The sequence below is a fragment of the Emydura macquarii genome, unplaced genomic scaffold (genome assembly GCF_026122565.2).
Source record: "Emydura macquarii macquarii isolate MOO-44397 ecotype Brisbane River unplaced genomic scaffold, CSIRO-AGI_Emac_v2 contig_2636, whole genome shotgun sequence".
NCBI lineage: Eukaryota > Metazoa > Chordata > Testudines > Chelidae > Emydura > Emydura macquarii.
In genome coordinates this window covers 34,547,706-34,810,797 of record NW_027132773.1, presented here as the reverse complement: position 1 = coordinate 34,810,797, position 263,092 = coordinate 34,547,706, and the positions used below count along the sequence as shown (strand labels likewise).

General features: G+C 41.3%; 1 protein-coding gene across 7 annotated transcripts; it reads left to right on the top strand.

The window, feature by feature from the left end:
• The first annotated feature begins 47,757 nt into the window (after positions 1–47,757).
• CPNE8 (copine 8) lies at positions 47,758–255,446 on the top strand. 7 transcript variants are annotated; one of them, XM_067564411.1, is made up of 20 exons: positions 47,758–47,980; positions 63,887–63,927; positions 83,314–83,360; positions 96,081–96,184; positions 101,977–102,016; positions 114,793–114,869; positions 131,923–131,986; positions 135,401–135,504; positions 138,737–138,841; positions 148,908–148,949; positions 163,406–163,481; positions 180,358–180,411; positions 183,575–183,636; positions 192,875–192,921; positions 207,977–208,158; positions 211,615–211,742; positions 222,025–222,127; positions 232,820–232,877; positions 237,566–237,639; positions 253,332–255,446. In XM_067564411.1, exons 1-20 carry the CDS (start codon positions 47,841–47,843, stop codon positions 253,518–253,520), a joined length of 1,737 nt encoding a protein of 578 aa, XP_067420512.1. In that variant the 5' UTR covers positions 47,758–47,840; the 3' UTR covers positions 253,521–255,446. The 7 variants fall into 7 exon arrangements, 6 of the variants coding, with proteins under 6 accessions (XP_067420512.1, XP_067420513.1, XP_067420514.1 ...); XR_010922877.1 differs by lacking the exons at positions 135,401–135,504; positions 180,358–180,411; positions 183,575–183,636; ... (5 more) ...; positions 237,566–237,639; positions 253,332–255,446 and having other exon boundaries at positions 163,406–163,485; XM_067564412.1 differs by lacking the exons at positions 131,923–131,986; positions 135,401–135,504; positions 138,737–138,841; ... (9 more) ...; positions 237,566–237,639; positions 253,332–255,446 and adding exons at positions 125,712–125,746; positions 128,140–129,340.
• The last annotated feature ends 7,646 nt before the right edge of the window (positions 255,447–263,092 follow it).

Genomic DNA, 263,092 nt, shown 5'->3' with positions numbered 1-263,092 from the left:
TAGATTTTGCTTGTCAAAGAGAAGGTTAAGGGATGACTTGATCACAATCTGTAAGTACTTACAATGGGGAACAGAAAATTTATAATAGATGGCTCTTCAATCTAGCAGACAAAGGTATAACAAGATCCAATGGCTGGAAGCCAAAGCTAGAGCAACTCAGACTAGAAAAAATGTTAAGTCATTGGAACTACTTACCACTGCGTGTGTTGGTTTCTAATAAAGAGTGGATGTTTATTTAAAAGATATGCTCCACTTCAAACAGCAGTTAGGTCAGGGAAGTCCTATAGCAAGTGTTATGCAGCAGGTCAGACTAAATTATCACAGTGGTCCCTTCTGACTTTATAAATTACAAATCTGTGAAAAAATTGTTTTGCAAGCCTTGCCAAAAATGTGGACTGCTTTTTAATTTGTTAATATAGCCAGAAATCTCCAGGCACAGGTGGCTTTAAAATAAATAATGGAACGGATATTTCATTCTTTTGTAAGATTATAAATATAATATGTTTTAAATTTATTTAGAGACTTTAATTTTTTTACTTATCCTGTCAGTAAGTTTTTCCTAATGTAATTTTTAAAGTTTTACCTTCAGAGTGAGATGTTCTCTAATCACTGATACTAAAGGGAGTATATTAACATCGTCTTTTGCATTTCCTGATAGTGGGTTTGGTTCCTTTGTTTGTGTTTGTTTGTTTGTTTTTTGCATCATATCTGTTGTTTGAACATAAAAATACATTCCAAGGATTAAGTTAAGTGTGGTCAGTTCTAAATGCCTGCTATTGTTTGGACACTTTTGTTTAAGCTATCTTCATGATAAAATTCATCTTTTCCATTAATAAAAACTGCAAAGACTTCATAAATCAAAGCATTTTAAATTACCATGGGTTCACAATTTCCCAAACTAAGAGTGTTAAAATAGTTTCTCCCTAATAACATATCAGAGAGAGAGGAAGAGAGTCTATAATTTAAAAAAATCTAGTGTTAAATAGCCATTTTCCTAAAAAATAATTTTCTATTAATTTTGACAGTGGCAAATGAACTGTGCTAGACAACAGGCTAATAGGAATTGGTTTGAGTATTTAGAATCTTTAGACTAAAAATTCAGTGACATGTGCATACTCAAAGATTTGTTTCAGACTGTTCAGGTATCCAAACCAAAATAAAAAAAGCAGGTCTATAAATCAGTCTGACTTAAAGAACATAACAATGTGAAGTATTTGCTGTATAATTCTGTCATACCGTAACTGGTTTCACAGCCCTAGCAGGCAGGCTAAAATTCTCACCCTATAATAGCATTCTAAATAACCTTGAGATGCTGGCTCTGGATCTGTGGAAACTGTGAACAGTGAGAGATGTTACTGTGAAGTTAAAGTGATCTTCACTTCTATCAAGGTCGCTACTCGGACAAGATTAAGCTTATAATTACAGGTGACCGTCAAAGAGGAAAGATGATTTTGTGCCCTTTTCTATTCTTAGTGATATGAAAGCATGACAAGTGTTTTCCCTGCTTGTTTTATTACCTTTCAAATATCAGAAATATCAAGTCTCACCTTTCCTGTTTTTTGTAGATCTCCTTGGAGAGGTCCAGGGAACTCAAATGGAAGTTTTCTCAGTGCTTACTGGGGGGAGAGAGGTGTTGAACCTTTAACAAAGTTGTTTTCTCTCAGGTGATTATTTAGCCCTTTGAATTAAAAAGATATAAACAAACAAAATAACGGGCTAGGTCCTGACCCCTGCTCCACTTCCTTGGCATCCTGTTTCCATCACAAGGGGAATGGAAAGCAGACACATCACGCCAGCTGGTGTGGAGGAATCTTCGCCAGGTGTACAGCTGCTTCCTTTGCCCCACCTCTGCAGCCCCTGCATAAGGGACATGTCAGAGGCATAGTGGGGAGGGGACTGCACTCTGGTTGTCCCCTTCTGGCTGCTTGTGAGCTGTTACCAGCTAGAAGAGTTTAGAGCAGCCCCTCAAGTTGATGTGATCTCTGCCAGAGCTGGTATAAAAGGCTGAGGAACAGGAGTTTGTAACTGGCTCACTAAGGTCTTCCTGTTGCACTCACCGATGTCTGTGAGGACAGGATTAAAATTCAAACTGTTCTGCAAACACTGGAGAAATGGTCTGAAGTAAATAGGATGAAATTCAATAAGGACAAATGCAAAATACTCTACTTAGGAAGCAACAATCAGTTGCATACAAAATGGGAAATGACTGTCCAGGAAGGAAAGGGATCCGGGAGTCATAGTGGATCACAAGCTAAATATGAGTCAACCATGTAACACTGTTGCAAAAAAACCAAACATCATTCTGGGATGTATTAGCAGGAGATTGTAAGCAAGACACAAGATGTAATTCTTCCATTCTACTCTGTGATGATTTCAGCCTTAACTGGAGTATTGTGTCCACTTCTGGGCACCACATTTCTTGAAAGATGTGGACAAATTGGACAAAGTCCAGGGAAGAGAAACAAAAATGATTGAAGTGCTAGAAAACATGACCTATGAGGGAAGATTTAAAAAATTGGGTTTGTTTAGTCTGTGATGAGAAGACTGAGCAAGAGACATAACAGTTTTCAAGTACATAAAAGGTTGTTAAAAGAAGGAGGGGGAAAAAATGTTCTTGTTAACCTCTTATGACAGGACAAGAAGCAATGGGCTTAAATTGGTGCAAGGGAGGTTTAGATTTGACATTAGGAAAAACTTCCTAACTGTCAGGGCAATTAATCACAGGAATAAACTGCCTAGGGAGGTTGTGGAATCTCCATTATCGGAGATTTTTAAGAGCAAGTTAGACAAACACCCGTCAGATAATGCTGGGTCCCATCGTAAGTTCAGGGGACTGGACTAGATGACCTCTCAAGATCTCTTCCAGTCCTACACTTCTATGATTCTGTATGTATGGGGAAAAATAAAGAAAATAACTATCTTCATGTGATTCATGTCACACTTCATGGAAACTGCAGCTATATTTGGGATAGCCACTCGTGCATTCCCAGAATACTATACTTTCCCATAATTCCGGGAATGGTGTTGGCCCACCCAACTGGCGTGATTTTGCATGCACGGTGCACATAAGGTCATGCCACATGAAGGACACCATTTTGAAGACCATGCCACTCTGCCCTAGTGGCGTGTGCAAGGTCATGCTGGCAGAGACAGAGCAGCATGCTCTTCAGAATGCCACTCCCATCTGATACCAGACAAAATCACATCTGGTTTTGTCTTAATACTAGAAGGAGGACAAACCACCCAAAAAGAGGACTATCTGAATACCAGACAAATGGCCTGCCCACCTGTATTCCCCTCCATGGCAACGGTCACCCACTGGAAACACCTGGCTCCTCGGCCATCACCTCTCTTGGGTTGAAATCCGTGTCTCTCTCCCTCCTAACCAGGGTTTTTCCAGGCTGCACAATTCCTTGCCTGTGCTGTAATAGTCCCAGCAAGCCAGATTGCTTAGAAAGGCCATTGCCTTTGCTTTGCTTTCTCCTCAGAGGCTATAAACAGAAGGTAAATTATAAACTCAGAAGATAAATTATTCAGTGGGGTTGTTCTGGTATCAGAGCCAGCACTAGGCATAAGCAAACTAAACAGTTGCTTAGGGCCCCGAGCAGTTCAAGGGGGGCCTCCTATTCACGTTTTATTATAAGAACTTCTCTGTTTTAGGAGGAAGGGGGGCAAAAATATTCCTGTTTGGGTCCCCAATGGGCTAGCACTGGCTCTGTTTGGTATAACTGGAAGCAACATTTGGATCAAGGTGTTTATTGCATTAGCCATCAGACACCTGATCAGAATTCAATGAAAGTAATTTTGAATGAATTGAAGAAAATAGTAGCTAAGAGAATCTAAATCAACACCAGAACAATTGAAGCAGTAAATTGTAAATATCTGAAAGAAGCTGTCATCTGTTTACTATACAAACAACATTCTAAAAGGATTTGATTGTGTAATAGTAGCAGATGGTAGAGACACAGTCTTCACGAAAGTGTTTGGAAATAAATCCTGATAGCCTTGTCTTTTATTTTTCAGAATGCATTTTTAAACCTTTCTGGATGTGCAGTTTGATGCCAGATTACAGTTTCTTTGTGAGTCTAACTAATGCATTTTTAAATGATAATCTTATATCTCTGTAGCACCTTTAATACCAAAGGATTCCAACTCATATTACAGCTAAGGTTGAGAAACAGAGGTCTGATTGTCAAAGGTCATTAGGCTTGCCTCATTCACTACCTGCTTTCTGATTTTTGCAAGCAGGGAAACAGGGGTCTCTCAGAGATCAATCTCCTTCACTACACAACCATGTTTCATCCCCAGAGCAGGTCCATACTATGCACTGAATGAGGCCGGTGTCCAGTGGCAAAAATTGTATGTGATCATGTAATTAAAGACTGTATCATAATTGTGATGGAGTGTACAAACCCTGCACCAGGCAGGAAGTGTTAGAGAACAGTTTTGGGCTCAGGCAGCCTTGACTTGCTCTGCACCTGTGAGGCATGCCAAGTTTGGCGAAGAAGCCTTAAAAGGGAGAAACCTAGTTCTGAAAGGGCCAGTCCCAGGGAGATGGACACATCTCTTCCCCATTAGCTCCAGGAAAGGAGTACTGCGGAGACTGAATGTGCCTGAGAGTGCCTGTGGATACTGAACAAAGCCTGCCTATAGCTTGTTGTATCATGATCAGTGGAACTGCAGTCAGAAGACCTATGTTTCCTTGCAGGGACAGTTTTTGATAGGATACCAGGGAAACAGGGAATGAAGGGAATTAGGCTGGAAGCAATGCAGTCACATGGACAGAGTTAAAAATGCAGTGTTAAAAAAAGTCCACTTGTTCAACTTAACCTGTATTTAGCACCACTCTGTGCTAATGAAAAATGGTGGCAGTGTCTGAGCTGTGAGTTCTCTGAAGTGCAGCAGCTGGCACCATGAACCATAGAACTCAGTCTGAAGCCCTCTGGAGCCCTGGATTTTGCAGACACAAACCTAGCCCAGCAATGGATCTGGTGGAAGGACATAAGAACTTCAGTAATTCAGCCAGAGGTTAGGGGTCTATTTCAGGAGTGGGTGGGTGAAGTGCTGTGGCCTGTAACGTGCACGAGGTCAGACTAGATGATCACGATGGGCCCTTCTGACTTTAAAGCCTATGAGGAGAGTGAGCTCTACATGGATCATGGACATGCAGAGGACAACTATAGCAGGAAAGTAAAACTATTATTTTATCTTATTGGGGGAAAAGGTAGAGAGGTCTACACTACTCTGTAGACCCCCAGATTGAAACCTGTGTGCTCACCACTGCCTCAAGCCTCACAGCCATCCTAGAAGCCCTGGGGAAATATTACTCCCAAAAAAAAAAAAAAAAAAATTGTGGAGGGACAGGCTCTTCAGTAGAGACCAATCCAAAGGGGGAAGGATAGACCCCTATGTTACAGTCTTATGTACACTTGCAGCTACATGCAATTTTGGGGACTTGACAGACTCCCTGATTTGATTAGGTTAGTCTGTGGGACTTGGGACACCACCTGAGGGAGTGTTTGCTCTGGGAAGGTGATCTCACATTAGAAAGATACTTAGACATAAAGCGTGCAGTGGAAACCTCAAGAAAAAGGATGAAAGCCCTGGGAGGCACAACACTCTCTGAAGTACCTATAAGGAGACAACAGCAAAAGAGAGCAGGTGGCTAGGGTTCCATACCCATTGTGAGGTGCATTGACTGTGGGAGACAGCATGAGCACGTAAAGAAGAATTTTCCCACATTAGGACAGCATTGCAAGGATGTGGTAAGCAGGGCTTAGATTTAGGGACAGGCATCCCAGGAGACCACCTGGGGTGTCGGGCTTGGGGATGTCGGGTTCGGGGTGCTGTTTTTGTTGTTAGCGACAAAAGGGAAACTAGAATGTTTGAAGTAAAATGTTTCAGGGATTCCATATGTGGATTCATTTTTCACTAACTGCCTAGAATGTTCTGGGCCTTTGTAGAATTTTGTGGAGCCTTCCAGACTTTCTGAGCACTATGTTTTCCTCGAACCTCCTAAAATGTTGTCAGCCATGCCCGCGCGGGTACTTAAGGGATGGAGCATTGCCAGTCAGTCAGTGAGACATAAGAACGAACTGAAGCAAGAGCCCGCATGTTATATTGTGAACTTTGTTTTATTGTGTAATTGTGAAAGTGTACTTGTGTTTTAAGATTTGAAGAGTGTAAGTAGCAACTAATAAAGAACATATTAAATGAGACACCAGAGATATCAAACCCCTATCTACACAACAATATAAAAGAAATAGTTACTTCTTTTGCCATGCTTAACATGTCATGTCTGATGACTTTCTAAGACTGTGGAACGTAGACTTTTGCTCTCCCTTATACTGTCTGTTTTCCCCCAAAGAAAATAAAAGATGTCCCCGAAGAAGCTTTCAGGAGCTCAGTATAGGAAGCGAAAAGCTCAGCTGAAATCTAATTTGCAGCAAAGGGCAAATTTGATGGGAAAATATCTGAAACAGAAAAACATAGACCAGGGTGTAGGCAGTAGCAATCATCCCAGTGCAGAAGAAATTGAGGAGCAAAGAGTAAATGGTGGAAGTCCTATTACTAAGTGTAGCAAGGCACTGTGGCCTTCCTTGGAGCCTGGGCCCAAGGAAGAGTCGCGACACCCCTGCTGGGCAGAACAGGGCCCTACAGGCCAAACTGCCCAGCAACAGAGGAGCGAAGCCAAGGCAGGAAGGGAAACTATAAAAGGCCAGCCTAGCAGCTCAGTAGGGAAGAAGCTGCCGCTGGAGGCAGATGTGTCTTCCCGGAGGCTGCAGCCTAGGCCTGACCCAGACCCGGCGGCTGTTTGGAGCAACCGACCCACTGAGCGGAACATCCAAAATCTGCCCGGATTGCAGGGCCCGAGTGATTGGAGAGGGCCGCCGGGCCCTGGTGACTGGAATGAGCCATCCGAGACTCCTCGGTGGGAACTACCCCCTGAGGCCAGCCCTGACCTGGAGGAGCTGCCTGACACTGGGGACCCCCGGGAGCTGATTGAACCCTGTGGACCGGAGGAACCCCTGGGACCTGGAGGAGCTGTCCTCCACTGATGATGGTGAGGGACTTGTGGGACTGCCATTTGCCTTCTACCCCAGGAACCAGGAAGGAGACTGCTCCCTGCAGGTACCTGGGGACAGGGTGGGAGAAAGTGGCCCAGTGCCAGCCAGCTAGCAAGTAGCTGAGTCAGGGGCTAAACCCCATCAGCGTGTTGCGGCTGGAGCCCTGCTGACTCAGTAGCAAGCGGCTTTGCCACTGATAGGGCCCTGCGCTGGGATGCAGTGGAGTCGGGTAGGCCTGCATCCCCCTCCCCCATTCCCTAGCCACCCCGGGAGTGCTTGACTCTGAGAGACAGAGGAGCCTGAGCTCTACTTGCCCACCTGCCTGCAAGCCAGGGGCTCCAGACTATTTTACTAGCCCCGCTTGTGGGAAGGCCGGGGGCTATTAACTGCCCAATCAGCCCTGCCCAGCTTGTGGGCCAGTGACTGCAAACTGCTTGCCTGCCTCCCCCTGCTTGAGGGCCAGGAGCACCAGACTGCTGCACTAGCCCCACGTGTGGGAAGGCTGGGGGCTATAGATTGCTTGCCTGCCCTGCCCTGCCCTGCCTGAGGGCTGGGGGCACCAGACTGTTTTACAAGCCCCACCTGTGGGAAGGCTGGGGGCAATAAACTGCTTTGTCTGCCCTGCCCTGTCTGAGGGCTGGGGGCATCAGACCACTTGCTAGCCTGCCCCACTGGGGACCGGGGCTAAAGACTTGTAAACAGGCACTGTTTATTCCCCTAAAGGAAGGTGCTGTGGCCTTCCTTGGAGCCTGGGCCTGAGGAAGGGTCGCGACGCCCAGGCTGGCCAGTGCCACTGGCTTACACTAAGGAATTAGCATATTTACCTGAAGATAAAGAATGGAAATGTGAGGAAAGTAATGGAAAATCATCCAGTTTTCCTGGTGGTGTAAAGCAGAATGATGATAAAGAAGGATGTGGCTCACATGAAGAGAGGAATGACCAAGAAAAATCTGGTTTACATGAAAAGGAGAGAAACGATTAAGAAGAATCAGCCTCACATGATGACAGAAACAGCAGTGAGAAAAATTGCACACCACAAATCAATACATCAGATCCTGCTTTATGGTCAGTGATCCTAAGCTAAGCTGAAATTGATCATACAATTTTGAATGAGCCATGCAAAATCAAGAATAAAATGTTTACAGTAAATGAGCAGAAGCTACACTTCTCCAAATCACACTACAAAAGAGTGCTTGAGAATCGTGAGAAACTAAATTGGCGGCTAGTTTACTTGAAATCAACTGAAAAAGTGTTCTCTTTCTGGTGCAGAATATTTTACAAGAATGCCAAATTATTGCTTGTGCTTTCTGGGTAAAATTACTGGCATAATTTAGCTGATGTTCTGAAGCAACATGAAAATTCATCTGGCCATTTTACAGCCTACTCCAAATGGATGGAAGTCAAGCCCAGGCTCAAGTTGAATAAATGCATAGATGCAGAAAACCAGCTCATTATTAATGTAGAAACCCAGCAATGGAGGAATGTGCTCGAGCATATGATTTCAATTACCCTCTTGGTTGCAAAAAATAATTTGGATTTCTATAGCTTGTTGGATAAGTTGTTTACTGAACATAATGGTAATTTCCTTGGTTTAGTAGCATTTCAGCATCAACTATTATGTGGAAGTTCCTCACAGACCATGTTACAAATCTGACTGAAGCTGCTAAGAGACACTCAGTGGGAGAGATGCATTGACAGTATAGGGTCAGTGAAGTACCAAGTGGCTTATGTTTACAATGCCCTGATGGAACTGGCACAGTTGAGTAAAGCTGAAGCCGGAATGTGACACGAGGCGCAAAGCCTGGCAAAACCAGATCATTGACTTCAAATTTCTGGTCTCAATTATGATTTGGCAAGCTATCCTGTTCCAAGTAAATGTTGTAAACCAGGCATTACAAACTCAGTCGATGGACATCGTAACCACTACTACTTTCATGAGAAGCTGCCTTGATTTCATTGTGGCCTACAGAAACAATGGATTTGAAGATGCCATCACTGCTGCCAAAGAAATGGCAGAAAACTTAGGAGTTGAGCCTGTTTTCAAGGAAACTCGTATTCATTGGAAGAGACAGTTTGGTTATGAGAGCAGAAATGAGGTGATGGGAAGCTTGGAAGAAAAATTCAAGATGGAGGGGTTTTTTTGCTTGCTTGTTCACACTGCTTGAGTGTTAATCGAAGAAAGGTTCAGAGAAATGAAACACCATGTAAAGACCTGGGGAGGGGGAGTTGTATGAACATAGTAAGCTGCCAGTGGACAGGAAAATATTCTTGAACAACTGTACCGACCTTCACCGGATTCTGACACACAGGAAATGTTCAGACATCAATGATAAAGACGTCTATGTCAAATTGGACAACATCCATTACATTTTGTCTCACAGGAAACACTCTCCACTCCAAGTTCTCCAATTCACTCATGATGCAGAGATGTAGGACACGTTTCCTAATGTGTGGATAGCGTTGAGGATTCTGCTCATGCTGTTGGTCATGGTCGTAAGTGATGAACACAGCTTTTCAAATCTCAGGCTCATTTTATTGCTTGAAAATGCATGGCCAATCTTTAGAAACATATCTTCGATCAATGATGGCCCATGAGGGACTGACGTTGCTTGCTATTTTATTGCTTGAAAATGCCACTGGCCAATCTTTAGATCTCTCTGATGCTGTGCTTCAGTCCACGAGGGCAAAGGCGAGAAAAACCACCTTTTGAACTAAAAGACTAGGATTAACATTCTAAGGCTGTCACCTACTGTAACACTCTTTAATTCTGTCCACTCAGTGTTGATGCACAGTTCAATTTTTTGATGTTACTACATTTCAGTTAGTCTTAAAATTAAAAAGTTTCTATAAGCTTAGAGGAAATGAATTTTTTAATTTGTTTACGTATGGCATGAATAAATACAGATTTACAGATCCTAGCGTGAAAATGTATCATTTTATATGACAGGGATAAATCATGCATGCAAATAGTGCATCAAGTCATGAAATGGGCTACAAATCTGTTCATACAATTGCAAAACATTTCATAAAGTTAACACAAAGTGGTTTGTAACCCAAACCCAGCCACAAATTATGCACATATTATTCAAACGTTTAACAAATGGAGGGTTGGCGCCGAAGACCTCGTCTGTGTGCAAGAGCAGAGGAAGGTCCCAGAAAGAGTCAGCCAGACTCATACAAGAGGGGAAAGGCATCTCTGGCAGCAGTGATGATATCTTGACTCTCTTCTTGAGTCTGGGAGCATATCAGTTTTAGGCTGTCAGGAAAGGAAAGCAACAACCTCCATGCATGCAACAATGTTAATAGGAAAATACCCTGTGTGATTTCAGCTGGATAGCAGAGCTTCCTGCAATGTGATTCCTTGCAGTGAATTGGACTTAAACACACCTATTAGAAAGAGCTGGTACAATCTAATAACATAAAATGAGAGCACAATGCAGCCTGTAAGAAAATGTGATCTCATAATAACTAACCCAAAAAATAACAGGCAGTGCCAGTTGAAGTTTGTGGTGACGGACCACAGATGCTTCTTGACACACAAGTCATGAATCTGATCATTGTGCAGCATCAGAATTTTATAGCTGCAATGGAAGAAGCAAAAAGGGGAATGCCATGGGCAATGCAGACAATTTTTAAAGCATGTGAATGTTTTCAAAGGTGACAGGTGCTTTGAAGGAAAGCTGTGACTGGAAGCAAACCCCACAGTGAAACGTGTGTGCTTAGCATGAAGGAAAATTGGAGTGGCAATATGTAACCCAGTATGCAAGGAACTTGAAAGTGTGCAGTTCAGGAGTATCATAGCACCTGTAGAGGCGAATGCAGCAAGGTGGTGGTAAAGAGGCCATTAGGTTAATTCTGCAACTGCATAGACCCAAAGCAGTGAGAGACATGCCAGCTCCAGTGCATGGGGGCATAGTCTTTGTAGGAATGATAAATTTTCTGACCAAGTTCTGTCCAAACCTGGCTGCAGTAGTGAAACTTATGCAGTAGCTCACAAGACAGGATGTTGAGTGGGACTGGACATGTCCCCAATAGCAAGCATTTGACATGCTGAAGCAAATTGCAACTTTTCTAAAGTACTACCAACTAGGCAAGTCACTGAGAATTCAATGTGATGCATTGGACAAAGGATTGGGTGTAGCTCTTTTGCAGGAGCAGACTATTGCTTATGCCAGCAGATCCCTGTCAGAGATTGAACAGGGGTATACCCTAATAGAAAAAGAACTTCTAACTTTGCTATTTGGAGTGGAGTGAGTCCATCAGTACACACATGTCCCTCCAGTAATAGTGCAATCAGACCACAAATCCCTAAAGACAGTGAGGACAAAGTGCTGTCTTAGTGCTCCAAAGAGATTGTGCTGAATATTGATATGCCTCCAATACCTGATGCCTTTCCAGGTAGAGATCAGGTATTGTCTAGGACAATACTGGTGTTTGCTGACATCTTGAGAAAGGCACACAATCTCAGCATCAGTGACTTGGGGGAAGAGATTCAGGACATTGAATACATTAACATGCGGCACGATCTCCCAGGTTTAACAGCAAAGGTGATGGAAATCAAAGAGGCTATGGAAATGGACATCCAACTACAGGCAGTTGAGAGGGATATTAGTAGGGTGGCCACAGACAAAAGCCAAGTACTGGTAGGATCAGAACCATATTTTGATGAGCTGAATGTGTAGGATAGACTCATATTTTGAGACGAGGGAGCTGTTGTCCCTGCCTCATTATGTAAGGATGTCATGCAAAAATGGCATGCCTCACATCTGGGCATTGGCAGCTGTCTTGGGCCTGGTCTACACTAGAGACTTTTGTCACCAAAAGACAACTTTTGTCAACAAAACAGTGCTGGGGTACACACTGCAAACCCCTCCACCCCCGGCTGACAAAACTGCCTTGTTTTTTTGACAAAATAAAACCACTTTGACAAGGTGTAGGACTTCTGCATCATTGTAGACACTGTGTCCCTTTACAGTGGTGGAGGGGCTGTCATTCTTGTCAATTTCATTGCTATTGACAAGAAAGCCAGGGCAGCTGGTTTCTGCTCCCGACTAGGAGTTGGGCAAGAAGCCTCGGCTGCTGCAAGCTTGGGGCAGCTGGTTACCAGCTCCGGCTGTGAGCCAGGATCAGGCAATCCATGGGTGGCTGTAGCCCAGATCCCAGTTGTGAGCTGGGACCAAGCAAGCCATGGTTTGCTGCAGCCCAGCTCCCGGTTGCGAGCCGGGACTGGGCAAGCTGCGAGCTGCTGCAGCCTGGTTCCTGGCTGCGAGCCATGACATGGGTGGCTGGAGCCCGGCTCCCAGCTGCGAGCCATGACATGGGTGGCTGGAACCTGGCTCCTAGCTGCAAGCTGGGACCAGGCAGGATGCAGGCAGCTGGAGCCCAGCTTCCAGCTGGCACCAGGTAGGTCCCCGTGTGGCTGCCCCGGCTCCCGGCTGGGACCGGGGAGTATGAGGGCATCCCATTGGGAGCCCAGAAGCCTGTGGGCCACCCAGCAGGGAGCTGAGAGATGGGACTGTCAGCTCCCCACACTGCCCACTGGTGAGGATGCACTCCACTGACCCAAGGAGAGCAGTGTGGACATCAGCCATCACTGTAATTATAGCCGTGGCTATAAGTTGACCTATCTTATGTCAACTTATTTTTTTAGTGTAGACAAGGCCTTAGATGGGCCCGAGAGTGTGTTTACTGGCTGAGAATGAATACACAAGGCTGTTTCTTTTGGTTCAGATCACTGGATAGCATTTTTAGCTCACAGGAATACGCTATCACAGTGGTGCCAAAACAATCTAGCACAGGCACTGATGGGGCAAAGAATCACAACCCTGCTACCAGTGAGGGGAGACATATTACAGCAAGAAGGATGGAGATACTGCTGAGAAGAGATGGCCAATAATCAAAGAAAGCAGGCATTAGTGTACAACAGGTCAGCCAAGGACCTACAGGCCCGGGAGATAGGAACTTTATGTTTATATTAAAATGTAAAATAAGAAAGATGTATCATGATCAGTGGAACTGGAGTCAGAGAGCCCATGTGCCCTGGAACAGCTGTTATTGACAGGACACCAGGGAACATGGGGAGTTAGACTAGAAGAAACGCATCCATATGGACAGAGCAATCCACAGGGCTTGATGAAGTTCTACTTGTTCAACTAAACCTGTATTCAGCTTTAATCTGTGTTAATGAATCACTTGTGAGATCTCCCAAAATAAGGGTAACCTAGGAGAAATCATGGGAGAAATCTGAACTATTTTTTGAGTTGTGTGTTTCCTTTGATACCTTTCCTTTAAGACTGAAGAAGGCCTAGAGACAGGCCATAGTAGGAAGAAATCCATGGAAAAAGCAGGATTGAAGAGGCAGAAGGTAATCATTTGCTACAGAGGCCCTGGGCTGGAACCCAGGGTACAGGAAGGGACTGGGATCCCCTACAGGCCGTTAAGAAAAGGCCTGGTGAAGGCCTGGGACTGGGGTTTTAAGGATAAGTGGCCTATAGTGAGGTCAAAGACCTGGCACAAGACTGCTGACTGTTATTGGACTGCACTCTGACTTACTACAAAAGAGTCAGACTAAACATGACCTGGGCAGAGAGCCAAGTCACAAAACATAGGGGACCACCAGCAAAGCTGAACGGCCAGTCAGGGGGCTCTGGAGAGGAAAAACTCTATAATGCTTACCCAGCATGAGGGTGCGCACAGGCTGGTGAGTCTTTGTCCCATGTGGTGGAAAACCTGGGCACTTTTCCAGTTCCAAGGAACTGGGACTGAGAAAACAACTTTGATAAGAGTCAAGTGGGAGTCTAGAAGTCAGACAGATCTGGATCAACTACTAAGAGGACTGATGGAGAAACAACAACAGTTGTTGCAACGAATAGTACAGCAGCAATGACTGATGCACGTAGTTATCACCCAGCAGCAGAGACTGATGCAGAAAATATAGGTAATCCAGTAACCCTTGGAGATGATGTGGGACTCCATGGTTATTGCTTCAAATGTCCCTGTCGTGGGACTGATACGTCACAGGCATCAGTTCATGTATGTGGGGAAGGTAGGAAAAAGGCCGCAGGTTTACACCTGCTCTGCTATGTTCACTTCTGGGATGGCAGCAGGGTGGTCCCAGTCACTCTGCCTAATGGGCAGAGTCAGGAACGTGGCCTCCTTTCTCGGGCAATGTGGCCTAATGGCCAGAGTCAGTGAAGCAGCCCCCTTTGTCGGGGTGACGTGGCCCAACAGACAGAGCCAATGAAGTAGCCTCCTTCTCGGGGCAGTGCGGATTAATGGCTGGAGTCAGTGAAGCAGCCCCCTTTGTCGGGGCAGTGTGGCCCAATGGCCAGAATCAATAAAGCTGCCTCCTCGGAGCAGTGCGGCCTCAGGGTCTGTTGGGGTAGTGGAGTGCTGCCTATGGGGGTGCAGTGCCCAGGATAGGGAGGATCAGGCCCACCTTGCTCCACTGAGCCCCAGTCCAGGGCCCTGCCAGTGTTGGGGTTGTTTGCCACTGAGTCAATGGTGCTCCACCTGAAACACACTGAGGAGACTCTGCTGTTCCCCATTTTACAACCCTCAGACCCCCTGGGCTACTTCCTACCCTGTCATCATTGGTGGCGCTCCACAATCCTCAGGAGTCTCCGGTGTCCTTCATCTGGGTGTCTCCTGACAGCTCGATCCCTCTTTGGGGTTTGTCTGGCAGCCTGGGCTTCGGCAGGGATTCGGTGGAATTTGGTTCAGGCCTTGGCATCGGCTGTGGTTGCCGGGAGACAGCTGGTGTTGTTCTTCCTCCCTGCTCAGCAGTCCGCCCCACCTGAGCTGAGTTGCTGCCTTTTATATCCCCCTTCCCAGCTGAGCATGCCCAGCAATGGCGGGAAGGGTGTGTGGCTTCTTCAGCCTGCATTGAGTCCTTAACTTTTACTAGACGAGTGCAGGGCTGATACGCCGCATCTCAGTCCCCCCCTGGGTATTTCCTTATGGACAATTGGGACACTTCCATGGTAGCAACACTGTTATAGACTGTATGTACAGACAAGTGTGGACAGTGGAAACATGGGCATGGAAGCAAGGCCCTGCCAAGTTGATTGTCCCCATGCTGGTTAATGGGACAGAAGGAATCAGTTTAGTTGACTCTGGCTGCAATCCAGACTTTTGTCAGGAATCAGCTGATCAGCGCAGAAAGGTTACCCAGAGAAACCTTTTTCACACAATGAAACCCTAGAAAATAGAGCTGTAGGGAAGCACATTGTGACTCTTTTGGCAGGACTGACCCCAAAACTCACTTATCTGGTCACCTTAGGCTGAGATCGGGAATCCCTGAGAGACGTGTTGAAGGAGTGTAGTGAACATTTGTCAGAAGAAGCTGCAGAGACTCTGGGGATGGCCATCCTGGAACCCATAAAACTAGTGAGGCTTGGGAAAAAAGAGAAAACCAGCAAGGAACATTTTAAAATCAGCAGGTCCAGATAACTGGCATTTAAGAGTTTTAAAAGAGCTTGCTGATAAGCTCTTTAGACCATTAATGTTGATTTTCAGTATATCCTGGAACACAGAGGATGGTCCAGAAAGCTGGAAGAAAGCGAATGTTGTTTAAAAAGTGTAAACAGGATGACCCAGGTAATTAAAGGCCTGCTGGTGTGACATTGATCTTGGGCAAGATAATGGAGTGTCTGTTATGGGACTTGATTAATAAAGATTTAAAGGAGGGTAATATAATCAATGCCAATCAACATGGGTCTATGGAAAATTGGTGCTGTCAAACTAACTTGATATCTTTTTTTGATGAGATTACAAATTTAGTTGATAAAGGTAATAGTATTGATGTAATATACTACTGTAAGGCACTTGACTTGTACCTCATGACATTTTAATTTAATGATCATTTTAATTTAAAAACTAGAAAGATATAAAATTAATCTGGAGCATATTAAGTAGATTAAAAACTGGCTAACTGATAGGTCTCCAAATGTAATCATAAACAGGTAATCATCACTGAATGGGTGTGTTTCTAGTTCCCACAGGAATCAATTCTTGGCCTTATACTATTTAACATTTTTATTAATGACCTGACAGAAAATGTAAAATCATCATGATAAAGTTTGCAGTTGACACAAAAATTGGGGGAATGGTAAATAATGAAGAGGATAGGTCACTGATATAGAGTGATCTGGATCACTTGATAAACTGGCTGCAAGCAAACAATATGTGTATTAATATGGCCAAATGTAAATATATACATCTAGGGAGGAAGAATGCAGGACATACTTACAGGATGGGAGATTTCGTCCTGGGAAGCAGTGACACTGAAAAGGATTTGGGGGTCATTGTGGATAATCAAGCAGAACGTGAGCTCCCAGTGCGATGCTGTGGCCAAAAGGGCTAATGCAATCCTGGGATGCATAAGCAGGGGAATCTCAAGTAGGAGTAGTGAGGTTATTTTACTCCTGTATTTGGCACTGGGGGTAACTGCTGCTGGAATACTGTATCAAAAAAGAGGAGGAGGAGGATCTGGGGAACTACAGACTGGTCAGCCTCACCTCAGTCCCCGGAAAAATCATGGAGCAGGTCCTCAAGGAATCCATTTTGAGGCACTTGGAAGAGAGGAAGGTGATCAGGAACAGTCAGCATGGATTCACCAAGGGCAAGTCATGTCTGACCAATCTGATTGCCTTCTATGATGAGAAGACTGGCTCTGTGGATGTTGGGAAAGCAGTGGACGTGATATATCTTGACGTTAGCAAAGCATTTGCTACGGTCTCCCACAGTATTCTTATCAGCAAGTTAAAGACGTATGTGTTGGATGAATGGACAATAAGATGGACAGAAAGCTAGCTAGATCATCAGGCTCAACTGGTAGTTATCAATGGCTCAATGTTTAGTTGGCAGCCAGTAATAAACGGAGTGCCCCAGCAGTCGGTCCTAAGGCTGGTTTTGTTCAATATCTTCATTAATGATCTGGAGGATGGGGTGGATTGCATCCTTAGAAAATTTGCATATGATACTAATCTGGGGGGAGTGACAGATACAGTGGGGTCAGGGATAGGATACCAAGTGACCTAGATAAATTAGATGATTGGACCAAAAGATATCTGATGAGATTCAGCAAGGACAAGTGCAGAGTCCTGCATGTAGGACGGAAGAATCCCATGCACTGCTACAGACTGGGGACCGACTGGCGAGGCAGGGAAGCAGTTCAGCAGAAAAGGACCTGGGGATTACAGTGGACAAGAATCTGGATATGAGTCAACAGTGTGCCCTTATTGCCAAGAAGGCTAAGGCATATTGGGCTGCATTAGTAGGAGCATTACCAGCAGATGGGGAGAAGTGATTATTCCCTTCTTTTCAGCACCGGAGAAGCCTCATTTGGAGTACTGTGTACAGTTTTGGGTCCCCCACTACAGAAAGGATGTGGACAAATTGGAAAGAGTCCAGAAGAGAACAACAAAAATGATTAGGGGGTTGGAACACATGACTTATGAGGAGAGGCTGAGTGAACTAGGCTTGTTTAGTCTTCAGAAGAGAAGAATGAGGGGGGATTTGATGGCAGCCTTTAACTACCTGAAAAGGGGTTCTAGGGAGGTTGGAACTAGGCTGTTTTCAGTGGTAGTAGATGACAGAACTAGGAGTAATGGTTGCAAGTTGCAGTAGGGGAGATCTAGGTTGGTTATTAGGAAAAACTCTTTCACTAGGAGGGTGAAGCATTGGAATGAATTACCTAGAGAGGTGGTGGAATCTCCATCCTTAAAGGTTTTTAAGGTGTGGCTTGACAAAGTCCTGACTGGGATGGTTTAGTTGGAGGTTGGTCCTGCTTTGAGCAGGGGGTTGGACTAGATGACCTTCTGAGGTCCCTTCCAACACTAATCTTCTATGATTCTATCTGGTTTTAGTGTCAACAATTCAAGAACAATATTGCTAAAACAGAGCTGGTTCAGAGTTGATGCTCGAGAATGATTAAAGGATTAGAAAACGTGTTATTGTGATAGTGTCAAGGAGTTCAATCTATTTAGCTTAAGAAGAGAAGTTTAAGGGCGACATGATTACAGTAAGTACTTACATGGGGAACAAATATTTTATAATTGGCTCTTCAGTCTAGCTGAGAAAGGTATAACAGTATCCAATGGCTAGAAGTTGAAGCTAGACAAATTCAGATTAGAAATGAAGTGTGCATTTTTAACAGTGTCAGTAATTAATCACTGGAACAATTTACCAAACATTGTGCTGGATTCGCTATTGCTGACCATTTTAAAATAAAGATTGGATATTTTTCGAATAGATATGCTCTAGGAATTATTTTGGGGAAGTTCTATGGCCTGTGTTATACAGGAGGTCACCCTAGATAATCAAAATTGTCCCTCTTGCCCTTGGAATCTATGGCCTCCAGTCCCTCAGAATCTCTCACATTCTTGGCAATTGGAAGCCCAAAGGCTGCCTCACTGTCAGAAATCAACGTCCTGGCTCATAACACCAATTTCATCAGTGAACAGAAAATTGACCCGACAATAAACTGGGCTTACGAACAGCTGGCAATAGTAAAAAGGGAGATTGTGGATCCCCAGCAAGACAATTACCCCATTTTGAAATCAGGGATGAATTAATATATTGGTAGGGACTGGAGGATGACTGGGACATGTCTCTGATGGTCCACCCAGCAGCTGCAATATATGAATAAATCATCTAGGTAGGCCACCATATACTGTCTTTGAGGTCAAAGTAACCAGACCATAAGTCACTGAAAAGTCCCCACTACCCATGTAGGTGGAATAGCATCATGCAGAACTGACAAAGCCCAAAAAAGAGTAGAAAGCGCTGTCTGATATTAACAGAATTTGCCAGTAGTCTTCAGTGAGCATGAAGATGGAAATGTACTGAGTGACCTCCAGTTGATCCAGCAACTCATCCACCTTTGGCATGGGCTAGGAATCAAATTTAGATATGGAATTCACTTTGTGAAACCATGTTCTACTAGTGATTCTTCCATCACCTTCAGGTCCAACATGGTCTGAAGTTCCTTTCAAACAACCTCACACATTTTCCAGGATAGCAGCCACAGCCCTTCTCAAAGGCATTGCTCAGGTGTCATCTCAATATGACGATAGGCTATGTCAGTTTACAAGCAGCCATCATCCATACCTTTCTGCAATGACATTGCCATTTGTCATTAGCATGATTCATTACCCATTCTTTGCAGTTCTTCAGCCAGTGTGCCCATGTTTCATATCCAAGTCAAATCTAATTTGTTTAATTTTTGTCATACTACCTTATTCCAAAAAAGAACTTGACTGCTTCTTAACTTTATCCTGAACGAAGGGTGGCTAGCATGACCACGAGCCTCAACAAAGTCTGTGAGTTCCAATAGATCAAAGATCTACCTGCTGGCAGCCACCAATACCGCTGACAGAAGAATAGCTTTCAGAAAGATAGCCAGGGTATACCAACCCCCGCACTGGACCAACAGGGCCTGTCCAATCACTGTAGCCCAGGACACCACGCCCCCTCACACTTGCTGTGCATCCTCCAGGTGGAGCGGACAGATAAAAGAGGGCAGCTCAGCTCATTTGGGGTTGGCAGAGGAGGAGGAAGGACATGTGCTGCAGGCTCCTGCAGAGGAACCACCAACTCTCCAGGTTGTTGGGATCATGGACCCAGACTACACTGCAGACGACTAGCCAATCGGGGAGACTGACTGGGATGCCGAATCGCTGCTGAATATGTCTTTTAATATAATTAAATGCAAGATCATACATTTAGGAACCAAGAATTCATGCTCATAGAATATAGATCTGTATTTTGGAAAACAGTGATTAAGAAAAAAGACTTGGGATTATGGTGAACTCCATGTGAGTTTACAGGGCAATGCAGTGGCTAAGAGCAACTGTGATCCTTGGATGTATAATACTGAATAGAATAATACTGAATAGAAGTACGGAGCTATTGTTACCACTGAATTTGCCCTTAGTGGAAGCATTACGTAATACTTGGTTCAGTTCTGGTATTCACACTATAACAATGTTGTTGAAAATTACAAAAGGTTAAGAAAAGAACTATAAGAATGATTCAAGATCCGGACAACCTGCGTCACAGAAGCTAAAGGAGTTCAAGCTATTTAAAATATCAAAGAAAAGGTTACGAGGTGATTTGATCACAGTCAATGAGCACCTAACATGGGTAATAGATTTCTGATAGTAGAAGACTCTTTAATTTAGCAGACAAAGGAACAAAAAGATCCAGTGGTACAAACTGAAGCTAAACAAACTGAAATGAGAAATAATTTTAATTGTGAAGATACTTAACCTTTACCTAGGGACATTGTGGATCTTCCATCTCTTGGAGTCTTTAAAGCAAAGGTATCTATGTTATGTGGGCTTGGCGTGTCGAGCAGGGTTACCCCTGTTGGCTCAGTGCTTTGCTCACCCATTGTCCTTCAAATACTTTGCAGGCCCAAAGTTTCTTTTGGTGTCTGGGAGGCCCCTTTCAAAGAAGTCCTATCCACTTGAGGCATATAGTGACTGTTTAGCTGTGGAACTCAAGGATATAAGAAATCATGACAGTTCCCCTGGCCTCTGAGGAAGAGACCTAAGGTTCAAGCAAAAATTCAGGCATTATGCAGGAGGGAATGACAGGAGGCCTGCAAAAGGTTGGGGACAGCTAGTTTCTGAAATTCTCTCGGGACTTTAGACCCTTATACAAGTGAACAAAGCCCTCCAGGGATCGGAGAGGACAGTAAAGTGAACCTGCAGATATGCTATGTCCTCTGCCAAGGTCCAGCAAAGGCTTACTGCTGGTTCAGAAAGTAGTGTCAGAGTGGGGCTTAGGTATCTACAATCTAGTGGTGCTAACGTGGTCTCAGTGCTTTTGAAGTTAGCTCTTCTCAGAGATAGGTAGCCATTGCATTGAGTTCCATTGTGAAAAGAGTCCTGGAAGCGGAAGCAATCTCCATGCAGCTGAAGTGTCTCAAGCAGGCAGAACTGTCTAATGAAAGATGTAGGGGGACTGCTCTCAGAAAGAGGGACTGCTCTTTGCAGCTAAATATACAAACTCACCAATTGATGGAGGTAAGCATTAGGCTTCCAAATTTTGGTGCAAGAAATCTCTTGCCCTCACTGAGCATTAGTTAAAAAAGATAGGTTAAAAAATGTGGCATTATTCTTCAATGATGAACTAAATGGCATAGTGTACAAATTTGCCACTGTTTACCTCTACAAAGCAAAATGTTGAAAAATGAAATATAAGCAGATTTCAATGCAACAGGCAGGTATCAATCCCTGCTACAGATCAGAGTGAATATAATGATCACACCATCCGTTTCAAGTGTATTAAGTAATTAAGAATCTTTTTTTCTGATCCTATAAGAACAGCTTACTTTTTTAAAGTAAAAACTACATATTTCTTCAAAATTTGTATTTACACTTATTACTAGTCACATAACTCATAATAGGGGCTACAGTAGTAAATACTAAAAACTATTTTTACAAAATAAAAATAGTCCCCTTTTTAGTGTTGTCCCTTATCTCTGAATCCATTTTTTTCAATGTGGCAAGTGGAACACAGCACTATTTTTGCTGTCTTCACTGTGATTGTAAAGAAAGTAACTGCATTCCACTCACATTGAGGAAGAAAAAGGATTAAGCAATCAGAGCACAATTAGTGCCAATTAGAACAATTTTGCAGCTGTGAAAGGAGACATTTTTGTTTCAAGGGACTCTGTCCTCCTGGCACACACAGTGGAAAACCTGTAATTAGCCATATTTTAAATATAAAAAAATTGAGGGTGAAAAACTACAAACCTTTTACTTGTTTAGGAGGGCTAATTTTACTATTTTTAGTTTGCAACGCAGATTGGAACAGATATTTAAAAAACTATTCATATCATTTACAGAAGATTATTTCATGCTATTAGTGTTTGCTTTCCTCATCCCATATGTCTTCCTGGAACACAGAAGAGGAATCTATTCATACTGAAATAAAGACTTGGTGTAAACATCATGTATTCGTAAGAAGCTTCTTTTAGGAAGCAATTTTCAAAGCAATAATATTTTTTTAAGAGATAAGGGCCTATTCTTTAAAGGAGCCTCAAGGTGGCCTTCATATTCCAGGCATAATTTTGCAATGATAGTATTTAGAAAGCTAACTATGTGCATTTCTGGTGCCATTGTATAGTGGGACATCAAAATGCTCTTGTTTGCATTCACAATAAACTGTAGATGTAATTAATTGTGGACATATAACTACAATTGTGAAATTTAAGGCTCCCTGACAATCAGATCCTAGATATTTAAATCATCATCAGCATCCACAGCTGCAGTATTTAAGAATCCCTTCAAGATTATTATTAATATTTCATCTTCAGTAGTCTCAGGGTACGTCTTTACTGACAGCAGCAAAGTCACCGTTGCCAGATCGATATTTCTGAATCGATTGAGCCGTCACAGTAGACCCGCTCAATCGATCAGGAAGTTGACTGAGTAAAACCACCTCTCAAGTAGCATAGCGCTGCATTGACGGGAACGCAGTTTACGTCGGCGCAGTGCAGTGAAGACAGTGTGCAGAAGGGAAGCACAGCAGTCGACGGGAGTTACGCGAGCTACTCTGTGTAGTTTGCGTAACTCCTGTCGACTGCTGCCAAATCTCCAGGTAAGTGTAGACCAGGGCACAGTATAACTTCTTGACAGTCCAACACTGTGTGTACTGAAATATTAAGATCTCTATTCTCTTTTTCTGTTCCCCAAGTTAGAGAACTGAAACCCAGAAGATGGTGTGTGCTGTTCAAGACATTTCACAAACATTTGTAGCACTGATTATTTCACATCTTGGGAGCAATTTTCTCTCTCACAATCAGTTGAAATGGCAGACTACAAGGGTTTTTTCTCCATTTGGGTAGAAAAAGTACATTCTCTATATTAATCTAACTAGTTCTCCTAATTACACCCCCTAATGCAAGGCCTGTGTCCACTTTTTGTGATGGCTCTGCTCTGTACCAGAGTCCCTCAGCTGTTTAGATTTCCTACCTCAGGGACCCAATGGAACAATTCTACAGAAACTCCTTTTTTGGAATAAAATAACCAGAATTTCCTTAATGTATCTATCATATTCTCCAAGTCCTCGGCATCTACGATATCCAAATTCTTTTGCTAGATACCTACTACTTGTTTCTTATAACAATACTTGTTTCATCAAAAACATCTGATGAAGCGCATGCTGGCCTGAGGTCAGTGTGATGGCTCTGCTTGGAGTCTGGAAGTAATCCAGCTGGAGCTCAATGCTATGGTTAGAAACCAAAGGATTACTATGTCGATGGGCAGCATATAAGTACCTAGATTGAATGTCTATACTGAAGTGTTGCAGAGAGTTGCTGAACTGAGGAATGAGTCCAGCACCAGAGGGAAAAAGACAAGATAAAATGGCTTAAATTTCAGTATAACAAAGTTTAGGTCTGTAACTATATACAGTAATTACAAATGGCACTAGCTTGCAATCTCAGAAGTGAAGCATTAGACTGAATGAATGGACGTAGAGGCTGAACAATAAACATTCCTAGAGCCTGTCCCTTCAAGTCTTTACTATGTTATAGGATAGTGTAGGAAAGTTTGTATTGCTTCTGCCTGTATTATATTTGGCTTGTATATACATAGAGGATCTGTCTTTAGAGCTGTAATTTCAGCACCTTTTATAAACACTAAATTCATGTTAAAAAAAACAACAACCTCTGAAATTTTTTTCCATAATTATTATGAGGGATAAATGTGTGAACTTCATCTAATAGAAGAGATGATGAATATTACAAATTGGACTCAATATTTAGGGAACACTAATAGGTAAAAAGTAGTGTTAAGGCTCAGAATGTTTTTGTCAAAAACAAAATTGACTTTATCTGAAAAATTTATGTCAGCTGATTAAAATCCACTCAAATGATCTAGCCTCAATTGAGAGGTATTCTTTTCTTATTGCAGTACTTTAGTTTTTAAAGGCACTATATAAAATACAGTTTTTGGGACCTGCACAAATAGGACTAAAACAATGACATAAAAGCATAATGTTGTAGGTATGGGCTTCAGACTATATCTAAATTTACTCATTATATAAATCACTGAACGAATCCTGCAAAAAGGCAAACGAATGAGGAACTGAAGATGATATATAAGATGATTAAAGTATTAATTTGTATAAAACCTCTATTAAACTCAAGAAGTCAAATCCATCCTTGATATAACGTCACTTTCATCAATGGAATTATAGTAGGGGTGATTTCCATGCAATGATTTGGATACCCAGTATGCTTATAAGCTATAAATGAACTGCTATTTTTCTAATTTGTCTCTTAGTACACATGAAATGTTTTAGACTGATATAATGTCAACTCCGATGTTCTCATTAAACATATTCATATGCCACTTTGTGATACTAAATTACTTTAAAATTCTGATATTTACAGTTAAATCCTAAAATAAAATATTGATGTAAATCTGACATGTAGGACTGCTGTACAAACAAGATACTTTTTATTTTAGGGAGTTCTGTGTTCAGCTGTTAAGAAAATAAAGAATGCAGGCAACACTGTTGCTTTCAAAAGGCTGCCATTTTCCCTTGTTTTCGCTGCTGATAATCACAAAGAAAAGTGAAATGTGCATGAGATTGCTTTCTCAGCTTTGGCAGACAGATTGCAGTGGCAGCTAGCCAGAACCTTTTTACAGAGGAACTGTAATGCAACTATGCAATTGTTACCTAAATGGTACTATAATTTTCATAATATAATTTTAGCTAGTGTGACTTTACAAGTTACACTGCCCCAAACTAATTAGTTCTTTATTACTGGTAGAGGAATGTTCATTCATTGGATGAATATGTGTGTTATATAATTTGAGTAAGAATATTCTTTGAGCAAAAGGCAAAGCTTACTGAAATAAGTGAAACAAAAGGCTCAGGACACCGACAGACTTTGTTGTTTTGAAAGCCACCAACACAGTTCAGACTACAGTACTGATGCAATTTATTCTTTCATATTCTATTAAATAGATGTGACAAATTTGCCTCTCATTGGTCTAATTTCAAGAAGTACATATTTTAAAAATTAGAAGTATGATGACAACATTTATTTGAAAACAAGTAATGAATCAGGTCACAGTTGAATAATTCAGAGTTATTGACAACTATATTAAGGCATCAGAGTGTGAGATGTGACAGAGCAGTATTATAAAACTTGTGTTTTCCTACACATAAAAATATATGCCCTGATTTAGGAAATCATCTCTATTCAGAACAACACCATAAGTATGTGCGTACGTCCCACTTAAGTCAATGGAAGTTCTGTCTTGAATACTGATGAGTTTAGGCATGCATTTAAATGCTTTCCTGAGTTAGGGCCACAGTCATTTCTGGCATATAGTCAACCCCACTAAATTACTCATGCCGCAAATCTGCAGCTTGATTTAAAATAGTGCTGGTTTGAATGTTTGCCTTGAAAAAGATTCAGAAGTCTGAAGTTTTGGAAGACAGCCAAAAAAGACAAACCATATTAAACTGTTATCTAACTTTTGTTAGTGTCACAGGGAGTAGAGGAAAACTGAAATCTGTGAAAGAGGGAATAATAGGAGATTTTGGAAAAAAGGGATAAGCTTTTTCAAATCTGAAAACGATTGAAACTCACCGACTTCAATATGATAGACAATGGTTATGTCTATGCTATATTTTTGCCCTAAAATTTCCCACCATTGCTATGCAGGAGTGCTATTTTAAATAAGGCTCGGGGGGTTGGATTCACAAGGACTTGCAGCACCTAGTTTTTAGGCACCCTACTACCTAGTGGATTTCACAAGTCTGTGAATATTTACAAAATATGTGACAAAACAGCAGCCCATTTAGGGCTAGATCCACAAAGGGGATTTAGACTCTGCATTGCAAGGCCTAATTTACAGACACTCTGCCGCAGCATGGTACTCAGGCTTCCTAGTTGATACATGGGGACAGTTAGGTGCCCAAGGGTATATCTACCCTGCCATGTAAGCCCAGGGTTAGTGGGACTTGAGTCAGCTGACCCTAGGTTAGAGAACCCAGGGTTGAGCATCTACACTGATCATTAATCCTATGTTAAGAATTTTCTAATGCAGATTTGAATCTGGGGTTCTGGTGTCCACATTGATGCACGTAGACCTCAGTCACACCAAACATACCCCAGATTCCCTAGCACCCTCCTGAAATGTGGCCTCTCTAGCCCTGTGACTGTGGTGCACTGTGGAAAAACTTGCCTGTCCACCGTGCATGTTGCAGGAAGTTAGAACAGCTGGCCACCACAGCCTGCTGAGCTATCTTTTTGGTCTGTGTGCTCCGAGCTACTGGAACCAGCAACGTCGATGAGGTGCCTTTTGAGTAACTTCTCTTGCTTGGATTTTAACTCTTGTGCCAGGAGATGACAATGGACATTTTGGCAGTGTTTTCTGACCCACCGAAGACAACTGACAGAGCTTATGATGGAGCAGGAGGAGGAGTACCTAGGCATGGCAGACTCCATCTGGCTGATGCTGCTCATGACACTCAGTAAAGCTGTTGATGCCCTCTATATAGACTGACACTTCTGGAGCAGGGCTACAAGTGGGTGGGATCACATTGTCATGCAGACTAGGGATGACCAGCAGTGGGACCAGAACTTTATTATGAAGAAAGCTATATTTCTGAGCTTTGTGAGCGGCTTGCCCTGACCCTCCAGTGTAAAAATACATACATGAGGGTGCCCTTGCCAGTCCAGAAGCAGGTTTCTGTAACCGTCTGGACGCTGGCTACCCCAGACTGCTACAGGTTCATTACCAAACAGTTTGGCATTGGAAAGTCAACTGTGGGTAAAATAGTGGCAGAGGTTTCCGAGGCAGTCAGGCATGTGGTTTACTCCAAGGTGGTGGGCATAAAATATATTCCTGAAATAATTGCTGGCTTTGAGAGAATGGGGTTTCCAAATTGCACCAAGGCCATTGAAAGAACTCAGGTGCCCATAGTTTGCCCTCCTCCAGGAGCACATGAGTACATAAACTGCAAAGGGTACTATTCCATTGTTGTTCAGGCCCTCATGGACCACAGACGGCAATTATAAATGTCAATGTAGGTTACACTGGGAAAGTTCATGATGCCAGGGTTTTTTGCCGATTGGGAGTCTACATTCATGGGCAGGCTGGGACAATATTCCCACCAAATAACATTGTCATAAATGGAGTTACTGCCCCCACCATTATTCTGGAGGACTCTACATGCCCCCTTTTGCTTTGGCTTATGAAATTGTATCCTGATTTAAGCATCCCTGGCAGAAGATGGTTTAATTACACTCTCAGCAGAGAGAATGGTTGTTGAATGTGCTTTTGACAGATTGAAATCCTGTTGGAGATGTCTGCAGATCAATGCTTAATTTTTGCCAGGGCTGAGCCCCAAAACCTCTAGGTTTGGCAGTTCATAGCCCTGGCACGTCTAAGCTTGCCACATCAGCTATGAAATTAAAAAACTTGCTTGAGCCCTGGCACCTAATTGCTTGAGCTTCAGAACCTCTTTCATTACAAATTAAGCACTGCTACAGACCCATCTGGATTCCAATGTCATCAATGCTGTCTGTGTTACTGTGGCTTGCTGTGCTCATCACAATCGTTGTGAAGCCAGAGGTAAGCCATTTCCCCCAATGACAGTGAGGGGCTGCTGAATTAGTACACTGTCAGAAACTGCACCTATTACAGCTGGAGCTGGATGCACCTGGGCACGCTTTGTGCTCCCATATTATGGACTTGCATGGCCCAATGGAAGAGGGGAACTAGTCCATTTATAATTGTGCTTGTGGGGGGTGGGGATAGGGTTAATTGATTTGGAAGAAGGGGTTCAGTGGTTGGGTAGTGGTAGGCGCTAAATTGCCATGAAACGTACTTATGAATGACATGACCATTTATGAAATGGGGAAGTGGGGTATGATTCACCGTATGGATTCAGATAAGTGTAAATAAGGTCTGAGTGGACTTCCCTACTCAGCTAGTTGAAAGGGGGACACTTTATTTGCATGGGATCTGTATTTACATGAGTACAACTAGGTGCTCAGCATGATTGCACTGTATCCGGCAGAGCCCCACAACCGAGAGATGGACAGTGCAACTATGATGGTCAGTAGGGCATGAGAAAGCAAGATGGGAGAGGTGAAGGACATGCCAAATGTACTCTGGGATGGGGTGGGTTCTGCACATAGTGTTCATGAATTCTGTTTGCACTGTTTTCCCAAACCAGTCCTGTTCCTGCCTTCCTTTTATTAAAAAGTTTACTTTCTACACTCAGGCTCTGTGCTTATGACAGGGGAAATATTGCCTTTTGGGGGCACCCAGGGTATGCTATGTAATTTCCCAGGTGACTGGGTGGGGGCTCGAGCCAGTTTGGTGTTGTATCATTGACGGGAATCCTTAGATATAGAACCCGGCTCTTGTATTTGCTGACTCTGTCTGACAGAAGGGTTTCATAAGGAAGTGATTGAAGTATGGACATCTGCAGATGTTCCTACCCTAAAATATCCAAAAGCTGGTGTTAGCTCATATTCCTGTGGTTGCCTGATGTTGGAATGTACAAACTTCCTCCTTAAACATTCTATTTCCAGTTTCCCAAAATGTAGGGGTGACCATTCAGCCATTTATCTGTGCCAAATTTCATAGGCCTCAAGTCCTATGCTAACTGCTGAAGCCAAGGACAAGACACAGAGGGTTATTGTCTCAAATAGCTCAGTGCAGGAGCACAGAAAAAATCCTTGCAGAATTTCAAGGACATAAAATATGATTTACCCAAACTGAACTTCAGTATATTGTGAGAGGGATGCTTCAGAACACAGAAGCTCCTTGGACACAGCCAGTTTAATCAGAGTGACAGAAGTATAGAGACAATGATAAGTTAATAGTTCAAAGCTGGTTTTTTTCTAAAAATTGCAGAATTACTTGGGGGCAGGGAGGGGAAGGGAAGTCGAAAGTGCACTTAGTGAGTGTGGTAGAAAAACTTTTTCTGTCATTTCAGAGCTTCCACATTTTGGAGGACATAACAGTTTGTGTGGTGCACAATTGGCAAAAGGAGATGTTAGTCCAAGTTGCTCATGGGAAACCTGCAGCATAGGCAATCGAAGTATTCAAACATATAATGACTGAACAGCATGGCTATGAGTGGAGTGGGCTGGTCAGCTTTCCAGGTGGCCCTGGAAAATACGCCCTTCCCTTAGATGTGACTACCTACATGGAATTCTTGCTTCAAGAAAATTTTGCAGTTATCAGCACTTGAGATTGTATCAGAATTCATGAGGGAATCAACAGGATGATATGTTAACTTCCATGTGACTTAGCCTGTCATAGCTGCATGCAAATACACAAATCTCCAGAGCCATCCTCCTTCCCCACCTGCCATAGTTCTGGGCACGATTTCAAACCTCAGTTGAAACTGGCAGAAATGATCTTGTCATTTACGGATTGCATGGACTACCTCTAACTGAAATGGACTAGATTTGTGAATGGAACACATTGTCACCCTCCCCCTCCCTTGGACAATTCACTGTTTCTGGGCAGCTTGTTACACTGCTGAATGGTTACAGAGTGGCATACGTATAGCAATGTAAAGTTATTATTTTTAAGAAACAGGAATGCCCAACAAAAAAGCTGTGCCTTCTCAAATAAAAATTCACTTTCAAGGTGTTTATTGTTTGCATTTCACGGTTGCCATTGTGAACTCCATGTGGTGCAGGATAGGAGTCTGACACTAGCAGATACAAGTTGCTAGCCAGGGCTTCTAATAACTTTTGCATTGATTCATAGAACAGAAATCCCTCCCATTACTGTATTAGTAAACATTAATATGGAGCCAGAAACTTATCAGACTCAGCTATGGCTTCTGTCCCTTTCATGTCTGCTGCAGGTTCTGTGGTGGGCTATTCCTCAGGCGGGCAGGATCAAACAGCTCTTCTGAGTATGGCCCAGGATGTGCTGCTGCTGCTGCTGCTCTCAAGACTCCTCTGGGACTGGTTTCAGCAACAGAGTCACTTCACTGTCCCTCCTTAGTGCCTGCTGCTGGCTCCCATCAGTCCCCATGCTGAATTCTGAGGCCAGCAGGCTGCCATCCCAGCTGATCAGGTCATCATGCCGCACCATGGGCTCCCTGCTCAGTGCAGTGCCCAGCACCAAGTCAAATGCCTCATAAAATGGGCATGATGTCAGCGAGTTGGCTGAGAAGCAGTGCTGGTGCCTGGTTTTCGTCAGTCTTAAACCACTTAATTTGCTCCCTGCACTGGACACTGGTCTGGTAAATTTGCAAAGCTGATGGCTTCTTTGCTATTTTCTGGTATGCATGATCATTCCTGGTACTGCTACTAAAGTCCATTGTTTTGCTGGCCTTGCACCAGAGATTTACCAAATCTGACTGTGTTCCTGTGACCATGAAACTGCGAACTTTGCAAAAGGCTTCTTTTGTTCAGTTTCCATGGCAAACACAGAAGACACTCTGATGGTGTGTTTGTAGCTCAGTGGTCAGAAGACAATGTGTGGCAGAGTGGAGGGGGCTAGGTCCCCTCTGTGCCTTTGCCCCCCCCCCCCAGCTGCCTAGGCTGGGGTAAAGTGAGCTACCAGAGCCCCGGATGGCAGGGAAAAAGCCCATAGCTGAAGGGGCTGATTAGAAGAAGCCAAGAATGTGCCTAATGAGGCAAGTGGGAACAGCTGTCCCCCTAGCTGCAGTGTGCATATAACCCAGCCAGGGAGCAGTGTAGAAGCCCTGTACTTTAGTTTGCATCCTGGCCAAGAGAGGGTAAGCAGCCTAAAGCCTCAGTGGCTATGTCGGCCTGGTTTGGGAGTGGAGTTTGTACTTATACACTATAAATAAATGAGCATGGGTGATTGCACAGGGTGAAGTCTGCGAGTTCTGTTACTGCAGAGGGGTGAGACCACTTAGAGGACCCGGAGAGGCAGGGGGCCCATGGTAACCCACTACACAATGGAAAAGTTAAATGTTGAATCACTGAGCTGCTGCAGTACACCTTAGGGAATTGCTTGAGTTTTCAGTGGAGATGATTGAAAATTCTTGGACTAGAGAGGACAAAAGAAGTTACCTGATGAGATTGTAGAATACTTTTGTCAGATTCCCAGGACCTAAACCATGAAGGGCTGCATCTACACTGCAAAGCAATAGGGCTCAAACCCTTGCTCTCAGCTTGACTTGAGCTTAGTCCCACCAACCCCACAGGGTCCTAGGACCCTCAATCTGAGTCCAAGTCTGACAGATTTGTGTGTATATGGAAGGGGGGGGGGGCTTAGGCTCAAGACTGAGTCTGAGTCCAGGCTTACACAGCAGTGTAGACGTAACCTAGGAATGGGATTCACAAATAGCAGCCTGATGAGGAGAGAGCTGCCTAAGATCTCCAACAGGAAATGCTGAGGAGATGGATGTGACCTAAGCCTGGCTCCTCAAAGGAAGTTAGGTGCCTATCTTCAGTAAGGAATCTCAGTTGTGAACCCTTCCATAGAGTTAGGTGCTTAAGCCAGGTGTTTTTCGAGAAAAAACAAGGAGAAGGAGGTGCTGTCACCCTCATAATTTTTAGCCCAGGGTTACAGCACTCATCCAGGATGTGGGATGCCTGGATTCTAATCCACACTCTGCTTAATGTGGAGCAGGGACTTGAATTTAGGTCTCACACTTCCCAGGATGGTGGTCTAACCACCTGGGGAGCCTGGAGTGGGGCTCTCTCAATCTCTCCTGTTGAAACTGCTCCAGTTTCTATAAAATAAATTTTCATAGCAAGAGAATGACTTTATAGCTCACTGATTGGGGCACTCATCTGGGAGACCCAGGTTCTAGTGTCGCTGCTCCAATGAATATTTAAGTATTTATTCACAGAGGGAGAGCTTCAAGAGATATTGACAGACCCCTTCCAGAATACCCCATCACCTAGTGATTAGGGCACTCTCCTGGAATGCTGGAGATCCAAGTCCCTGCACCACATCAGGGGGGATTTGAATCCAGGTCTCTCACACGTGAAAGAGGTGCGCTAACCAAGGGACCACATCCTATAGTATCTTTTGTGTGAGTTCAGATGTGCTCTGAGCGTGCCTACCAGTTCAGGAATAAGGCAAGATAGGTGGGGAAATGCCTAGTTTGTGAATCTGCTGGGGCTCAGGTTTGAGTTAGTTGCTGAGCTGCTGGGTGATGTCAAGACTTGCCCAGCCACCAAAATGTAGGTGCCTCTAGGACTTTAATGTTGGAAGCTTAGGTCCCTAGGACTTTAGGCACTTACAGGGTTAGGCAGCAGCTGAGTAGTGAGGGAATTTGTAATAATTCTAGTGTAGCCACAGCTAATACAGTCAATGGCAAAATTCCCATTGACTTTAATGGGAGCAAGAATGGTAAACTACCTAGATAATCCACAGACCACTGCACAAACTTGTCTGATATAAAGAGTATAGGTGGTAGCCATAACCAGTTTCAACTAGACATATAATTCAAAGTGGTATTTATCTGTGACAGCATAATGTTCCTAGTTTTGTATCAGACAAAGTACCAGCTAACACAGAGACACAATGCAGGAGATTCAAAAAAACAAGATCTTTATCGTAGCCTGTCTCAGATCACACTCCTGCATGTTCATTTACTGGTGTGCGCCTCTGCTGTGTCTCTGAAAAGCAGAGTCTACTGCACTACTGACAGAGAGGAAGACATAAGGAAGAACCTGAATTGCATTTCATCTTGAACCTGGGCTGAATAATCCAAGTTATTTTTGTATATAAACAGTAGTATGTAGATTTGATATGTGTATAGAGCATTCTACGTTTCTAAACTTTGTAATTGCTTCTATATTTAAAGTCATCCTCATAATAGTAACAAATTGTGTAGTGGAGAATGTATGAGCTAGAAAGTTTTGCTGATTCATTTTAAAGAAAATTAGGTACTTCAATTTTATTTTGCAGTAAGTAATGCAGTGATGCAAGTTAATGTCTAAGCGCTTTGCGAGATATAACCAGAAATAACAGCTGAGTAAAATGAAGTTACTGTGTGACAAGTCATGTAGTCTTGTGATATTTCACTGCTTAATGCAGAAGTCAACTTCTATTGCCAGTTAGCACTTGGCTACTGAATGTGCCACTCTAAATATACTATCAAAATAAATGCCGTAGGAAAATTCTGGTTCAATGGAACAAATTTTGCCATTGGTGGCCAACATCAGCTTCTCAAAAAATGTGCTATTGTACAGGGTTCACAACTTGCTTTTTTTTATATAGACAAAACTGCGGGATATAGCATGCTCATCACAGACTTAGCATGCAATGGTTTAGATGTCATACAAGTACTGTCATGTTACAGTTGCAAAATGATTTTGTTCTGCTAAAACGCAAACTTTCTATTAAGCTCTTCAGTATACTATTCCATATATTCTGTTCCTTCCATAAATGGTTTTGTAACCATTTTTGTCATTCCATGTTCCTCAACCTTTCTACAAAATAGTTTATTTAGAAGGCCAAAGATTGAGTGTTAAAAGTCTTTTCCTGAGACGTATTAATTAATGACCTACAAGCATGAAAACTGAGGAGGTGGTAAGGGATTGACCAAGGTTTGAATCTTGTGGCATTCAGTTCAATCATATCACCGGAAATTTAGAAGCAACAAAGTTTTAAAATAATTGTTCAGTGTTAAACATTTCATTTATTCTGGAGTCTGTAGACTGCTTACAAGCTACCCATCTATTACTATAATGGCATTCCTTTTACTTTTAAAATTAGGTTGCACTTGTTGAAGAAAAAGGTGTAGATAGCTGTTAATTAGCAGCAACTGACAATAATGGCTTCTCACATGATCTTCTCACATGAAGGTCAGGAAAATATCTGCCTTTCCTTTCCTATCCTATCCTATCCTATCCTATCCTATCCTAGACTTGTACATAGTCATGCACAATGCCTTCATTTCAGATATCAGCACAGTATGTATGACATTCAACTCTGTTTCTTTTTGCAGTGCAACATAAAAGGCAATTGTGGTGTACTGAGGACTGTGTTGGAATTGCAAGCTAACATTTTAAGAAGTGTGTGTGTGTGGGGGGGGAGGAACAGGTTCCTGGTCCAGCTTGCAGGCAAGAGGGCTCTATAGTCAAGAGTGTGATTTGGACCTAGCAGAGTCAGTTCACAGACAGCCAATGTAAAGCAAGGTGGGGTGAATTATGTATTTCTATTTTTAGAGGGCAGCCTGCTTTCTCCTTTTGTGGGTTCCTATGAATTATCATTCTGAACTCTTAGATAAAAAGACATAAATACTCTTGCTGGAAGGTTACAACATAACTCTACTTTATTTCTAACATTTCTGTGTGTATGCTATGAAACCAACAGCAATAAGAAATTTTACAAATACATTAGAAAGAAGGAAAGCATAAATCCATTAGTTAATGGGGAAGGGGACAAACAATGGATGACACAGAAGGTTTAAGTGTTTAGTTTACTTCAGTCTTCTTTAAAAAGGTTAATTTTGGCTAGGTGCTTAACATTAATATTAACAACAAGGGAAGAAACACAGGCCAGAATAGGGGAAGAACAGGTTCAAGAATATTTAGATAAGTTAGAAGTATTCAAGTAGGCAGGGCCTGATGAAATTCACACTAGAGTAACTAAGGAACAAGCTGAAGCAATCTCTGAACCATTGGCCATTATCTCTGAGAACTCATGGAGAACAGGTGAGATTATAGATAACTAGAGAAGGGCAAACATGGTATCTACATTCAAAAAGGGGAAAAGGACCTGGGAAATTATAGACCAGTCAGCTGAAAGATACTGGGGAATAAATAATTAACCAATTTGTAAGCACCTAGCAGATTCCAAGATGCTAAGTAGTGCCCTGAGAAAATTGTGATTTTGTGGAAATCGCATAATTAGCCCTAGACCATGATTTTTCCAAGAGCAGGAAGCCAGAAGTAAGAATTCACACGTGCCAGTCTCGTGTTCAGTGAGGCTCATAGATTCCTATTCCCCATTCACCCAAATGCTACTCTGACAGCAGAACATCCAATGGGGGTGTGGTGCCTCTTAGGGTAGCCCTCTCCACTGGCTGCGCACCTGTCCCACTAGGCTGTATCGCCCACTCCATATTAACGAACTCAGAGGAGTAGGGTGAAATCGTTGCAAGAAAATGGTTTCTGAGGACCCCTGTCTAAAATGGCTGCTGCTGCCACAATCCAACCACCCTGTCCTGATTGACCCACCTGCTGGACCCAGCCACCGCCTCCGTGACCACAGAAACTAGCAGAGGGGGTGATATGTGGCAGGTAAAGGAGGTTGTGTGCGAGGACTTAGGGGGAAGATGAGACAGGTGGAGGGGAGCAGCTAGGTGAGTGGTGTGGGGGGGGTGGATATGACATGTGCAGGGGAAGGTTGAAGGACTGGGGAGGAGGAATGGGAGGCTGGTGAGGGGCTGGGGGGATGGGACAGGTGAAAGAGGGAGCTGGGTGAGGTGCCGGGGGGGGGCTGAGTTAGACGTCTGGGTAGACAGGACAGGATGAGGGGGAGCTGGGTGAGAGGCTGGGAGGACAGCAGTTAAGGGAGGGTCTATGAGCTACACTGAGCATGAGATCAGCGCATGTGGATGCCGGCTTCCATCTCCCCACTGTTGGACAAATTACAGCAGTTCAGTAGGCAGCCGGTTTTATGCAAGGCACAGTAATCAGCCTTGGAATGCGAGCAGCAGCAGCCTCAGTGAAAAGGAGGAAGCATGTGTTCCAAGCAGCGGCACCGCTGGCTCTTATGCCTCACATAAAACCATCCACAAGTGCCCTCCCCACTACCCCACAATCTGCTGAGTTTTTTCAAACAGCAGGGAGATGGAAGCAGGTATCCGTGCATGTCAATCTCTGGCTGTTGGAAAAATCACAGCACTTTGAGGGGGAGCAGGTATTAAGGAAAAGAATGCAGCAGTGACTATTTATTGACTGCATTCTGTGCATATCCTGTGAAAATTACTACTTTACCCTTGACAATGCTGTGAATTTTTTTTTAATCTGCTATTTTCTCAGGGTCCTAGCCAACATGGATTTTCAAGAACAAATCCTGCCAAATCAGTCTAATTTGTATGGGTGCACAATTGGTTGAAACAACATATTACAAAAATAGGTATCAATGGTTTGCTGTGAAACTGCAAGGATGTATCTAGTTGGGTGCCACAGGGGTCTATACTAGGGCCAGTACTATTCAATATTTTCATTAATGACTTGGATAATGGAGTATAGAGTATGCTTATAAAATTTGCAGATGACACCAAGATGGAAGGGGTTGCTTACACTTTGGAGGACAGGATTAGAATTCAAAACAGCCCTGGCAAACCGGAGAACCTGTCTGAAATAAACATTATGAAATTCAATAGACAAGTGCAAAGTACTACAATTGAGAAGGATAAAATCAAATGCACAAATACAAAATGGGGAATAACTGGCTAGGCAGTAGTACTGCTGAAAAGAATCTGAGAGTTATAATGGATCACAAATTGGATATGAGTCAACAGTGTGATGTTGTTGCCAAAAAGGGGCTGTATTAACAGAAGTTAATCAAAGACACAGGAGGCAATTGTTCTGCTCTACTCAACACTGATGAGTCCTCAGCTCGAGTTCTTTGTTCAATTTGTAAGAGAGATGTGGACAAATTGGAGAGAATCCAGAAGGGAGCAACAGAAAGGATAAGAAGTTCAGAAAACACAACCTATGAGGAAAGGTTGAAAGAATTGGGCATGTTTAGTCTAGAGAAGAAAATGGGCAGGAAGAGGAAGAGACATGATAATATTCTTCAAATATGTTGAAGGCTGTTATAAAGAGAACAGTGTTCAATTGTTCTTCATGTCCACTGAGGTTAGGGCAAGAAGTAATGTTTAGTTTGCAGATAAGGAGATTTAGGTTATATATTAGTAAAATCTTTCTATCTCTGAGGACAGTTAAGCACTGGAACAAGTTATCTAGAGAGGTTACAGAATCCCTGTCACTGAAGGCTTTAAAAACAGATTAGACAAATACCTGTCAGGGATGGTCTAGGTATACTTAATCCTCCCTCATCACAGGGGAATGGACTAGATGACCCCTGAGGTCTCTTCTAACCCTAAATTTTTTGATTCTGTGATGGCTTTAATGTACATAAACCTAGATACTGCCCTAATACATATGTATTGTTCTAGTCATCATATATCATTGCTGTTTAAGAATGTGCAACTATATTCTGGTTCACTGGAGTGATATTAGAGATGAATTTTACCTAATCTATGCATATCTTTCAACTATTCCTGATTTTAAATTCCATTTTATTTTTTCCACATATAAATCTTGATAGAGTATCACTCTTATTGTTTGAGAGTCATGGAGTTACTCATAGCCAAACTACTATGAGACCAAATATCTGCACACGTCTAAATGTGATGGGGAATCCTGGGTATTACCCCAATAATACCAAACCCTGGAACTGTATTTTCTATAGATTTGTACAAATCTTCTTACTCTACCATTAAATTCCATATTTATAGAAAAATTAATAACCCAGTCTTTTAATTTTTTTTCATTGTACAAGCAAAAGTTACATTATTTGATTTTTTTAAATTAATTTATTCATGCGTGTAGATTTTTGTTCAAAAGTTATTTGCAAAATATATATTTAGGATCTTTTTGACAATAGATGCAACACAATTAAAAACAGTACTGCAATGCCAGAGTCCAAAAATAACTATGAAACAAAGAAGTCATTGTTTCTTCTTCAAAAGTTGTTCTTTAGTTTTCAGCCACCTGATACACCATTCTTACTAGCTGGCATTACTCCCTCAAGAAATGAAGGATTCTTTACTAATCCCTCCACAGTAATATTATGGTTAAAATGGTAATGAAGTGAATGATACTGTGTTGAATTACTAATGGAATAAAGTATCATCTTAGGCTGATTGTGACAGGAACACCCAAGTCGATTACAGCAGAATGCAGGTCTGATATAGTTAAGATTACAACCAGCTTTCTGTTTAAAGCTCAGCTCTTCTAAGTACTCTAAATTCTGCAGCTACTCAGATTGTCTTGAATTGTTAAGGGTATACTTGTGAAGGCACAAATGCTCTTATTTGAATGGAGAACTTCAGACAGACTGACTCTAGGTGACATTGGCTTGGGTTGTACCTGGCCAAGAATTTCCTTCATGCTACTCAGCAGCTGGACAACGGGACTAGGAGGGAAGAATCAATGCCTGGCCTATATCATGCTCTAAAGAGAGTACAAGAATCATGTGGTAGTGGTTTCTGGGGACGGAGGGTAAGGAGAAGGATAAGGAGTCAGATCTTTCTGACAATGTGCTGACACAGTAGCACCTTAATTGACTTTTTGCAGCTTACCTGTGTGAAGCTTTAGACATTTGCCTTCTATGTTTAAGGTGAACAAGACACAGAATAGTGTATATACTGTGAATAGGAGAGCGTAAGGCTATGATTTCACTGCCAAAAAGGGGTCTTTTTTTACATCAAGATAACTAATGTGTGATAATTATCTTGATGTTAAAACCTAGTGGATATAAGCTTCATGTAGTTTTTACTGCAAAGTAGCTAGGTTAGGACAACATTATACCCCCAGCCAGTGGTTGGTCTCACCTAGTTTACCTCATAGTAAAATTAGAGTGCCTTGTCTTTACTAGGATTTTTACAGTGGGAAAGCTAACATACATTAGTTATCCCTATGTAAAAAACACACTTTTTTTAGCAGTGAAAACAATTTCTATCACTGCCAGTGAGCGTCACTAATTTCTCTCTCTCTCTCCTTGGTTCAAATGAGCGCACTTTACCAAGCAAACCAGAGCAGTCTGTATAACTGTTTTGTCTCCATAATTATTTACTACTACCCCAATTTTGTGTCATCTGCAAATATTACAAGCCATGACTTTGTTTTCATACAGATCATTGATAAAGATAGTCAGTGGCATTGGGCCAAGAATAGATCATTAAATAGATCACTACTAGAAACATAGGATATTCTCCATTTACAATTACTTTTTGAGATATATCGGTCAAAAAGTTTTTAATCTTTGGTACTGGCCTTGGCTTGTATTTTTAGTCTTTTGTCTTCCAGATGTCTAAGTAATGTCTTAAAACCAGTTCCCAATTCACTATTATTTTGAAGTATTCCTTAAGAAAGGGTAGTCAGGGGACTCACTATCAGAAACTTCTGATTCAGAATTAGAAATTAAAAATGAATCAACTGAAGATTCAGAAGAAATACATGACTTGTGTTTCTTTTAACTTTTTCTTGTAATAATATTCAAGATTTTCCCAGAACTTAGAGGAACTTGAGACCTATTTTTAAAGAGGACTTGTTTTTACTTTAGTCAAACTTTTTATGGAAATGTTTGACACTCTTACTTTCTTCCTCATTATTGGTGAGAAAATTATTCCTGACAGGTCACCTCACAGTGACCTTAGTCTGAGAGGAAGGTATAGGCCTTTAAGAAGCTGGAGAACTTACAAGGCATTCAGAAAAAAATATTTACCAGGTCTCTGTTATGCCCCCTTCCTTGTCTTAACATATCTGCACTGGGAGTTCCTGAAGATGTGGCATAGAATCAGTTCTGTTTGACTATATCTGCTGGGTTCTTCTTCATTTAAGCAATTCCCCAATATTCATTTTTGACTGCTTTAGGGATCTTTTTGCTGGCAGAGGCATGGGGCACTGCTGGTTGAGGTCTAGTATCCTTGAACTAAAGAAAAAGCCCTGGGAAGTAGCAGCAACTAATTGAATTGAGCAGTATATGGCTGCTGTTTATAGGGTCCCTGGGGTTGGAACCTGGAGTAGTGGGTGGGCCTGAGTAAACCCTGAGAAATGAGGACAAGCCTAACCTAAGCTACAAGAAGGGGACAGGGCTTGTTCTGAAGCTTGGGTGAAGGGATGAATTTAAAGAGCCTAGAACTTTGGGGCTGAAGACCCTGGTGAGAGCAGAGAGATTGTTTATTTGTTACCCTCTTTGCTACACTGCAGGGGGTTCATTTTGAATGTATGACCTGGTCAGACGGCCAAGCCACAAAGGGCCTACAGGGGCTACTATGAGTGCGAAAAGGATTGCAATACCATACCCAGCTGCAAGGAGGCATTCAGGAAGTGAGTGCTCCCCTAAAGGGATAAAATACATAGATTATAAAGCCAGAAGAGACCACAGAGATCATATAATTTGACCTCCTATATAATACACATCACATGACTTCCCTGAATTAATTCCTGTTTGAACTGGAGCATATCTTTTAAAAAAAATACCCAGTCTTGATTTAAAAAATGGAAGTGATGGAGAAACCACAACAACCCTTGGTAAATTGTTCTAGTAGTTCATTACCTTCACTGTTAAAAATTTACACTTTATTTCCAGACTGAATTTGTCTAGTGTTAATGTGCACCATTGGATCTTATTACACCTTTGTCTGGTATACTGAAGAACACACTATATTTGGCCCCTTATAGGTACCTACAGACTGTGATCAAGTCACCCTTTACTGTCTCCTTGTTAAGCTAAACAGATTTTACTCCTGGAGGCTGTCACTGAAAGGCATGTTTTCTAAGCATTTATTCATTCTCATGACTCTTCTTTGAAGCCTTTCCAATTTATCAAAATCCTTTTTCAGTTGTGAATGCCAGAACTGGACACAGTATTCCAGTAGCAGTCACACCAGTGCAAAAACAGAGGTAATATAATCTCTCTGTGACCACATGAGATTCCCTTGTTTATACAGACAAGGATCTCATTGTCCCTTTGGCTGCAGCACTGCACTCAGTGCTCATGTTCAGGTGATATTAAAGTGATAAGTAACAGTCAGCCTGGATTTGTGAAGAGCAAATTGTGTCAAACCAACCTAATAGCTTTCTTTGACAAGGTAACAAGACTTGTGGATGAGGGAAAGTGGTAAATGTGGTATATCTTGACTTTAGTAAGGCTTTTGATACTGTCTCGCATGACCTTCATATAAACAACATGGGAAATACAACCTAGATGGAGGTACTACAAGGAAGGTGCATAACTGGTTGGAAAACTGTTCCCAGAGAGTAATTATCAATGGTTCACAGTCAAGCTGGAAGGTCATATCAAGAGGGGTCCCACAGGGATCAGCTCTGAGTCTGTTCAATATCTTCATCAATGATTTAGATATTGGCATAGAGAATACACTTATAAGGTTTGTGAACAATACCAAGCTGGGAGGGGTTGCAAGTGCTTTGGAGGATAGGATTAAAATTCAAAATGATCTGGACAAACTGGACAAATGGTCTGAAGTAAATAGGGTGAAATTCAATAAGGACTAATGCAAATTATTCCACTTAGGAAGCAATGACCAGTTGCACACATACAAAATGGGAAACGACTGCATAGGAAGGAGTACTGCAGAAAGGGATCCGGGAGTCATAGTGGATCACAAGCTAAACATGAGTCAACAGTGTAACATTGTTGCAAAAAACCCAAACATCATTCTGGGATGTATTAACAGGAGTGTTGTAAGCAAGATACATGAAGTAATTCTTCCGCTCTACTCTGCGCTGATTAGGCCCCAACATGAATATTGTGTCCAACTCTGGACACCACATTTCAGGAAAGATGTGGACAAATTGGAGAGAGTCCAGAGAAGAGCAACAAAAATGATTAAAGGTCTAGAAAACATGACCTATGAGGGAAGATTGAAAAAATTTGGTTGGTTTAGTCTGGAGAAGAGAAGACTGAAGGGGGACATGATAGAAGGGTGGTTTAGGTTGGACAATAGGAAAAACTACTTAACAGTTAGGGTAGTTAAGCACTGGAATAAATTGCCTAGGGAGGTTGTAGAATCTCCATCATTGGAGATTTTTAAGAACAAGTTAGACAAACATCTGTCAGGGATGGTCTAGATAATACTTAGTCCTGCCTTGAGTGCAGGGGACTGGGCTAGTAGACCTCTCAAGATCCCTTCCAGTCCTCTTTTTCAGAGTCACTACTTACCAGGATAGACTCTTCTATCCTAAAAATATGGCCTACATTCATTTTTCCTAGTTGTGCATTTTTACATTTGGCCATGTTAAAATGCATATTGTTTGCTTGTGCCCAGATTACCAAGTGATCCAGATCACTCTTGTATCAGTGATCTGTCCTCTTCTTCATATACCACTCCGCCAGTCTCTGTATCATTTGCAAACTTATCAGTTATGATTTTATGTTTTCTTCCAGTCATTGATAAAAATGTTAAATAATGTAGTTGAAAAACTGACACTAGCATGACCCCAATAGAAATACACCAGCTTGATGATGATTCTCTGTTTATAGTTACATTTTGTAACCTGTCAGTTAGCCAGTTTTTAATCCATTTATTGTGTGCCATGTGAATTTTGTATCGTTCTAGTTTCTTAATCAAAATGTCACATGGTATGAAGACAAATGCTTTACAGAACTCCAAGTAAAATACATCAGCACTATTACCTTTATCAAATAACCTCGTATTCTTATTAAAAAAATCATGTTCATTTGACAGGATCTAATTTCTATAAATCCATATTGATTAGCATTTATTATATTACTCTCCAGTTCTCTATTAACCAAGTCCTGTATTAGGTGCTCCATTATCTGCCCAGAATCAATGTCAGGCTGACAGGTCTATGATTACCCGGATGTCTCATTTACCACTTTTAAATATTGGCAGACCAGGAACTTTCTTCCAGACTTCTGGAACTTTCACAGTGTTCCAAAAGCAATTCAACATTATTGAATCAGAAAATCAAAATTAATGGTCTAGCAAGCTCCTTAGACATTTTTAAATTAGCATCTGAATAACTAGCATCCAGGAGTTTTAAAAGAGCTGGCTATTATTAGTGACTGTTATTTAACATCCTCCTGAGTTACTAATGGAATGGAAAGTGTTTCATCATCATCATCATCTGATATGAGTATATTATCTGTATTTCTCCCATATACAGAACAGAAATATTTATTGAATTCTTCTGCCTTTTCTGCATTGTTACTGATAATTCTACCATTTCCATCTAGTAATGGACCATTACCATTGTTAGGATTCTTTTTGTTCTGAATATGCTTTAAAAATGCCTCCTTATAGTCCTTAACTCTGTGGCCACTGATCTCACTTTGTTTTTTGTGCAACTTCATGAAAATGACACTTTTAAAACCACCATATATATATATATATATATATATATATATGCTTGGCTGAATTCAATTTTTATTGTTTTATGATTTTGATGGCTAATATTGATTATGTTTAAGCTTCTTTTAGATTATCATCTTAAATTTTCACAGTTGCATAAAATTGTGGGTTTTAAGCATTTTTACAAATTTTTGTGTGTATACATTTTCAGAGTTTTGGGAACTTATGTGGGAATCAGACAATAATTATTTAATGATAGTAGACACTGAGGTTCAAAAAGTTAGTTTCATAACCATGAAAACACATTGTATATTTTGACACGTTATGTTGACAAAGTAATTACCCTTAGAATTTGATTTAAGGTCTCAAGCAGCATTTTCTTACTTTCCCTGTCTGTAAATTTTGATGTTTATTGATGGAAATATTTTTGTTGGTTTGTGTGGGTACAATGAAATTGACATTTACCAGCAAAAATTGAATTCTTCCAAACCTATATATATTTGTGCTTTGGACTTTATTCTGTTTTCACAAAACAAATGTGATTAAGTCATGATCCCTTGTACCTAAGCTACCACAGATTTTTAGTTCTGTGATCAATGCTTCTTTATTTGTCAAGATGAAGACTAATAGAGAATTGTCCTGCACTGAATTAGGAAATTGTCACCTATAATATTTAGAAATTCCAAAGAACTTTTAATATTGGCAGCATGAGACCTCTTGCATGTTACTTAGATTGATGTCCCCGGGGATCACATATCTATTTTCTTGCATGTTGAAGATGCTGTCAGGTGTTGATTGCATGTGTATGTTCTTTCAGTGTGCTGTCTCAGCTCTGCACAGATAGCTGACATAGCAAGACCTCAATCGAACTGCCCAATAAGACGAAAGAACTGTTTCAGTAGTGAAGGCACCTGGGTAAGTTTATTGCCAACAAGCACGGTATTAGTGCCCTGTATGTGCTAGAGGTACACTAATACATGTATGCCTGTGACAATGAACCAAATCAGTGAATGGCAGGACTTTCCGTTCCCTGCTAGACCAGACAAGGAGACTCCCTCTGAAACTCTCTTTTATACACTGATACAAAGAAGATATGTATTGCCCCTCTGACATGGTTAGTTACCACCCTTTACCTTGTACATGTTGGTTTGCTCAAAACATTTCTATCCATTACTCTGTCATTCTGACCTTCTCTCTAGGAGAGGTCAGAGTGTTCCTGTATCATCTTTGGAAAGTGTTTACACCATAACCTTGAACTGGGCTGTTCTGGTACTACCCTTCTGGAATGTGTTTACATGAATACATGGTGCCTAGGAGTGCTTGTGTTTTTGCAATGCCAGCCCTGTTCTTGCCAAGTTCATGTATTGGATAGTGAGCCTGCAAGCAGGCACCTGCTTGATAACAGGGCAGGGCCTGACTCTTGCTAATTGCTTTATATTAGCAGGGTTTGATTACTACTTTAGTTCAGGCCTCATACCTCAGGTCTTCTCTTTCTACTACAGTAGATAGATGCTTAAGGAACCAGTCAACCTTTTCCTAGTTTGAGTGGTGGTCTGTAGCAGACACCAACTAGTATCCCATCCTATGCTTTATCTAAGCATTTAAGCGCAGTTTCCTCTGAGTTGTTTGACTCAGAAACGAGTAGTGTTATTTTTGACTGTGTTCTCCTGCCTCTCCCCTTTGTCCCCACTCAATCCTTCCTGAATAGGTTATAATAATTGATTTTAACATTCCAAACATATGACTCATCCCACCAGTTTTCAAAACTACCAGTTAGATCAAATTTATGCTCATAAATAGGCAATTCAAATTACTGGTGTAGGTTTCTAAGATTGGTATATAATCAATTAAAGAATTTATTCTTTTCATGTCTTTGGGTGTCTTGATTCATTCTGTTCTCAATATCATGATTTTGTGCTAAATTAGTGTTCATTTGTTCCCTCTTTTCACACACTTTCCCCTATCTGTCCCTGAGAAGACTGGTTCCTGTTCTACCGATATGAAGGCCTTTCAAACTGTACAGCCCCCTTCTCCCTTTGGAAAGTGGACCAACAGTTCACAAAGCCAAGCCCCTTTACCTTACACTACTTATCTAGCCAGCAATTAATTTCCTTCCCTCACAGAAGAGGAATGATCTCTGAGATGATCAGCTGGACATTCTCCTCCTTCCCTGAAGTCATCTAGAATCTGTGAGATATGCTGCAATGTAGTGTCATTAGCGCTAATATGCACCATCACCAGTGGATGCTTCCCCACTGATTTCAGAAGCCTAACAAATCTTAGCATGATGACTTAAATCCTGGTTCAGGGAAGATAGCACACTATCCTGTTGTCCAACTGTTCCTTGCAAAATGTTCTTTCCATTCTTGTTAGTATGGAGTCCCCAACAAGAGGTGCATGTCTTTCTTAGATGGTTGAAGATCTTTGTGGACAAGTAATCAAACTGAAAATATTTTTAACTAACCTCTTTCCATTATAATCTTCACAGTTACTTGTAATAATAAGTTAGAAATTCAGAAAGAAATGTGATTTTTTTCCAAGTTAGTGTTCCTTTATCAAAGCACAGATCATTTAACCTAACTGTAGAGTATCATTTTCTGGTGTCTCTTGCTTTTTAATGATTAGGCTTAACAGAAGCAGATAAGTGCTGTACATTTTTCAGGTGCTATACAAACATTAAATGTTCTAATAAATGCACTGTTGTGGAAACATTGTGTAACTAGTGTCCAGTGCTCCCCAAGGCCCAAGTTTTATGGAAGTTATCCAGTGAGGCATTTTCTCCTTTGATGGTGATGGTGGTTTCTCCTTCACTGATTCTGCTCAGTAGTGCCGCCTAGTGGTAAATAGGCCACTCTGACTAGCTGAATGTCAGCTGCTCATTGATGTCTTTGTCTGGACTTCCACTTAACCAAAAGCCATCTAATTATCACAGTGTTTTCAGTATTACAAGAAAGAATGTTAGTGTTCCTCATTTGCTAGGGTGTTTTTTATTATAAACAACATCATGATAAAAAACTGGTTTAGGCCCCTGCACCCCTTCCTGAGAAGGTACAGAATGTTGAATTAGAGTCCAGATGACATGTTAATGCTAAACATGAAGTGTATGTCTTTTTAAAAAAAAAGAATTAAACAAGAATTGGCTAGAAGCCTCTCATTAACTTGGGGGGGGGGATAAACGGGGGAAGAACTCATTTATTGAGGTCTGCCCTAAATCTCTCACTGTTGGGGGGGGGGGGGGGGAATGTAGATTCCCTTTGTCAGGTCCACCCCAAGTCTCCCTCCCCTCAACAGTGTGAGATTTAGGGCAGATCTCAATAAATGAAGTGGACTCCTCCTTCAGGAGGAGCTGGCCAAATCATACTAATTGGAAGGGAGGGGGAGACCCCTTTCACTCAGACCCTCCCCTCACACACTCGGGGTAGAGGGAGATTTTCTCAGGCAGGAGAGGATATGCCTGTGGGAGAAGGAGGGGGAGGGTTTGCTTTGGATACTCAGGGAGCAACCCTATCTCTCATGATGTCCATCCAGCAGCTGAAAAGCCCTCTGCCCTCTTAGACCCCTCTCCCTGCAGCAGCTGGACAGCCTTGTCCTGCCCCAGGATTGTTTCCAACACAAACCAAACCCTGTGATGATCTAATGCAGTTTATGCTACTGGGGGAGTGGGTAAGTAGCTTAAGCCTTGTGGAGGCTAGGACGAGGCTTGATGAGTGCCAGCCCTGGCAACCCTCCCAGGCTCCAGTCCTGCCTCAGTTGAGTCTGATTTGCTGTTGTGCTGTGTCGCTACACCCCTCTCCAGGGCTCCAGCCATTGGGCGGGAGGAGGATTCCTTCGTGGGCATCTAGGTTGTGATCAATGAAGGGCTCAGCTGCATTTCAGGCAGGGGATGGTCCCTCAGCCCTCGGGGTGCCCTTTGCTCTTTTCAGGGGGCACCGCCCCCCGTCCATACACAGATGCTCAGTACTTAATTAGCAATGAAAGGGGAGCCAGGACCCCAGCAATTTCACTGATGCTGCAAGCCCTGAGGTGCGGGGGCTATGAACTGCCAAGCCTGGAGGTACCAGGGCTCAGCCCTAGCACAAATTAAGCATGGCTAATGCTCCCTTCAGGATCTGGCTCCCCTTCCTCGGCTCCTTGTGTGACCCTGCGCGGCACCCGCCCCAGAGCGGCTCAGGGGTCCAGGTAACCGCCATACGCCTGGACACAGGAGGCTGCACTTAAGGAACTCCCCCACCAGGGGCCGCTGTACACCGGCCCGTGCTGCTAGGGGAAGGGTGTGCAAGGTGCCATTTCCCCCCACCCCCATCCCGTGCCGCTGGGTCTCGCCCGGGGCGGCTCAGGTTCCACCCCTGCAGCTCGCGCCACGCGGGGCAGGTAACGCTCCAGCTCCCCCTGCGCGGAGCGGAGAAGGTTCCGCTCGCGCAGTCCGGGTCCGTTGGAGACCGTTGGTCGTTCGTGGGGGCGCCGGGCTGGGGTTAGTTAGTTAGTGTCACGCGCGGGTCCTGCCCGCGGTGACGTCACCTGTCGCGCCCCAATCTCGCTCAGTAGGCATTTCCCGCCCGCGAGCAGCAGCTCAACCCAGCCCCACCCCACCCAGTCAGTCTGTGGCCAGCAATAGTAGCGGCGGCTGCAGGGAGCTCTGCGCCTGGGAGCTCCCGTTAGCAACGCCTCCTCCGCCACGCCACGCCCTGCCCCATGTTCGGACCTGACAAGCAGTCGGGGCAGCCGAAGCTGGACCGTGGTGGCAGGTTCGGGAACATGGCGTCCGTCGGGGAATTTAACTCGCTCAGCGCCAGCATCCCAGCCACCAAGGTGGAAGTGTCTGTGTCCTGCAGGTGAGACCCGTGGGTGCTGCTTTGCGTGGGAGGGTCGAGTGTAAAAGCCCCACCTCCTCCCCCACTGGTGCCCTGGGCGGACTGGGGGAGTCCGACGTGTCCGATCCACTCCCCTTGTGGTTTCTCGGGCTGGGGTGAGCGGTGTGGGCGGAGGGCCCCGTCCCCCTGTGGGCGGGGAGGGCAGGAAGGGGTCTCAGGGAGCAGACGGAATGAAGTCCCTGGGCGCTGGGGACCGTGCAAAGGTGAAGTGGTTTCGGTTCCCGTTCGCACGCTCAGTCAGGGCTTTCTGGAGAGACTTGTCGGTGTTTCTTCTCCCAGCTGGGAGATTCCCAGAAGTTTCTAAATCCTCCTGCAGTGGGGTGGGTATTCAGACACACCGTCTTCCAGTGACAGGACCCTTCCCTTCCTGTCCATCTCCGATTGGCTCGGGTGCCACAGGCAGCGCAGGGGCTGATGGCAAACGCGTAGAGAAATAGCAGGTGAGGGATTCCCCCTACCAAAACGGCACGGCAGAGCGGGCTTCTTCCCCCAAATCCCTGCCTCGCGAGCGGGCTGCATGTGCTGCAGGGTCCGATTTCCATCTGCTCCAAGCCGCTCACTGGAGGGGAGAGACTCGATCTGGGTTTCTGTGGTCAAGGAGCATTCCCTCAGCCGGGCTGGCAGTTATCCTCAGACCGCTCCCCGAGTCTCATGGCCTGCGGGAGGAGGGGAAATCCCTTCATTCGGAATCCCTTTCAAGGCGTCGTTTAAAGGAACCTTGCAACATTGTTTCAAAACCTTAATAGTCCAGTCACTTACTCTGCCCATCCTTGACTATGATGTGGATCGTAACTAAGAAGCTAACTGTGATACTTGACTTGCTCATCAAAATGTACCTGGCCCCTGGGTACGTAGGCAAGTGGAATTTTCTAAGTTTGGTAAAGGTTTTGTCTCTCTAAGGATGAAGAATTTTTGTTTCGTGTGCTATGAGACTCTTACGATCTCGCTCGTATTTCGAAATCTCCCTAAAATTGTCCAATCGACTGTAGAACTGCAGCCGCCGTAGCTGGTGTTTTTGGCAGCTAATTGTTAGTGGTGTTTCCTGTTGGGAAATGAATCAGTTTTCTGAGCCCTTGCCAGTGACATACTGTACAAAAATGTCTTGGGCTGCTCCGTATCCTCCCGCTGCAGTTATCATTGCCTCACTTTCAGCGTCTTGCAAAAGAGAACCGCTGCTCCCGCAACTCCCTCCCCCGCCCTTCCCCGAAGTAAACGTGGGAGCTGTTTGATAAGGGAAACACTTCTAAAGAAGGATTCATTAGTGAGAGGCAGAATATTCCTCCACTTCCTAATAGCTAGGCAGGTGAAAAGCTAACCCTTCCAGCAAAGCGTGCTTGCTTATTGTTAGGTTGTCTACCACCTTCACCAATACTTTTGTCTAAGTCACCTGTTGACTCTTGTCTTAAACTAATATTACTAAGTGTCTGGGACAGGGATGGTCTTCTTGTTAATTTTTTGTTCAGCACATAGCATAATGGGTCCTAGGCATTGATTAGGGTCCCTAGCCACTGTCTGTAATACAAGTAATAATAATAATAATTAATAAAAGAGGCTGACAACTTTCACTTACTAAGTAGAAGAGGGATGAATTATTTAATGGGGGATGGTTTTAAGACAGTGTGTAAATGTTCTTCCTCTTCGGATAGAATTTTTTTGTATATTGAAATTTTCATAGTTTGTGATGCCTCAGAATACAGAATTTCTAGAAGTTTTCCAGTGTTTCTAAATAGCACCCAAATGGAAACTGGACCCCACACAGGGCATGTTGTTATGTAGAGAAAAACAGGCCCTAGGGTTCAGGAGCTTTAGTTTTAGGATTGGGTTCTGTAAGTAAATGCTGTGATGATATCTGTAATTTTGTGGTATTTAATATTTTTGACTCAGGTTTGTTTGTAATGAGAGAGCACCTCTTCAATTCAGTTTGCTTGGTGTACTTGTTTATATTGTTGACACTTTCTTTCAGAAAATAGTGTTTTAGTACTATAAATATAACTTGGCAATAAATAAAACAGTACTTTTATGAAACTTGAGTGTTGAAGAAAATAGTACTGATATAACAGTATATCCAAATCCAGCTGATAGAGAAGTACTAGTTTTTAAAAACTTCAGTCAATCAAGAAGTTATACTATTTAAATAACTCACTTAATATGATTGGCTAAAATACTGGGTGTTCATGTCTCTGTACATGCTGATAAAGGAAAACAAAACATTCCACGGGTTCATGCAACAGAAAGAAAAACAAGGTTGTTCAAACAAAACTGGCTTCTCATTTGGCTATTAGCTCCTCCCTACTAGTTCTTCTTTTCTGTGTTATTTGTTACTTGTCAAATGTTAATGTCTAAATATATGGGAAATCCCTGAGGGAATTTCCTTTATAATTGAAATGGTAAACTGCACTTCTTTTGATTGGCAGCAGAAACATGAATTAAATTCAAAGCATAAAATGAATGACCTTAGGAAAGACACTAATGAATAACACATAATTATGACTCCTCTGTACACGTTTATTGGCTAAAACCCCAAAACAAATAGCATTCCAATAAAATATGCAATATGGACTGAAGAATAAAATATGCCAGATACAGCAATAAATGCTTAAATTGTTCGGTGATTAGCAATTACATTTGTTTTTTAAAAATATCTGCCTTCCTTTATAGTACAATATTTTAAATGATGTAATTGTTTCATACTTCCCTATGAGTCATAGAACCAGTCTTAGCACTAGGTTATCAGACTGATTACCAAGAAGTGGAGCATTAGTTCGTGCTTGCTTGTTCTTAGATTCCAGCTACATTTTCCACTTCCTTTTTTGATGTGTATATAGGAACCATAGAACACTGATCCATTTATCATTTGCTCACTAGTGTAACTGGGCAGTCAATGGAGGCGATGTGGTCTACTAGTTACATTAATAGATGGGGAGTCAAGCAACATGAATTATATTCCTTTACTTGGCCAAAATTTCACTCTGTGACCTGTGCAAGTCACTTACTTACTCTCTTGGTGCTTCAGTTTTCCCCATCAGTAAACTGGGGTAAATAATAAAACTATGCTCACACTTAAAGAAAAGCAGTATTACTAACCTCAAGAGATTAAAAAATGAGTCAGACCTCCCCCCATGAAATCACAAATCATGTGATTGCCCCCCAACCAGTTTTTTAAAAAAAAGATGGTGTTTTTTCTGATCTGTATTGGGTAGGGCAATTTTTGGCCCTTGCTGCAGGAGCTCACCCCCACATCTATATGTCTTCGGCCCAGCAATTATTCCTGCCCCTCCTTCTTCCAGTTCCTGTATCAGTTCTGCCCATCTGTAGCCTCAACCCCAATAAATTATTCCTCTCCCCCCACCTCATTTCAGCTCCTTCTGGGGTCTTTCACCTCCTTCTCCTAGGCCTGGAAGTGGGGACTGCAGCAGCGTTCCCTTCTCCCTCTTCCAGGCTGGGGGTGGGGTGAGGAGGATTAGCTCCAGAGGCTTTCATCCCCCTTGTCCTGTTCCCAGGCTGCATGTTGCAGGGTGTGGGAGGAGGACCTGAGGAGCCATCACCATTGTTCCAGGAGGGGATGAGGGACCTAAGCCAACCTGAGCTTTTGAGCTCTTTTTCTCGCTTCTTTCTCCCTTCTCCCAGCAAACTGAAGCCATTTTTGGGAAGGAGAGAGGGAGTGTGAGGAGAGAAGGCTCTTCCTGTAGCAGCTCTGATTGGCTGCCTTCTCCATTTGTCCACCTCCTGGGGCAGAGCAACCAATCAGAGGGCTTTTTCCCCTCAGGCAGCACTCAAATTCTTCAGATGGCTGGAGTGCCTTGCTTCATCATAAGATTGGCTCCAGCCCTGGCCAAATCCAGACACTTATGAAAAAATTGCACATATCTTAGCATTGATTTAGTACTGCTTTTGAGAATAATGCAATTATTTCATTTTTTGATTATCTACAACCTTTTGTCTATTTTTTATTAATATAAAATGTGAGCATAGGCATATTCTTACAATTGTTGGAGGAGCAAGAAGTCAGCATATTTTTTATTGTTATTTTATTTATGTATTTGCATTATCATAGTACCTAGGAGCCCTCTGTGTTAGTGAAATTATTAGCAAAACAAGGTTTTGGTCCATGACAACTGTTCAATGTCAAATCATTAAGGAAAAGGCCAGAGCTCCTATAGACCTAACCGAGCTCAGTATATCTGTGGGTTTCCAATCCATGGAGACTCTAGAAGTCTGCAGGTGCTGGGAGGGGATCTATTCAGAAAGCACCAAAATAATTGTGCTTTTAACTTTATATACTGGCTTCCATAGTTTTTAAATACTTGGGGTTTTTAGTGATGTGTTTAATTTAATGTTTTGTGCTGGGATTTTCTATGATCTATAAGTCATTTGTAGATATATGTGTTTAGTTGTAATGTTACATATACTAAAATTAAGTTCTTTGTGGTGCATTTCCATTTGTGCGATATGGTGCATCCAGTCTGTAGCCAATGAACTGCATTAAAAAGTCAAGTCTCCTGAGGTCTGGGGAAAGGTGATGTCATTGACCTACTCTATATAAGGTAGTGCACCACCTTAACAGCTTCAGTTCCTTTTGCCATTGTCAGAGAGTAAATGCAACTCGCCTTTGTTATCTCAGGCTAGCTCTTCCCTTAATCTAGCTTAATATTTTCTTATAAATGTGAGTTGAGTAATACAGGATAATCTAGTATAGAGCCTTCCCTTGTCCCAAGGGCCATCAACCTCTTACCAAGACCACACTGGGCCCAGAGTGTCATGTGACTTTCAGCAGTGACATCTTCCTTGGGGGTCTTTGTTATCCCTCCAGGGAGAGGAAGTCTTTTTTTATGGTAGCTGGATGTCAGCTCCCTGATACTGCCAGCCCTTCAGCCACTCAACCACTTTTCTCTGGGTTTAAGCCAACCCTTTGCCTTACAAGTTAACACCAGGTGCACCCAGTACCAAAGTTCCTCTGAAATGTCCCCATGTAGTATCTAGCTCTTATTCACTGGACATCTTCAGAAATTAACAAATAAACTGTCCCCAAAGGGACAATAATATACCCAAGCTTGTTTGATTCAGCTGGGTATCAACTCCAATATAACACAGCAGCGTAATCTAATTATAGTAAAAACAAATATAAGGTTATTACAGGGCTCGACAAACCAGGTCGCCATGGTGCCTAGAAATTTAAGTCTGGTGCCTAGTATTTCTCTGGAGGGGAGTGGCCGCCGCGCTCTGGCCAGGGCGCCACTGCACCCATGTGGCAGGGCTGGGAGGGGGGAGCGCTGCGACTGCCACGCTCTGGCCAGGGTGCCCTGACGCTGAGCCCACATTGTGGGAGGGGGGGAAGGGGCGGGGCCGGGAGGGGAGAGCAGCTGCTGCACTCCGGCAGGGCACCCCGCCGCTGAGCCCACGTTGTCTGGGTCCTTAATTTTTGGACTGGCTCCTAGCTCCAAAACAAATTTGTCGAGCCCTGGTTTATTAACAAAAGTTAAGATGTAAGAGATCATGAGCAAGGATAATAGGTTACAAATAAAGCAAAAGATTTAACATGCTTCTTATAGTCTAAACTTATTTTTAACAGGCCTTGTTTAAAGAAGTCGATCTTGCCCAAATGTCTTTTACAGTGCTTTCAACCAAACCCTTGTTGAGATCCCATTTTCATGAATGTAATTGCACTGTCTGATTACTCCCCAGATGCAAGATAAAAACAGGGGTCCTTTGCCTTCCTTTTATACCCCAGAGTTCATTGTTTTTGCACCTTAGAGACAGGACAACACCCTATGGTTTAGTCTCAGGCATCTTTCCATGTTGACTTCACATCCTCATGTTGACTTAGAATGCAGATGTAGTTCCCATTGTGTTTGGCTTACAATACATAATTTACATAAGAGACAGGGATAGGTGAACAGCCATGCTTTGTCTGGCAGGAAATCAAGGTGATTTAAATCACGAAATGAAAAGCCTCCATTTAAATAATGGATTATAATAAACTTTTCCATTTGTATTCCAGTTATTTTCTTATTGGTTGATATAACCATTAAAACATGTTGATTTACAACTAAATAGAACCTTTTTATAGTAGATTTAGTATATCATTTTGCTACCTATGAGGGTGCACTATAACTATATTTATATAGATTAATAATTTCAGATTTGTGTTAATTATACATTTTCAGTATATTAAAAAATGGAGAATATGTTGCTTATTTCATAGATTTTTTTTTTTTTTTTTTTTTTGGCGTATGATTTGTGTCCAGCTGCATAGGTTGGTAACTGGAATTTAATTTAACACACAACAGCATATAAAAGTTATTTGTATTAAACAGAACAATCTTAATGCTTTAGATACATGAGCTGGAGAATAAGTTTCCGTGATGGGTGGGATCGTAAATGTTCATTATTTGAAAACTGAGACCATTAGAACTCAGGGAGAAGCTATACACTAGCAGTATGAGACCACGTGGGCAGACTCTGTGGATGAATCTGATGAAATACATGATGGGTCTCCTGGAGTCAGAGGCCGAGTCCCAGTGCATGTGATAACTTTGCCAGTATCTTGCATCTGGTAGCACAGGGCTTGGGTCCACCCAAAATCAAAGCCTTAATACAGTACCTGACTTATGGTGCCATATTTATAAAGCTTGACCTCAAAAGTTAGATTCTCTCCCCTCCCATTTCTTTCTTTATGTAAAAAGAAAAGCAGTCTTTAACCCAATTTTTGGTAGAGGCTCATATATTCAGTATATTTAATTTTATGTAAATGTTTTAAGACATTAATAAACTTAGCTCTTAAAATACTTCAATTTAAATTCAGATTTCATTTTAAACAAGTTTTTAAAATGAAAAAAATTAAATTTAAAACACGATTTTTTAAAAAAAATCAACTTTTATCCAGCTTAGCAGAGAATCGGTCTGTCAACTCTGCCAGGTTACATAGTTTAAAGCATATTTTTAGTAGGAATACACAACACCTTACACACCATCAATACATACATCTCACAATAATTATGGTGACCAGTGTGTCACTGGTTTTCATTTGATGCCTTATAATGCAATGCACCCTTGCTATAATGTCCTTCATTATTATGAATGTTTGGATATAACAAACCTGGTCCCTGAATACCAACTACAGTACAGTACTCAGGTCTGTTTCCAGGGCAGAGCAAGCAGGACAGCCGCCAAGGGTGTAAAGCTGAGGGGGGAGGGAAGGAAATGGGGCAGAAAAATGTGTGTGTGTGTGTGTGGGGGGGGAATGGTAGATGATAGAGCTAGGGGACAACACTATGCCACCCTTACTTCTGCACTGCTGCTAGTAACGACACTGCCTTCAGAGCTGGGTGGCTAGAAAGCGGCAGTTGCTGGCCGGGCGCCTAGCTCTGAAGGCAGTGCCATTGTTAGCAACAGTGCAGAAGTAAGGTGGCATGGTGATGGTATTGCCATAGACACTGGAACAATTGATTAATTCTTTTAGAATTGAGACTTAAGTCAACATTTAGACATCTTTATTCTTTTAATTGAAACAAAACTGAAAATTTGTTAATGTGCTTTTAAATTTTTTTATGTTCTGTTTCAATTTGAGATTTGTTATTTTGTGAATAATGAATTTAAAATTAATGAAATGATGAATCAATGAATTAATGCAGATTACCAGATGTATGTAATAAACAACTTTTGTTATTCTTCATAACTATTTAATTTAGCTACCATCTTTATCCAATGCAACTTTATTAACTTACTCCAGCAGCTTATCATTTTGTCTTTGGACTATAACTCATAGACTCTAAGGTCAGAAGGGACAAATATGATCATCTAGTCTGACCTGCTGCACAACGCAGGCCACAGAACCTCACACCCATCCACTCCTGTAATAAACCTCTAACCTATGACTAAGTTATTCAAGTCCTTAAATCATGGTTTAAAGACTTTTTAAGGTACGGAGAATCCACCAGCAAGTGAGCCATGCCCCATGCTACAGAGGAAGGCGAAAACCCCCCAGAGCCTATGTCAATCTGCCCTGGGGGAAATTCCTTCTTGACCCCAAATATGGTGATCAGTTAAAACCCTGAGCATGTGGGCAAGACTCAGCAGCCAGACACCCATGAAAGAATTCTCTGTAATAACTCAGAACCCGCCCCAACTAACATCCCTTCACAGGCCATTGGCACATCTACCACCAGTAGTCAAAGATCAGACAATTGCCAAATTAGGCTGTCCCATCATACCATTCCCTTGATAAATTTATCAAGCTCAGCTCTGAAGCCAGCTAGGTTTTTTGCCTCCACTGCTCCTCTTGGAAGACTATTCCAGAACTTCACTCCTCTGGTGGCTAGAAACCTCCATCTAATTTCAAGTCTAAAATTCCTAATGGCCAGTTTATATCCATTTTTTCTTGTGTCCACATTGGTGCTGAACTTAAATAGTTCCTTTTATTTATCTGTCTGATGTATTTACAGAGAGCAATCCTATCTCCCCTCAACCTTCTTTTGGTTAGGCTAAACAAGCCAAGATCTTTGAGTCTCCTCTCATAAGGCAGATTTTCCATTCCACGGATCATCTTAGTAGTTCTTCTCTGCACCTGTTTGTTTGAATTCATCTTTTTTAAACAAGGAAGACCAGAACTACACACAGTATTCCAGATGAGGTCTCACCAGCACCTTGTATAATGGTACTAACACCTCCCTATCTCTACTGGAAATAGTTCCAGAGGGGTAGCCGTGTTAGTCTGTATACAGCAAAGACAACGAGAGTTCTGTGGCACTTTAAAGACTAACAAATTTAATATTTTTAGACATAAGCTTTCGAGAGACTTAGCTCTCTTCTTCAGATGCAGTAATGCAGAAATACCACTCCTGGAAATACCATTCCTGATGCATCCAAGGACCGCATTAGCTTTTTTCACAGCCACATCACATCCAGAACAACAGAAGCAAAACCTACAGACATATCTCCGTAGCTACAATGATCAACACCTGCCACAACACACCTTTTCAAGATCCATGGGTCTATCACATGTGGTATACCTCATCCAGTGCACTAAATCCCTCAATAGCAACTATGTGGGTGAAACCAGACAATCACTACTCTCTTGAATAAAAACACAGGAAAAAGATGATAAAAGACAAACACTGCATCTCCTGTTGGTGAACAGTTTTCACAAAGTGATCACTCTATATATGGCCTCTCAGTCCTTATCCTCAAAAGGAAACCTGTATAACATTTCAAATGACAAGCCTGGAAGCTTAAATTCATAACTTTGATAAACACTAAAAATCATGGACTGAATAGACACTCTGGATTTATGGTTTATTACAGTTATCTATAACCCACTAACAACCCTCCTCCCAAGCTGCTCCCTCTCCCTCCTTTCCTCCCTATGGGCAAGACTACACATAAAATGCTGCATCTATGCATAGCGGTTTAATGAAGATTCTTGATGGGAGAGCTTCCCCCAAGAGACAGTCTCTATGTTGGCAGGAAAAGTGCTGTCTTAAGAGGGGACGGAGGGCGTATGTTAGGTTGGTTATGGATTTTTCACAACCCTGAATGATGTAGTTATACTAATATAGGTCTATAGTATAGACCCTAGTTAAGACTAGATAATGTTAATGGGCCACTTCACTTTGAATGGTCTCTCACAGTATTTAAGTACTTATGCTAAACGATCTGTTCCACTTTGTATTTAGCTGTGACACTGAATAAGTTTCCCAGACCTGAAGAAGAGCTTTGTGTAGCTTGAAAGTGTGTCTCTCTCACCAACAGAAGTTGGTCTAATAAAAGATTACTTCACCCACCTTGTCTCTCTCTATTTTAATATTAAACATTTTAAAATGTTTAATCCGATAGTTAGGTGTGTAGCCTTCACAGCCAGTGTACTACTGTGACAAGCTGTACCTCAAAATAATACCCTGTAACCACCATATTCACCACCTTTATATGGTTACAATATATTTAGTACAAAATGTGTCTTTTGAGGTATCACTTGAAAAGTCATAATTTGCTAAACAATGTTGTCCTCTTAAAACTTGTGCATCAACATTATGTAGTCCTTCCTGTCTATTAACTCAGGGTGCTCAAGATAGGGAAAGTTTGCCTTGTGACTTTTTACGTAACTTTGGGAAACTGGGCCTGAGGCTCCTATGTGTGCTCTGTGTTTTGTGTATTCACTTCAGACCCGACCCACTCAGATCAACCAGCAGGAATAAGGTTTTATTCTGCAAAGAAACATAGAACAGGATTACAGTCCATCGGCCTCCTCTCTGCTTGCCTGCCTCAGGCTCCCAGCCTGAGTCAATGCTGAAACTTCCTGCTGGGAGGGCAGAGGGTACTTTTGATAATGCAACCTCCCTTGACAAACATGTCCTAACTCCCACAATAACTGAACCCCAAAACAAACAAGCCAGCATTGTCCTTTTGCCTCATTCAAACTCCTCTAAGGGTGCTCTCTAAGCCCCTTTTTGGTCCTACTTGCAAAGAAACATAGAACAGGATTACAGTCCATTGGCCTCCTCTGCTTGCCTGCCTTGTGCTCCCAGCCTCAGTTGGTCCTGAAACTACCTGCTGGGAGGACAGAGGATACTTCCTGGCAGGAGCCTGGAAGTTCTTCCAACATGCTGCAGTTTGTCATCCACAGCTTGTAGTTCCCACTGCTGTTGAAGCACACTGGACCTTGTGCTACAATTGTGTATATGGAGCTATGAGATTTTGCCATAGATTTGTTACTGAAACATATTGTGAGTTTGGGAAACACCCACAGACTAGCACCTCAGAGGTAACCAAGGATAGGTAACAAAGGCCTTGAATGTTTAAACTGCAGGTATACAGAAGGCACAAGTAAGAATTTGCGATTCATTTGAAGGACTGATTACAGGGCATATAGGCAATGGGACTGCCTAACCCCATGACAAAGCAAGGATTTTTCCAGCATGTAGCGTTGGAGTATAAAAAGGAAAACACACAACACACAAATTACCTTGCTCTTCCCCCATCTTGACACCTGGAAGCAAGATCATTTGGAAGACAAAAAGTAGCACCACTGAACGGGGCTGAGGGGGGGAGGGGATGATCCTAACTGGAAAGCTTTCTAGTTAGTGTGAACTGCCTGCAGCATCTAGTGGGGTGAGAGTGTTGCTTGCTTAAAATTTTTACTCTAGCTTGGTGAGTTTAGGAATTAGATTGCGATTTTTATCATTTTATTTCTTTTTGTAACCAATTCTATCTTTTTTATGCCTGTATCACTTAGATTTTAAATGATTATATCTTTTTCTAGTTAATAAACTTGTTCTGTTCTTTTATCTAAACCAGTGTGTTTTGATTGAAGTGTTTTGGGGAATCTCTACTCAGATTAACAAAGGCAGTTGCATATTCATTACCCTTTGATGGAATGATGAACTAATGAATGAGTTTGCGTTATGCATTTAGCAAACTGGACAATATAAAACACATTAATCTGGGGTGCCAGGCTGGAACTGAGGGATCAGCAGATGTTGTCTTGTATTATTTCATGAGTGGCTGGGTGTGCCTTTATATGCTAATGACTATGTGAGCAGTGCCTGGAAAGGCTGCTTTTCACCAGCAGATCAGTGTAAGAGACACCCTGGCCTAGAGAATTAAGGGGACACAGCTGTTCAAAAGTCCGGCTTGTACCTGGGGGATGTCACAACTACCTTTTCTGATGGGGAAAGTATTCTGAGTCATTCTACAGTTGCCCTCTTTCATAGATCCCAAGGCCAGAAAGGACTATTATGATCTTCTAGTCTGACTTTCTGTATAATACAGGCCATAGAACTCAGGGGCTGAGTCTTGTTCTACCCAAATAACAATAAGGCCCTTAGAAATGATTTTCTGGGACGTGCTCAATAAGTCTTCTGTCAAAACACAAAGGAAGGATTCTTCCCCTGTTGACCAGTATTTGGTGAGCAAAGAAAATATTAAAGTGTGTGTCTAATCTGAAAATTGAGAATGGGAAAAATGGTACTACCATATTCAGCTGATTGTTAATGCTCAATGAAATCTGAGATTCTGCATAAGAGGAGAGCTCTCACTTGCCATGAGTTAGTGGATTTTAAATCCCGTTTCATATGTGAGGTTACAGTAAGAAAATTCTGTAATCTTCAGAGAAGAAAGTTAGTCTGTATTGTTCCTCATTACTCCAAGATTTAAAATTAGAAAAAAGCAAATCTGAGCAGGCTAAAATAAATGTTACCTTTGTCTAATCTAGATCAGTTTTTTTATCAGTTCATGCATAATGTATAAATTACCCTTCAACCATATAAAATCACTGAAGCCTATGTTGTTTTTATTTTATATTTAGCTACAGCAAGTGACTGGATCAGTGAATACTGGTCTGATTTAATCATGTGTGATATCTTCAAGTTTTAGGATAAATGTAGTATGATTACAATAAGTGAACAATTTTGAGAAGTAAGCAGTTTATATCATTGGTTTGACTAAGGTTACACTACAATGAAGTTCATAATTTCATTCACTAAGACTAATTTTATGTATGGCATAACTAACTACTAGTAGTTATTTCTGCTTTAATGACGCTATTTTTATATAGAACAAGAAAACTTTATTCAGATGCCCTTGACCCATCTCACACTTTCTTCATCTGGCACCTCGTACATCCAAAACACGTAGATGTTCTGGGTCATGGGCTCTTCCTGCTTCCTCCAGGCAGCCTGCCCCCTGATCTTGTATCCTACTTCAACCATTGAGTGTGGTTCTCTTCTTCTCCTTTTCAGGACTTCACAGGGCCATAAATATGATGCCTCTTCCCAACCTGCAAAGCAAACCAGCCTTTTCTTCTGAGGATTCTCTAGATTTAGCAAATATTAGCTCTAGTCTTCAGTTGATGAAGGAGAACTTTTCTCCTTCTTAAGTACTCTGAATCAGAAGATTCAGATCACTTGTTCCCTAATGAAGGCATAGAGGTTTGCATTGAATTAATAATTTCTCTCTCAAGCTACTTGAGCCAGCAGCTTAACTTCCTGCTCCTGCTCAGGACCCTCTCCTCTCCCCACAAAATGAGCCATAGAAAAGACAGGTCTTTTCACTCCCACATGTTTCCCCATATGCGCCAAGCCTGACAAGTAAAGTCTCTCTATGTGAGATTATGTCTGATTAAGACCATCAAGTTGTCTTCTGACCTGAAGTTTGACTCCTCTTTCTTGTTCTTAGTTGGGATCGGTCAAAGGTGAGAAATTTTGGTCCCATTTGATGAGATGTGTTCTCCAAAGGACCGAAAAATCAAAAAGGCCCCATAAAAGTGCTTGGAATTTTCCTCCATTAGTCTTATGTTGCCATAGATGGGGCCATTTAAGCAGATAGCATATGCTATCTCCCACATCCTCTCATACTCTCAAAATAAGAGGTTCCGTGGAGGTCAAAAGAGGGAGACCAAAAAGAAATTTGATTCTATCAATTTGATGTTGGCTTTCCTCTACAATTGCTCTTCTGACATCACCAGCTCTCTTCTCTACAATGCCCTGGCTCAAATAAATATGTGGCTTTGGTTTCTAGATACTGACACCTCTTCTAGAAGCAACCTGGCTCAGGTACCCTGAGACGGAAAACAGAGTAGGACAAAACTATTGTTTTTGTTTGTTTGTTTGTTTTTTTAATAGTGGGTACCTCAAGGGTTTTTTTACTTGGACTAGTGTTGTTTAAATATAAGCTCTTTGGTAAAGAGACTGTCATTTTCTATATCCGTCCAGTGTTTATCACAGTGGGATCTGGGCCTGGTTGGCTTGTAGGCACTACAATGTAAACATTGTTAATAGTCTGGAATAGTGGGTGAAGTGAGGTGGCAAAATCTTCAGATAGCTTTGGTTGGTTTCTTTGAAGTTCCTCTCAGAGTCTTCTCTAATGTTCACCAATTTAAATTAATTTTATGCTATAAAAATGGGTAGCATGAGAAACTATGTTGACAAAGGCAAGGTAATTCAGTAGAGTAGTTTTAACTATTCATATGCTTTACTGATTTCTGAATTAACTAACCACTCAAGAAAAAGACCTGAGCACTTCGGTGAAAATCGCTGTGGTGTGGTACTTTTTTAAAAACAAAAACAAAAAAACATTGCAGCTGTATAAGGATGGCAATAGATATAGTAAAGGCAAGCTAGCCCTATTACACTAATACAGAAAATACTATAGTACTATTATCTAAATTAATGGTGTGCCCTTACCTGGCATACATGCCATATCCTCAGCTGGTGTAAATTGGAATGGCTCTATTGATTAACTGTAATGGAGCTATGCCTTTTTACACCAGCTGATTATCAGGCCCCTGGCTTGAATTCTGACTCCAATTGCCAGATGGGTAAAAATAAATTATTTTATTTTAGTACTTTTTTCTTTTTAAAATAAACCTATTTAAAATTACATTAATAGTTTATAGTAAATTTAAGCATTAGCATAAGCTTAAATTTAAAAAACAATCAAGCAGCACATATTTGCTGCAGAAGTCACTGGCTAAGCATCTGGACCTAGAGTTTGCTGAAGAGCTAAACCAGCTTTTGACAGCAGTAGTCTCTGCTGCAATTCCAGAGAGAATATTTTTTGTATTTCAGTTTATTCATCTAGTTCAGTTCAATGACTAGTTCATTCAAAGTTAAGTAACCAATTGGAAGTTGAAAAAATAGGAAAAGCTGCTTTTCCATTTCAATCTATGAATAAAAATGAGGTGTGAGAATAGATCCTGTCAATCAAACTTGTAATCTCATAAAAAAAATATCAGATTTGTTTGATAAAGATAAATAATGTTGATGTAATAGATTAAATTTCTGTAGGCCATATGACTTGGTCCTGCATGACATTTTGATTAAGAAACTAGAACAATATAAAATTAATGTAGCATACATTAAATGGATTAAAAACTGCAGAACTGACAGGTTTCAAAATTTAATTGTTAAAAGGGAATTTTCGTTGAGCTGGGAATCCTCAATGGGGTGTATGTCTAGTAGATCCCACGTGGATTGGTTCTTGGCCCAATGCTCTGTTTACTTCATCCAAAATACAATATTGAAAGAACTATGTAATTATTTAACCTGAAAGAAGGAATGGTAGACCAGTATTAAAATTGACCGAGCAGGTCCTCTTAACCCAGGCTATTTCTATACTGCCCCATAGTTGGAACTATGGGGGTGTGAAAAACCAGAGGACACCAAAGTGCTGAGTTGTAACTCCCCTTGTGGACGCTGTGGGTGCAAATTAAAAGTTTCCTAGTTTTTAATTAATAGTTTAACAATGGTGAACTGGATAATTATACAATTACTACATAGGTAGGTAAGATACCAAGTGTAATCAAATAATGAGAGCTTGGATTCAAGCTACTAGAGGGATCCAGTGCCAAAAGACTGTTTCAGCCTTGGAAGATTAAGGTAGAGCCTAGAAGCTTGGCTTAGGTAGAGGTCTGCCCAACTTGAAAGATTTGTTGTAAATCTTGGGGGTTTTACTTTTAGCTGGGAGCTGAAATAATTATGAAGTTATCATGGTAATTTGTGAGTTTAATGTCCTACAGGAACTGAAACAACTTAAATTTTAAAAAATATACTTTTAATGATCCCCTGAGTGTTCTGCCTCTTTCCTCTTTGTGGAAGTCGAGTCTACAACCTACAGTTTACATGCTCAGAATTGTGTGACAAATTGAAAAGGGTGAAGTTCAAGACTGGCAGAATACTAGCTCTGTGTGTCTTGGAGTAATTCTGATATGCCTAAGAGATGGAGGAAAGCCAACTGTGTCTCTTTTATGTTCCTTAAATAAGCTGTTTTAATAATATATGCATTGTTGAAGCTTTCAATCAGAAAGAAATTATTTACTTTGAGATAATTTTTTCTGTCTTTGAGCAGCAGTGTCATTTATCTATCTTTCCTTAACAGAAACCTTTTGGACAGAGACACATTTTCAAAATCTGATCCAAGTAAGTAAAAATTCTTTTATGTTTATTTGTTAGACTGGATAAATGATGGTGTAAAGATAACAAGTAAACCTCAAAGATCATTCAGCCTCTAAGTCAATTCAGTTCTTGTCCCCTCAGTGGAGATTTAACATAGTGCTGATTGTGACAGTGTTTTTTGTGATGTAGACAGTTGTATGCTAGGAAATGGACTGAGACTTTTTAAACTCATTTCACATAGGCTACTGAACAGTCATTAGCTGATAACTTTTAATCACTACTCACGTGAACCACATTTTCAGCCAGTGACATAAAATGTAAAAGGTTCAGTATCTCATTACTAGTTTTTTGAGCTATCTAGTTCCTTTGAAGAAGATTTAAGGTTAAAAAACTTTTGCTAGAAAGTAATAAGTGAAGAACTTCCTGCTTTTAAAAAAAATCTATTGTTCTTTTTAGATCTTTTTCAAGGCTTCTACGCATATTATATAGAAACCTTTTCAAAATCTCCTCTTCCTGCTAATGCTTCTAATGAATAGAATTAATCTTAAAAGATGAGAAATAAAATCCAATGCCATTTACCTTTGTGTTGATCAATCATTATGCCTTGTGTCCCTGGGCAATGTGGCATCTTCTTGATTGAAAGCCCTCAAAGAGCAGATGTGAAAGACCTTTAATGTAGAAGCTGTCTATTGTAAGAATGCAGCTGTGCAGAGAACCATGTTCTTGAATAATGGTCTTGGCAGGATTTCCCTTGGTGTGAAATTCTTGGCTTCTTCAGCATGGACACCTCCTACTCAGACACTCATGGACTTTAAGGTCAGAGGGGACCCTCGTGATCATCTAGTCTGACCTCCTGCACATTGCAGGCGACGCCTGTAATACCTCATTCACCCACTCTTGTAATAGACCCCTTACCTCTGGCTGAGTTACTGGCTTATACCTCAAGTTACAGAGAATTCACCATTTACACTAGTACACTACAAGGGACCCATACCCCATGCTGCAAAGGAAGGGGGAAAAAAACCCAGTGCCTCTGCCAATCTGCCCAGGGGAAAATTCCTTCCTGACACCAAATATGGTGATCAGCTAAACTCTAAACATGTGGGCAGGAGTCACCAGCCAGACACCCAGAAATAATTCTCTGTAGTAACTCAGAACCCACCCCATCTAACATCCCATCACAGGCCATTGGACATATTTACCGCTAGTAGTCAAAAGATCAGTTAATTGCCAAATTAGGCTGTCCCATAATACCATCCCTTCCATAAACTTATCAAGCTCAATCTTAAAGCCAGCTACGTTTTTCTGCCCCCATTGCTCCCCTTGGAAGGCTGTTCCAGAACTTCACTCCTCTGATGGTTAGAAATCTTAGTCTAATTTCAAGTCAACTTTCTGATGGGCAGTTTATATCCACTAGTTCTTGTGTCCACATTGGTGCTGAACTTAAATAACTCCTCTCCCTCCCTGGTATTTATTCCTCTGATGTATTTATAGAGAGCAATCGTATCTCCACTCAGTCTTCTTTTGGTTAGGCTAAACAAGCCAAGCTCTTTGAGTCTCCTCTCATAAGGCAAGTTTTCCATTCCTCTGATCATTCTAGTAGCCCTTCTCTGTCATCAACATATCAGTGGTGTACTTTCCTGGATGCCACGATACCACCACAGACAATTTGGCCAAAATCACATGTGGGAGCTGAACAAGGTCCTGAAACACACATTTTGACAATGGGGCCATCCAGTTATTGACCTTTTTGCTACGAAACAGAACTACAAATGCCTGTTTTTCTGTCCAAGGGCAGGATTGGGATGAGGATTGATGGGGGATGCCTTTCTCATCAATTGGAATGAACACCTCCTTTATGCAGTCTTACCCATCTTGATGATACCCAGAACCATCCACGAAGTACGAGCCGACAGGGTGACGGTGATAATGAACACCCATATGGCCCAAACAAACCTGATATGCCTACCTACTGCAAATGTTGAGATAAAAATTGATCATTCTCCCAATTTACTACAATCTTTTATCCCAGGACAATAGCTGGATCATTTACCCAGAGCTACAGAAGCTTCATCTGACAGCATGATTCCTAACTGGTTCTGGCTAGAAGAGCTAGAATGCTCCGAACAGGTTAAACATATACTACTAAATAGTAGGAAACTGACAGCAAGGAAAATGTACCTGCAGAAATTATATAGATTCACTTCCTGGTGCAAAAATAGACAAATCCTCGCTGCATCCTCATTCCAGGATAGTCAGAAAGGATATATTCTAGAACTAAAGAAATCAAGTTTATTGATTAACTCGTTAAAGGTTCATCTATCAGCCATTACTGTCTTCCATGACAAAATCAAGGATAAAATAGTGTTCATTCACCCAACAATGGTAAAATGGTTCATCGCGGGGATACAAAAGGTATACGTGGTTATACGTACCCCCCACAACACCTTCTAATAGTACTAAGGACCATTACCAAAACCCCGTTTGAACCCTTAGCAACATGTTCAATTCTACATATGTCTGTGAAAGTGTCCTTTCTAATGGCCATCACATCGGCTCGCCGTGTAGGAGAAATCAGGGAACTCATGGCCCATCCACCCTACATGATTTTCCACAAGGATAAAATCATGCTCAGACCTCAACCAAAGGTCCTACCAAAAATTATATCAGACTTCCATATAAACCAGCCTATTAACTTACCTACCTTCTATCTAAAGCCTCACCATAATGTGCAGGAAGCTGCACTGCACACGCTGGACGGGCACCAGCCTTTTACTTAGAACGAAACCCTTTAGAAAATCAGATAAGCTCTTCGTATTCATGGCAGAGTGTGCGAAAGGCAAGCCGATATCTACTCGGACATTATCTAAGTGTTTAGCAGGATGCATCCATTTATGCTATAAACAGAAAAATGTACAAGCTCCCTTTGGGACCAAAACACATTCAACCAGAGCAATGTCCACTTGTATAGCATTCCTCAAAAATGTTCCCATTACAGACATATGTAAGGCAGCTATGTGGGCCTCTGCACATGCTTTCACAAAACATTATGCCATTGATCTTGCATCCAGGAGAGATGCAATAGGACTGACCATACTTTCAACTGTCCAACCATCTGACACCAAAGTCCCTTCCACCAGATGAGGGGCAGTGCTTTATAGTCATCTAGAGTGGAGCACCCACAGGGGGACATATCTTGAAGAACCTCAGTTACTGAACAAGTTACTCATCTGATTTGATTAAGTCTGTACCAGGTAGACTGGGAGGGATGAAGCCTTCACAACTCAGTATTTTAAGAAATAGTGGCCAGATTTTGGGAAATTTTTTCAAAGGAAATGCTAATGTCAGAGCTGCCTCCTGCAGGCATAAAGGACAAGGGACAATCTGTGGTCTTCAACCTTTATTCATTTGTTGACTCCTAAAAAATTTCAGATGGAGGTGCAGACCCCTTTGGAAACCTTAGACATAGTCTGTGGACCCCCGGGGTTCCACGGACCGCAGGTTGAAAACCGCTGCTCTAGATACACTGTCACAACCATAGGTGAAAAGTCTTCTTTACACATTCCACATTTACTTCCGGCTAAAAGAGTGTAAAGCAATATGAATAGGTCACAAGGCACTCTTAGAACCCTACCCCACACTCAACTGAACAAGATTTTCAGACTTGGAAATGTATTTCGCTCTTCCTATAACTTTTCTTGCTCAGATATCCAGTCAAGGGCCCTTTGTACATCTGGAGCCAGGAAAGCTTTCTCTAGCATGATGGAGACTGAAAGGGTAGCAAATGACAAAAGATACACTCATTGGATAATGGCCAAAATTTTGGCATTGAGAAAACACTTTATTATGCAGTCATATTACCAGTTTTTCTCAAATTCAAGTTCTCATGCCTTGGAAAGGAAGAAAGCCAGCATTCCAAGATGTGACTACTTCCTACAGTTCAGACTTTACCTGTGTTTGGTTTCAGGTTACAAGAGTGCAAAGCATGTTTTCTTCTCATTTTTACATTTTAAGACTTCTGTAAGCAGTAACTCTCACTGGGCCTTTTCAAAGTAAAGAATGCTCAACACTGAAAATTTTCATTTTGGTGGACTACAATTTTAAGATCTCTATTTGAATCTCTGGAGTTGGCATCATTGAAAAGTTTCTTCTTTAGTGATAACGAGAGTCCTGTAGCACTTTAAAGACTAACAAATTTAATTTTTGCAGGCATAAGCTTTCGCGGGCTGTAACCCACTGCGTCAGACTAACACGGCTACCCCTCTGGAACTTCTTTAGTGATGCTAACCTCAAAAATCATTTCAGAATTTTGAGCTCTATTGGTATAATCTCAGTATTGTACCGTTCAAACAATAACATATCCTTGAGAAGAGTCCCCTCCCACTCCACAGTGTTCATCCTTAAAAAATACTGTCTTCCACAAATCTCAGAATAGATAAAATTCCTTCTTTGTAACTAAATTTAGCTTCTGATAAGGGAAAAAGATGCATAAATTTGATGTCAAGACTACTAAGTATTTATATCAAAAAGACGAAAACAATTCAGAAAGTCAAACTCTTTTTATCTTATAATATTCTGTCCAAACCAATAAGGTGTCAAAAGCCTCACTATTGAGGTGGATAAGTTCACACATCCCTCAAACTTAAAGCCAGTGGTTCTTTTCCACCTCAGAAGTTCAGAGAGCACTTCACTCAAGTGACAGGCACAGTTTGGGTAGAAAGGTTATATGTATAATACCAAGAAAATTCTGAATGTTATGTGACATGGCTGTCACCACTCATGCTAATTAAACAGAAATTGAGTGTACAATTTCGAAACAGAGGCGTCATTTGGTAGGAGAATGTCTCGATCTCAATAATGTCATGGCAGACTTTTCTATATGATTCTGAATATAGTTATCTGGTATTCTAATGATTTCTCATATCCACAAATCCAACTCATCAATTGATTTTTATATAATTATGTATGATGGCCAGGTTATGACTGACTGACTGATATGCAACTTTTTTTAAAGTAAAAATTTGTAGAAAGTTGACTTAATATATTTGGCTAGATGTTTTTATGCCTTGGAAAGTACCCTCTTCTGGATTATGATCTTTAATAATCTCTGATTGTTCTTTTCTTGCCTCAAGCAGGGTGGATTCATTTAAATTTGTGATTTTAATCAACTTTTTTCATTTGTACTTCATTTCTTTTCTAAAGGAAGGTGCGTTCTCATTGGTTGATATAACCATTAAAACTTGTTGATTTACAGCTAAATAGAGCTTTTACACTAGATTTGGTACATCTTTTTGCTATCTAAGAAGGTACCGTATAACTATAAACATTTAAGCAATTATATAGCTTAGTATTTTCAGATACTAAAATGTACAATTAATAAGAATGTTAGAAAATGCTGAATGATATTGCTTATTTACTAGATAATTCACTTTTTGCTCATGATTTGTGTCTAGCATTAGAATAGTAACTGGAATTTAATTAGACATACAAGAGTATATAAAATGTATTTGTATTTAAATAACCTTAAATGTTTTGGATACATGATCTTCTCTTATCAAAACACGTTTCACATTTACAACTAAATGACTTATTAAAGGAACAGAGGGATAGCTGTAGTCAGTGAATTAAACAGATTATTTCAGGTCAGCCTAGGAAAATTTTCAAATATGCCTAAATGAAAGTGACTGGAGCTTAAGTTCCTATTTGTTCAAGTCTCTTGAAAATGAGACAACAGTCTCCTAGATTATTTAGGCTGTCCTTCAAACTATTAAAACTATTAGATTTCATCTCCTCCCTCCTTTGTTTTTATTCATAGACTGGAAGAGAGAGAGAGAGTGAGACCAGTTTTTCCTGCTTTTAGAACGCCGAATCAATTTCTGAACTTTGAATGTCCATACTAGCACTTATGGTGGCAAAACATCTGTTGCTCAGGGGCAGTTGATGGACATTCATAACCCTTTATGTCTAAGCTGGATCCTGAAACAAAATGGAGAAAAAGTCAGACTCTCTGTCACTGAGTAGCACTTAGTGCACTGCTTTTAAAAAATGAGACTGTAAATGAGTGCCTCCTATTGCAGCTGTTTGTACCACTGTTTAAATGATGATTTATTCTAAACCCAGTTTTATAGGGAAAATAATTAATAAATCATAAGGTCCACCTAAATCTACTTAAAACCTTATCTCTAGCAACATGCCTAACAGCTTGAAAAAACACATTTTTTTTAAATGTTAAAATTCATAAGCGCCTAATAAAACTTACCTTTTTAAAGAGGAAATATTCACCTAGGATGTTTGATTATACTGAGCAATAAAAAAACCATTTCAGAAGTCAGCGGTAATAGTAAAAAGGTAATTGATAAATACTCCCACAACAAACTAACATGCCAGTTATATTTTTAACACAACCACTTTGAAATTCATAAGTAAGTAAGCCACTCAAAACAGATTTGTTACAATAAATCTAAGTTATCATTTATTAGCATAGTTAAACATGGTGGGCAGTCCATAAGAATGGTGCAAAAATAAGTTTACTTATAACCAGTTGATCCAGATTGTTCAGACATGTCCACGTCATCTTCAGTCATTGCCTTCTGAGAAGAATTTTTCATAATATTTCATTCTGACAACTAGGTCTTGCATCTCTTTGTTGCCCTGTCTACTTTTGGCACTTGTTCCTTTTTTTTAACCCAGAGATACAGAAATTTCTTGAAAATATTCCCAGGTAGGGTCTTGTTTATGATCTGCAACCATGGCAATTTTTTCCCCTCCAGTTTGAGGTGTTTGAAATCAACACTAGAGGCTGCACTCTGAAGAACGTTGTTCCTTCTTCCTAGAATGTTCTGCTTTGACATGTGTTGCTCCTTTCTGGGTGCACCCTCTGCTCCTTCTCCCTTGTTACATAACTCTCCCACCCTACTCCCACCTCTAGTCCCAGAAAAACAAAAGAATTTACAATAATCCTAGACCTGCTAATGTAACCCACATGTCTTTTGCACTGAAGTTTAGAGACTGGGAGGGAGGTAGTTGAGAAATTAATGGATTTCTGTTTGTATCTTTCTGTGTATGCATGCAAGAGGAAGGGTTGCCAACCTTCCAATGTTTCAAAACCATACGCTAACCATACACTAACCAAAAGCCTCCCTTCTCCTCCCCTCCCCTGGGACTCACCTGCTGCCTGCAGAGGCAGTCTGGCAGCTGACTCAGGACATTGTGTGTATGTGTCCGAAGGGGGGCAGTCCCTGGAGTGTTTAAGTATGGCTGACAAGAAAATTGATCACTGCGTGGAATGCTCACTGTCCCCCTTAGAAATGCTAACAAGTTTATTCAGCGAGGTTTTTGCTCCTATTTCAAATGTGGATCCTTCCCCCAGCCGGCACATCTCCCCAGGAGCCAGCCAGTTCCCCACAGAAGCTGTCCAACATCTCCTCCAGCAGCAGCTACTCTTCCCACCTAAACTCCATCCATGGTGGTGGTGGAGGCCAATTGTGGTAACCGGACTTTTGGGGCCTGGTCAGTACTTCTGATCAGACAGTGCCAGGTTCCCTCTTTGACCAGACTTTCTGGTTGAAAACCAGACCTAAGCAAGGCCACTGGAAGTGTCCAGAACCAGGCAGAAACAAGGGCTAGTATGCATCCGACAAAGTGGGTTTCTGCCCACGAAAGCGTATGCTCAAATAAATTTGTTAGTGTTTAAGGTGCCACAACTCTCAAGGGCTAGTAGTTACTTTCCAGCTCATGGGGAGGGGGGGAAACACTAATCTACTAATCTGCCCAGTAAGTTTCCATAGTGGATGGAGTCATAAATATTCATAATTTGAGAACTCTGACAATCAGAGCTCAGGTAGGGAGAAGCTATGAAATAGGAGTGAGAGACCACCTAGATGGGCTTATTGTATGATCCTGATGAGAATCATGATAGTGTCTCCTGGAGTCAGAGGGTGGGTCCCAGTGCCTTGTGAGGAGGGGAGAATCTCAGAGCCCAGCCTTCAGCTTCTGCTGGAATGTCTATATTGCTATTTTTAGTTCCATAGTGTGAGCCTGAGTCAGCTGACCTAGGCTCTGAGACTTGCTTCCATGGCTCCTTTTTTTTTTTTTTTTTTTTTTTTTTTTTTAAACGGGTAGACATACCTTTTAGACAGCTTGCTTCAGAATAGGAAGGCATCCACTAACTAAACTTACTTCTCTGAATGGAAATGGGTTTTCTACGTGGTCTGAACAGCAGCGCTTATCACCCTTACAGACGTTGGTCCTCAATATATTGGACCATTTGCTTTCACTAAAGCAGTTGGGATGATCCCTCAGCTCCAGTAAGATTCATCTGGCTGCAGGATAGAGACACATGATATTCAGTCACCCTGTAGTGGCAAGATGTTAGGGCACTGATCCATTCCTTTCTGCCAGTCAGGGAACTCCCTCCTCTTTGGGATCTTAACATATTGCTGGTGGAGTTGATGGGACCTTCATTCAAGCCTATGGCTATCTATTCCTTCTTCATCACTTTTGGATGAAAACAGAAATTCAGGCCCTAAAAGCAGGTCCTTCCTATGCGGTCATTCACAATAACTAGGTCACCCTGAGACCTCACCCTAAGTTCCTATCTAAGAGTATTTTCAGATTTTCACAACAGTCAAGCTATTCATCTCCCTGTCTTTTACTCAAAGCCTCATTCGTAACTGGCTGAAACAAGACTCTATACTCTGGATGTAGAGAGGACATTGTTCTTTTACCTGGACAGATTGATTAGGACTTCTTCTAGACTTATTGTGGCATTTGCAGAGCAAGTAAGTGTGCAGCTGATATCCCACACAGAGACTGTCCAGGTGGTTTTGGACTACATGTGTACCTGCTATATCCTTATGAAGAAGGCTCCACCTGGACACGTGGGGTCTCATTCAGCTAGAGTTCAGAAGACCTTTGTTGCTATTTTGAACAATGTTCCCCTGGGAGAAATTAGTAAGGCAGCAACAAGGAGTTCAGTCCACATGTTTACCACTCACTGTGCTTTGGTTCATATTCCTAGGTGAAGATGCAAGCTTTGGCAGAGCAGTCCTCCAGTTGATATTCCTGTAGAACTCCTCTTATCCACCTCTGGGAACAGGATGCTGTTGGCTACTCACGAAGTGGAGTCTATGTGGTCAATCACTCCATGAAGAAAATATGGTTACTTACCCTACAGTAATTATTATTTTTGAGATATGTTGTCCACACAAATTCCATGACCCATCTTCTGTCCCTGCTAATAAGATTCCTGTCTCTTGGGATTCATAAGAATTGGCAAAGGAACAGAGAGGTACTTAAGATTGCCACCTCATGTATATCCCTGACTGTGGTTGCACAGGTGCAATCCTAACGGACACAGTTATTTAAAAAAAAATCCAGTCTTGCATTCATGGGGTACATGAGCACAAAAGTGGAATCTGTATGGACAACACATCTCTAAGAGCCACTGTTACTGTAGGTAAGTAAGCATATTTTTCTTTCCAAAGAATTTTTTATGGTACTTTTAAACTTTTTTTTTGTTGAGATTTTTGGGGTCCGAAATATACAATTGGTGTTTACCTATTCATTTCTTTAGCCTTGTAAATCACAACAAAGGTGTCTGGAATACTGATGAATATTTGTTTTGTCATAAATAAGGCTAAGATTTTTGTCACAGCTATTTTTAGTGAAAGTCACAGACAGGACATAGGCAATAAATCACAGAAGTGGGAGCCTCACCGCCCAGTGATGAAGTCGTGGAAGCCATGTAAAATCACGGAATCTGTGACCTCCACGACCAACTCGTAGTCATATAGTGACACATTTGCAAGTCTAATAATCTTAGTCAGGAAACTGAATATTTGCATAATATTTTTGGAATCCAACTATAACCTATATGCTAGCGTTGTATTCTAGGCAGAGCAGATAACACCACCTGTATACTACTTCCTGATGCATTCCATGCTGTTTTTTCAGTTGCTTATAATTAGGCTAGCCAGAATTTGATATTAATTTGTTTATAATTTCAACAGATAATAACAATGTCTATTTTTATCAACTTAAATGTTCATAGTTGCAAGAAATTGTGAGGGGCAGGCAATTATTTAATGACAGTAGATGCTGAGATTCAAAATGTTAAAACTTCATAGTTGTTAAAACACAAATGCCAAACTATACAAAGTAAATATCTTTAAGTCAAACTCTTAGTTCTCAGGCAGTAACTTTTTCTTTCTTTGCCTATCTATAAATATACATTATTATCAATGGAAATATTTTTCCATCAGTGTGTGTGTGGTGAAATGAACATTTGCTGACACTTACTTACTAATTAAAAATCAAATCCTTCCAAGTCTACTTATCACTTGGGCAAAATATAACCAGCTAGGCTGAGATTCCCATGTTGGGTGGCTATCTTACGCTGGGTATTATTGGAAAATCTTCCAAACAGTTTAGCTGTTTCCTAGAATGAGGTTAGGGAAAAATATTTTGTCCATGTTAAATCCTTATAGCTGTTTCCTTGAGAAATGTTAGTGTTTCCATGGGGAAAGGCAGACTGATTATACCAGAGAACACTGTAGAGAGACTACGTGCAGATCCTCAGAGACAGAGGGGATACTTCTACCTCAGCATTGATGCTCTCACAAGTGCCTATTCCTCACTAAGCATCAAGGCAATCTTCCTTGCTGGGACAGATATCATCAGTGGACCTCTCTTGTCTGCAGGAGAAACTGCTTATATCTGAGGAATGAGATGAGACTCTTTTTTTAGAGAAACCACACAAATCCCCTTTTGGAGGACTGTACAGATGGCACCTTACCAGAAGATCAGATTGGCTGGTTATACCCAGTAGGTCTGGGTTAGGAAAAAAAAAACCCAGCCAAGATTCTGTCTCCACCTGTTTCTGAGTATACAGGATATATCCTGTATCAACTGAAGGGCAATCATTATATTACTTGTACTGTAATAGTTCTTGGGGTACCTGGAAGTATGAGTCACCTTGTTACCCCTTGTCTCTACCGCGAGGGAGTCTTGTCCTTGGTGGTCTGGTGTTAGCTCCCTAACACCAACAGGCTTTCAGCCACTCAAGTACTCTCTTCTGGGCTGTGCCAGCCCTGTTTTAGCCTTGCAGATTAACAAGAGAGGCATGATAGTTCCCGAGTCCCATTGAAGTGTTCCTTTGTGATATCCAGCCCCTGACACCTGCTACTCACAGAAATCCCAAATCCTCTTTTTTCCAAAGGAGCAGAGTATCCCAACTTGAATTAGTGCTCCTATATAATGCACAACACTTAGGAGCACTTTAAATGAATCTTCTTTTGTTTTATTTTAGGAAGTAAACAAAAGTGTGCAAACAAATGGTTACAATAAACCCGTCCCCCCATAAAATGCAAACTATTAATAAAGTATAGGCCCTATTTACCTTACCTATCTAATAAAGTAGCATTTCCCCTCAAAGGTCAGAGCTGCTTGCTTCTCAAGGAACAGGATCCAATCTTTTGTGTAACACTGCCACCGAACAAGATGTCTTCTCAGTGAATAGATACAGAGTGTCTTTCTCTATCTTGTGATATTCTGAATCAGTCTGTGTGTGTCTATTCACAGACAGGGTGATCCCCTGTCTATCATAATGTTCCTTTTTACCTCAAGTGGTTTCAGTGTTTATCTTTGATGGTTTTTCCATTGACTTTTCTGTGTCATTGGAATGGTGGATATTCAGTAATAAATTACATAATCGGCTAGCCAGGGAGGGATGACTACTCCCTCCCACTTGAATGAGTCATCACCTGAGACATGATTCCCTGGTAACTCACTTTACACCAAGATCATAAGAGGATAATTTTCAATATAGTTATATTATTCCTTAAATATTACCTGTCCCCATATCTCACCATGATTGAATATTCATAAATTACAAGTTTACAGTAGAGACTCCCTCACATTGTACCCTTAATGGATAAACATAATGAAAGTGGTGTATTGGGTGAAGTGAGTTTGTCAGGTCTGAGACAGGATTGCTTATAAAGAACAGTGAATCCTTTGCCTGCTGATGCCAATGTGCTTATACCCAAAGGCCAACTCTATGGTGGTATCCGCAGCATAGGAAAGAGTTAGGGGCAACAAGGCATCTCACTGTGCCCCTTCTGACAGAGAGCAATGTAAACTGAACACTTCTCGCAGCAAAGTCTACTTGTCCAGCTCACTAGGCCTTCAAGTAGCCAACTATTAAGTCATTATGTCCTATTATGATTGTCTTATGGGATGCCATGAGCCTCATCCTGGACTCTTCCTGAGGACCAGAAGGAAGTAGCCAGGACCCTGGTCACCAATGATCATTATCTGATGCTTCAGACAGAAATACAAGAACAGTGACCCCAAGTGTCGGTCTTGTGAGGTACTCCTGGTTAAGATCCTTACAGGTGAATCTCACAGCTGTATCCCAGGAGAAAACAGAAGGCCACTCTTTTGAGAGCACTGGCCTGTAGTGACCAAAGTGATGAGGCTGTAGAGAAGGTTAAGGCTACTGCACCCGCCTTGGGAATAATACAGTCCTTTTCTTCAACTTGGAAAACTTTCTACCCAGCATTCTACTTCTAACGACAGGTTTTTTCACAACATCAAGGGATTCACTCTGAGACAGTATCAGCTGCTTCCTAAACCTGTTACTGGCAAATGACCTCAGCAGCTGAAGAGCAAGTCCTCATGTCCTCAAAGCCCTCAGCATCAACTTCTAAAAAGCAATGTTGAAGGTGCAGTCCAAAACTAGGCATCAGTTTGTAACCTCTCCAATCCTTCCTTACTTATCTCCTTTCTTTTGGATTTTCTCTCCTCCTCCTCCTCCTCCAATGCCTAGTGCATTATTACATTGAACACAGAGTACTGAATGTTATCTGCGTTGGATGCTCTATACAGTTCTGCACCTGACCACCTCACCATTTTCCTTCTTCTTTCTTCAGACCTGTCTCAGAGAGTCCTATTGGAAGAAGTGGATTCCCTTCTCAAGAAAGGAGCCTTACAGGCGTTTCTACAGGAACAGTGAGGGGAAAGGATTATATTTATACTATTTCCTGATTCCAAAGGAGGGCAACAGCTTCAAGCCAACTTGGACTTCAGAAAGATTAACAGATTTAAGAGAACACTTAAATGCAGGATGCTCATTCTGCAGGACATTATATCTATCTTATCCCAGAGAGATTGGATTATGGCTCTCAACTTGCATGATTCCTGCCTTGTGACAGTCAAACACACTTTCTTCAAGTATCTGAGGTTTTTTGTGGGGATAAGATATTGCCAGTTCAGAGACGTTTTCAGTTTACCCATCTTTCCACAAGTCTAAGCTAGTGCCTTGTAGTGATTACTGCACATCTCAGACACCAAAGGATATATATCTAAACCATACCTTTGACTGGCTCCTAAGGTTCAGCTCCCAAAAAGACTTCCCTCAGCAATCCAATATATGTGTAACCTTTTACAGTTTTAGGGATTGTTAATCTTGTGAGAGAAGACCTCACTTCAGACCACACAAAGAATAATCTTCGTCAGAGTAATCCTGGACTCTATTTGGGCCAGTTCCTTTCCTCCAGAAGAGAGAGTTTTCAAAATTCAAGACTCCCTGATAATTCTCAGGGAACAACTGACACAGACCACACAATTATTCCTAAAAATACTAAGCCTGAATGCTTATAACAACCTACATCACACCTTATGATTGTCTGAACATGAGACTCTTGAAGCTGTGGGTGATAGGCAAATACAAACGTACATAGCATTCAAAGGAGACTGACCATCTCGCCTCAAGTTCCTGAATAGCTTTGCTGGTGGAAGAACAGGGATAACGTTCTCCAGTGGGGTATCTTTTTTGCTTCATCTTTCCTCAAGGCCTTTGTCCTGTCTCTGCGTTATCATGTAGTACAGGTACTTTCAGCCAGTGCCATGGCTATTTACACATCAACAACCGGGGAGGAGTGTAGTCCCAGGCCTTAACAGCAGCAGCAAGAAAAGTGGGGTTTTTTTGGGGGGTGGGGGGGTGGTTATGTGATGTATCCAGAACCAAATTTCCCCAGTACTCTTCACCTTGCTGGGGAGAAGTATATCCAGACAGTCTCTCTCAGTAAGAGGTCTCAGGATCAACCCAATGGTCCTTGATAGCAATGGAATTTCAGCATATTATTTCACAGATGAGGTCACCCAGCAATAGACCTCTGTGTGTCTGAACAAAACACCAAGTGTCATGTATACTGTACAAGAGCACACAGAAACCAAAGATCCCTCTTCGATGTGTTTCTGCTTCACTAGAGCTAACATCTTCTATATGCCTTCTTTCTAATTTCTCTGATTATCAGAGGCCTAGGAAGATCAGATTGGTCACAGCAAATATTATGCTATATGTATAACACCACTATATAGCAAAGTGGTACTACATCCATATTGTAGCCAAGACTCCCCACCCATGTTCTGCTGGTGAAGCATTGCTTGCTAATCTCCCACAAATGGAAATATATAGAGAGGCCCTTGAAGAGAAGTTTCTTACCAATAGCTGTTTGTTCTTTGAAAGTTGCCTCAATATAGTCCTAGTACCTACCAACCTTACTCTCTACCTCAGAGTTCTGTAGAACATTAGGACTTGCAGTTGCCTGGGGGTGATGAAATTGACAAATTGTTTTTAATGATCAGAAGAAACAGAACACATTTTTTTAAAAGGTAAAGAAAAAATTATGGAGAGAAAAACTAAAACACTAATATGGAAAGTAGGAGAGGCTGATGGACTAAAGTGAAATGTAGATGGAACCAAAGAATTGTAAATCTGGCCTTCCAAGAAGTGCTCTGTTTGGGCAGGAACTGGCTAATAAAACTGGTGTGAGGTACCATCCATCTCAAACCCAGCTCGTTCAGACCTGGGTAATTATAGGCCTGTCAGTCTGACATCAATCCTGGGGAAGATAATAGAGAGATTGATATGTGATGCAATTAATAAAGAATTAAAGGACAGTAATGTGACTAATGCAAATCAACATGGCTTTTTGTCAAATTAATTGGGTTTTTTTTTTTAATGATGATGCTACCGCAAGTTTGGTTGATAAAGGTAGTAGTTTGATGTAATATACTTAGACTTCTGTAAGGCATTTTGGTTCAGTACCACACAACATTCTCATATAAAATTAACATGACACAAGTTAAATGGACTAAACCTGGCTAAGTGATAGGTCTCAAAATGTAATAGTAAATGGGGAATCATTACTGAATGTGCCTGTTTCTAGTGGCATACTGTGGGGATCGGCTCTTGGCTCTACGCTATTAAACATTTTTATCAATGACCTGAAAGAAAATATAAAATCATCACTGATAAATTTTGCAGATGACATAAATTGGGGAAGTGGTAAATAATGAAGGAGATGGGTCACTGATTCAGAGTGATCTGGATTGTTTGGTAAGCTGGGTGCAAGCAAACAATATGCATTTTAATACAGCTAAGTGTAAATGTATACATCTAGGAACAAAGAATGTAGGTATTATTTACATGATGGGGGACTCTATTCACCAACACACCCAAATCTTTTTCAGAGTTACTGCTTCCCAGGATAATCAGTTGAACATGAGCTCCCAATATGATACTGTGGCCAAAAGAGCTAATGCGATCCTGGGATGCATAAACACAAGAATTTTAAGTATGGTAGAGAAGTTATTTTACCTCTGTGTTTTGGCAGTGGTACAACTGCTGCTGGAATGTTGTCTAGTTCCGGTGCCTACAATTCAAGAAGGATATTGATAAATTCGAGTGGGTTCAGAGAAGAGCCATGAGAATGATTAAAGAGTTAGAAGACATGCTTTATAGTGATAGACTCAAGGAGCTCAATGTATTTAGCTTAACAAAGAGAACATTGAAGGATGAATTAATTACAGTCTGTCTCTACATGGGGGGCATTATTTAATAATGAGCTCTTTAATCTAGCAGAGAAAGATATAACACAATCCTATGGCTTTGAAGCTAAAAAAAATTCAGACTGTAAATAAGGCGTAAATCTTTAGCAGCGGGAACAATTAATGATTGGAACAGTTTACCAAGGGTTGTGATGGGATTCTCCACTGACTACTGTTAAATCAAGATTTGATCTTTTTCTAAAAGATATGCTGTGGGAATTATTTTGCTAAAGTTCTATGGACTGTTTTATACAGGAGGTCAAAATGTCCCTTCTGGCCTTGGAATCTATGAATTTCAATACTATAACTTTATGCAACAATAGGTAAAATTGGTATCCAAATTGTAAAATAAATTATATTAAATATAATGCATGCCAGATTCTTAGTGATTTGGAAAAGGCCTATGGATTCATGGATATCATTTCTAGAAGATTCATTTATATAAGTTTTCTTTTACATGAGTTGATAGATGGAGGAGGCTAGGCAGTGGAGAGAACTCTGGGCTACAGGTATTCCAAAGATTAGATTTTAAAAAAAATATATTTTTCTCAGTTCACTGTAATTCTCATTGTTACTTTCTCTTCCTTTTCAAAAAATAAAAGAAATTTGTATTAATATTATTACTGTTTCACAATTGTTATGTACAATAGGAATTTGACTAATTGCATAATACCTTACAATAATGCTAATACAACAGTTTGAAAATTTAACAGGAAGAAGATGGTAAAAGAGATCATAAAAAAGATGGTCTAAGGCAGCAGTTCTCAAATTGTGGGTTGGGATCTCGTTTTAATGGGGTCACCGGGGCTGGCTTTAGACTTGCTGGGGCCTGGGGCTGAAGCTGAATCCCGAGGGCTTCAGTCCTGGGTGCTGGGACTCAGGTTTTGGCTTCAGCCCTGGGCGGCAGGGTGTAGGTTATAGCCTTCTTCCCAGAGTTGAAACCCTCAGGCTTTGGCTTTGGCTCCTCTGCCTGGAGTGGCGGGGCTCGGGCTTCAGCTTTGGCTCTCCTACCCGGGATGGCAGGGCTCAGGTTCAGGCCTTGGTTCCCCCCTCCCAGAGTCGTATAGTAATTTTTGTTGTCTGAAGGGGGTCGTGGGACAATGAAGTTGAGAGCTGCTGGTCTAAGGATTACTACAATCTGGAATAATACTAGAGAACCCACAATGCTTTTATAGGGAAATGTGCAAACATAATTAAAAGATAGACTACTCTCCTACTGTATGTCAGTTGTATCCTCACTTGAGGTTATATTAACAAGCAATTTTGTAGCTTAAAACTTAGACATAAGGTTGCAGCAAAATAAATGTGCTCAATTATTATGTTTGGATACAGAAAAATACTTGAAAAAGTAGTTAGGCACATATGTCCTTAGAAAAGGAAAATACAAACATTAAGTATTGCAGTAGAAATAACAGGTGAGAAAGTGTCCCCCTTGTGGGATCTGAAAGAAATCCTAGTGAGTAGCTACCTGACTCTTATAGCTTTGTAAGGAGTATAGTTGTTTCTAAAGGAAAGTGTTAGACTCATTTTTCCTGTATAGAAAAAGTGCAGTGCATTTTGCCTAGAGAAAGACTGGAAAAATAATGTTATCAAGGAGTGTTCTCTTGTACTGATCTTAATGAATATTTGGAGAACTTATTCAGTACCTAAGTAATCTTCAGACACTTCCATAATGGAGTCTATAGCTTGCATCTCACACCCATTCCTTCATTTGTCATCCAACTTGTTTGTTTTTTAACTGAGAGTTCAGCCTGTTACTTTTACGGGATGTTGTGAAGAAAAACTCTCATGTTTCAATTACTCAGATATTATAACAGTGGAGGCCATATTAGTACCTGAACAGATGAAGTAATTTGTCCAAGATCACACAGGTGAGCTGATGGCAGAGTCAGAAATAAAACCCAGAAATCCTGACTTTCTGTCCTCTGGTCTAATCCCTAGATCACACTGCCTCTTAAAATAGACATACTATGGGTTTCTTATGCTGGCTGTACAGTTAACTAAAGTGCTGTTTACATGCACTGGATAGCAATACAGCTCTGGAACTTTTATGAAGCCTATCTCTGCCTCCACACAGTTTTGAAATGAGTCCTCTTCTCATACTCTACTCCTTTCTTTTCATCTTAATAAAAGCCATTTTAACCCACCCATATTGATCTTGCACTGTCAGGTTATCTTCTGTGCTTCTGGGACTTCTTCCATTCTCAATTTGTTTTTCATTCTGTTCACTGCAGTCCAGTACAAATTTGGTATGGAGCAAAAGTACCTTTTGCAGTAGAAAGAAAATCCAGTTTAGGGCTTGATCCTGTTTCCACTGAAGGCAGTAGAGAGATTCCCTTTAACTCCAGTGGGAGTGGAATTGGGCCCTTATCCTTTATTGCTTAACGCTGGAACCCAAAACATATTTTTTTAAAAATTAGGGATTATTCTCCTGCCCCAATACATTTTTAATTTGTCAGAAAACAATTTGTGGCAGGTCTAGATCAGCATTATTCAAAAGGGGGGTTGGTTTAGGGACGGGTACTGGATTGAGTTGCCTCTCAATTGCTGTCTTACACGTAGTTCAAGAATCACAAGTAGTGAACAAAAGTTAACCTGTCATGGCTGTTGGATGTGAATGAGTTGATTGTCCTAATCAAATTTATATTGGATAACTGTTACTATTAACTATACTACAGAAGTACAGAGAAGTCCTGATTCTTGTACCTCCATGTCCAAGATTTCCTGCCGTTAGCTCCTGAGATGGAGATTAGGATGTAATGTGTTTTATTATCTATTGGAGGCAAAGAGATTTCTTTTTCTGGTGGGGGGAGAAAAAGAGGAGGAGGTGAGGCATAAAGTTTGTTGCTAAAAGTGGAAATATTCTGTGTGGGCATTTAGTGACAGCTCATAAATGTCTTTTGATATGGCATTTCCTTTTTTAAGGCTTGCATTGGGTAGCTATGTCACTTGGGCAACCTTAACTGGTTTTAAACAAAGTTTTTGTAAGAATTTTAGTTAAAAAGTATATTGATATACAATATTATATCTTTCTTTGTCTACTTTGAGCAGATCTAAGGAAAACGACCCAGGTAGTTTTTTCTCTTATAACTTAGTATCTCCATTTCTTTCCTATAAGGGTCTCAATTTATTCCTCTTTTAATTCTCATCTCCTGAAGGCAGTGTAGTTTTAGGATACTTACGTTTTAGATTAACTAGGATAATCAGACCAATGCTTAAGTCTGATTTTAATGAAATCCTGCTTTTATCCAATTTTAAATCTGAGGATTGTCAAGTGACTCACTGAAGATCAAGCAGTAAGTATCACAGCCCATTTTAGCACCATCCTATTTCCACGCTCATTGTACATATTGTCTCTGATCAGCATAGGAGTATTAGGATCTGAGTGCAAGCATTTGATATTTGATTGTCTGAGCTAGTAATTTTGACAGCAGAAGACTTTCTAAAACAGATTCATTTAATGTAAGAACGTTAAAGGAAATCATGAAAATGACTGAACATTTCTTCTTTTCACAGTCTGTGTTTTGTATACACAAGGTATTGGAAACAAAGAATGGAGAGAGGTAAGATTTTTTTTATCTGCATGTTTTTGTTTTTAATTTTTTAATAAAGTCTGGTTGTTTGTCATGGCAAAAAAGGGAAAAGTCATGATTGGTTAGTTGGTTGTTCTGCAAAAAAAAAATCAAACTCTCAAATGTACAGGAAAAAATGCCAAAATACCACGGGTCACTTTATTTTGAACACTTGTATTTATGTATTCTGTATTGCATTTGAAAATGGTTACATCCATTTAAGAAAGAAGGTGAGTGTTCCATACTACCTTCCACCATAAATAAAACCAACTTAATTTTAAAAAAATATGGAGGAGGCTAGCTAGGTTTGCAAAGGCCATTTGGGAAGAGGAGGGGCAGGAGGAGGAAGTTCAAGGGAGGAGGAGAATAGATTGCTAGCAGTTTTTGTCACAGATTACTAATTGTTTTACCTCTCAGAACTGGTGTACTGGTACTTTACAGTTGTCATACATTAGAGTTCTTAAGGTGACTGGGTGCCTTGAGATTCTAAATTGGAAGAAGAAATTCATAGTTGTCACCAGTTGGAATCATCCCAAGTGGTAATGACTGAAATGTGTTACCATCTTATAGTTGTTCATTGTCCTGAACTAAATAAGTTAGTGGCCTCAGTTCAGTTTCTAGGAGACAGATGTCCATATCACTTATGCATAGTACTGTACTCTTGTTGGCACTCTTAGCAAAGAGGCTAGGTATTCAGTGGAAATTTAACTTCCTGTCTTACTCTCCTGGTCAAAGCAGAGACTTATTGGTGTAACAGTGTAGGAAAGCAATGATGTTGTGTGTGTTGTACCTGTTCTCCTATTAGAGGACTTCATTTTGCAGGACTGACAATTCTGTATCTTTCATCACTAAATTCACTAACAGCAATAAGGGGAAAATACCTTCTACTATAGATTAAAAATGTGTTTTTTAAATGATTAATTCGGTATCAAAATATAATTCTTAGCAACCAGGTATAACAGAAAATGACTCTTGGGTTCATTCTCTAGTGACCAGATGGAAATTCTTTAAGTTGTTTGATCCAGCAGGGGAAAGCATGCCAGCCTTTTTTGTCCTATAACTTAAGAACCACTAATGCTTCAATCACTAGTTCCTTTCAAAAGTCATTGGAGGAGATTCTCTATTGTGAAAAGCTTGTGTACCACTTTGTTGAAGCCTCTTCAGAAAAGTTGCTTGTTTTATTCGGGATCATTGTTTTCTGCTAGTTTTGTTAAATAAAATAGAATGTTTGGATCAGCTCCCATTAATAGTAGTCACCATTTGTGTTGTCAAAGGCTTTGAACCAAGAGGTTTGAACCTGCCTCAACTGGCTTAGTTTCTTTATGCTAGGTACAGGCCTCTTACGATCTGGAGTCAGTGGAAGGCTGAACAACTGGCTTTTCAGAGCATTGCTGCCCTCTGCTTTGAAGCCTCTGAGATCCTATGGGACTTTTGCTGCCTCATCCGCGGTTTACAGTTCTAATATAACAATCAGCATCCCTCTCCCACCCAGCCCTATGTCTGTAATTTCAACTATTCCTAGACACCAAGTTCCACTACTTCTGTATTTTCCTTCCTCTGATTCTAACACCTCCCTCTCCTCCAGCCACTCATCAAGAGAAGCTTACTTTACTTTTCTCCTGCTCCCTCCCCCGTCCTTTCAGAGTCCCCCTCCCACTGCTGAGCATAAAGCAGAGTGGTGCCCCTGAAGAGTTCTTTTTGCTTTGACTGGGCAGAAGTTTTCTGCTTCGAGTCTCCTCTTCCAGCTCTCACTCTCAACAGAGCAGGGGATGGTGGAGGAGTTGGGATCTAGAGAACTGTCCAGGAGTGTCAGGATGGCAGCAACAGTAGTAGCCTCTCTCTTGCTAGGTAGCAGAATTCAGGAGATCAGGTTAGCTTTTGAAGAGGTGCCCCCTAGCTCAGGAGGAATTTTTATCATGATGTTTATTCCAGTTTTAGGAATTGGATTAAAATGGACACTTTGACATGCAGATACTAAGAAGCTGAGCCATGTTTTTGTCATGTTGAGAATTAATTATGTCTGGCTTTTGTCTGTCACAATAGAGTAGACTCTCAGCATTACACTTATTGTGAAATTCAGGGTTCAGAGTCTGGTATCTTTATGGGGGTAGAGTTAAGGTTGTGTGGTGTATACTGTGATGAATTATGATTATACCAGTGGTAAGATGTTTGTGGGTGGAGAAATAACCAAATAACAGTATATTCTGTTTAACTTTTCACTTTCCTATTTTCATTGGTATGTTGTGTGGTGTAACCTTAACTATTTAACAATGCAGTTTTTGAGTACATATGTATTAGATTTTTGTAACACTTGAGCATTAAACATTTTTGATTTCTTGCCTACATTCTGGGGTGAGGGATGTGCTGGAGCTGTGCAGAAGGAATGAGGTACTTAGAGCTTTGCTGAGAAAGGGGGATACAACTGAGTACCACCCTTAACCCCTTCTCTCCCTGTGCATCTGCCTTCCTTCTCTTTCTCCAATTCATCTTTGTGGAACACCTGAGCAGAGAAGGCTTGAGTGTCAATTAAACACAGCAGATATTGTTTCACCAGTTCCCTAATTTCCCCATCACACCTACACCCCAAAACTCTGTCAGTTTCCATCCCCTGCTTTAAGTCCTAGGTAGATGTCTTCTGCACCTCATCCACTGCTATTTTGCCAACTGAACAAAGGAAGAGGAAGTTGAACAATGTTCTTCTTATGTGCTAAATCCTATGCAGAAATATGAAACATATGCTAGTTTTGAGCTTAATAAAGTGTTAAATTTTCAAAAAAGTTGTCTATCTTGCACTGAACAGTATTAAATATTTTCATAATCATAAATATTTGTCAGTTAATGGATGCTCTGGAATCTGAGCTTCCTTTTAAAAAAATAAAAGTTTAGTTCTCATGGTTGTGAAGACAACCTTGAAAATGTGAGCCAGCTGTAACTGATTCACTATTGTCTGCATTAGTGTGCAGACAGCTGGAAAGATGCTATCTTCTGCATTCATTTCAATGAAGATGTTAATTCTGGAACCTATAGAATAATAATTTAAAGGTGTACTTTTATTTACTGTTTCATCATTAAAATTTTAACAGAAACATCCATCTAATGTCTGGGCCATCTTTTTTTGGGTGGCCATAGTGAAATACCAGCTGTTATAGGCACATAGAGGTAGCAGCACATTTTATGTTTTCTTCACAAACCTGAGAGCTAAAAATATACTTTTAAATAAAATGAAAATTTAGATTCTAGAGCATCTGTTTAACATTCAGTCTTCCATACAGATAAAGTTGTCTTGCACCCTTCACCCAAATTCCTTTCTAAAGTAGTGTCTGACTTCCATCTCAACCAGGCCATTGACCTTGGCTTTATTTTTCTAACAACCTCATTAGCTTCCAGGGTGGGGCTTTTGTGTGTGTGTGTGTTTCCTGCCTAGCTTGCCATAGCTAAGAGAGCTAGAATATTATTGGATAGCTCAGCCAGTTCTGGCTGGTCTTGAGATGAAGAATAAACTCAGTCTGTATGTGTTTACATGTCTGTGTCCCTGTCTGCTGGTTTTTCTCTCAGAGTGCAAGTAACTTCCAAGTATCCAAACACAACAAAGTGGCGATGAGGACAATGGACCTGTGCCTGTACTCTACTGGTGAGAAGCAAAAGTAAAACATAAGGAAAACCTTTTGCCATTCTGTGTAGCTGCACTGTTCCTGCTGATGGTAGAAACCCGAAAGTAAAGCAGAAAGACTACAAAGGGGGAGGCAGTGTTGTGCTACTAAAAGGAAATTACCAGTAATTGTGTGTCAACAAGCTCCAACACACATGAATAAAATACACTAAAAAAGAAGGAAAAAAAGACAGCAATGGTTACAATTTCTGGGCCCCGGGGGCATTTTGATGAAACTGTTGAGCAAAGGAGCTTGTATACTCAGCGTTTTGAGTTTTTTTGTCATTGCAAATGGAATTGAAGATGGTAAGAAGGTGGCAACTTTCTTAAGTGTTCTGGGAGTTAAAACATTTAGTTTGCTGCGCAGCGTAGTGCAACCTGATAAGCCAGGCACAAAATCTTAGTCACATTGTGAAAATTCTGGAGGTATATTTTTCCCCAAAACCACTGGTAATTGCAGAGAGATTTAAGTTTCACAAAAGGAATCTAGAAGAAGGTGAGAAAATTGCCCAATTTGTAGCAGTTCTTAAGAAGCTTTCTGAGCACTGTGACTTTAAAAATGTGTTAAATGACACCCTGCGTAATAGGTTAGTCTGTGATCTGCACAGTGAAGCAATACAGAAACGCCTATTGACAGAGGCCCAGTTCACCTGGCAGAAGGCCATTGAAATTGCAGTTTCCATGGAACCTGAAAGCAAAGGAAGCACAACAACTAAATGCATCAACCAGAGTGCATAAGGTGTAACCAAAACATACCAACAAGACAGTAGTGAGCAGGGAATGTTACTGCTGTGGAAAGCCTGATCACCATGCATTGGAATGCTGGTGTAAAGACCTAGTGTGTCAACAGCGTGGCAAAAAGGGACACATTGAGCATTCCTGCAAACATAAGAAAAAAGAGTCAAACAGAACAGGCAAGCAAGAGAAAAAGAAGCCTGCTGTCTGGCAGACCAAAAAAAAAAATCTGCATGTAATAGAGCAGGCTCAGGATAATCAAAGTGACACCCAATCAGAAGAAGTGCCACTCCACATCTTGTCCATTGCAGTTGGCTCACATAAATACAGGGTAATCCCGCTGTTGGAAGGTAAACCTGTACGCATGGAACTGGACGCTGGTGCAGCAGTTTTGCTGGTCTCCGACACTGTGTATAAAGAGAAGCTAAAGCATCTCCCACTTCAGCTGACGAAAATTGTTATGAGGATGTAAACTGGAGAAGCTGTACCTATGTTGTGTACTACTGATGTTAAAGTGGAGCTGAATGGACAGACTGCTCAATTCACACTGTTTGTGGTGAAGGCAATTACCTTGCCTTAATTGGGAGGTCATGGCTTAAGAAGATCCAGCTGAATGGGGTGGAAGCGCACAGGATGGCTAAAGGAGAAACAGATCTGACAACTGTATTAAAGAAACATGCTGCTGTTTTTGAAGGGGACCTGGGAAGTATGAAAAGATAGCCAACCAAAATGTCTGAAAGCCAGAACTGTGCCATATGCCATCAGGTCAGCTTCAACTTTTGGCCTGGAGTGCCTGGTCAAAAATGGAGTCCTAGTACCAGTTACCCACAGCCAATGGGCAACACCAATCATTCCAGTATTGAAGAGAGATGGCTCCATTCAGATAAGTGGGGATTTTAAGGTTACTATTAACCTAGTATTGTGTGCAGAACAATACCCTCTTTCCCACATCGATGACCTCTCTGCTGGCTTGGCTGGTGGACAAAAGTTCAGCTAGATTGATCTGTCAGGTGTATTTACAGATGCATATCAGTCAGAAGTCCCAAGAGCTGTTAACTATCATGACACATAAAGAGCTGTTCTGATACTGTTGCTTGCCCTTCGGAATGATGTCTGTTCCAGCTTTGTTCCAGAGGGCTATGGACCAGATCTTGAGTGGCTTGCCAGGAGTCCAGTGCTATATTGACGACATCTTGGTCACTGGCCAGAATGAGGAGGATCACCTTAAGAACTTGGATTCTACCTTGCAAAGACTGGAAGAGTATGGCCTATGAGTCTGTAAAGACAAACGTGAATTCTTCCAGCCCTCTGAATATTTAGGACATGTCATTGATGCTACTGGCCTTTGTAAGGTGCCTTCAAAAGTCAAGGCCATTGTGGAAGCTCCATCTCCTCAAAACATGAACCAACTACATTCTTTTTTAGGGCTATTGAACTATTAAGGAAAATTTATTTCACAGTTAACAACACTACTAAAACCACTACATGAACTTCTCTGCCAAAACAAGGTCTGGAAGTGGACTGAAGCCTATGATGTTGCATTTTTAACAAGGCTAAATGTGCATTGCTTAATTCAGAGGTTCTGTCACATTTTGACCCGTCCTTACATGTACAGTTGGCCTGCGATGCCTCTCCTTATGGCGTGGGAGCGGTCATGTCACACATTATGCCTTCTGGAGAGGAGAGACCCATTGCTTTTGCATCATGTACATTAAGCAAGGCAGAAACTAACTATGCCCAAATCGAATATGAAGCACTTGGAATTGTTTTCAGAATTTGGAAATTTCACCAGGACCTGTTTGGACGGAAGTTCACACTTCTCACTGACCATCGACCTCTAACATCACATTTTGGACCACGCACAGGCATCCCACCACTGACTGCTAGTCATATGCAGCAGTGGGCATTGTTGCTTTCCGCACACACATATGAGATCAAGTTTCAGAGATCAATCCTGCACTGCAATGCAGATGGTCTCTCAAGACTGACTTTACAAGGTAACCATCAAGGTATTAGCCAGAAAGAAATCTTCTACTTTGAACAGGTAGAAAACACACCCATCACTAGTACTCAAGTAAAGAAGGCAACTCGCATTGACCCAGTACTGTCCCAAGTTATGGACCTAGTGATGCATGGAACATCTCTATGGGACTCTCAGGTCTCACCCGACCTTCATCCCTACAAGTCCAAGAGGATGGAGTTATCAATCCATTCTGGTTGCTTGTTGTGCATTATTATGTCAACACTATTGAGATCACAGATGTTAGAACAGCTACATTCAGGTCACTGTGGAATAGTGTGCATGAAGGAAATTGCTCTGAGCCACTTTTGGTGGCCTGGCCTGGACAGTGCCATTGAAGAGAAGGCCAGAGCTTGCACTTCATGTCGAGTGTGAGAACACAATTGGTGCTCCTACACCCATGGGACTGGTGTTAAAATCTCTGGCAGCGTATTCACGTTGATTGTGCCGGCCCATTTGAAAGAAGCATGTTCCTGGTTGTTATCGACACCCACTCTAAATGGCTAGAAATCTCGATAATGCTGTCCACTACTGCTGAAAGCACTATCCAGAGACTGCATGAAATCTTTAGTTGTTTTGGTCTGCCAGAACAACTTGTGAGCGACAACGGACCGCAGTTCATCTCTGAGGAGTTTGAAAATTTTATGAAAGCAAATGGGATACATCATATCACGTCAGCACCATAACACCCATCCACCAATGGATTAGAAGAAGGGTTTGTGCAGACAATTAAACAAGCTTTAAAATCTGCATGGGCACATTTGTCCATTCAAAAGCATGTGGACACTTTGCTATCCTAGAGAAACACCTCATGCTACGAACAAAGCATCTCTGGCCTTTCTAATGATGGGATGACAGCTGCGCACTTGCTTTGATCTGCTGAAACCCTCCAAAGCACGACAAGTTGTGCAACATTATCAGCACAGTCAAGTCATCAGATGTGCATTCAGAGCAAAAGACTGAACCTTTAGTCCTGGACAGCCTGTCCTAGCTCGGAACTATGTTTCTGGAGCTAAATAGGTCCCTGCTACTATCATCGCCCAGATAGGACCTGTTTCTACACTGTCCAGACTGCAAATGATATCACCTGGCAGCAACATGTAGATCAGTTGTTGCCAAGTCACAAAAGTCTCAAGGACACATCTCCATTTGAACTGCCTGACCTCACCATTGCAGACGAGATATCCTCAAGCCAAGAGTCACCTGTTCCTGACTTGCCTTCTCCATTCACCCCTGCAGCAGATACACACCCTCACCTGTTCTAGGTATGAGCCCTGAGCCCATTGTTAGACTCACACCAATAACACCTTCTTGTGCGAGAACACCAGAAATCCACCTAGAGAGAGGAGGCCTCCTCAATGGTTGAATCTTTAGCTAGGGCAAACCCACGTTTACGGGGCAGAATAATCCCTGGGGTTTATCCATGAAATGAGGCAGTCTACCCTCATTCCCTTGTTTAGTTATTGTTCTGTTAAATGGATGTTTCCCTTAAGGGGGGAGGAATATGTTATGGTTTTTTGTGTGTCCTGCCTAGCTTGCTGTAGCTAACAGAGCTAGAATATTATGGGATAGCTCAACCCATTCTGTCTGGTCTTGAGTTGAATAATAAACTCGGTTTTATGTGTTTGCATGTCTGTGTCCCTGTCTGTTAGTTTCTCTCTTGGAGTGCAAGTAACTTCCAAGTATCCAAACAACACAGAGGAGGTTAGACACTGTGCTGTAGGCATCAAGAGATCCTTGTTACCACAGTTCCCTTAGACTCTTTTTGTGACAAATGGGAATTAGATTAAAGCAAACTATCTCATCATAAAGACTGTCCAAATGGATCAGATTATGTATGCTTGATTTGCTCTGATCTGGCATGTGGTCTGCCAAGAGTGGAGATTATGGCACAATCATCTAGATCTAAGGAAGTATACACAGCTTGTCTTTTGCAATATATACAGCATTGAAATATGTAAGACTAGTAGTCAGAGCTGCTACACTCTTTTATGTATCTCTCAACTTGACCTCCACAACTGTTGCCCATTTTGAGGGAATAGTCTTATAGTTACTTGTTAATTAATACTAATCAGACTCACCTTTTGGAGGATCACTCCTGCTTGCAAGAGTGAGTTTACATGTAGGCAATTACTGAAGGAGAAGGGGAAGTTATCTAGTCTAGTAACTGTAGTTCTTCAAGATGATTCCTTATATGAAACCACACTCTATGTTCTTCAAAGTCCTTTTTAAAGAATTCCTGAATGAGTGGAAGGAATTGAAAAGCAGTTGGAGTCACATCCCTGACTGTATCTTTAGAACTCTGCACAGGAAGAAAAGAGTGCAGGGCAATAGTGTCATCAGAAAATGCTTGATAGGGGCCATATCTTAGAGTAGGATTCCATATAGGCAACATCTTGAACCACAATTACCTACAGTAAGTAACCAGTTTAAAAAAATAAAATAAAATTAGTTATCTATTTCAGTTTAATGATCATCTAGATTTTAGTTTAACACAGTTTCCATGAAACATATGATGAGAAAAGTGACATTAATCCTGTGCAATAAATCCTTTTAATTTAAATTAATAGAGAAGACCAAACTTTGGAAAATATATGGAGTCATTACTAATGGGATCCCTTTGGTTTTCACTAAAATTTTCATTAAAATTACTCAATTTAGTAGTTAAAGAAATACATAGATCTCAGATGAATCTATTTGTTGGTCCTGTTGTGCGATAACAAATGAGTTTTATGTCAGTTATTTATACACTTTGATACTGAACATCTTGAACAGTTGTTCTGCTCATTTCTACTGTTACAGCCTGGGCCAGTATCCCTCTGTTGAGAGTGAACTCTGTCACTGGGTCTCATGTATTTTCAAGTCAACTGCGTCTGGGTAGAGTCTAGCTGTTTCTAGCTCTGAGGCTCTAGGCCACACTCTTTTTGGATTGAGATTTCTTGTTTGGTGCCCTCCTGGGGACATGGGGTGCACTGTCGTGCCTCCCTTCTGACCCCAACCCCAGTTGCTTAAACATGCTCCCCCAGAGCACCATCTAGGCTGTAGGCTCTCTGACCATCTTGTTTAACCCATTCAGGGACAAAGAGACATGAAAGCAAAAAACACAGGTTTAGCAAAGAAATTTCTTAACCACAATGAATGTACTGTTAAAGCACGCCAGTTACAGATCTCTGAAAATAACAAAAATTCACCATCCCCTCCATCTTGTCTCATCTTCTCTCTTCTGTGAGTTTGAAGTTTGTCAGAATTTCAGGAGCAGAGGCCCTTCTGCCTTGTCTCTCCTGCCAGTCCTGCTTCCATGTGGTGATGATTGGCTCCCCCCTCTACTTAAGAGTCAATCTCCTTAATATGTGCTAAGTTGGAAAACTCCAGCCCACTCACTCTCTATTCTTTGGGGTGGGCCAGCAGTTGAGTCATTGAAAGGTGATAGCTCCAGATGTCAAGAACCTTTTCTGGACAGGGCAATGATCTGTAATGCAGTACAATAGGCTATCCTCCAGCAAATTTAGAGATGTTCAAGACATAATACAAAATGGAAATTCATCATTTTAATACAGTTACAGCCCACTCTCACACCTATCTTGTTAGCTTCAATTTTTTACCAATTCTTGAAAAATAATATATTTAAAGAAACAAAAACACATGAAACCAAATAAAAGCCTGTGTTCTGTAACCAGTATTTTATATCCCTAATGTTGTACACTGGAAACTGAATCGAAAGCTTCTCATTCAAGCCATATACAATTGCTGTAAACCTAATATATTTTCAGTCCCAAAGGAAGGTCAGGCTCTTTCTGTGGGGAGGGAGTCAAAGCCCTGTTGTGCAGAAGGTGAAAGCAATGAGTCTTGTTTTTAACAAATGCATCAAAAGAACATAGGGGTGAGAGATAAGTGGATAATGATGGAGGCCATATGTTTCTAATGGTAGGGCCTCTGTGTCTGAAAGTTACTAGTGAAATGTCAGATTGATCTATCCGGATTGATTGAGTGGCGGTGAAGACCTGCTTGATTGATCCGGATGTCGATTCAATTAAACCATCTCAACAAAAGGCGTAGTGCTGCATTGATGGGAACACATTTCCTGTTGGTGCAGCACAGTGGAGACGACACAATAAAGGGAAGTTAGGAAGTTGATGGGAGTTATGCAAATTACTCTGCGTAGCTTGTGTAACTCCCGTCGAGTGCCGCTGAATTTCCTGGTAAGTGTGTGCTAATCCTGAGAGAGAGACAAAGTAAAGTGTAGGTCTATTACTTAACAAGGAAGGAGAGCATATAATGGATGACACAATGAAGGAGGGATCTCTGCTCAGAATAGTGAAATAATAGATTAAAGAATGTTTAAATAAATCAGATGTCTTCAAGATGTTAGGGCCTGATGAACTTCACTGCAGATTACTTAGGGAACTAGCCAAACTAATTTTTGAACTAATAGCTATAATTTTTTAGGACTCTTGGAGGATGGGTGAGGTTCCAGAGGATTTGAGAAGTGCAAACATATATCTCCAAAAAATGAGCACCCAATTACAGACCAGTCACTTACAGACTGGAACAAACTATTAAATAATAATTTTATTCAAACCTAGAAGAGGAACATGATGTGTAAGAGCTAGCGTGGATTTGTGAAGAAGAAATCATGCCATAAGAGTATATGTATAAAATTTGTGGATGGCACCAAGCTAGGATGGGTTGCAAACACTTTGGAGGGCAGGATTAGAATTCAAAATTATATTGATAATTTGGAGAATTGGTCAGAAATCAGTAGGATGAAATTCAGTAAAGATAAGTCCGAAGTACTATACTCAGGAAATGAAGGAAGGAAAAGAATCAACTGGGGAATAACTGGCTAGGCAGTAGTACTGTAGAAAAATAATCTGTAGGTGATAGTGGATTGTAAATTGAATGAACCAACAGTGTGATACTGTTGTGAAAAAGTCAAATGTCATTCTGAAATTTACTTACAGAAGTGTCTTACGTGAGACAAGGGAGGTAATTGTTTTGCTCTTCTCAGAAGTCGTAAGGCCTCAGCTGGAGTAGTGTGTCCCATTTTTGGCACCAAGCTTTAAAAAAAGATGTGGACAAATTGGAGAGAGTCGAGAGAGAAGCAACAAAATAAGAGGTTTAGAAAACATGACCTGAGAGGAAAGGGTGAAAGAACTGGGCATGTTTGTTCTAGAGAAAAGAAGGCTGGTCAGAGGACGTGATAAATCTTCAAAAATGTAGAAAGTCATTATAAATAGGACTGTGATCAATTGCTGCTTCTTTGAGTAGTGTTCCTATGGGTGCTCCACTCTGGGTGCATTTGCACTCCATGCTCCTTTAATCAGAGATTTCTCATAGCAGTGTCCATTTGGTCCCTATATACGTGAGTTACTCAGACTCATGTGCTACGCTGTTATATAGCAATGTGCAGGCAAACTGCCCTCAGTTCTTTCTCAGCCACTCACCTGAGACGGAGCCTTAGCAGTTGTCTGCATTGAGTTTTACCTCAACTGTGTCCCCTTAGCTCTTTTTGTAGTTAGTTTATTATAGTTGTTAGTAGTAGTTTAGTTTAAACACCTCCTCAACCCCCCCCTCAAAACCTACCCCACCTTTTTTATACTTTCCCCCCTAGTTTACAGGGGAGTAAACCCTTCTTTCCATGTCTACTGAGGATAGGAAAAGAAGTCATCTGCTTAGTTGCAGCAAGGGTGATTTAAGTTAAATATTAGGAAAAACTTTCTTACTATAAGGATAGTAAAACACTGGAAGAGATTACGTAGGGAGGTTGTGGAATCCCTGTCACTGGACATTTTTAAGAACAGATTAAACACTTGTTAGTCCCCAGGAGGTTGCGGGAGAAGGGAAGATGAACTATATGACCTCTTGAAGTCCCTTCCAGCCCTATACTGCTATGATTCTTTGATTTTGGGGGGACGATAGTGTTTCAATTTGGGAAGAGCTAATATAGCTAACGTTTATTGTGGGGACTTGTTTTCCCAAATTTGAGGGGAAACTGTTGTAGCTTCAATGTCTTGACTGCAGGAAGTGCTGTTTGTGGAAGTTCCATTCTATAAAATGGGGATGGGCACATGTTGCTGTTTGTGCTGGAATGGATCAACTTCTAGCAGTCTTTCCTTACCTTCCTAGTATTTTCATATGGACATGATCATCTTCTTGTAAAATCTCTGTTTGAGGAGAGACTTGTGGTGCATCCTACCTCAACTCTCTTGCATGTTTCTGTTCTTGAATCTACATGCTATGATATAGACATGTAACTTCTTATAACAGGATCTTGTGCTTGCCATAAACTATTACTTTTCTTTTACAGTTTGGAAGAACAGAAGTAATTGACAATACTTTAAATCCAGATTTTGTAAGAAAATTTATAATGGACTACTTTTTTGAAGAAAGAGAGAATCTGCGGTTTGATTTGTAAGTTAATCAACACACCTTTGATTTTAATGTCATTGGCACTGTGAAAATGTACTGATGTTTTGTCAAGGCAACCAGTGGTTTACTTGGGAAGAAATGACACCTTTAATATGGAATAGATTCATTTGGATGAATGTGGTGATTTATATTGATCCAAATGGAATAATTACATAAAATGGTAAGCCATTAAGAGTGAGAATGAGGAATTTATGTCTGTCTAGTGGTTCAAAGTATTACTTTGTTTTTTTATAAAATCTTTTATAAGATCAGAGTTTAGAAAAACTTAAAAGTTCATTAAATTGTTTTGAAACGGTAAATGTACTTGTGGCATATTCACAAACAACGTGTGAAGTAAACACTTCAAGTGTAATTATCACACATTCATTGCAGACTCAGGGTTTTCTTTATCAAAATAAGACATGATCCAATCATAGGTACAAGTGTACATCTGATAATACTGGCTCAGCATTTTAAGACTTTTAGTTGGAGATAATTGTTTAAGAAGTGAGTGATATTTGACATTGTTCAAAATAGCCTTCTTCTGTCAGTGAAGTTAATTCAGCTTCCTATTTTTTTCTGCAGTTTTTATCCTCCTACATTATATTCTGTGGGTTAAGTAATTTACAGAATAAATATATCCAACAAGGTGTCTCCTTGTGCTTCTTGTAGGTACAAGCTGTACTGGACTTCCCCCTCCCCCAAGGCTTGCAAAAGAGTCCTGCTGTCCCATTTGCATCTTATGGAGATAGGAGGAGAAAGATAATGAGCACCAATGAGCACTCCTTTTGACCATCCTCTTAATCAAGCATGTGTCACAAGTGGCTCATTTTGCTTCCCCCCCAAGGATAACAGCACAGATAATGGCGTTATGCTGCTGACAGCTAATTTGATTAGTTTTGTAGCTCAAGTGGCAGAAGTTTGTGCTACAGTGCTGACGGGTGAGGGTTCAGACCATAGTTTGTGTATGTGTTACAGTTAACTTGTTTTTACATTTTTTTCCTTTTATTCAAAAAAGAAATTAACATACATAGAAACTAAACTTAAAGTGATTTAGTTTGCAAAGTCAAACACATAAGAGCTAGGAAATGTCAAAATGATGGTTGTCTGTGCCTTTAATTCTGTCACCTTGTAAGTATGATTTTTGATAATCTGTAATTACGCAATAACATACTGTTTTTGTTCCACAGGACCTCTGCCTCATTCAGTGCATAGGTTAAATACACTAGGGGACAGAATTAAGGTAGGATAGGCAACAGTAAAACTGCTATTTCTTAACTTTCAAATGCTTGACTTTGCAAACTAGATAACTTAGGTGTTTTTTTGTTTTGTCTTGTATGTTGAAAGGTAGATCATTAAAATAAAGAATGTCATGAACAAAGACTGAATTGTTCATAAATTTGTAGGGTCAGTAAAATTGTTGGATTTTAGGCATAGCAAATAATTTCCTAAGTGTGTGTTTGAAGGCATTTTGTGTAGCATCATGTTCTCCAACAAGCTGTGGTAAATTGTCATTGTAAATACTTTCTGTTCTGTTCTGTGTGGGTTGTCCCATCCTAATCATTATACTATCTGAGTTCCTATGAATAGTGAATTAAGTGATATGACTAACATCTGTTATGTGTGGTTCTTTCTTCCTCCCAGGAAGGGTGGAATTGTGCATATGTGCACTTTGTAAAGTTTGGTTTGGTAGGATTTTTTTTTCAAACTGTGTCTTATATTAGCAAATGCAAGGTTGAAGAAACTCACCCTGCACTTGGAGCAGAGAGTGAGATTTGTGATGATCCTTATTTCCTGTAGGAGTCCATTCTATAGTTTTGAACTGGTCCCCAACAAGGGCCTGCACAGTTGAGCTTTACCATTGTGGTAGAAAGTTCCATGGTGCCTGCGAAGTGGAGTGTTTGACCATGGGCTCTCACCGAGAGCTTTAGGCAGTCTTTGGGTTATCATAGGCTGAAATCATTGAGGTCCTTTAAGATAAAGACAGAGACACTGGAGTTGACTTGATATTCCTTTTGAAGATGGTATAGAGTTGAGGAGAGATGAGATATGCTTATGGTAGCCTGTGTTGCTAGGGAGGTATACTACAGTGATCTGTACTAGTTGCTGATAAATTCAAGTCTGGTGCATATATTGTATTGCATTGCGATAGTCCATCTCTCAGAGTCTAAGTAGATTCTAAGTAGATTAGTTACTAAAACCAATTGTCTTTTTTTTTTTTTTTTTTTACTGTGAATCAAATTCATATTTAATCATTCCATTTTAAGGCATTATGTTTCCAGTGCCTTGGTTTTGGAAGATATTTGATCATGGTTATTCCTTGGTAATGAACAAAGGTGTCATTATAATAGGCAGCTATAAGATTGAGAAATAAAAGAAAAGAATTTTTGACAAAAGTGAAAATGGTATATCATAAAAAGAGAGAAAGTTTGTAAAATATCTTTTGTGATTGCCAGAAATTGTTCTGAATGTTTCATGATTCCTAGTAAGCTTTTCCTGAAAGGCATTTAATTCTAAAGAAATGGAATATTTTACTTACTTAGAATACATGTCTTCTCTTTGCTATTAAAGAAAAAAAAAACCCTAGCTTTGGCCATTTACACTTGACAGTAAAAACATTTTGAATAGTTAGCATACATATTTTGTAATCTCTTCACCTACCTTTATGACAAACATAAACTTATCAAGCTCAGTCTTGAAGCCATTTAGGTGTTTTGCCCCATTGCTCCACTTGGAAGGTCATTCCAGAACTTCGCTCCTCTGATGGTAAGAAACCTTTACCTAATTTCAAGACTAAACTTGTTGATGGCCACTTTATATCCATTTGTTCCTGTGTCCACACTGGTGCTCCCAATAAAGTGCTCTGGAAAACACTATCTTCCTTTCTCCTACAGCTAAAACAACTGAGCAGACATATTATGTTCCCTCACTGGGGATTTAACATATGTACACTTCTCCCCCACCCCGGGGGTCATTGGTGGTCTCAACTGTCAGTGAGAGAGAGCATCAGGGTCAGCAAGCATCTGTCCAAAATAAAAAAATCCAAAGTTAGATCTTTTTGGGAACAAAGCTTATTTGACAGCTGGTCTTCAATTCTGCATTGCTAATCAGCAAACACTGCTGGTGCATTATGATTTCTCCCTTTGGGACAATGTTTTAAAATGTATGAACAAGTTTCTAGAACAGCCAAGATAAGAATTTCTCACTATGGTGGATGAGGGAAAGATGGTGACCAGGACACTCTTCAGGCTGCATTGGATGCTGCGTTGGATGCTGCTAGAGTTCTGGCATTGGCTATTACAATGTGCAGATGTTGATGTCTCCAGTTATTGCGTCTCACTCAGGAGGTCCAACAAACCATCCAGGATCTTCCTTTGGAGGGGCCGGTGCTTTTTTTCTCAACAGACCAGTGACAAACTGGATAGTCTTAGGGACTCTATGGCAGGGTGCTGGAACAATTTTTATGGTGGGGGTACTGAAAGCCATTGAACCAAGCTGTAAACCCCATATATAATGGAATCCTCTTCAAGCCAGGGGGTGCAGTAGCACCCCTAGTTCTAGCACTTATGCTCTATGGCGACACTCAAGTTTTTTTGGCATTTACACTCCTTTCCCAAAGAGGAAGCTATTCTATCCCCAGCAGCTTCGTCATTTATGATGTCTTTATGCCATCAAGACCAGCCTATGAAGAAAGGGAAAATTTACAGGAGGAGACCACTTCCACCTACTTTTTTGTCTGCTGCCAGGTCATCCAGATAGCTGTTAATTTAACTTTTCATCAAAGACAGGCTACCAGTCTCCAACGTGCCAGCTTCTCCTACCCCTGTGTTTTCTAGCAGGCTGTTTCACTTCCTAAATGCTTGGAACCACATCACAACAGACCAGTTGGTTTTAAGCATGGTGGAATTGGTATACACCCTTCTTTTTATTTCTCCATTTTCCTGTCCCTTTTCAGATACCACACTCACTAGAAAGTTCTGCTTTGGGAGGTACAATCTCTCCTCCTGTTGGGAGCCATAGAGAAAGTTCTTCCTTTACACAGAGGGAAAGGATTTTTATTCTCACTACTTCCTAATCCCAAAGCAAAAGGAGGTTTTAGGCCCATACTAGACCTGCAGGAGCTCAGCAAATATCTGAAGAAAATAAAGTTTTGCATGGTCACTCTGGCTTCCATTATCCCCTTCCTGGGTTCTGGTGACTAGGATGCTGCTCTTGACTTGAAGGATGCCTATTTCCATGTGACAATAAATCAAACCCACAGAAAATTCCTCAGATGTATAATCAACCAATCCCATTTTTAGTTTGCAGTCCTGCCATTTGGTCTGTCTGCGTCCCCACGTATGTTTATGAAGTTCATGTCAGTAGTGGTGGTATTCCTGAGGAAATCAGGAGTTCAAGTGTTTCTGTACCTGGATGACTTCTTGGTGAGAGGCTGTTCCAATAGCCAAATGGTATTCAGAATGGCCATGATCTAATCCATCTTCAGTGTGGTAGGTTACTGATCAAAGAGGAGAAGTGAATCCTCTTGTTTGTTCAGATAATAGAGTTTAGTGGAGCAGTCCTTGAAGTCTATGGAAGCCAGGGCGTTCCTCTCACAAAGCAGATTCCAGACAATGCTGGTCATTTTGTTACACCTGAAGGCCTATCATACGATAAGTTTTTGGAGTTGCCTCAGACTTCTGGGGCATATGGCCTCATGTACTTACATGGTTTGATGTTCCATGCTTCATCTCAAGAAGTTGCAGGATTGGCTGAACTCAGTATACTCTCCAATTCTTTATCCCCGGGATATGGTGGTTTTAGTGCACTGCCTACACAAGTCTTGGCCTCTTTGGACTGGTAGATACATGCATCCAATGTGCATGTGGGAGTTCTGTTTGCTCTCCTTCAACCGGCTTCGACTTTGGTTACAGACACTTCTGCCATAGGTTGCAGGGTCCACCTGGGGTCTTTGCAGACTTCAAGGCTATGGTCTTGCTAGTATTTAGCTTTCCATATAAATGTAAGAGAATTGAGAGCCATTCATCTAGCTTGTCATGCTTTTCTTCCTCATATCAAGGGAAGGGATTTATTAGTTCTTATGGGTAATACACTGGCCATGATCTCTGTGATCAGATTGGCTCTTGGCATAGCAGTGTCAATGCTGCTGTGGGACTTTTCCATCACCAATTCAATCCATCTCAAAGCCTCCCACTTTCCAGGTCTCCAGAACAGCATGGCAGAGCAGTTAAGCAGGCTCCCGCCAGTCACTACAAGATATATGAAGATATATAAGATATGAAGATATATAATCACTTGAATTAAAAATGGTTACTACCCTGTTCCATAACTGTTATTCTCCAAGACATGTTTATTCCATGACCCATCTTTCTTCCCCTTTCTATCAGAATCTGTCTGGTAACAAGGAATTGAAGGGATCAGAGTGGCTCTACCCTTTATACCATCATGAAGCAACACAAGGCACCAGACGTCACTGTGCTGCCTGGATGGGTATTGCTGAGGGAAGAATGTACAACATTAATGTACTTGGTGCACCTAACTGAAGTAGAATGGACATGTGCAAGACATCTCAAAAAACAGTTGTGGAACAGATTAGTAACCGGTTTTTCTGGTGTGAGGGAATCTTATTTATTTTGATATAATTTTTATTCTTTACTCCTGAGGTTTCTATTCAAATATCTTTCTTATATCAATTCTGCATAATTGTTTTGTATATGTGAATAAACTAAAATATCTGTTTTTACATTTCCTTAACTCTGCCACCTGGAATTAATGGTTGTTCTTTCATTTTTTAGGTATGATGTTGATTCAAAGAGCCCTATCCTATCAAAGCATGTAAGTGGATTTTGGTTATAATACTCTACTTCTATTTCTTACAGGGTTTATTTTGTAAGTAAAAAGCTATGCTATCCTTCTGATCATCTGTGGTATTTACTTGCAAATAGTGTCAAATACACAATACAGGGATTGTGGTGTTGCGCTATAGATGAGCGTAACTCTTTGCTAAAATGGGATTTTTACATGTCCATTACGCAGAGGGTACATTAGGAATGGCTATGTTTTTAAAAGGTTAATATCTGTTTAGATAAATGAAGTTCCATCATCTCCTTGTTGACATTTTTGTGGAGCCCAAAACTTGAGGCAATCTACTTGCTGGTCCCTAGATTTTTAAATCTCTAGCACTTGTAGCATCACAGAAAGGAAAAGTCCCAGTTATGCAATATTTTAATTCAGATACACTAGAGCATGATAGAAAGGCTATGTAATAACTGATGAGTATAACTGTATTATTAATAAATGGAGACTTTGGAGGAGGAATCCCTGGGAATCTGTAGTCTGTTTGAAAGAAGAGGATAGAGGAGGTTCATGGGGAGCATTGTGTGTAGGAGCTGCAGGGAACCCTACAGCTTATTTCAGAGGAAAAAAAGATAGGTTTGCCTTGGGCTGCAGGGTGGAGGGTATGGGCTTGAGGTCTGAGCCTGAATCTTAGGGGCAGGTCTTTGCATGCTGTGTGCTTCCCCATATAGATTTGTAGGTAGGGTGTTGTTAATACATAATAGATAATATAGCACCATTCAATGTCTGACAACAATGTTGTCCATCTAATGGGTGTCTTAAGAGACTGGTATTATCTGCATGCATGTGGACCAGGAAATATAATCTGTTCCTGAACTTGGTTGGTCCATCTAGCCCAGTATCGTGTCTTCCAACAGTGGCCAGTGCCAGATGCTTCAGAGGGAATGAAGAAACCAAGGCAATTATTGAGTGTAGCACCTCGGAGACCGAGTCAGAGACAAGACCCCATTGTGCTAGGTGTTGTACAAACACAGAACAAAGATAGCTTTACACTATCACATTTAGCTTTCTAATTAAAAGGTAATAATGTTTAATCCAGGCTAACTACTACACAGAAAATATTAATTTTGATCGTATTTTATAATATCTCGTAGCCACTAATTTTAAAAACACACTATTCCCCCTAAAATTATCTTATTCTACTTCCTCTAACATTTTGTGACTGTTCTTATTTTTCCTGTTAAGAATCCCTGCTTTCCACTTCCCCATAGCCAGCTTTCTGCCAACCTAAATTTAGCAGCATAAACATTTTGTCTTGTGCTGCTTTAACCATAATACCTGAGGATTATTAAGTTACATTGAGTTTGGAAAATTATTTGCTGTATTGAACAATTCACAAAAGGTTTACTGCTGCTGCTGTTATAAAATATAAATTGACTCTGTAAATGGTTGCTTACTCAAATAAAACAGATTTTAAGTGAAAGAAATTAACTTTTCAAATGAACTACAAACTTCAGGCTTAAAGAGCTATAAATAATTCCCAAAAGACTTCATATACATTAGTCACTGTACATTTAGTCACATTTTTAATTACAAAATATATTTGGTTGAAACAGATCTGAGTGCTAAACTAAATAAATTCTTCACATTCTAAACAAGCCCCTATAGATACTGGGTAATTAATTTTAACCAAGTGATTAAAAAATACTGGATTGCAGAGACTATTTCATTATAATCTTTACTTAAGAGAAAGTTTAAAAAAAGATGCTACATCTCAAGAATCTCCACGAACAAAAAAGAACAATGATTAAATGCTAATATCATCATTTTTTTTAAAAAGGCATTTCTGTTTTGCATTTTTAAAAATATGTCCATGTAACCCACACAAATCAAAAGCGAATATTTGTAGAATTCATTACATCTTTTAAGCTACTAGTCTGGTTTTTTTTGTTTTTTTTTTAAAAAGATGAATCATGGGCCCTTTTCAAAGGATCTCATAACACAGACTTTGAGATCCTGGTTGTGGGGGTTTCCATATTTTTGGGAAGGGCAGTGGTTTATTTGTTGTGACAGGAAAAGGGTATTCTGGGGAACAATGAATGTGAGTGGGGGTAATTTTGGGGCAGAGAATTGGAGTGGGGCTATGGTGGGATGACTGGGAGAGTGGGGGAGGCCCATTTATTGACTCTAGGGGTCTTGCCTTGGGAAAGGCGGGGGGGATCTCTAAGCCCAGTCACTGAGCTATCATTTGGGGGCAGGGGACAGGGAATGAGCCCAATTTCATACCTTCCACAAGCCCGTGGGTGGATTCAAATGTCACCTTCACTCAGAGCAGGTAAGAGGGAAATCCCTGCCCCCTATGGTGGGCTTTTGTCCCAGTCCTCCCGACTGCAAGGGCTGTGGCCAGACACCTCCTGTGGGGCCCACCCCTTCTCTGGGCTCAGGGAGCCAAGGCCTAGGCCCACTCCCACTGTGGTAGAACAAGAAAGACTCCCCCACCCTATCTCTCTCCTTCCGGTGGTGCAAAGGGGAGCTTCAGCCTAGAAGGGCCAGGAGGGAGAGCCTAGGGAAGTAGCCGCAGAAGGGTTGAACAGGGTGGGGCTGTTCCGGCCAGAGATGCGCCGGGAGGTGGGAAAAGGGGAGGGTAGAAAAAAGGTTCAAAAGCTATTCATATAGAACACAGAATAGAAATTCATAAATAATTGTGATTAATTAGTACGTTTTAGAATTTGGTCAACTGGAAAAGGCAAAATTAAACAATTATTTATTATACATTAGTTACACAGATCTAAAATATATGCTTTAAAGGCACTTTAATGGTTGGATCCTGTTTCCAGGTGCTTATGTCTATAATATAAAATCATCTTTTGTTCTGACATTTGTCAGCCCTAGGTGGATAAATTTGAAGGAGAAATAATCAGTTAGAGTTGTCTAAACTTGAAAAACAAATATGGTCCATGTTTTGAGAAAATTAATATGCTTCACTCTGCTTCACTAATTAAAGATGGCTTAATCTTAACATTTCAAACTTGTGGCCTGATTGATGACTCATTAAAGTCATTGGAAAATTTCCCATTCATTTCAGTGAGCATTTGAGCAGACCCCTAGTACTTAACTGAGAAGTGACTTTTTGATATGCTTTGAAGAAATAATGTTTAGAAATAATAAAATAAGTGATTTTGAAAATCTCATACATGTTGACGCTGTGTGAATATTACTGCTTCTTTCAGTTATTGTCCCGATGCATGCTCCATGTCCATGTGCATGTGCATCCATGCGCTCTTGATCAGACATTTTGTCAGCAGTGTCCGTGGGTCTGCACCTGCATCATATGCACCCTCTTACTCTGGTACATTTATATATGGAGATGGGGGGGTCCTGCTGCCATTCCAGTTCCTTCTTACCTGCCTAGGGCTTGAGATGGAGTGTTATGTCTGTTTGCTAGCTACCTATCTTGCAGTTTTTTCCTCGTATTTGTTTTCATTTCTTTAGTATATAGTGATTTTCATTTTATTTTTCCATTTTTCATTTATTTAAAACAACTTTGTGCTTTTGGGGAGCTCTCCTGTCCCATTCTTCTTTGCCTGGTCAGGACTTATCTTCCAAGTTGGCCCTTCCTGTCTGTGGCCTTTCTTAGCTCTGGTGACCATCCTGGCTTTGGTAAGAAAAGGCTTTGAGGGATCTTCAGAGTCTTTCAGATCATCAAAAAGGAAAATACCCCATTCTGCAGAAAGAGAGGCCAAGAGAAGGGGAAGGTCACCCTTTTCACTTGAGAACAAGGAGAGGTCGTGTTCTAGCATGGATACTGCTGTGGCTTCTATGTCCTCCTTTATCGCGACCCTGGCACTGCTAAAGAAGACCATGTTGCATATTGAGAAACCTTCCATTAAGCAATCTTGAGTGAGTGGCATCAGTGTCTATACTGGGACTGGCACTTTCTAAGCATAAGAACTCCAGGACTAAGGTCTTAAAGTTGTCATCCTTAGAACAAGTCTTTTTTCAGGCCATGGTAAAGATGCTGGTATCTTCTAATTTGCTGACTCCCCAGGAATGCTTTCCAGATTACCTGGTACCATCCAGGTTCCTCTCATGAGGACCTCTGCATTTTGGAAGAGCATGAATCCCCTGCTGTTGAGAGGAACCAAGAGGGATTTCCCACTGGTACCAATTTACTTTCTGGTCCTACTGCATCTTTTCATAAAGGCTTGACTGCTGGTACAGATGTGGTTACCGGTTCCCCACCGCCTTCCAGTACTGACACTTCTTGTTTCTCTGCTGCACATGAGTGAGGACATTTCCTCTAATTAAGATGTGTCCATACAGGATTCCATCATGTTTCTTTTCCAGCCTCCCTCACTTAAGGTGCATCCCAAGGAAGAGACCCCTAGTAGATGAAAGACCCATCATGGCAAGAGTAACTGTGATGTCCTGTTTCCTTTTCCTATGCTAGACAAAAGTGGGTTTATGGGAACCCTTGGGGCCCCCTATGGCAACCAGTTTTACAGGGTACCCTCATGCAAAAGGGCTTGCCAAAAACAATAGACACCAAAACAAGATGTCCTTCCACAAGAAGAATGTCCAGAAGAGTAAGATCCAGATTCAGAGGAGGACACTACCTTTTCACAAAACCTCTTCCTCGCCAGACAAGGCTGTTATTGCTCCCTTCCTCTTCCCCTTCCACGGCCCCCCTTCCCCTCCCAAATTCTACACAGATGATTTCAAGCCCTTTCAGGACCTTATGAAAAGGATCACAGAAGCCTGACATATTCTGCTAGGGGAGATACAGGAACCTCAACATTCTTTGCTGGGCATTCTGGACCTCATGACTTTGAACAATCTTGTCCTCTCTCAGCAGTTCAGAATGGTAACCCTGGTAGCAATAATTCCCTCTCTAGATCTGGCAGATTGGTTTGTCCCCCTCAGCCTTCAGGAAGCATTCTTTCATACAGCTATAAGTCCTTCTCCTAGAGGTTTCCTAAGATTCATCACTGGCAAGGATCACTATCAATGCCATGTCTTGCCCTTGGGCTTTTCAACTGCCTCAAAGGTCTTTACAAAGGTCTGCTATACCATAGCAGCCCATCTTCATCAGATGGGAATAATTGTTGTTCCCTACCTGGACAACTAGCTCTTCAAGGGTTGCTCCTTTCTCAAGGTGCAGTTGGCAACCAGTGAGGCCCTAGCTTTTTTCCACTCCTTGGGCCTCCAACTCAACACAGAAAAATCCATTCTCATACCTACACACTCAATAGACTTCATTGGAGCTGATCTGGACTCCACTACTTCCCGAACATATTTGCCTTCAGACAGGTTCACCACAATGCACAGTCTCACTTCCATGATACAACAAAGCCTGCAAACCATAATGAGGACTTGCCTTCAACTCCTGGACTATATGGCAGCTTGTCATTTTGTAATATGCCTGGCAAGACTAATTTATGTCTTCAAGCCTGGCTCAGGTCTGTCTACTTGCCCATCAAGCACCATCTGTCCAAGGAGGTGTCAATATCTCAGAGGGTGCTCAACCATCACAAAGACCTTCCACTAGTTGTGGAATTCTTCCATTAGTTGTAAGGGAGTCCCATTGTCACATCATCCTGATGTGCTTGCCATCACTTTCTATCCAACGTCAAGGGCCACTCGATATCACAACTGGGATGTGGTTGGTCAGGCCTAGTGACTAGCACAGAAGTCATGCCTAGTGGTTGGTGCAGGAGCTGGGAGCCAGGGTTTGGAGCTGGGAGACAGAGGTCAAACTAGAGGGTCAGAGCCAGGAACCAGGGGTTGAGCCAGGGTGTCCAAGCCAGAGTTGGGAACCAGGGTTCAAGCCGGTGTGTTGGAACTGGAGTCAGGAGCTAGCAGGGAAGCAGTGGACTGGAGTAGGACAGGAATGAGGCTGTGAATGAGGCTGGGGCAAGGCTGGAGCAAGACTGGGAACAAGGGAGTCACAGGAGTCATCACATCTGTGGGCATAAGTGTTGAGCAGCCAGTGACCTGCTGCGGAGCAGGTCTGCTCGGTTCCTTCAGCCAATCAGGCGGGCCAGTCAGGCAGTCTCCTTCCATAACCCGGTTGAGCTCATTAATTTGCCTTGGAACTGGGCTGGCTAGTCCTCAGGCTCATCTGAAGGAGCTCACTCTTGACACTCAATCTGAATAATGCTGGACAACAGAGTAGTAGTGTATTCTAGGAAGAGCAAGATCCTAGCCCTTATGCTCAGAATCCATAAAACTCTGGAATGTCCCAACCCATAGAGATTTCAGCTGTTTATCTACTGGGATTGCAGAATACCATAGTGGACTCCTTAAACAGTGTTTTCATCATGACCACAAGGGAGAGATGAACAATGCAGTATTTCAGAAGATTTATTTTAAGTGGGGCTCACCAGAGATGGATCTGTACATGACACCATCCAACATGAAGTCCCAAAGGTTCTGCTTGAGAGGAGGACACGGGTGCAAGTTGTTGGGAGATGCTGTCCTTACCCCAGGCCTTGGATATTACTGTATCCTTATCCCCCATCTCTGTTCTTCAGGTTCCTGAACAAGAGAGATTGGTAGTCATGCTCATAGCACCATCATGGCCAATGACAGGTATGGTTCCCAGATCTGGTTACTCTGTCTCTGCAACTGACTTTCTGCCTTCCTCTGACAGCAGACCTCCTCACCTAGGAATCTGGAGCCATGACTCACCCCAACCTCTCATCACTCCACTTCAAGGTCTGGCTCTTAGATGGTTCTCTCTAAGCAGTACTGCTCAACAGTAGGAAACCCATCATAGGGAAAACCTACAAGCAGAAGTAGAAACATTTTCAAGCCTGGTATAACCATTGATCCATACCTTCTCTTGAGTCTCACCTTACACTCATTCTCTATTACCTGCCAAATCTAAAAACCATGGGTGTATCACTGAGCTCAGTCAAAGTTCATCTGGCTTCCATTACATCCTTTCACCCCCTTGTTTTTGCTCACCCAGCTGCCATGAGGTTCTTTAAGGTCTGTTTAATATTTTCCCTGCTACTTCCAGATAATGGCAAATTTTTGCTGGGAACCAAAAGATTGCAAATAAGCAGAATCCACTATACTTGGCTTTTGTCTTCTGGCTACCTTGCTAGTATCGCTCTCTAGACTGCCTGTAGTTGGATGGCCTTTTCTGTAGCCTCTTTGATTTCCATCAGCCTGGGAGATTGTGCAGCATGTCAGTGGATTCAGTGTCTTAATCCCCTTCCCCCAGCTTGCTGATGTTGGGTATATATATCTTGCTCAGGATGTCAGCTAACACCAGTAATCATCCTGGACAATATCGGACTCTGTCTGGCAGTGCTGGAGGTGCATCAGCATACACTGCAGTCTCTTTCGAGCACTAAGAAGGTATTATTGTCTCAAGGGGTTTGTGATTTGATTTCACTATTACTGAGGGCTCCATTCAAAATACCACAGCCAGAAGCTCTGTTTCTATTTGGGCATACCCCTGTTCAATCTCTGATGGGGCTCTGCTGCCCTAAGTGACTGACTCCTCCTGCAAAAGAGCTACAAACAATCCTTTCTCCAGTATGTTATGCTGAAGTGTCACTTGCATTCCTGGCTGGTAGTACTTTAGGACAGGGGTGCATGTTATCATTGGGGACCTTCCCAGTCCCACTCAACATCCTCCTTGTAAGCTGAAATATTGGTTCTGTTACTAATGCCAGTGATGGACAGAACTTGGTCAGAAACGTTATCATTTCTATGAAGTGCTGTACCCCTTTCACGCCCATTGGAATTGGCATGTGTCTGAGTGCCTTGATCTTGATGGGATCTACTTTCAGTCCCTCTGCTATGAGCAGATCCAATGTATGTCACTTCATGCTGTCAGAATACCATTTTGGGTTCAGTTCTATGTATCCCTGGAGAAAAGCTTGTTGTTTTTCTGTTATAGTCTGATTCAGCTTCTGTATAATTACTCCCTTCACCATAATGAGGCTATCACCTTCCATTATTACCAGGCAGTCCTTCTAGGGCTTCGGTGTCGCAAAGGTTATCAACATGCCAGACTCTTTATCCAGGTTTATGTGCCAAACCCATTTCTCACATCAGATGATAAAGTTCTGGCAAGATGTTATCATTTGTGGTCAGTGGATAGTTGCATCTCTTCACAGGGATACTACTACTCGAAGAAGAGAGGGTTACTCACCTTGTGCAGTAACTGAGGTTCTTCAAGATGTGTGACCCTGTGGGTGCTCCACTACCCACTCTCCTCACTTCTACTTTGGAGTCAAGTAGTAGGGCTCCACAGTAGAGAAGAAACAGAGGAGGTTGGGTCGCGCATGCTGAAAAGGGCGCCAACGGCACCGCGAGACAGGGATGGTGCATATGCGATCCGGACGAGCACTGCTGATAAAAATCTCTGATTGAGGACGCACCGATACCTCGAGTGGAGCACCCACAGGGACGCAAATCTCGAAGAACCTCAGTTACTGTTCAAGATGAGTAACCCTCTCTTCCTTTGTATGGTCTACTTCAGTTGCTGCTTTCCTTCGAGGCACCCATTGCCTTTGAAAACATCCCCATATGCTTTTAAAATTGTTTCTATTGTCTAGGGGACTCCCCCTTTTACTTCTTGCACTCCAGCTATAGAATTCTGATACTAAACTCTGATCAGATCCATGGCTTGTATGGCTGTATTACCCAAGTGTGATCTGTGTGGTGCTGGATGGTAAGCTCCAAACTTCAGGTGATACTGGTTTATTTTTGAGTTAGTTATTGTGAGGTCACATTTTTCTCTGAACTGCATTAAGCCCTCATTGTACATTATTAGTGTGCCTGCTCTTTGTAATGGGTGTTTTCAAGTCCAGTTCACACCAAGGAATCATATTATAGGAGGCCCTGCTATCCAGCTGAAATTGCAAAAGGTGTTTCCTTATTAACATTGCATGCACAGAGGTTGGTATCTTCCTTATTGCTTTCCTGTCCCAATAGCCTGAACCTGATATGCTCTCAGACTCAAGAAGAGAGTCATGATGACATCACTGCTGTCTGATGTGTCCTTCCCCTCTTGTACCAGTCTGACTGAATCTTTCTGGGACTTTCCTCTGCTCTTGCACACACTGCTCAAATGGTCCAACTTGCCACATTCCTTGCAATGCTGTCCTAGTGTGGGACACTTCTCCTTTTCCTGCTCATGCTGTGTCCCATAGTAAATGCATTTCATTGTGGCTATGGAACTCTGCCACCTGCTGTCCTTTGCTGTTGACTCAGTGCATTTCTTCTGGGGCTGTTATGCCTCCTGTGGCTTTCATCTTTTCTCTTGAGACTTCCGCTGCCCCATGTCTAAGCATCTGTCTAATCTAAGATCGCCTTCCCAGAGCAGCCTCTATCTCATGTGGTGTTCCAAGTGCCACAAATGGCCCTGCCCAAGTCAGGGAGTCTGTCAAGTCCCCAAAATTGCATGTAGCTGCCAGTGTGCATAAAACTGTAACATAGGGGTCTATAAATTCCCTCTCCTTCAGACTGGTCAGTATTGAAAAACCTGTGTTGCTTCAGTTTTGTTTTGCTTTGGGGAGCAATAGTTCCCCACAGCTCGTAGGACTGCTGTAAGGCTTAAGGCAGTCATGAGCTTCAGAGTGGTGCAGACCTCTATGCCTTATTCTGTAGTAAGGTCAAATAATAGTTTTACTTTGCTGCTGTTTTCATCTTCCTGCATGCCATTGGTCTGTGTACAGCTCAAACTTTTCCTTCCATTTGGTCCATCGCTGAGCTGGGTTTGTGTTTCCAAATCCAAGGCTCTGGGGGGCTTCAGACTCGTAGGGTTGCCAGATGCCTAGTTTTTTACCAGAAAGATCAGTCAAAAAGGGGACCTGGCAGTGTCCAATCTGATGTACTGATTGGACACCAAAAGTGCGGTTACTGTGAGGTTGGGGGAGGCACTGGGTCATTAATCCACGCCAGCCCCTGCTAAGCCAGGGCTGCCACCTACCTGCAGGCAGGTTCCTTCTCAGGCTGCAGCAGCTCCCATCCCAGCCCTGGAACAGAAGGAGCACAGATGCGGGGGAGGGAGGTGGAGATGGTCCAGGGAGGGAAAGAGGGAATGTGGGGGAGGAGTGAGCGAGCGATGGAAGCAGGACTTTGGGGGAAGAGGCAGAGAAGGGGAGAGGCCTTGGAAGAAGAGGCAGGGCAGGGGTGGAGTCTCAGGGGTCCAGTTACCAGCAATTAGAAAGATGGTAACCCTAGCAGTTCTATGGCTCAGGCTGCCAGCTGCTGCATGTCAAAGAACTCATAGTTCTGACACTACCACCACGTTTCATTAGCAAAAGTGAAACTTAATACAGGTTAAGTTGAACAAGTAGAACTTTTAAAAATCCTATGCACTGCTCTGTCCTTGTGGCTGAGTTGCTTCCAACCTAACTCCACTCATTCCACCTGGTGTCCCATCCATAACAATCCCTCCAGGGAACATGGGCCCTCTGACACTAATTTAATTGTTCACGATACACTAACAGGATATTCAAGTTTAAAAAAAAATATTGTAGCATTGTAACTGAGAATTTAAATCACAAAAATGAAGAAAATCAGTTTTGATCTCTGCAACCAGAACTTAGTTATGTTACATATAAAATGTAAACCTAATATTAAGACTATTTGCAGAGCATATTAATTACTACTCCTCTTCAGGGGAAATAAGTTGCAGTTGATGGAACCTTGCAGTGTTGCATATATGTATTTTTCATCAAATACAGTTTTGTGCATGTGTGTGTAAAATATGTATGTTTATATAGTGCTTTTAAACGCAGGTACCTGAAGTTAGGCTCTTAAGTCCATATTCAGGCACCTGCTGATTTTTTTAAAGTGTTGAGCACTCAACAACCAATATTAAGGTCAATATGCATTATTGACCTAATCAAAATGATGTAGTAACACAGGGTAAAAAGTCTTTGGAGCTTCCGAGACCACAGAAATTCACTTTACCGAGAGTCAGGCCTATGGAAATAAGCTTACCTTTTATTTGAATGTAGAGAAGTCATATATTTAAAAATGTTAAGTCCACTATTACCAAATATATTTATTGTATATATCTCATTTCTGAAAGATAAATTAATAGTTATATTGTCAATGTTACCAGGTAAATTTCAGGTGTTTTATACAACCGTAATCTGATATATATGGAGTGATCCCTGAGAGTTGTCAAGCATCTACATTTTCCACTGAAATCAACTGAAGCCTCTTTAAAGGGAATTGTGGGTGGTTGTTCAGTAACTTTTAGGATTAGGCTCTTATTCCTGTTTAGTTATATTTGCATCACACATGGATGTTTTGGGACAACAGGTCCTTTTGTATGTAAACATGTATTAAAAATAGTGTCAAACCTGTATAACAGATCACTTTTGAAACTGCATTTAATACCTATATTTATTTGTGATTATTACAGAGTATCTTAATGAATAATTTTTGTGCCAATAGTTATATTGATCAGAACTGCATTCCCTATGTTTAGGGCCCTACCAATTAATGGCCATGAAAAATGTGTCATGGACCATGAAATCAGACCTCCCCCATGAAATCTAGCTATTGGAGGGGAGGGGAAGGAGCAAGGCTGGGGGTGCCTCATTCGGGGGCTCCGACCATGTCCTGGGCTCCAGCTGCTTTTCCTGGCCGGGCTGGGGCGGGACAGGACTTGTTCTTCCCCTGCACAGCTGCTCTTGTGAGGAGATCAAACCCACTTGTGGGTGTTTTCCCCGGCTGCAGGAAGTGCCATGGCTGGACAGCAGCTCCAGAGTTTCCTGGAGATATGGAGGTACCTGGAGGTGGAGGTGGGTCTGATCTCCCTTATGCTGCTGGGAGGCACCTGGAGGTGGGTCTGACCTCCCCCCAAGAGTGGCTGTGCAGAAGAAGAGCAAGTCCTGTCCCTCCCCAGCCCATCTGGGAATCGGGCTTGGGGCTTCCACCCTCTGGCTTCTGCCACAGCTCAGGGTGTCCATTCTTCTGGGCCCCCTCCCAAATTGACCTCTTGTCTTCATAATACAATGAAATGAGATGGGTTTTAAATTTGTGATTAGGTTTCCAGTATGTGTAGTATCTACCAGAATAAAAAATAAAGTATCCATCATTAAAGGGACACTTTCCAGTAGCTGAAGCCACAATGACATCTCTGATTTGCATAAGGTACAAGTCACTGTAGAATTCTGTCCATTGTGTTATAGTTTGGTTAAGGGAGAGTCTTATATTTATACTTACTTATTTTTATTTAAATTGCATTTATTGATGAGATTAATAATAGACAAAGCAGTAGATGCAACGTTTTGTGCTCTGCTTTTGTAAATTAAACCTAATCATTATTCTCAGGTGCCCAGAGATCACTGATGTTACTGGTGCACAGAGTAGCAATCAGATAGCAGAGTTAAATTTTCGGTTTCTTTGAAAATAAAGTACAAAAAATCAGGCAAGGGGAATTATTGCTAGAAAATGCTATTTAAGTTTCTAAGAAAGCATTACAACAATTAAAAGTTTCAGTTACTCTTTTACATTAAAAATTAAAGAAAACCCCCTTTTACTTTAATATGAGAAATATAGAAGTATGTACACTATATAATACAACACACCCCAGATTTTAATGTACCTAGTTTTATATAAAATATACAAGTAATGTTTGACTAAGAAATCATTATTGTGTAATTTCACAACATTTGGCAGAATATAAATACATATACAGATAAAAAAGCTCTATAATGAAAAATACGAAAAATGTGTTCAAAAGTTCAAAGACCAGAACAATAAAAAAGGAAAATTGTTTCCATGCAGAATATATTGGTGTCTTATGACTTGTCATTTTTATTGCTTTTCAGGATTTTTTGGGACAAGTGTTTTGTACACTAGGAGAGATAGTTGGATCACAGGGAAGCAGACTGGAAAAGGCAATAGAGTAAGTGCATCTTTCTTGAATCTTGGTTAAATAAGCATGGCTTCATAAGGTGTGGTCATTTCCATTAATTTATTGAGGTACTTTGCCATATGCATTGTTGCAGACACAGCGTCGTGGAAAAGATAAATTGATAGATGACACAAATAGTTTTCCATTATTGATTTTTATTATATTTCTATTCTGTTTCAGGTAATTATCAGATCAACTGATGTATTTAAATATCTTGTCTCCTTTCTTTGCTCCCAACTGTCTTTTAACTACATCCAGTGTAATCTTACTCTTAGCTAGAGCTTGCTCTTAGCAAGATTTTGTTCTTTTTTGGGATGATAATCTGTTTTATATTTGTAAGTGTAGGTTTTGAAATGGTTTGCTATAGAAACAGCTTTAATTATTGTCTTAATATTAGACCATTAAAGATAAATTAAGATTAGAATTACATCTATCTCCAGCCTTCAAATTGATCATAGCCAGAGAATAAGCATCCTATCATCTATATTAGTATTTAAGGTTTCATAATCAAGTAGTTTAATTTATATTTCACTATAGCATCTCTTTAGCTCTTATCTTCCTGTGAGAATGCCAAATGTTCTGTTTTGTCTCTTTTGCTACCTATGCATACAGCCTGTTTATACCTATAATTCATTCATATGGTTTTAAATACTTGTGGTCTGTGCATGTTGATCATGTCAATTTATATTTACTGTTCAGTATCCTCTAAAGAAATTTCATCATTATGTTCCACAATGTTTAACAGATGGCTTTAGCTTGGATATACTTGACTCTTTTATGTTTTGCAGAAATAGAACCAGGGTTTTGTTATTGGATTTGGCTAATTGGTTTTCCATCTCAGATTGAAACTCACTCAAGGCTGGTTTCTTGCAGAGGAAAAGTAGCCATGAACTTAATCAGTCCAATTTATCTAAAGATACTATATTTAACAGATAGCTACTAAAGGGTCTGTAGCCATTATGTTAGGGTATGGCTTTATTGACGGTGGCAAATTCACCGTTGTCAGATTGATTCTTTGGGATTGACTGAGCAGAAGTGGAGACCTGCTCAATCATTCCGGAAGTTGACCAAAATAAATCCATCCCTGGAAAAAGAGTAACTCTGTGTCGATGGGAAGGCATTTCCCATCGGTGCAGTGTGTAGTGGGGACACCGCGCTATTTAGAATTTAGGAAGTCGACGGGAGATACATATCTCCCCTCGACTGCTGCTGAATTTCACGGTAAGTGTGGACCAGGCCTGAGAAGAGTAGAAAACTCCTTATGCCCAAATTACAAAACTTAGTCTCCAGCAGGGATTGCCTACAAGTCTCTGCAGCGAAAGCTAATTGCTAATTGTTTCATTACTAGTTTCTTTTAGATGGTTTGTTGAGCGACTCCTCTGAGCATTGTTTGATACAATTGTTGCTATAGCACCTAGTTCAACTGGCCATCTTTACCAATTTTTTACCAGTGTAACACTTCTGCTAGAGTCAGCAGCAACAAGGGCCAAGTTCAATATCTAGGAGTTCCTGTCAATGTTACAACAGCAAACCAGCTCGAACCTCCACCCAGTCATTGGGGAAATTACACACTGTCCCCTGGGCATCCCCAAAAAGCAATATTTCCACTCTCGCAAGCACAGAGTCTGAGTGTAGAAAGTAAACTTTTTAAGAAAAGGAAGTAACTCGGCACTAGTTTGGGAAAACAGTGCAAACAGAATTCATAAACACAAAAACCATGGGCAGAACCCCCACCCCAGAGTATTTGGGGCCATGTCCGGGGCCTCTCCCTTCTTGCTTCTCCTCACCCCCCACTCAGAATTGCTGTCTAAGGTTGATGAGGACCTAGAGCTTGGGCGGTGCATCCAAGTGAGTTCACCTCCCACTGTACTGGGGGTGAGGGGAAAGGAGGGCACTGTGCTTGCCCTGCGACTGTCATAACTGCACTGTTGCCTCTCCACCGCTGGACTCGACTAGCCCCCCTTTGCCGGCCCACTCTGCCTGCCTGTCACAGGGCTCGACTAGCCCACACTGCCTGCCGGTCACTGAGTTCAGTTATGACCCTGCAGGTAAGTCTCTCAGGGTTTCTCCAGTTCCTTTAGTGATTTCAGCTCTCAGTTCATGGGGGGGAACCACTTGATCACTGTCCCTGATTTTAACAAAACGAAAGACTCCAAGCTGAATCCCCATTAGCTCTATCTTTGAACAGTGGGAGTAGACAGTCAAACTATGCCTGAGGCTCTTGGGCAGAGCCCATGCAATCAGACAGGAAAACCTGTCTCAACCCCTACTACCTTCACAGTACTGTGGCATGCAAAAGCCTTGCTTTCTGATGAGAGCGATTCTTTCATCAGAACAGGCTAAGCACAGTTCTACTACCATTTGTTCATACAATAAGGAGGCAACATTTCATTACCCCTGCAATTAACATTAAAGTGATTTGTAACCCAATACCAGCCAAAATGACCATTTCCCAGCATGCTGAGCACCTAGGTGTGCTTATACAAATTCAGTGCCGTCCACCCTCCCTTTCAGCTGGCTTAGTAGAGGAGGGCCACTCAGACCCTGCTTACATTAGTAATTCATCTTGTCAGTTGAATTAATATTTTTGCTAGTGCTTCTAACTTTCACTATCGTTTATTTTATTAAAATTATATTGTGAATCAAAAGGTCCAATAAGGATAATGTGATGGGATTTACACACTCCATACAGACCTGGAAAGGTTTAATGAACTGCTGTGAGTACAATCAGCTCTTCCCAATTAGCCCAGCCTGCTATCCCTGTGAGTGTGAGACCTGAAAGAAGGGGTTAAAAAGAGGAAAGCTTGCTCAATTGGGAGCTGGCTGGGAAGGAAAGTAGATTAACAGCTCTCTGTTAGAGAAAGAAGCCTGGCTGGAGCCAAGAACTGGAAACAATTTCTGTCTGCTAGAGTCTCTCTGGGGGGAAAGGCAAACGCTGACACAGGGCTCTTTGAATGTACCTGGGATTTGCTGATGATTATTAAGACAGACCAAAGCAAGGGTGCCCCAACCTAAAAAGAGGGTCTGTGTCTGCGCTTGTGGGGGTATGTGCAAAATGAGACTTGTACCCAGGCGATAAGCAGACAAATAACACCCTGAAGAACTGAGAATGAAGCCCAGCTGGGACAAAGGCACAATTATTGTGTGTCTATTTTGGACTTGGCTATCCCAGAAAGGATTGAGCATTTGTAGTTACTTAGCTGGAGGGTGGAGCCATGTAAACCACTAGAGTAGGCTGGAACTCTGTAGGGGAAACGAAGGCAGAGTGGCTACAGCACCGTGCTTGGCCACAAGGCTACCATGAGATTGTGGAGAGAAAATGAAAACAGACAAGTATTTTATTTTTTGGCCATGAGGTAGCAATTTTGTTGAAACTTACGATAAATCTGTGAACAGAGGCAGCTAACAGGAGGGTTTTGGAGGGTATAGCTGCATACTCTGCACTTGGAGGTAGTGGGACTCAATGAGTGGTGCTTTTGGCCCATGTGTGGGTTGGTTGTTTGACTATTTGTTTGTTCTTTGTGTGGGTGGTGTAGTTGGGCTGTAGGCCCTGGAATAAGCATCTGAGACAGGTCTGTCTGTAGGTGTCTTTGTAAGGGCTGCGTGGCTCCAATCCTTGGACCTTTGATCAACCTTGCTATTTGAAGTTTTTGTTTGGTTAATCATTCCCTGCTGCTGAGGGGAAGAAGCTGATCTGATCAGGGAGACTTAGACCTTGTCTACATTAGAAATTTTTGTCGACAAAAGTTTTGCCGTCATACAGCCACCACTGTAATTAAATCGCTGTGGCGTTCCTTCACTGTCGTCTTCTGTCAGTGGATTGCATTCACACTATCAGCTCTTTGGTTGACAAAGTGAGAAGTGCACTGTGGGTAGTTATCCCACTATGCAACTGCACGCAGGGTGCTTTGGGAAGGGTTTGCAATGCCTCACAGGACAGGCACAGTGTCACATGATGAAGGTTTCTGAATCCCATCATTCCATAGTCATCCTACTAGTTTGACAGCTGCTTTTAAACTGACCTGTCAGCCAAGCTGACACTGCTGAACAAAAACACAAGAAGCCGACAGAAGCAGAGGGAGGGGAGAGAGCGAGTGAATGAGGGTGTGTGTGTGTGTGTGTGTGTGTGTGTGTGTGTTAGAGAAAGAGACACACATACACACACACATGGAGACAGACAGGCAGCATGTGTTGGGGACAATGAGTGTGTCTGCACTCATCCTGTCTCTTTAAGTTCAGACAGCAGCAGCTGGAAGCAACCAATCCCAAGGCAGAAGCTGCTACACAGACAGCTCATAGCTGGTGTCCTCCATTCCCCCACCCCCTCAGCAGAGATGGGTCCAGTACACCTGCAGGGGCAGGGGTGAGGAGAGGGGCACAGCCCCCCCCCACCCTCTTGGATCTGCATGGCACAGCAGGAGTTACACCCCTCCCCTGTAGTTTAGGGAAGGCAGGCAGGACTGTGTTTGCTGTGCTATGGAGTGAACTCTCCATGGTGAGTTAACTTGAAAACTTTCTGGGACTTCAAAAGGGGAGGGTCGGAGATGGACGACTGCAGAGCAGCTGAGCTCACACGGCTTACCAGAGCGGTACTCACGATGGCATGCTGGGATAATTGAGAGGCTATTTTTAGTGATATAATCTAAGGGCAATGTCTACACACATGCTTTTTTGCAAAAACTTTATTGAAAAAGGCTCTACGCCTCTCATTTAGGTGGTTTTATTTTGTCAACAAAACAGAACAGCTTTGTTGACAAAAGGGTCATTGCAGTGTGTACACCAGGATTGTTTTGTCGACAAAAGGTGACTTTTGTTGATAAAACTCTCTAGTGTAGGCCAGGCCTAAAGTATAAAAAGTCACTTGATAGGCAAACTCAAGAGCAGTGAATAGAAGCCATTATCAGGAGAGCTCGAGGGATTTTAGAGAAGGAGTATGAGAGGGTTTCCTTCCATGTCTTTCTGGGATATTTTAGCAGGAGTATGGTATGTAAGACACAGGAGATAATTGACCTGCTGTACTTGGTGCTGATGAGGCCTCAGGTGGAGTACTATGTCCAGTTCTAGGCATCACACTTTAGGAAAGATGTGACAAATTGGAGAGAGTCCAAGTGAAGACAGGTAGCTTATGTTTGATGCAGGTAGAGAAGGGGAGCAGTTGGAGGGATGCAGAGAAGAATGATGTAGTCAAAGCGATCAGCTAGGACATGATCTTATTACAATTTTATTCATATTAAGCTATTGTTAATAGAGTTGTACTAAAATAATTGTTAGAATGAAGTAATTTATAGTACAATGAATTTATTAACCTAGTTGGAGATCTTTCCACTCCTGAATATTCTGATAGGTGTTTTCTTTCTATAACAACCATCTTACAATAAAAAAGAGTATTTTTATTTTCAGATATTGGAGAGAGGTTTTAATTAAAAGATTTTAAACCAGAATCTTTCTAGTCAATGAATTTTTTTCAGTATACAGTATACCAAAAGGCTACATTTGAAAACTTCAAGCTAGAATGGAAGGCAATGGCCCAATTCCCTAAAGTTGTTGATTGTAGTGAACTCTTCATATTAGCGTGCTACATTTTGCACTAGATTCTTATTTGTTCCTAGGTGCAACTGAAGATGCTGATGATAATCTTAAAGCTCTGTATATTTTGGTATCCATTACCTCTCTCACCAAATGCTAGATGTGGTGCATGGGATCTGTTGTTGTGTTTTAGCCAATAGCCTGAGCAGTTAAAAGTTTGGGAGGCTGGTGGTAGAACATTTATTGGCACAGGTTCTTCAATTCTGAAACTTGCTTCCAATTTTCATCTGAGAGAACTCTAGTTCAACCTTCAAGAAATGGTATAAATGGTACATTTACTTAGGGTTTTGCCAGAGGCGACTAGGTGGGCAGGTATACTTTCCTTTCAGTGTTATGCAGGTAACTGGAAATGTAGTCTATTCTTGTCACATGATATTGGTAAATAAGGGTTGTCTTTAAATTCAGCCAGTTCTTGGTAGCTTGATGTTAGGGGGGAAAATCATTTTGCATCCTGAATAATGCCTGTAAAATGGCATTTTAGGATTGCATGTGTTGCCCTCCCTGCAGTGTGACGGACTTTGCAGTGCAATCCAGAGGTGTGAGGGGTTGTCACCAGTTGTCCTGCAAGCCTGGATGCCTTACAATGGCTTGCTGCTGTAGGTTCCAGTCTGGGATGCTTGCAACTAGTCTACAAGCATTCAGGTTACACCTTGAAGTGTATCTGTTCTAGACAGCCCTTGTTTAGCAGCTGCACCCTAGAAGCCTGTCTCCAACCCCACTCTGGCTTCTACCAGCCTTGCTTACAACCAGCAAAGTGATCCTAACACATTTCCAATCTTACTTTTAGTTCAGAGAAATAATAAGGTTGGGTTGTTCCCCCAAAGGCACAAAAGCAAATCAGTTTATTTATGGAGGTAAATACACCTTCCATTGAAACACCACACTGAGTTGATTTATATTAATAGTAAAAAAAAAAAAAAAAAAAAAAAAGGTTATTAACAAAAGAAGATAGGTTAAGTGATACCAACTGAAAGGAGTAAAGTTAGAAAAGGTTACAAGCAAATAAAAGTGAAAATACGCATCTGGAAGTCTAAAACTTTAATCTAGCAAGATACAGGCTTTGTTCAAGTCATAATTTTGGTATATATCAATATCTTTCATACTTGCATCACTCAAGAATATTAATGATCAGTTATTAGTTTTCAGATGATACCTCACAATGCATGTTTTGTACAAAGATAATTACAATTGTGTATAGGGTGTGAGTACACAAGTGCTTAGTGCCATAGCTTCCTCCCGTTTCTCTTCATAATGCTTGCTATCTCTAATATTTGAAGTGGCTTCTCCTGTCTCGGGTTGGATCCTGGGTTCTTTTTCTTTGCTCCTGACACCTCCACTGAGAGTTACTCTTTACTGTGCCAAGGGCTGCTGTCCCTTGAGAACACAATTCTAATACTACAAGATGCAAGGAGTGTAGAGCTCAGTACACAGGTCAATAAGGTAACTTAAATAAACTCCCACCAGAAGAATGTCATAACAGTAATACTAGTGTAATGCAGAGTTGCACGGTGACTTTATTCAAAATAGAAAAATAAGATCTGGGAAAAGAAGGATTAAGATTATTAAGAAACACTTAATAAATAAATTCCCTGCTGCCAAACACCCTCAAACTCTTCTAGCTCCCAGCCCTCCCTGGTGCCTTCCTGAGGCGGTTGGATATAGCTGAGAAAGTATATTCTGAAATGAAGTGCTGTAGCACTGTGGTGGTGGCTGGCTTAAACAAAAATCACTTTACTCTTTTTCACCCTGGTATGGGGCAGGGGTCTCTTCCAACTCCAACTGTGCTTAGTGATTCTCTGGTGTGGAATTCTTCTAGGGTTTTGACTTGCTCTTGATAGCTGAGCCAGATCTCTCTCTTTCAGGATGCTGGTTACTGCAGTGCTGGAGCTGCCTGATTTGTGCAGCTAGAGTCTCAGAGCATTGCAAAAACTCCCTTCAGGGGAAGGTGGATTTCAGCAGGGAATCCCTGATGTGTGCTCACTCACAAACTCTCTCTCCCCCCCAAATTCAAACTCTGGCTTGGTCTTTGTCTCTTTCCCCAGTAACCTTTTGTACAGCATTGGCTTGTCATTGATCTAGTGAACTGCTCTTCCAGACCACCCTATGCAGTAATCTCCTTGTTGGCCCCACCCCATCTCCTAGCTTTGAGAGCCCAGTTTGAGCTACAGTGACCACACTGCTATTTTTAGGGTGCTAGTTTGAGCCCTGCTAGCAAAAGTCTGTCTACTCAGGCTGGGTGATTCACTGTCAGCTGCAGTGTAGACATGCCCATGGAGACTCAGACCAAAGTTCTAGGAACTGGCAAACCCCAAGTGGTGGTTACATTTGTTTGTCAGTGATTTCCATATCAATATACTTATTTTGCAAGTAAAAAGATGGTTCTTCTATGAGTGATTGTCCATAGAGATTCCACTGGAGGTGCATATGCAACCATATGTGAGCAAGAGTGTATTTTTTTTAAATAGCTGTATCTGTGGCCTTGCCCACACTCTTGAAGCTACTGTAGCCAACAACATATGGGGCACAACTGCTACTCACGTCCTTACCACCTATGGTGCGAGAAGGAACACCATAAGTATCCACATCTTCATGCAACATAGGGGTTTTTTTTCATTTTGTGATTTCCTTTCATTTCTTGTATTTACTTGGTTTTCTTCATTTTTGCCTGCTGGCTTAAAAAACCAACCAAAACTACAAGACTTCCATCACACCCTCTGTACAAGGGGGTACTATTCACATTATGGGGGACACCAAGTCTTTTAGCTTTACAAGCTGTTTGTGTGATTTCACCTGCCCAATAATGATGGACTCTCCAGATGTCTCATCTGTCTGGGAGGGGGGGCATATTTCAGATTTTTGCTCCATATACCTCTCTTCTGAAAGGACACTGAAGAACAGGAAGGCAAGTCTGAAATTAGTTCTTGATGGACAAATCCATGCAGTCCCAACCCACAGTCACCAAGAACCCCAGGAACATACTGCGTCTACCTCTCATAGATCTCACTCAACCATCAAATCTATATCAGAGAGAGGGAGGAAGGAGCATTGCTCTTGTCAGAACTCCAGATGCAGATTTCCCTCCCAACCCTGAGTAAGAGACTGAAATTTTCTCCAGCATTCTAGGGTCTGCAGCCTAGAGACTCTCCCTAGTGCAACAGTGCCTAAGGGCAACTTGACACTGACTGCTCCTTTATACCATAAGGAGCATGCTTCCTCAAACACCATGTTAGCACCGAATATTCCTGCACCTACCCCTGTTCTTAGGCATAAGGAAACTACCTCCTCACCTCCAGTACAAAGCATTTCTGCAGCATCGGTTCCCCACTGTGGTACTGGATATCACAACTCTGGAGATCTCAGCACCCAATCTGATTATGGACCAGTAACAGTATGTCCCCTTCTAGACCGATTTTTTTTTTTTTTTTTTAAAAAGAAGAGGTGATCCTGAATCAGCCATCTACTTCAGCCTTGGCCTACTCATACTGCTCTAAGTAGGACTACCCTTCATCTGGAGGAAAGCTACTCCTACCCATTGTGGCAAACAGCCAGTTCCTCCCTACTGGGTCTCACGCTTCAATCCCTTGTAGTGGGCCAGGGAGTTCCCAGTAACCCTGTCTCCCCTTGGAGGTACCTTGCTCCAGCTTCCTTCTGCTGGCTGGGGTCAGGGGTTTTCTCCTTCTGTAGCTGCAGAGAAGCACTGTCTCCTGGCCGGGGGGATTTCTCCTCCAGCTGCTACCAGCCATCTAGCAGCTTCTTCCTCCTATGCTTCTCTCTCTTCATTTAGGAAAGGCAGGGTTTAAGTACACCTGGACTAGCCCTTCATTGGGTCCAGGTGTCTCTAATTGCCCTGCAATCATCTCTCTCCTGCTTGCAGGAACCAGGGCTGTAGGCATTCTTGGGCTCACACTCTGGCCCTGGTGTGCCTTTTTGTAGCCCTCTGGCCTGACTTTATCACACCATCCACATCTCCTGAATGTATCAGAGCATCTCCCAACTCAGTCACCACACTGGGTGTCTCAATAGGACACTAGGAAGGAGCTGAGAGAGGAGTTTTCCAGTTAATGTAGGAGGCAAGAAGACCCTCAAGAGATCCCTCTTGCTTCCCTCCTATGTGCCCACCTCTATAGTTCACCTACCAGCCATGGCTGTACTGGTTTTCCTAAATTATGAATCCATACACCAGAAGACCAACTTCTGTGATTTCTCACCTGAGATCCCCTTCTGTGATGAGGCAACTACATTATTCTCCAGCTGCTCTGTTCCCCGTAACCACAACAGGTACAGAAGGAGGAGTACTTAAGTGGGGACAACCAACCTCTGCCAGTCCAGGAGCCACCAGCTCTTCAAGGAGACTCTTACTCTGATGAGGCTGTAAATCTATCTTCTTTGTACTCTCAGGATGAATTTAAATTTTTTTGAGGATTTCCTCAAGAGAATTGCTGAGACATTGGACATTCCTGTTAATGTGATTCAGGAGCAACAACACAACAATTGTTGGGTACTGTCTAGGCTGCAGTGCCCATAAATGAGGCTCTTCTTGAGCCTGCTAAGGTGATCTGGCATTCTCCTGCCTCCATCCCTCCCACCTCAAAGAATGCAGATAGGAAATGCCAGCTCCCTGCAAAGGAATTGGAGTATTTCCTCTAACACTTGAATGCTGGTTTCCTGGTGGTCCAAGCAGTCCAGGAGAGCGCTAATAAGCAATGCGCTGCTAAAAATACCCCTGGAGAGAGAGGCACAAAAGGACTAGATCTTTTCAGCTGCAAAGTCTTTGTTCCTCTGCCAGCCTCCAAATGAAGGTGGCAAGTTACTAAGCCATGCTCTTGAATAATGACTTTCTTCTTTGGGACAGGCTGTCTAATATCATGGAAAATTTGCCACAGGAACAACAGGAGGAGTTAAAAACCTTGAGGGTTTCCTGTTTGAAGACACTGTCCTCTGTGCCAGTTTTACAAATGAAATGCTACACAGTCTCTGAAACACAAGGGCAATGCTGAGATATAGGAATGCAGAGTAAACAACAGCAGAGGTAGCAGCCCTATTACAAGCATAAACCCCAAACTCAATACTATCTGCAACAGCGCTGGTCTGAACCCACATGTAAGAGACAAAGGGGTTCTATCTAACAGGCCACTGGCTCACTCTTTCTCCATCTCACACAGTACACTTCCTCCTTAGATTCAGTTTTGATGGAGGTGTTGAGAGTCCATCAGGTTATCCAAATCTTTGCCCCCAAATCTTTTTCAGAGTCAACCATCTCCCGGAATGGAATCCTTTGTTGTGTAAGTATGATCTACATTCTTTGTTCTTAGATTTATAATTTTATGTTTAGCCATATTAAAATGCATATTGTTTGCTCGCACCCAACTAAGGAAGTGATCCAGATCACTCTATCACTCCTCTGTCTTCTCCAGTATTTACCAGTCCCCCAATTTTTGAGTCATCTGCAAACTTGATCAATGATAATTTTATGTCTTCTTCCAGATCATTAATAAAAAATCTTAAAGATCATAGGGCCAAAAACCAATTACTGTGGGATTTTACAAGAAATATACCTATTTGGTGATGATTCCCTGTTTATGATTGCATTCTGAGACCTATCAAATAGGCAGTTTTTAATCCATTTAATGTGTGCCGTGTTAATTTTATATCTTACTAGATTTTAATCAAAATGTCATGGTACCAAGTCAAATGCCGTACAGAAGTCTATTATATCAATACTATTATCTTTATCAATCAAACTTGTAATCTCATAAAAAAAATAAAGTTAGTTTGACAGGATCTATTTTTCATAGACCCAGGTTGACTTGCGCTAATTACATTACCCTCCTTTAATTCTTTATTAATCGAGCCCACTATCAGCTGCTGCATTATTTTGTCCAGAATTGCTGTCAGACTGACAGGCCTGTAATTACCCAGGTCATCCCATTTACCCTTTTTAAATATTGGGACAACATTAGCTTTCTTCCAGTCTTCTTGAACTTCCCTGGTGTTGCAAGACTTATTGAAAATCAGCATTAATGGTCCCGTGAATTCCTCGGCTATCTCTTTTAAAATTCTTGGAGGCAAGTTATCCAGACTTGCTGATTTTAAAATATATAACTTTAGTAGCATCCGTTTAGCATCCTCCTGAGATACCAGTGGAAAGGAAAGTGTGTTATCATATAACGTGACTACATCATTTGTTTTTCCCCCAAAACATATCAGAAATATTTGTGTAACTCATTAGCTAAGTTGCCCCTAAACAGCTGTCCCCCTGAAGTGCTCTAAAATACACCCAATTCTGAGGCCTCTTTTCACCCAGTCAGTGTGGAATGGTCCTCATTAATATTGTTCAGCATGCACTAAGACCCTTTGCCAATCCACTGACACCATAGTCTTCCATAGTGCTGTTGCTAGATAACTATGCTTGTATAGCTCTTTAATTGCATGAACAGGCTACTCTGATCTTAGAATACCAAATCAGGCTCATTTTGTTTCAGGTGCATCAACCACTACAACTTGACTCAGGATGGTCTATTCCAGACATATGTATAGCTCCATTCTTGATATTCACTAGACAATAGAGCTGGATGAAATTTTTTGGATGATAGTTTGTTCACTGAAAAATGAAGTTTTGGTCAACCTGAAATTGTTTGTGAATGTGACACAATAGTTTTGGCTGAGGAAAAGTGTTTTTCGGGGTTAGCTTTTAAAAAAGGGGGTGGGGGTGGAGAGAGAGAGAGAGAGAGAGAGAGAGAGTGTGTTAGTTAGGGCAGTTGCCTGGGATGTGGGAGACCGAGGTTTTGAATCCCCACTCTGGAGCAGGGACTTGAACTCTGATCTCCCCCCTGCTAGATAAGTGCCCTAATCACTAAGATATAAACTATTCTGGGGTGGCATACTCTCAATCTCTACTGCTGAAGCTATTTCACTTTGTATACATTCTTAAATAATCATTGGGTGAGAGAGTGAGTGTGTGTCTCTGTAGCTTGGTGATAAATGCACTCACCTGGAAGGTAGAAAATGTGGATTAAAATCCTTCCTCTGAATTAGGCAGAGAGAATATTTGAATCCATATCACCTACCTCCCAGATGAATACCTTTATTCCCAGGCTCTTGAGTAACACTCTCTCTCTCTCTCTCTCTCTCTCTCTCTCTCTCTGGCCCCATGAATATTTAAGCATTTATACAAAGTAGAACAGCTTAATCAGGAGAGATTGAGAGCAAAATTGCCTAATGGTTAAAATGCTCATCTGGGTCTCCCACATCCCCGGCAACTAACCTAAATTAGGCTATACACATGTTTGTTGGCCTGACACAGGCTTCTAATTTGCTGACAAATTCTGAACACTTTCAGAAGAGAAAATATTTTTCTGATTTTTTTCTGTTTGTGTGCCAATCTGAAAAATCAATTATCTGCCCAGCTCTACTAGACAGTACTGCTTATACTACATCTTTAAAGGGTCTGTATTGCCTTCACTCAGACTGCTCACAGGAATGGAAATCCACAGAATAGGGTAGACTAAATGGAGTTTATTTACAAGGCTTTCAAATGTATAATCTGGTCTCAGCAGCCTACCTCAGAAATAGCCAGTACAACAGAGTCACTCCCTGTGCCTCTCTTAAAGGGAGAGTGTATCAGTTATCTAACCATGCATGAATATAATGCACAGTGTTTGTTTTGATCTTGCAGTTCTGTTTCCAAGGCACGAGAGGCTAGTCTCTCCCACTGCCTGGAGTTTTTGTTTTTCAATATGTCCTTTCATTGAGTTGGTAAGACTTTGAAATGTTTTTTCTGGTTGCTGGGCACATTCTGTATCTTACCAGCTTTGTATTGATGAAGGCTGATGTGTTTGGGAGGTAATTTTTCTGTCTTGTACTTTAATAAAAAAAATTAAAAAAAAACGACAAAAAACCTGTTTTTTGATGGTGTTGTCTTTGTTCTTTCAGTCACTTTTAGTTTTTCTTTGGACATCCTTGAGCTCATTGCTTTCCAGGAGTAAGAATTCTGTATAGCTGGTATCTTCAGAGGATGGAGAATTACTTATCTCTAATGAAACAGAATGGAAGATGTTATCTTGCAAGATTCTCACTCCTCCCTCTCCTCTCAGAGTTTGGAGTGATGTGGGTTTTTGGGTTTTTTTGTTTTTGTTTTTTTGTTACTGATTATGTTATATATGTACATGTTCTGAGTTTATTATCTCTGCTTTTGAAGCATGAATTTTCAGTCAAATAGTTAGTTGGTGATTGGCTTAATTTGGAGGAGGTCAGTGTCATGCTGGTTAGATTGTGGGGGATTTACTGTATTGTGTAACATTAATATGTCAAAATCATAATAATTCAGGTGAGATATGCCATGTCAGGTACTGTTAGAAAGGTTGTAATATGCTAAGTAAGATGATAATACTTATGTTCATGTGTGAAATGGAAGTTATAGATATATTTGATATATCTGTATTTCAAATGGTGCTGTCTGAGTAACAACTCAGACAGGATGGCTGCAGAACAATAGCCTGCTTAATGGCCCATTAAGATATTCCCAGGTGCAAGGGGCCCAGGGGGAGAAGTCTGAAATATGCCTGATGAGACACCAGGACTTGCCCATGTGACCCTGAACTCCATTTTGGTTCCTGTAAAATTCCAGGAGCAGCATGCCTGATCAGGCACCAGGACTAGCCCATGTGGCTCTGGACTCCATTTTAGTTCCTGTAAAACTCTACAAACTGCATGGCCAGGGCCAGAGGGGGTATAAGGCAGGGGCCTTGGGAATCCATTTTGTCTTCAGTCACCAGTCTTCAGCCAGGACTCAGCTTCAGGTACCAACTTACCTCTGGATCAGCTCATCTACAACTGAACTGAAGCTGTGAAACAAAGAATTGAGACCCACCCAGAGATTGGGTGCACACCAAAGGAACTATATAAGCCTGCAACTCCAGAATTCTTCTAGAAACCTGATGTATATGGACTGTCAATCATTTGTATGTATCTGATTTGCTTTGACCCTTTAACATTTCTCTTATGGTTTATTTCTTTCTTTTGCAATAAACCTTTAGTTTAGTTACTAAAGGATTGGCTGGCAGCATGGTATTTTAGGTAAGATCCAAATTTATATTGAAGTGGTACTGTGGCTTACCCCTTGGGGTCAGAGGGAAGCTATTTAGTAAAGAACATAGTTGTAAAGAGACCAGTTATTTCTGGACCTAGTGCTGATTTGGGAGCCAGAAGCTGAAATGCAGTAAAGGGGGCTGTGTGTATTTGTATACTGGCTTCTGTGGGGATTCAGAAGCGCAGTTTGTGGCTGGTTGGGAAGTCTGGCTTCAGTGCCACCCACCAATGCTGGGAGAATCTGCTCCCTTTTTACAGCCTGCCCTGCCCTTGGCATTTTCAGGTGGTTACCCTGGGCACGGGACGTGTCACAGTCAGTCACAAACTAATCGTAATGTTCAAGCTAGTTAGTAGCTAGCTGTAGGTTCAGCGAAGAAGTGTGTGGAGACAGAGGTTGGCTCACACCCTTAAGAGACAAAAGTACTTAAGAGCTCATGGAGTTTCACTTATACCAGACGTAGATGCTGAAACCCAGGAGTGAGAATCCTGCAAGATGATATGTTCCAAGAATCAGAACCCTTTACTACTTATTAGATATTTTAAATATATACAGTAAGCGATTGTTATTTGAAATTGCTGCTCTGGTGTAAAAATGAGTATATTAGATTATTATTATATATCATTATAGCAAACATCTTGTTTTTGCCTCCCTCATTAATTTTAGATAAACATGTCATTTTTGTTCTACTTTTGGTAGTAACAGAAATAGTCTGATTTCATTAGGATGACTTTCTTTAAAATGGAACAGTTTGATTTCTTGATAATTAGAGTACAAAATCTATAAACAAATCCCTAATTTTAATTCAGACTTTGTTTATGATGTGACACATTTATTAACAAGAAATAAAAAAAATCATTTTAGAGAGAAACTTGGTTAATGAAAACGCTGAGGGGAAAATAATTTGGTTTTAGATTTTACAAGGAGCTAATTAATTTTGATAAAAACATTTTTTTGTTAAATAATGTTTTAGAACTGGTACAGTTATATAGCAGAGGGAGAGTGAGTGAGTGGGTGTGTGTGTTGCCTGTGCCAGAGAGAATTAGTCTCTTTTCTCTCAAACATGGAATTCACACTCCAAAACTACACTGGTATATGGCCCAGGATGGACAATTTTCAGCCCCGAATGGATGATAAATTTAAGATCAGATGCCTCCTTGAGCTAATACCGTTAGAATTGGGTACTGTGTGAGGCACCGGAAAGGGCAAATTTCCAGTTTTTCATTGGGATAAAGAACTTCTTGTCTTAAAAGTTATCACATGGCATGAAAAGATACTTTAAGGTCTGTGTGTTTAAAGGTTTACTTTTTAAAAATTTCCTTTTCTTCAAAGACTGTTTAGTTATACTCATACTGCTTAGAGAGCTCATTTTACAGGAGAGGATTATGAAAACTGGTTTTAATCAAACTTTAACATTGTAAGACACTTTTAAATTACCTTTTCCGTATAACAGATGACATATTATAGGGACAGTCCCACTTGTTGGATATGGTGCACCTGATGTCAAACTGCAGAACTACCTTGAGAAGTTTGGAGATGCATGGGAGTTCCCATGCAAAAGTGATGTCATTGCCATACTCTAATAAGAGGATTTACCCCCCAACTGCTTCAGTTCCTCTGCCACCATTGCAGAAAGGAAATGGGACTTATATTTGTCCCCTCAAAACAAGGTTTTTCTTTAAGCCTAACTTAAGATCTTGTTGTAAGTAGTTTCATGGAATAGTATATGATAGTTTACTTGTCCCTTGACAAACAAATTTCTCATGAAACAGTACACCTTTTAAAAGTTATTAAATTGCAGTTTCTTCCAACTTCTCAGAGGCTCTTTTATTTTGCTTAGAAGATGAAAGATTTTAAATGACCATCCTATTCCATCTGAAGACTTTTTCTCTCTCTGTCCTAATTTATAGCTTTAAACGTAATTAGTTTATCAAATAAATAAAGGAATACATAACCCATTTACCACATTCCCAAGACACTTTCTCACTTTCTCTAAGCCTTGTTCATTGTCTTTAACCCCAATCCTTGCACAGCACAGTTAGGAGAAAAGTAAACATCTGTGTTTCAGGGTACCAATAATATGATTTAAAATACAAGAAAACCAAGTCCTCTTTCAGTAGTCTGACCAGCAATGGCACATTCTAATGTTCAGCTTGAGTTATCAATAGCCTGTTTCATGGAGGATATTAATTTATGAATTTATACCTCCTAGCCACTATATACAAACTATCCAAGATTTCCTTTATGATAAGACACTTAAAATCATGTCTGTGGAATTTTGGCTGCTGCCCTGTGAAGTATTTTTTTAACCTTCTTTCATCTTTTGCTAAATGGTATTAACTCATTCTGAGGTATATCTTTGTTTGTTTGCAGAGGAATTCCAGGGAAGAAATGTGGAACAATCATACTGACAGCAGAGGAACTGAACTGTTGCAGGGTAAGTGAATGTTTACATTGTTTCTTAACAATTTATTTTTCTGGTACTAATTTGATCTGATATTAGACCAGCTTTTTAAAGATGCAGTTTACAAATCGGATATAAGAAATAGGGACACAATTACCTTTGTATGAAATCCTATAGCAGTATATTATTTATTGCTTCACTTAATTGTTCTCTTCTGTTACTGTTAATTTGAATGGCAGAGATTGAAATAAAGAACAATTTGGAGTACACAGACGTTCATATGGTCCCTTTTTAAACCTACCCCGAATTAATATGACTCTCTTCATAGTGTCTTAATCTCAAATGCTAGTAATGATGTAATTATGTGAGTTATGGGGTTATATGTCCATTATGAGATTTTGAAAGATAAAAATGAGTAGCAAGAACAGCAGCAAGTAAAAACTTTGGAGATTTAGCCTTGTAATTCAAAGTTTGTCTATTTTATACTTAATGTGTGGCAAAAAAAAATTCTAAAAAGTCTATTGGAATAAATAATATCTGATATAAAAAGGAATAGCTCCAAAAAGGGGGCTAAATTTAAATTTTTTAAAAAAGATTGTCCCAACCCAGTGGTACTGGTGGGTGCCTAAATGTGGAACCGATGACAACACAGAAAAAGCCATAGGAAAACAGGGAAGGAAGAGGAGAATGAGGAGAGATTATTGGTGAGGATGACAAGGTATGATTGATTCCTGAAGAGAGTTTTGAGGAGACTAATAAGTAGAAAGATGGCATTTATTGGACAAAAAGTGAGATATTTTACTAAGTGTAAGAGGTACCATGAGAGAAGGTGCAAAGTCAAGAAAGCAGTAACTAAATATAGGTATCAATAAAGCAAGGTATTTGGTAAGAAGCATAATAAGCAAATAAAGAAGTAGAATGAAATTAGATAAAAAAATAAACAGGCAGGAGTATATAGAGGCTTGAAGGGATTTGTTAAGGGCTTTAATTTATAGTAATTGTTAGTTTCATGCTAAATGTTTTATTTAATTTTTGACTGTTTTACTGGGTTAGAATGTATCTCATTTTTTTTTCTCATTTTTGCAATAGTAACTTGTTTGTATCTTTACTGATGTATCCAATGTGCTATATCCTGAGAACTTACCATAACTATTTTTATGTTCTATTTTCTGTTAATAAAATATTTAAAATATAAAAGAACCTAAATCCTGTGCCTTATTTCTAATTTACTGAGACTTGTATGCCCCACTGCACAGCAGAATCTATTTTAAATTGCATATTGCCCTAAAATATAAATAATTATAAGACTATTCATTGCCTTTGGCAGCCAAACAGATTCCAAATCTAGTGACCTTCAGGGTACAATGTAATGGGTACAATGTAATGCCTAACTTCTTTTTCAAGAGTCCTCTGCACATTGATACTCTTAAGATGTGCCAACACTGCAGCTTGGACTGAGGGTACCTACTAGTAGCAATGTCTGTAGGAATGCTCTTGTGCACTCTGCCTTTCTCCTCATGACTTTGGTCATTTGAACGGTGGGGGCCATAAAAGAAGGTGTGACATTCCATTCACCTCAGTTCCTTCCAACTGTGATAGCAAATGAACTAGGAACCCCCTTAGGTTCTTGAAACCAGATTCACTGGAATGGATCATTCCCAGTGCCCCTACCTTCATTAGTTAAGTTAGTTTTTAGTTCTTTTTTGACTAAGATCTTAGAACCCTGCACAGGTCCTTGGTTTTGATATGTGAAAATTAAAGACAAGCCATGGTTCAAGAGGTGTGCTTCTTGCCCTGCCATTTTTCCTTCTTTGGGTGCCTCAAAATGGATTCTTTGAGGACCTGCTCCATGATTTTTCTGGGGACTGAGGTGAGGCTGACTGGTCTGTAGTAGTTCCCCAGTTCTGTCTTCTTCCCTTTTTTGAAGATGAGCAACATATTTGGCTTTTTCCATTCATCAGGGACCTTCCCCAGTCACCACGAGTTTTCAAAGATAATGACCAATGGCTCTGCAATCACATCAGCCAACTCTCTCAGCACCCTCAGATGCATTGCATCCAGCCTCATGGACTTGTGTATGTCCAGCATTTCTAAATAGTCTTAACCTGTTCATTCAACATTGAGGGTGCTCATCTCCTCCCCATTCTGTGCAGCCTAGTGCAGTAGTCTGGGAGCTGACCTTGTCTGTGAAGACAGAGGCAAAAAAAGCATTGAGTACTTCAGCTTTTTCCACATCATCTATCACTAGGTTGCCTCCCTGATTCTGTAAGGGGCGATACTTTCCCTGGCTTTCTTGTTGCTAGCATACCTGAAGAAACCCTTCTTGTTACCCTTCATGTCCCTTGCTAGCTGCAACTTCAGTTGTGATTTGGCCTTTCTGATTTCACTTCTGCATGCTCGAGCAGTATTTTTATACTCCTTCCTAGTCATCTGACCAAGCTTCTACTTGTAAGCTTCCTTTTTGTGTTTAAGATCACGGAAGACTTCCTTTGTTAAGCCAAATTGGTCGCCTGCCATATTTGCTGTTCTTTCTGCACATCAGGATGGTTTGTTCCTGCATCCTCAATAAGGTTTCTTTAAAATACAGCCAGCTATTTTGGATTCCTTTCCCCCTTATATTAACCTCCCAAGGGATCCTGCCCATCAGCTACCTGAGTGAGTCAAAGTCTGCTTTTCTGAAGTTCAGGGTTCATGTCCTGCTGTTCTCCTTTCTTCCTTTTGTCAGGATCCTGAACTCTAAATATTTCATGGTCACTGCTACCCAGGTTATCACCCACTTTTATTTCTCCTACCAAATCTTCCCTGTTTGTGAGCAGCAGGTTTGTGACTTGCCATGTGGCTCTCTATTTCATAACCTCTGAAATGTTATTCCTTAGATCTGGCATCTAGATCAGATACACAGTTTGGTGAAGCAGTATTACTGTTTCTATTTAACTAGGAATCCATGTCCTACTATCTAGAGACAGGAGTTCTGCGTATCCAGGTGTCCTAAGAGTAGGAAAGTGCAGAGGCCACTCAAAGAAGAAATGAAGGTTACTTGCCTGTAACAAGAATTCTTCTAGATGAACTCTGCATATTCACACACCCCATCCACCTTCACCTCTTCCTCAGAGTCCTAATTTCAACTTTGGACCCAAGAAGATGATGGAAGGAACTGAGACATTTGGTGCACCATGCCATGTCTCCCTATCATAGTCCTACCTTCCAAATGCTTGGAGCCAAAGGGGGCTTGAGAGCACTTCAAAGAGCACTGCTTCTAGAAGGTTTCACTGAGCCATGCTGCACTGTCGGCATATCCCAGGAATGTGAATGTGCAGAGTTATCTTGAAAGTGAGTAGTCTTCATTTATTATTTAACACTTAACTACTTTGTTTTGTTCTATTGTTTGTACTTTATTTTTGAAAATGACATGCTGTGTATGACTTGTGTCTTAATTTGTTTTTTTAGGAATCTGTACTTATGCAGTTTTGTGCAAACAAGTTAGACAAGAAGGACTTCTTTGGGAAATCTGACCCTTTCTTAGTATTTTATCGAAGCAATGAAGATGGCAGGTAGATGCTTAGCAACAAAACTATAAAAACAATAGGGAATGTAACTAAGGATAACTTATGATGGTAGTTATAATACACAGTTACTACGTTTTGTTGATGTTTGTCAGACTGCAAGTTCTAGTTCATTCTGTAACCTCCTAACAACATTTGCTTGAAGTATAGTTTACTATTTTAACAAATTCATTTACCTAAAATAGATAATATTATGGCAGTATAGAAATAAGACCATCATTTTAACAAACAGTTAAAATAATGTAACTAAGGAATTTTAAAGATGGGTTTATGAGTAAACCTAGAGTGCTATGAAAAATCTAAATGGCATGGAGTCTATTATTTTGGAAAACAAATATTGTGGCAGATCTTAAATTTTAATAGAATTCTAGAAGAAAAATATATCTGGGAAGAATATATAAATGCACAAAGATTGATTGTTTGGAGAAATATTTTACCTTTTCATTAGAGTCCTGAAGGAAGAAGACTACGAACATAATTTTAAAACCTCTCAGTACATAAATATTTTTCCGATGCATCTGTCTTCTACATTTATGCTTCAGTCACTAAATTAGATTTATCTCTGGTTGTGTTCCACTTAAGAAATATCTGATCTACTAATTCCTGGTCCATGGACTGCTTATGTGGCTCTACTAGCAATTGGTTTAACCTGTTTCATAGAGTCTTCTTTTCTGGGAAACTGCTCATTTTCATATACAGGAGTGTAGCAGTCCAATGGCTAGCCATGCCTGATGATGAGTTCCATAGGGAAGTAGCCTTATTGGCAAATTCTGGAGCATAAGCCATTCTACATAAGTTGCTGTCACCAAATGCCATGCCTCTCTGAAGCAGTTTGCTGAAACAGCTCAACTGCTGAAGATTTTAAACTGCAGCAGGGAAGTACTTGGGGCTCTATTGAAAATTTGCAGGCCTCTCTGTCCTCCCCCTTCCATTGATGCATTCAGGCAGTCAATAGTCCTTCCGTGGGGAACCTCCTGAGTGCTGGTAAATGTGGGTGAACCCTGTCTATGAGAACCACACCCCACCAGTGGTGGGAATAACTGCCTTTGTATCCTGTTGAGAGTGACAGCAATGAGCCTTTAATTCCCTACTGGTCCCTAGGGTTGTCACCTGTCCAGGTTTTCCCAGGATCATCCCTTTTTTGAGGTAGCTGTCTTGAGAAATTTGTACGGTGCTCAGTGCACACACCCAGCTGTCCAGTTTTATGGGCTAAGGATCATCCCAGTTGTCCTGCTTTTTTGTACATCAGAGTTGGCAACCGAACTTGCCTCCTAAATCTGATTATCATGGGAGTCAAGGAGCAGCACTTTAGAGCTCCTTTGAGAAGCTGGATCAGTCCTTCCCAGCTTGGTGCAGATCTTCAGGGGTTCCGTCACAATAATAGCAAGGATAAAAGGTAGGGTCTGTGGAGCTTAGGAAAGGATTTTGATGAACTATCATTCTCATCAGCCCTCTCAACCTTGCACATCCCCTTCCCCTGATCAGATAGAAGGAAAGACCCTGGCCCCAGGAGATGATCTGGTTCTTGGGAAAATAACAGCAGCTTGGGAGCCAGGAGCAGCAGGGAAACCATAAATAGGGAGAAAGCCCAAAGGAACCACATACAGACAGGCTGCAGCAGAAGCCAGGACACAGTCATTGGAACAGGGTGTGACTATCGGACATTGCATCTGTGAGCTTAAGTGTGGAACTTATGAGGAAGTAGCAGAGATTGCATAGGGGCCAGTTCAGAGGGGCTTGTCTAATTGAGCCTGGGCTGGAAACCAAGCACTAAGCCTGAAGAGTGCTAAAAGATCATTTATTTTAAAAATTAATATCTCTAAACAAATATTTTGGGAATTAATACACAAGTGGACCCTGAATGGGGTATCATTGACTATTTCCCACTGTCAAGAAAGTTACATGGAGCAGAATAAAACTTGACATCTGTGGATATCTGTTGCTGCAACCTGTCTCCAGAAGCAAATGATTATTATTTACATAGCAACAACAGCGGCTGGACACTGCTCAAACAAGTATGACTACTCAGTCTCTGCCTCAATAAGTTTAAAGTCTACAGTTTACAATAAGTTTACAGAAGTGGGGGATGAGAAGTGATAAGGGCACAGTGATTGCACATGAAGTTTACCATGTTCCACAATTTTTGTTCAGATTTTGATTGTTTTTTTTTTTAATGGAATAAATATTTTCCTATCTGTAGTTTGGAAATCCTTTTCTGAGATAAGGATTTAGGACTGAAGTTCTCTACTTGTATGATTAACTGGCCTGAGAAAAAATTTTGCAGAACACCTAGATCCAAATGTTATTCCTGTTCCATAGGTTACAGTAGTTGTGCATTCCATTAAATTTTTTCTGATTCCAATAGACAGAATAGTCCACCTGGGATTCCCTTCCATGCCAATCTGGACAGATATTTCCTATCCATAGTGAGAACAAAACAAAGTGATGCAAGCTGTGAAACAAGTTTTGAAGTCAATTTAATTCACTGTTCCTTTTAACCAACTTCTGGGTCTGTTCGACATTCTAAGTGTCCTATTTCTGTATAGTTCCTTCTGCTTGCTTCAATTTATGTATCCTGCAGCTGTTCTCAGATAATGGTCAGATTACTAAAACTTGCTATCCTTCAGTGGATGTGGTTTTAAGGTTTGAACTTTCTAAAAGGAGGTTCTCTGCGTGTGTCCAGTGGGTGTCAGTGACCACATATGCAACTTTTTCTGGATGTATAGAATCACATGAGCTGGGTCAGAAAAACAGTTCCATATAAATTATTATAGAGCTAGGTAATGTGTGCAAGGGTCCTTAGGATTTCTCTCAAGTAGGTCTGTCCAAGTCCAGAAAAATAACTCGAGTTGTTCCCTGTGCAAACAGTCAAAGGATAACAAGGACCCAACTCACCTTCTGTGAATTCTGACCTTTATAGAACCAAATAGCAGTGTTAAAATGAACACAGCAGTTATGAACTGGCACAACTGCAAGTTTATAAATTCTAAAGTCCACCGTTTTCCAATTAGGTAAAATGTTCCTAGTCTTACACTTCATCGTACTTCTGTCTTTGATTGTATTTGGACATACTATCTTTAGAATTAAATTATTTAAATACTGAGGTAGAGCAGTAAAGAGATTATTGAATACTTCTGCAGATTTGTGACTCCACATTTGATAACACGAAAGTAAAAAAACCCTTTTTTTTTTTTTTTTTTTTTTTTTTTTCCTTTTTCAGTTTTACAATCTGTCACAAGACAGAAGTTGTAAAAAATACACTAAATCCAGTGTGGCAGGCATTCAAGATCTCTGTCAGAGCACTGTGTAATGGAGACTATGACAGGTAAGTGTGATGGATTCCCCAGGGTATAACCTGGGACTGAGGTACCACTGTGCCCCCTTAACTCTTCAAACGGGGCTGTTCTTCACAATGCTTTGCTAGTGACAAGCAGCAAACCCCCTTCCAGGTGTTGTTATCACTAACCCAATAGCATGTGAAGCCACACACCCAGCTAGATTGCATGAATGCTCCCAGAGCCATTCACGAATCCCATAGAAAAAGGTACCAGCCAGTTCGTCCCCAGCTCCTTGCCCTGCACCCCGAAGTTGCCCTGTCCTGCCCTGGTCAGAAGTCTGACCAGTAAGTTTATCACCGGTTCACCCACCCCTCATTGTGGAGAAGACATACACCAACTTTTGTTAACTGAGCTGCAATTTTTCCAAACACTTCACTGAAACACGCTGTTTTAGTTGAAAATATAACTACAAAAAGGTGGACTTTAGAGATTGGTACCAAAGAAAATAAAGATAAACACAGTGTAAATCTTAAGCTTTTAACACTAGGCAGTATCTAGATTAAGCAGTTTTCTCATCCCACTTGGATGTTCCCGTTCTCTCAATACATAGGTTATCTCCTACAGCTCGGGACCAGTCTCCAGCTGAAGTCTCTTGGCATGTCTACATTGCCATGGCAGCGTGCATCAACGCAGCAGCATCGATTGAGCAGGTCTGTGTAGACCCGCTCAGTTGATGGGAGAGCTTTCTCCTGTCAACTCAATTAGTCCACCTCCCTGAAAGGCAGAAGGGAGCGTTGACGGGAGATCATCTTCCGTCGACGTAGCGTCATGAAGGCATCATGCTGCATATGCGTAAGTACGTCTATGTGAGATACACTAGTTACTTAACTAGCGAATTTCATGTCGACACAGCGCAGCAGTGTAGACCAGGCCTCTCTCTCTTACAGCATTCTTGGGGGTGCGGGAGGGAGAAGAACAGAGGCTGCATTCCTGGGCCTCTTATTTTATATCTGTTGACCATGTGGCCTGTAGATATTAATCCAGGCATGTCCAGGTGGGCTCTGCTGAGTCACTAGGTTGCTTAATCCTTCCCCCCCTCTCCCGCAATGCGAGTGAGTCATAGAGTTGAGCAAACTCTATTGAATAATCTTGTGCAACAGTTATTGTATTGTAAATCTGTTGTTTACAACTCCTTTGTTGATTGATGGCTACTGAGTCCCTCCTGGTTGGAGGTGTCTTCTCTGCTGTTACTAGCAAGCTTATAACATATTCTAATAACAGCAAAATCCTATAACTTGATACATACTAGCAATATGCATATTGTGACAGCACAATGGGTTTTAGTATATTATGACTTTTCATTAGATATCTTACATAGTATGCTTAATATGAATTATTACAACTGTACAGAAATGATGATTATGTGGTTTACAGTATGGTGGTTTGTTATACAGTGTGTCACAGTAAGATAAAGACTGAGTTCTATATGCTGAGATAATTTTCTTTTACCTTACAAATTCTTGTATGAGTAACTCCTGTGATTAATGCTGCTACTTAATTTTTGGTTGATTATTTAATCTTCATTTTAGAAGACATAAAATTAGTTCAAAACATTGGTTAAATTTTAAAAATATTTATCTGAATCCTTTACTTAGATGTGAACAAAGTTCCTTTTAGCTAGGAGATAAGTCACATCAAATAGGCATTTCAAATAAATGAACAAGACAAAAACACTAATCATGTAGCAAGTATCATCAGTGCAGGTGAATGAGCCCCTTATGGTGTGGCTGGTACAACCGGATTTGCTCTGATCCCTCAGACAGAGACAAACACCTACAAGATCTCCATAAAACATTCTTAAAACTACAATACCACCTGGAGAGGTGAAGAAACAAATTGACAGACCCAGACGGGTACCCAGAAGTCACCTACTATAGAATAGACCCAACAAAGAAAACAACAGAACACCACTGGCCATCACCTACAGTCCCCAGTTAAAAACTCTCCAACACATCATTAAGGATCTGCAACCTATCCTAGCAGATGATCCCTCACTCACTCAAGCTGTGGGAGGCAGACCTATCCTTGCCTACAGACAGCCCCCCAACCTGAAGCAAATACTCACCAATAACCATGCACCCTACAAGACCAACCCAGGAACCTACCCCTGCAACAAACCCCGTTGCAGCTCTGCCCACACATTGACTCTAGTGACACCATCACTGATCCTAACCACATCAGCCACACCAATAGGGGCTCATTCACCTGCACATCTACTAATGTAATATATGCCATCATGTGCCAGCAATGCCCCTCTGCCATGTACATTGGCCAAACCTGACTGTCACTATGCAAAAGAATAAATGGACACAAATCAGACATAAAAAATAACAGCCATTAACCAGTTGGAGAACACTTCAATCTCCCAGGACACACTGTCACTGACTTGAAAGTTGCCATACTTCTACAAAAAAAACTTCACAAACAGACTTCAAAGAGAAACTGCTGAGCTAGAAATCATCTGCAAACTTGACACAATCAAACTGGGTCTGAATCCGGACTTGGAATGGTTATCTCATTACAAGAAGTAATTGTCACAGTTCACAGATTCTCACCTCCTAATCAATGTTTGTGAATAGGCCTCAACTACTCTAACTGAATGGACTTTGCTTTTATCTACCGTCCCCATTGTTGTTACTTACCTTTGGATATGTATATATATATATATATATACCTCCTATGTGATTTCTCTTCCTTACATCTGACAAAGTGGGTTACAGCCCATGAAGGCTTATGCCTGCAGAAATTAAATTTGTTAGTCTTTAAAGTGCTACAGGACTCTCATTGTTTTTTGCTATATGCAGACTAATACAGCGACCCCTCTGGAACTTTTCACCAGACTAATAAATCATCCTCTCTCCATTAAAAGGAGTCACTGCTGCTATTGCACACAGAAACTAGTTTCTGCTCTTCTTCAGCAAGAAGCAAATTCTGATGCAGTACTTTCCTCAGAGAAGGAACTTGTATTTAAAAAGATGCTGGGAAAAAGTCTCAGAAAAATAAGATCTTTTATCAAATGTCTTTTGTCTGCAGTGTCCAGCTGCCATGTATATATGACCTGTGCGCCTGAAGTACATAGAAGTCAGACCACCTGGAGACCCAACTGGGCACAGAGTCTAGAAATGTTTGGTATCTCCAAAACGTCTTACAAATAGGCATACTGCACATTAAATTCAGCATGGCCCACAAGAAAAAAAAGTATAACGCTCCATGTTGATTACCTCTCATTGTGACTACCAATGTTTGCTAGGTGCACAGAGACATTGCTGCAATTGCAACTGGCCCCTCTCAGCCCATTTATAGGGTCCCTGCTTCCCTGTTGCAATCTTGTATCTGGAGCTGTTGGGACATCTCAGCAAGGCTTCAATGGACACGAAAAACATATGCAGCAAATACACAGGAATTTGTCACTCGGTCTACTCTGAGTAGTGAGTACTAAGCAGCATAAGAGTAAAAAGCACTCTCATTCACCAAGAACTGAGAATCATACTTTTATGATGATAAGCCTAGCAAACCTTTCTCTCTCTCTAAAGGATACCAAGAAATCCAAGCCTAATTGACCCAAGGTTTTTGAGGAAGAAGGGGAAATTTTTAAATCATACTTCTTGGAACTGTACACTGAAGACACCTACCTGAGTATTTTTAATATTGAGGACACAAGCAGAATAGAGCTCAAGGTTCTTGTCTCAATATATTGCACTACTTACTGTAGTAAAGGAAAAAGTTCTTCCTAATAATTACAAAAATGAAAGACTTGTCCCCATGTATTCCAAAGCAGAGGACAAAAAGAATCAGTTGTATTTGAAAAGGGCCCTGGCAATATATCTTAGCTGACAAAGGTGTTTAATAAATTATGTAAAGCTCCCAAAGGATAAGTGGAATTTTTGAATCTCCTTATGAAACTCTTTATGAATTCCCATATTTCAGAGGGCTCTAAGAAATTATATAGTCACTTAAAGGGAACAACTTCTTTATCTGACCTGTAAGACAGGAAGATGAAAGCACTTTAAAGGAGGTGTTTGTTTGATGCAGGTGCCAAGGGCTTGAAGGCAGATCTGTGAATCTTTTCTCACTAAAGATGTTGCCATTTGGGTAAGGAATGTTGAAAAGGCTTTAGTTTTCCAAATGAGAATTTTAAAAAACTATAGCAAAGAATCTGGGTTGTGCCATTATATCTACTGATTTTTCTAGCCAATGCTACTTTGAATTCTTTTTAAGGTGATGTGCTAAATCTATGGCTTGTGGAGCAGTGACTCTCAGACTTCTCTGACTTTGCCTGTGGTCACCATGTTTCATTACAGAAAAAAGATGTATACTTGGTGATGGCCTAAATAAATAATTTACAGTTTTTTCCTAATTTGAAAGCTTTCCTTCATGGTGGTGAAGACAATACACATTCCCAAACTCAATCCAGTTATGCTTAAAAAAACAAAAAGCATTTTCAGATCTTATCAGTCTTACCAAATTTTATGGCTCATGAAGCTACAATAGATACCAAGGGTCAGGAGAAGATCTATCACTGTACATCCAAATACCTGAAGATCTTCCCCAATACACCTCATTCATTTGAGGGGAAAAATTACCTGTTTTCTCAGAGTGAAAAATCTAAAACGAAAAAATGTGTTCTTTGTACGGTGTCAAGCAGTTGCTATATAGAATTTGCCTCATTTTCTCAAGCTTTTTAAATGTACCTTATCTTTCCAATAATTGCAAAAAGAGATGCTGTAAATCAATTTATATAACATCTCTGAGATATTTGTTTTTTTCTGTCTCTTCAGAGCAGCTAGCCAAAGGCACTTGTTTTCTGCTTTTTCTAGTACTGAAGTGTTCAGGAGGCCTCAGAGCAATCTTAGATCTCAAATGACTAAACCTGCTTTATAGAATATGAGAGAGACAAGGTGGGTGAGGTAATATCTTTTTTTGGAACAACTTCTGTTGTTGAGAGAGACAAGCCTTTGAGCTACACAAAGCTCTTTGTCAGGTCTGGGAAAGGTACCACAGCTATGTGCAAGGTGGAACAAATTGTTTAGCATAAATTGTTAGAGTATATTGTAAGGGACCATTCAAGATAGATTGGCCCGTTTAACACCTCTGCAGTCATAGGATAAAAAGATGGGATTAGTGGGTTATATATTGTTGTAATAAGCCATAAATCTAGTGTTTCTGTTCAGTCCATGATTTTTAGTGTCTAGCAGGGTTATGAATTTAAGCTTCCAGGCTCATCTTCTGAAAGTGTTGTGCAGGTTTTCTTTAAGGATGCAGACTGATAGGTCTGATATAGAGTGATCACGTTGAGAAGAGTGTTCATCTTCAGATGATAGGGTGGTTTTTGTTTTTTATCATTTTCCTGTGTGAGTTCATTCTAGAGCGTAGTAATAGTCTGGTTTCACCCACATCATTGTTTGGGAGCATTTAGTGCACTAGATGAGGTATACATTATGTTGTGATAGGCATGTGTAGGACCCATGAACCTTGAACAGTGTGTTGTGAGAGGTGTTGATCATTGTAGCAGTGGAGATAAGTCTGCAGGTTTTGAATCTGTTGTTCCCCAGGGTCTGGTGTCGCTTTGAGTATATTTAGAATATCATTGTATTTTAGAATACAAGAAACTTAAATGGAATCCCTTTGAAATATAATAGCAGTTGTACACCAGCGTGAACTTTCAGAATCTATAGATTTTCAAGACACATTTAAATATCTCTTGCACATCTCATGTGAAATGTATAAAATTAAAGATCAACAGACAGCCTTTTCATTATGAAACCCTTTGGGGAGAGTATGTTGCCCTGCTCAAAGAAGAGTTACCCATCCTGAAATGGGCAGAAAAGAAACTTTTAGCACTCAGTCATTCACATAGTTGGACAAATAAACATTATTACAGACTGGCTGAGTCTTTCCACCATGTACCTAAAGCCATGGAGGAGCCTTTTTCACATATGTCCCCTAATTTTTAGGGTGTAGAGAACTCATGAGAGATTTGGCTATTTCCCACAATTGCATGGTGTAACTATTCTCCAGCAGATAAATGGAACCACGTTAAAAGGCATAGACAAGTTATCTGTTACTTTTTAAAAATCCCAACACTACCCTCTTTCAATCCTTATTCCCAAGAAAATTGCCCCAAGTTGGTCTCCAGGAGTCTGGCTTGTGTACCTGACTCTTTGGACCATGGAGAATCCTTGCGGACAACCTTTTGTCTCAGGAACTGATCTATCATGACAATTTTCAGCTATCTATCACTGTGGCATGGTATGTGCCTGAAGTGCTAAGAGGCATTTGGCTCTGTAACTAGCACTCCTCTCAAATCTTGAAGTCAAGTAACCAACAGCTAGAATAGCAGTCTCTTTGTGATGTGCTACTTTTTATGATAAACTCCACAGGTGTATTTCCCTTTCAAGTGTTAATTCTAATTTTCATAATTTTTCTCCAGTGTAACAAAATGTTCCCATCTTATTCTAAAGAAGAGTAACTTTCACATTAATCAGGGGGCATCCTTCACTTCCTTCTCCTTGAACCTGAAATATGTAAAATAAATTAAAAAAAATAAAAAAAATTAAAATGTATTAAATGATGCAGTCTAAAGTCCTTAAATTTTACTTGGAAGAGAGAACATCCAGACCACCTGATCCCCTCATTGCCTGTTTTAAAACAGAACAGAAAGGCAAAACAGCTTCCAAAGCTTTGATTTCTTCATTAATTCATTCAACTATTTGTGAAGCATACCTCCAAGAAAGAGTTCCTTTCCAGGAAAGAACATCAAACCAATGGTTTGAGGACTAAATTTAAATTTAAATTTAAAATTAAGTAATCTAATGTGTTTTAAAAGAGGGGGGAAATCAGTAGGTATATTTCTTATGTCCCTAGTTCACCTCCATTCAGTACTGTAGGTTTTCAGAAAAGAGAACTTCCCACTACTGGTAAACTGTTTATCAGAGAAAAGATACAATCTCCTGGTGGCTTTTGTTTTGCATCAGTAGTGATGCTTGATGTTAACGAGGTCTGTTAGTGTGTTAGTTCTATGGAAGTCATTTTCCTTAGTATTGTATACGCTAGCAGCAGTGACCCCTTGAAACAGGAGGATTTTCTCCCAATTTCTACATGTCTGTCAATCACCCATGAAGAGTGGGAGGGAGGGAAACAGGTAGGGAAACTTTTCATTTATTTCATCATTCAACATTTGCTGATCTACTTGTTGCTGAAGACAGTCTTATGGATGGATAAGAGCCTAATAGTTCAACATTTTACGGTATAATTTCCTAAAATATAAAGAGCACATTATCAATGTTTTGCATGTGGGATGCATGCATAAATAATATTAAGAAATACATAGCAGTATAAGAATTGCTATTCTGGATTAGACTGCTAAACTAGTCCAATATCCCATGTCAGACAGTAGCCAATACCAAATTCTTCAGAGGGAAGTATAAAATATTCCCTACAATTATGGAATAACCCATCCCTAATAGGAGTTATTTCTTAATCTTGTCAATTAGTGAATAGTTGTAGATCTTTTTTTTTTTTTTTTTTTTTTTTTTTTTGTTGTTGTTATGCTGACATACCTGGATACAGCCATTATCCATATAAATGTCTAATTCTTTATTTAGTCCTAGAAAGGTCTCAGCAGTAATATCTCATGGCACTAAATCCACAAGTTAATTATGTGTTGTATAAAGAAGTTTCCCCTCATATTGGTTTAAAATTTGCAAACGTTTTCAATTATGTTGAATATCCCCTGGTCCTTGCATTATAAGAAATGGTAAACAGGAGTACTTGGTTTGCCTTCTGCATGCTATTAATTTTTTTGTGATTCTGTCATATTCTCCCTTTATACCAGTTCCAATGTTTTCAGTTTCTCTCATGAAAATCTTTCAGGTATCCAGTTATTTTTGTCACCTGACTCTGAATCCCTTCTATTTCTGTTACAACTTTTTTGAGACGCAGTGACCAGTTCTGAACATGGTAATCCTGGGGTGGGAATTCTATTGATTTATTATAATGGCATCATGTTTACATTACATTTATATATCCTAACGTTGTGCCAGACAGCACAGGAAGAAAGACGAGATACCAAGAACATGGTTTAACTTTATTAATTAACACAACTGGAAAACCATCTAGTTATAACTCATTCATTGTAGGTCATCCTTCCGTTCATAATCTCCACCTGAGGGAGGGAGCTGTCTTCAGCCTCCACACACACCTTTAACCTGATCCCCACACTGTTGTTGGGACCATGGCCAGCAGAGCAACAGAGCAGCTAGCACTCTTGCAATGGAAAATCATGCATGCCAGGGACATCAGCTTGGAGGAGAGAGTAGACCCAGATGGGCTGAAGTGGCTGCTGCAGGACTCGGGATCAGGTCAGGGAGCAGGGAATGGAATCAGGAGGGGCTTTAATGAGCCCAAGAGCAGATAGAAATCTCTGTAGCCCTCCTTCCCAGCCCTCAGCTTGCTGTTCCCCCACCTCATTGAGTCTCACTCCCCTCCCCTCCCCTACTCCCCCTTCTATCCTTCCACCCCCATTTTCAGGGCACTTATAGTCTCCAGCTGGGATCCCAATGCCCTCTCCTCACGTGAGAGATGATGGTATCCTCACTGTACCAGATATTAGAAGCCAAAACTCCATTCCCCGTCTTCTTTAGGAGATGCCTTCCTCTAATCTGCTTCCAGTTCCTGTTTATCAGGGAACCAGACCCCTATTGAAAAAGCACCTGCTAAATTGTGACAACATGAATTGTATAATCTAATCTACCCACCAGGCCCCTGAGATGTGGAAAAGAAGGTGAAAATACCCACAGCACCCATGCCAACATGGTAATTCTATCACAGTCCCAAAAGGGAAAACCTAGTCCTATTTTAGTCCCAAAGAGGAAGGATTTGTTCATCCTGGATGCAGAATAGCAGCTTGGACAGGGGGAAGGGTTTATAAACCTCCCCTGGAGTGTATAAGAGCCAAGAGGTTTGAGCAAGAAAAGGAGTGGCATAATCAGCCAGAGATCCCCCACTTTTGAAGCCCATGAGGAGGACAGAGGGAAAAAGGAGGGGTGCACTCTTTAAAGGGGCAAAGGTTTTCTTTCTTCTGCTGGCACAGTCAGTCTCCCCACCTCTGAGGTGGCAGGGATGGGGCAAGTTGTTTGCCATTTTGGCCACTGCAGTATGTTTAGAGGAGGCTTTCATTGAACTTTCCCCAATGACAGCCAGGTCTTTTTCCTGAGTAGTTAGTAACTTTCAATTAAGAACCAAGAAATGTGTAGGGTAGTTCATATGATTACTTCCAATGTGCATTTCCTTACATTTGACAACACTGAATTTGATGTCATTATGTTGCTCATTCATATAGCTTTGTTAGGTCCCTCTGAAGTTCCTCAGTCTTCTCTAGTTTTTTCTAACCTAAATAATTTTTTCTCTTTGGCAAATTTTGCTAGCTCACTGTCTGTGCCATTTTCTGAATCATTAATAGATATATTAAACAACACCAATCCTAGCATGGAACTCTGGAGCACCTCACTGTTGAACTTTCTGCATTATCACCATTTGAGAGATGATATAGAAAGGAATGTACATTCTTAAATCTTGTAATTTAACAGGATTTGTGCTTGCACCAGATGCATATTAAGTGGAAATTATCCCAATCCCATAAATCCCATGTAAAAAGAATAACTTTGTCTTTAATGAAATTTTTATTAATTGTCTTTATTTTAATCTCTTTTTATTTGAAGAAAATTACTTGGACTAAAATGAATTTAGTATTAAATCTTGGCTGGTGTAAAATGTATTTGTAGGGTGCTGGACTGGCTAAAAATGTTAAATTATGGGAAATCATAACTAAATATCTCAAGGAAATACTTTCCATTTAAACTGAGTAAACAGCCAAAATATCTGACCTTCCTGCTTTTAATGGAAAAATTATCTTTCAAAACAGATGCTAATGAAAATGCATTATTTTGTTTTCAAATATTAAGCATGGTGTTTTAGTGAAAACTTACATTTTAAAAATATGTTTACATCGTTTTTTTTGTTTGTTTGTTTGTTTTTTTTTGTTTTTTTTTTCAGAACAATTAAAATAGAGGTGTATGATTGGGAGAGAGATGGAAGGTAAGATATTTCCGTATTACAGATCAGTATAAGTGTATTGTGAAGGTTTTATGTATTTAAAAATCAGTTGTAGGAGTTAATTGTTCTTTATATGCATACTTAATGGCCATTGACATTAATGAGAATTAAATATATGTATCAAGAAGGGCATACAGTTCCTCATAATTAATTTCTTGCTTCAACTAATATCCTTTTTAGATTATTGTAGAAAGAGCTCAATCCTTGCATAATTTCCAAAGCTCACAAAAGATATGAGAGCTGCTTGGACTTTGCCACATTGAAGCGACTCTCTAATAGTAATAATTCCAAACTGGGTCTGCAAGTTTGTTTGTTATTGTAAATCCTAGGTTATAGTATTTCTGATGGGCATAGTGGACCGGTGGAGCTCTTCACTTGAGCTTGTTTCAAAATAAAGGATTTGTTGTGGTTCAGGTTTGCCTTCTGTAACGAGCTTACCTTTCTTCTAGATAGGTCAGTCTTTCACAGTGTCATTATCTGCTGTCTTCTGGGGTTTGAGCAGGCAAGAACATCACTGGTATCTTTCACTAAAAACAAGACCCAAAGGCAAAAAAAAAAAAAAAATTGGCCAAAAGTCTTTGGGGCTGCCAAAAACTAAAAAAAAACTCTGGTTTTCTAAAATTGTAAAAATTCATTGGAAACTGACATTTTCCATGGAAATCTCCATTTTGATGAAAGTTACTTTTGTCAAACTTTTTGAACAAAAAATTTCAACCAATTCTATCATTATTTATTTATAAAACTGTAGCAGCTAGAGGCCCCAATAAAGAATTAAGAGCTCATGCTTAAAAACCAAACTTTGCAAGCTACAATACTTGGCTGGAAGTTTGCCTCTAAAGTCCTACTCTTTCTTGTTTCATTTTCCATGATACTAACAAAAACTTTGAGAATAGCAGCTATACCCTTCACTCTAGGCTCAGGTCTCTGATGTCATCTTTGATTCTTTCTAAAGAGAATGTGGTGGTGGTGATGTGCAATGAATGGGTTGTGAGTAGGTTCACTTCTGCTTTATTTGCGATACTACCCACTCTGCATCACACTTTTTCACTCTTTACAGGGAGTACAATATCATGCTGCCTTTATTCTGAACATTATGCTTAGTACTTAGTCACCACAACTGAAATGTGCCTCTTCTCAAAATCCTCTTTATTAGTCTCATTGCTCAGTGCACAGCCCTGTTTACTGCCCTTTGATAGTTTCTTCATTGCTCTCCAATTTATTATTTAACAGGATCAGGTGACTCCTTAAAATGATGAGGTAAAACCAGATTTATTTTTTCCATTTTGCCAACCCTTTCTTTCATCTTTCACATTGTGTGTTCGCCTGCATTGTGGTGATCTTCACTTGCATCATAGCATATTTGGAAATTTGGTAGTGAATTTTTTTCACTGCCAGATCTGTCAGATCTGTGTCTGAATTCTTGATTGATTCCTAGGTCTTTGAACCTTCTCCTTGAACAGTATAATGACTAGCTTGTACTTTATGTAAAGTACATCTTTTAATCCTTTTAATCTCAACACCACCGGCAAATATTTGAAGCGCCATGACATGATCATCTGATCACACATTTGCAAAGCATTATGCAGTTACTCAGACCTCAGACAATGAGACACTGTTAGGCTCCACAGTGTTAACAACAGTTACTCTAAACACTCTGAAGTCCATCTCCCCCAATCCACTATGGGGCACTGCTCTTCAGTCACCTGAAGTGGAGCACCCACAGAGACAGCACTCAAAGAAGAAGAGAGGGTTACTCACCGTGGGCAGTAACTGAGGATCTTCAAAATGTATGTCACTGTGGGTGCTCCGTTACTCTCCTCCACCCCCTACTTCGGAGTTGTAGCTATAATAGCTCCACGGGAGAGAAGGAACTGAGGGGTCAGGCCATGACAATGGTTGAGGGGCCAACGGTGGCACTAAACACCTACTGTGCATGCATGACCCAGACAGGCACTGCTATAGAAATCTCCAATTGATGGCACCGACACCTGAAGTGGAGCATCCACAGGGACACACATCTCAAAGAGCCTCAGTTACTGCCCAGGGTGAGTAACCCTCACATTTCCTTCTCCAGCATATATCAGACATACTATCTGTTTCAAACTGGGCTGGAAGTGAACACTAACTTATATTCCCAAAATAGTAAAATGAAAACCAAACTTGTGTGCCAACAGGTTACAGACAACAGGTAATACTATCTCAGTTCTCCAAGATCTGAAATTAAAATTCCTTATAAAACTTTGAGAAGAAAATAAGTCTGACTATGTGACAAACTCACTCTCTTCTTCAGAGGTGCACAATTAATTTCTAGGATACTCTGGGTTTGAGGCAATCAGCCTCCAAATCAGCACATCTAAAAAGTAAGGAGTTCATACTTTACACATTCTGAGGTCTCTTATTGACATTTTAATCTGAATACCTGTAAAGTTAATACCTAAAAACAAAGATGAACGAAAAGGGTTTTTAAAACTTTCTTTGGCTACTTTTGTGCATTTTTACCTCCCTTTTCTACCTTCTTAAAATTCTGGGAGGCAACAGAATATCTCTTTACACATGAAATTTTGCAAACATAAGTTTACTAAAAATCTATCTTCTGCATGAATGTCTCACTACAAAGTTCTAGTTAAATTCCCTTTGTTGCAGTCTCCTTGTGTAAAACAGCATTACAGTGAAGTGTCACAGCCTTCAAGGCTTTTTTCCATTGTTTAAGATGCATAAAGATTGGCAGTGGGCACCCTTCAGAAGACATTGAGAGAACTTGCTGGACATAGTGGTTATTCTGGAGCCTACTACATTTCTATGGCAAACTCCATCTTCCCTTTTCCCCACAGCAAAGAGCTGACTGTAGGTTTCATGCCACCTCAGAGGGGGGTTGAACATTTTTGCACTCATCCCACCTGTGGGATCACTACTAGTCTCACCTGTGAATGAGAGAGAGTGCCAGGGTCAGCAACCATCTACCCCAAAAGCAAAGGATGTAAAGAAGCTCAATCTCTTTGACAGAGAACTTTATTCAGCAGCAGAGCTAAAATTTAGGATTGCTAATCAGGGTTGCTGAATCATTATGATTTTAGCCTTGGAGGCAATATTTTGAAATTAAAGGACAGATTGCCAAAGGTCGTGAGGCAACAGTTCCTCATTATAGTGGACAAGGGAAAGTTAGTGGTCAGGACCTCACTTCAGCTTGGTTTGGATTCTGTGGACTCTGCCACTAGAGCCATGGCATTAGCCATTATGAGGCGCAGATGTTCATGACTCCGATCCTTAGGTCTTCCTCAGGAATTCCAACAGTCCATCCAGGATTTTCTGTTTGAGGGAACTTCACTATTCTTTGAGCACCCTTATGACCAACTGCATAGCCTGAAGAATTCTAGGGCTGCATGCAAGTCATTGGACATCTGCCTAAGAAGAAGCAATTCTGTCCCCAGCAGAGCTCAAGGTATATTTCATTCGTGCTTCGCCACTAGGACCAAACAAGGAAAAGGGGCAGAAGTTATATAAGGTAGCTGCACCCATCTTTTTCTGCAACAGTAGCCAGTTCATCCAGACAGCCTGGGAGCTCTAAGCAAACATTTTGACATGTTTGTCAAGGACAGCCTATCAGTCTCCAGTATGCCAGCTTCTCCTACCCCAGTGTTTTCTAACAGACTATCCCACTACCGAATTACTTTATCTCCCATCACTACAGATCAGTGGTAGCATTGTGGAAATGGGATACACACCTCGGTTTATTTGTCTCCCTTTCCTACTCCCCTTCCCATCTCTTTTCATGGACCACTCTCCTGAGGAAGTTTTCCTTTAGGAGGTGCAATCTCTTCTCTGGCTAGAAGCCATAGAGGAGGTTGCTCTGTTTCACAGAGGGAAGGGATTTTATTTTCGCTAGTTCCTAATCCCAAAAGCAAAAGGAGGTCTCTAGACTGGTGGACAAACCCATCCAGTGTGTGTGTGTGAGTTCTGTTTACTCTTCCTCAGCCAACTTCACCTTAGTTACAGACATATCTGCCCTAGGTTGGGGGCTTCAGCTAGGATCCCTGCAGATGCAAGGGTTATGGTCTGCCAAGGATTTTACTCGACATGTAAATGTCGGAGCGTTAAGGCCCATCCCGCTATCTTGTCACACCTTCCTTTCCCATGTCAGGTGAAGGAATTTGCCAATGCTCACAGACATTATAGCAACCATGTTCTGTGTGAACAAGCAAGAAGGGGTCTGGTCAATGCTGCTATGCCAGAGGCAATCCTGCTGTGGAACTTCTGTACCACCAACTCACTCTACCTCAAAGAGTCCTACCTTCCAGGTGTTCAGAACGAACTGGCAGATCGGTTAAGCATATATTTCTGTAGTGATGGCGTAAATTCTTTGTTCCTAAATGTACAATTTTACATTTTGGCTGCATTAAAACACACATTGTTTAATTGCATGCCGTTCACCAAGCATTCCAGATCATTCTGTTTCAGTGACTTGTCCTCTATTATTTACCATCGTTCAATCTTTATGTTATCTGAAAACTCAATCCGTGAGGATATGCTTTCTTTCAGGCCATTGACAAAAATGTTAAATATCGCAGGGCAAAGAACCAGTCCCTGTAACACATACATCCTTAGAGCTCAAAGTAAGCATTAGAGGAAGGTGAAAGTCAATCCATAGAAGATGCTTTGTCAGCTCACACAGAAACAGTTTCTCTAGCTAGATAGCCTTTGGATCTGAGAAAGGCCAAGAAAGAGAGCTCTTGAAATCTGTCTGAGGCCTGTGATTATGAACATTGTGAGGATGTCATGCCATTATCCTCTTTTTCTGAAGAGGAAGATGTATTCTCAGCACTCAGTGCAGATGCCATCTAGAAAGCACTAATTTTCCAAAGCCAATCTTATAGGTAGCCCTCTTCTTCCTATACAGAGAGTGCTTCAGATGCAAGTGGGCCTTGAACTTGGTGGACCTTAGAAACAGAGAATCAGCGCACAGTTCTGAGTTGCAGATCTAGTTTTTGATATCAACACCATTTTTGTCTAGTTTGCTCTGGTTGACACTTGTGTCTAAATCTTTTAACCTCTGTTCCGACTGAAAAGCCAATACACTTTTTATTCATCACTGTATATACCACAGGAACAAGACTTCCTGTTTGAATCTGTTTAGACTTGTATTTCCCCAGAATCTGTGCTCAAACTTCTTAGTCTTTGACCCTCATTTGAAACCCTCTTCCCTAGAGTTTGTCAGAAGAACTTTACTTGTAAAACAGAGACCATTCCTTTACCCCTTGTGCATTTACTTTGATGTTGTGAGACCCAAGGATAAAGTAAGAATAAATCCTCTGTGGCCTTTCTGGCTCAATATGCCTTTCTGGACGAGCATAGGAATAGTTGCCCATTTGAAGACATCGGAGGAAAGAAGCCATCTCCCTTCTCAAGAAAAATCTTAGCCTGTTCAGCTCAGAGATGATATCTTAGATTCTTAATTGGTAGAGGGACCTGTCATGGAGGTGCTCTCATCTACTTCTCCTGAATAGTCCAAGATGATATCTTCACTTTGTAGTGTTTCCAAAGCTTTCCAGATAATACAGTGGTTCCCAACTTTTGGCCAGTGGCCCACTACTCCTCTCCCGCTGGCTGCAGAAGGAGCTCATGGGGGAATAGGACGCATGTGGTGTCTCTACTGCGGCCAAGGGGCAGGAGATCACCAAGGAGGCAGCTTCCTTGCTAAACTCCTTCCATCTGGCTGCAGTTGGGGGGGGGCGGAGGCTTCTGGCGGAGACTGGTGGCCCTTTAGGGTTGTAACTATGATATCTGTAGCCCTTGAGCCAAAAACCTTAGGAACCATTGAGATAGTACTTTGTGTAATCCATGTTCTGCAGAGCCCAGTGTCTTCAGGTCTGGAAAAAGCCTCACTAGCCATGAATTGGGCATGTAGAATACAAGCATGCCATCCATGATGTATTGTTGGAACCTGAAAGTGATTTATCTAGATAATACTTAGTCCTGTCTATGATTCCATCTTACCAGCCTACCTCCATTTAATCAGACATCAGGAAACCAGAGTGTATATCATAGACTGTATAAGGTCAGAAGGGACCATTATGATCATGTAGTCTGACCTCCTGCACAACGCAGGCCACAGAACTTCATCCACCCACTCCTGTAATAGACCCCTTAGCTAAAACTGATTTATAGAATAATGATTTAAAGACTTCAAGGTACAAAGAATCCACCAGCAAGTGACCCATGCCCCATGCTATAGAAAAAAGGCGAAACCCCCCCAGGACTTTTTCCCCCAGGGCAGATTGGCATATTACTTCCCGACCCCAAATGTGGTGATCATTTAAACCCTGAGCATGTGGGAAAGAATCACCAGCCAGACATGCAGAATAATTCTCTGTAGTAGTTCACAACACACCCCATCTAACATCCCATCACAGGCCATTGGGCATATTTATCCCTAGTAGTCAATATCAGTGAATTGCCAAATTAGGCTGTCCCATTATATTGTCCCTTCCATAAACGTATCAAGCTCAGTCTTGAAGCCAGCTAGGTTTCTTGCCTCACTGCTCCCCTTGGAAGGCTATTCCAAAACTTCACTCCCCTGATAGTTAGAAACCTTTGTCTAATTTAAAGTCTAAACTTCCTGATGGCCAGTTTATCTCCATTTGTTCTTGTGTCCATATTAGTGCTGAACTTAAATAACTCCTCTCCCTCCCTGGTATTTATCCCACTGATGTATTTATAGAAAGCAATCATATCTCCCCTCAACTGCCTTTTGGTTAGTCTAAACAAGCTAAGCTCTTTGAGTCTCCCTCTCATAAGGCAGGTTCTCCATTCCTCGGATCATCCTAGTAGTCCTTCTCTGCACCGGTTCCAGTTTGAATTAATCTTTCTTAAACAAGGAAGACCAGAACTGCACATGGTATTCCAGATGAGGTCTGACCAACACCTTGTATAACTGTACTAACACCTCTCTATCTTTACTGGAAATACCTCGCATCCTAGGAACACGTTAGCTTTTTTCATGGCCACATCACATTAGCGGCTCATAGTCATCCTCTGGTCAACCAATACACACAAGTCCTTCTCTTCCTGTGTCACTTCCAACTGATGCATCCACAGCTTATAGCAGAAGTTCTTGTTGTTAGTTCCTAAGTGCATGATCTTGAACTTTCCACTATTGAATTTCATTCTATTTCTATTACTCCAATTTACAAGGTCATCCAGATCCTCTTATATGATATCCTGATCTTTCTCTGTATTAACAATACCTCCCAAGTTTGTATTATCACAAACTTTATTAGCGCACTCCCACTTTTTGCGCCAAGGTCAGTAATAAAAAGATTAAATAAGATTGGTCCCAAGGCTGATCCCTGATGAACTCCACTAGTAATCTCCCTCCAGCTTGACAGTTCAGAATGACCCTTGTAGTCTCCCCTTTAACGAGTTACTTATGCACCTTCCAATTTTCATATTAATCCCCATCCTTTCCAATTTAACTAATAATTCCCCATGTGGAACCATATCAAATGCCTTACTGAAATCTAGGAAATTAGATCCACTGCGTTCCCTTTGTCTAAAAAATCTGTTATCTTCTCAAAAAAGGAGATTAGGTTGATCTGGCATGATCTATATTTTGTAAAATCATGTTGTATTTCGTCACAATTACCATTAATCTCGATGTCCTTAACTACTTTCATTTTCAACATTTTTTCCAACATCTTGCATACTACTGAGGTCAAACTAACAGCTCTGTAACTACCCAGATCACTTTTTTCTCATTTCTTAAAAATAGGAACTATGTTAGCAATTCTCAAGACATATGGTACATCCACTGAGTTTACAGATTCATTAAAAATCCTTGCTAATAGACTTGCAATTTCACATGCCAGTTCCTTTAATATCCTTGGATGGAGATTTTCCGGGCCCCCAATTTAGTCCCATTAAGCAGTTGGAGTTTGGCTTCTACCTCAGATGTGATAATTTCTACCTCCATATCCTCAATCCCATTAGCCCCCCTGCCACTATCCCTAAGCTTTTCATTAGCGTAATTAAAAACTGAGTCGAAGTATTTGTTTAGATTTTGGGCCATGCCTAGATTATGTTTAACCTCCACCCCATCCTCAGTTCTTAGCAGTCCCACTTCTTCTTTCTTTGTATTCTTCCTGTTTATATGGGTATAGAACCTTTTACTATTGGTTTTATTTCTCTTTGCAAGTTCCAACTGTACTTGGCTTTTGGTATTTCTCATTTTTTTCTACATGTTCTGACCTCCAAGAGACAGCTTTTCTTGCTTATCTCTCCCATCTTCCACTCCTTGTAGGCTTTCTGCTTTCTCTTATCATCTGTTTGAGATGCTTGCTCATTCAGTTTGCTCTACAACTCTTGCCTCTGAATTTTTTTCTCCTTTCTTGGGATGCAGGCTTCAGATAGTTTCTGCAACTTTGACTTGAAGTAATCCCAAGCCTCCTCCACCTTCTTCATTCCAGTCCACTTCCCTACATAATTCCCTTAATTTTTTAAAGATAGCCCTTTTGAAATCAAAGACGCTAGTCACAGATCTGTTTTTGTTTATCCTCCCATTTATTTTGAACTGGATTAGCTCCTGGTCGCTCAAACCAAGGTTGTCCCCTACAACCAGTCCTTCTACGAGGTCCTCACTACTCACCAATACCAAATCTAAAATGGCATCTCCTCTTTTTGGTTCAGCAACTATTTGTTCTAGGAATATGTCAGCTATCACATCCAGGAAAATCTGAGCCCTATTATTATTATTATCACTAATCTTCCAGTCTATATCTGGGAATTTAAAATCTCCCATAATCACATTGTTCCCTGTAGTATTTACTTCATTAAAAGCATGGAGATCTCTGTCCATATCCAAATCAGATCCTGGTGGTCTGTAGCACGCACCAGGCACTATCCCAGGGGAAGCTCTAGTAGCTTTCTTCCCCATTGTGATTTTGCACAGACAGATTCTGTCTTATCTAATGCATCATTTCTAATTTCTTTACAATCTGTTTCATCATTGATATACAATGCTATTCCACTGCCTTTACCTTTACTTCTGTCTTTCCTAAACAGAACATACCCATCAATACCTGTACTCCAGTCATGACTACTATTCCACAATGTTTCTGTTATCCCTATAATATCTGGTTTCACTTCCTGCATTAATAGTTCTAGTTTCTCCATTTTGTTACCCAGGCTCCTTGCATTGGTGTACAAACATCTTAATTATTGCTCTTTTGCTTTAGTCACATTCCTTAGACGATTCGTCACAGTCATTCTACCACCAGTATCACGTATTAGACTGGTATCTACACCACCCTTCCTCTTAATGTCCATTCTCCTCCGCACTGCTATATCCTTTCCTATTTCATTTTCCTCCATCTCAATGTTAAAATCAGGCATGGAGATTACCCAGGCATCTCCCAACCATCTCCCCCAACTTCCTAGTTTAAAGCTCTCTTAATCAGTTCTGCCAATTCCATCTTAAAAGTCTGTCCCTCCCTATTTAGGTGAAGTCCATTCCAAGAGAACAGTCTTCTGTCCATGAATGCCTCTCAGTGGCCATACATCCCAAAGCCTTCCTTATAGCACCAATGCCTGAGCCATTTGTTGATCATCATAATCTTGTCACACCTTTGTCGTCCTCCTCTAGGGACAGGCAGAATCACACTGAAGATCACCTGAGCCTCGTTTTCCTTAAGAGTCTTCTCCAGCCTGGCATAGTCTCCCTTGATTCATTCCAGTAAGAATCTAGCTGTATCATTAGTTCCCACATGAAGGACAATCAGTGCATTCTTTCCCTCTCCCACTAGGGTCCTCTTCAGCCTCAGGTCCACATCTCATATCCTAGCACTGGGCAGATGGTACACCTTTCTGTTCTCCAGATCAGCTCTGGTTACAGGCCGGTTTGTTCTTCTCAGGAGGGAGTCCCCAGTCATGTAAACCTGTCTTTTCCTCGTGATGATGTGATTCTCCGGTCTCTCCCCTGTTCTTTCTGGCTGCAAGTCCTCTTGTCTTCTATTCTCCTTTTCAATCTTCTTCAACCCATCCTGGATCCCCTGGGGCTCTTATTTGGTGGTATCTCCATTGGCTCATCCACTCTTTATATAGGACTAGCTGCTATTCTCTTTCCTTGCCCTCCCACCTTAAGTTATTGCTTGCTGTGCACCTTCATTTTCCAACTCCGTGAACCTGTTCTTGAGCTCTATTTCTCCTTCACTAGCCCTTCTTTTCCTCTCCCTGGTTCTCGTGGTCACATGCTTCCACTGGCAACTTTCCTCACCCGGCAGTCTCCCCTTAGAGTTCTTTGGTCCTGCTTCCATCTGCAATTCTGGGCTTTTCCTTTCAGTCCCTCATGCCTTTGCTGCATCATCTGCTCAAATAGTCTTCTACACTGCAGAGTTTCCACCTGCATCTCTAAGCCTCGGATCTTCTCTTCCATCAGCTCTTTCAGGCAGCACTTCATACAAACAAAGCTCTTTTGTGGTATCTCCTCCAGGATCATGTACATCCCGCAGCTCCCACATCCTGTCATCTTCATTGTCTCTTCCACTGCTTGGGTCGCTACCACTGCTGCCTCTGTATCTGACATAGCTTCCTTTCCTAGGTCCAATCAGTGAGAGAAAAAAACAAAAAATGCCCAGAAGAATTTCATCTTCTCCTTTACATGTTCTTGTCCAAGCTCCCTATGAGTTTTGGAAATCTTAACAGATCTAAAGGAAACAAAGTTTTGTCTGCTTCTCAAGATAAGAAGTCAAAGAAGTAAGATCAAATGTGCAGGAAGGCTTACTTTATTCATGTACTTTCTATGCATATTGCAAATTATCAAACTGTTATAGCATACTGTGATTTCCACATGTAGGATAATAGTTTTCCCATAATTTCTCTCAGTCCAGAGGCTGACAGAACATAAAGACCACAATTCAAAATCAGTGTGCTATTTTTTCTTTGCTGTGTAGATTTATATAAGTTTATGATATATTACAAGTTTTTTAAACTATATGTATAACAGCTAACAGTTCTTGGGTGGATTTTTATGAGTGAGTAAGGTTATATAGCTTATTAATGTTATAGAACTGTGTTTTGGAAATGGATCCTTTGAATTGGAAATGTAATTTCAGTATCTCATAATACTTTGTTGTTTTGGCCTTTGCATATACTTTTGCAAATTTTGAGTGGCAAACTTAAGGTTAGAGAGTGATTTGGGTGGGGTGACGGTGAGTGATAAAGATTACAGAGCTGTGGGAAAACGGGCAGCTCCTTCAATTGTTCATTTCCATACTATTTTGTGAACTCATACTGGTTTAATAAATTAAGCTTAATATTTTAAGGTATTATATGGACTCCATTTGAATGGTCTTTCAATTTTTTTTTTTTGGCAAGGTTTTAGTTAGGATATTTGTTTCTAGATTTCCAATCACTGTACATTTGTTAGCTTCTCTCCTCATCTGACACAAAAGCCTCTCTAGATTTATATTTTTAATATTTGTAGCTGATTTGGAATTTGTTGTCTTTTTGTAGGTACTTTACAAAGTTAATAAAATTGTAAGGCTTTTAGAACTTCCATTCCAGTATATCAACTAAATATTTATGGCAAGATTGTCTTTTGCGCTGCACACACATGCAGGAGAGTACGGGGGAAGAAGGTGTGGGGTTGAAAGCGGTAATATTAAAATGTCAAGTAATTTTGTTTTAAAAAGTACTAAAAATATTTAGTTAAGAAAAATGGGACGTGGCAGGCTAGGTTTTACTAATTGTTTTTTGTTTTGTTTTGTTTGTTTATTCCAATCTTAGGAGTGTAGCTTCTGCTGGTTAGTTACTGGAGGAGGAGGGGTTGCATAAGTGGGGGGCACACCACGATTAAGACCAAACAAAATAATTACAGTTATTAACCATGGCTATATTGTATTAAAGAAAAGGAAAAAAAATAAACAACACAAATGACCAAACACAAATGATAAACTGGTTACTTTTGTTACAATGTCTTCTGTGTGCTTTTTTCTGGACTGCTTTTAACAGAAATTATACCCCTGAGATTTTAGGGCAGGTGGATCTGTTGGTTATTAATAAATAACCAGCCAGCTTACAGTTGCCAAAGTAAACATTTTTAACTACATTTTTTGAAACCAAAGAAAATATTTAAATTAGTTACTTCAAAGAAGCCACTTAAGGAGCTGTTTTGAAACAGGCCATTTAACCAATATTAAGAATTTTAAATTAAAATAGATTTTCCTCTTTTTTGCTTTATTTTGTTTGGTCACTGGTCACCCTGGAAACTTTTTTTTTTGACTGCTTGTTTATTTGTTTGGAGGAATGAATGGTTTAACCTCTTGGTATTTACAGGAGAACATGTTAGTATTTTAAGTTATAATAGCATTTTAATAAAATTATTATATGAATTTAAATTTAATTTTTGATAGTGTTTTAATTAGCTTTTTTTTTAAAACCAATTTAAGTAGACGTTTGGGTAGGTTTGTTTTGTTTTGTTTCTTTGTGGCAGCTTGCTTGTAAAGATGGACAGGATGGGTTCAGTGTTTGCTGTTGAAGCAGAGTAGCAGAGTTGTGAGTGTGGGGTGCTTACTTCTGAGTTTTTTGTATCTTTTTATTATTTTTATTAAATTATAGGAAAACATACCTTTTATGCTTACTTAGATTCAAGTTGGCTGTTGTTACTATATTAGCTTTATGCTTTATTGACTAGGTGACACTTTTAGCCGCTAACTATGCTGTTTGGTTAATGAATATGCAAGATTTTAATTTCTTTTTTGGTGGTAGGAAAGATTTAAATAACTTATAAATTTAGTTTTAAGTAAACTGTTTTTTATTTATTTTCTGAGTTTTTTAAAAAAATGTATTAGTTTGACAAAAAATGAAATTTTACTTTTAAAAAGTTCACACTTACATTCTTTACATAAGATTTTGGTTCTTAAAGTAGTTATTAAAACCAAATAACTCTTGAAACATCTTTGGCCAAAGTTATTGACTTTACATACAAATTTTTGGAATGAAGATTTTCTTCTCTCTTTGCTTTGGGTGAGGTTTTACATGTGTGTTGCCAGTAATTAATTAATTCCCCATTTTTATAAACACTTTTTAATTAAATGGATTTTTATATTGGTAATTATTCTAGTATTAAATAGCCTTACTATATTTGAACATAAAATATTTCACTACTCATAACAAAGATATTAGGCAGTTATTATATACAAAATATTTGCAAATATATATCTGAAAATAAGCTTATGCCATTTTAAGCACTTGAGAAACAAACAACCAAGGATTTCACATTTAAGTAGAAATGGAAGTTGGAAATAAACATATCTTTTGTAAAACATTTTCCACCATAAATGTTTTCCAAATTTTAAAGAATGAATGCTCTAGTATAGTTACAAAATAAATTAATTGAAATAAGGGTAATTTTGGAATTTTTTTGTGTGGATTTAAACTCAAGTTTTTCTTTTAAAAGAAAAGGAGGGAAGTGGATATTATAGGCTCACTTTACCACTAGATTTATTGATTTGATAACACAACCCTGCATTCATTTTATAGTCAGGTTCCTTCCTAACAGTGTTTACATTATTTGTTTGTTTGATGTTTGCTTGTCCTTGGGAGCTAGAAGCAGAAACCTTTTGGAATGTTTTGATTAGCTTTAACATTTTATAACATAATTAGCTAAACATGTATTGTTCTATTTTCAAGCATTTTTGTAGCTATATCTTAATATTCAGTAAAAGTGAAAACAAGTTTGTAAAAGCTTAAAAAAGAATGTTATAATAATTTTATTAATATCATTTTTGCATCAATGTTGATGTCTCTTCGCCACAAAGCATTCTCTTAATCTGCTATACTAACTATCTGATCAGTGGATTCTAGCACAAGGAAGCGAGCAGTACCTGTGGGCCACTATTTCCATTCTCATGGTAGGTGGTGGACAGGTACAAAGAGTGGATAGAGCATTGGCTCTTTCCCTCCAATCCAGGAACCAGCACAGTTCAGGACTGACCTCTCCCAATTGCAAATTACTTCCTTTGTCTTCCCATCCACCATTCTTTTCTCTCTCTCACACACACACCCTTGCACTCTGACATAGTGCAAGTGAGGAGCCAAGGAGACAATGGAGGACAGTTGACATCTCCCTTTGGGTTCTGTTCAGAATGAGAAGCCTTTATTGGGGGCTGATTGTAAGTTTGCAATCTAGTTTTTAATTCTGTGTTTGGATAAAGTTAACATGAACTATCAGTTGGATTCAATCAAATCTATTTATAATTATAATTTATGGGGGAAGAGTAATGAACATGCATTACATTTAAGTCAACAGAATAACAAGTCTTTTGCTATCATTTTCTCACATCCGTTCATATATCAGCTGTGCTTCACTTTTCCATTAATCTACAAAAATACATCTAAAGTAGTTTATATTGTACGTTGTGTTGATTTGAAAACTTTTTTTTTTCTAGCCATGATTTCATTGGAGAATTCACAACAAGTTATAGGGAATTGTCTAGAGGTCAATCACAGTTCAATGTATATGAGGTAAGCATTTTGAACTCTTCTCTTTATTTATCTTGAGGAAGTGGATATGACTGAGAACTTTCAATGTTTGCTTATCAAATTGGTCAGTTGAAGGATTACTATCAGAATTCAAGCCTTTATAAAGGAAAAAACAGACATTCTGGCTCAAAAAGGACTATTTCAGAAATAAGTTTAAAAGTATATATTCTTTGGATGACAGCTGTATCTTCAGTGTTGTTTTGATAAAATTAACAAAAAATAATCTCTTTTGTTCTATAGCTCTTCTTTCTCAGTACAGTTCCTTTTTCATTTCTACACAAAGCTGTTTTAAAAAGTGTGCATAAAGCAAACAAAGCTTGCCTAGACTGCCAAAGTAAGCAGCTCAAAAAAAAAGAAAGAATTGTAATCTTTGCTTAGTGTTTCATCTCATAATTTATCTCATAATTGGACTTATTTTGTGTCTTTGGAAGTCCTGAAGCTAAAGTATAAAAGGTCTCCTTAAAAAAGTTTAATCGGGCCTCAGACTAGATTTGTCAAATGACGTGTTGGTTTCCTAACATCTAGTAGTCTTAACCATATGACCTGTTCCAAGTTATTAAAAAGGAAAATATTAATCTTTCTAGCCCAGTGTGACAGAGTGCTGGGCAGCAATGCCTTAGCCAGCCCTCTGTCACCCCAGCCCCATTGAAGTGAGGTAAATTAGAGCTGGCTAGGGACACCTGTACCCGATTTGTGAAGGGGAAGCACCTGTGTGCCTAATTAGCCTGAGGCTATATACAGACCCAGGTGAAGGAAGTAAAGGGGGAGAAGCAAGGGCGTGAAAGAGGAACATAGGCTCTGCCAGCAGAGGCTGATACATCCCTGAGGCTGCTAGCCCAAGCTGTATGTTGTAAGAAGGTGATGGGACTGCACGCTGTAAATGAACTGCACTGGTGACTGCTAAACCAGAAGGTCTTGGAGTCATTTATGACCATGATAGTGGCTGAAGCAGAGGGGCTGTGGCGGAGAACCTTTACACTCAGGAAGAAAATTAAATTCAGTAACTACTTTCTACCAAGATAGTACAGGCTGGTTTCCCTGATGCACAAGACTGGACCATTCTCTTCTTTGTGCCCTTCCTAGGGTGCTAATTGTCCTCATGAAGCCAATCAGAACCACACTCAGCAGGCACCATGTGTATACCTCTTGGGCCCAGAACTCTATTCTCATGGTCTGTTAGATTGTGAAGGAAGCAGTCAGTTTCTTTCTGGTGTGCTACTGTGCAATGCCACTGTACATGTGGGCAGCAGTTGCCTTTCCTGTCTGTGTGATATTGGTAACCACAGAGAAAGAAACCTCTTAGTGTCACTACATGTAGTAGTTCCTTATTTTTTCCTTGACACTTACAAGGTCTTGAAGAAAGGCAGGCATGGACAGTGATGTCAGTGACAGTGATCACCCCAAAGGTGCCAAGTTTTTTTTGTTGCTCCATATGTGACATTTCTCTCATTATCTCCCTGCCTTCCTCTCTGAAGAGTGGGAGCAGGTGTCCTGAGGAGTGGGGTCAGGATACAGAAGCACAAGCTAACTCCTCCAGAAAAGTGGAAGCAACACTAGAGGGGGGGAGAGGGAGAGGGGAGAGTCAGGAGCCCAAAAGCATGTGATGTATCTGTCACAATTCAGAGCAACTGCACCTGTATTCCCCCTCTGTGGTCCATCAAGGGTGCCTATTATAGGTTCACAGCTCTTCACTTGTCACCTTTCTTGGGCGAAGACCTTTCCCTTTCTCTCCCTTCTAACCAGAGTGTTTTTCCAGGCCTCGTGATTCCCTGCCTACACTATTCCCAGAAAGCCAGACTGCCTAAACAGGCCAGCATCTGCCCTTTGATTTTTTTTCTAAAGGCTATGAACAGCTCTAATTGCAAGCAGTTACAAGTTGCCAAACAACTCTTTCTAAGGAAGCACATTTATTCTTAAGGTGACAATATTACATAGAAAGCACATTAAAAACTATAAAAGAGCCTATATGCGTGCTAATAAGCTTACCAGAGATCATTCCCCCAGATCCAATAAGGGCTCTGGTAGACATCAGTCTTTCAAACCTCACAAAGAGTTTTTTTGTGGTAACAGGTTCACAACAGCCTTAGCTCAGAATCAGCACACCCATGAATAGTTCAGTCTTTCCTTTATAGAGGTAGGGCCTTTGATCTTCGTATAACAGGAATAGTTATGGCAGACAGTGGCCCTCTTTTCCGGGTGTACCTTCAGAAGTCTGGGTTTTTACATAACTGGAGATAGAGAATTTGCATTCACCTTCCCATACAGATTACTCAGACAAACCATTTGGCAAAGTTTGTCCCAAAAGTTCATTCTTGTCTGGGACATTATTCAGTATACTCCTTTGAAGTTCATAACACTTCCCCCACTCCCCAAGAGAGGTTACATGCAATCCTGGCCTACAATAATACGTAAACTATTCATTTAATACATGGAATCCAAACTTAATTCTATAATATCTCCCAAAAGTATTATAGAGTCATAGAAATTTAGGACTGGAAGGGACCTTGAAAGGTCACCACTGCATTGAGGCAAGACTAAGTATTATCTAGATTGTTCCTAACAGATGTTTGTCTACTTGTTCTTAAAAACCTGCAATGACTGAGATTCCACAATATCTCTAGGTAATTTGTTCCAGTGCTTAATTACCCTTACAATTAGGAAGCTTTTCCTAATGACTAAACTAAATCTCCCTTGCTGCAGTTTAAGCCCATTACTTCTTGTCCTGTCCTCAGTGGATAAGGAGAACAATTTATCTCCCTCTTCTTTATAACAACTTTTTATATATTTGAAAACTATGTCCCCTCTCAGTCTTCTCTTCTCCAGACTAAACAAACCCGATTTTTTCAATCTTTCCTCCTACGTCATGTTTTCTAAACCTTTATTCATTTTTGTTGCATCTCTTCTGGATTTTCTCCAATTTATCCAGGACTGGACACCGTACTCCAGTTAAAGCCTTATCAGTGTTGAGTACAGTGGAAGAATTACTTCTCTGAGTAATGTCTCTGTGGATGCGCCACTTCAGGTGTTGGTGCATCCCTGCATAGTTGATCGGAGAATTTCAGCAGCAGTGCCCATCTGAGTCGTGCATGTGCAGTGGCTGTCTCGCTGCGCCCATTGGCACCTTATCTAGTGCATACTTGACCTGATCCCCTCAGTTCCATTTCAGTTGTCCTCAGCCAGAGACAGAGTTCCATAGTGGAGTCCTGATGTCAGTGACAAATCTAAAAAAGAAAGAGTTAGAAATAGTTTGTTTCAGTTTATAGTTATTGTTAGCCTTTGTTAGTTACTTACAAACATTTTTTTTCCTTTGACTGCGGGAACACACATCCCACAACAATGCCTGGTTCACCAGGTTTCAAAAGATGTGTCTCATGCCGAGGCATTGCCCAGCTCAGACAGACATTCCCTATGCATCCGCTCCTGGATGAGTTGCACATTCCCCAGAAATGCACTCACAGCAGCAACTTGAAAGCCAGAGCCAGGCAGGATGGGGACCTACATCTGAAGTTCATACTGATGGAGAAATCTCTCTGACCCCAGACAATAGATTCCCTGTATGGGAGGATCCCCGGGTACCTCGCCCTCGGCTAAAAACACGGTTCATTCCTCAAAAAGATTGAGGAAAAGAGCTACGACCTCACCGCAGAGAGAACCGAAAAAAAGAAATGGTTTCCTTCCAGATTGCTATCCTCAGTGCCAATCACTGCAAGGTTAAGCACCTTCAAGGCACTGGGTACCTCTGGCAATGTCTGAATGAGATCCTCTACTGAATTCCATTGTAAAGAAAAGGTATTGGGAGGCCTGTCTAAGACCTGGTCTACACTAGAGAGTTTTGTTGACAAAAGGTGATTTTTGGTCGACAAAACAATCCTGGTGTACACACTGCAGCCACCCTTTTGTTGACAAAACGGCCCTGTTTTATCAATAAAATAAAATAAACCATCTTGACAAAAGGAGTAGGGCTTTTGTCGGCAGAGATAGGGCAACACAGTGTCAGTGTAGACACTGTGTTCCCTTAAAGTGGAGGGGCTGTCATATTTGTCAATTTCACTGTTCTGCTAGAGCAGTGAAATTGACAAGTGGGGGTGGGGGCTGGAGGCCTGCTCAGCAAGCTGGGGTGGCTGCCACCTGGCTGCGAACCTGGGCAACCCAGGCTTCCAGCCGGGACAAACCAAGGGCGGCTGCCGCCCCAGGATGCCAGCAAGCCACTGGCAGGCTTGCAGCCGGTCGACAGCCACCCGTGGCTTCCTGGCCTCCCAGGTGCCAGTGGGGTGGCAGCCGCCCGCAGCTTCCAAGCATCCCGGTTGCCAGCAGAACAGCAGCCGCCTGTGCCCAGGCCCTGCTGGCTGGAAAACCATGGGCAGCTGCCACCCAGCTGTGATCCCTGGCATGGGTGACTGCAGCCCCACTGGTAACCCAGGCGTGGGTGGCTGCCTCCCAGCTCCCGGCTGCAAGCTGGGACCAGGCAAGCTGGAGGGAGTTGCAGCTGGCTCCCTCCTGCGATCAGTAGTGGGGAGGGCAGCCGGGAGCCTGTGGGCTCCCTGCAAGGAGCTGAGAGATGGCTATCTCCGCTCCCCCACACTGCCCCTTAGATCAGTGGAAGTGGTCCTAGTGAGGACGCACTCCACTGACCCAAGGATAACAGTGTGGACTGACATATCTTATGTTGACAAATTTCTGTAGCGTAGACATAGACTAAACCTACATCCTCCTCTACGGCTCTGGTCACACTGGTGAAAGAAGCAGTGCCGAAGCCATCACCGCTGGTTATGTCACCGCCACCTGTGCCAACAGTTTCATCGGCACTGACAGAGGGGTGAAGATGGCACCGTTGGAACTGGGCAAGTCGAGCCCATGGCACTGTCAAAACCACTGGCACTGATAGCGACAGTGCCTAAACCACTGGCACTGCATCACTTACTCTACACCAAAGAGATATCACTGTGTCCTCTGTACCAGACTTGCTGCTCTTCAGCACCAATGGCTCTCTGGAACATATAGCACTGGAACCCCCAGCCTCACCCATCGCCCCATCAATCTCTAGCGATAAGGATGACAAGCAGGAAGAGGATGTTTTCTCCTCGCACTACTCTTCACCGATCAAGACCAGACCACTTTTAGTACCCATGAGATCGTGGTCCAATATAGTCAAGATCTTCAGCCCTGGTTTGTACAACCATGGATGTGCCCCCACCCATGTCCTTCCCCATGCAATGGCCACAATGGGACCCATGAGCAGCCTACCGGGCATGTTTTAACCAGTTTCCCACCCCACATAGAGGCAGGATACAATCTTCAGCACCATCCCCCATACCAGACATTTCTGAAATTCCAGAGGAAACGGGGACAAAATGGAGGAGGGCACAGAGCAGGACATGAAACCACCTTCACATAATTCCTTACCAGCAGATGAGACCATAATACCCCCACCTCCTACAGCTGCCGATGATTTTAAGCAGTTCCAAGAACTGTTTAAACGGGTGGTGCAGAGCCAGGAGCTCCCACTCAAGAAAGTATCAGACACCCAGCATAAATTCCTCCAGATTCTCCATACCTCTTCAACATCTAAAATATTAATGATGCCCTGATGGAGCCAGCTGAAAATGTTTGGCAAATGCCAGCAACCATTCCCCTGACATGCAAGAGGGCTGACAAGAAGTATTACGTACCCACCAAGTGTATGGATTTCCTTTTCTCTCACCGCCTGCCCAATTCTTTAGTGGTGGAAGCCGCAAACCAAAGTGGGAAACAACCATATTATAGATCCACTCTGCAAGATAAGGAGTAAAAAAAGACTTGAAATATTTGGATGTAAGATTTTCTCCTCTGTGACCTTAAATTTCGTGTAGCAAACTACAGTGTGCTACTTGGTCATATTTGGCATGATAACTATGGCAAACTAAACAAATTCATTAATGACATTTCAGAAGGGAGATGGGAACTTTTCAAAGCTCTCATAAGTGAGGGACAACTCATTGCCAGAATTGTTCTGCAAGGGTCTCTTGATGTGGCAGTTACGGTGGCTAGAAAAACAGCCACAGCCATCATGATGTGCAGAACATCCTTGCTGCAATCTTCGGGATTTCCGAAGGACCTTCAATCGAAAATGGAAGATCTTCCCTTTGACAGGGAAAAACTTTTCTCTGCCAAAACTAACGAGGTCCTGCATTCTGTGAAAGATTCACAGACAACCCTCTGCACCCTCATGATATAGCCCCCCAATGAAGCAGAGATGGTACCAACCATACCAGTGCAGGAGGGACAGCCCACTCCCGCATCAACAAAAATGATCTGACCCTCAGAGGCAAAGGCCCCAAAGTCTTAGAGCATCTCAGACTCAGTCCTCTATGTCTTGGCCAACATCAGCCAAACAGCAATTTGGAAAAGTTGGTCGAGGGTCTGAGTGACCTCACTCATCTGACATCACTGACATTGAATGCCCAGGTCTTTGGTTATCATTTACACACTTTCTACCTCACCTGGGCGTCAATTACTATGGATAAATTGACCCTAGAGATCATATGATTGGGCTACTCCATCCCGCTCATCCAGACCCTTTCCTGACCCTCTTCAGGGACCCTTCTCACGAGCACCTTCCACGACAAGAAGTAAACCACCTTCTACAATGAGGTGCCAGGAAACAAGTTCCTCCACAACACAGGGGGAAGGGTTTCTACTCTCTTTACTTTTTAACCCGGAAGAAAAACGGAGAATGGACACCCATTCTAGACCTCTGAAAGCTCAACAAGTTTGTACGAGCCCAGAGATTTCAGATGGTCACACTGGCCACTTTAATACCAGTGCTGGAAAGTAGGGACTGGTTTTCCGCCCTTGACCTACAAGATGCCTACTTCTGCATCACAATGCACCATGCTCCCTGAAGGTTCCTCCAGTTCACACTAGGAACAGCTCATTATCAATACAGTCTCAAAGAATCTCAGTTATTGCACAGGGTGAGTAACCTTCTCATGCCTTGCTTACCACACTCCTGCCAATACATCCCAGAATGATATTTGCATTTTTTTGCAACAGTATTACATTGTTGACTCATATTTAGTTTGCAATTCACTGTAACTGCCAGATCTTTTCTACAGTATTCTTTCAAAGGCAGTCATTTCCCATTTTGTATTTCTGCAATTGATTATTCCTTCCTACGTGTAGTACTTTGCATTTGTCCTTATTGAATTCCATTCTATTTATTTCAGATCATTACTCCAGTTAGTCAAGATGATTTTAAATGCAAATCCTGCCTTTCAAAGTGCCTTATAAGTGTACTCTCTACCAGCGGTTCCAAACTGTGGGTCGCGACCCCAAATGGGGTCATGCCATCAGCAGATGGGGTCACGGCAATCCCTACTGTGCAGAGGATGCCATTTTGCTCCACACAGCATGACCTTGCATGTATGGAAGACCCTTTTTCTCTACAATATGGCCTCCCCCTCACAGCATGACCATGCATGCACTGTACATGTGAGGTCACATCACATAGAGGATGCCATTTTGCTCTACATATGGTGTGTGTGAGGTCATGCTGTGCAGAGGACACCATTTTAACCTGCCACCCACTCCCCGCCATGGAGCTGCCACTGGCTGCATTGCCCAGGACTGGGAGCCTGCCTTCTGATCTGCGCAGAGTCGGGTGGGGGCTGATGTGGGGATATTCCCTCCCCCCCGGCCATGTGCCCAGTCTCTGCTGAACTGGCGTGAAGGGACAAGGAACCTGTCTGTGCTAGTGCCTTTCGCTCAGAAGTGGGTGCTGTGGCTGCAGCTGCAATGAACAAGCATTCAGATTCCTGAGTACTTGGCTTAAAGAGACAGTGTACTGACACACTCACTCAGACACACACACACACCCTCTCAACCACATACTTGTATTATTATTACAGTAGATGATCATTAGTATCAGTGCTCTTTTCCTATGTTTCTCCTAAGCAGCTGTTGCTGTTATGGGTAGTGTTTTCAATTCTACTAGGGAAAGTGTTCTCTGGGGAAATGTTGCTTGTAAGCAGTGGTTGCTATTACAAGGTGTTGCTGTAAAAAAGCGTTTACTGTGGTGGTGGTGTTGTTGTTACTTCTTGATACTTGCTGTTGAAATGTGCAGTGCATGTATATTCTTTGTAGTTTTATTCTTTCAAAGTTCATTAAGGATTACAGTACTGTAATTTTTGACTGGTCGATGCATTTCATAATTTTATTTCTCTCTCATGCTTAAATGTAATTCTTTGAGTAGTGAGTTCTAAAATGCCTAACCTGTCCTGGCTGGAATAGACTCAACTTGGTCATCTGGCAGAAACAGCCTAAGGATCCTCAGTTAAGTTCAGTGTGCCAACAGAGCTATCAAACGTGACTCAGACTGGAGAGGTTCAGTGCAGTTCAGGAACAATTATCTATTGATCTAGCTACCAATTTGCTGGTATCTGAAAGTACCTGGATTGTCTTGCCAGAAAGTTTACAGAGAACAGTACTGGAGTGTTTTCATAATGATTAGGCGGCAGGCTACTTGAGTTATGAAAAAGACACTGAACTGGATATATGACAGATTTTTTGATGGGGAATAGCTGCAGATGTTAAGAGCTAGGTAAATACTTATCAAGAAAGGAAAATGCCATCAAGAAGTGGCAGAGTTCCTTTAGGGGAAATGATCCAACCTAGTAAGCCCAGGGAGTTCATACAGATTGACTTGAAAGGCCCATTACCAGAAACACCAGCTAAAAACAGTATTTGCTGGTAGTGTACCACACCTTTTCAGAGTATGTGGTGATGCAACCACTGAATCATAAAAGGACTCATGAATGCATTCATGAAACATGTAGTATTGTAATTTGGTCCACCAAGATGCTTCTGTACTGATCAGGGGAAGGAATTTGAATCATTGTTGTTAAGCAAGGTTTGCTGACATCACCAGATAACCAAAATGAGGAATAGTGTTGCCCACTCTGTGAGTAATGGGAAAGTGGATAGAGTAAACCGCACCATTGGCTCTCTGCTTAGAGTCTTAATCAGTGAAGACCAACAGACTGGGAATGCAAAGTTACCGTTTGGCATCTTTGCATATCAACACCAGCTGGGGTTCAATTATCCATTACTCTCCTTATGAGATTTTGGCCTCTGCAATCCCATGATTTCCTGTGACATGATGTTCAAGCGGCAAGAACTTGTGAGGCCATGAGCACCCGCACAGGTGGGTAAAATGGCAGTCTTGTATCAGTGACCTGAAGACAGCATTCTAGAAGGTGGAGGAACAATTAGGCTGGAAGTAAGCATGACAGGCACCAGATGCCAAGAAAACAGAAAATTATGTGGCCATCCAGGAAAGAAGATGTGGCTACGCAACTGGAAAAAGAGGCCTAGAAAATATCCAAAACTGACCCCTTTGTGGAGAGAACTTTATGAAGTGATGGAGAAACTAAACAACTTATCCTTCCTGATACAAAAAACAAGAGTTCACCCATTTGTAGTGCTTCAAGATTCATTGAAAAAAAAGGGAGGGTAAACACTGTGGATGCTCAACAACCATCCCAAAGGGATGTAGAGGTGGATTTGGACATACTCCAAGCTGGCTCCTATTACTTGTAATGGGAGACTGATTGTGGATGAAAAATTGCCGGGGTGTTCTCAGGATCTCAACTCACTGCCATCTTCAGCAGTCTGTCTACAACGGATAGGTCTGACCTACAGGACATGAACCCTGCCCTTACAGATATCTAGATCCAACTATGAGCAATATGTCCATGACTGAATACAGGAGTCGAGGGGGCAGATGAACACACAAACCTGTATAAATGGCAACTACCTGGATTCTTAGGAGTTACTATTTAAATTCTTATTTAACTGGAGGTGGGAAAGTTGTAATGATTTGTATAGACCAGTGGTTCTTAACCTTTCCAAACTACTGTACCCCTTTCAGGAGTATGATTTGTCTTGCTTACCCCCAAGTTTCACCTCACTTAAAAATTACTTGCTTACAAAATCAGACATAAAAATCCAGAAGTGTCACATCACATTATTACTGAAAAATTGCTTACTTTCTCATTTTTATCATATAAAAAAATTAATGGATTGGAATATAAATATATTTGCATTTCACAGTACAGTACGTAGAGCAGTATAAACAAGTCATTATCTGTATGAAATATTACAGATGTTGCTAGTGCTTTTTATGTAGCCTGTTATAAAACTAGGCAAATATCTAGATGAGTTGATGTAATCCAAAAGACCTCTGCATACTGCCCTGATTGAGAACCACTGGTGCAGACAGCAGCTTCACCAGTAGATGGTACTATATCTTTATCTTAGTGTTAAGTTGTCTTGTATGTTGTTCTGTTGTTGTTCTGATTTAGGGGGCTAGCAAGAAATTCATTCCCGCCTGTGTGTGCTGGAGTTGATACTGCTGTGTCCTAATAAATCTCTGTTTTTGTATAAGCTCACTTGGAAACACTAAATCTGTGTATAACAAAAGAAAACTTTTATTAAAAGGCATTAATTTGGCAAAACACCACAACTGTGATTCAGAAGTATGCACAATAAGTGAATAACCACCCCACACTATCGGGGATAGTAATTCTTTGCCTCAGTTTCCCATCTTGCAGTGTGAAAGTCTGACAGATGACTGTCCCTTTAACCCTGTTCCCCTTTTCCCTCTGCTGCACTCATTCTTGGTTGTCCATGGTCACCAACGTCCCAGAATCCAGGGATGCATTCAGGTGGGTTTACCTCCTGCTCCTGGCAGGAGGATTGGTTGAGTGATGCCTCTGCTGCTGCCTCTGCTGTTGCTTGGTAGCATTGCTGCTGTCTTTGCTTGCCGCTGCTGTTTGCTGCATTGCAGAGTTCTGAGGTTCCATCACTCAGCCCAATACTTAATAATTTCAGCTTTTAGTAATTTCACTGAGTAATGGGGAACATCATTACTGCTTCTTCCTCTACATTACCTTTGACTGCAGTACTGTCCCCACACCTGGTCTAAGGCTCATCCAGCTAGACCAACCTATCAGTGATTTCAGCTCTAGTGATCACTAAGAAGAAACAAGGACTCCCAATTAAATCTAATCAGCTCTGTCTTTAAACATTGCAGGAAGAGGGTCAAATGGCATCTAGGATTCTTTAAACAGAGTCCACATCATCAGATAGGAGTGCCTGTCCCCATCCACTCTGTCCTTCACTTGGATTTGACATCACTACCTCGACTTGTTTAGCAAATGAAGTTAAATTTTACGGTGACTCCCTTTCCAGTAGGGTGTCATAGGGAAGTCCTGCTAGAAGCACCCTCCTGTGGCAGGCCATAGTATGACAAGTGAACCTGCCTCAGTTTTCCTAGATCAGTCTCACTAGAAATAATCGATAGTGTCTTTCTGAGGGCAAATAGCCCTTCTGGGGTTAATTTATTACCACAGTTCCATGCACATAAATCATAACAAAAGTCCCACAACCATGGTCTAGAATTCCCCAGCCTAGTCCTAACAGTGTATGCAACATACATCCTTGACATCCCTCACCATGCCCCAGCTCTCCAATACAGCCCTCTCCTCTCCTTGTACTCAGCCACCTCAGACCATCCAACTCAAGTGCAACCCTGCTGTTCACAGTGGGACTCTGCACAGCCTCTCTGCTGGGAGTATCCTGGCCAGGGGATCATTCCTCACTCCCCCTGGCCCTTTGACAGTTCCTGGACACATCAGCAGGTAAGCAAAGCACATTTGAAAACATAATCCCAACTATACATATAAAATGATGGGGTCTATAGCTATTACCACTCAAGAAAGACATCTTGGAGTCATTGTGAATAGTTCTCTATAAACATCTGCTCAATGTGCAGCATTGTCAAAAAAAGCCAACAGAATGTTAGGAACCATTGGGAAAAGGTTAGCTAATAAGACAGAAAATATAATGCCACTGTATAAATCCATGGTATGCCCACATCTTGAATAATGCATGCAGTTCTGGTCACTCTATCTCAGGGAAAAAAATTAATTTGAAAAAGTACAGAGAAAGTCAACAAAAATTATTTAGGGGATAGAACAGCTTTTATATGAAGAGAGATTAAAAGGACTTGGACTATTCATCTTAGAAAAGAGACGACTAAGGGGGGATATGATAGAAGTCTATAAAATCATGAATGGTGTGAAGAAAGTGAATAAGGAAATGTTATTTACCCTTTCACATAAAAACCTAGCGGTCCCCTGATTAAATCAATAGGCAGCATGTTTAAAACAAACAAAAGGAAGTACTTCTTTCACACAATTCACAGTCAACCTGCGGGACTTGTTGCTAGGAGATTTTGTGAAGGCCAAAAGAATAACTGGGTTAAAAAAAATTAGATAAATTCATGGAGGATAGGTCCATCAATTGCTAGTAGCCAAGATAGTCAAGAGCACAACCCCCTGCTGTGGGTGTCCCTAAATCTCTGACTTCTAGAAGCTCGGATTGGACAACATACCTTTGAAGCATCCTGGCACCAGCCACTGTCAGAAGACAGGATACTGGGCTAGATGGACCACTGGTCTGACCCAGTATGGCCATTCTTATGTTCTTTAGCTCCTCCACTGCTCCCCTGTGATTAGTCCTCTCTGGCCCTTGGCTGTGGCTGTCTAGCTCACAGCCGACAGGAAACTCCCCCTGTTGCTCCTCCTGCCTTCAACTTTCTCCCAGGTCCCAAACATATACAGTCTTGTAGCCAATTCCTTCCTTTTTCCAGGGAGGGCCTCTGTAGCTTTCCACAGAGACTGTTCCAGTCTCCTGACTTTTCCTGACTGACTCTTTCTATCTTTCTTCAGGAACTTCTTCTAGTCCCCTGGTCTCTGTAGCTCCAACTTGTCCATCCTAATTAAGCCAGACACTGTCAGGAGAGTAGACTTTTTAAAGAATTAGGTAAAGAAATGTTGTTTCCCTAAAATATCCCTTAAAATAAAGTCCAGCAGGATGGGGCCAAGGGTAGCTTTTAAGCCATCTTTGTGCTGCCCAGATTCAAGGCTACAATATCCCTTTAATTCTAATAAATTAACTAATTTACAGCAGCCTCCCATGAGCTATGATACAAGCCAAAATCTCTGTAGCTATATAGAGATGTCTTCTCCTGGTCCTGGCACAACGCCTGGTTTTTTCCTGTGCCAGGTGAATTCTCTCTTGGCAACTTAAAGGAATTTTATAACCCTTTATGGAGGGGAGAAAAATCTTTACCTGATTCTTTAAATAGTTTACTTTTAATGATAACCACTTAGCAATTATAACCCAACACCAGCAGATATACCAAAGTGTGGTAATCTGTGTTGGTCACCGATGTTTATCAGTGTAAGCTGCGTGCATGTATCCCCGTGTAGATGCTATCCCAGCTCTGATCAGGAAACTGAGACAGCTGTCATGATCGAATGAGTTGACACGACCACGGATTAGCTGAGCAACGAAGGCACCCAGGCCAGGTTTATTGCATGCGGCACAATGAGAAATGACTTACAGAGTATCTCTGGGTCAGTTTCGCATAGGCGGCGTTACAATGGTCTCGGCCCAACGGTGGGACTTTCCGTTATTCCCTAGACCGGATGCTAGTATTCCCTCTGACAGCCTCTTTTATACACTGTTACATACACTTTCGTTCTCTCCCCTTTGACGTAGGTAGTTGCCACCCTCCTGACATAGTCTAATACCACCTTTTTCCATTGATTGGCTGATTTGGGCACCACCACTCCATGTATCATTTCTATCCATAAAAGTGTCATTTCAGAGAGTTAGTATCTTGGTGCCTCTTATACCTACTACATATTTTAGTAATATTTTGGCAGTCTTACAATCTTGCAGTATCAGCACTTTCCTGTACCAGTTTCAGTTAACTTGAGTGATCCCTTATACTTCTGTTCACTCGGCTTTTTCCATTTAGGCCTTAGCCTGTTTTACAGGCCTTAAGCTCTCACTTCTTACTACACAGGGCACCACAAGAATGAACATTACAAGATAAAAACTGTGGGGAAGAGGAAATTCTCTTATCACTGTTTTGGACCTATTAACTGAATTCTCAAAAAGAGAATTTTGAGAGTTTGAATGGGCCCCATATTTTGGATTTAGTGTTAATATCCCTACCTCAATAAAAAAAATTTTCTTTTATTTTAGCAGAGCCAAGAGTTCATGTAGTTTTCTACGACAGTCAGGGTTGGCAGCTTTCAGTGGTTAAACCAATTTTATTTTAATTGCAAGCATATCTGAAATTTGAGGGGAAAAATGAATAAAATATTAACTAGCATGCATTCCCTTGTCATTTATATAACAGTGGTCAAAGAATATAGTAGTAGGACATTTGTTTAATTTTTTCACCTTTAGTTTATGGCCTAAAATGTTCTATTTTTCTAATAATGTACATTTTAATAACTCTACTACGATTTCAAATATGAATATTTTAATTCCTTGTCATTCACAGAACATCTGTGGGTAGTATATAGTAAAACTTGGCAGCAAGCCATATGGATTCCTCTTTCATAGTTGTCTAGGAGATAAGTTGATAAATCTCATTGACAAAATGTCTTTACTTCCGCTTCCAGTGTTTCAGTTTGAAAATGTGCTCCCATCTCACTCAATATGTTCATAGTAAAACTGTCTTGACTGTGCAGATGGCTTTGAGCAGACATTCAAAAAGGAAGCCGCTTTTGTTTGTTTATTTGTTATTTTGCTGGTGGGTTTTTTGTGTGGCTGGCAAGAATCTTATTATCGAACCTGCTTTCCAGTTAATTCAGTTAGTTGTTAATAATTTTGCCAAACTTTAACCTTGGGGTGAAATTACTCATACTGGGTGTCTGCCTCATATTGAAATTATTTGGAAAATATTCTGCAAAAACAATTTAGCCATTTCTCAGAACAAGGTGAGGGAAAATACATTTTTTGTTCTGTTAACAAAATACTTACAACCATTTAATTGAGAAACTCTAGCACCTCCATGCTTTGGAAAAGGAATTTGAAATGGGGGGGAGGAGAGCTGTCACTCTAATGCCAGGGATATGCTGCTTGCCATCTCCATGAGAAGCCATCCAACTTTGGTCAAGTTATGAGCCTCTGAGAATCTCAATTCACAGATGCTCAGTAAAACTTATCAAAGTTTGATGGCTAGTTTGTTAAATATTCCTTGTGTACTGATCATACTCCACCACCATGCAGCTCCTGTGTGCTGGCCAAAATCTACATATTTGCAATCCTCACCTCATCTCAAAAAAGATATATTGGCATAGGAAAAGGTACTGAAAAGGTCAACAAAAATGATTAGGGGTATGGAACAGCTTCCATATGAGGAGAGATTAATAAGACTGGGACTTTTCAGCTTGGAAAAAAAATGACTAAGGGGGGATATGATAAAGATCTATCAAATCATGATTCGTGTGGAGGAAGTAAATAAGGAAGTGTTATTTACTCCTTCTCATAACACAGGAACAGGGGTCATCAAATGAAATTAATAGGCGGCAGGTTTAAAACAAACAAAAGGCAGGTTTTTTTTCACACAACGCACAATCAGCCTGTGAAACTCTACGCCAGAAAATCTTGTGAAGACCAAGACTACAACAGGGTTCAAAAAAGAACTTGATAAATCCATGAAGGATAGGTCTAGCAACGACTATTAGCCAGGATGGGCAAGGATGCAAAACTATGCTCTGAAGGGGCCTTAGTCTCTTTTTGCCAGAAACTGGGAATCGGTGACAGAGGATGGATCACTTGATGATTACTTGTTTTGTTCATTCCCTCTGAAAAACCTGGCATTGACCACTGTCAGAAGACAGGATACTGGGCTAGATGAACCATTGGTCTGACCCAGTATGACCATTCTTATGTTCTTATACACAGGCAACCTTAATTCTGGCATTTCCTTCTTTTGAGTGCTTGACTTTGCAACGTTAACATTGTTTTAATGTAGTTTTTTAATATGTAATTAATAGGTTATATTTGCTTCTGGTTTCCTACATGTCAAACTAAAATTGCAGCATTTAGAACCATGCTTTGTGCCATATTATACAAATATTGTGGCTGCATTGTGATCTAGCTTCATGTTTCTGTTATAGAAAACCAAGGGAAAGAATATACTAAAATCCTCAAGGTTTTATTCAGGCAAACAAATTTTCTTGGTTTATTTTAATGCATGGGTGATAATTTTATGTTAATTCTTATTTTAGCCAAATTAGTTTCCCCATTCTTTGAAGGTTGCAAGTCCCTGTTGGGCATTTGCTCATGTGCATTAAAGACAACTCTTTAATAGTCTTACAACTGACCATCATTTTTATAAGTGTGTAGAATAGTATACACACTTCCTCATTTTTACTGTGATTGGTTTTAGTCTATACTTTTAAGCTGACCACTTTTTCTGTAATCACAATTCACTGTGGGCATCAAGTTTTAGTAGTCACATGTCTGTCCTTCTGTTTTGCATTCATAAGTGGCTAAACTTGAAAATGCTAAGATTTTCATGTGCAATTCATTGAGGGAGCATAAATTACAATCACATCTTTTTGCAGAAGCAAATTGCTTCTATGAATCGTAAATATAGACTTTGCAGGTCCCCTGTATGTAAAAGGTAATCTGGAGCTGTACTAATATTCTGGATACTAGAGTTGGGCAAGAAATGGAAATAAAAATTCACAAAACAATGCAGGTTTTTTTATTTTTTCTCAAAAAGCTTGATATATGCAAACTCTTCTGGTTCTGTTGCTGTGAGTCATTGTGAAGTACCTGATAAGATTTCTTTAATATCAGTTCATAAGTGTAACTATAAATGTTGCATATACCTAATAAGTATTCCTAAAGTAGACTACTTTGTACTTTTAGAGGATCTTAAGAATTTTCACTGTCACCTGCATAATGAATGATGCATCTGTATTACTTTTATCTATCGTTCTAGGTAATAAATCCAAAGAAAAAAGGAAAAAAGAAAAAGTATATTAATTCTGGAACAGTAAGTAGAAACTTTTTATATTAACTGATGGTTTCCTTTTCTGTCTGACTCCTTGAAATAAAGTGTATTCAAACTGTAATTTGAGTGTTAGAGCAAGACTTTCTTTGAAGAATGTAAGAGTAAACTATTTACTATGTCAACCTTTCTACTGTCCCCTCTTTTTTGTGATTAAATGATAGTGTCTCATGAAAGCTTTATCCAAAATGTAATTTAGTCAAATGCTTGAGGCATTTGGATCAGACAGTGTTGACTTTTATCTGCAATAAATTTTAACTTTTAGAATGCATTAGAATATTTCACTTAGTGTACAGAGACATGAACAAATAAGAGATGATAGATCATGTTCTTAGTGCTTAAGAAAATATTTACTTTTTAGTCTCTTAATTTTGGCAGAATTAGGTATAAGAAATGCTGTGACTGTAATTTGTAAGAGTGCTAATGTTTTTCAATCATTGAAATACTTACAACCAGTAATAATGTAGTGAAGTATTTGCTAAAAATGCAAGAGCCTTTTTATTCTCAGTTATGTTAGTTTGATCCACTGTAATAATCTGCAACAGGGATGCTAAAATAATTTTTATAGTGAGAGTGCTGAGAGCCATTGAACCAGACTAACATGTATATAATGTAATCCACTTCAAGCCAGGGGCACCCCCAGCACCCTTAGTTCCAACACCTATGATCTGCAATGCTGATTTTAATATTCTGGCATACAGGAGAATCCAAACATAGTTTAATATAAGGCAAGAATAAATTTTAATGTACAAGAATTTATATTTCAAAAAGTCAAACTAAACACAGATGAGTGCTGATTCTGCAACCACACATATGCTTAATTTTACTCATGTGAAAAGTCCCACTGAAGTCAGTGCAACTACTCGTATGCAGGATTGCCACCTTCAGGTGGAAAATGATTATTCCTGTTACTGTATTTTTCTGCTCATAAATGGGGGCAAGTGCCACTGTTTTTTCCACATACCTATGGAAGAAGATCCAGAATAGACAGAAACATTATTTCTATGGTGCTTTTCAAAATAAGATCTTATTGAAGGAGTGAATGATTTTCTTTCATGTTAGTATATTGCTAGAGGTAGATTTTAATATGTAAGAACAAAATAGTGGTATGTTGCATTGGTGTGTTAGCAGCTAATGAAACAAGTGGTTACTTTATATCTATGCTAAACCCAGAAATACTCAAAATTTGATAATGAAGTTTTGTTAATCTGTAAAAGAAAAAGTATAGTTATTTTGTATGTGTATATTATCATCCCGACTTTCAGAATATGGGCTTCTTTTGTTTGTGCATGTTAAGTATTCTGACATCTGTGCATGCATGTGATCTTCTTTGAAAAGTGCACCGATGGGCATTTGTGCATGTACACATGACAGTGCATCAGAGGAGGCTGTCTTGTTACCCTCTGCCTGAAGTTAAAATGCAATTTTCTGGGACAAGGTTTTGTATTTTCTCTGTAAGGGGAGGCACCTACCATGCTTTTGGTCACAATTAAAATAACAGTAGTAATTTTCTTCCCTGTATGATTCCCTTCCCATTCTCTTTGTCATTTCCATGCTAATCTCCTGCCTCTGTATTGCCCTCCTTGCCCCTTCAATTCTCTGCCCTCCACACTCTCTTTCTATTGCAATCTTCTTCTTCTTTTCGTTTTGCACTCAGTCTGTGGCCTCTCCATAGTTTCGCTCCCTGCCTTTACAAGTTTTCCTCTCCCTTACAGTCTGACTCCCTATCACACTCAACTTCAGTCCCTATTCTTCCCTTCCCTTGCTCCATCCATTCTCTGCCTCCTGACAGTTTTCTACCAGGTTTCTAAACAATGCATAAAGGCAGCAATCCTCGCTAATGGCAGTTTAGTTTCAAACCCACCAGAAACAGTAGGAAAAGGTGGATTTATTCAGTTCAGCCTGCCTCACTGCCACTTGTAAAGGTGACGAGAAAACAGTAGCCATCTTATCCAGTGTACACCAACTCTAAGTAGTCATTTTTAATATAGGAGGTAAAATCACATTTTAAGCACAAATGCTTATGAGAACATGAACATCTTTAATCTACACCCAAAATAGTGATACTTATAGTTATAATGCGAAAATTGGGAAATTTTTAATGACTTTGTACAAGGGGAGAAGTAAGTAGTTTGTTGGTCACAAACCTTTTGTGCGCACACACAATTTATAACTCACAATATTACTTAAATTGACTGGTAGAGAGCAACGTGATTTAATAATTGACAACAGGGGCTATAAAAATGATAATGTTCAATGGGAGTATAAATGGAAATTTGCACATTGCCTTAAAAAAACCCACTTTTTCAAAAGACTGGTAGAACTTTGTAGTGATAATTTCCCCAGCGTCATCTTCACAGATCACCAAGGGTCAGATGTTGTGAGGAAGTTTCGTGTTACTTTATAGATAAAATGAGAGTTGAACTGAACTTCCTGCTTGTGAGGATGTAGTACAATATCTAAAGCGGCTGAATGCTAGATCTCTTCTGCTTGAGTTTAGGCTGCTGTTATTCACTGAAGTACTATAGGTGTTAAGAATACTTCATACCACAACCTGTGTTTTGGGCCCACATTCTTCCTGCATGGTGAAAGCCAGTGAGGAAGAAAATGTACACTTGGTACTGTTTGACATTGACAAACAATAGAACATGTCTCCTGTTTTGTTAATTTTTCGTTTACCATTTTCCATTCTTGACTTCCATCATTACCCGGTGGTCCGCACTGAAATGAAGTGATAAGGCAGCATTTATAGATAATTTTAATGTAGCTATTCAAATAGTTAAAGTGCTCACATATTAGATCAACTAGTCTGAGCATCTGACATTACTCTGTAGCATGCAGTGACCCTTGCGACACTTGTTTTCTGCCACACATGCAGTAAAGTTTCCTGGAAATTTTCTCTCCCTTCTCTGCTTCCCTCATTTAGTCTAGAATAATACCAAAATCATTTAAAACTCTTTTTAAACTTCCAGGCTTGTCCCATACCTTCCAAAAGGGATTTATGAATTGTTTATTTCCTTTCTTCCCTAATATTTGTAGGAAATGATACCCTAAATATAAGCCTTGTAAATATTGTACATGAATTTTCTACCTGTATTTAATCTGAGGAATGACATTTCATACCTGATTCTGTTTTATTTGCTTTCAGGTAACACTACTTTCCTTTTTAATTGAAACAGAAGTTTCATTCCTTGACTATATTAAAGGCGGGTAAGTGGTCCCTGCAAACTTTTCTTGTTTTCCTATTCTCATTATAATTTGCTAATATCCTATATGTGTTCTTGCTAAGTGATAGCTCTAAATATCCATAAGAATTGCATTAGTTTTGTCATTTTAGGAAGTAAATTCCTTACTGATAAAAGAATACTTAACTACATTGGAAAGTTGTTATGTTTTGTTTTGGTAGCATTTGGTGTTGTATATTAAATGTGTTTGTCTGTGTTTGTATCCAAAAAGGTAATGATGAAAAAATGTACTTTGCCCTTGAAGGTGGTAAGGTTTGTGATGGCCCATAGTTTCTGTGGGAGTTCATTCCACAGCCTGGAGTTGGCCCCCAGAAAGGTCTATCTCAGACACACATGGGTTCCATTGTACCTGAAGAAATAGAGTTGTTGATCATGGTCCTCATCCTGGAACTTTAAGCTATCTTTTAGGTATGCTGGACCTAGATCATTGAAGTAGCTTGCTTACTAACTTATCTGAGAATGGATTGAAGGTGTAGTCCTATGTAAAAATGCATTTCAACAATCCAATTTTAAGGTGCCAAAGGATGGATAACCATGGTGAGGTCAACATTAAAAAGGCCAAGTAAATAATGAGAGGTCCTTAACAACAATTGAGCATCAGGAGCAATTTAAGATTGCTACAAAATTCTTCTTACCTTCCGCCTTCCCCCCGCCCTCCGCTCCCAACATTAGAACCTATTCTTACTGGCTCCTTTGATTGCTTCCCCCAGTACTATAGGCATAAGGCATATCCTGTCTTGTCTGGATTTAGTGTCAACTATCTATATCTGTGCCCTGTCTTCCTAGACACTGTGTAACCTGTTGCCAATATGATCCTGTTGGCATCATCAGAAAATATAAAAAATCATCAGAAATATAAAATTGGGTGCTATATAAGCAGAGACCCCACTGCACAAGATTACTAACAGTACAATGAAAGCTGGCTTTCCCAGAGCCCTGGTTGGCATGGGGTGAACAAACAGGAGAAACTAGGCCTCCCCCATCTTCACAGAGATGGCAGGAAATCCCATCACATCTTGTTGCAACCTCTCTTGAGAAGAAGGGATGGCAGCAGTGGCAGAGAATGGACATACAACTGCCTCTGCTTCAGGGACATGACAGGCTGAAAGTCTGAGCCCTATGATGGGGTACAGGCCCTGCTGGAGACCTCGTGGCCCTACCACATCACACCCCAGAAAAGCGCAGTGGAGACGGTCCTCCAAGCTGCCTTGAGTAGCTGTGTAGGACACACGCAGTCAGGGCCCAGCAGGCTCGTATAAAAGAAGCCGTAGGGTCAGAGTGAGTTCAGTCTGCTAGCATGGACCAGGGGAGCAAGAGGTTCTCCTGGCTGGCTGCAGGAGCTGAAAGAGCTGGACAGATCAGTTGCTGGCAGGAACGGGAGGAGTGAGGGAGGAGCTCCTGGCTGGCTGCTGGTGCTGAAGCAATCAGTTGCTGGCAGAGACCAGGGGAGCAAGAGGAGAACTCCTGGTTGTCTGGTGGGACTCGACTAAGACAGGCTACGGGGAAGTGGCCCAGGGAAACATAGAGCAGCAATTAGTAAAGGGACACAGCATGAGGCTACTATACTTAGAGTACCTGTGTTGGGACCAGGTCACCCACACTAGCCACTGGGGGAAGTGGCTATGCCCTAAGGAAGGGAATTACAACTGTGGCACCACAGGGAAAGGGGCCACATTACTGGGACCGACTCAGTGGGGATCTGTGGTCAGCATACTGGGTCCAAGAGGGGTGGCTCTACAGGAAGGTTGGGGTCATTGACGACTCAACTAGAGGCAAGGCGTCCCCAGGGAAGAAGCCCTCAGGGCACTGTTCAATACCAGAGTAGGAATCTTGCAACCTAGCCAGACCAAGCAAGGTTACTATGATGGGCCCTGTTGGACGGTTAAGGACTGAGCTCAGGGAGAGCTGCAGAGAAGGAAAAAACCAACCAAGCGTACCACGACAGCCCCTGTTGGACTGTTAGAAGACTGAGCTCAGGGAGGGCTGCAGTACATTTTGGACTTATACCCTGAAAGGGGTTTGTTTGTTTTGCATATGAACTGTGTGTGTTTCAGCCGGAGGGTTGAGTCACCAAAGATCCGCCTGATGAGCACAGCGACTGATAGGGCATTGTGAGCAGAGGCAACTGAAAAAACTGCAGACACACACACACTTGACCAGGGAGCACTTGTGATAAGTGAGTCTACCCCATTACAGGCCCCAAGAGCAGCCTCGGCATGTGGCCTCTGTGAGTCTTCACCATACTGCATGTGAGGATCAGCCAGAGTCTAAAGGAAGGAGATCCCTAATCAGTGATTGATGCTGGGGGGACAACATTGGAGCTGTCTGTTACTGATCAACATGTCTGTTGCTGATAGAGCTGAGTGTTTGTTACTGATAATGGTGTTGAGAGTGATGCTGCACGAAATCAGTTTGAGACCTGCATGTTTCAACTACATACTATAAAGGTGCAGAAAGTCAGAGCATAGGAAACTATGTGAAGTCACAGTGCAGAACTATGGAACTTGGAGAACTGCCTTTACAGAGTTTATTATAGCTGTCTTGGTCTTTGGTATTGTTGTTCTCTCCGGCAATGCATCAGTAACATGAGTTGACAGCTAAAGTAACACTAAAGGAAATCTAATGATTTAGTGACTTGTGTGATCATTGCATAAATACTTTACATGATCTACACCTTAGGTTACTGAGGGGAAAAGAAAGTTATTGGTTTTACTTCCTATTACTTTTTCTGTAGATAACTTTAAAACAAGCATCAATTAAAATGAAAGGATAACTCATAAAGATAATAATGTTTGTTTTGGTTATATTTTATATCACAATTATTATTGTATGTGCCAAATTGACACACACTAACATAAACACTCTTCATAAATTCCAAGGCCAGAAGGGTCCATTGTGATCATCCGGTCTGACCTCCTTTATAACACAGGCTAGTATACTTCTCCAAAATAATTCCTAGAGCACATCTTTTAGAAAAAACATCCAAACTCATTACATTGAAATAAGAGGTGCTTTTCCTTTTCTGAGGAAAACTTGCTTGAATCTTGGCTGGAAGATGCATTCCTCCTCTCTTCCACTCTGTCAGTTCCTAATGGGGATTTATGTATCTGAGCCACAGCACCTCTAGAGACATGCAGCAGAAAGTGAAGCTCACCACAAAATAAAGGCTAAGCCACGCTGCTTAGAGAGGGGGAAGATTCCTTCCCATTTCCAAATATGCTGACCAGCAGAGTTCTGAATACCACAGGAAGGCTGCCTTATGTAAGAATTAGAACCCAGAAACCATGACAAACCAATGAATCACCTGAGTTCAGTGACAACTGAACTCTGGCTCATGTACCAAAAAGATAACAAAAGGATAGAGATAGAAGCTTCTAGCTTACCAAGTTGGAAGCTAGGGTTAGTTGTAGTTTGAAGCCTTTTATCCTAATGGAAGTAGCCATCAATTGGCATGCACAGATTCAGATTTCTCATGCTTTTCAGTAATTAATGGCTACATCAGGTAGTTAAAGACTCTTTCAAGTCCCATAGGGCAAAGCAAAGTGTAGTCCCCCATGGAGGCAGGAATCTGCATTTCTTTTTCAAGTAAGTATCCACAGATCCTCACAATTGGGTCTTACCTTACATCATGTGGACAATTACAAAGCTATGCAGCAGGTGATAGCACAGGTGAGCCACAATGAGGAGCACTTCAGAAATTGTGTCCATCAGACAGAGTGGCAGAAGACTGAAATGGTGAAAAGATTTTGTTAATTTTTCAATTGAGATTTATCCTTAATTTTTTCTACTTCTGCCAATTGTTTTTCTTTTATCTGATTTTGCCTGTGTGTCTTGCTGTTCCTCTCTCCTGTACTTAGCATCTATCTGTCCCAGTCTCCTGTTGCTAGGCAGCTCAGAATGGCAGACCCAGGAAATGAGTGCACCAAGAAGAGCTGTTTTCCTACTCCAAGGAAAAATTGCTTGAATCTTGGCTGCATGACATTCCTCCTTTCTTCCACCCTGTTTCTAATGAGGATTTATGTGTCTGAGTCACAACACCTATAAAAGACTGGTTTTGCCCCTCACACAGTGTGTCACATCAAAGGGCTTTTTTAAAGAAAAGGCAGGGAGAATGCAGCCCTGTAGGTGTTGTTATCAGCAAAGACAGCAAGGACACCGAGAGCAAGTCTACAAGTGAAGTAAGTGTCCTTGAGTCTTATATTGTTTTTGCTATCCCTTTCATGACAAAGGAAATAGCCTTTCAGGAAGACCTCCTTGTACAGTACCCTAAAGTTGGCAGGCCTGCGCTACTTTTTGTCATCTTTATTTCTTACAGCCAATAAGCTATGCAAAATCGTAATGTGGCTGGGGGCCTGACAGTCTGATGATGTAGGCCAAGTGAAGCTTGATAGCCAAACCCTTAAAAGACCAGACTCTTTTGGGTGAGACTCTGGATGAAGCAGAGCAGCAGACGTCATTTCATAAGATTACAAAGCTTCTGATCCTTTCAGAAAGACAGCAACAACTTTTCTCTATCCCCAGTGAAGTCCAACTTCCAGCTTAAGTTTTAAAGGCCTTCATAAGCAGAACTCCATGGATTTCAGCCAAAAGCCTATGAGTATTCTAAGGGAACTGAAGACTCTTCCTGACAAAACAGGCATTGGAAAGTCTCACCTTTCCCTGGGAAATAGGATCTGCCATTATCTGCCTGATAACTGCAGATTGTTGGAGTCTATTAGTGATCATTTTGGACTATGCAATAGAATTCAAGCACCTATCCATGAAGCACTTTTTATTCCATCCCCAATTTTTTCAGACTGGGAGAAATGGCAGCAGATCAAGGCAGTAGTGTAACTGCTGCATGACACTCAAGTAGTAAGTATACTAGATGGTTGAAACTTAGTGCAAAAATATGTCCATGCACAAGGGGGAAATAGACTATAGCTTGCTCAATCTTTGCTGTTCTAGCTCTAGTATTAAAAAGGCTAAAATTTAAAAAACACAAAAACAAAAAAAAAACCCTACTTTGTCACTAACATCAATAAACATGGCTCTAAATTCACAGAACAAATCTATTCAGTAATAATTGCCATTTTTACATGGATGCCTTCAGGGTAGAACTCCAAATTGAAGAGATGTTCTTTGTGGTCAGAATCTTATCTCGTAAGGTGGGTGAGCTGGCTGCTCAGTATTGCTGGTTTCCTGTTATACCTTGTCCTGGTGAAAGCCACACTTAGAATGTTACTGTCTTTTTAAACCCAAAGTGGATTCTCAACACCATTGGGATCAGGACAATAACATTACCTACTTTTTTGCCAGTCCAAAATCCTCAAAGGAAAAAGAACTATGCTTTCTGACTGTCTTTAAGGCACTAAAATACTATTTCCTTAGAATTCAGCGGTTCAGGTCCAGAGATTTCCTTTTTATTTTTGTTGAAGGTCCCAAGTATGGTTTGTCCTTAAAAGGGGGAGGAAGTCCCTGCAGTGTCTTAGCAAAATGGATTATAATTAGTATTAAAGTGGCATGAAAAACTATGTACTTGTTTCTTGGGGAGTAAATTCTCACTTGACTTTAGTGGTAACTGACTACTGGACCCAAGATGGTGTCCTCTGTCCTAGCCATTAAGAACATAAAAATGGCCATATCCTCCATGAATTTATGTAATTTTTTTAACCCAATTACACTTCTAGCCTTCAAAACATCCCCTAGTAACAAGTTCTACAGGGTGACTATGCATTGAGTGAAGAAGTACTTCCTCTTGTTTGTTTTAAATATGCTACCTATTAATTTAATAAGGAGACCCCTGGTTCTTGTATTATGTGAAGAGGTAAATAACAGTTCTTTATTCACTTTCTTCTCCACACCAGTCATGATTTTATAGACCTCTATCATATCCCACCTTAATTGTATCTTTTCTAAGCTGAACGGTCCCAGTTCTTTAATCTCTCATTAAATGGAAGTTATTCCGTACCCTTAATCATTTTTGTTGCCCTTCTCTGTATTTTTTCAAATTCTAATATATCTTTTGGAAATGGGGTAATCAGAACAACATACGATATTCAAGGTGTGGATGTACCATGGATTTATATGGTGGCATTATGATATTTTCTGTCTTGTTAACTATACCTTTCCTAATGTTTCCTAACTGTCTGTTGACTTTTTTGACTGCTGCACATTGAGCAGATGTTTTCAGAGAACTATCCATGACTCCAAGATCTCTTTCTTGAATGATTACAGCTAACTTAGACCCCATCATTTTGTATGATTAGTTGGGTTTATGTTTTCTAAACAAAGATTAGAAACTAGATAAAATTAGAAAGGCCAAGACACAAAACGAGATTAAACTAGCTAGAGACATAAAAGGTAACAAGTAAACATTCTACAAATACATTAGAAGCAAGAGGAAGACCAAAGACAGGGTAGGACCCGTTACTCAATGAGGGGGGAAACAATAACAGAAAATGCAGAAATGGCAGAGGTGCTAAATGACTTCTTTGTTTCGGTTTTCAGTAAGAAGGTTGGTGGCAATTGGATGTCTAACATAGTGAATGCCAGTGAAAATGAGGCAGGATCAGAAGCTAAAATAGGGAAAGAACAAGTTAAAAATTACTTAGACAAGCTAGATGTCTTCAAGTCACCAAGGTCTGATGTAATGCATCCTAAAATACTCAAGAAGCTGTCTGAGGAGATGTCTGAGCCATTAGCGTTTATCTTTGAAAAGTCTTGGAAGAGAGGAGAGGTGCCAGAAGACTGAAAAAAGGCAAATATAGTGCCCATCTACAAAAAGGGAAATAAGGACTACCCGGGAAATTACAGACCAATCAGCTTAACTTCTGTACCCGGAAAGATAATGGAGCAAATAATTTAATCAATCAATTTGCAAACATCTTGAAGATAATAAGGTAATAAGTAACAGTCATCATGGATTTGTCAAGAACAAATCATGTCAAACCCCTGATAGCTTTCTTTGACAGGGTAACAAACCTTGTGGATAGAAGGGAGGCGGTAAATGTGGTATATCTTTACTTTAGTAAGGCTTTTGATACTGTCCTGCATGACCTTCTCTTAAACAAATCAGCGAACTACAACCTAGATGGAGCTACTATAAGGTGGTTGCAAAAATGGTTGGAAAAACATTCTCAGAGAGTAGTTATCAATGGTTCACAGTGATACTGGAAGGGCATAACGAGTGGGAGGGATCAGTTCTGGGTCCGGTTCTGTTCTGTCTGGTTCTGTTCAATATTTTCATCAATGATTTTAGATAATGGCATAGAGAGTACACTTATTAAATTTGTGGATGATACCAAGCTGGGAGGGGTTGCAAGTGCTTTGGAGGATAGGATTATAATTCAGAATGATCTGGACAAACAGGAGAATTGGTGTGAGGTAAATAGGATGAAACTCAATAAGGACAAATGCGAAGTACTCCACTTAGGAAGGAACAATCAGTTGTACATATACAAAATGGGAAATGACTGCGGAGGAAGAAGTACCGCGGAAAGGGATCTGGGGGTCATAGTGGACCACAAGCTAAATATGAGTCAACAGTGTAACTCTGTTGCAAAAAAAAGCTAACATGATTCTGGGATGTATTAGCAGGAGTGTTGTAAGTAAAAGAGGAGAAGTAATTCTTCCTCTCTACTTCGCACTGATTAGCCCTCAACTGGAGTATTGTGTCCAGTTCTGAACACCACATTTCAGGAAAGATGTGGACAAATTGAAGAAAATCCAGAGAAGAGTAACAAAAACGATTAAAGGTGTAGAAAACATGACCTATGAGGCAAGACTGAAAGAACTAGGTTTGTTTAGCCTGGAGAAGAGAAAACTGAGAGGGGACATAACAGCTTTCAAGTATATAAAAGGTTGTTACAAGGAGGAGGGAGAAAAATTGTTTTTCTTAACCTTTGAGGACAGGACTAGAAGCAATGGGCTTAAACTGCAGCAAGGGAGGTTTAGGTTGGACATTAGGAAAACTTCCTGTCAGAGTGGTAAATGACTGGAATAAATTGCCTAACGAGGTTGTGGAATCTCCATCATTGGAGATTTTTAAGAACAGGTTAGACAAACACCTGTCAAGGTGGTCTAGATATTACTTAATCCTGCCATGAGTTCAGGAGACTGGACTAGATGACCTCTTGGGGTCCCTTCCAGCCCTATGATTCTATCATTCTATGATTACTTTGCATTTATCAACACTGAATTTCATCTATCATTTTGTTGTTCAGTCACCCTGTTTTATGAGATCCCTTTTTAACTCTGCAGTCAGCTTTGGACTTGAGTATCTTGAGTAATTTTATATCATCTGCCAACTTTGCCACCTCACGGTTTATCCTCTTTTCCAGATCATTTATGAATATGTTGAATAGCACTGGTCCTGTACCGACCCCACTATTTACCTTTCTCCACTGTGAAAACTGACCATTTATTCCTATCCTTCATGTCCTATCTTTTAACCATTACTAATCCAGGCGAGGACCTTTCCATTTATCCCATGACAGTTTACTTTTCTTAGGAGCTTTTGGTGTGGGACCTTGTCAAAGGCTTTCTGAAAGTCCAAGTACGCCATATCCACTAGATCACCCTTTGTTCACATGCTTGTTGATACCCTCAAAGAATTCTAATAGATTGGTTACTAATGATTACCCTTTACAAAAGCCATGTTAATTCTTTCCCCAACATATTGTGATCATTTATGTGTCTGTTAATTCTGTTCTTTACTATAGTTTCAACCAATTTGCCTGGTATTGAAGGCAAAAGGGAGAGGAGGGGAAGGGCGGGGGGAACAAAAATAAATGAAAGCCAAACATAGACGTATAGTGTATGAAGTTATTGCTATAAAATTAGTTGGTAAAGTATTTTGAACTGAAGCTTTGGTGAGGTGGACAGGTTTCTCTAAGATAGGGACACTGAAATCCCACCCAGTCATATAATGCTTCTACATATGCAAAGAGGGAGAGACTTTTATAGAAATGCAGGTAAGAGAAAATTGCGTTTCAAAGAGTAGTAACATCAAATAAGAATTGATGCTTAATTGATGACACTGTATAAAACACAAAGTAATGCACAATGGGTTAACTTGTATCATTGCAAAATTCCTTTTCACCGGAAAGCTAATGCATTGTAACTTGTATATTAGTCCATTAAAAGGTATATTATCTCCCTTGCATATTTTTTCCAACTATCAATGGGATTATTAACAAGATTCTTATTTGCTTGTTTGACAGCACCCAAATCAATTTCACAGTGGCTATTGATTTCACAGCATCAAATGGTAAGTAGCAAAAGTAGCTTCTTGTAAAATTGAGTGCTATGTCCAGCTTTAGAACAATTTTTCTTTACTACTACCTACATATTTCCGTATTTATTCTACGCATCTTAGATTTGCAGTTATTTATTATTTGTGTCACTATAATGCTTAGTGGCCCCAAACCGTATCAAAGACATTCTGGGCACTCTACAAACATAGACTAAGGTATGTCTACACTGCAGAGTGGAGTCGATTTACTTTAAATCAACTTTCACCAGCCAAATTCTAGAAGTTGCAGGAGCGTGATCACACCACACTCCTTACATCATGCTCTTGCATCTGCACTCGCCATGCTTGGGTCGATATTCAGAGCAGTGCACCGTGGGTAGCTATCCCACAGTGCAACTAGCCGCAGAGGCTTTTGGGAAGCTTGTCGTCCTCCCATCATGCAACATGTTCCCTCTCTTTTTGTCCCAAACAAACTGCAAACACTTTTTCACCCCGTTTTTCTATGCCGCACGCACGCTGGTGCCAGAGAGGCATGGAGTCTGCTCAGCTCTGCACTATCATTGTGAGCATCACAAATACCTCACAGCTTATCCTGCAGTATTTTCAAAAGTGAGATAGGAGCTGCAGCACAGAAAATAGCAAGGTTACTGAGGCTGCCCTGCTACAAGCCATACAGCGAAATAATTCCCATTTGCTACAGGCTGTCACACATCATCTTCAGTCCGTGGAGTGCCGATTCTGGTCCTGGGAAACAAGCACAGACTGGTGGGATTGCATTGTTATGAAGGTGTGGGATGATAAGCAGTGACTGCAGAACTTTCATATGCAAAAGGCCACTTTCTTAGAACTTTGTGCAGAGCTGCCCCCAGCCCTGAAGTGCATGAATACTCGCTTGAGAAGCAAGTTGCCATCACTCTCTGGAAGCTGGCAACCCCAGACTGCTACTGGTCAGTTGGGAATCAATTCAGAGTTGGTAAATCCATTGCTGGAGCTGATGTGATGCAAGTGCGCAGGGCCATTAATAGAGTTCTGCTACGAAGCGTAGTGACTTTGGGAAACATGCAGCACATAGTGGACGTGTTTGCCGCAATGGGGTTCCCAAACTGTGGGGTGGCAATAGATGGACGCATATCCCTATCCTAGCACCTGACCAACTTGCCATAGAGTACATAAACCAGAAGGGATACTTCTCAATGGTGTTGCAGGCCCTTGTGGGTCACAAGGGACGTTTCACCGACATCAACATGGGGTGGTTTGGAAAGGTGCACAATGCATGCATCTTTAGGAACTCAGGTATGTTCAATAAGATACAGGCAGACACTTTCTTCCCTGACCAAAAAATAAATATTGGGGATGTTGAAATACCAGTAGTGATCCTGGGAAATCCTGCCTACCCCTTGCTCCCTTGGCTAATGAAGCCCTATACTGGGCACCTGGACAGCGAGAAGGAATGTTTCAATAATAAACTCAGCAAGTGCAGAATGGTGGTGGACTGTGCATTTGGGTGTTTAAAAGCCAGATGGAGATGTCTACTCACTAGGCTTGACATCAGTGAAAAGAATATGGTCTTCTCAACACCTTCCTGTTGGTCTGAACCCCTTCCCCCATCGGAAACTGAACCTCATCCTCTCAACACTCACCAAGCTGCCCTTCGAACCATTGGCTTGTTGCGCCTTCGCCCACCTCTCCATGAAGTAATCTTCTTGGTGGCAATTACATCCGCCTAATGGATTAGTTAGCTGGTGGCTATGATGACTGACCCGCCCTTCATGTCTTTCATGAGGGCAAGGTATACTTACAACCCCATCCCAAGTTCCTACCTAATGGTATGTCTATATTGGCAGCGGCAAAGTTGCCACCGTCAGATCGATTTTTCTGGATCGATTGAGCGGTCAGTGTAGACCTGCTCAATCGATCAGGAAGTCGACGCAGTAAATCCACCCCCTCAAGTGGTGCAGTGCAGTGAAGACGGCATGCAGAAAGGAAGCACAGCAGTCAATGGGAGTTAGGCAAGCTACTCTGTGTAGCTTGCATAACTCCCGTCGACTGCCGCCAAATTTCCAGGTAAGTGTAGCCCAGGGCTAAGATAATCTCTCCATTTCATCTCAACGAATTCATTCATCTCCCAACCTTCTCTGCAAAACCACATGCCTCACAGAGACAGCAGACTCTGCACTCCCTCGACATCTGTCACATGTTGGCTTTCTAACTCCAGCATATGTGTGATTTTCTGAGTTCGCCTAAGCTTTTAATCACAATTGCAGAATGTTACAGGGGGTGCACCCTTTCCTCTCAACGTCTCTCCAAGTGGATCTCTCATTGCATCGAAGAGCAATACTCTCTTTCTCAAATCTCTCTGCCACCTGGCATCACTGCTCACTCCACACAGGCGCAAATGACCACGTCCGCTCTCCTCATGGATGTTCCATGACAAGGCATTTGTAAAGTAGCCATGTGGTCCTCTATCCACACTTTCACTGCTCACTACACCATAGACCCATTGGCAGCAGCAGATGTGGCAGTTGGCAATGCAGTCCTACAGGCTCTCATTTCTGGTGAGCCCTCACTCCTATCTCCACTCTGAGTACTGCTTGCTACACTACCCACGTTTGGAATCCACGCACTTGAAGAAGAAATGGAGGTTACTTACTGTAACTGGAAGTTCTTTGAGATGTGTGGTCCTTATCTGGATTCCAATCCCTTCCTCCTTTCCTTCTGCTATGGGCTCTATGGGCTAGGGACCTGGAAAGGCATTGACCCACACATCCTCATAAGACCTCGGACGCACCACATGGGTCGGCGAACACTGCTACAAACAATTCCGGTTCCGGCACATGGCATGCATGTGCACTCACATTTAGAATCCAGATAGGGACCACACATCTCAAAGAACTTCCAGTTATAGTAAGTAACCTCCATTTCATCCTTATCAAGACAAGGAGGCTAGTATGTCCGTCTTTGGCGATATTATGTCACCAAAGCTTTCGGTAACCACATGATGACTTGCCATGTAACAGCATTCCTTGGTAAACAGGCTTTGTAATTCATTGATCTTCCATCCAAGAAAGCCTCCAAAACCAAAACAATGCTGACAGAGGTGGTTGCTGGGTTCAGCCATGAATATCCTCATTGCTAATCTTCTCCTGCCACTTATTATGGAACAGCTAACGAAGACAACCAGAATCAAAAACATCAGTTCCCTGCTCTTCAGCCTTCCTCAGCACCCATATTTCAGTGCCATGCAATAAACATAGTATAACTGTTTGTATAGATCTTCAGCTTTCTGGTAAGATTGATGTCACAAGGTCTCCACGAAGGCCGCTGAAAGGCCCAGAACATGCTGTCAGCTATACAAGCCTCTACATCTTTCAAACATCCTCAAGCACTCTCTATGATGCTTTCCAACTGTTCTGTCTCCCGTGCAGATGAGTTCATACTGAGCTGATTGTAATCTAGATTTGGAGGCGGCTTGAAGGTAATGACCAGGGACTTAATTTTGTCTGAATTAATAATCAGACTAGTGCGCACTGCTTTGTGTCTGACTAGATCAGCCATCAGCTGCAGGGATTTACCTTATTGAGCCAACAAGGTAATACGATCGTCATTTTTGAGATCTTAAAGTAAAATGACATTCATCTTAATGCCACTGACAGCTGTCTCTTCAAGCTTATCCCTCCACCAGTCAATACTGATATTGAATAACAATGGAGATAGAAGAGAGACAAGGTATGTGAGGTATACCTTTTATTGGACCAACTTCTGTTGGTTGAAGGGACAAGCTTTCGAGCTTCACAGAGTTCTTCCTTAGGTCTAAATAAAATAACCAGAGTGTCTAAGCTAGATAAAAGGTGGAACAGATTGTTAAGTAGAAGGGGTTCACACATGCTATAGGAGATCACTTAAAATGAAGTGGGCAATTAACACCCCTTCAGTCATAGGACAACAGAGAGTTAGCAGAGGCAGTAGCGTAAGTTACAAACTATTATAATGAGCCATAAAATCAGTATCTCTGTTAAGACCATATTTTTAGTGTCCAGCAGAGTTATTAATTTAAGTTCCCAGGCTTCCTTTTTTGAAGGTGATGTGTAGGTTTCCTTTGAGGATGAGGACTGGGAGGCCAGATATAGAGTGCTTGCTTTGTGAAAAGTGTTTGCCGACAGGTAATAGGGTGTTTTTCTCTTTTATCATTTTTCTATGTGAGTTCATTTGAGAACATAGTGATTGTCTGGTTTCACCCACATAGTTGTTGGGGCATTTGATTCACTGGATGAGGTACAAGATATGTTGTGATAAGTGTCTGTAGGATCCATCGATTTTGAAAGAGGTAGTGGGGGATTGGGATATTGATCATGATAGCAGTGGAAATATGTCTGCAGGTTTTACATCTGTTGTTTTGGCAGGGTCTGGTGCTGCTTTGAGCTGGTGTATCCTGGTCTGTGGGGAGCTTGCTTCTGTTGATGACCCTGGCATGGTTGGGTGTTTGTGTGAAAGCCAGAGAATTACAGAATCATAGAAATTAGGGTTGGAATGGATCTCAGGTGGTCATCTACTCCAACCCCCTGCTCAAAGCAGGACCGACCCCAACTAAATCATCCCAGCCAGAGCTTTGTCAAGTCTGGCATTAAAAACCTCGTAAGAATGGAGATTCCACCACCTCCCTAGGTGAAAAATTCCAGTGCTTCACCACCTTCTAGTGAAATTTTTTTTCCTAATATCCAACCTAGACCTCCCCTGCTGCAACTTGAAACCATTTCTCCTAGGTCTGTCATCTGCCACCGAGAACAGCCCAGCTCCAACCTCTCTGGTACCCCAGCTTCAGGTAGTTAAAGGCTGCTATCAAATCCCCCCTCACTCGTCTCTTCTGCAGACTAAATAAGCCCAGTTCCTCAGCCTCTCCTCATAAGTCATGTGCCCCAGATCCTTAATCATTTTCATTGCTCTCTGCTGGACTCTCTCCAATTTGTCCACATCCTTCTTGTAGTGGGGGGCCCAAAACTGTATACAGTACTCCAAATGTGGCCTCACCAGTGGTGAATAGAGGGAAATAATCACTTCCCTCGATCTGCTGGCAATGCTCCTACTAATGCAACCCAATATGCCATTAGCCTTCTTGACAACAAGGGCAAACTGTTGACTCATATCCAGCTTCTTGTCCACTGTAAACCCAGGTCCTGTTCTGCAGAACTGCTGCTTAGCCAGTCGGTAGCAGTGCATGGGATTCCTCCGTCCTAAGTGCAGGACTCTGCATTTGTCCTTGCTGAACATCATCAGATTTCTATTGGCCCAAATCTCCAATTTGTCTAGGTCTCTCTCTATCCTATTCCTACCCTCCAGCATATCTATCACTCCCCCCAGCTTAGTGTCATCCACAAACTTGCTGAGGGTGCAATCCACCCTATCATCTATATCAATGAAAATGTTGAACAAAATTGACCCCACGACTGACCCCTGAGGTACTCCGCTTGATACCAGCTGACAACTAGACATGGAGCCGTTGATCACTACCCATTGAGCCTGATGATCTAGCCAACTTTCTGTCCGCCTTATGGTTCATTCATCTAATCCATATTTCTTTAACTTGCTGGCAAGAATACTGTGGGAGACCATATCAAAAGCTTTGCTAAAGTCAAGGTATATCACATCCACTATTTTCCCCACATCCACAGAGCCAGTTCTCATCATGGAAGGCAATCGGGTTGGTGAGGCATGGCTTGCCCTTGGTGAATCCATGCAGACTGTTCCTGATCACCTTTCTCTCCAAGTGCTTCAAAATGGATTCCTTGAGGACCTGCTCCATGATTTTTACGGGGACTGAGGTGAGGTTGACTGGTCTCTAGTTCTCCAGATCCTCCTCCTTCCCTTTTTTTAAAGATAGGCACTATATTTGCCTCTTTCCAATCATCTGGGACCCCTGCCAATTGCCACAAGTTTTCAAAGATAATGACTTTGCAATCACATCTGCCAACTCCCTCAGCACCCTTAGATGCATTGCATCTGGCCCCATGGACTTGTGCATCTCCAGCTTTTCTAAATAGTTCTGAACCTGTTATTTCACCACTGAGGGCTGCTCACTTCCTCCCCGTACTGTCTTGCCCAGTGCAGTAACCTGGGAGCTGACCTTGTCTGTGAAGACAGAGGCAAAAAAAAAAAGCATTGAGTACTTCAGCTTTTTCCCCATCATCTGTGACTAGTTGCCTCCCCATTCAGTAAGGAGCCTGCACTTTCCCGGACCTTCTTCTGGTTGTTAACATACTTGTAGAAACCCTTCTAGTTACCCTTCATGTCCCTTGCTAGCTGCTAGAAGGGATTTGGGAAACATTTCTTTCAATATATGATCCCCGTCAATTATGGCCTCTAATTGTTTGATGATACCTGTGAGACTGCAGGGTTAGGGAGCAGTTGGAGAATGGTCCTATTTGAGCTCCAGGGCGTGGGGGGGCCAAGAGGCGGAGCCACTGAGCCTGGACTTCATTAATTACGGTGGACAACAGATGAAAAAACAGGGCCAGGCATGAAGGTCAAAGGGCTAAACAGAGGGAACCTGACGGAGACATTGAGCAGAGAACCCCGGACAGTCGGACAATGGTAGAAGGTAGGTATATCAGCCCTAGAATGATCAGGGTCTTGTTCCCTGGGGACTGAGGAGAAGTTATTACAGGTCATTAAGGAGCACCTGAGGTCAATTAAGGTCTAGCGGGAGACCAGATAAAAACCCCTGAACCAGACAGACAGCTGAGAGAGGAAGGAGAGCTGGTGAGAGTGTTGGAGTGCAGTGACTGAGGGAAGACCAAAAGAACCGGGTGCAGGGGCATACTGGCAGGGAGGCTTCCCTGCCAAACCTTTGGCTCAAAGAGACAGAGGCCTAAGGGAAAAGAGGACCCTGTCAAAAGGGGGAACAGGACTGAGAGACTCCCCCAGTCAGAAGGATTGGAGGAGATCCTGCCCAAGAAGAGAGGGGGTGGGAAACCCTAGAAGCTGAAAGGGCAGAGGGGGAAAGTAGCCCAGGGGAAAATTGCAACTGTATGCACTGTAAGCAGTGCATAGTTGTTACCATCAAGACAGTCTTGGACCAAGCCCTGAGAAAGTTCTGCCTCCTTCACAGACAAGCATTACCCTGTGAAGTGGTTCATTGTGCCACAGGAGTGAAGTTGTTGACCACAATCCTCAACCCAGAGCTTCAGATATCCTGAGCTCAAACCATGGAGCACCTTGAAGATAAGCACTAAAACCCTGAATTCGGTTTGATATTGTATTGAAAACCAGTGTAGAGAGCAGAGTACAGGTTTGATGGGCTCGCAGTAATCTATGTTTCTGAGAAGACATGTTGCAGCTTTCTATACTAGTTGGCATTTCCTAAGCACTGCTTTATGCCAAGGTATGTCACTTTAATAGTCTGCCAAGAGGTGACAAAGGAGTGAAAAACAGAGGTCCGGTCAGGAAGGGATGAAGTCTGCTAGCCAACTGAAGATGTTAGCAGCATCCCTGAGTAACACTTTCTATGTGATAGCTTAGTGTCAGCAGTGAATCCAAAAATGCTCTTAAACTACTGATTGAATTGATTGATTATTGGTGTGTATTTTCAACAAAAGAGACTGCACCGTGGCTGTGAACTCTTCAAAATACTTTTCTTTGCCTACCAGCATCCCTCTGTCTTCCTCAGGTTCAATTTCAGACAGCTAGTCTTCATTCATAAGCTCATCTTGCTCAAGCACTGACCCAACTTGGTACTTGGCTACCAACTGCATCTGAGGAAGTGGGCTGAAGCCCACGAAAGCTTATGCCTGCTGAATTTAAATTTTAGTCTTTAAAGTGCTACAGAATTCTTGTTGTTTTTGAACTTGGTACTCCCATCATTACTTGTTTGGTGCATCCTTCCAGGAAGAACTATTTTATTATTTTTACCCAGTATCCCTGCAACCTTTCTCAGTCAAGACAGGAGTTTCTCATGGCCCACAATGTAAATGCTGCAGAGAGGTCCAGGAGAATGAGAATGTGTATCTGCCTCCTGTTGAGAGGATGAGATCATCCATCAGTGCCACTAAAGCAGTTCAAATTCCATGTCTTGATCTGAATCCAGATTGTGCCAGGTCTAGAATATTAACTTCAGTTAGATAAGCTTGTAGTTGACCTTTGGCTAGGTTCTCTGAGCTTGCCCTAGAATGGGAGGTTTGACACTGGGCAGTAGTTGGCTAGAAATGATATATGTTGGGTGGGATTCTTCAGTGGTAGTTGGACGACTGCATGTTTGAAAAGAAGGGAATATTCCCTCTTCTTTGTGTGCTTGCTCACGTCCATTCCCAACTTAGGTGTGTGTGTGCTCCACATGCACTGGTGCTTGAAAACGTTTTCCCCTAGTGGTACCCATACGAGCCAGTTCTAGCACCCCCTGCAGTGGCGCACATATGCACCCTCATATTGGCACCCCCAATTCCCCCTCCCTCTCAGTTCCTTCTTGCTGCCAGTGGCAGTGCTGGAATGTCTCTTGCCTTCTCAAGTTCTCTCGCTAAAACTAGTGGTTTGTTCTCTGTTCTAGTGTACATAGTTTGTTTCTTAGTTAGAGTTAGTTCTAGTTAGTTAGTTAGTTACAGTTCCAGAGTCAGGGCATGATCTGTTCCCTAGGATTTAAACCCTGCACTTCATGTAAAAAGCCTATGCCACACAGCAACCCTCATTAAAGTTGTTTAAAGTGTTTGGCTGAAGCGCACGTTAGTGAGAAGTGTAAAATCTGCAAAAGTTTTCACCCACAGGCTAAGAAAGACAAAGATATTCGTCTCTGGCTATCCTGATGGAGTCAGCACTCAGACTCGGTACCGAGCACAACAGCCTGGCATGCAGTGCACCTCTGGTGCCATCTTCCTCCTCTCCCCAGCGCCGGTACCAAAAAAGAGACTGAAGAAGAGTCATGCAGAATGCAGTCACTCCCCCACAGAGAAAGCCAAAGGGGATCAGGCAAGACCCATGTTGGGTCACCACTCCTCCGCACCTCAGAAGGGTCTCTCACTGCTGCGAGCGTCGACCCCGGCACTGGGTCCTCCTCCGACTCCTGGTAACAGTAGAGGCCCTCACCGCTTAGTGGTGCTGTTGATACCGGAGGCCTCCCAGGCCCTGAAGGATCTCCTGGCACTGCCTGTGCTGCCAATGCTGAGGGACAGCAGACCACCACACCGTGATTCGGCACTGGCATCAGTGAGTAATGTGTCAAGGGACAGATCAGCTCGACAGTCCCCATCTTCGAGACACCGTTTGCCGTTGCATAGGCGCTACCCGGGGTCAAGACCATGCTCTCAGAGTCAGAATTGCACCAGACCAGGCTCCCGCCATCGGTCTCTGAAGACCCAGCACTGGACTGAACACCTAAGCTAACCCAGTCCACAACATGTTTCTCCGGCACCGGGACCCCACTCACCTAGCCCTTATAGGAAGCCGAAAGATAAGAGCCGGTCCTGTCACACCCATCATTCAGGCTCTCCTCACCTCTCACTGGTGCCAGTGCATCAACAAACTCTGCACAGTACCATGAGATACTCTTGAGTCAGCACCACCCTGGCCAATGGACAGCGACTCCTCCTTGGACAGCGAGAAAGTTGTTCATACCAGGCAGGCTCTGGCCCCAATGCCAGGTGTCCCGGTCTGTGGCCTTATTGGTGGGTTTTCCCGCGGGGATGCTGCAAACCTGTTCCGGGAGAGGAAGATCAGTGCCGCACTCCTCCATTCCCCAGAGTTCAGCATTGACATTAATCCCTGTGCAGAGGATACAGTTCATCGGGCAATGCTGGACTTATCCAGGGCCAGAGCATTCCTTCCAGAGGAAAGGTTCCTGGCAATGACAGACATTATAACTTGCATTTTGTCCCACCCCTTCACGACAGCGAGGGTCTGCCTTAGCCTCCTAGGCCACATGGCGGCCTGCACCTACGTGGTTCCCCATGCCAGACTGCACCTCAGACCCCTCCAGATGTGGCTGGCGTTATTGTAAGCACCGGCCAGGCATCCTGGATAAGATACTTATGGTCCCTCAGGAAATATTTACCTCCCTGATTTGGTGGACGAGCCCATGCCAAGTACTCTCGGGAATGCCCTTCAAAGAGCCCCAGCCATCAGTAGCTCTGAGCTCTGATGCTTTGGACCTGGGATGAGAAGCTCACCTGGGTTCCCTACAAACCCAAGGCATATGCACCTCACGGGAACGGCTTCTGTACATCAATATCAAGGAGCTCAGGGCAATTCATCTGGCCTGTACAGTTTTCCGTCTTCATCTATCCCACAAGGTGGTGCAGATCCTCAAGGACAATTCAGCCTCGGTATACTATATTAACAGACAGGTGGGGCCCGGTCCCTGGCCCTGTGCAAGGAGGCTGTGCATTTCTGGGACACTTGCATCACTCACAGTATTCGCCCAATAGCAGTACATCTGCCCGGGGTCAGCAACACTTTGATGGACCATCTCAGCAGGTCCTTCTACTCTCACCATGAGTGATCGCTCTATCCGGAGGTAGCGACCTGAATCTTCCAAAGGTGGTGCAATCCAGAAGTGGACCTCTTCACCACCAGGACAAACAGGAAATGCCACCACTTCTGTTCCCGCCAGGGACTCAGTGCAGGCTCTATCACTGATGCCTTTCTCCTTTCCTCGCCAGTGAGTCTCTTGTATGCCTTTCCCCCGATTTCTCTAATTCACAAGGGCCTCCTGAAAGTGAAGAGAGACAAAGCTCAGGTTATTCTCGTAGCACCAGTGTGGCCCCCACAACATTGGTTCCGGATGTTGCTGGAGCTGGCGGGACCCAGGCAATGGTCTCTGCTGCTGAGACCAGACCTCCTGTCGCAGGACCAAGCTCTCCTGCTCCACCTGGATCTGGCCTCCCTTCACCTGATGACATGACTGCTCCATGGCTGAGTCAAGAGGAGCAGGTCTGCTCATCCCAACTTCAGCGCGTGCTCTTGGAGAGCAGGAAACTGTCTACCAGATCAGCTTATATAACTAAGTGGAATCGCTTCTCCTGCTGGGCGACCAAGCATGGTGTTTTCCCGATGAGGACATCAGTTCCAACTATCTTGGGAGTACTTGCTCCATTTGAAGCAAGGGGATCTGGCCTTCTCATCAGTCAAGGTCGACGTGGTAGCCATATTTGCGTTCCACCCCTTGGTAGCGGGTAGAACAATTTTTTCACACGAGATTATAGCCAGGTTCCTTGAGGGATTGGAAAGGCTTTTTCTGCCAATAAGGGAGCCTTCTCCTTAGTGGGACTTGAACTTGGTCCACTACAGATTCACGGGGCCCCCCTTCGAGCCCATGGCTTCATGCTGTCTTACATACTTGTCCTGGAAGGTGGCCTTCCTGGTGGCTATTACATCTGCCAGACAAGTTTCCAAGATTAGGGCGTTAACATTAGAACCACCTTACATGGTGTTCTGTAAGGACAAAGTCCAACTATGCCCACACTTAGCCTTTTTGCCTATGGAAGTCTCTCACTTCCACCTTAACCAAGATATTTTCTTACCTGTCTTTTATCCCAAGCCTCATACCTCCAGTGAAGAGAAGCGTTTGCATTCTCTTGATGTGCGACGTGCCCTGCCGTTTTACATCGACAGAACTAGGGGTCATGTCTATGAACTCCTGCCCGCCTCTGGAGACACTGCTGGTTAATCACCTAAGTTGGGAATGGACATGAGCAAGCACTTGAAGAAGAAAGAACGGTTACTTACCTGTAACTGTTGTTCTTCGAGATGTGTGGCTCATGTCCATTCCATATCCGCCCTCCTTCCCCTCAGTCGGAGTTCCAGCAAGAAGGAACTGAGAAGGAGGGGGAGCTGGTGGCACCCCTGTATGTGGACGCATGTGCGCGCCACTGCGTGGGGGCGCTAGAGCCAGCTCGTACGGGTACCTCTAGGGGAAAAAGCTTTCCAGCATTGGTGCATGTGGTGCGCACACACACCTAAGTTGGGAATAGACACGAGCAATACATCTCAAAGAACAACAGTTACAGGTAAGTAACTCTTCTTTCTCTGAATGAGGCATTGGCCATTTCAGTAAGGAGTGATATCAGTTGCTCATGACTCTCTTACGATTCAGAAAGGGTATGGATCATAGTCACAAATCGTGGGCCCAGACTCCTTAGGGTGGGCAGAACTTCTTGATTAGTGAGCGTGTTAAACTCTGGGAATGTAGGTGGGCTGTTAGTTGGTAGCCATAGTAGGAGAACCTCCATGCTGTGGTTATGACTTTGGGCTAGTCATATAGACCCGGTTTAGATGACACTTTTGGCTCATGTTGTAACTTAAGTCAAATTAACATGATTATAAATACAAATATAAACATCTAGGATGAATCATGATGGTGAATAAATGTGTGTCCTGGAACAAACACCAGTGGACACTGTCTACAGTTGCATTTATAACCAGGTTACTTAACTCAAATTAACTGACAATCAGTTAACTCAAGTTAAAGCTAGACTAAAAATTGAAACATAGAAAAAAGACTTAGTCCCAAAGTTTGAATAGTGGCCTCTAATTTGGGACCAGTGTCTTGTTAGACTCCTTAGGGCCTGATTTTCAGATGTTCTGTGCACCCGCAATTCTAGTTGAAATCAGTGTTAGCTGACAGTGTTCCACATCTCTGAAAATCAAGTCCTCTATATGCATCTAAAGCTGAAATCTCAAAAATTAAGATACCCAAAATTAAAGGCCACTTTTGAAATTTTTAATAACTTGTGCTCCATCAGCACAAATGGGAAAGATTTTTGATATTTTAAAAGGATTGAAACATGTACAGTGGATGCCGCTTACTAGCAATCCTAATATTGACAACTTCTGGTTACTAGCATGCTGCTTATTGATTTTTTTTTTTCGATGCAGCCTCATGGGGCCTCAGCACCACCAGTCCTCGTGGAAGGCCCCTGCCACAAGGAGGTTTGTGGGACTGGAGTTAGGGAAAGAAGCAGCCTGCAACCAATGCTCGGCATGTCCCAGCACTTGGTTCACTGTCTGCAGCACTGCAAACTTGCTGTGGGGTTGCAATCAGGACATGTGGAGCTTGGGTCTCTGGTGCCAGGACAAGGTGCAGCCTAGACAGTGTAGGGAGAGGTATCATGCAGGCCCTCAAGACCCCTGCTTCTTATGGAATGCCTCAGCTCTGGGCTGCAGTCCCCCATTCCACTGCTACTCTGCCCACAGACTCACCCCTCCCAGCCTGCAGCACAAGGACTCTGACAAGGGAAGGGGGCTGCAGCCCAGCTGCTGAGGCTGTCCACAGGGAGCAAGAACACTGATGACCCGCAATGCTGCACAGTGCTTCTCCCTGCGCTCTCGAAGTTGCACTCTTTCCTGGCACCAGGGACTTGGGCTTGGTATACCCCAGCGATTCCTTCCCTGGCTGCACTCATACAGGCAGATTTGTGGGTTTGTGCTGCCAAAGAAGGAAAAGCTGGGATGTGCCAAGCACTGGCCACAGTCACGTTTCCAGGGATGCAAGCAGGGAAAGCATGTCCTAGTGCTTCCTTCCTTGGCTGCAGCCCATATTGGTAACTGTTGGATAATGGCATCTAAAATATGAACATCGCAGACTTCAGCAATTCATAATTGTTGTTGAACTGTTTTTTAAAGAAAAATTTGAAAGTGCTTTTCTGCTCTGGAAATTTTGGAGAGAAAATTTTGGGCTTTCAAATCAAACTATTCCATAAATTAAAGGCTCAGTCATAAGTAGCAAGAGGGAGTGCATTGTTATGCTGCCCCTGAAACAGACCAGAAGGCAGTCTGAGAGTCACAATTTACTTTTTCTCCCTGCTCCTGTCCTACACATGGCATGCCAGAATGTACTTCTCCTGTGCATCAACATAGCTATTTCAGCAAGAGCATTTGGGAAAAGAACCAAGACTTCTCCCATTTTTCATCACTTGCATTGGAGGCGGGGGCTACTGCTGTTTAATGTACAGTGTCCTAGATTGTTATATGACCATGAATCACAACCACCCTAGCATTATAAAAGCAGTGCAAGACTATGGCAGACCAGTTGAAGAAATGTCAGGAATTGTCTTTCCTGAGCAAAAAGAACTTTTATGTAGTGGCTACAACATTTAAATACATATTGTTAACTTAGGTCCCTGTAACTTGTCTCTTGGCCATTGCCATTAGGTTTTGTAATGCACTGGGTCAACCACAACCCTGGCGCTAGCTGCACTTTTATAGAACAGTGATCTCTAATCCTTGCTTCTGAACCAAAATCTTGAATGGCCTTAGATTGCAGATCCCTCTTCATTACCTCTCCTTAGAAATCAGCGTTTAATTTACCTCTCTCGGAATAGCTCTCTGTAAATAACCCTAAAACAGTGTAAGATCAAAAAGTTTAAATAAACAAGATTTAATAGGAAAAGTAAAAGAGATTCTCATCAAGAATAAATATATATGGTATGAAAACAAATTTTTTTTATTAATAAAACTAATGTACACTGGTAAATACTTAGAGGTAGTAAAAGAAATTGGACAATCAAATGCTTACATCTTTAGCTTGGTACTTCAGTCACTCGTGGTCTGTCAAAGCCTGAGCGTCACTGATAAGCTGCAGGTTCAACCTATCAGTTTGAATCCCACTCTTGTATTGAGTTCCAGTGACCTTTCCTATTTTGTCAGTGAGATTCCTTTTCACGTATTGGTTTGTCTTTGAAGTAAAGGTCTTTGCTGTATTACCATATTGGCTATAGAGTTCTTAGGTTTTATTCACTGTAATGTTTAGGCCCAAGCATGTATCTGCCTGTAAGCAAAATTTCTGCCTTTTCTTTAATAAACATACTTATTTTGCACTTCCTGTCTGAATACTCAGTTGTACGTTCCAGTTTTGTTCAAAGCTCCTATGTTTGTGAAATAGTCAGATTTTCAGATTTATGTAAGAATATTTGCAATGAACCACTTCCAGATTAGAGACAATTCTGTGATCACTCTGCCATTTGATAGCCTAGTCTACGAGGTTGCATATCTTGGATTTTCCTCCTGGAAAAAGGACATCTTCCCTGCTTTAGTGCTGAGTTGCATTCCCAAGTGAATCCATGGTAAGATAAACCTGATCTTTATGTTTCAACAGGTAATCCTGCACAGCCCACCTCACTCCACTATATGAACCCGTACCAACTGAATGCTTATGGCATGGCATTGAAGGCAGTAGGTGAAATCATTCAAGATTATGATAGTGACAAAATGTTTCCAGCTCTAGGTTTTGGGGCTAAGCTGCCCCCAGATGGAAGAGTATCGCATGAATTTGCTTTGGTAAGAAAATATATAGAAAATCAATTTTAATAACTTTTCTTGTGTGTTTAGCAAAGATTGTTTTGTGGTTGTACATATGCATGAATTCCTTGCAGCACAGAAAAACTTTGAGAGTACAGTAGTGAATTCTGGCCACTTATTCTGAAGTATTTTTTTGCATTTTGATCAGAACAGGCAATAAAGAAGAAAATGTTCTGTCAGTTGGGTCACCCAGCTTTCAAAAGCAAACAACTTTAATGTTCAAGGGAACAGTTTCAGCAGTCTTCATCAGGACTAAGTTATAGACAGAAATGCAGATAGTCAGAAAGGTCCTTTAAACACCAAAAGAGGAAGGAAAGGTAATCTTTCTAGGCCTCAACTGAAGTACCTTGACAAACAGCGGCTGCTGCTTCTAGACATCCAGTCTGAGGATATGCTAGACTCGTGGACTCCAGAAGAATTCCACACTAAGGTCATCTTTCTTCATCTGCCCCACTTTTTGGTGACTAATTGTGTCCCAATTTGTACATACATAAGAGGCAAAATCTTCAAACTGTAGGATCCTACAGATAATCAAAAGAGGTGTAAGAGTGAAGAGGGGAAAAGGGAACAAATGTACGAATTTGCTAGGGTGCCAGTTAGATTTTAACATACTAGAAATCTAACAAACTAGATTTGCCAGTTTGGTAGATATTACAGCTGATACTTGAGTAAAAAATTAATATTAAATCCAGTGAGCATTAGCTGACTAATTTTAACACTAGATTCTTCTCAGGTCAGTTCTTACTTTAGACAACACTTTTCAAATCAGGACACTTAAGGCTGTTTGCATTTGTAGCTGGGGATATGATTCCCATCTCACATAGACATACTCACACTATCTCTCATTGAGCCAACATGTTTAAGAATAGTAGTGTAGCATAGATGGGGCGAGTGGTGGCATAGGCTAGCTGTGCTGACTACAAACCTGCTTGAACTCTCTGGACAAAGTTTTCTTAGAGGTTCCTTTTAGGCCACTTTCCTTTGACTTATCAAGAAGAATCTTGCATACAGCATTACTTAGTTAAAATTCTAAAATGTAGTTCCATTAAGTCTCACTAGAAAGAGTGCACGCTCAACAAAGTAACTTTGTTACTTATATTAAATAAAGACAAAGAGAAATCAACCTCTGAAATCTCTCCATTTCTTCTAAGGCCTGGTAACCATGGAGGAAGGGAGAAGCTGTCCATGTGGCAAATCCAAGTGTCTGGTAACACCTCTGGAGTTTGCCAGCTTCTTTGATAGGTTCAGCAAAATCTGAGGTTCCACTTGGTGACCTCCAGTTTTATACCTTGTTTTCAGGGATTGTTAGAGGGTGAACCAGCTCTGATTTTTGGTCCTCAGTTTTCCTGCTACTTCCATTGATATCCAGTAGATAGTTTTGGTATATAACAAATGTTTTTTATTTTTTTCTTTGTCAGAGGTTTTTACATTTTATTCATTTCAAAGATTGTATTTTATATTGATGACCCTATTAGAATTCCCCCTTTTAAGCAATTTATTTTAATACTTTAAAACTATACACAGGTTAGGTATTTATACCTCCTTATGCCATATAATTCATATAATTTCTAGAGTGCAATAATAATTTAGAAAGAAAAAAATCCTTTATAGTTCCTCAGAATTTGGTGAACATGGTTCATACAGTCTTTGATATATCTAATATATTTCATTTCATATTTTTCAAGGCTTACAATAGAATGAGACATATTGAAGGACCAAGACAAATTACCTACATATAGAAAGATGGTATATCTGATTGATAAGGCAGACACAGAACAGTTTTTAATTTGAGGTGAAAACATGTGCTTTAGCCTTCTGTGGAGTATAAGGAAGTTTGACCCATGTAACCTTCAGTTTCTTTGGTTCAGACAGCAAGTTATTTCTAGCTTGCATAAATCCTATAGGTCTACAGTCCTCTGTGACTTGATTAACTCTCAGAACATTATGGATTTGTCCACATAGGAAAACATGCTCTTTTCTTATAGCCTTGTTTAATCTTTTGGTTGGAGTTTTTTAGCCATGCAGGGAACGCTCCAACGCTCAATTCTCTGGAAAGTTCATATTCAAACTTCACTTATCTTGGTTCCACAGGCAAGATGAAGTATGGATTGCTGTTTTTCCATTATTCTTGGTTTATAGGTTAGATTGAGATAGACATTACTTGGGGGTAAACAAAGGTAAATACTGTAATCTTGGTTGTGTCCTTGATAGGGGAATAGATTGATAGATTTTCTAATTTAAGGCCAAAAAAATATATATAAAGTTATTCTTAATACACTCAAGGGCATATTTGAAATCTATACATCTCACAGGAGACAGTATTCCCTCTAGTTTGATCTAATGCAAAAGTCCACCTCCCATTTTCTCTCATGAGAAAAACTGTACAAGAAGAGATCTTTGTGCTGTTGGGTATAGGTACCGTAGAAGGTTGTGCCAGAGCTTTACTAAAGGAAAACATTTTGTTCCTAGTATTCCCAAATAGAATGGTGTCCTGTGCACTCTTAAAATGAAACAAATACTTTGGAAAGATAAAATTCCATATTATTGCTCTGGGAAGTATTATTACTACTAAACCAGCAGGACTAGTTTGAGGCCTTAGACCTTCAAGATGACTATTTTTACATTTCATTAAGGGAAGACATAGGATATACCTCAGTGTACTTTCAGTCACTACCAGTATAAGGTGCATTACCCTTTCAGTATGCAGTGATTCCCCCGGGCATTCACCAAGTGCTTAGTAGTGGTTTAATATCACTATAGGTATTACCTATATCTGGACGACTGGCTCATAAAATCAAATCATTTCAGAAGTTAAGGGTTTTTTTCTAACTGCCAGGAATCTTAAAGTTAAACAGGGATTTGACATAATTATTTGTTTTACAATATGTAAATAGGTCCCACCAAATTGGCAGCCTATTGTGCCTAAGCCGTCAATGCCATAGGTGTTGTAGAGATGTAGTTCAAGAATTCCAAGCCATCTTGTGTCTCCCAGCTTAGTGAGATCACAGGTCCAATTTGTCCTCCTCATGCAGTAGGTCCAACCATGCTCAGGATCAGCTTGCCCGGTGCAGGGCAGAATACTGAAGCCAATAAGCTGTAGTCAGCATTTCTTACACTTATATACTGTATATACATTGGGATCTGGCCACCATGTTATTTTTCCTGAAATGATTTAAATAGGAAATGTATTAAATAATAATATATTCCAAAAAATGGTTCAATAAAAGATATTATCTCACCCACCTTGTCGCTAATATCCTGGGACTGACACAGCTGCAACAATACTGCAGTATTACTCAGGCTTTCCTTTCATGCCTCAAAGATGTTCAGTTAAATACCATATTAAAACTTTCACTGTACACTGTGATACTACTTTTTAATGCGAATATTTAAGTTATTAGTGAATCTTATCCAATTTTCTTTAACTCCGTTTAGAATGGAAACCCTCAAAATCCCTATTGCAGTGGAATTGATGGAGTAATGGAGGCATATTATAGAAGTTTAAAATCTGTACAGCTTTATGGACCAACAAACTTTGCTCCAGTAATTAATCATGTAGCAAGGTAAGTATCATAACAATTGCTCTGGAGAAACCAAATACATTGACATCCTATTACCAATATAAATATTCTGTTGCAAAGACAAACAGTAATATGATACTAAATTTGAAAAATCAAGCAGTCAGTTGTGAGGAAATAGAGTTAAGGTTGAAAGTTAAATCTTAATTTTCTGCCTTTATGTGCAATCCTTAAAATGTGGTCTTTCCTTTATAATTATATATTGTTTGTCAAATAATTAAATTATTCAAATAGAAATTTTGTACAACATTCTGTACAGTAAACGTAGGAATCCACAGTCTCCTTTCAGTTGCACTTGTTTCACTGAAGAGGGAATTTGCCCTCATTATATGTGCCACACTGTACTATTGTGTAATAAAACAGGTCTGGTCCCTCTCCCAGCCCATTTGTGTCACTCCAGCAGCACATAGGTCTTGGGAAAGCTGCCTTGGTTTGGCTATTGAGAAGTCTCTGACTGCCCTAGAGGCCAACTTAGTGGGATGCAGTTGGAAAGGGGTGTGACTGGAGTGTTGTGCTTTAGCAATACCTGGCCAGTGCAAAGGCCCTTTGGTGGCCATTACAAGCCAGCATAATTTAGAAAAGATCTTGGGCTGATCTAGGTTTATATTGAGGGCACGATGGCTTAAACCCATCTTTCCTCATCCTCTCTCCTCCAAGGTAGCAAATAGATACATTGTGCTACTGAGGATCTAGCATCTGACCTGATAAAATGATATTTTAGGAGATAAAATATTTTAATTTTATTAAATTTTCATTATTCGTTTGTCTTATTTTGCTCTTTCAGCACCATCAGTTATTTTGAGGAAAAACAAAGTATATTACAATTAGTTGTCTGAAAAATGGAAAAACAATTGCATTAAAAAAAATTCAAATTTTTAAAGTTTTTGTTTTACAAGGTGCTAAATGGAATAATTTAAATTTCCACAAAACATTTTTTTTTATTTTGACATTTTTAATTTTAAAATGTTCATTTTCCTCCCCTTCGCTCTCTTTTTCCCTTTTTGCCACAGAATACAATAATATGAATAACATTCAGAGAGTGTGTTGGTTATTTGAACATTTCTACTTTTCTTTTTGCCTTTTCCAAAGTTGAGGAGATTTTGAAAAGTTAGAGTGGCAAAAGGAAAAATTAAATTAAAAAGAGAAATGGGGGGAAAAGAGCAATGAAATAAATCTAAGCAAACATTCTATCTCATTAGGTGGCAGAAAGGAAAATATGCACAGAAAAGGGAAAAAAACTAAATATTGAAAATTTGATACTTTGAAAATCTCTGGTTCACTGAAAACCCAGAAAACTCTTAGAGAAAAGTTAGCAAAACTAAATAAACCTATTCAAAAGAGAAAAATGAGAAGATGCTTGGAATCTTTCTAAACTATTGTCTCTTATCCATCTATTACTCTATTAGGAATAATTTTTCATTATGAAGGGATATATTTTATAACTTCCCACTTCACCAAACTAAGTTATATAGTAGAAAAAACTTGGCCCCTTTCCTCCAAAATGTAGGATAGATAAGGAAAATATCAATTCTCAGTAGATCTCTTAACTGGTATATGTGCTTTAATTCCCAGTGTGGCTGTTGAGCATGCAAATGAACTCTCAGATCTGTTTGTCTCTTTCTGCTGATCGAGAAAGGGATGTTGTTGTACTGTAGCATTCTCAGTAGAAGTACCCTTGCATTTTTAAGAGGTTTTATTTTCTGTGAAATAACTAAAATGAAAAGTAAGGATGATGGCCAAAAAGTGGAGGTCATTACTGCAGGACAGGTTTGTGCTTCCTGTAGCCAGGGGGAGGTCTCTGCTGGAAAGGACACCGTATGACATAGTGGTGCCTAGAACTTCCCCTTCACTAGTGCCTCAGAGGTTAAAGGGGATGGGAACTCTAGAGAGCCCAGAAGAAGATAACCAGAGGACATAGAAGATAACCAGAGGACACTCAACAGCAATCACATCTTCTGGATCCCTCTGGATTCCTCTACCTCTTACTGATCCTGTCCAAGGTAACTCACATGACTGTAGCACTGTCATGGATGGGTATAAACTGTTCAGAAAAGACAGGCAGGGGCGAAAGGGTGGAGGAGTTGCACTCTATGTAAGAGAGCACTATGGTTGCTCTGAGCTCCAGTATGAAACTGGAGATAAGCCAGTTGAGAGTCTCTGGGTTAATCTTAGAAGCAAGAACAGTAAGGGTGATGTCATCGTGGGTGTCTGTTATAGACCACCAGACCAGGAGGACAAGGTAGAAGAGGCTTTCTTCAGTCAACTAGGGAAAGTTTCCAGTTCACAGGACCTGATTCTCATGGGGGACTTAAATCACCCTGACATCTGCTAGAAGAGCAATACAGCAGAGCACAGGCAATCCAGGAAATTTTTGGAGAGTGTGGCCGACAACTTCCTGGTACAAGTGCTGGAGCAACCAGCTAGGGGCCGTGCTCCTCTTGACCTGCTGCTCACAAATGGAGCAAACGACCTAGCGGATCACCTCAGCAGAATCTTCTCCAACCGATACTAGTGGTCCATTCACCCAGATGTTGTCAAAGTCAACTTCCATAAGTGGAGAGCTCCCCAAATAGACCTGTTTCCAGTCTCACCCAGAGAATTTCATTGTGGATCATTTCTTGTATCCACACACGGTACAACCAGGCAAAGGTCCCTGCTCCTGCCCTGATGGCACATTCCACAAGGGGGCCCAAGCATCTTTGGCTGCATTCATAGCAGAGGTCTCTATTTAGGACATTTGTAGAGCACCACCATGATCATAGTTCATTTTCACATCTCATTATGCCATCACTTAACAGGCTAGAAATGTTGCTGTATTTGGCTGAGCAGTTTTACAATCAGCTTGCCAATGAACTCTGAACCCTGTATGTGCACTGCTGCTTGGGAGTCACCTACGTTGGTCTGGATATGAGCAAGCACTCAAAGAAGAAAAAATGGTTACTAAACTTCCATAACTATTGTTCTTTGAGATGTGTTGCTCATGTCCATTCCAACCCCCACCCCTGCCCCTCTGTCAAAGTTAACCAGCAAGAAGGAACTGAGGGGACTATAACACTATAACTATGAACACACAACTCCAGGGGGCATCAGAGCCAACTGATGGATACCACTACAGGAAAAACTTTCCAGCAGCCGTGCTCAGGATGAGCACATACCTTCATTTGAATGGACATAAATAACACATCTCGAAGAACAACAGTTACGGAAAGTTAGTAACCATTTTCTCCCACGGTTAATCACAGGAGGCGCCAGGCACACTGCACTACATAGAAGTGACCATGCATTTAGGGAGTCTTCAGGTCACTGGAGACGGATGAAATATATCCTAGACTACTGAGGGAGCTGACTGATTTGATATCTGAGCCATTAGCAATTATATTCGAAAAGTCATGGAAAGCAGGAGAGATTCCAGAGGACTGGAAAAGGGTAAATACAGTGCCAATCTATACAAAAGGGGAATAAGGACAACCTGGGGAATTAGACCAGTCATCTTAACTTCAGTACCCGGAAAGATAATGGAGCAAATAATTAAGCAATTAATTTATAAACTTCTAGAAGATAAGGTGATTTACAGTCAGAATGGATTTGTCATGAACAAATCATGTCAAACCAACCTAATAGTTTTCTTTGACTGTATAACGAGCCTTGTGGATTTGGGAGAAGCAGTAGATGTGGTATATCTTGACATTAGTAACACATTTAATACTGTCTCACATGACCTTCTCATAAACAAACTAGGGAAATACAATCTAGATGGAGCTGCTATAAGGTGTAGTTATCAGTGAAAGTAAGTAGTTACCAGTGGTTCACAGTCAAGCTGGAGAGGAGTCCCTTCAGGGATCAGTTCTGGGTCAGATTCTGTTCAATATCTTCATCAGTGATTTAGATAATGGCATAGAGAGTACACTTATAACGTTCGTAGATGATACCAAGCTGGGAGGGGTTGCAAGAGCTTGGAGGATAGGATTAAAATTCAAAATGATCTGAACAAACTGGAGAAATGGTCTGAAGTTATAGCATAAAATTTAATGAGGACAAATGTAAAATATTCCATTTAGGAGGGAACAATCAGTTGTACAAAATGGGAAATGACTGCGTAGGAAAAAGTACTGTGGAAAGGGATCTGGGGTCATAGTGGATCACAAGCTAAATGTGAGTCAACAGTGTAACTCTGTTGCAAAAGAACTCAACATAATTCTGGGATGTATTAGCAGGAGTGTTGTAAGCAAGACACAAGAAGTAATTCTTCTGATCTACTCCGTGCTGATAAGGCCTCAACTGGAGTATTGTGTCCACTTCTGGGTGCTACATTTTAGGAAATATGTGGACAAATTGGAGAAAGTTCAGAGAAGAGCAACAAAAATGATTAAAGGTCTAGAAAACATGACCTATGAGGGAAGATTGAAAAAACTGGGTTTGTTTAGTCTGGAGAAGAAACGATTAAAAGGGGACATAACAGTTGTCAAGTACATAAAAGGTTATTACAAGGAGGAGGGAGAAAATTGTTTTTGTTAACCTCTGAGGATAGGACAAGAGTAAATGGGCTTAAATTGCAGTAAAGGCAGTTTAGGTTGGACATTAGAAAAGCTTCCTAACTGTCAGGGTAGTTAAGCACTGGAATAAATTGCTTAGAGAGGTTGTAGAATCTCCGTCATTGCAGATTTTTAAGAGCTCATTGGACAGACACCTGTCAGGGATAGTCTAGATAATGCTTGGTCCTGCCTTGAGTGCAGGGGACTGGACTAGAAGACCTTTCGAGGTCCCTTCCAGCCCTATGATTCTATAATCAAAATCAAGAAATTATATTTGTATATTGTAGGGTTTTGTTAAACTACCTTTCAGATGATAATATGAAAGAACTATTACTCTTGACCTGGAATTAGAGAAGACTTTGATGGCAATTTTCTTTAAAGTTCAGTAGTGAATCTCATAAAACTAACAGATTCTGTAAATTCAGTTTCTTTTGGACCTGTTCTTGTTTTTACATAACTGTTGAACTTACATTTATAAATCATTAGGCAAAAGCAGATATGTCATAGTATTAGAGTACAGTTTTTTACTGCATATTTTCATCGGCAAGTAGATTTTCATTTAATACATTACTTTGTGTGTGGGCAAGAAGAGACTATTGCTCAATAAGAGCCTAATTCTGGTTTAAGTCAATGGAACTAATCAGGTAAGATTTGCAGGGTCCATAGTGTACAGTATACTAAATAAGGTAAAGGAATTTCTAAAATATTAAGCTATGGTCTACGGAAATAAAGTGCAATTCACCAGTTAATCAGTGAAGTCCAGATTCTCTCAGCCAGTTCTCTAACCAATCACAGAATGCAAGGCGAATAACAAGCAGAAATCAGCTGGGACCACTGCTTCTAAAATATCTGTTCAGTTACTAATCAGCAGCATACTGAGTATTGCACATATCAGCAAGAAGTGCCTATACATCTTAAACCTCAGTTCTTGGCTTGTTTTTTTTTAATGTGGTGATTACTCCAGCAGTATTACTGTTGAGATAATGTTCTCAATTCCTCCCATGTTGTCATAACAAATATTTTAGTTAACACCTACAATGTACAAAGTGCGATTTTTGATTGATTTGTGTCTTGTTACATTATGAGCTTTCTGATAACTTAATTTCATTAACCATGTGAACATGAGGCCTAAAAATAAATATGTAGTTACATAGCTCAGAGCTTTTTCCTTACTTGTGTAAAATGTAACCGAAAAACAATAGTCACAAAGAACTATTCTGAGTTTTGCTGGTACTTGGGAGTTTGCCTTTCAATTACTCAGTGTAGATTGCTGATGCATCTTATTGCAATCCTAGTATATAATGTTTGCATCGAGCTTAAACTCTAGTGTTAGTATATAGAATATAGATATTCAGGCCTGCCTGTAAAGGCCCATGTTTTGTAAGTACATCCTTATCATTTAGCTGGTTATAGGGGTATAAAACAAAGAATCAAAACCACAGGCCTTCTCTCACTGTGAAAGTCTGAGGCCTTGTACTTTGGCTCAGATTCAGGAGTGGCGGCCATATGATGGGAAGCGTGCAGTCACATACACACATTCCAACATAACATCTAATACCAGGCTGTTAAGATGGTGATCCAGTCTAATACCGCCAGATAAAGAAAAGATTCTAGAATGTTTAAAGGAAACTTGGTTTGATAGCATTCTGTTTAGCAAAAGAATTACTTATCAACAGTTGTGGTTGTAAACTCTACACTCTTTATTGTTTTGTCTTTATGGTAACCAATTCTCTATTATCTATTTGAATGATTTCTGTCTGGTTATTTGATTGTTTCTGTCTGTTGAATAACTAAGTGTGATCAGTTAATGTGGTGGGATATGATTGGTTAAATAATTATGTTACAATACATTAGGATTGGTTAAATAATCATCTTGTAATATTGTTAAAGAAATGATTGGTTAAGTTACATTATAAAAATGGAGGTAAAACAAGAAGTAGGGGGGAAGATGTATGGTGAAAAGGACTGGGGGGTCCTAATGGATGCTTGTATGAAAAGATCCCAATAAACCTGTTGTATTGCCTGCTGCTGGATTCTGGACTTCAGCTTCTGTCAGTGAACTAAGAACTGAAAAGACTGTGGTGGGGGGGGTCCTAACATCTATTGGCTCAGGGACTAAGGAATCCAAGGTTTCTTTCTATATGTGCCTCTTTTTAAATGAGTTGGCCCATAAAGAGAATGGTTTTATTCCCGGAACTAGATTATTTTAGGAATACTACATTGGCTTATGCCTTGTCTGCACTAGAAAGGTAAGTCAACCTATATTAGGGCGATTTACAGCCATTGCAGTAATTATTGCAGTGGTACATGTCCAGACTACCCTCCTTGGGTCGGTGGTGTGTGTCCTCACCAGGAGCACTTCTACCAACCTGAAAGGGCCAGTGTGGGGAGCTGAGAGACCGGTCTCTCAACTACCCTGGCAGCAACCTGCTGGGAGCCCGGCTGTCCCATAGGCTCCAGGCTCCCAGCGGCTGCACCACTCCCCATTCCCCAGCTGGAACTGGGGGAAGCTTCTCCCCTCCCCAACCCTGCCAGGAGCTAGGGGAAAGCACCCAGGGTTTCTCTCCTCCCTGTCCTCTGCCCCCTGCCCTCCAGGAGCCAGGAGAAGCCAACTTGGGCTTCTCGCCCCCTGGGAATAGGGTCCAGCTACCCTCGCTTCTAGCTCCTCCCCCTTCTCTCTCCCCCCCACCCCTCCCCGCTGCCCCACTCAGCCATGAAATTGATGAGGCTGCCCCGGCTCATTGTGGGGACCAGGCAGAGAAGCCATCCAGCACTTCTTCCCTCCCCACTCCCAGCTGGAGCCAGAGAAGCCTTCTGGGGCTTCTTCCCTCCCTGTTCCCCCGCCCCCACCCAGGAGCTGGGGGTAGCTGCCCTGGGGCTTCTTGCCCCCAGGGAGCAGGATCCAGGTACTCCGGCTTATCACTTCTCTGCTGGGAGCTGGGCAGCCTTGTCAATTTCATGATTGAGACAAGGCTGCCGGCTCCCAGTTGGGAGCAGGCGGAGAAGCTGCCTGAGGCTGCTCCCCTCCCCGCTTCCAGCCGGGATCCATGGTCCAGTCACCCAGTGCTGCTCCCCTGCCCGCTCCCAGCTGGGGGAAGCTGCCCAGAGCTTCGCACCCTGTTCCGAGCCAGGGCTTTTCACCCCACTCCCAACGTGGAGCCAGGGTCCAGCTGCCCTGGGTTTCTCACCCTATTCCCAGACTGGAGTGAAGTCCAGCTGTCATTCTTGTCAATTTCAGGGCTCTGTTGCTCATTGAGGTGGTTTTATTATGTCAGCATAGCAAGGGAGTTACATCAGTGGGAGGAGCATTTGAATGTGGATTCCTCCACTGTTTTGTCAACAAAATTCTTTAGTGTAGACCAGCCCTTAGGTGTACAGAGTAAGTAAAATACTTAGATTCAGGATAGGTCATTTAAACAGCTACTACTCCATGGTAGTAAAGAATAGGCAGATTTCTAACCATTTTTTTTGAACAGCCTGCTTGTAAATCTGAGTTGGCACTTGAGTTGGTAACCTAAAACAGCATTATATTTTGAATCCTACACGTTGTTTCCTCAGTTTGTAAAAATCTACAGATGACAAGACCAATGGTTAGAGTAAGGAATATGCAACTACCACTTAAACCTCTGCAACTGTTTTATCAGTTGTTTTCACGCCATTGCAGAAACCCTTTGACCAACTGTAATTCCTGAGAAAGCTCTTTCACTCCAGTTCACATCAAAATAGTACTCATTGTCAGTTACATTGAATAATAATAAAGAAAAAGACACTTAAAATTTTCAGTTTCTTCAACTTGTTGCAATCAACTAATTTTAATTATGGATCATGATTATTGCTGCTTATTAGTAGTATTTATTATATTATTTATACATTGATGCAAAAACAAATGGTACTTTCCAAACAAATAAAATGTCAAGTCCTTAATCCAAAGCAATTAGATTTAACATAGCAAAAATAAAAGCAGTATGGAAGGGATGTGGGAAGATGAAGGTTACAGCAATGAAAATTCATGAGTTTAGTTTAATTTTATATGCACATCACTAGTTCTTGTTAGGATTTTTAAAATATAAACTAATCGAATATACTATATTGATGGACATTTTAAAGAATGAAGACCAGGGTAGGAGATGAGCATTTTTAAAAATCACTCTGGACTGTAGTGCTTGAAACTTTGATCCACATATATTTTTATTCATTTTTATAGGACTACTTTGTGCTGTTGTTTCCACATGGGCCCAACTGTGAAATTATGCATTATGGTAACTGATAAATACCAGAAGCCCAGATCAGACCCTCCCATGTTAAAACCCAAAGGAGAAGTCACTATGGAAGAAAATATCTATGAGGATGCTTTTGTAGAGTTCTCTTTTTGGAGGAGAGCAGGGTTTACCTCTCATGGAAATGACATAACCCTAAACTTGACAGAATCCCAAGGATCTGTGTGCATTCGTACACCTTTGCATTGATTCTAACTCTGATGTATCCCTTCTCTGTGTTAGTCTGGCTAACCAGGGCCTCTCTCTGGCCACACTATCCCCAGGTGGAATGGACTCATCAGAAGAGGTAATACAGCCTGGAGAGGGTACTATGTTCTCTGGGGAATCTCCATGGGGATGTAGGAGAGATGATGTGCATCTCTTCTGCATCCTTCCCCAATACTGCCTCTACACAGCTTGGAGAGATTTCTGAGAGGAGAGATGCTTCTGTGAAGGTGACTGAGGCCTCATTTCTGAATAATATGAGGGAGAGCTTCACACAGAGGATCCTCTTTGTGTGTTGATCTAGGGCACATAATCTAGATGAGGTAATTTAGCTGAACAGATACCTGAGCAAATACTTTATTTGTAGATACAGAGAAACAAATAATTATGACTATAAAGTAGAATAAAACTGTGAGAATCTGTGTGTGTAAATAGTTGTGGATAGTGCCTTATTTATTAACTTGTAAAATAGCCCCTAGCTGCAGGTTGGAGCAAGGGATATTTACTAATTATGGTATTCCATATTGAAACTGCATCATACTATTCTTGGTGATGCTCTTACTGTTGCCAGTTTTGCTGCTCAAGAAAAAGTAGTCACTTTGTTATTGGTGAGGCTTCTGCATACACCTCAGTGATGGATCTTACACAGTCTTCACAAGTCATGCAGAGGATGGCTAATTTCAGGTGTTAGAATTGCTGAAGCAGAATATAACAAATTGATGCATGACCTACAAACATTCCAGGTGTTTAACAAAATCTTCATATAATGTGCTGATTCCTAATTATTTTTAAATGCACCATAATGCAGTCAGCCCATAATAATATTTCCCAATTTCATTCCAGCAACCTCCTCATAACTCCTCCTAATAACTCCTTAATAGTTAATATACTTGTAAGGCACTGCCAGATACTACATTGTTCATTGTACCTCTGCGGGTGTAACCCATCAACAATATGCTTTTCACACTCCTTCGATTCTGCAGCTACAGAGAACTTTGTTCAGTTGCTTCTTCAGATATCTGTTAACACATAATTATCATACATACCACAATTATTTTGTTATAATAACGTACTCAGCTAAAGGCAGAGTTGCCTGTTCTAGTTATGCATGCTTTTTCTTTTGTGGGGCTTAGCATAGACCCTCAACATTACTATTTTAAGTGATTGAATTGTAAAAGTATAGTTTATCATATTAATCTGTTTGTATAAAGGTTTTCTGCTATTATAATTTTGGTCTTTTTTTTGTTCTTTCAGATATGCTTCCTCAGTAAAAGATGGCTCCCAGTATTTTGTTCTTCTCATTATTACAGATGGGGTTATTTCAGACATGGCTCAAGCAAAGGAATCCATAGTTAATGTAAGTTTAAATAAAACTTTGTTTTCTATATTTTATACGCAGTATCTTTCCCGGTCTTAATATTTTGGACAGTAAACTCTTCTTTCCAAATGATAAAAATTGCCATGGATAAAGGCCAAATGAAACTAACTGTGGAATCTCAACCAGTTTTATCAAATCAGTATTCTGAGGAAACTTGTGGTCTCCTAGCTGATACTATATATTGATTGTGCAATTTAGAAATAAATGACTTCTTTTTAGTCCCCTCCATGTCAGATGGTCTTCAGAATGGAGGATTCCCCAACTTCATGTCCTTTCTGGCCTTAAAATCTATGAATGAAGACCAGATCTTTGCTATAAGCCTGGGATGACCCCCCTTAGGAAAAACTCCTTTCCAGAATTTTTTGTCTCCGAATGGCATGTACTGCAGATGCCAGGTCTCCTTTTGTAGCTGAGCTCTCACAGGATTTTTTAAAAGATTTTTAACTAAAGTCAGTTTCTTCATTGGTTTTGAGATTTTTCTTCTCAAAACTGCTAAACTGAAAAAATTATTTTGGCTTTTTGAGAAGGGTTTGAAAGACAGCACCTCTCTTCTCCTCCCCCATCAGAAATGACAGACAGAGATGACAGGCTGCAGAAACTCAGCTCCCACCTGGTGTGTGGGCAAGGTCTACATCAGCACAGATGAAGCTCCGTTTGCTGAAAAAAGGGCGGAATAAATGCCATAGTATCAAATGTATGTTTTTCAAAACCTCTCTGCCTCTCCCCCAGACATAGGAAACTTATTGCTACAGCTTCCAGAGCAAGCAGGAAAGTTTTTTTTTTCCTGGAGATTCCTAAATCACAAGGGAAGACAAGTTCCCCCCATAGCAACCAGGAGGAAGAAATTCCTACTCTCAGCCAGCACATAGGCAACGTCTGTGCTGAGATGGTTGAAAAGGCCACGAAGCAAGCCCCTTCTCACTAGCAGTTTTACCTGCAAGTCCTCAGCTGCCATGACAGCTCCTGTTACCTTTCTGAAACTAATAAGTCAGTTGTCTCCAATGGCTCCAGCTCACAGACCATCATTCCGTGTGGATGGTCCTACACAGCCCAACCCAGCAGCAATTGGTGGAGTGATTCAGATCCTCTTGTCTGTGAGATACACCTATCTTCTTTGTCCTTTCAGCCTCTACTTGTCCCACAGGAGGTCATAAAGTGGCTGTTGTTTTCTGAAGGGATACATGCAGAATACATGCCTGCAGACTGCCCTTTCAGTCTCAATAGTAGTTCACTCTCCTCCTCACAGAGTTCCTCCCCTTTTCTCTCAGGATTTATCCCAGGGAATGGTGAACAATGTTGCTCACAATCAGGGGCCAGCACAGTCTTAAAACCCTTTGTGAGTCTCCCTCTCTCCTGTAAAGAGAAGGAGAAATCTTCAAAGCTGGGGCTTTGTGTGAGATCCCTCAGAGTCTCAACTAAGCTTCTGAGAATTATGCACAAATGAGGATCTAACTTTAGAAGGGGCTGTGTCTTTTTTTAAATGAAATGAAATGAAACAAAAACTAAACCTTTTGAAACTGGAGAGGAGCTATGAAATTCTTTCTCGCTTGTTTTGTGAGGGTGTGATTAAGGTGAAATGGGAATTTCCTGTCAAGACCTACTTGTATCTAAGGAATAAAAGGCCTTCAATACTCTGTCAAAGATAAGCCTGCTGCAGCCTCCGTAGTAAAGGGCATAATCATACTAACTGCAGAAGTATTTCTCCCATACTTATAAAAAAGAGAATAGGATCAACACTCAGACTAAAGTTGTAAATGACAGCCTCAGCCCTGAGAGTATTGGCTGCAGTTTTTTATTACTTTGAACTAGTTTTTCCTAACAGCTTTTGCTGTACATTCAAAAATCCCAAAGTTGTGTCTTGGGGGCAACTATGGTTTCACTTGAAGAAACTGGAATTGCTGTCTAACATCTCATATCCTCCCAAATATTTTATTAGTAATCTCTTTGGGGAGACAAAACAGTCACTGAGGATTTAGGGAAGGAATAAAACCCTCCCTCCTTCCAGTGAGAGAATCTTCGAACTACCATATCTCAGCAGTTGTTCCCTTTGACACCCCCCCCCCCGCCCCTCCCACTTCCAGAATAGATTACACAGAAGGAAGACATTGCTGCCTTTCCTGAGACTTGGAGAGGATGGGATTCCCTGGAAAAACCAACCATCCCCAAAAGCTTCTCTTGTTTTGGGGTTTTCCAAGACTGGGTAGATTCCCCCTGCCTAATCCTCCTCTCCCCCTTCATCCCCCCATGGGAACTTCAGGTTGGGCCCTCATATGGGAGTGAGCAACCTCAGAAAACAAATACTTGAGATAATTGAGGAAGGATTCAACTCGCTCTTTGTCCTAAGGACAAGTTTATCCTTTACTCAAAATAAATAAATAAACCAACACTATGAGACCCTTTGAAGCATCAGAAGATGAAGGGTGCAATAGACCATCTCCTACATACTGGAATAATAGTACCAGTTCTGTGGAGAGCCAAATTTTTCTAGAGGGTACAAGATTCCACAAGGTTTTTTGTGTTGCAAAGAGAAGTAACCCATTCAAAAAGTCCATAAGAAAATCAATGTTCCAGGTGGAAATACTGAAATCCATCATTACAGCATTATTTTCCTAAAGTTTCAGAATATGAAAATAAATCTCGAGATCTACTGAAGATAGCCATTGTTAAATCCTTCAGAAACATGCGTTTGGACGAGCCAATTACAGTCCTCATATAGCTCCAGTATCTAAGTTATAATCCAAGGCAATATCTATTTCAGAAGAGAGATGGAAGAATATAGTGTCTCATTTGCCAAATACCTCTCCTAAGATAAAATATTTGGCAATTCCTTGATGAATTGATCTCATGTGTGTATACTGAGCACAGTTATGACTTCACTTCCATCCAGCAACTGGAATAAATCAATATATAAAGATCATGAACCAGATCCAGTATTAACATCTTTTGTCAAATTCATTCTTAATATTATTAAAGAGTTACCTGCTGTTGGGTCCAGAGAAGCTGGTCTTCAGTATCCATACTAGACCTCAAGTAGGGAGAAAATATTTGGATTTCTCTGTGACCTTTATATGGTGGGGGCATGAATGTGGCCCAAAGAAGGAGACATGGAGTATAACCTGTCTCATGACAGAAAGCAGAAGATTTTGGATGTGAGCCTCTGGTTAGGTAGGTGGTGGAGGGTTCTGGTTTTGTGGAACATTGGTCCAACTTCTTTAGGGAGAAGGGGTTGTATAAATTGGGTGGCCTCCACCTCACTGGAAGGGGGACCAATCTCTTTTGGACAGGCTGGTTAGAATATTCAGGAGGGCATTAAACTAATAGCAAGGGGCGGATAAAGAGGGAAGATATGAGCACTCAGCACAAAATTGAGATGTTGAGAACAAAATGAATCAAGGGACAAAAAAAAGAAATTCTTGAATTGTCTATACACTAATGCTAGGAGCCTGTGTAAAAAACAAGAGGAATTGGAATTTCTCATTTATGAAAATAAAATTGATCTAGCTGGTATAACTGAAACCTGGTAGGATGATTCATGCTATTGGAATATTAAAATCAATGGTTATAAACTATTTAGAAAGGATCAAGTGACAAAAGAGGAGGAGGAGTGACACTCTGTGTCAAAAATGGCATTCCCCTTTTCACACTCACTGATAACTCAGAAGAAAATGATCTTAAATGCGTATGGATCAATGTCCCAAGAGATAAAACACAAGATGGAGTATTAGCTGGTGTCTATTACAGACTACCAAATCACACTAGGGAACAGGATGACCACCTCTTTACCCATTTATCTGTAATGTGTAAGGAAAAAACTGCGTGATCATGGAATGCTTCAATTTGACTGACACATTATGGAAGTCTCATGCTGCTAGTACTAAAGCATACTTGGAATTTCTGAACGGAATACATGACAATTTCCTGACTCAAAAAGTGTTACAGCCAACACAGGGAATTCTTTTATTAGACCTTCTCCCAAGAGGAACTGATCACAAAACTAAAAATGTTAATGGTGATCATGACTTGATCACATTTATAATATGTGAGCAGAATAAAGTCCAGACCAGTAGTGTATGTACCTGATACTTTAATAAGGCCAAATTCACAAAACTGAAAACAATTATGTGCCAAATCAATTGAGAGGCAGAATTTAATCAGAAAAATGTGAATGATAATTGGGAATCAACTAAGAACACTACAATTCCCCAAAAGCCACAACCTCACAAGTAAGGAAGAAGATTTTACCAGTTAAAAAAATGACCTGGTTTAGAGGGGAAGTGAAGGCAGCTATAACAAATTAGAAATAAAAAATATAACAAATGGAAGAAAGGGGAAGTTGATAGTAACAAATATAAATCAGAAGTTCTTCTTCGAGTGCTTGCTCATGTTGATTCCATTCTAGGTGTGCATGCACCTCCGTGCATGGTTACTGGAATTTTTTTCCGCTTAGCAGTACCCATAGGGCTGGCCCTGCACACATGCCACGGTATATGAAGTGCCACCGGCCCTACGCACCCTCAGTTCCTTCTTTCCGCCACTGACAGTTGCTGGAACCTTGCTTCACTTGTGATCGCAAGTACTTCAGTTCCCCTGTTCTATTACAGTTAGTAATTAGGTTAATTAAGTAGTTCTTAATTGCTTAATTCTTAAGTGCTGTTGTTTGTTAGTAGTTGGTTAGTGTTAAGTGTTGGTCCTGTTAAGGACTTTGATTTGGGAGCGGAGCATGCTCCGCTTTCCAGGCTTCAAGCCCTGCATAGTTTGCGGCAAGCCCTTCCCATTCAGCAACCCCCAAAGAACTGTCTGAAGTGCTCGGAGGAGTCACACCGAAAGGACAAGTGTAAGATCTGCAAGGGCTTCAGGCCGAGGGCTCAGAAAGAAAGGGATATCTGCCTGAAAGCCCTTCCCAGGGAGGCGGCATTGAGACTAGCCTTGGAGCTGCCATGTTCTGCCTCGGTGCCGAGCATGTCTTTGGGGCAAATGCCCCGCCGGAATCAGAAACGTCACAGCACCGGCCTTCTTCTCCTCTGCGAAAGAGACAGAAGAAACAGCACCTGGACAAGGATTGCTCCCCTGCACTGAAGAAGAGCAGAGATGCAGGGTTGAGCAAGGGCAACGCATTATTCCAGCCACCTGTGCTGGGGCATTCGGAGCAGGGCTCATCCTTTAGGGCTCCGAGCCCTCTGAGGAAGCCACCCCTGACACCAGGGAGCAGAAGTGGATCCCTCCAGCTCACGGTGCCATTGAGACCAGAGGCGCTTCAGGCAGTGAGGGATTTGATAGCTATCCCACGCCGCCCACTCCTAAGCCTGCTCCAGTGCCGGGGAGAAACAAGGCACTAGTTTCAAAGGGGAAGCTCATGATCAGACCCCCTCACTCGCTGCACCGGTCACCTGAGTCCCGGAGGGCATCACCTTGGGACAGGTCACCAAGGAGAAGGTCCCCACCATCGAGACACAGATCCCCGGAGTCCCGTTCCCTGTCACTGGCACCGGATCAACTGCCAACACTTGAGCAACACCACACATGTTGGTTTCTGGCAAGAGAACGCAGTAGACTCAGATCGCCGGCATGGAGGAGCTCACGGCATTGAACCTGCTCTCTGACACCGAGGTCCCCGAGAAAGCTGTGCCGTTCTGCCTCCCCAGCACCGAGAGTCTCCCCCATGATGACCAGGCACTGAAGCCGGTCACTGTCAGCACCAGGTTCACCTGGACACAGCCAGCACCACTGTACCTCCCCGGCACCAGGGCGCTCTTCAACGTCCCCATGGTGCCGCACTGCACATTCCTGGTGCTGGTCCTCGAGGTTGCTTTCCACAACGCCTCACACCAACTGCCATGATGTGGACCATAATAGGTCCAAGGGGTCGAGGCACCGGTCACCATCCTCCAGACACCGGCATGAATCGCCACGGAATGGTGGGAGATTGGCAAAAGGAGCCCCGCCGTGGTCCGCAGCTAGTGACTCTCGTTCCTTGGTTGAGGACAAATTTGCCGCCCGTTCCAGCCACTGCTGTGTCCCAAGAGCCTGGGATCAGGGACCAGGACCCTCACCTTCGGGTTGGCCCCAGGGGCAATAGCCCATGAAATGGCTATATTGGAACCTGTGGGGGTTCTTTGTGGTGGCAGGCCCTCATTTCATCCGCTCGTTGGAAAACAGATCAGCAGCCCAAGCAGTGCAAGAAAGGCCCCAGGACTCTGGGTCAGACGTGGATTCAGACCTACTAGAGGGGACCTCAGCTTCAGTGGCCGCGCAGGAAGGTCTGCAACAGCACACTGTCCCGGTGCAGTCATCCTCCCCGCGTGAGGCGACTACGGCAGGCCCATCTGTCCTGCTCGATGACTTTAAAGCTCAGCAGGAGCTCTTGAAGAGAGTGGCCTCTAATCTGGGCTAGAGCAGAGTAGCTCAAAGAGACCTTGGATAATCTCTTTGATGTCCTGGCAGTTGCAGTGCCGTCCCAGGTCGCCCTTCCAATTCACAAAAGGATTCTCAAGCTGGTTAAGGGGCTGTGGCAAACTCCGTCATCACTACCACCAACCTCCAAAGGGCGGAGAAGAAATACTACGTCCCTGCAAAAGGGTTCGAGTATCTATTTACGCATCCATCACTGGGCTCATTAGTAGTGGCAGCCGCAAATGAGCGGGACAGGCAGGGCCAGTCCAGCTCCATGCTGAAGAATAAGGGCTACAAAAAGCTAAACGTATTTGGCAGAAAGATTTATTCAACGTCTAGCCTACAATTTAGAATTGCTAACCAGCAAGTGCTGTTAGGGAGATATAATTACAATATCTGGGACTCTCTGAAGCACTTTGGTGAGGCGTTACCCCAGGAGTAGTCAATGGATCTTACAATGCTCCTGGAGGAAGGTAGGACAGTGGCCAAGGCAGCCCTGCAGGCAGCCTCAGACGCAACTGATTCGGCAGCAAGAGCTATGGCTTCGGCGGTGGCCATGCAGAGGTGTTCATGGCTGCAGTCATTTGGTCTGTCTCAAGAAGTGCAGCAATTCAGGACCTGCCTTTTGATGGGAGTGCCCTTTTTTCAGACCAGATGGACGCCACGCTGAGCAGTCTGAAGGACTCTAGGATCACCCTCCGTTCGCCGGGTTTCTACAAGCCTCAACCTCAAGATGGCAGTTCCGCCCTCAACAGCAGCAGTCCAGATATCAGGCCTCTCATTTTGGTGCCTATAGGAGGAGGGGAAGAAATAGGAGTTTCAGGAGGTGCCGACAAACCTCCTCATCAGGCCAACAGCAGGGCCCCTTGCGGCGCTCCGGCAGGCAGCGCCAGCTGTTTTGATGATGTACCCAAGGACGGTCGACCAGCTTCTAATCAGGATCCCCCTTCCCTGCAGTTCATGAATCGCCTCACCCCCTTCCCAAGTGCGCTTGTATTACATCAGACCACTGGGTCCTTGGGATTGTTGAAAAGCGCTATACCCTGCAGTTTTCTTCCCCTCCCCCTCCTTTAATCCTCCCTTCCCTGTCCCTCTTCAGGGACCACTCTCATGAGCAACTTCTCGGGCAAGAGGTGGAGAGCCTCCTCAAATTGGGGGCAGTGGAGGAAGTTCCACCAGACAGGAGAGGAAAGGGGTTTTACTTCCGGAATTTCCTCATTACCAAGGCAAAGGGGGGTCTCGGACCCATTTTAGACCTGCAAGGGTTGAACAAGTTCCTCAGAAGGCTCAAGTTCCACATGGTCTCCCTATCCTCCATCATTCCCATCCTCAAGACTGATATGCCGCCCTTGACCTGAAGGATGCATATTTTCATATTGCAATCTTTCCTGGTCACAGATGGCTTCTACAATTTGTTTTGAGCCGTTCCCATTTCCTCTCCCAGGACCGGGGACAGTTGCTGCATCCGGACCTGGAATCTCTGCACTTGGCAGCACAGAGGCTCCATAGTTGAACCCGGAGGAACAAGCCTGTTCATCTCAGGTGCAGCAGGTTCTAATGGGTAGCAGGAAACCTTCCACTAGAACATCGTATCTAGCCAAGTGGACATGGTTCATCTGCTCAGCAGCGACCTGGGGAGTCCCAGCCCAGCAGGCCTCAATTCAAATGATTTTAGACTGCCTGCTACACCTTAAGCTGCAGGGGCTGGCTATTACCTCACTGAGGATGCATCTGGCGGCTATTTCTGCTTTTCACCCCCCAAACCATGGGAAGTTGTTTTTTTCCCATGATATGGCAGTCAGGTTCCTGAAGGGCATAGAGAGGCTCTACCTTCAGGTTAGGGATCTGTTTCCTCACTGGGACCTGAATTTAGTGCTCGCTAGGCTCATGGGGGCCCTGTTCTAGCCTTTAGCTACCTCTCCCTTGTTGTTGCTATCCTGGAAGGTGGCCTCGGCTAGAAAGGTGTCCGAGATTAGGGCACTTACCTCAGAACTGCCATATATGGTTTTCTATAAGGATAAGGTCGGGTTGCGGCCTCACCCGGCCTTCTTGCCCAAGGTAGTGTCCCAATTTCATTTTAATCAGGATATTTTCCTACCTGTTTTCTTTCCAAAACCCCATGCCTCAGACGAGGAACACCGTTAGCATATACTTGATGTCCAGAGAGCCCTAGCATTTTACATAGAGTGGACGAAGTCGTTCCGTAAGTCCACATAATTCTTCGTGGCAGTGACCAACAGGATGAAAGGCTCACCTTTTTCAGCGCAGCAAATCTCCTCCATTCCACCATGGCGCAGGCTTCAGCAGCAATGTTTCTGGCGCAGATGCCCATTCAGGACAATGCAAAGCTGCTACCTGCTCCTCAGTGCACACCTCCACTTTCCATTACGCCATTGTTCAGCAAGCATGTGATGACACCAGCATTGGCAGGGCAGTGCTGCAGACGGCTCACCGATGAACTCCAATCTCATCTCCAAGGTATTGCTTGGGAGTCACCTAGAATGGCATCAATATAAACAAGCATTCAAAGAAGAAAAGACAGTTACTTACCTTGTAACTGTTGTTCTTCGAGATGTTTTGCTCATGTCCATTCCATGATCCGCCCGCTGTCCCTGCTATTAGAGTTGTCAGCAAGAAGGAACTAAGCGGGTGTACAGCCGGTGGCACCTCATATACTGTGGCATGTGCACGGGGCTCCAGGGGGCACCGGAGCTGGCTCTATGGGTACTGCTAAGGGGGAAAAAATTCTGGTAACCGTGCACAGAGGCATGCACACACCTAGAAAGGAATGGACATGAGCAACACATCTCAGAGAACAATAGTTACAAGGTAAGTAACTGTCTTTTAGGAATTGTAGAAAACTGATATGGGAAGCTGAGGAACATAAAAAGAAATCTATGGCCAGCAGACTAAAGGACAATAAGGAGTTTTTTAAATAGATTAGGAACAAAAAAATAATCCTGACAGTGGTATTAGTCCATTAGATGGAGATGGCAGAATTATCTATAATAAAGCAGAAAAGGCAGAAGTGTTCAATAAGTATTTCTGTTCTGTGTTTAGGAGAAAAGAAAAGATAGTACAGTCTCATCATATGGTGATGACACCATACTTTCCATTCCACAAGTATCTGGAGGATGTTAAACAGCAGCTACCAAAATTAGATGTTTTTAAATCAAGTGGTTTAGATAACTTGTATCCAAGGGTTTTAAAAGAGCTGCCTGAAGAGCTCACTGGACCATTAGTGTACATTTTCAATAAGTCTTGGAGTACTGGAGAAATTCCAGGAGACTGGAAGAAAACCAATGGTTTTCCTTTTTAAAAATTAGCACAGCAGGGTGCCCCAGTAATTTTGGTCAATGTATAGGTTCTACTTAGAATGACTTAAAGATTTCAAAGTTCAGCAGTGTGTCCCAGTAAAGAACAATTGTCAGTTCTCACATTTGCTTGAAGGATTTTGGTTATCTTTATGCTCTAGGCAGCTCAGTCCAGAATATTTCCTTAAACTAGCAGATGTTTTGTGTTGCAGTGCCATCAGGGAAAGAAAACTTAAAATATTTATAATGTTGCCTTTGTGGATTTAAAAATACTTTATTCACATAAAGCTGTATATCATCTACCTGTTTTTATAGAATAAAAAACTTGAAGTAACCTGTTCTTTCTAAAAGCTTTATTATTTCAGAATTTTATTTTATGTTACTCATCCTATTTTCTTTTTTCTCAGTGTCCTAGCTAATTGATTCAGTTAACATTTCTTTCATGGTAAAAATGTGTAAAGTCTTATTTCTGAGAGTCTCAAAGAATAGAAATTATACATGTGCAAAGAAAATGAAGTTAGTTGGTTGTAGATAGCTATATGATCTCCTGAAAATCCTTGTACTTTATTGTGTGTGTTACTTAAGCGTCAGGTTCTGTCTTTCAATGAACATTTGCATTTCTGATTTGCATTGATTAATAAACTGCCGTAGGAAGCTTTTGTAATTTGAGCTGCACATCTTAATATGCCTTAATAGAGTTTGTTGCATTTAATCGTATTTTTTATTGTATCTGAATCATAAAAGATAAATTATAGGGGAAATAACAAACAAAACTCAAAAGAACAAAATGATCAACTATCTTCATCCAAGATTGTTTATACAACTAGAGAAGATAACATATGTATTTTTCCTTTCTTCCTCAAAACATAAGATCCTGTGCATGTTTTTAATCAAATTATCTTTCAAGTCCAGCATAATATTTGCAGATTATACTGTGTATTAAATCTATTTTCTTCCTGTTTTGAAGGCTTCAAAGCTTCCAATGTCAATAATTATAGTAGGAGTTGGACCAGCAGAGTTTGATGGTAAGGGATCTATATGTTTTTCCTAAAATGCTTATCCTTTATATTTCAATAATATATGGCTCTTCAAACAAATTCTGTCCTTTTAAAAGAACAGTATAACATGGAACAAGGTATGAACACTGTTGAAGTTTCCAGCTGACTTGATGACTGATAGCTCAACATGCTTACAAGCCAGCATGTGGAGTTATATTGCCCCTAAGGATCTCTGTTCAGTTCATAGAACCATATGTGGCTCTTGATTTACAATGCTCCACAAGCTGTTATGTAAAAAGAAAAGAGCAGAGAATTGAGCATGCTCACGTAGTTTTGCTGGACAGATATTTATTTATTTGTGCACATTTTCAGATGGCTGGTAGTATTGACTGCATGCCTGATCCTTCTAATTGCAGTAACCAAAGAAATAAAGGAACTCTGAATAAGTTTAATATATTATCTAGGTTAGTTTAATTTTTATATAGTATGGTTATATTACTGTCTCTTGATCTGCGACCAGCATCATTTAGCAACAGTATTGGGAGAGTAGTATAGTGTGAACTAAAAAGTGCCAAAATTATTTTAAAGTTCTTCCAAACTTTTAGGGCAGAATCCTGACCCTTCATCACCAGACAGGTACAGAAAACATTAAATCAGCCAAACCAACATCCAAACTGTAGACAGGCAGGCCACCTGAGTGGAACTGCACTCCCCAGCACTCTACAAAGCTTTGTTCTGCAGCTGGTATCAGCACTTTAACACAGAGATGGCAAGGGAAGAGCAAGAAGTGTCCAGTTGCTCTACAAATATGAGACCCACTGAACATCATTCCTTGACCCCTTACATAAGGGGAGAACTGGGACTATATTTGCTACTGCAGCCTTGAGATTTCAGTTGATGCTCCAGAAAATGTTGACCTGTATTTAGGCTTGGCAGAATTCGATTGTTACTATTTTTACATAATTTTAACAGATATATCAATGTTTGGTTTTAAGCAATTTTTTTCTGTCTTGATCAATTATATTTTCATGATAGTGCAGAATTATGGATTTTAAGCATTTTTTCTGTTTTTATCTATTTGAATTTTCATACTTGCAAAAAATTAGAGAAGGGTCAGACAAATGGGTGGAGTCAGGCAATAATTATTCAGTGACAGTAGATGCTGAGATTCAAAAAATTAAAGCTTTATAACCATTAAAACACAAATTGTCAATATCAGATATCAAAATATACAAAGTAAATATCCTTAAATCAAATGCTAGTACGTTCTCAAGCAACATTTTCTTACTTCACCTATCTGTAAATTTTTATTACTATCAATGGAAGTATTCTTTTTATTCAGTTTGTGTGTATGCGGTGAAATTGACATTTACCAATATTTCTCTATTAAAACATCATGCCTGCCTATATTGGTATAAAATTGATAAGTTTTTATTTGTCTTTAAGCAAAAAGAAACCATACTTACAAAATCTACAGTACATAAAAATGAAAAACTATGACAAGGTTAAAAAGTATCCATCACTAATAGTGGATATAACTTGCAGTTCATGTACTTAATAATTGTCTGTCATAGGAACAAAAAAATGGCCCCACTGTATCAGTCCAACTGTAGCCAGTATCAGATCCTTTAGAAAAAGGTGCAAGAAACCCTGAAGTAGCCAATAATGAAATAATCTGCCCAAGGGACAAGTTTTGTCCTCAATTTTTCATTTAGAGGTTGGCTTCTGTTCTGAAGCATGAGGACATATATCCCTTCCAAACTTTTGAGTTTTGTTGTCATTTTCTTTAAACAATTCTATATAATGTATCTGTGGATGTGCTCATAACCCATATAATGGTATAACACTTTTTTAAAAATCTTGCTCAGTTTTTGGCCTCAACTATATGTTCTGGCATTGAGTTCCACAAGCTAATTTTTCAGAGGGTACAAAATACTTTGATTAGAATATGGTGCATCTCATTAAAAATATAACACTTGTGCAATTAGCTTGGATGGAAAAAATCGTTCCAATCTACATAGAATAGATGTAAAACTCTATCTTGGAGCTCAATTCAGTGAGAAGCACAAAGATCACCACACTTTCTGATGTAGTAGATGTAGAGAGGCTTCTGGAAGTAGCTCACAAAAAAGAGGAACTTATGGTTGAAGGCAAAAACTTCTAATCTTCCTAGACTTAGTACTATGACCTAGCACAGAAGAAAGTAATTTACTGCCAACTAATCAATTATGGTATTTCTACTTCAGTTTTGTTATCAGCTAAAATGCAGGTGATATATATAGCAGCGACAGTCTCAGCAGTGATACTGATGGAAAACATCAAAAAGGAAAAAAATGAATGTGTGAGGAATCAGAGGCAGTGGATTTGAACAGATGTCATTTAGAGCAGATTTTGGCCTGCAAAACTCTTATTACTGGTTCTGATGCACAAGAAAAAATCAAGTGTCACTTTATATTCCAGATTGAGTTCATGCAGCTGGCATTTAGAACAGAAATATTTGTAAACTGAGCACACTTGCATTCAAAGTCATTGAGAGACCATAAAAGCATGGTGCCAATTTTAGTCACTTTTCAGAGTAGAACATCAGTTTAGTCTTTCTAGTTATATGTGTGTGAAGTATGATTGTTATGTTAATGTGCTGTAGATATTCACATGCAACTCAGTTATGCCCTGTTACATTTTAAAAAATTATGTAAATATTTAAAAAAGTCCTTACCTAAAGCAGTGTTTCTCAACCTTTTAAGTAGCAAGTTACCCCCTAACTTCTGAAAATTTTAATAAGTACCCCAACACTCAATTTTCCACTCTGAGAAATATAATCTTTTCCCCCTTTACCACTGAACGACTGTATTTCTCATAAAGCAAGAGAGTTCTGCAGTGCCATGTGGCTGTGGCAGATCACAAAACCCCCTGCTGTTTCTCCCCTCCTTCCACCTCCCCTTCCTCCATATAGGAGCAAAGGTCAATGCCAGCTAATCATTATGACCTGATGGCAGGGTCACATGGTGTTCTCCTCACACAGGAGGGAACTTGTGAGATATGAGCAGGCACTAGCAGCCCACCAGAGTGGATAGCAGTGTTCCCCATGGCCGTCCCTAGGGGGGTGCGGGCCGGGGGCAAATCACGCTGTGTGGGCTCCTCAAGATTTTTATACTGGTAAAATCTGGGGCTGTCATAGTCGTCAATTTCACTGCTCAGCTACAGCCGGGAAATTGACAAGTAAACCTGTGGGTAGAGCCCAGCTCTAGGACTGGGCAAGCTGCTGGACTCTCTGCCTGGTTTTCTGGGCATTGGGCTTAGAGCCGGGGAGGAGAGCTGCCACCTGGGCAAGATGCAGGCAGCTGCTGCCTGGCTGTCAGCCCGGGAGGTGGGCAACTGCCACCCAATCTGATCTGGGGTGGAGGAGGCTTCTGTGCAGGCTGGGACCCGGGGATGTGGGCAGGTGGCAGGCAACTGCTGCCCATCTTCAAGCCAGGGTGTGGGAGGTTTCAGCTCAGAGCCGGGGCATGGGTGGCAGCCACCCAGCTGCGAGCCCAGCTCACAAGACACAGGAGGCTGCTGCCAGGCTCCCACCTGGGAGCTGTGATCAGGTGGGATGTGGGTGGCTGCTGCCCAGCGGCCACCAGAAGCCAATGGCTGCCGCCCAACAGCCAGCAAAAGCCAGCAGCTGCCACCAAGCTCCCTTCAGTGGGTTTTTCGCAGCATACCCCCAGTCTGTGTCTCGCATACCCCCAGGGTACCACAGGTTGAGAAACTATGACCTAAAGTGTTACAGAATCAATTTGCTATCATAATCTTTAAGAACTTTTTACTACTGGACAGTAGCAGTAATTACATTTCCAGATGCAAGTTTGAGTCGCTCCTGCCACATGCCATACCAAAAGATGTCAACATAGTCTAAGGAAAAAGGTTGCGTTACCTGGGAGAGAATCATTTTGTGAAATTTATTTTACCGATTAAAGTTCAGTTAATTGGGGTTGTACAAGTGAATTGATTAGATGAATGTTAGGCTATGCCTTCACTGACAGCAGCAAATTCCCCACCGTCAGATCGACTTACCTGGATCGACTGAGCAGTCAGCGAAGACCCGCTCAGTCGATCCAGAAGTCGACATATTAAGACCACCCTCTCAAGTGGTGTAGTGCTGCGTCGACGGAAACACAGTTCCTGTCAGCACAGTGCAGTGAAGACGATGTGCAGAACAGAAGCACAGAAGTCGACGGGAGTTACGCAATTTTTTGTGTAGTTTGCGTAACTCCGGTCGACTACCGCCGAATCTCTGAGGTAAGTGTAGACAAGCTTTAGAAGGGAGTTCCGCCCCCAAATCTGGGTTCAGAATTACAGTGCTGCTTCTATGTTACTGCTACTCCAGCCTATGGACTACAGCTCTACTGTGGAGTAGGATTGAAAAGATCCAAAAAATCTCATACTTGCTTTCTATACCAGTGTTTATTTTGTGCTAAAGAGGTAAATAAAACTAAAAATACAAGAAACAGATGGTTCTGTGAATGATAAGAGGGTGCAAATTAACTGTTGTATCTTATATTTTGTATAAAAAGTGATCTTAAGAGGTGCCTTAAATTAATAGAAAGAATTCCTTCTTTTTGCTCTGGGTTCAGACAGATCTAAAATTTCTTTTTGATAACATAGTTTTGTTGTGTGGCTGAAATGGCAAGTGGATAAACTACCTTTTTTTTTTTTTTTTTTTTTTAAAGCTATGGAAGAATTGGATGGTGATGTAGTCAGAATCTCCTCAAGAGGAAAATATGCAGAAAGGGATATTGTGCAGGTGAGAGAGAAAAATTAGTACTAATGTTCATTGGTAAAAGTAAAAATAGTTCAACCTGAAGTATTTTGTATGTACTAGGAATATTGATATATACAATTTAAGGATGCATTAGATATTAGCTGGTAATGCATTTCGCATTGAAGACAGTGTTCAAAACAAGTTTGTGCTGCCTAGTATCGTAATTCATGTTAATAATTCAATTTTTATATAGAGATGAAATCAACACAAGCTAGTCTGTGTAACTACATGATACATTAGCACTAAAGTGACTTTATCTGTTTTAGCCTCACAATTTAGTATTGCACTAACACTTACCTTTCCACTTTTTTCCTGATTAATGGGTAACGCTTCCCTAGGAATGAGTTAAGATGACAGAAGTAAACTTGCACTTCCACTCTGTAACACTATACATGTGAATGTAACAAAGGTTTCTTCTTCAAGTGATTGCACATGTCCATTCCACTATAGCTGTGTGCATGTCTCATGCACAGTTGTCAGAGATCTTTCCCTCAGCAGTACCTGTTGGGGCAGTGTGAGCACCCTGTGGTGCTTCTCACCACTGCAGACAGGTATAAAGAGTCATGCTGCCCCTGACCCCCTTCAGTTCCTTCCTTCTGCCAGTGATGGTTGTTATAGCTCCGATTTTTGTATCTGCAAGTTTTGAATCTTTTAGTATATATAGTACCTGTAAAGTTAGTTTTTAGTCCAATGTAGTGTATATGTACATATTTAGATATTAGAATAAGTTTAAGATAGTAATTTTCAAGAGTAGGGTTACCATATCTTGGTTGACTACGAGGCTGTATTGGACTAATACCTCATTCTCCTGGCTTCAAGGCCTGTTGCTCATGTAACAAGTCTGTGCCTTTGAGTGACCCACACTCAAGTGTCTTAAGTTTTTGGGAAAGGTGCATGTGAATTACAGATGTCACATTTGTGGGGGATTTAAACCTCGATGAGAAAAGGACAGAGCTGCAACACTCAATGCAGTTTGCACTTCACCCAGCCTTGGAACCTTCCCACTCAATACAGGTACCGAATGTATCCAATTCAGCTAGAAGTGCTCCATCTGTTCTGAGTCCAGAAGCAGAGCCTAGTCACTGTACCTAAGAAGAGAAAACTTAAGTCTCCCAAACACTGAGTACCGGGGTCTTCAACATCTACGATGAAGGCACCGAGCAAAGGTAAGGACTTGGAGTTGCACTCAAAGAAGAGGCACCCCCAGACACAGTTGGTAAGCCAGGACAGAGTGCTAACTCCAGAGCCCAGGAAGGGTCCATTGAGACCAGTCTCTGAGGGATCAGTGCCCCTTTTCGTATCTCAGACTCAGGAGTCCTTTCCAGTGCTGTCTGCACCCGAGGCTATATTGTTGCAGCTCCTCTCTATAGGTATCTGTGTAGAGGGAAGCCAGTGATGATCTCACCAGTACCCACATTTCCAGACTTGGAACCAGTCTCCCTGGTACTGGCATGGTCAACTCCACCGTGGGAAGTAAGGAAGCGAACTCTGAGGAAACGAACTCCTGAACAGACTCTGAGGTCAGATCATATGTGTCTCGACACAAACATGCTCAGAAGCCCTTGTGGGGTGCCTGTCCACCGTAGTACCAGCCACAGCCTCAGCACTCAGGTCACTTGCAATGACCAATGGCCTGCACATAGCTGGGTCCCGCTTCCATATCAATGGCCCTTTTGGACTCCTTCCACATCCTAGAGCTTCTCCACTCCATTCCCATCCTTCTACATTAGCTTGGCACTGGGAGCTTCTGCAGTAAGGTCACCACCTTCTTTCCTCTGGTACTGGGATCCATCCTGTGCAGAGAGAACCATATGCTCAGTACTCTCCTCTGGAGGAACTGGAGGAGGGACCCCCTCAACAATCCTTAGCCTCTTCATCTCCTGATGGAGCATTAGTAACTAAGTCTATTTCTCTCCCTCTTGATGATGTCAGAGCTCATATCAAGACTTGTTGAGGAAGGTGGCTGCAGCTCTGGCTATCCAATCAAAAGACGTGCAAGAAAGGTCACAGGCTCATGGACATTTTAGTTTCTGCAGGACCCTTCAAGCGTAGGTTTTCCTGTAAATGAGGCTATCCTGTAAGCTGTCAAGGTTTTATGGAAAACCTATCTTCCCTGCCTCCCACTGATAAAAGGGTGGAAAGAAGATATGTCCCTTCACATGAATTTGAGCACTTCTATAGCCACCTTCAGGGTCCCTGGTAGTCACTGCTGCTAATGAAAAAGAGACAGGGGACACCAGGCATCTACCCCAAAAGGAGAAGAAGCAAAAAAGCTAGACCTGTTCTGCAGGAAGCTTTATTCTAGAAGAGATTTACAGCTTGGGATCATGAACCAGCAGATTCTGCTGAATTGATAAGATTTCAGCCTGTGAGATAATATCCTGAAGTTCAAAGACAAACTTTCTGATGAGGCAACATAGGAGTTCACTGCTATGAAATGAATTCAAGGAGTTCACTTGCAAGTGGCCTGGATGCTGCAGACTCTGCAGCTCCATCTATGACTTCCACCATCAATATGGGGTATTCATCTTGATTGCAGTCATCAGGCCTTCCCCCAGAGGTGTAACAAACAATTCAAGACTTCTCAATTTAAGATCCCTGTATTGTTTCCCTGATGCAATCTGGACTGGTGTATTGCTGTGTCACCCCAATCCCCCACTCCTGGAGCCCGTCTTACTCTGCTTACTGTGAAAACCCCTCTCCTGGGCTGTTCACGCACAACCTCCAGCATGTAAACTGCTCCCAACTAAATGAGTGAGTGCTTCTAGCCAGCCACTCTTTGGATTATGCAACAGAATGACCCCAGCCACCACTTCCAGTCCCAGATGCAATCCTAATAACATCCGTTTTACAATATTCAGTTATGCCCACTGAGCAATGTAAGTTCATATAAATTCTTCAGTTTAACAAATAAATTGATATGCACCAGCCTTGTTACTCCAAGTAGAGTCTCCAACACACTTCAAACCAAATGCACTGCTTTAGGTAAAACAAACAAACACATTTATTAACTACAGAAGGATTTTAAGTGATTATAAATCAAAGCTTAACACTTTCAGCAACCTTTTAAATTTAGGTGATTCTCACCACAGGCTGGCTGGTTTCCCTTTGGCCAGGCTTGCCCCTTTGGTCAGCACTTCAGTTGCTGGATGGTGTTTGTAGATGGAGGTGGAAGAGAGAGAGCATGGCAAATGTCTCTCCATTTTATAATGTTCCTTCTCTCCTCTGGGGCTTTGCCCCCCTCTCAGGGTCAGGTGACAAACAGTGTCTTTATATGGACTCATCCATGTCCTGAGTCAGTGAGCATTACCTCTTCAGGATCCCAAACTGCCCAAGGGAAGGGAGGTGACTCACTCGAAAGTCCAATTGATCCTCCATTAATGCCCAGGAGCCGGTCCTTTGTTCCTGGAAGGCTGAGCCGGGTTTGTCCTATACACGCCTTGTTGAGATGCGAACTACCCCTCTGCTTGTGGAGAGTTTTGCCTGGATATGTTTCAAGCCATGAGGACACATCTTTGGGAATATTACATAGTGAAGCCTCATAACCATACACATGACGTTACAAGAAACATTTTACTATAACATTAATGATCAGTACATCCTGAGCATTCCAAAGACATTTAACATGACATAATTTGCATTAGACATTACACCATTACACTATAAGGGTGACCATGGGGGTGCAGGGCATCACAGTCCCTCACTCTTTTCTAATAAAACAGATAAGAGATAATTTTATCTCCAGCATACCCACTGTTCAGTCCACTTTCGATGCACTGGGGTTGCTAATCAATATAAAGAAATCTTCCTGATGCCTATTCAAAGAATTTTGAGACAGTTCTGAACTCTATAAAGGCCAGGGCTTTCTTTCTGGAGCAGAGGTTCCAGATATTGTGGGACATCGCTCTAGATCTAAAGGTGCACCCTGTCACTATAGTTAGAAATTGCCTCAAATTTCTAGGGCACATGGTGGTGTGCACTTACATGGTGCAGCGTGTCAGACTGTATCTCAGAGCTACAGGGTTGACTAGCCTCAGTGACAGGCCATCAGCATATGGACATGATAATTCAAGTACCTGCTCAGGTCTTGTCCTTCATGGACTGGAGGGTAGAACCTGCAAATGTTTTGCGTTCCCTTTGCCCCTCCACAACAGTCACTCCCTCTAGTCACAAATGCATCAGATCTAGGTTGGGAAGCTCACTTTGTTCCCTTCAGACTCAGGGCATTTGGTCTCCTCAGACTCTAAATCTCTATTTAAATATCAGGGACCTTTGGACCATTAATTTACCTTGCATGGCATTCCTTCTGCATATCAAGGAGTGGAATTTACTGGTGCTCACAGACAACACAGCAGCGATGTTCTGTGTAAACCAACAAGGGAGAGCCTGCTTGATAAAGTTATGCTAGGAGGTGATCCTTCTTTGGAACTTCTGCATTATCAATTCCATCAACCTGAGAGCTGCTTACCTTCCAGGAGTTCAAAGTAGACCACCTGAGCAGGTTGTTTTCAGGTTACCAGGATTGTTCTTTTCACCCAGGTATGTCCTGGTCTATTTTCCAGCCATTGGGAACTCCCCAACTTGACCTGTTTGCAACTAGAGCTAACCAAAATATCATCTTTTTTTGTTCCCAAGTGAATCACAGCCAAGGTTCACTGACAGATGCTTTCCTCTTACCATGATCTGCCTTCTCTCCAGTTCTGCTTTTCCCAAAAGTCTTATCCAAATGCAAGCAAGATTCTATTCACCTTATTTTAATAGCCCCAGCATGGCCTTGTCAACATTGATTTTCAACTCTATTAGCCCTTGTAATGATTTTGAGGGTTCAAAAAAGAACAAACTGTTGAATGAGTAAGGAACAGAACTTTAATAACACAGACAGGAGTGATTCCCAGGTGTGCAGCTGGAAGCAGCCATGTTAGAGCTGATGTAGTGTACATCTCCCAATTCACACAACACTGTCCCATGCTAGGGAGCATCTCTATATCACAATCTTCTACAAGCATATCTCTACATCTTACTTCCTAAGGAAAACAAGTTAACCCTTGTATACATATAAAAAATTATCTTATGACGCATGCACTAACATCTAATAACACATAACAAATGCACTAGTATCTAATAACACATAACAACTGTCTAATGACATATGCATTATACATACATAACCTCTCTTCTCTAGGTAGTTGACACCTTGAGTTTACTAGGACATTCCTCTCAAGTGAGTCTTTACCACCCACTCTCCTCACATATCCTAGCAAGTCTCTGAGTCTTTCCAGATGTTTGATAACCCAATTAGATCTTCTCAGTACCAGCCCTTTATTTGAGTCTGAGTTCTCTCATTCCCTGACAGTTTCTTCACCATGTGTTGATGATACCGAATCAGTCAGAGGAGCTATGCTGGAATCTACCTCAACTTTCACAGTGTTGGAATTTGCTGGGATACTCGTAGAACCCGTTGATTATGTCAAAATGTGTCCCCTTGGTCTATCTGGACCACATAAGACTGGGGATGCAGCTGTTCTTTAATGATACCCTTTTGGTCCCAAGTATTAGTGTCTGAGAAATCACCTTTCTATCACCTGGGTTAAGAGATGGGAGATCATGGGCCCTTCTGTCAAAATAATATTTCTGCTTCCACTTCTGATTTTCTTTCACCTTCCAAACGGTGGCATTGTTCTGAGATCGCAGCAAGTTATCAGTAATAGGTAAATTAGATCTGATCCTCTTCCCATTAACAACTGAGCTGGAGAAAAGCCATTCTGCAGGGGTGTACTTCTGTAGACCAGCAATGCTTTATACAAATCATCCCCACTGTCAAAAGTCTTTTTCATCAGGTTCTGTACTGTCTGTATAGACCTTTCCACTGGTCCATTTGATTGGGGGGTCATTTGGATTGGAGGTTTCATGATGAAAATCCCAATCTGAGACAAATTGCCTAAACCCTGCACTGGAAAATTGTGGCCCATTATCACTGAAGACCTCATCCATGTCTGGAAAAATTCCTTTCATTCCAGTTATCACTGACTTACTATTAGTACTGTGCAGTGTGCAAATTTCTGGATACAGAGTAAAAATCGGTGACTATTAAGTAATCCTGTGAATGCCTGGTAAATAAATCAGCGCCTACCTTCTCATAAGGCCTTTGGGGAACAGGATGGAGTCTCAGTGGCTCTGTCTTTTGGCATGGCTTGCATCTGCCCTGAGACCCCCCCTCCCCAATGGGCAGAAGCCCCTAGCTCTGTCATGGAACCACAGGGCAGAAGCCCCAAGTTCTCCTCTCTTGCCTCCCTCCCTCCTTCTGCACCAGTCTGTTAGAAGAAGAGTGGTGGGAATAGAATCACAGAAGATTAGGGTTGGAAGGGACCTCAGGAGGTCATCTAATTGAACTCCCTGCTGGCCATTCTGTTTCATATACTCATACTAGACATTTGTACAGCAGCAACCTGCTTGTTGATCCGTACATTTGCCTCTCACTATGTCATCTCTCAACAAACCAGAGATAGTACCAGATTTGGACAAGTGGTCCTACCAGCCCTGTTCAAGTGTACTCTTCCCCTTCGAACTGCTTATGAGTCACCTACATACCTAATGGAACGAACACGTGCAATCACTCAGATGAAAAAACAGTTACTTACCTTTCTGTAACTGTTGTTCTTCAAGATGTGTTGCACATGTCTATTCCATGACCCACCTTCCTTCACCTCTCTGTCAGTCTTTTGATTCTGAAGGTACTGAGGGGGTCAGGGGCCACTGCAACTCATTATATCTTTGTACAGCTGTGTGAGGCACCAGAGGTTGCTCATGCTGCCTTAAGGGTACTGCTGAGGGAAAAATCTCTGACAACTGTTCATGAGGCACACGCACACCTAAAGTGGAATGAACATATACAAGGTATCTCAAAGAACAATAGTTACAAAAGGAAGGTAACAGTTTTCTTTTTTTCAATTATTTTATAAGTAGCTATAATTTCATAAATGTAAGGAATATCTTTTTTTTGTTTTCTGCCACATGTGGAGAAAACATCTGCTGAGTAAGACAGGGATGCCAAACTTAAGACACAATGCAAATGTGATATTAAGATGTACTGGGGCCTACTCTAGATTTTAGATTCAGTTTTGGCAAAAGGATGTCTGTAAAATTGGGGGTGAAGAGAAGACACGCAACTCAAAAGTAATCAGGGAAGAGAGATCCCTCCCTCATCACCACTACCATAGCACTCAATGGTGATCAAGAATGGACTGAATATCTTCTTCATTCATGTGATAACTATAGTAGTGTCTCCAACCAGCAGACCGCAGTTTTGCAATCCAACTATAAACTTAACAGTTTTTTAAAATATTGGTAACACATTTTAGTATTTCCTAGCAAAACGATAGACTTGTGAAAACACTGTTTACCAAACCGATAATCCCACCCTCAGTGGTAAGGCACAAATAGCAATACACAATTAATGTTTTTTATATTTTTAGTATTCTTGGAGTATCCAAAACATTTTAGCAAAACTGTTTCATTTATATTCACTATTAATATGTTTAATTCAGAGCCCTGTTACGATTCAGTAAGCTTAATTAGCTGAAGGCAATATTATTTTGTGCTCTTGTTGTTTTGACTGAATAACAGTAAGAAAGATAAATATCTAAATAAATAAAAAGGGACATTATCAAACCCTTTAAATCCAGCATGACCTTTATATTCACAGGCGGGATTTTATGTAAAACCCACCTTTAGTATAGTTAAATATATAACTATCAGACTAGATTAAATTGACTTGTTTTTTATAGTATTAAGAACTCAGTTAAATGTAAAGAGAGAATATTTTCCTGTGTGGCATGCTAGATTTTAACTATCAGTACAGCTGTTAAATATTTTAATTAAATGGAAGTGCAGCAACTTGACTCTTAAATATAGTGTGTCACAATATGTACATTACATCAATGCTGTATGCTCTGCATTGATTCCCTGTTTACTTCTGGGGGTAATATTAGATGACAGTTAGGATCTTCAAAGCCAATTCTCCCCTCTCCTACCATATGTGTGTATCACATTTTTTGCAATCGCTCCAGTGACATGCCCCTCTCTCGCTTCTCCTCTTGTATGTTTCTCTCTTTCCTGCTCCTTTGTGGCCTTGTCTGCATTTAAGGAATTTTAGAAAAACACCGTTTCACACCAGTGCTACTGCTAGTTTAGCTGAACTGATGGTAGAATAAGTGGATATTTTTTCTGACATTCTGAAGTGTAGACACAACCTTTTTTTTTTTTTTTTTGGTCTTTTCTCTTTCTTTGTCCCTGTATCTCTCTCACTAGCTGTCTCCCACTCCTCCTGACTATTGAGTGTGTTTATCTTTCTCTCTCAATTCTCTCTCACCAGCACTAATGCAATCTTGTCTTCCTGAGTCTGCAGAGAGGATGAAGTAATAGCTCTGAGCTAAGTGAACAATATTGCTGGTCGAAACACACAATTTTTCACTTCACAGGCTATTTGGATTTTTGGAATTTGGGTGCATTCTGCATCAGAATAAAAACAATTCACTGAAATTTCTTAGTGAATTGCAAAATTCATCTCAGAAATAATGAGACATGGAGTTTCCAAAATTAAATATATTAAACTGACTGGTCTCTAAATGTTGTTTGCCAACTAAGTGTTGTTGTAGCCATTTTAGACCCAGGATATTAGAGAAACAAGGTGAGCGAGGTAGTATGTTTTACTGCACCAACTTCTGTTGGTGCAAGAGCTTTCAAGCCTGTGTAACTCAAAAGCTTGTCTCTTTCACCAACAGAAGTTGGTCCAATAAAAGATATTACCTCACCCACCTGGTCACTGAATGTCAGTTTTACTGAGCTGCTGCTGGCTTAGCCTAACCATGCAGATTGTCCTGAGGCCAGGAATCATTGGACTTCCAGACTCCCAAGCTAGCTTGTTCCCTGGGCTTCCTGACTCCTGAGCAGGCAGCCCTATGATCCAGCTTACCCAGGTGATTGTATCCCCAGTCCCAGGATAGTCCACATGGCAAGGCTACCCCACAGCCATAGACCCTGTAAGTCAGTCTAGTATTGCCAGGTCCTTAGCTCTGCAAAAGGAAGCCTGGAAGCCCTGAAAACCCATTGTCCTAGGGCTTTCAGGCTCTTGGCTTCAAGCAGGGAGCCTGGCAGCCCTTCTCCCAGCTGGAATGAATTCTTTCAGCACTTCTAGGCTCCTTGCTCTATGACAGGGAGCCTTGCAGAGATGGGAACATAGATGCACCAGGAGTCCTCGATCCAGACAGGACTCCAGGGACTGACTTAGCCCCTGCCATGGAGTGAGAAGCATAGCCAGCCCTGAGAGACCCCGCTTCAGTTGGCACTCCCGGGACTTGTGCCATAGAACATGGAGAGTAGGAGCCCAAGACTCTTGGCTCCAGCCAAGGGTCCTGGAGCTGGCAGACTCCCTGACATGGAGCTATGGAACACGGGCACATCTTCAGTGAAAACCTGCCTGTGTTTTGATGTTTTCTTTGTTGAATCTGCAGTAGATTTGGCTAAACAATTTGCTTCAGCAAATTGGCATTTTATGACTAAACTAAGTTCATCAGAATATTTCCAACTAGCTCTAGTGGTCAGCTGTAATGGTCAATTAAATGTCAACTATTTAATTGCTGATCATTTTTGTAGAAGCATTAAGGAAGTGTATTTAACCCATTGTCTAAAACTACCTCACTTGCTTGCAGAGTTTCTAAAATTTCTAGCTTTCTCCATGACAGCTGCAATGATGAAATATCCAGCACATCAAAAACTGAAAATGTATAGGCACTATAAAATAAATTGAATTTTAATATCAAAATAAATAACAGAAGGCTGATGTACTGGCTCTCTGATTCATACTTGTATTTAGTTAATTAAATATATCTTATTTTAAATATTTGAATAAAGATGCTGAAGAATTTTCAGTTTATCACACAAGAGACCCACAGAATCATGGACCTTGCTGCCAAAATTATTAGGCACTGCTTGCTACAGACTGTGTAGAACCTTGAAGTCAGCCACTTCCTTTCCACACACGGATGCTTACATGGTCAAGACTCTCTGTGGCTTCTACAATCTCTGTGATATCAATATGATCAAGATAATTTTCTTAAACATTAGAGATGTTAATCCTCCACAGGTTGAATTGTATGCACCATTATTTAAAATCCTTGCTGACTTTCCTTCCCATAACAGATGAAACCTGCAGGAGATGGTTATTAAATATATTGGGTTTCCCTTTAGAGCGAAACTCTTTCAAGGTGGGTAGTACTCAAAATAGTCTAGTGAAGATCTGCTTGGTAATATGGCAGCAGTGCCTAGTGTTGCCATGTAATGTACTAGATTCAGGAGAAAATGCTGCTGGTTGAGGGGGACAGATGGGAAGAGAGTAATCCCCCACCAAGTTTTTGCACTTACTCAAAGTTCCATAGGATCCAGAGCTAGCAGAGGCATTGCCCAACCACTTTTAAACTGTGATCCCACAGTAAATCAGTAAGGCTGCAACCAGAGCAATCCAGAGCACTGCTCCAGCTGCCATGGTCATATTGCCACGGAAATTTGACCCAGCTTCCCCTCTGTTCAGAAGGAAGGGCAGCAAGGCCAAATGATGTTACGAGCTGGTGCACAAGGAGTCTGTTCCAGTATAGTGGCACTCAGGGGAGTCCACTGAGAATTTGAGTCCTGGCGGCACTGGCTCAATCACTGTGTGGATAAGAGAGGAGTTTTCCAGGTTGAGGGAACCCGGGGTCCCTGCCAGGATAAAACAGGTGAGTAGGGACCAGACCAGGATTGTCGAGGGGTGGGGGGAAGGGAAGGGAAGGGAAAGGAGAAGACACCGGTGCCCTTGCCTTCTGCCCTCATCCCAAGAAATATCTAAATTGGTGCCAATGTGGCTACAGTTCCCTGAATCCTTGAAAAGTAGTTGCTAAGGTTTTGCATTTTTGTTGCTGAGGGGAAGGAGACAATGATATCATCGCCTGGTATTAACATCTCAGTGGAGAAAGTAGATTGGGAGAACATTTGTGAGCTTCTGTAATGAAAAAGTGGGCCTGACCTGCATTCTGACATTTGGAAGAACTTGGCTGATTAACAAAAAATTGATTTAGAACTAAATTCTGCTCTTTGCTTATGTATTGAGATTTCTTTATGTATGCTCCATGTCCAAAAAGTGTAAGGGGGAAAGAAGATAACCATGCCCTGATGTTTAAGAAAATGTTATTGGTGAATAATACACTGGAGAAAGTGTGTAAAAAATATGTATATCTTCTTTAGGATTGAAAGTACTTAATATTCTTATGGAAATTTATTTTAGGTTAGAAGCAATCATCATTGCTTCATACAAATCTATAAAACAGTCACCAGCAGAGAGAAATAAGCCCTTTATTAGGTTTTCTTCATTGAAAGTAGAAAACCTGATATGAAAGATTAGTTTGATTACAATTATAGTTGTATATTTTCTAATGTATACTGCAGTTGGATGAATTATCTCAATTCATAAGGAAATGAGGATGTGAAATAGTTTATAACAACACTTTACACGTCTATAGCATCTTCCATCAGAGAAGTTGAAAGAGTCATTAAAGATATAATTATTAAGTACGTAAATGAGTAGACTATGATAGAGACAAATTACGATGTCTTTTGTGAGAAAGATTCATACCCCTTCTGAATTACCTTTTGTGCTAGCAGGATGGCTCTGAAAGCTTCAGCGTGGCCAGACCCACACTGCACTCCCTAGTGCAGAGAACTAAGACAAAGTCAGGATATTGCCCACTGTTGATTAAAAACAAAAAATATTTGGCAGCTGCTTCTGTGTGTTTGTTTTTTGTGAGGTGTGGTTTTTGTTTGTTTGTTTGTTTGTTTGTTTGTTTTGAGTGGAAGAGAGAGAGTATCTATAAATCAAACTCACTCTAAAGATATCTTGAAGCTGAAGCTAAGTTTGTGATGCTGAGCCAGCAAGGGTTAAGCAGGCAGCGCAACCCAAAAGCAACCCCTCAGGACATATTAGAAGAGTATTGAAATGGTAAATGGGGCCATTCCTTGTAGATAGTTAGCAAAGCCATATTAAATAGACTAGAGTCCTTGAAATGTACACCTGTATTGTTAGAGAATCAAGAATAGATACTAGTAGTATTAGTCTGTGTTTAGCTTTATTTTGTTAGAAGTTTAACATTGTGATCTAATTAGCGTGTAGATGCTAAAATTCTGTTCCTGTCTTTAATGATTCATTATGGTATTTTATTGATTCAGAGGTTAGTTATCACCAGAGATTTGTAATGGGGTTTTGTGACATTGTGGCTCCCATAACCAACCTTACAAAGAAGGGGAAACCAGACAAGGTGATGTGGAGAGAGGCTTGTGAAAAAAGTCTTCCAGGATATAAAAGAAGCTTTATCTAGAGAGCCTATATTAGTCCGCCCTGATTTTCAGAAACCATTCTCATTATGCATGGATGCTTCTAATACTGGGTTGGGAGCTGTACTGATGCAGGATGGAGAAGAGGGTAAAAAACACCCCATTGCATGTTTAAGCAAAAAACTGACACCCACGGAACAGCACTACGAAAGAATGCTGTGCAACTGTGCTGTGAAGCAATTTAAACCCTATTTGTACAACAGGAAGTTTACCGTGTTCAGCAATCACACTCTATCTGTATGGTTACACAAAGCAAAGGGAACCAATTCTAGATTACTCCATTGGAGTTTGGCCTTCCAAGAGTTTAATGTGAACATAATTCATATCAAGGGAAAAGAAAATCTTGTGGCCATTGCTTTATCAAGATTAGGAGGTCCTTGAGGTTGTCTACAGGAACTCTGAGGTGCTCACTTCTGCACCAATCTCATGTTGGAGGTGTGAGGCTGAGCCAGCGAGGGTTAAGCAGCCAGTACGCTGTGCAACACAAAAGCAACCATTAAGGACATATTGGAAGAGTATTGAAATGGTAAACAGGGCCATTCCTTATAGATAGTTAGTAAAACCATGTTAAATAGACTAGAGTCTTTAAAACGTAGGCCTGTATTGTTAGAGAATCAAGAATAGATATTTGTTGTGTTTGTCCATCTTGTTAGAAGTTTAACAATATGATCTAATTAGCATCTAGATGCTAAAATTTTGTTTCTGTCTTTAATGATTCATTGCTGTATTCTGGTGATTCAGAGGTCAAAGGGGGATATTATGTAGATGGAACCTGTGGTGTAATAATATTATTGTCTGCATTTCTCTTTGAAATTTGTAGTAAACCATCTGTGAACTGTTTGATGGTTAATTGCTTTATGCTAATGAATGCAACTAGTTACTAGTGTATGCTTAGGAAACAGAGATTAGCTTCAAAGCAACAATATACACTACCTATTCTTCATCCAAGGAAGGCCTGCAGTGATCAGTTTCTGACAAGAGACTAATCCGCTGAACTTCAGCTATAAAGAGAGTTTCAGGCCTGATTGTAAGGTCTGAAACCTTGTTGTTTTGTTTTGGGGTTTTTGTTTTTTTTGGTTTTTGTTGTTGTTTTTTTTGGGTGGGTTTTTTTTGTTTTGTTTTTTTTTAACGCTAAGTAGTAGCCAGCCATATTAGGAGAGCTTGGAGTCCTATGGACTAGGCAAAGGTGAGGTGCCCTAGAGTGTGGGTAACATGTTTAAACTTTGATAGGGAAAGTCTAAGCCTGTTAGACTTAGGTATCCAGGTCTACTTTGGATTAACCCTGCAATTTTCATGGGAGAATTTGAACAAACTCTTCACATGGACTGCCTATTGGATGATAACAGTTTAAATTGATTCCAGAAGGGTTTTTACAAATCAGCACCTCACCATCTCTGCTGTGAAACTGAACTAAGAATTCTAGTCGTATCTGTATGTATATTGATCTTTAACCATAGCAATTGTCTTTCTTTTCTTTTTTATTAATAAATCTTAGAATTAGTTAATAAGGATTGTCTGTAAGCATGTATTTGGGTGAGGTTTGAAATGTTCATTGACCTGGTGGGTAATGTGTCTGATCTCTTGGGATTGGTAGACCTTTATATATGGTGAATAAGGTTTCTAGTGACCCTCACTATATTAGACTTGGCTGTCTGGATGGGAGCCAAAGGCTGGATTGCTTGAAGAGATCTGTGTTTTGTCTTCTTGGTAACCAGTAAGGCATTACAGTTGTTTGTTTACTGGCTAGATGGATCATTGGTGTGAGCTAGCATGGCCATTCGTATGTTCTCACATTACTAATGTAAAATTGATGTAGAATGGAATCAAATTTATTTATTTTACAAAAACATTCAGTCCTTTATACATCATAAAGTAGCAAAAAAAATTAAGCCCTTTTATTAAAAAAAAAGAAAAAGAAATTGCCTTTGAAAGTCATCTTTAAAGCAATTTCTGCCTTTATATTTTCCTTGGATCTACTAGCATCTTTATCTTCTTGCATCAAGAGGATATGCATGAGGGGCAAAATACTTTATAAGAATTTACTTTTGTGGGATGAACACAAATTGTTGCCTCTCCTCATGCTCATACAGGAAATTGGGAGTTAAATATGCCCTGATAGAGGTCCTATATGGTATGATGCAACTAATAGCCCAGATTCTCCAGTTCGTTCCATTCATTCCATGCTGCTCAGACAACAAAAAGTCAGTGGATTCTGGCTGCATAGGGCCCATGGAGAATTCCTTTTGCGCAAAAGAATTCTTCACTACCAATAACTCTGACAGAAGTGACTCTTCATATAGAGGTAGTGTTGAGAGAGTGATGGGTCATGTTTGTGGTGGGGTGCAGCAATGCTCTACTATAACAGTTCTCCACTGATGTAAGTTGGAAGAGCCCCTCAGTTGCTCTAATGAACCTTAAAGCTGGGTGGCGTTGGACCAGGAAGCATCCTCATTCCCTGCAGACCTCTAGTGAGGGAAATGAATCCCTTTGTTTGAAAAGGACATGTTTTGGGAATGTGAAAAGGATGAACAGGGTAGGAATAACATGAGCAAGTTTTGTACAGATTAGTTATATAGGTAGCCATTATCAGTTATTCAGTTGTTTTATAAGTATTATTCAGTTGTTTTATAGGTATCTTGGCATTTGTAGGAGGATAAGGTGATAGCTTTCCAGATTTTGAAAGGGAGTTTTTCCTATGCATAAGGAGCAGCACAGGGTAAAAGGTGGGGTGATGTGAGAATGATAGGTCAAGTAGATGATTTTAGGAGCAGCAGAAACATATTAGAGTTACTCAATACCTAATATATAAGACTATATATGTTGTCAGTACTATATCATTGCTTTTTAGAATAGTAAGGAAGGGAACAGTTCATATTTACACCAAAACAGAGTATAAAGGATTAATGTAGTAGAGATTATTAGGACCAGCTGAAATTCTCTTTCCTGTACCTTTTCATTGAAGGAGGATAAATTTACCTTCTTGAGGCAACTGTGGCTTGACAAATTTGAAGTGTTGTGGAAGGCTTGTAATAATTATCTGATGAAAATAATATGGTTTACTTTTTTACAACATATGCAATATGAATCAGAGTTAATATTCATAAACCATTCATAAAGATAGCTACTTTAAGTATATTGATTGTCTAAAACAAAACTTTTCTATCTCCAAATGTCTAATTTTTATGCTATATTATATGTTTGTATATACACAGTGGAGTATATAATGTATAATGTATCTTTTTTTTTAATGTATTTAGTTTGTGCCATTCCGGGATTACATTGACAGAAGTGGAAACCATGTATTGAGCATGGCCAGACTTGCTAAAGATGTCTTAGCTGAGATCCCAGACCAGTTTCTCTCTTACATGAGGGTCAGAGGAATCAAGCCATCACCTGCGCCACCTCCATATACACCCCCTCTTCATGTGTTACAGACTCAGATATGACTACTCCAAAATGGTTAACACTTATCACAAACCATGTAGGGTGGCTGAGTCAGTGCTTCAGTGCTGGTGCACTTTATATAATCAGTGAATTGAGACTGTTGTCTCTGTCTGGATGAAATAGTAGCTTGGATAGGTTTTTGGATTGAAATCAATTCTCTTCATATACCAAAATTCTCAATATGGTTGCATGAGCAACTGAAAGGTTTTTAAATGCTATTCTCTTTGTCTTATTTTTTTCTGACAGAAAAAGCTACTTTTTTGTTTATTTGTTGGAGGAAAGCACAAGTCACAGTTTCAACTCAGAAGATATTGTTCTCCCTGACTACTGTGTGTGTATAAATATATAGGAATGCAATTCCTCTGTATCAATGTTTACATGTTACTACTTTTTAAATTTCAATACTTTTATATATATTCTTAAGAATAAGAGTTTGAAATATTGAATCATGTGTCTTCTAACTTGCAATAGTTATAGCTACAGGAGAAGCAATATCTCTTTGAATGATTGTCCAGACAAATACAAGTGCAAAACTAAAGAGAGAACAAATATATTCATATTTCTCAATAACTGAATTGCTTCACTGAAGTGCTTAGTAGTAAATTCATCTGTCAAAAATTAAAACAGTGTTTGAGAATAAGATCTGGAGATGTGAATACTTTAACTGTATTTGACTTACTAATAAAGCCAAGCCTCAGGAAGGGGATTATGTATTTTTCAGAGATACTCCAATTTCTAAATTTATGTAAGTTTACATTTTTTAAAACTGGTTATGCTGGCTGAATAGAAAAATTGCATACTAAAAGTAATTAAAGAAGAATTACCTCAAGTCCCATAGTTTACTTACTTAGCTTAGTAGAATCATATCATACTTTGCTTAATAGCATTAGCACTTTTGCATCATAAAGTTATTTTCAAGTGATTGTAACAGACATTTTATAATGAACCATTTTAAAGTCCATTTAAAATGTAAAGTTGTCACATGTTGTCTAGATTGCCCATTCAAAGGGATGCTGACTCTTAATATTTGGATTCATTGTTGTCACCTAATCACATTGCTATTTGTAGTGCACAGATGCTGATATTTCATGAATTAATTGGTTTAAAAATTGCACAGCCATGTTGCTTTGTGCACGACCGTTTTGTGTATTGAACTATCCAAATTTTATTATATGCCTGTTCATATCTCATTACGAAATGTTTTGCATGTACAGTTTTTACAAAAAATTCACAGTAGTGTAAGTATTTGTGTCAAAGATACATTTTATTTATTTAGAATAAATGGCCTTAAATCTCACAAAATTCCTGGAAATGATTGTGAATTGCCTTTATATACTATTAGGACTGAAAAATGTTTTATTTTTTTGTGTCATCATTGTAACTACCTTGTAATGTAACTTTGTTTTCTTTGCATATAACTGGTTTATTACTTTGTTTCTTACTCCTGTATGTTGTACTATACTGTATCATGTTAACGTACATTTTTTAAGCATGAAAAGAGATTTTTTGCAGAAAAACATATCTGCAGTATCAATGGCATATAACTATGTAAGTGCAGAATCTTCCATTTTGAAATATATTAAAATTTAAAATCAATATCTCACAAATGGAAATTACTTTTTTCAGATAATTGTTCTGTCATAAGGACTTTTTGTAAGAACAAATATATTAACTTTATTTCAAATCAGTTTTTACGTAAGAATGAAGTTACATTTTTTCACCAAAATGTGTGTTTCTTAGTGGGTTTGTGTTGCATGAAAGAAATTTAATATCTGGTAACTACTACTATTAAGGAGAGAGCTTCATAAAGAATATGTTTCAATCTATTTTACATTGTTATTTTTCCTTCTGTGCTCTGAATTAATTTGAAACTTTCCATTCTTACTTTGTTTTTAAACATTGCATCAATAAGCACTTCACAAGTAATTAAAACAAATTAGTATTATACAATGGTGCACGCCTGTTGTTCCAATCAGATAGATAAGTCTCTGTTATTACACTTGTATCAGACCAAAATGGCCAAAGGGTTTAACAGCTTTTTCAATCTCCAGCCCAAGTCACTGGTTGCCATTCTTCTATTCCCTACTCCTATAATCATTTAGTTCTCTTAAAATTTTTGATTCGACAGATAATCAGACTGTGTCCAGAAAGAAAGAGTTTTAAGAGTACTATTAAATATCTTAGATCTGACTCAGATAACACTTTATAAATTCAGAGCATAGTGTTAAAGCTAATTTGATTCTTTAAATGTTAGCAGTATGACAGTTTTGAGATAGATATATAAACAAAACAAGTTTTTCCCCACAAAATATGCACCCATTACATCTATGCTACTTGGTATTTATGTATGACTTTATTGATCTTATCTAGTTAGTCTTGATTTAGATATGAAACAAAAATATAGAAAGTAAAATAAAAGAAGTAATGAATAGTTCTTCTTCAAAGAATGACTCTGTGGGCACTCCACTTTAGCTGTCCATATGCCCAGCGTGTGAGATTGGAGATTTATGGTAGCAGTGCCCGGTTGGGTCACACATGCACTGTCACCGTCTCGCGCTGTTTTTGGCGGTTACATAGTGATGTGCGACCAACCGTCCCTTGGTTCCTTCTCTACTGCCTTTGGCTTGAGTCAGAGCCCGCAGTAGCACTCTTCTTTTTCTGATAGGAGATAGTTAGTTATTGTGATTAGGAATCTAGTAAATAATTTACTCTCCTGCTTTTTCCTTACCCTATCCTCGATTTTAAAAAAGTAAATAAATAAATAAAATCCTTTTCCCTATTTTCTCCCATAGTGAACAATTAGGAAATAGGCTACTTAGGAATTATACTAAACCAACTAAACCCAGACATACCTGGTTCCCCGGGGTTCAAACGGTGCCTAACCTGCAGGTTCTCCGTTCCATTTTCAGACAGTTATGCTCAGTGTGTTCATTGCCTCGGGAAATTGCACATTCCCCAGAAGTGCTCACACTGCCACAATTTAAAGGCAACGGCAAGGAAGGCTAGAGATCTTCAACTAAAACCCTTGCTAATGGAGAAATCATTGAGACCTGCATTGGAATCTGAGCCAGGGTCCTCTCCGGGCCAATAGTCATCTTTGGCAGCCTCTGACACAGGGCTGGTCACAAAAGTGCCTACAAAAGAGTCTGGTTTGAAAAAGACCACAAAAAAAGCATTCTGCAGGCTCACCTGAAGGGGAGCCAACAAACAAAAGGCATTCCTCGGCCATGGAAACTACTTCAGCACCATCGGCACCAAGCGCTTCGAACTCTGAGACTACGGTACCATGGGTACCCATAGAGTGAAAGTTCCTAAGAGGGCATGCTCGGAGAAGGGCACCAATGGCCAGGATAAGCCCGCAGCCTCAATACCTACAGAGCCCAAGAGACACTTGGCACTGAGTACATCAACCATATGTCAGTCTCTGCCTCCACCTATGGTACTGGTGAAACCCTCGGCACTGATAGCAAAGACATTGGTAGCAACACCAACAGAGGTACCATGCCCCCCAGTACTGCAGCAGTTTCTGAGGCGGGGAGATCTGGTAATCTCATCATCTCCAGAATCCCCTCTCTTTGGTATCAATGTTACCCCATCATGCTCTGTACTGAGCCACATCATCACAACACCAGATCAGTCCCTCTACTGTCCAGCAATGAGGAAGAGGCAGAAGAAGGACAAATACACTCGTCTCATCACTCCTCCCCTGCTCATTCACCCAGACTGGGGCCATCCCATCATTCCTCATCTCGAGCCCCCAGTTGGTACAAGTATCCCTGGGTGCCACCTCCCATACCATTTCCACCTCAGTGGCAATATGGGAACCCTGGGGCCATGTATAGGGCGCATCACCCAAGGACCCTAAGTCCACCAAGATCAAGGGCACCACACTTTCCAATAGAAACAACAGCTCCACCTCCATCTGAACCACAAGAGGAAGTAGCTGGAGACACAGACAAAGTTTCCAATCATGGGGACATTTCTCCACCGGACTTATCATCATCCTCCTCAGATGAAACCATAATGCCACCACCACAGAGGATGATTTCAAACAATTCCAAGACCTTTTCAAAAGGGTGTCAGAGGCTCTTGAAATATGCCTTGAAGAGGTACCTGAGTCACAACACAAATTGTGTGATTTGCCTCCTCCAGGATAGCATTACCCAATAACATTGCTATCATAGAACCCACCAAAACTATCTGGCAAACACCCACAACAGCACCATCTTTGTGCAAGAGGTCAGACAAAAAGTATTATGTCCCCTTCAAAGACAATGAATTCTTGTTCTCACACCCTGCACCAAAATCTTTAGTAGTTCAGGCTGTGAATCAAAGGGGTAAGCAACACATAATGGAACAATCTCATACGATAAAGAATAGAAGAGACTAGACCACTTTGGGTGCAAGGCATACTCTTCCTCAACACTTCCATTTTGAATAGCCAATTATGAAGTGCTTTTATCAAAAATTGTGCATCTGTTTTCCCAAAGAGATACAGTCAACAGTAGAGGACCTGCCATTCAAAGGCCCAGAGTTATTTGCTGACAAAACAGATGAGTCTCTTCACTCCCTCAAACACTCACGGGCAACACTAAAATCATTAGGAATCTACACATCTGCAATTAAAAAGAAATAGGGCAGGTTTTACACTCAAAGATTCCACCCACCATCACATGCACAATATCAAACCAGAAGACTCCAAACCAACCTTTGACACCTCAGCAATCCACATCTAGACAACAGTTTTGAAGGTGTAGTTGAGAGCATGAGACTGTCTAATAAGGGCAGCAACACTAAAGGAAGTGGTAGAAGCCACTCAAAGCACGATAACCCTATTTACGAACCTGGGATTACAAATAAATTAACAGAAATCAACAATGGTACCTGTTCAAAAATTAGAACTTATTGGGGCCTATCTCAACACCCAGAGGCCAGAGCCACACTATCTCAACAACGTTTAATCGCTCTAGTCAATCTAATATCAACGGGTGATGGACAGCCCTCAGATATCCGCCAGAACATTCCTACAGCTGTTAGGCCACATGTCAGCAACAACTTTCGTGGTCAAGCATGCCAGACTTCATATGAGAAGTCTACAGGCATGGCTTCGAACAGTTTAACATACCTCACAGGCACAGCCTCAACAAATTACTTACAATACCACCCAAAGTAAAGGAATCTCTAAAATGGTGGATCCACCTGGCAAATGTTTGTGCAGGAGTCCCCTTTTCCCAAAGGATACCAACATTGACAATCACTACAGATGCCTCTCTAATAGGCTATGGAGCACACCTACTCAACAACAAGATCTAAGGCCATTTGTCTACATCAGATGCCAGCCTCCATATAAGTCTGCTAGAATGAAGAGTGGTATGGAATGCATGCAAGCACTTTCTCCCACTAATCAAGAACAAAAAAAATCAGATTTTTAACAGACAATATGGTCTGCATGTTTTACATAAACCATCAGCATGGTGCAAGATCGCACTTCCTGTGCACAGAGGCAGTATACCTCTGGAATTGGTGCATCAGTTACAACATCAACATAATGGCATCATACCTTCCAGGCTGCCAGAACACGACAGCGGATGCGCTGAGCAGAGACTTTACAAAGAGCCACAAATGGAAAATTAACCTGGGAATCCTTCATACCATATTCAGTCACCAGGAATTCCCTTTGATAGACCTGTTTGCAACTGCACAAAACAGCAAATGTCCACGTCTACAATTCTGCACCCCAACCTGATGATCCTGCACCTCAAAGCATGGTAATTCCATGGCTCACAGAAAGTGAATTAACCTGTTCAGATGAGGTAAAAGAAGTTTACTAAATAGCAGAAGATTGAACATGAGGAAGACATACATCCACAAGTGGAAAAGATACTGTACATGGTGCCACAAGAGACACCTTAACCCAGCTTCCACTCAGTTATCACGAGTATTAGACTATATATTGGAACTAAAAAGACATGGACTTACCATAAGCTCTATTAAAGTACACCTGGCGCCCATCACAGTGTTTCACAATAAAGTGGACAGGGCCACCATATTCGCCCATCCAATAACAAAACGATTTCTCAAGGGCATTAAAAACACCTACCCAGAGATTAGAACTCCAGACCCTACATGTGACCTTAACCTGGTTTTATGCAGAATCATGAAACCCCCTTTTGAACCACTTGCACCATGTTTCCTACTATACCTGTCCATGAAGGTTGCCTTCCTCACTGCCATCACATCGGCTAGGCGAGTAGGTGAACTGGGTGCACTAATGGCCTATCTTCCGTACAGAGTTTTCTTTAAAGACAATGAGACCACATCTGAAATTTATACCCAAAGTCACATTGTCTTTTCACTTAAATGAACCCATCCACTTACCTGCATTTTTCCCAAGACCTCATGAGGACAAGAGAGAAGCAGCGTTCCACACTCGACATCAGAAGAGCACTGCCTTCTACCTAGATAGAACGAAAAGCATTAGAAAATCACTGAGACTATTCATCTCTACGATAGAGCAATCAAAGGGAGAGACTATCTCTAAACAAAGACTATGCAAGTGGATATCAGGATGTATTCACTTCTGTTATCAAAAAAACCAGCAGCAGGCCCCAATTGGGACCCACATATATTCCACAAGAGCATCCATTGCTTCCTCAACAATGTATCCATTATAGACATTTGCAAAGCAGCTTTTTGGGCATCAACACATACGTTTCAAAACACTATGCTATAGAACAACAATCAGCCTCAGATGCCCTATTTGGTCTTGCAATCTTATCAACTGTACATAGTGCAATTCTGAAGCCCTTCCTTCCACTAAGGGGTACTGCTCAACAGTCACCTAAAATGGAGCACCCACAGGGACACTCCTCAAAGAAGAAGAAGAGAATGTTACTTTCCTTGTGCAGTAACTGAGGTTCTTTGAGATGGTTGTCCCTGTGGATGCTCCACTAGCCTCCCTCCTCCCCTCTACTTTGGAGTATGTAGATATAAAATGCGCTCTGCAGTAGAGAAGGAAAGGAGGGATGATTGGTCACACAGCGCTATGTAACCACCAAAAACAGCGTGAGATAGCAACAACACACTTGCAACCCAACTGGCTACTGCTACCATCAATCTCCAATCTCATGTGCAGAGCGCATGGACGCCTAAAGTGGAGCACCCACAGAGACAACCATCTCAAAGAACCTCAGTTACTGCACAGAGTGAGTAACCTTCTCATGCAGTACCATCTCCCTAGTGACAAAAAGGAGTGCAGGTTAGTGATATTCCCTAGATGATTAGCATCTTAACTACAGAATTTGTTCACAAGAGGACTCAGATGCCTAACTGCCCTGTAGGCACCTGAATCCCGGAGTCAGTCCCCAGGGGGATTCACAAAATCCCTGCTCAGATCCTGCCAAACCCTGTAGGAGCCGAAACTTGTTCTCTGTGTAAATGTATGCAGTAAAAGTTTCTTAGGTACTTAAATGTTTCTGCTCTGTGCATACACAGCCATTGGCATCCTGATGCCTAAACCACAGAGCAATGCACAAACAAGAAGATAGGCATTCCTCCTACTAACTCTCCTGCAGAGCCCAAACTGGTAAGCAGGCTCAAAACAGGTTAGACAAACACCTGTCAGGGATGGTCTAGGTATACTTGGTCCTGTCTCAGCACGGGAGGAGGGACCTGATGACCTCTCCAGGTCCCTTCCAGCCATCCTGCTCAGAAATACATGTCTGCAGTGTGGCAGAATCTGTGGCTCTAGAATAGGCTTCATCAGCAGACTCACAGGTAACTTGGACTGGACAATCCATGAAAGACAACTCTCTCAACTTAGAGGGATCGCCGATGATGATTCAGTGACATAGAATAGATCAATGTGCTCAACGAAAAATTAGAAAACACAATATTTCTCTATTTGATTTGATAGTTTGATATTAATTTTAATTCAATTAAATTTATAAAAACCCAGGAGGTTTTCCAGGCACTTGCTAAATGTTCATGTTCTCTCCAACTGTATGTCAACCCTGGTAACTGATACAGTGAAAGCAGAAGGAGAGAAAGCACAAGCATCAGAAAAGTCAGTGACAAAGTGAGAGAGACTGAAGAACAAGAAGAAAAAAATGACAAAGAAACAGCTCTGACTGAAATAGGATATAGTTTTTTTCTTTTTTATAGAAGAGGAGAATGAAGTTTTTCGCCCATCAATACTGTGATCCCTCCTTTGTGCTTTCTGCACTGATCAGTCTGCTAATGATTACTTTGTGTTCAGCATTTTTTTTCCTTTTTTTTTTTTTTAAGGCAATGGGGCCCTTCAACTTGACAGATTTTTTTTCTGTCAGTCCTGAGTTAGAGGGGACAGATAATTAAAAATTGAATTCTCAAAAATAAATAATTCACTAATACACAGTTGATTTTATTTCCCTCTTGAGGACTGACTTTTTGGAAAGTTAATAATCAAAACCTGGGTGAATCTGCTTCACATCTTAGATGCCTATACACAAGTGCATGGAGTATGGGGAATAAACAGGACGAACTGAAAATATTAGTACATGAGCTAAATTATTGATTTTAATTGACATCACAGAGACTTGGTGTGATAAACCTCATGATTGGTATAAAGGTGTATAGCTTGTTCAGGAATTATAGGCATGGAAAAAAAGGGAGGAGATGTTGCATTATACATCAAGATACACTTGTCCAGAAGGAGGTGAGAGGCAGACCCCTTAAAAGCTGATAACACAAGGGGGGAAAATAGCGGACATGTTGTGGTAGAGATCTGCTATGTAGCACTGCATCAGGAAGAGAAGGTGGGTGAGGCATTTCTAAAATAGATAACGGAAATATCCAAGTCATAAGACATGGTAGTAATGGGGGAGGTTAACTACCCAGAAATCTGTTGGAAAAAGTAATATGGTAAAACACAGAATTTCCCGTGAGTGTATTTGGAATAAATTTTTGTTTCAGAAAGTGGAGGAAGTAAGTGGGGGACTGCCATTTTAGACTTGATTCTGACCAACAGGGAGGAATTAGTTGCGAATCTGAAGATGGAAGGCAATTTGGGTGAAAGTATAATGGAATGAGAAATTTCATGATTTTCTAAGGAAGGGAAGGAGTGAGAGTAGCAGAAAAAGGGCAATGGACTTCTAAAAAGAAGACTAACAAACTCAGGGAACTGCTAAGTAAGGTCCCATTGGAAGAAAATCATAATGAATAAAGGAGTTCAGGGGAGCTGGCAGGTTCTCAAAGGTACAACATCATATGCACAACTGCCAACTTCTGCCTTTGAAGAGGCTAGGTGGGGGCCCTGCCCCCTGTTTCGCCCCCTGCCCTGAGACTTTCCCCATGCTCCACCCCCCCCCCCACTCTGACCCAGACCCAGCTCCCACTTAGCCCTCTCCCCATAGTTCCCCCACCTGCCGCTCCCAAGCCAATGCCTTGTCCCAGCAGAGTCAGGCTCGTTCCTGCCCAGCTCTGCTAATCAGCCTAGCCCAGCAGCCAATGAGAACATGTTTTCTGCTGGGCCAAGTGATCAGCCCTGTGCTTTGACCCTTCCCACAGCTACAGCTCCGATCCCGCCCTAGCAACA

Bases quoted from the DNA above. Each gene is read 5' to 3' on its own strand.
- CPNE8 (XM_067564411.1), top strand. From the start codon at position 47,841: ATGTTCGGACCTGACAAGCAGTCGGGGCAGCCGAAGCTGGACCGTGGT. The intron at 83,361-96,080 runs GTAAGATTTTTT...TTTCTTTTACAG, and splicing joins GAAACAAAGAATGGAGAGAG to TTTGGAAGAACAGAAGTAAT. The intron at 138,842-148,907 runs GTAAGTGTGATG...TTTTTTTTTCAG, and splicing joins TGTAATGGAGACTATGACAG to AACAATTAAAATAGAGGTGT.